This window comes from Nomascus leucogenys, chromosome 1a, assembly GCF_006542625.1.
Source record: "Nomascus leucogenys isolate Asia chromosome 1a, Asia_NLE_v1, whole genome shotgun sequence".
Lineage (NCBI taxonomy): Eukaryota > Metazoa > Chordata > Mammalia > Primates > Hylobatidae > Nomascus > Nomascus leucogenys.
This window is the reverse complement of record NC_044381.1, coordinates 84,465,351-84,748,270: the sequence shown is the minus strand read 5'-3', so window position 1 is coordinate 84,748,270 and position 282,920 is coordinate 84,465,351. Positions and strand designations below refer to the sequence as shown.

The following is a 282,920-nucleotide window of genomic DNA, read 5'->3' as shown; positions in this document are numbered from 1 at the left end:
TGTTGCCATCTTTCGCTACTATAGGTTATGCTGCATTGAAGTATCTTGTCCAGAATACCAAATTTTCTGGATCTTTGCTAGTCCGATGGGTAAAAGGTTTCTTCTTCAGTGAATTTTTTTTTTTTTTTTTTTTTTTTTTTTTTTGAGACAGGGTCTAGCTCTGTCACCCAGGCTGGAGTGCAGTCACCTGGCTAATTTTTTTTTATTTTTTGTAGAGACAGTATCTCACTATGTTGCCCAGGCTGGTCTTGAACTTCTGGGCTTAAGCAATCCTGCCTTATCCTCCCAAAGTGCTAGAATTACAGGGCCACTTCCCCTGGCCCTGTGCCCCAGCCCTCTAAAACGCTTTAAAAAGCTGTTTGTCATTTTAAAAGCTCTACATATCTTTTCAATATCAACCAAATTGTCAATCTTTGAAACCAGGTGTAGAGTCTTTGGGGAAAGCAGAACTCAAACTTAGCTTAAACTGTTTTCTTGCCACCCACTTCAGGCATATGTTTGCAGTATGATACTTGAGCCATGGACAGTGGCATCACTGCTCATTATCTCCTTTCCCCAGAAACATGATCTCATCCAATTTCTCATGTGAAAAAAAAAAAAAAAGACTATACTTTCAGGGATCATTTCTATAATTCGTTACTGGAGAAGTTTCTCTGAATGTGTAGAGTACCGACTAAAGAGCTTCTGCACAGCAAAAGACACTATCAGAGTGAACAGGCAACCTACAGAATGGGAGAAATTTTTTTTAATCTATCCATCTGACAAAGGTCTAATATCCAGAATCTACAAGGAACTTAAATAAATTTACAAGGAAAAAATCCCATCAAAAAGTGGGCAAAGGATATGAACAGATACTTCTCAAAAGAAGACATTTATGCAGCCAACAAACATGAAAAAAGCGCATCATCACTGGTCATTAGAGAAATGCAAATCAAAACCACAATGAGATGCCATCTCACGCCAATTAGAATGGCAATTATTAAAAAGCCAGGAAACAACAGATGCTGGCGAGGCTGTGGAGAAATAGGAAGGGTTTTACACTGTTGGTGGGAGTGTAAATTAGTTCAACCATTGTGGAAGACAGTGTGGCGATTCCTTAAGGACCTAGAACCAGAAATACCATTTGACCCAGCAATCTCATTACTGGGTATATACCCAAAGGATTATGAATCATTCTACTATAAAGAGACATGCACGCGTATATTTATCACAGCATTATTTATAATAGCAAAGACTTGGAACCAACCCAAATGCCCATCAGTGATAGAATGGATAAAGAAAATGTGGCACATATATACCATGGAATACTATGCAGCCATAAAAAAGAATGAGTTGATGTCCCTTGCAGGGACATGGATGAAGCTGGAAACCATCATTCTCAGCAAACTAACACAGGAACAGAAAACGAAACATCACATGTTCTCACTCATAAGTGGAAGTTGAACAATGATAACACATGGAGACAGGGAGGGGAACATCACACACTGGGGCCTGTCATGGGGTGGTGGGAAAGAGAAGGGAGAGCATTAGGACAAATACCTAATTCATGCAGGACTTAAAACCTAGTTGACGGGTTGATAGGTGCAGCAGAGCACCATGGCACATGTATACCTATGTAACAAACCTGCACGTTCCGCACATGTATCTCAGAACTTAAATAATAAATAAATCTAAAAATTAAAAAAGCTCTAAAAACAAACAACAGTAATGATTAAAGTAGACCTGAAAACCACCTGGTAGCGGACGTAGCACAAAGATATGTCACAACAGAGAAAGTTGGAACACCCACTCTAAACCTAGGATAGATGACTGCTATGTTTAGAAACCTGAGACACTCCAAGGTTACCAGATATCTTTGGCTGGAGCTTAAGCAAAGTAGATCAAAGGCTATTAGACCCTTTGAATACCCAAGCAACCAAATATCGATAGTCACAGTAACCCTAGAGGAAATGGCCTTTTCCTGGCCTTCATCTCTTCTTCCACAGTGATAATGTTGACTGACCTATCCCTGAAATTTTCAGTTCTTCCACAACGAATTCATTCAATATCTGGTCACTGAATGGCTTCTTTGGTGGAATGCTTTCCTGCTTGCTAATTGTGCATGTTGTTATTTCTGCTTGGAGCCCTGCCTTCAGCACCTCCTCTACCCTACCCTCCGGTCTCCCATTGTCAAACCTCTTACCTCAGTCCCACATCGAGTGCCATCTCCTGTACAGATTATTCGCTTCTCTGCCTATGCTTTCTCTTCATCCCACTTAAAGACAAATTCCTCAAGGTTCTAGCCATTCCCTCTTGACACTCATACTCTCCCATACAATCCCTTAGCTTCAGCAGTCATCTTGACTGCCCCCCTTAACTCTTTCCCACACCAGATCTGCCTTTTGACTACCTCCTGGAACTCACCACAAGGCTGACATGCACCTAAAAATATTAGCATGTCCAAAATGGAATACATTCAATTCTACCCACAAACCTGAACTTCCTTCTTTAGTGAATATATAGTTTTGTTTTATTTTATTTTATTTTATTTTATTATTTTCCTGAGACAGGGTCTGGCTCTGTCACTCAGGCTGGAGTACAGTGGTGCGATCACAGCTCACTGCAACTTCTGCCTCCTGGGCTCAAGCCATCCTCCCACCTCAGCCTCCTGAGTAGCTGAGGCTACAGGTGTACATCACGAGGCCGGGCTTTTTGTATTTTTTGTGGAGATAGGGTTTGTTCGCCATGTTGCTCAGGCTGGCCTCAAACTCCTGACCTCAAACAATCGGCCCACCTTGGCCTCCCAAGGTGCTGGGATTACAGGTGTGAGCCACCGCACCCAGCTGTTAATCTATAGTATTAAGGAGTGTTATTATTATTATTGTGCATGCTGCCTGGTTAGAAACCTCTGTGCCAGCCAGGCACAGTGGCTCATGCCTGTAACCCAACACTTTGGAAGGCTGAGGTGGAAGGATCACTTGAGCCCAGGAGTTCGAGACCAGCCTGGCCAACATAATGAGACCCTCACTACAAAAAATAAGAAAATTAGCCAGGCATAGTGGTGGGCACCTGTAGTACCAGCTACTCGGGAGGCTGAGGTGGGAGGATCGCTTGAGCCCAGGAGTTAGAGGCTGCCGTGATCCAAGATTGTGCCACTGCATTCCAGCCTGGGAGACAGAGTAAGACCCTGAAACAAAAAAAAAAAAAAGAAAAAAAAGAAAAAGAAAGAAAGGAAGGAAGGAAGGAACTCTGCTGACTGTTTTTTCCCCCACCTCCTCATTTGAAAACATTCAAGTACCTGCCATGCATCAAGCTATGTCCAAGCTATGTCCAAAGCCAAATCCTATCATCCTACCTTCCCAGCCAGAAGAACCTGTCCCTTCTACGTCATCACTGTAGTTCAGATCATTATCACCTCCTCCCCTGACTGTTGCAGAAGCCTCTTCATCTCAAACATTCATTCTAGAGTTGCACCTTCTACCAACTCCGTGTGAACAAATAATAATTCTAGAAGAATCAAAAGACTTCTTTATAATATTGAGGTATGGAGAATCTAAGCAGATACAGAGCCTAGGATCCTTGAAAGACTTGATATTTTTTATTGTGCTAAAATATACATGACATAAAATTTACTATTTTAACCACTTTTAAGTGTACACTTCAGTGGCCTTAAGTACATTTGCATTGTTGTGCAACCATCACCACCATCCATCTCCAGAACTTTTTCTTCCTCCAACTGAAACTCGGCACCCATTGAACACTAATTCCCCATTTACCCCTCCTCACAGCCCCTGGTAACCTCTACTATACTTTTTGTCTGTGAATTTGACTACTCTAGGTACCTCATGCAAGTGGAATCGTACAGTATTTGTCCTTTTGTGTCTGGTTTATTTCACTTAGCCTAATGGAAACCTCAGTTGATGTTGGTGACCAGTGATTCATGGAAGCTCCAATCTGTGAGACTGAGTGATTTTCTCCAGCCATACTCTTGGTGTATAGAAATCAGAGAGATGGACCGCTCCGTGGGTGCTTGTCCTTCACTAGACAGGGATGATAATGGGGCAAGTGAATCAGCAAGGAAGAAAGTTGGAGAAGTAGGAGGTTGTGGCTAGAGTGGGATGTTAAAAGTTATCTGGAGAGCAGAAAGTTCATGTGATGGCAAGATGTCCAGGTGTAGTCTTTGTCATGGGAATTGAGGACTGAAGAAGAGTAGAAGGCAGTGATTAGGAGTCAGTGATTAGGAGAAGGTCAGGGAACTGAGTCTGAGTGAATATGTGTCACGTTTTCAAATAGTAGTGCTTTGGGCAACCCATGTGTATCACAGTTATCACACCGTTCACTTGGTCTTCCTTCAGTACCATGTTGTTATTTGAGGTGAGTTATTTACTGTTTAATCATACTTTCTCAGATACTTTATAAGGCAAAATTCTCATATGTTCAATAAACACTTGATCTTTTATGCCAGATTGACATTAAACGTCTATGGTAGATACTAGTTAGGGTCTGGCATCTACCATATTTCTATCTGGCACGTCAAAGGTCCCTCTTCTCTGAGAATTCCTAGGGTTAGGCCCCCAGTGGACATGTGAGTACTACATGAATATGAACTATATGAATAGTGTTGCCCTTAGACCCAGGCAAGAAGGGCTCCTTCCCTTGGCCAGCCACTTTAAAAGCCTTATATTTCACCAGAATGCACAAGAAAATAATAAGTGTATTTACAAATACATGAGGCTCTGGAACTCAGTGCTGACATAACACAACCTGATACCCTAAACATTTACTCTCATGATTAACACTGTTTAGGTGCCAGGAAAACTCTTCTTAACTGCATCCAAAGGCTTTGAAGGTGTGCAGATTGTGCTTCTGCTTCTGAGCATAGGGAGGATTGGAATAAAGGAAGCAGCTGGGGAAGAGAAAAGACAAATTCATTAACTTGTCAAATTCTTCCCCAGCATGAGTATAATAAATGCTTGCATTAAAACGGGTATCATTTTCAGTAGTCGAAGGGTCTATATTCTTGTCCTTCATATTCCAATGTGTGTTTGCAACACTTGTCTATGGAGTCTTTAAAAATTTGCAATATTAAACAATTCATATTACTTTTTTTTTTTTTTTTTTGAGACAGAGTCTTACTCTGTCACCCTGGCTGGAGTGCAGTGGTGCAATCTCAGCTCACTGCAACTTCTGCCCCGCTAGGTTCAAATGATTCTCCTGCCTCAGCCTCCCGAATAGCTGGGATTACAGATGCCTGCCACTGCGCCTGGCTAATTTTTCTATTTTTAGTAGAGATAGGGGTTTCACCATCTTGGCCAGGCTGGTCTCGAACTCCTGATCCCGTGATCCACCCGCCTTGGCCTCCCAAAGTGCTGGGATTACAGGCATGAGCCACAGCGCCTGGCACTTTTAAATTGGTAGGCGTTTAGGTGTAAAGGAAACATGCATGAAGTATGATATCCATTGTTTACATTAGCAACTAATTGGACAATGAACTTCAGAATTGTGAATTGTTTTATTTTACTAAAATCATAGAATTAACTAATTTTCAAAAAATAAAAATATTCCACATTATTTAAATAATTTGGATTTAAAATGTTAATACTCAAAATTATAATTTGTCTTTTAATTATAATAGATGATTTAAATATTTTAAAAGAAAAATAACCTAAAACATTTTTTAAATAATTTTTATTTTTGCATTTCTTTGATTTCCATTTTTATGAGAATATGTTAAATTGTGTATACTTTCAATACAATTATATTGGTTTAATCCTTTAAGTAACTGCTGTCATTGGAACATAAATTATTAGATGACTATAACAACATAGTGATTTTATTAAGATGAAAACAGGAAAAACAAATTTTATGGGCTTTTATTACTGTACATCCCTGGCCAAGAAATGGAATAGCTGGATATAGCTGGATGCACTCTTTTGCATCACCTGGCAGCTAGATACAGGGGATCCAATAGAGAACACTGAGGCCCTGGGAAATAATGGAACCATTGATTTTTTTCTTGGCCATGGGGAGCAGAACCACCCTCCCACCCCCATTCCTGCATTGGAATGTGATATGAGCGAGAAATAAACTTTTATTATATTGTACCACCAAAGTTAACATTGTTTGTTACAGCAATTAATCTCCTCCTATCAGAGCAAGTTGTGCCTCATCTCCTGAGATTTTCTTAGCTGATCATTTTGACTAATATAGATTATATATCCATATGTAGAAAAAATAGATTGTACATATAGGTTAAAACTTGGGTGAACTCCTGTGAGGGTGTGCCAGGACTATTAGGATTCTCTGTGCTAGGATATTAGGTCAGTTTTCTCCATATGACATATGAATATCTCCAGACAGACATATGGATATCTGTCATATTCAGAAATCAATGGAAGATGACAGGACTTGGGGGTGGAGAAAAATGTAATGAAAAAGTTGTCAAATATTCACTTGGCAGATGAGGAAATTGAGGGTGATAAAAGTAGGTCAGGAAGATATCTGCCTTGGACTAGCAGTAATGGTAAGAAAAAAAGTAAAAAAAAAAAATTAAAAGTAGCTTAAAAATGGTAGAATGTCAGCAACTTTATAGGGTTCAACATAATACGATAGCATCAGTAGGACACAGACTTAATAAGGTCAATTTATTATGTTGTGTAACAAGAAGTCCCAAGGGAGCACAGCTCCAGTCTTGGTTAATTCAGTGACTCACCACCACGTCATCAGCAACCCAGATTCTCTCTATCTCTCCTTTCACCACCCTCGGCATGTGAGCTAGTTTTTGGGCCAGCCAGCTTCACTCATGGTCTCAAGATGATTGCGGCAGATTCAGGTGTCACGTTTAGCCATGACAGCATCCAACACGAGACAGAAAATTTCTTCCTGTGCCTCATGTTTTAACCAATGAGGAAGCCTTTCCTAGAAGCTACCGAAGAGGCTCCTTCCACATCCCACCGGCCATGATTGAGCCACATGACTTTTCCATCACTGTCACTTGCAAGAGAATATGATCCGCACGGTTGCCTTGGGCCAGTGGTTCACAGCCCCGGCAGCCCATCGGGATCACCTGGGTTGCTTTCAAAAACATTTTCCCAAGGCGAGAACAATTAAATATGGATCTCTGTGGTGAGGCCTGGGCTTTGGCATCTTAAATATTTAAAAATACACAGCCAGAGTTGAGAACAACTACGATCAGTTAATCATTCACAGAAAGCAGAGGTAGACACTGGAACAAAGTTAGAGTAGGGAATGACTACTGGGTGACAGCTAACAGTGTCTGCTGAGGTTATGAATGTTTAATTTTCAAGTAAGATATAAGAATATTCTGCTTTTAAAAAATTGAAAAATCATTTCCCATTAATCCTTCCCCAGGATAACCTCTCTTACACATTCATTATATTGTTTTATATCTTTTTCTGTGCTTTTACATACCTATATATGTACTCATAGAAAATATATATTACATGTGTGTAATTTCAAAATATAAGTCTTACTACACAGAACGCATCATTCTGAAATTCAGTGTGATTTATCCAAGTATATACGTGTATAATTATTTTTTAAATATAATGATTTTTGGAATAACTACTCCAAAATAATTATTTCATTGTATAATCATACAGAGATTAGTATATAATTATTTAAAAGTATATAAGTATATTTTTATAAATATATATTTATAAGTATATTAGTATATATAAGTATATTAGTATATAATTATTATATAATCATGTCAGATTGTATAATCATACCAGAGATTAGTTTTTCGCCAACTGATGGACTTTTAGGCTATTTCCATTTTTTTGCTAATATGAACAATGCCTCCTCTTTACATATATAGGCTAATGTTACTGCAGATATTAAGAAGCTGAATTGCTGGTAGAAATGGCTTCACCATTTCTTCCATCCATAGCAGCAGTGTATAAAAATATCTGTTTTTCTATATTTTTGCCAATATTTGCTAAGCTTTCAAATTTTTGACAATCCGATGGTTTAAAATGGTATAATGGCATCTTGTTTTAATTTGCAGTTCTCTGATCACTGGTCAGGTTAAATATCTTGACTTAGGTACATTGGTCATTTGCATTTCTTCTGAAAATTTCCTATTTATAACTTTTGCAAAGTTCTCTGTTGGGTTCTGTGTCTTGTTCTTATTGAGAAGTAGAAGTTCTTTATATGATAATAGGTTGAGAGTGGTGGCTCACACCTGTAATCCCAGCACTTTGGGAGGCCAAGGTGGGAGGATCACTTGAGTCCAGGAGTTTGAGATCAGCCTGGGCAATAAAGCGAGACCCCAAGTACAAAGAAAAATGAATATAAATATGGGTACGACTCTTTGGTGTGATACATATTGTCTACATAAATATAAGATAGGTCATATATACATATACCTCTGCAGCAGATGCTGTGGTGCACCACCCAGATTCCCTCCTATGGTTTGGTTCTGTGTCCCCACCCAAATCTCATGTCAAATTGTAATCCCCATGTGTTGAGGGAGGGACCTGGTGGGAGGTGATTGAATCATGGGAGTGGTTTCCCCCATTGTCTTCTCGTGATAGTGAGAGAGTTCTCATGAGACCTGATGGTTTTAAAAGTGGCAGTTTTCCCTGCACTCTCTCACTCTTTCCTGCCACCTTATGAAGATGTGCCTTGCTTCCCTTTCACCTTCTGCCATGATTGTAAGTTTCCTGAGGCCTCCCCGGCCATGTGGAAGTATGAGTCAATTAAACCTCTCTTCTTTATAAATTACCCAGTCTTGGGTAGGATCTTTATAGCAGTGTGAGAATGGACTAATATACTCCCTTTAGAAATGAAGCATACAGCTAGGCATAGTGGCTCATGCTTGTAATCCCAGCACTTTGAGAGGCCAAGACAGGAAGATTGCTTGAGCCCAGGAATTCATGGCCAGCATGGGCAACAGAGAGAGACCCTGTCTCTACCGAAAAAAAAAAAAGAAAAAAAGAAAAGAAAAAGAAATGAAGCACTCATTCTCCCAGATGCTGGAAATGTACACAGCTGCCAACTCTCAGCTGAGTTTTTATCTAGAACTTGCCCTCACCCAGGTCATGCCCCCTCCCTGGAAGCTGCCCACACCCAATTACTGGTCACTTCGGGTGTTTAAAGACCAACCTCTTTTCCTCAATTCAAGACAGCTCAGCTCCAGGGCTCCCTGTGGAACAGGATCACCTAATCCTTTAGTGTGACTGCATCACAGATCAACTTCACCCTCTGCCCTGTCCTGCTTCTCTCACTCCCCTATAGATACCAATCCTAACAGTCCTCCTAATAAATTTGCTGTGTGCAAATGTCTGTATCTCAAAGTCCATTTTCTAGAATACCTAACCTAAAACCATTTCAAACATGTTCACCATTATCACTTGACTTTGAACTTTATTTGAGGTATGCTTTTTAGATGTATTCCTCTTTTCCCATATGCTTTTTGCTTTTCATGTCTTCAGAATGCTATCCCTCTTCCGAGGGCACAAAGATATTCTTCTATATTTTTTCTAATACTTTCACAACTTTTTTTGCCTTTTAATCCACATAGTACTCATTTGTATGAATGATGCGAAGCAAAGAATCTAACTTTATGTTTCATTTGGATAGTTATTTGTCCAGCACCACTTATGAAATTGTCTATGTTTTTCTGACTGATTTGAAATGCCTCTTCTACAATATGAGAATATGATAGTGATATCAAAATAGCATATATGAGAATATGATAGCCGTAGGATAGGCGTTTCAATACCCAATACCCAACTACAGTTGAATGCTTCACAGTGAGCATTTGACCCAAGCCAAACCTGGAATTTTTTAAATTCTAAAAATAGGAAATGGCTGCAGGAACTCTTCAATGGTAGAAGGAGAGGAGTCTGGTGTTGCTCAGCGCTTGAGTTCTAGTTATTTCTAAGATACATCTCTGCCCACTCCCACTTTCCAGTTTCAACCCTTCCTTGAGTTTATGAGCAAAATATTCCATGGTTTGGGACTTAAGCTTGCTCAAAATGAGTGTCCATCTTATAACTAAAAGAGACCAAATACACAAGGTATATCCTCCTGGGCTTGGGACGCATGGCGACATTGTATACGAAGTTGAGTTAGACAAGGGCCAAGTGCCAACCAAGGGAATCTGTGGCAGCTAGTCACCACCTAGGAAATCAGTGCTCTGAAACTGTTTGTTTCTTGAGTTTCATATGTCTCTTTGATTTCCTTTTCCTTTAGTTTCCCATTGAAGTGTTATTTTTAGGAAATTAGGACAGTCTCAGCTGAGCTAAAAGAAAAAGATTTTCTACCCCAGGCTAGATTACCTAAGGATGTCAGAGGCTAAGAGAAGCCAGGAATAGTGAAGGCAGTGGAACTGGAGCAGTTAGAGAAGCACCTAGGAGGGAAATCTGGAACAACTGAAATCCCTGAGCCCTTCTCATCCAGGATCTTGTTTCCTGTATGTTAAGGGGCACTCTGCCAAGGCAGGAAGCCATATCCATATCCAAGCACAAGTCAAAAGCAGAAAAACAGCCCTGATGGTTGCAGGGGAATTCAGGGAGCCAAGATGGGAAGGTAGAACGGTGTCTCAGCCACCAATCCCCCAGCACTGTTTGTGCAAAGTCAAGGCCTTTCACTTGCTCAGATGTTAACTTGGGGCAAGTCTTTTCTGGAAACATGGCAAGAGGCCAAGACTGGCACATGTTCCTTGCCCAGGCTGAGCAGACTAGATGGTCCTTTTGGTGTTGGGCGAGACACTACAGAGAGGTGAGATGTAGCCTGAGCACGAGGCGATTCTGAAGGAGTAGTGCTGAGGGAGGCTGTGTCTTGTGGGAGCACCTGAACACCACGAGAAATGATGGAGTCTGGAATCTGAACAAGGGGAACAACTATGGCTTAATATTCTGAAAATGCCAACAACATGTCGCATCAATACCCATGCCTATCATTGTTTTCTTTTGCATTCTTTGCTGCTCAGCTTCCCGATATTTGGTGTCATTTGCTGTTGGTTGTAAGTGCATCTAATAATTTGGGATATGATGGAAACTTTCAGATTTGAAATATTTTCTCTAGCCAGATATTTAACAAAATGTCTTTAAATGAGAGGCAGTACAGCATTGTGGTTAGGAGTATCCACTCGAGCCCTGTATCACTGTGAGCTAGCCAAGCTGTGATCCTTGCTGAGGATGGCAGGAAATGATGCGTTCTGCAAGTGGAGCCTCCTTCAGGAAGGAAGGAGATGGGGATAACGCAGAGAATTGCACCCCTTTCCTAAAACTCAGGGGGAAGAGTATCTCCGTCAGCACTCAAATTTCCTAAGGCAGTTAGGCCATAGGGGAGTAAAATCCTTTCCTTTTGGGTGCCAGATTCTCACTGAAACTGCTTTTTCTCTGTCTGCGTAACTCAGGTGGATTCCTCCCAGCAGCTATACACTCTGAGGATCTTACATTCCAGCTGCTGTCTTTGCCCTGAGTTCTAGGCCTAGGCCTGCTCCCTTGCTATTCCCCAGTTCCCGTGGCTGGGTAGGGTGAAATGCTACTCACTAAACTAGCAGGCTGGTTTCCCTGATTTGTTCCATTTCTCTCCCTTGCTGCCCTGAGAAAATAAATAAGACAATAAGATGAATGCAGTCTTTATTTTCTCTAAAAATTGAAAGGTAAAGGGAACTCTTTACAAAAAGAAACCATCTGCATGGTTGAAATGGGAAGGTCCAGGTGAAAGGAAGGAATCTAACTAGGCCAGGGTTAGCCAGGATCTTTGTGTGTTGATCCAGACTCCAGGGTGGTGGCAAATATTTTTAAAAAGAAAGAGATCAACCAAGAGTTGGAGTGTATAGCCCCTAGAAATAGGCAGTGATGATGCTCTTCTTCCCTCAGCTAAGCATCTGGTGCTGATGAGGGAACTGACTCAATTTCTCAGGCTCTTCTGCCACCCCCATGCCCAGCCTGGGATCTGCCCAGTCCTGCTGCCCCCAGAGGGTTGCTGACTTTCCAGGTCTTAGAGAAGAACTCTCTATAGGTGTCCACAACTCATGCCATAAGCCAGTCTCACAAGAGTGTGAGGTGTGCAAACATTCCCAGAAGGGTCAAAAGGATCAGGGCAGGCAGGATTCGCAGCACCAGCTGGCCAAGAGGACAATCCTTTAGGGTTGGCCTTCTCCTTGGTCCCTGTTCATTATGGCATGGATTGGGCCTGATAAAGCTGCAGCTCTTCCACCAGCTACTCCCACCGGATTCCTAGAAGCTCACAGCTGACGTTCCATAGGCGCTCAGCTGTTTTGTTATTTCGGGCCCTTGGAGACACCCAGGTCCTCTTGCAGTCACTGGAGGGCAGAGAAAGATGGTAAATTCCAGGAATGAGAATTAGCAGTCTGGAAATCTTTATGGTCCCTTTCTCAGAATGTTTCTAAATGTATAAAATACAATATATGCCAGACTCAAAGAAACTAATTATATAAAATGCACTCTAAAAATATTTTTAAAACAAATTTGTGATATAGTAATACACAGGCTTATTTATTAATATATTCTATAAGAAGATCTAGTACCAGGTCTAATAATCAAAGGATTTCAAAGTAGTGGCGAGCAGAAGTGACATTCTAGGATATCTGCAACAACTGCAATGTGATATGAAAATATTTATTGTTCTATTGGTGACAAAGTCACAGGTATCACTACTACTACTACAGTTCAGTGCCTACATTCATAACTGAAGAAAATGCCAAATCTCAGTTGGAGGTTAAATTAAAGATGAAGTTATTTTCCCATCCAAGTTCACAGGCCCCTTGAATTCTGTGGACAGATGCACTTGCATACCATGAACTCCAGACCAAGCCCTCCAGATTTGCTTTGGAATGAGCAGGGGCCCTGAGGACTAGAGGGATAGGGGGTGGGAGCAGAACACAGTTCTCATCATGTTTTTTTTTGTTTTTGTTTTTGTTTTAATTTTATTATTATTATACTTTAAGTTTTAGGGTACATGTGCACAACGTGCAGGTTTGTTACATATGTATACATGTGCCATGTTGGTGTGCTGCACCCATTAACTTGTCATTTAGCATTAGGTATATCTCCTAATGCTATCCCTCCCCCCTCCCCCATGTTTTTTGTTTTTAATGTTCCTTTTTTCTAATTATAAAAGTCCTGTAAAACATTCGGAACATGCAGCGCTGATAAAAGAAGAAAAGCCTATCATGGCTGGGCACAGTGGCTCACACCTGTAATCCCAGCACTTTGGGAGGCTGAGGTGGGTGGATCACCTGAGGTGAGGAGTTCAAGACCAGCCTGGCCAACATGGTGAAACCCTGCCTCTACTAAAAATACAAAAAACAATTAGCTGGGTGTGGTGGTGGGTGCCTATAATCCCAACTACTTGGGAGGCTGAGGCAGGAGAATGGCTTGCACCCAGGAGGCAGAGGTTGCAGTGAGCGGAGATCACGCCACTGCTCTCCAGCCTGGGTGACAAAAGCGAAACTCCATCTCAAAAAAAAGAAAAGTCTATCATTTAGTTGCTTTCCGTACAGTCTTTTTTTTTGCTTTGTTTGGATATAAATAGAGATATAGTCTCTCTCTCTCTCTTTCTCTCTTACATAAAACCGGGATCATACTGTATCTAGTTTGAGGAGGATTTTTTTTTTTTTGAGACAGGGTCTCACTTTGTCACCCAGGCTGGAGTGCAGTGGCACTATCATGCAGCCTTGACCTCCCAGGCTGAAGCCATCCTACCACCTTAGCCTCCCGAGTAGCTGGGACTACAGGCATGTACCACAATGCTGGGCTAATTTTTTGATTTTTAGTAGAGATGGGGGTCTCACTTTGTTGCCCAGGCTGGTGTGGAATTCCTGAGCTCAAAAAATCCTCCTGCCTTGGCCTCCCAAAATACTGGGACTACAGGCATGAGCTGCCACACCCAGCCTTAAATTTTTTTTTTTTTTTTTTTTTTTTTGAGACAGAGTCTCATTCTGTTGCTCAGGCTGGAGTGCAGTGGAGTGATCTCGGCTTACTGTAGCCTCCGCCTCCCAGGTTCAAGTGATTCTCCTGCCTCAGCCTCCTGAGTGGCTGGGATTACAGGCATCCACCACCATGACCAGCTAATTTTTTGTATTTTTAGTAGAGATGTGGTTTCACCATGTTGACCAGGCTGGTCTCTAACTCCTGACCTCAAGTGATCCACCCACCTCGGCCTCCCAAAGTGCTGGGATTACATGCATGAGCCACTGCACCTGGCAAAATTTTTAAATAATAAAAAAACACCTAGAATAAAAAGATAAAAATCATCCTTCACACTCTGCTTGGCTCTCTGTAAAACTCCCTGGAAGTAACCACTACTGCCCAGTGGCTGGGTATCCCTCCAGACTGTTCTCTATGTATAAAAAATCATGTAGTTTTGTATTCCAGTTTTTTCCTTAAAACATTATATCACTAACATTTTTTTATTAATTACATATTATATAAAAATATGATATTTAATGACTGTATATTTTATTACATATTTAAGGCAGCAATGTTAAGCTCTCAGACTCTAGAGTAGCAACTGTCCAATAGAAATATGATGGGAAGGCCAGGCGCAGTGGCTCACGCCTGTAATCCCAGCACTTTGGGAGGCTGAGATGGGCGGATCACTTGAGGTCAGGAGTTCAAGACCAGCCTGGTCAACATGGCAAAACTCCATCTCTACTAGAAATACAAAAACTAGCTGGGCGTGGTGGCGTGCACCTGTAATCCCAGCTACTCGGGAGGCTGAGGCAGGAGGATCCCTTGAACCCAGGCGGTGGAGGTTGCAGTGAGCCAAGATCATGCCATTGCACTCCAGCCTGGGCAACAGAGTGAGACTATGTCTCAAAAAAAAAAAAAAAAAAAAAGAAAGAAAGAAATATGATGAGAAACACAATTGTTAGCCACATATGTCATTTTGAATTTTCTAGCAGCTACATTTAAAATGTAAAAGAAATTGGTGAAATTTATTTAGAAACATTTAATTATACATTAATTTATTGAGTTAATAAATGTGTACTTTATTTAACCCACAAATAGCAAAATCATTTTAGCATGCAATCAATATAAAAAATGAGATATCTTTTATCTCATTTAAAAATATAAAATGAGATAATTTACACTTCTTTTTTTTATACTATAGGTTGAGCATCCCTTATCAGAAATGCTTGGGGCTGGGCGCGGTGGCTCACGCCTGTAATCCCAGCACTTTAGGAGGCCAAGGCAGGTGGATCACCTGACGTCAGGAGTTCAAGACCAGCCTGGCCAACATGGTGAAAGCCCATCTCGACTAAAAATACAAAAATTAGTCAGGTGTGGTGGCGGGCACCTGTAATCCTAGCTACTCGGGAGGCTGAGCCAGGAGAATCGCTTGAACCCAGGAGGCTGAAGTTGCAGTGAGCCAAGATCATGCCATTGCCCTCCAGCCTGAATGACAAGAGTGAAAATCCATCTCAAAAAAAAAAAAAAAAAAAAATGCTTGGGATCAGAAGTATTTAGGATTTTACATTTATTTGAATTATGAAATATTTGCGTTGTACTTACCGGCTGAGCATCTCAAACCCCAAAAATCTAAAACCCGAAATACTCTGAAATCCAAAACATTTTTAGCAGCAACATTCAACTCAAAGGAAATGCTTACTGAAATATTCCGGACTCCAAATTTTCAGATTTGTGATGCTCAACCTGTATGTCTTCAAAAATCTAGTATGCACTGTACACTTACAGTGCATCTCAAACTGGACTAGCCATATCTCAAGTGCTCAATAGCAACACGTGGCTAGTGGCTACCATACTGAATGGCACAGCTCTAGAGCCAGATTGCCAGGGCGTAAATCCCAGATCTACCACTTATAAGCTATATGACTTTGAGCAAGTTTCTTAATTATCTTGTGCCTCAGTTTCATGTGAAAACTTGGGGTAATATTACCTGCCTCGCAGGGTTGTGATGATTATAAGAATTAATACACATTACACACTCAGAACTCTGAGTACCAAACACATTATAAAAACTCAAGCAACATTAGCTATTATCACTTATCCATTCCCCTCTCATCAGACAGTAAGACTATTTCCAATGCTTCACGGAATAAATACTGCACTGATGAAAAGCCTTGAACAAAGTGAGACAACAGAGCAGACAGGGCTGGATTCTGTCATGGAATGGGAAAGAGATTTCACCCTGGGCTTCCCTTTACTCCCAGACTCTAGTTGCTCATTGAGTTCATGATAAGATTCAGCACTAAAATTTCTACTTCTATATTTCAACGGATAGTGCCAATCTTGGCAGCACTGAGGGACAGAGTTCACACCGAAGAGAGAGGACATTCCCCTAGCACTTTGTGTTAATTGGTATTAAAAAATTCATGAATCAAGTGAGCCAAAAGCCTAAAGAAGGAGAAAAAGGATCCAGAGGGCCTGCTAACATTTTCTCCATGGCATAACCAACAGCGACAGTCTTCTTCAAAAGCTTTCAGAAAGCTGCAAAGTTTACATGGAAAAGCGGCACACGGGTATAAAATAGAGCCAGAAAAGCAACTCTTCCCAACACGTAAGTTTGTACTGTAAGTTTCCTTAACAAAGCAACGGCATTCTGTTTGCAGGCCCAACCCAAACGTGGATTGCATCATCAGGCACAAACTCAGCTTCTCAGAATGCACAGCCCAGCGAGTCCGGCACCTCCCACGCACACAGGTGGTGGAGAGAACCCCACTGCCTTCACACACCTGAAGTACTTGCCACTCAGGGGCTCCAGGCCCTCAGCCAGGGCGCAGTGCAGGCTGGTCTGCGCCCCCTCCCGTGCCGTCTTGACAAAGGGGGAGAAGAGCCGCCAGAGCAGGCAGAGCAGGGAGGAGTGCCGGACCAGCTCAGAGCGGACGACGCCTGGGTGCACTGCGTAGGTGGTGACCCCGGTGCCTAGGACAAAGAGGGCACAATTAGATCAGGGACACACTCTGAGCCCAGGAAAACAGCTTATCTCCTGCAGCAAAATACACAAGTGAGAAGGAGGAACTCAGGAAACATAACCCAGGATTCAGCAGGTACCACTCCTGGCCAGGCAGAGGAATTTGAACAGGAATGAATTGATCTTTCAGTAAGATCTATAGCCTTCTCAGCCTTCTATGTTCCAAAAGGAGTGCCTGGTTCAAGGTCCTTCTATTTCAATGTCGTTTTTATACTGTGGCTTTAGTACTACTAATAAACATGACAACATGTAGTGAGTAGTATCAATTATTGACAGTGGTATCTTTATCATTTCTACAGGAGGAGTTTAGGGGTAGCGATCTGATTGGAAGGTGGTGGGTAGGACTTTATTTTGAGCTGCATTTGCCTGGCAAGCACATTTTATGAGGTGTAGATTGAGGGATGGTGATGCAGATTATGGGGGATTAACTTCCCCCCCCCCAAGATATCCCTGGTGCCATCACTATTTTTCAGTACCAATTATGTGCAAGGGCTATACAACATGCTTTAAATGTATTATTTCATTTAATTCTTAAAGAAGCTTGTGAAATAGAATATTATAATGCCCACTTACAGCAAAGAAAACTAAGTCACAGAAAGTTTAAGTAAATTGCCTAAGGTTATACCTGGCAGGGTGCAGGGCCAAGGGCTGAACTCTGATGTAAAGTTAAAAACATGGAATGGACTGTCTGCATTTGAATCTTGGCTCAGCTAGGAACCTTCCTGGGGCAAATTCCTTAATCTGTCAGTGCCCGTCTTTTCATATTTAGAGTGGGGGAAAATAATAGCACCCACCTCACAGGAATGTTGCAAATATTAAATGGGTTAAGATGTGTAGTGCATGGCACACATAAACCTCTCAATTATTATTGTAATTGTTATTGTTTATTTTTATGATTACCGTCTTCTTTTACCGTAGGCATTCTGGAAGTAAAGATCATTGTTCCCAAACTCTGGTTTATTCACTATAACAAATGGGCCCCTAGATCCGCAGATGTCAGAGCCAGCAGCTCACCCAATGCTCCAAGAGAGCACAGAATCATTAAGGAATAAGAACTGGCCTGACGTGATTTTACAGCTGAGAAGATGAAGTCAGGGGAGGTTAAAGGGGCACATCCACATCCGCATGGGGCTAGCATGTGGTAGAGCAAGAACTTGGACCCAGGGGTCTGAAATCCAGCCCTAACTCCCTGAGTCCAGGCAGTGGCAGCTCTGTAGCTCAGATCACCATGTGGACCTCAGCAAATGGCACCCAGAAGGAAGCACCCTGGGTTTAAAGCCATGCACCCACATTCCAGTTCTGATGCCCTCACCTGCCGTATACTCTTTAGCTGGCCATTTCCTTGGACCTCAGTTCTGCTCTATAAACTAGGAGTAATAATACCTGTTACAAAAGGCCTCTGCTGCCAGATCATCTGAGGTAAGGAGTTTGAGACCAACCTGGACAACAGGGTGAAAGCTCATCTCTTCTAAAAATACAAAATTAGCCAGGCGTGATATTGCATGCCTGTAATCCCGGCTACTCAAGAGGCTGATGCAGGAGAATCACTTGAACCCAGGAGGCAGAGTTCGCAGTGAGCCAAGATCGCACTACTGCACTCCAGCCTGGGCGACAAGAGCGAAACTCAAGTCTCAAAAAAAACAAAACAAACAAAAAGCCCCTGCCTGTTGCAAAAAGCTATTGTGAAAATCAAATGAGATAAGAGATAAGATGTGATAAGATAAATACAAGGTAACTTTATGAGGTTCTTAACCCCTATTTGATTTTAAGCTCCCTGGGGGCAAGGATTCTGTTTTTATTCCATTCATAACTTCATTCTCCTTAGTCCACAGAGATATTACTGACACGTGCATGTTTGACAGCCTGACTTCCCAAGTTGCTGTGGACCTCTAATCTGGTCTGTGGACCATTTTTGCTATTCCTCTTTCTCCAGACTTACCTTGGAGCCTCTTGGCCAGCTCACGAGTAAAAAGTACATTGGCCAGCTTGCTGTGGCAATAGGCAAAACCCCTGCTGTAGCGCCTCTCGCTCTGGAGGTCGTGGAAGGGAATCTTGCCAATGTGGTGAGCCACCGAGGACACGTTAACCACCCGTGCAGGGGCAGACACCTTTAGCCGCTCCAGGAGCAGGTAGGTGAGGAGGAAGTGGCCTGTGAGGAGAGGCAGCAGGGGAGATTGAAGGTGGAATGGCAGCCCAGGCTCAGCATGTGGGAGCCGAGAGGACTTCAGTGTTAGCTCACTATCTTCTGGGTGTGAACCAATTTTGACGCCATGAGTAACTCTAATGGTCAGTTTGGTCTGAGTTTGTGGATTCCTCAAAGCAAGAACCAGAGCTAGACTAAAAGCAAGGCAATCATACTTAATTTATATTACTTTGTACCTCTGCCCTTGACCCACCTGCTGGCTTCCATTCTGGCCATGATTGCATAACTAGAGACCCAGGTACACTTGTGTATAGACAGAAGGATAGAACAGTCAGGGAAGATAATATTTGCTTAGGATCAGAAAACATGTTCCATGCTCTCCTCCCTAAAGTCTTCACCTTGAACGCTGAACCCCACCCTGCCTCATACCTCAAGTTCTCAAGGATTGCCTACCTCCATGGACCAACCCATGGCTTGGTTAGCCATCATGTAGATGTGACCCCTCCAGCCAAGCCCAGATGCCTGCATACCCCCAGGCCTGGCCCTGCCTGGCAAGCCTTGTACTGCCACTGCCCCATCCAAGAATGATATTCTTCTCCCTGGTATTTCCTGAAATTTGGGGCTTCTTAATGGTATAGGTAGGAGGATCTCACTTTTTTAGACTGATCAGGAGAGGTACAGTGAACAACAAGCCAATGGGTCCAGTCTATTGGAATTCCCAGGCTCTATGAAGGCCCCTGGCCATTCTCCCCATTTACACAGTGTCATCTTCCTAAAGAAAAGATAGTGGGTATACCTCATTTTTTAGTCACTCAAAGATACTTACCCAGGTGGTTGACTCCCAGGTGGGTCTCAAAGCCATCAGCTGTCTTGGAATATGGACACATCATTACTCCCGCATTGTTGATCAGAATATGGAGCTGCTTTTCCTCTATAGGGCACAACCAAAGAGATCCTATGGTTAGCAAGGAGTCCCCTGGCTGCCTGTCACAGACCTGCATAATTGCCCTTTCCCTTTGTTCATTAGTTGTCTTTGTTGGGGTAAGATTTTGATAGGAGTCACTTGCTCTGCCCCTTCCTTTTAAAACAAGGTATTGCCTCAGCAGTTAATAACTATCCTTCATTTGGACCTATCTCAGTGACATCCAATAAGCATTGTCACTGGGTTTCTAATGAGTAATTTTAGTTACTCACATCTTCCTGGACATTGTTCATTCATTTATTCAGCAAATGTGTACTAACTACAGACTCTGGGCCAGGTGCACTCTGCTGGGCACTAGGAATCCAGTGGTAACACAAGCCAGACATGGTCCCAGGATGTCCCTCATGGATTTCATAGTCCTTGGTAGAAGCTGGTCATTTTCCAAGATCCAGAAGAACTTGCCAGCAGCACAACTTCATCTCATGCCTATGGCCACAGAAGGTTGATTCTCAGGATGAAAGAAGAGAGTGGCATTGTGGCCACACCTTGATGCCAACGTGCAAGCCCAGACAGGGAGCTGACACCTCCAACATTCCCATTGCCGAGGCAAAAAGACGATAAGGATCCTGCTCAGTCTATCTACCCACCATCCTCTTGCCAATTCCCTGTCCTGCTGGTTCATGTGGCAGAACCTGTCTAGTGGGGTGGATGATGGTTCTGATGTAAGGGCCATAGATGGCCCAGGGTGGAGCAGCCACTCCCATAACCAATTTCCTGCTTTTCTACCTACCCACCAGGACCTCACCTGCCAGAAAGCCCTCAGCAAAAGCTCGGATAGATTTGGTGTCGGATAGGTCCAATTTCCGCACCAGCACCTGGGAGTTCTTTGTATCCACTCGGATTTCACTGGCAGCAGACTCCCCCTTCAGTACATCTCTGCAGGCAATATAGACTCGGGCTCCTGGGTCCAAGACAAAAAAAGGGCAGTATGTTCATATCCTAGGCTATAAAGGAGGTACGGTAAGTGAGCTTGGGACTGGTGGACAGAGCATTCATTCTCCCAGCCATCCCTCAATGGTAGAGTGAACATATTGCCACTTCGGGCTTTTCATAGTAGTACTGTTCAGTCTTCTTGCTGTCACTTTAATCCCACTCTGGGAACCTGGTTCCCAGGTTTTATATTCTGATATTTAATGTCGCTTAGTATCTCCTTTTAGAATAACTGACTTGGCTATACACAGACATCATTGTTTTCCTTATTTTATTTAATAGAGAGGGAATAGGGAAGAAACAGTTTATTGAAGGCCACAGTGTAAGTTGGTGTCGCGGTTGGACTTGAATCCCAGGTTCCTTGAATTTCTAGTCAGAGCCCCCAAGCCTAGGAGGAAACACAAAGAAATATGGACAGAGGCCCCAGTGGGAAGAAGGGTGGGAGGCATGGCACTTTGGAGACTAAAGGGCAAACACTTACCTCGGCTAGCGAGCTCTCTGGCCGTCTCCTTGCCAATGCCTGTGTTGGCACCAGTGATCACCACTACCTTCCCAGGAAGCTGCACATTTGTTCTACACACTCCACCAGCAAAGAACTTCCTATCGGCAAGGGAAACAAGAGCGTCATGTACCATCCTTCACTAGCTCACACTAAGATACGTTAAAAAAAAAAAAAAAAAAAAGGCTATCCAGCCTCAAAGAAGGGTATCTTTAAGTTGCAGTCAGGAGACTCATAAAAGCTAATCTTCATGGGACAACATTTTTCCATGGGGCAAGGTAGTCACCTGTTCATCAGTTCAGGTGGGAAGATCACTTGTCCAGAAGCCACAAATAATCATATTAGCAAACAGAGTAAATGCTGGAGTCAGGGCCAATGGAGACTTTCCTTGTTAGATAATAAATACATCTAGCTCTTATCTCTAGAGGTTCCAGAGGAAAGCTTTCCCCTCTAACCTACATTCAAAACATACGCATGATAAACATTAGCGGAGTCAATATTCAGTAACCGTCATCATGAGTAACTGATGAACAGCACTCTGTGGGAGGTGGCACACACAGGTACTGCTCTTAGCACTCTGAGGGATGGCATACACAGGTATGGATCTTAGGCTGCCTCTCCAGTTTTAGGGAGTGGGTCATTTCCGAGGCTTTCAGCCATTGTATTAGAGATTTCATTCTGGCCGATGGCAAACAGAGAGAAAACCTCCTTTGTTCAGACCTCTGTGCAGAGAGCACTCTTTTACATGAAGTTGACTACACAGGTCCTAAAACAGAATACAGAGGGGCAGAACTAACATTTCCTGCACATCATCTGACTGCCAATTACTAGGCTAGGCACTTTCCATATGTAATTTATTTTAATCCTCTCAACTTCTCCAGTATTAGTTCCACATTACAGTAGAGAAAATTGAGGCTCAGGGAGGTTCATGTCACATAGTGGTGGCAGAAGTGGGACTTGAACGCAGATCTCTATGGAGAACCTAGAATAACACTGTCCTTGGTAGGTCCATTTAACCTCCTTTATCATCAGAAATTTTTTAGGCTGAGCCCAGTGGCTGTAATCCCAACATCTTGGGAGGCCAACATGGGATGGTCACTTAAGCCCAGGAGTTTGAGACCAGCCTGGGCAACATAGTGAGACTCCCATCTCCACAAAAAAACTTAAAAAGTAGCTGTGGCACATGGCTATATTCCCAGCTACTTGGGAGGCTGAGGCAGGAGGATTGCTTGAGCCCATGAGTTCAAGGCTACAGTGAGCTATGATCACACCAACGCACTCCACCCTGGGGTGACAGAGTAAAAATTAAAAAAGAGAAATTAAAAAATTCTCCACTCAGAACACACATTTATTTGACACCTCTAGAAATCCCACAGCAAAAGAGCCATCCCAAAACATTAATTGAGGGTAGTCTCAAAGGGAAGAGAGTTTGTTTCTTTCCCAAACTACTACCTGGTACTTAACAGCGTGACAAGCCAGCAGGGCCACCTTGAATAGGGACAGTCTCTGAGTTCTTGAGAGACACCCAAAGGAATAAAATGAAAAAGCAAGGACTCCCACCTAAGGTGTTTGTTGAGCTACTTGACAGAGTCATCCATGCAGCCTTCTGCTGGCAGTAGAACACTCCCCAGAGCTCAGGTGGGGTCAGAACTCAGCCCCACCTCTACCCGGCCACAGATGCTTCCTTCTGGTTTTCCACCATGGTATCCACAACACCCCCTTCCTTCCTGCTTTTCCTGCCCTAACTTTCTCTCCGTCAGCCTCCTTCCCTTTCTCTTCTTTCAGCAGCTGAGAACCAGCTTCCAGTGCAGGTCTTTGTAAACAATTGTTTAAGTTGCTGAATTAAGACAAACCTGATGGATGGAGCTACCATATACAGGAACGAGAAGAAGGAGGTGAGCAGTCCCAAGGTGACCAGCATCGTTCCAACTTCTGTAGCTGCTGTTGCTTTTGCTGCTGCTCCAGCTTCAACCCCAGCTCTGGCTCAGGTTCCTGGTCTGGCTCCAGCTCTTGGCTGCTTCTGCTGCTTCTCTGCTCCTCTCCGTCCTGGGTGCTCAGCAGCAGCCTGACTCCAAGCAGAGCCCAGAATCCTATTTAAATCCGAGAGCTGTCAGAGCACAGCCTGCTGGGAGATGTAGTCCTGGTGGGGAGGGGACGGAGTCAAGGTTAGAAGCTTACTTAGGTTTACTGGCAAAGAGAATGTGGGGAAACTAAAGCAAGTACCCCCTAAACCCTCCATCCTCAATTGTTTCTCTTCTCTAGGAAATGTGTTCTCCCAACCACTGCCACCTCTACTGCAAGATGGAATATATAGAATATTTTTAACTTTAGCCACAAACCCCATGATGCTTAAAATATGAGTGGATTAAAATAGGATGGGAAGGAAACTCCCAAAAGAATGGAGAGAGATGTCAGAAGAGCTGTTAACCTTAGGGAGGAGAGGCAGTGACTGGGAGGGAGATGACTGGAACTCCTGGAGGGCTGAGAGTGCTCTGCCCTTTCAGCTGGGTGCTAGTACACAGGTGTGCTCACTTTGTGAAAATCTGCTGAGTCATATGCTTTCGACTTGTGCACTTTTCTGCATTTTATATTATACTTCAATGAAGTTAACACACACACATGCATATTACAAGGAAAGGGTATGGTGTTTAAGTGCATGGACTCTAGTGCTGAATCTATTTAAAAGCTCCATGGCCCTGGGCAAGTTACTAAACCTCTCTGTTAACTCAGTTTTCTCACTTGTACAATGGGTGTGATTATATATATATATATATATATCCCCACTTGTTTTAAGTGTGCAATTATTACATTGGTGGAAAACAAAACTGGCATATACTAAACAGTGTATAAGAGTCAGCTGTTATGGTTAGCTGTTCTGATTCCTATCTCCCTTGCTATCTCACTTGCTTTACTCAAGGCCATGGTGTAGAAAAGGGAGAGATGATGAACGTGGGTGATGTTTCAGTTGAATGCTATTGAAGATGAGGAGAAATACAAGAAAATGCTGGTAGAGAGCCCAAGGTAGGGGGATCGCTTGAGGCCAGGAGTTCAAGACCCAGCCTAGGCAACTTAGTGACACCCTGTCTCTACAAAAAATTAGCTGGGTGTGGTGGTGCGTGCCTGTAATCCTAGCAACTCAGGAGGCTGAATAGGGAGGATCACGTGAGCTCAGAGGTCAAGGTTGAAGTGAGCTAGGATCGTGCCTCTGGATGTGTGTGAGATGGGAGAAGGGTAAGTGGGATTCATTGCCCTTCCTCGCTCTGTGTTCCTCTCTCGGACAGGAGAATAGGCAAGGAGCTGGGACAGGACCCCAGGAATAATTTTCCAGTTCTGTCCCTTCCTGTGAAGCCAAAGGAGCCTCCAGGAATACCCATGCATGAAAGACTTCTGTGGCAGGCAGGTGTTCATGTCCTCGTTCGTCAATTCATCCTCAACACACACACACTGAGTGTTTCTCTGCACCAGGAATTGTGCAACATACTAGGAAGACACAGTTTCTGCCCCTGGGGAAACCCATGGACCTGACCAACAGAACAAGGAGTGATCAGATCATTCCCAGCAGACACTTCTTGACTCAAATCTAAGATCCTTGCATTTATGAAGATGGTACTCACCTTATCTTGAGCTTGTCCAGGAAGCAGAGAGTCCTTAAGAACAGCATACAGTCCTCTGGAGAGAAGATATTAGAAGGACCATAAGGCATCTAGAATTATGAAAATACACAGGCCGGGTGCGGTGGCTCACGCTTGTAATCCCAGCACTTTGGGAGGCCGAGGCGGGCGGATCACGAGGTCAGGAGATCGAGACCACGGTGAAACCCCGTCTCTACTAAAAATACAAAAAAAAATTAGCCGGACGTGGTGGCGGGCACCTGTAGTCCCAGCTACTCAGAGAGGCTGAGGCAGGAGAATGGCGTGAACCTGGGAGGCGGAGCTTGCAGTGAGCCGAGATTGTGCCACTGCACTCCAGCCTGGGCGACAGAGCAAGACTCCGTCTCAAAAGAAAAAAAAAAAAGAAAATACACAAAGCACTTTGCTAAAATAAAATGTTAAATATTGTAATCCAAAGACCACCATCATATCATTGATAAGCTGTACCAAAATGCTAAACCATACTACTAAGTACAGGTAGGTGAATAGACAGACAAATCAATAGAACAGAATGGAAAGGCAAGAAATAGACCCAAATACACATGGGGATTTAGATATGACGAAAATGCCATTTCAAATCAGTGGAAGGGACAGATGAATTAATTAACAAAGTATTGTGGCACCTAGGTATCCAGCTGGGAAAAAGCAAACTTGATCCTTCCAAAATTCTAATAGCTCAAAGATATAAGTATGAGAAATGAAACCACTGAAGTATTAAGAAGAACCACTGGACACATTTTTAGAGTGGTAAGACCTTTCTAGTAAGACAGGAAACCGAAAACTAAAATTTAAAAAATGAGCATGACAAAAACCATCATACACAAGGCAAGATAAATGAGAAACTGGGGGGAAATATTCATAACAGGCTTTGAAGACAAGAGACTAATTGATTTAGTAGATAAAGAACTCTTACAAATCAATAAGAAAAGGAATAACAACCCAATTGAAATAGCAGTTTACAAAAAAGGAAATACAAGTGGCTCTTCACCCTCACTCATATGAGAGATGCAAATTAAAATTATACTGGGAGCCACTTTTCACTTATCAGATTGCCAAAGGTCAAAAAGATTGTAGTATGATCCACTGGCAAGCATGTGAAGAAATAATGCTGATGCATTGCTCATAGGAGAGTCTATTGTTACAGCCTCCATAGAGCCACATAATAGATAGTATACAGCTGTAAAAAAAGAATAAATAATTAAGAAACAGAATAAATAAATAACTTAAGTAAATAAACATTAAAGTTTGGTTGGGCACTGTGGCTTACATCTGTAATTCCTGCACTTTGGGAGACCGAAGCAGGAGAATCACGTGAGACCAGAAGTTCAAGACCAGCCTGGGCAACGTAGTGAGACCCCAACTCTACAAAAAGGAAAACTAAAAATTAGCTGGCCTGGTGGCACACACCTGTGGTCCCAGCTACTTGGGAGGCTGAGGCAGGAGGATCACTTGAGCCCAGGAGGTTGAGGCTGCATTGAGCCATGATCATGCCACTACACTCCAGCCCGGGCAACAGAGCAAGACCCTGTCTCTAAAAAAAAGAAAAGAAAAAATAAAGTTTTCAGCAAAAAGACCCTGATAACCTACAGGACACATTTCATAGGCTTCCAAATGAACTGCTTGGAAAAGGTCTTAAGACTGATGGCTTACATCCTGTCTCTGAGTAAAGAATCTTATCGTGAGGCACTCAAATTCTATTGCGAGTTCCTCAAACTATGTATTGATTAATTGTCAGGCTACTGATTAGTACTGACATTGAAAGGGACACTGTTTTCTTTCTAAATCATAAAGCTCTGCTGATTTGTTTTTACTGATTTTCTTGTGCATAAAACATTTTAGCCTGTACGCTGTCATCCATAGACAATGATTGTAACCTCTGTATTGTACTCTCCAATGGAAAAGGATAACTCCGATATGAGGAGTCCCCCTTCCTTCTCCTAAACAGTCTTATAAAGCATTCCAACTTGTAACAGATGTTGGAACATGCCCAACTTTGTTGGTGTATCTTACTGGATAAATTCTCACATTTGGCTTCCAATAAACTTTTATCAATTTATCTCTGCCCCAATGGCCTTAATTTCTGTTGAAAACCGTATCATGTTGCAACAACTTACATGTTTATCTTTGTTAAATTAATCATTGCAGTATCACAAATAAAGCTATTTCTCAAACAGGTATTGAGACATTCTTAAACATGCTTTGGCACATAAGCAAAGCCATAATCATCAACCTCTTCATCATTGTAATCAACATCAAAAAACCAGGGACCAATAGGATACCTGCTCTTTAGGGATTTTCGATCTGAGACAGATATAAGTCAGAGAGAAAGAGATGAAAACACCAGAGGAACCAGTGTAGGAATAGGCCTGAAATTCAGTGATGACAGAGCACTCATCACTTGCAACACCTTTGAGAAGGATCCTCTTCTAGCCTTACCGTGAATGAATCACAGGTCAGGTTCCCAGATCAGCCATCCTCCCAGGGCTGACACTGAGGCAGGGATGTATGGAGATCACATGCTATGAAGCAGAGCTGGGAAGCTGCTTGCTGATTTGACCTTTGGTCATAAATCATCTAGCAGCTCATACTGTACTGGTCTCCTGGTTATCCCTGTCCTGGATACCCTACTAAGAATGGAGCCTCTTACAAAATAGAGTGAGAGGGCAAACTGTAAACCTCTCTTTCTCTTCCTCCTCCCTTCCTCCCTTTTCCCTATTCTTCAAATCACATATTTTGGAAGCCAGATGGGACAGGTGGAAGATGACAGATTCCATCTTTCTACTGCAACCCCTGCCCAACTTCCCTAAGGAGCCCGTACAGCACCACAGTTATTTCCATTTCCAGCCATGAGGAACTTGCTGCCTCTTCCCATGCCCCGACCCCAAACAGCAAACCAAAATGGAAGCACATTTTTTTGTATTTGTTTTAACTAATAATAATGACTTGTTGTTCCTTTTTCTTAATTTTAAAAGCTAAAATAAACACACTGTCTTTCCCAAAGAAAAATAATTTTTGCTGCTAGTATGTAACTTCCTTTGATTTTTCAAGGGATCAGCAACTCTTAACTCACAGCAGGCACTATTGACATTAAAAAAAAAAATAGAGACAGGGTCTCACTATGTTGCCCATGCTGGTCTTGAATTCCTAGGCTCGTGTGATCCTTCCACCTTGGTCTCTCAAAGTGCTGAGATTATAGGCATGAGCCACCACACCCAGCCTATTGACATTTTGAGCCTTATAATTCTTTCCTGTGAGTGGCTGTTCCGAGTAAAGGAGGATGTTTAGCAGCATCCCTGGCCTCTACCCACTAAGATGCCTGGGGCACTACTATCCCCTTGTGACAACCAAAAATGTCTCCAGGCATTGCCAACTGTTCACTATGGGGCAAAATCACCCCGTTTGGGAACCACTGCCCTCCAGAATGTAGGCCTACAGGATAACCCTGGTGTATGTAGTATTGAACAGGATTAGAGGGCAGTAATGTTTTACTTAGTATCCCATGCCTTTCACTCAGCTGTAGCCAAGCTAACCTGCTTACTGTCCACAGCAAGTTATTAATATCCTCTAAGGGCCTGGGATGCTGCTAATCCTTTTGTCCTTTGAAACTTTACCTTCTCCCAGCTTAATTCTGTTTACCTCTAATCACTCCATTAGTCTACAATGGCTGGGATCTGTGTACACATATACTTCAAAAACACACCTCCACTGAGTGGCTTTCTGAGGTGATGGAAATGTTCTTTCTCTCAACAGGACTTTGGGTTACATGAGTCCTGTGCCTTTGTCAAAACAGCAAATATATACTTAAGACTTGTGCCTTTCACTGTATAGAAATTTTACATCCAAAGGAAAAAAAAACTAAATAAATATTGAACTCTAGTTAATGAATGATATATATATACATGCTGAAGTTTTTAAAGGGGAAGGGTACCGATGTCTGTAATTTACTTTGAAGTACCTTAATAAAATAAAATAGATTGATAGGAGGAAGTAAAACAGGCATTTCACTATATTTGTTTTATATATGTGATAAAACTGGTATAGTAAAATGTTAATGTAGAATCTAGGTTATGGATATATGGATGTTTATTTTAAAATTCTTTATTTTTTTTTTTGAGACAGAGAATCACTCTGTCATTCAGGCTGGAGTGCAGTGGCGTGATATCGGCTCATGGCAAACTCCACCCCCTGGGCCCAAGCAGTTCTCCTGCCTCAGCCTCTTGAATAGCTGGACCCACAGGTGCCTGCCACCACATCTGGCTAATTTTTGTATTTTCAGCAGAGATGGGGTTTCACCATGTTAACCAGGCTGGTCTCGAATTCCTGGCCTCAAGTGATATGCTGGCCTTGGCCTCCCAAAGTGCTGAGATTACAAGTGTGAGCCACCACACTCAGCCTGTAAAATTCTTTAAACTATTATAAATGTTTGAAAATGTTCAGATTAAAATGTAATGGAAGTACACATGCAGACACACACACAAACACATGTGTGTGCACACACTTTCTGTCATGGAAAATCAAGAAGCATAACATTTCAAAATGAAAATTTGTTATAAATTGCCATATTCACTTTTTAAAAAACTTTCTAACATAAATGGAATTTTTTTCAGCTGAAGAAATATTTTATTGTGTTTAAGGTCCAACTTAAATATATCTTCTCTCTGCAGCTTTCACCCATCCTAATCAATCATTCACTTCTCTTGCTCCCATACACTATATTTGCCTTTTCTGTACAGCAGTCACAACGGTTTGACTTATAACTTAGTTAGGCAATTTCTTTTTTCTTTCTTTTTTTTTTTTTTTGAGACAGACTCTCACTCTGTCGCCCAGGCTGGAGTGCAGTGGTGTGATCTCGGCTCACTGCAAGCTCCGCCTCCCAGGTTCACACCATTCTCCTACCTCAGTCTCCAGAGTAGCTGGGAATACAGGCACCCGCTACAACGCCCGGCTAATTTTTTTTGTATTTTTAGTAAAGACAGGGTTTCACCATGTTAGCCAGGATGGTCTCGATCTCTTGACCTCGTGATCCACCCGCCTTGGACTCCCAAAGTGCTGGGATTACAGGCGTGAGCCACCGCGCCCGGCCTCTAGGCAACTTCTTACCTCACCAGCTCAGGGACAGAAATAAGGTCTACATTTGTGTTCCCCCAGCACATGGAACCATGGTTTGCATGAAGTGGACATGCAATAAATAGTGGTGAATATGGTTGAGTTTACAGTAATCTCTCCCTGGTTATGAGATTCTAAGATATCCTAATTTAATTATTTGCAACTTTGTGAGTATTGCAAAATTTAGATTCCAATAGAGGTGAATGGTGAGTCACTCCTTCAGAAGATACTTACAAAAAGAACAAACTTGGCATTGGGGACTGAAATAGAGTAGAGTAAAGTAGAAATGAAGCTAAGGGATTTTTGCAATTAAATGTTGGGAAATTTTTTTAAATAAAAGAGGGCCAATTAAGCCCAGGCCTTACGCCTGCACTGTGGTGAGGTGCTCAGGATGGCAGGGGGCAAAGCTGTGCAAAGCTTCTGCCAACTCAAGGGCTTACAGCAATCGGTGAAGTCATAGGCATCCAACATCAGGACGAGGACAGATAAAGAAATGCCTCTTAAACAAAATGTTTTGCTATTTTCTGTTTGGAGTAAACCAGATAATATAGAGAATCATTTAAAGAATACTCACCATGACTTACTGCCCAGCTTATGAAATAAAACATCATCAGAAGTAGATCTGGATATTGTAGGGCCTGAAGTCTATTCAATTTAGGGGGCTCCCCCCCGCTTTTTTTACAGCTATTATGCTATGAATTCATAGGCAATAGGTTCAAAGCAACTTAGGCTTCTTTCCATTGGTTCTCACAAAGTGAGCTTCACAAAGTGGAGAAGGCTGGCACTTCAGGTACTTTTCTCTTTTGCTTCCTTCTTTTTCTGATCCTTTTCCTTTGCATGTTTCAGGAAGCTATCTTGGCCCTTAGACTGCTTAATATGCTCAATAAACACATTAATTCTCTCAGCAAGAATCTTGCCTTTAACTTGTTTGTGTCCAAGAACACTGTTGATAGCCTCTTCCAGTTTTGCCGTGGTAACCTGTGTGGGGCATTCAGTGAATGCCTTGAGTTGGCAGAAGCTTTGCACAGCTTTGCCTCTGCCATCTTGAGCACCTCACCACAGTGCAGGTGTAAGGCCTGGGCTTATTGGCCCTCTTTTATTTTAAAAAATTCCCTAACATTTAATTTCAAAAATCCCTTAGTTTCTTTTCAACTTTATATCCCATTTCAGTCCCTAGTGCCATGGTAACATGTGTGGGGCGTTTTTGAACAGTTCCCATTCCCTTGATGTCTACAACATAACCTTTCTTGTATATTTGCATGGATGTGGCCAAAGGAACAACTCCATGTTTTCTAAAAGGCCTAGAGAACATACATTGGTGTCCCTCCTCTTTTCCTTAGTGTTCCTCATTTTGGAGAATTACTGGAAGATGGCAGTTCCTTCTGAAAGGCTAGGGAGCTCTTTTTAATAAGAAGAATATAAAACTATGAGTAAATATTAGGTACAAAAATAAAAGAAAGCTGGGCACAGAGGCTCACACCTGTAATCCCAGCATTTTGGGAGGCCAAGGCAGGAGGATTGATTGAGGCAAGGAGTTTGAGACCAAGAGCAACATAATCAGATCTCAGCTCTACTTAAAAAATGAAAAAAAATTAGCTGGGTGTGGTGTGCACTCCTACAGTCCCTGCTACTCGAGAGGCTGAGGCAGGAGGAGAGCTTGAGCCCTGAAGGTGGAGGCTGCAGGGAGCTGTGATCACACCACTGCACTCCAGCCTGGGAGATGGAGCAAGACCCTGTCTCAAAAGTAAAGCAAGAAGTTAATTACAAGAAAAAAGTAAATAGAAAATTACAATTTTTTTAAATCTGATAGTTGCTACTGTGAAAGGAAAACATTTTGGGCCCCCAAAATCACTAAGCTAAAGGGAAAATTCAAGCTGGGAACTGTTTAGGGCAAATCTGCCTCCCATTCTATTCAAAGTCATCCCTCTCCTCACTAAGATAAATGCATATCTGATTGCCTCTTTGAAAAGGCTAAACAGAAACTCAAAAGAATGCAGCTGTTTTTCTCTCACCTACCTGTGACTTGGAAGCCCCCTCCCTGCTTTGAGTTGTCCCTCCTTTCCAGACCAAACCGATCTTCATTTTACATATGTTGACTGATGTCTCACGTATCCCTAGAATGTATAAAACCAAACTGTGTTCTGACCACCCTGGACACATGTCGTCAGGACCTCCTGAGGCTTTGTCTGAGGTACGCGCCCTCACCCTTGGCAAAATAAGCTTTACAAATTAACTGAGACCTGTCTCAAATTTTCTGGGTTTACATTTTGGTAACCACGAAAGGATTCTCAATGGAGATGCCCCTGGTCTTTGACAAATCTCCTATCAGTGCCTGGTATCAGCATGAGCTAATTTTATGGCTCAAACCAACAGGACAATTTGCTGAGGTCTGGGAATATCCCCTCCAGAGAATCCCTGATGTCCCGAAATTTGGTCAAGATCTAAAGTTTATTTTGCTGTATATCGCCTTTTTTTTTTTTTTTTTTTTTTTTTGGAGTTTTACTTGCTTTCAACAAGAAAGGCAAGTTTTTCTGCTTCCATGACGATGGAAAGCAGATAACTCCTTTATGGAGTTTGAGCTCACTTCCAATAGGGAAGATGAGGTTTTTGTTTTGTTTTGTTTTTTGTTTTTTTTTTTCCTGCTTCTAGGATGGTAGAGAGCTGTTTTCAGCCTGAGACCCATCCCTAGGTATGTAGCTGAATTGGGGTTTTGTCTTGGCTAAAGTTAACAAAAAGCTGGTTTTAATTTCTGCTTACCGTTAGAGTGCTCAGTGATCATATAAGTTGTGCCATTGTTTGTTTCTGTTTTTGTTGTTGTTTCAGTCTTTTTCCTGTTAGGTTTCATCAACTCTATCCAACTTGATCAAATCCAAAGGAAAGTTCCAAATTATGGGGAATAAGGCCTCTGAAGTGGTTAAATTCCCACACACACAAAAGGGTGGTGTGGGAGAAAAATGGCCAGCAAAAGAAAAAAAAAAGATAAGGGAACATTTTTTATTTTGATTACTAAAGGTGCTTTATTTTCATAACAAGGCTACCTTTTTGCTAGCCAGTCCAACCGAAAGCAATGGCTGTCACCTCACCTTGCAGTTCAATAGCTAAAGTTCTGCCTTCTTTTTTTCCCTATCACAACAGTCTAGGTTTGGTTCCTAAATCAAACCCTTTCTGGTTTGATACTTGGTACTTCTGAAATAGCAGCAATTTGTCCTAGATAAAATATAGTAATGAGGTTTTAAAAGATTTTTTAAAAGGAGCTCAATGGTTAAAAGTCAGCTTAATTAAAAGCTAACATCCAAGGTGTGTTTGTATTTAAAAGGCCTTCATGTTTTTGTTTTGTTTTTCTCACCCAGGACCTTGTCTTTTTTTTTTTTTTTTTGCAAGTTTTTTCTTCTCAGTTGACTGAATTCTGTTTTCCCCATTAATAGCTATTGCAACAGAGGCCACTCTGGGATTTTTAAGGAAGAATGTAGTTTAGACACTTAGAAATGTCTTTATTAAAAAACAAGAAACAACAACAACAACAAAAAATTTTTTAAGTGCACTATAAAAGCATCACATGGTTTAACCTCAAAATAATTCTCCCTTTTTGGAGACCCAGGATTCAGTGTGGGCTCCTCCCAGAGCTCAGAGATCCAGTTAAAAGACAGGTAGTCCCAGGCCGGGTGTGGTGGTTCATGCCTGTAATCCCAGCATTTTGGGAGGCCAAGGTGTGTGGATCATGTGAGGTCAGGAGTTCAAGACCAGCCTGGCCAACATGGTGAAACCCTGTCTCTACTAAAAATACAAAAATTAGCTGGGTGTGGTGGCACATGTCTGTAATCCCAACTACTCGGGAGGCTGAGGCAGGAGAATCACTTGAACCTGGGAGGAGGAGGTTGCAGTGAGCCTAGATCGCACCATTGCACTCCAGCCTGGGCAACAAGAGCAAAACTCCATCTCAAAAAAAAAGATAGGTAGTCCCTATCTAAATAAAATTTGTTATCTTATAAAATCCTATGGTAGATTTCTGTAATTTTGTGTTTGATTTGACATCCATCTTCAATCTCCCTCTAGCACCATCAGACTTTTTCTCTTTGTACCTTATGGTGTAAATTTTGCTATTTGATTTTTCACCTGAGTTGTTTCCTTTAATATGAAAATTTAAGGCTATTTATCTGAGAACTGCCTAGGGTTGTGAAACAGGTTATTAAGAATCTGGAAGTCTCAGGAAAGAAAAAAGGTCTTTATGAATCTATAAGATGTACTTCTATTGGCATGACTAATATGTCAATGCATTCATGTGTTGCGTACACAATGTTTCGCTACTGAAAATATATAAAAGAGCTCTAATTAATTGGCTTAAAGAAAAATAAAAGCACTTAAATCATCAAATACTTTATCAGAAAAAGGAAGACTAGTCAAATGCTTTTTCAAGTTTATGTAACTTAAGTAAAATATTTAATAAATAAGCTAGCTTTAAAATTTTTGGTAAAGTAATATTAGAAATGTCTTAAGAATTGCCAGCATACATTTTTGTTTGCATTTATTAATCAAGCAATTTCATACTTATCCCTGCCAAACACTATAAGGTGTCAAAATTTGGCATAGGGATCAGAAAACTATAAACTCAGACCAAAACAGAATGATCTCTGCTTGTGTAATCTTTAATAAATAAGACACTGATATTGGTTTAATAAAAATAGCTAAATCTTAAATTTAGTAAGATTACCATAACTTTAATTTTGTGGATTTAGGTGGTCTAGTCCACAGGAAGTAAGGTTTGTTATCATCTTTGTTTCAAAGCTAAACTATAAACTAAGTTCCTCCCAAAATTTGTTTGGCCTATGCCCAGGAATGATCAAGGACAGCTTGAAGGTTAAAAGCAAGATGGGGCCAGTTAAGTTAAATCTTTTTCACTGTCTCAGTTATAATTTTGCAATGGTGGTTCCATAACTTTAAATGATGACTATCACAGTTTTCATAAATAATCTAGGTAAACAATTAAAATAATATAATTAGGTAAATGTAATAGAACAAATACTTGTAGACACATTCATCATAATTTAGAATTTAAAGTTAAATTAAATAATAGATATTTCATTATTTGGGTATTTTCTAATAAAAATATATTTGTAGGAAAACATTCTTTCTAAAAAAAAGTGTGTCCTTTAAAAAAAAGTGAAAAATTTTTGTCTAATTCAAAGCTTATTTAAAGATCATGTATAAAATAAGGTAAAACGAACCAGGAAATAAAAGAGATATAAAGAAAGTTATAAAAATAAAGATTTTTTTGTGAGAAAGCTTAAAGGGAAATAATTTCATATGAAAAAGAATATTGTGTGGTAAATTTAGTCCTAGAGTAAAATGACATGACAGGTTATTTAAGAAGGAGGGATGTTCAAGACAAACTGGAAAGTCCAAGCATGTCACAAACGGTCTATGTAAGTCACACTAAGAGGATTTATAAAACAAACAAAACCAAAAACTTTTATATGATCAAGTTGTCATATTATTATTAAGTTTTGGTTTGCTTAGGAAAAAAAGATTAAAACTTTTTTTTAAATTAAGGTTAGTACATCTGTGTATCTCTCTTGTGAACCCAGAAAATCTCAGACAAGTCTCAGTTAATTTAGAAAGTTTATTTTGCCAAGTTTGAGGACGTGCCTGTGACACAGCCTCAGGAAGTCCTGATGACATGTACCCAAAGTCGTCAGGGCACAGCTTGGTTTTATGCATTTAGGGAGACATGAGACATCAATCAATGTATGTAAGAAGTACATTGGTTCAGTCTGGAAAGGTGGAACAACTTAAAACAAAGGCAGGAAGACTTTAAGTGGGGAGGGAGCTTCCAGGTCACAAATAGATGGTAAACAAATGGTTACATTCTTTTGAGTTTCTGATTAGCCTTTCTAAAGGAGGCAAATCAGATATGTGTCTATCTCAGTAAGCAGAGGAGTGGCTGAATAGAATGGAAGGCAGGTTTGCCCTAAGCAGTTCTCAGCTTGAGATTTCCTTAGTGATTTTGGGGGCCAGAGATATTTTCCTTTCACACTCTTTATGCTCTTTTAAAGTACTTGCGACATTGAGTTACAGGACTTTGACACCTTGGTCTAAAAAGGACATCAAAGTCCTGCTAATTTTCAAACACTGACAGCCATTAAAGCCCCATCTTCGGGCCTGGTAGAAGATGCCAATCAAAATAAACTGTATTTCTGAAACACAGGGCCAGAAAGTAAAGCTATTAAACTCCTCAAGGCCCAGGGACTATCACAGAAGAGATGGGCATGTGAGATTGTGAGGACCAATTTTAAGAGATAAAACAAGTTCTGTTTCTCTACATGTTAATCATTAATGTCAAAGGCACACTGAAGCAAGACCAGCATATGGGCCCCTGTGTCAGATTAACAAGGTTTTCTTGAGGCATTAACCAACTCCTAAAGGTTATAAAGGTTATGAAAGGCTTATGAAAGTTATATCTTATGGTCAAGATTAAAATGTTTTAGATTGTTTATAAAATTTTGAAAAATGAATTTAATTGGCTTCATGCTGTTTTTATTAGGGCTTATGGTTTGGAAAATTAAGTCTCCTCTCTCAAAGAATGAAGGTTTTCACCTTTTTTTGGGAAATCCTTGAGTTATCACTTTGGTTAAATGAATAACTTATTTCACAATGACCTATTAATTCTATTTTGTGATATCAAGTGTTTTAAACCTTTGATATTTGACAAACTTTCCAAAATCAAATGATAAATTATGTCTTTTTCTGATCTAATTAATCCTTTAAGATATTGTTGGGCCTGGCACAGTGGCTAACACCTGTAATCCCAGCACTTTGGGAAGCCAAGGCTGGTGGATCACGAGGTCAAAAGATCGAGACCATCCCGGCCAACATGGTGAAACCCCATCTTTACTAAAAATACAAAAATTAGCTGGGTGTGCTGGCGCGTGCCTGTAGTCCCAGCTACTTGTGAGGCTGAGGCAGGAGAATCACTTGAACCTGAGGGGTAGAGGTTGCCGTGAACCAAGATTGCACCACTGCACTCCAGCTTGGCAACAGAATGAGACTCCCTCTCAAAGAAAAAAAAAAGATATTATTAATAGGTTCCCTAGAGTCCAAAAATGACATATTTGGCTTATTTGGTATAAAAATTATACAGGAAGTATAGTCAAATATGAAATGGTGTTTGGTTTTCTTTGGGCTGTATTTGTACAAATATGTTACTGGTATGTGTTCCAAAATAATGGGAAACTCCTATAATTTTGATATGACTTAGTGTACATTATCAGTAATAATTATAATTGTTATGTTAAATTATCATATGCCAGAGAGATAACAAATTTCCTTGTCAATTGTTTCTTTATGGCTGCCCTAAAACCTTTCATCATCCACAGACAATTGTTGTCTTGTTTTGGTCCTCGTTAGAAGGTGGTTTTATAATCAGCTATAGAACTCTAACAGGTGTTCTTAAATGCAGGTTTCTGATAACTTTGGAGATTGTAACCTTAGAATAGAGGAAAAAACTTTCAGGACTCTCACGGAGAGCTGAAGTGTTCATGAATATCAAGCAGAACAGGAGTTAACTGCGTAAACTAAACTGATAGAAGACTAAAGTAGTCTTTTTAACTTTTTGCTTAAAACGTTGCTGATTCTTTTTTTTGTTTTTCAGAGTCAAGAAAACTTTTCTTTTAAGCTATTTACAGCTTTTAGCAATTGAGTAAAGTATACTCCCATGAACAAAACTTGGGCCATATTTGTGTCTCTCTGCCTAATTTCTCCAGAATTTGGAAATTATCTGTGAATATTTGTAACTTATAACAATACAGCTATTTACATAAGTGCAGTAAGAATCTGTTTCCATTTGTAACAGGACACAATTGAAGAAACTGGTTATTTTATCAAGACTTTCACTGGAATGGTGTGCTTTCCCTTGGAATCAAACTTGACTTATGGAGCCAAGATAGCCCCCTTGGAAAAATTGGCCTCTTACCTTTATCTACACAGCCCCTGTACAGGGTTCCTGATCTGTGGTAGGTAAAGAATGTCACTTTCTGACAGGCCCAGGAGCCCCAAGTTTACCTTGGAACCTCAAGAGGAGAGGTTAACTCAATTCATAGGTATTTGATGGCACAAATCCACGGCTGGGCTCAGCTTTAAAGAAGTCTTATCTGAGATTCTTTCTACAGAACACAGTTTCATCAAAGCCAATTTAAAAGCCTATGTAAAAAATAATTATTCTTACCAGCCTGGCCAACATGATGAAATCCCATCTCTACTAAAAATACAAAAATTAGCTGGGTGTGAAAGCATATACCTGTAATCCCAGCTACTTGGGAAGCTGAGGCAGGAGAATCACTTGAACCCAGGAGGTGGAGGTTGCAGTGAGCCGAGATCACGCCACTGCACTCCAGCCTGGACAACAGAGTGGGACTCCATCTCGAAAAAATATATATATATTCTTGCTGCTCTGTATACAAATAATTAGGCCAAGTGTAATAAAGCCAACAAGTCCTACCATAATTTTTCTTTAGTAAAAATGGGAAACTGGAGAGAGAAAAAATTGTTTCAAAAAGTATAGTACACCTATTTTTAGATTTTAGTTTTGCCTAATGTTTAGCAATTGTTATTGTTTTCTACAGTTTGGACTGAATTCTAATTTTTCTTGGCTACAAGTCTTCAAAATAATGTTTTCAATTTTTTTCCTTCTTTTTTCCCCATTTTTCCTAATTTGGAGTCACTAAAAAACTAAGTTGTGCTTTCGTAAAGCTCTGCAAACTGAAGCTAGACAACTTAAACTTCAGAAGAAAATAACAGCGACCTATTTACATACATAAACCACTTTCATACCTGCCTACTGATGTATGGACTACAGAGTAATGTGGCCTATATCAATTTTCCAGGATTTTTCTTTTGTTTATTGTTGTTTGTATCCCTTCCTCCCCCTAATTTCTCTGCACAGGACATGAGACTTCACAACCTTCTAAAAATGAGCTTTGCTAATAACTTAGGACCTACCTGTCTAGGAACAAACCATCCTAACCACGAGAGATTAGACAAAAGCTGGGACCAGAGACTCATTTTCTTTTAAAATGCTTTCTCCAGAAGATTTTTTTTAAAGAGTGGAGAAAATGTGAAAGAAAAAGATCTTGGGCCCCCAAAATCACAAAGCTAAAGGGAAAATTCAAGCTGGGAACTGTTTAGGGCAAACCTGCTTCCCATTCTATTCAAAGTCATCCCTCAGCTCACTAAGATAAATGCATATCTGATTGCCTCCTTTGAAAAGGCTAAACAGAAACTCAAAAGAATGCAGCTGTTTGTGTCTCATCTTCCTGTGACCTGGAAGCCCATTCCATGCTTTGAGTTGTCCCGCCTTTCCAGAACAAACCGATGTTCATTTTCCATATGTTGATTGATGTCTCATGTCTCCCTAGAATGTATAAAACCAAACTGTGCTCTGACCACCTTGGACATATATTGTCAGGCCCTCCGAAGGCTGTGTCATGGGGACACATCCTCAACCTTGGCGAAATAAACTTTCTAAATTAACTGAGACCTGTCACAAATTTTCTGGGTTCACACTACAAATATCACAAAATCCAGAAAATGACATCATATTTTTATTTTATTTTTAAAATTAGAGCCGTGCATTGCTATGTTGCCCAGGCTGGAGTGCAGTGGCTGTTCATAGGCACTATCTTGCGACTGATCAGCACCTGTATTTTGACCTGCTCTGTTTCTGACCTGGGCCAGTTCTCTCCTTCTTAGGTAACCTGGTGGTCCCCTGCTCCCAGGAGGTCACTATATTGATGCTGAACTTAATGTGGACACCTGATTGGCACAACACACTACAAGCCCAGAATGTGTAGGCGAAAGGGATCTTTCCACCTCATCCTCCCAAGTAACTGGAACTATAGGCACATGCCACTGCACCTGATATCTTTATTAATTAACTGCTTGACATAGTTAATGATATTTTTTTCTCATATTTTTGGCTGCATACTTTTTGAGGGCCTCCTCCTATAAAAATTATTTTGTAAATATCATTTTCCATAGAGAAAATAAAAAGATAATTCAGCCTTTCCTCTGTCATGGTTGATCAAATGTGTCTTTTAAAACATCTTATTTTGAAATATTACAAAAAGTTGCAAAAATAATACAAAAAAATCCTGCATACTTTTCACTCAGCTTCCCCAAATGTCAACATTTTAAATAACCTTAGAACAATGATCAAAACCAGGAAATTAACATTGGTACAACACCACTAACTAAACTAATGGCTTTATTCTAATTTCACCAATTTTCTCACTAATGTCCTATTTCTGGTCCAGGATTGAATTCAGGACCCCACATTGCATTTAGTTGTGATAACCTACAGGTCACGTTTGGCAGTCTTTCAAATTAGCCTACCTAGGGCAAGTCTTATGATTCATGGCTTACATCCCATTTTTGAGTAAAGAATCTTACGATGAGTCTCTAAAATCTTATTGAAAGTTTCTCAAACTGTTGACGTACACATTAATGTGTTACCTACTGACACTGAAAAGGACACTGATTTGTTTCTGAATCATGAAGTGTTACTGATTGTCTTAAACATGGACATTTTAACTTGTATGTTGTCATCTGTAGCCAATGACTGTAACCTCTGTATTGTGTCATTCAATGAAAAAGGACAAGTCCAGTATGAAGAGTCCCCATCCCTTCTCCTAAACTTTCTTAGAAAATCATTCCAACTTGTAACGACAGACTTTGGAATACACCCAGCTTTATTGGCGTGTCTTCCCAGATTGATCCTCACATTTGGCTTCCAATAAACCTTCACCAATTTATTTCTGCCTCAACAGCCTTAATTTCCATAAACAAAATGGCATAGCTGACAGGATTTCAGAGTGACCTCCCTGGACCACCTGGACCTGCTTCCAACCTTTGTGCATGTGCCAGCCCAAAATCCATTGTGTTCCTGGACTTAGATGCCCCCCCGAGTGCTACAGATGAGTTCCTCCTGAAATCAATGAAGTTCCTGTCTTGGTTGATGTTCTGGTTTATTAAAGCTGGTTTCCTCCTTGGCTACGTGGTACAATGACTGTCTCAGAACGAGAGCTGCTGCTACGAATTCAAGATAAGGGCTTTTGTTAAATACTAGGGCAGGGTAAAATAGAAGCTTTGTAAATTGTTTCCCTGGTGATTTGGGGTGAGACCTTTCCTTAGCTTTTTCCTTTTCCAGTCGCATGAGGGCACTCTTACTCTACTCCATAACTTGTCTTCGCACAAAGCTAAGATGGGACGTGCACTCTAAGACACCTGCTGAGTTTTATGTATAATACTTACCATCCTTCCACTTGCAAGTGCCTAGATAAGTAGTAGATCCCCTAATCCAGGATGGTTATAAGCAGCAGTGGCCAAAATGGAGCTGTTCCGAAAATGCCTAAGATAATTTATTTGCACACACAATTGAAAAAAAGCTGGTTTTAGATCCAGACAAATTGAATGGAAGATTTACTTCCAATAACACCTACAACCTTCTAAAAAAATTATTTTAAAAATGCCTCAATTCAAGAGGTAGAAAAGATATGTGAAACGATTTGTAAATTTTAATGATTTAGGAGGCTTTCTCCTTTTTGCCTCCAGCAGCTCCTTCTCCTTCTACCCCCGTGATCAGAACTCAGCTCTTCCTGTTTGTTCTCCTGGCTCCCATACACCTCTTAGGCATAGATTTTTTAGAATTTCACAATACGCACATTTCCTTCCCTCAAAAGGGAGAAATACAATTAAATTTAAAACAAGGGGAACAAACAAAACAGCTGCAGAATGAAACTAGAGCTACTGAGATCATAAAAATACAAATCCAACAGTTTTTTCTAAACTGAGAGATTAATATTTTAAAAATGAGATTCTCAAACATTAAGACACGCCAGGCCAAGCACAGTGGCTCACGCCTGTAATCCAAGCACTTTGGGATGCTGAGGTGGGAAGAACATTTGAGTCTAGGAGTTTGAGACCAGCATGGGCAACATGGCAAAATCCCATCTCTACCCAAAAAATGCAAAAATTAGCCAAGCACGGTGGTACGCACCTGTAGTCCCAGCTATTAGAGAGGCTGAGGTGGGGGGATCACTTGAGACCAGGAGGGAGAGGTTGCAATGAGCTGTGATCACACCACTGCACTCCAGCCTGGGCAACAGAGCGAGACTCTGTCTCGGAAAAATAAAAAAAGACATACTGGGTTTTCTGAGACTCCAGCTAGATACATATTATGGCTCATTGTTGTGCACATCCTAAAATAATAGACAGATTAGAACTCAAGTGGTCCACCCAGAACTATAGAGTTAACATGTAGGATCTTCTAAGTTCTCTGTCTACCTCTATATAATTTTTCTGCCTACTTTGAAACTACTGACTTTTCTACTTGTGTTGAGATAAAGCTCACTGTTTATAGTATTACTAACTTAGGAAGACTTAGAAGTTTTGTATTTCTTATACAATTCAGCCAGTTCAAGCTAAAATGTTAACATTAAAAATCTAACTCTAAACTCATTTGAAACTGAATAAAAGGATAAAAGAGATTTTTAAAATAAAAGTGCCATCAAACTACCTTACCCCAAAATTTTGGCTCACAGCCTTCATTAGATTACCTATTGGGACAAATAAAATTTAGCCATGTGAACTAACAGGTCCCAATTTTTTCCAGAAATAATTTAGATCCAACTATCTTTTATAAACTGGTGAGTTTGTATTACTATCTCCTGACTAAAATTCTAAAATGAAAACTATAAGGGCCAGGTGAGGTGACTCATGCCAGCAGCACCAGGACTTTGGTAGGCCAAGGTAGGAGGATCACTCGCGCCGAGGAGCTCAAGACCAGCCCTGGCAACATAGTGAGACTCTGACTCTACAAAAAAAAAAACTTTTTTAAGTTAGCTGGGCATGGCTGCATGCACCTGTAGTCCCAGGTACTCAGGAGGCTGTGGTGGGAGAATCACTTGAGCCTGGGAGGTCAAGGCTGCAATAAGCCATGGTCACACCACTGCTCTCTACACTCTGGGCAACAGAGTGAGACCCTGTTTCAGAAAACAAATAAAAAAATAAAGGTATAAGATCTCTATTTGTGCATATATATGTGTGTGTTTAGATGTGTTTACATATGTATATATACATGTAATATGTTATATGTTGTATCTACACAATACCCAATTGACTTATAAATAAATGAGCACTCATAAATTAGTAAGCCCAAAGGTTTTCCAAGTTCACACGACTTAAGTAATTCTTTAATAAATAAACTGGCTTTAAAGTTATTAGTAAAATAAATATTAAAATGTCTTCAAAATTGTCAACATACATATTTGCCTAGATTTATGGTCAGATTTATACTTGTCTTATTAAATATTTTACAGGGTCAGGATTTGGCACAAAGGTACAAAACTATGAACCCAGCCAAAACCAAAATAATCTTTGTGTGATTTTTTTATAAGTAAGACTAATTTAATATTGTTGGTTTAAGAAATACAGCTAAACCTTCTGAGTTATCAACAAAATACCCATGTATTTAACTTTAAATTTCTTGCTTAGGTAAATATCTGACATTCACAGGCTATAAAAATGGTTAATAGAAAAAAACTTAAAAAACTGAGCACAGGCCAGGCATGGTGGCTCATGTGTGTAATCCTAGCACTTTGGGATGCTAAGGTGGGAGAATCACTTGAGCTCAGGAGTTTGAGGCCAGCCTGGGCAACATAATGAGATCTCATCTCCATTTAAAAATATATATATATAATATATATATATATTAAATTTTTTAAAAAGCTGGGCACAGTGGTTCATGCCTGTTACCCTAATGCTTTAGGAGGCCAAGGCAGGTGGATCATTTGAGACCAGGAGTTCAAGACGAGCCTAAGCAACATAGTGAGACACGGTCTCTACAACACAGTGAGACATTGTCTCTACAAAAATTTTGAAAATTAGTCTGGCATGGTGGCACTTACCTGTAGTCCTAGCCACTCAGGAAGCTGAGAAGGGAGGATTGCTTGTGCCCAGGAGTTGAGGTTACGATGAGCTGATCATGCCACTGCATGATAATAATTTATTACATGGTAAATTATTTTCCTAAAGCAAAATGACAGGTTAATTATAAAAGAGAAAGTGTAGGGCAAAACAAAAGTTCAAACACATCATAAATAGTCTACAGAAATCATAATAGGCCTGGCGTGGTGACTCACGCCTGTAATCCCAGCACTTTGGGAGGCTGAGGTGGGCGGATCACAAGGTCAGGAGTTCGAGACAAGCATGGCCAAAATGGTGAAACCTCGTCTCTACTAAAAATACAAAAAGTAGCCAGGCATGGTGGTGCATGCCCGTAGTCCCAGCTACTCGGGAGGCTGAGGTGGGAGAATGGCTTGAACCTGGAAGGCGGAGTTTGCAGTGAGCCAAGATAGTGACACCGCACTCCAGCCTGGGCAACAGACTCCGTCTCAAAAAAAAAAAAAGAAATTATAATAAAGTTCTTTAAAATTTTTTAAAATTTATATGTGATTAAGTTGGCTATAATCAAAAAGAAGTTATAAGTGTTTCTAAAGATTGAGATTTTGGTCCTCTATGTTAAAATAACATTGTCTTAAAGTATAAATTTGCTCTTAGTGAATTACAAGAGGTTTTGATTTTAAATTCTACAATCTATTTCTTTTTTAAAACTTCTCAAATTTATATCTCAAAAAATTCTACTTGTGTTATACCTCGCTGCATATGATTCCCAAGTCATAAATCATTGTTGTTCATTCTTTATACCCTTAAAAAGATACATCTTTTTCTTGGTTGAAATGATAATCCTCTCTTTCAACCTTTTTGTCAACTTCTGTAATCTTTGAGGTTTTTGTTTTTTTTTTTGAGATGAAATTTTGCTCTCGTCACCCAGGCTGGAGTGCAGTGGTGCGATCTCGGCTTACTGCAACCTCCGCCTCCCAGGTTCAAGCGATTCTCCTGCCTCAGCCTCCTGAGTAGCTGGGATTAGAGGCATCCGCCACCGTGCCCAGCTAATTTTTGTATTTTTAGTAGAGACAGGGTTTCATCAGTCTAGCCAGCCTGGTCTTAAACTCCTGACCTCAGCTGATCCACCTGCCTCAGCCTCCCAAAGTGCTGGGATTGCAGGCACGAGTCACCATGCCCGGCCAACTTCTGTAATTTTTTTTTTCTTTTTTGAGACGGAGTCTTGCTCTGTCGCCCAGGCTAGAGTGCAGTGGCGCAATCTCGGCTCACTGCAAGCTCCGCCTCCCAGGTTCACGCCATTCTCCTGCCTCAGCCTCCCGAGTAGCTGGGACTACAGGCGCCCGCCACCACACCTGGCTAATTTTTTTTATTTTTAGTAGAGACGGGGTTTCACCGTGTTAGCCAGGATGGTCTCGATCTCCTGACCTCGTGATCTGCCCGCTTCGGTCTCCCAAAGTGCTGGGATTACAGGTGTGAGCCACCACGCCAGGCCTTCTGTAATCTTTTTCTCTGGTTCTAACTCTGGTGTGGCCTGATGCTAAAATGTTTATCTTAAAGGTCTGGAACAAAACCATTTTCCTCCAGTATAACTTGATTCTGTAGTCTTGGCTTTTCTCGATATGTCTAAATTATTCCCTATAACCAGGGCACTTTTGATGCTGTTACTAAGACATATTTATTGTCCTGCTTAAGATACAATTTTCCTTGTTTACTTTCTTCAAAAATATGGACTCATAACCCTGGACACACTCTTCCTGTATTTTAATTAAATCCAAGTACCTTTTTTTTTTTTCCTTGCTCTGTCTCCAGGCTGCAGTACAGTGGCACCATCTCAGCTCACTGCAACTTCCGCCTCCCAGGTTCAAGCGATTCTCCTGCCTCTGCCTCCCAAGGAGCTGGGACTACAGGTGCGTGCCACCATGCCCAGCTAATTTTTGTATTTTTAGTAGAGAGGGGGTTTCACCATGTTGGCCAGGATGGTCTCGATGTCTTGACCTCATGATCCACCCACCTCGGCCTCCCAAAGTGCTGGGATTACAGGCGTGAGCCACTGCACTCAGCCTAAATCCAAGTATTCTTTTCATTGAGTTTGTCTTCCAGGTTATCTAAATGGAGTTCCAATAAAGAAAAACAATTGTATTACAAAAGGTTTTTCTTTACTTTTTAGTAACTATCCTAAAATTTTTCTTAATGTTTTATCAAGGTAATTCCTGTGACTTACTGTGTTTTGATCACTTTTAAACAAAAGCTTTAAAAAAGTGAAGATTTTTTACATCCACATAACTTTTTCTTTCTTTCTCTCTCTCTCGTTTCTTTTTTTTTTTTTTTTTTTTTTTGAGATAGGGTCTTGCTCTGTCTTCCAGGCTGGAGTGCAGTGGCACAATCAGCTCACTGCAGCCTCAACCTGGCAGGCTCAAGAAATCCTCCCACCTGAGCCTCCAGAGTAGCTGGGACCAAAGGCACACACCAGGACCCTGCCTATTTTTTTATTTTTTTTGTTTATTTATTCATTTATTTTTTAAATTTTTGGTTGAGACAGGGACTCATTAGGTTGCCCAGGCTGGTCTCGAACTTCTGGGCTCAAGTGATCCTCCTGCCTTGGCCTTCCAGTGTTGGGGATGAGCCACCACATCCAGCCTTTTATCTTTTTTTTTTTTTTCTGAGATGGAGTCTCGCTCTTGTCGCCCAGGCTGTAGTGCAATGGCGCGATTTTGGCTCACTGAAACCTCCGCCTCCCGGGTTCAAGCGATTCTCCTGCCTCAGCCTCCCAAGTAGCTGGGATTACAGGTGCCTGCCACCATGCCCAGCTAATTTTTTTGTATTTTTAATAGAGATGGGGTTTCATCATGTTGGGCAGGCTGGTCTCAAACTCCTGACCTTAGGTGATCCATCCACTTCGGCCTCCCAAAGTGCTGGGATTACAGGCATGAGCCAACGTGCCCGGCCCTTTTATCTTCTTTAGAGTTCTCTTTTCTTCTTACTAGCACACAGGTTGGCAAACCATGACCCACAGGCCAAATGCAGCCCACTGTTTGTTTTTGTAAACAAAGTTTCATTGGAACACAGTAACATTTGAACAGTAAACACAATAACATTTGAACACATTTGTTCAAATATTATCTATGGCTGCTTTCACATTTACAACAGCAGAGTCGAGTAGCTGCAACAGAGACCAAATCCTCCTCAGAGCATAAAATATGTATTTTTCTTTTCAGGAGAAGTATAATAGCACCTATGCTATCCAGTCCCTCATTATTCCAATCCCATTACAGTTAATAATTATTTTATGTTAAACTTTCCCTGTTCAAATTGTTGTGTAGTTTGTCACTTCTGATCGAACCCTATCTGATACATCTCCAACCTCTCTGGCCATTTCTCAGGCAATTTTTGGGCTCCCCTCCCTCTACCCATTTCATAATGTTAGGGTTCCTCAAGGCTTCTCTCTGCTTTTAGATAGGTTTTTGCTCTGCCACCCAGGCTGGAGTGCAGTGGCACAATTCTAGCTCACTGTAGCCTCCAACTCCTGACTCAAACAATCCTCCCACCTCAGCCTCCCAAAGAGCTGGGACTACAGATGTGTACCACCATGCCTGGCTAATTTTTTAGTAGAGATAATAAATTGTTTTTAATCTGGATTCCATTAATGGCTCCAATGTGTCTATAAACCACCTGAAATTATATGCAAATTTTATATGGATATGCAAATACACGTAAGTATGGGGAGAAATTTCCAGCTTCATCTTTTGGCAATATAGCTCAATAGTTAAGGGCACAATAGACCCTGCATACAACTTGGGGGACAAAAGTGACTGCATCTGGGATGCTAATCTGCAATGTTGACTTCTGATTAGCCCCAGTCCTGTGAATATCTCCTGATTCCTACTTTATTTACTGTCCCTAGTGTAAGAACATGTCAACCTTGATGTTATTGCACAAATTATTATCTATTACACATGTAGCATTCTTGCCTGTTCTGGAGGGCTACCTTTAATTGTCTTGCACAGAGCAGTTTGACTCTTTCCCTACAGTATATAAACTCTGAGTGTGGAGCTTACATGTACAGAAATCTGCCACCCAAGCTCACACTTCTGTCTGTAAATTCCCACAGTAAAACACCCTTACCAAGAAACTGGATTTGTCTGCCTCATCCTTTGGTGTCTAGGCTCCTCTAGCATTTGGGGGCCACTTTGCATATAGGGCCCTCTCATGGAACACTACCTGCTTCAGTTTGAATCCCAGCTCTGCCTCTTTGACCTAGGCTAGCTTACACTGTGCCTCAGTTTTCTTGTCCGTAAAATAGGGAAAATTATAGTACCTACCTCTTAGAGTTGTTATGGGAATTAAGAGAGTTAATATATATATAAAGCATTGGGAGAGGGCCTGGTCATAATTAAGCAGTATTTAAGCACTGGCTATTATTGCCATTTCTGGCACTCTCCCTTCTCCCTAGACGGTTTTCTCTTGCTCTAGTGCACCCTGCTCTCTCTGACTGTGAACCCTCAGGTGGCCTTTTTCTTCTGCTCAGCACACTTTTGTCTGTGTTGCTTGCCTACTAACTTCCCTCTGGCCTCCGCTCAAATGTTATTTCCTCAAATAAGCCTCTCCTGATCTAGAACTCTTCTCCCTGCTAGAAGCTCCCAGAGCTTTCTCTAATTCCCCTCATAACCCTCACCATTATTTATTTACAGTGATTACTTATTTAAGGTCTTCTCTGACAGTCCATGAACTCCGGGCAGGCAGAGATTATGTGTTCCTGGCTTCCTGCTGGACATCAGCACAGTGCCTTGTACACTATAGGAATGCCATAAATGTTTGTGAAATGCATGAATGAATGAATAAGGAACAAAACAAATGAAAGGCTTTCATAAAGTTATAAAACTCAATACAAATATTAGGTAACACAATAATGAGAATGTGACAAAATGTGATGATTGCTAGATAATCTAATGTTAAATTGGTAGGAATTAGTATTGCGTGAAGGAAACCCTCTCCTCTCCAATTTGCCATAAAATATATTAGTTCATTGGAACATGTGTCTTTTAACCAAATGGAAATTATGCAAAAGGACCAGAAAATATTACTGGGTACAATTAAGGAATCACAGACAGACACACCCTCCACTTTCACCCCCAGGAAATAGGCCTCAGATGAAAGAAACTATTGAACAGGGAACCTATTTATTCACAGAGAACATATTCATGGCCTTAATTCAAGACAGGATTAAATACTTTCACGAGTTGGCAACCAACTGTGCCAATCTGAGATATTCATTGATACCCTGGGAGTTAATGTATGTGACCCAAGCCATCAGGAAGACAATATTCTATTATCAATGAACATTCAAACACTAGAAAAATCATGATAGTTGCCACCATAATTCAAGATAGACACAATAAAGTGATTCTCCTGGGAATGTCTTCAAGGACTTATTGCTTCCTCTCCACTGGAAAAAGGAATCCTCGAGGAGGAAGGGTTTACATTCCCCCACCTTCCCAACTGTCAGACTCCGGACCGCTCCTCTCTTGTCTAATCCGCCTTTCATTTCCCAGACGCCCACATCTGATCTCCAGGAGAAACAGTGCGGCAACTGCCTAACCAGGATTGGGGAAAACTGAACCAGGGACTGGACTTGGGTTTGGGGAGATAGAGGACTGCAGAGATTTCACAAACACCGCGGGTGGCCATAAGTGAGAGCTGGGTGAATGATCCCACAGGCCCTAAGCCCTAGATGTTTGGGGATTAGCGATGTATAAATTCAACTTCTGCCAGCGTCGGCGGCAGCGCTCCCACGTAGCCCGCCTGAGGCTGCCAAGCTCTGGACTACATTTCCCAGAAGGTCTGCTCCCCGGGCTGTCGCAATTTGAATTGGGGCGTGTCTAGAAAGAGAAGCCATAGTCGGCGAGCACCGCTGGGGCATCCGGCTCTGGTGCCGCTGCAGCCGGCAGAGATGGTTGAGCTCCTGTTCCCGCTGTTGCTGCTCCTGCTGCCCTTCCTTCTGTATATGGCTGTGCCCCAAATCAGGTCTGTGCAAATGTATTGCCTTCTCTTGAGAATTCTTGTTGCGGGGCGGGAGGGAAACATAGAATCCCCACCAAAGCTTTCTTGGAAAACTCCACTGGGGGGGCTCCAAGATGGCAGGGCCCAGAGTTCGGTGGGTTGGAGGCGAGGTCCAGCTGTCCTGGGTGCCAGGAGGAGACCCGAGACCCCAGGCGGGGAGAAAGGGCGGCACTCCGGGGCACCCTGCTTTTCCCTGGCCCGTTTTTCTTTTGTCTAAGCACCCCCTAATTCTGGCTCCAGGGAATCCCGAGGGTAAGGCTACCTCAAACGCTTGAGTTTCGGACCCTTCAATGGGATATGGCCCGACGCTGTTTTCCCCTTAATTCCCACGCCTTAAACCAGCCTTCGAGGCACAAAGGAGCGATTCCACATTTCGCCCTCTGAAACTGATAGCAATCGTAACATATGCGGCCCCATCCTTGCTCTCTGGTTACTGTTACAATCGCTTGTTCTGTGGGCGGATGTTGTAAAGGAGAAAAGTGAAAAGGAAGAGTGTTTGGTTATGAGCTCTATCCTGCCTTGCGAGCAGGAACACGGGGGATCTGAGTTAAGAGCTAGGGTACTGGGGCGGTGAGGGCTGGGAGAATGGTGGGAAGGTATTGACCAGGTGATAGATCAATCAGCCGAAGGCTGGCCAAGTGCCCCAGTGAATCAGCAGCGGGCTGTAAAACCGGCAGCCTGCTAATTGGTTCTAAGTAAGTCACCAGTGGTGACGGACCAGTGACTGAATAGACACACTCCTTCCCCAGGTGGGCGGTCTTAGTCCCAGTAGAACTTGAAGCTAGGCCAGATCACAGTCATTTCTTACCACAGTCACCTACTTTCCTTCTTTTATTTTTATTTTCTCTTCCCTCTCTGGTGCCCCTCTTCCAGTTATATTTTTTCTCCCTTCTGAACACTCAGTTCTCCCACATCTAGGCACACATGGTTTCTCACACTCAGATGAAAACACTGCTTTTTATCTTTTTTTTACTACAAGATCCTCTTATCCACATAGAATCTCAATGAAAAGTTGAACCAGAACTGAAAATAGTGCTCATACCCCAGAGGGATTTTTCTGGAAAAAAAAAAAAAAAAAAAAAAAAATATATATATATATATATATATATATATATATGTATGTATGTATTCCAGGAGCTGTATTCCCAACTCAGCAGGGTTATGGGAATCGGGCCAGAGCTGGACTTTTATAGTTGTCTCTTTCATTCCTGCTGGTTAAGGAGAAGAAAGAACTAAGTACAGTACTAAGTTGTCACTCCTGGAGCTACAGTAAGGGGATGTGGGAAACAGCCTGGAGGCTTGTTCTCTGAGGAGGGAGGTGATGCTTTGTGGGAACCATGAGTTAATCTGCCTCCCTGTCAGCATTTTCGCATTAAGCAGGTAGCTTCAGTGGCTAAGAGTATGTACCTTGCAATTCCAAGTTCAATGAAAAAGGCTGAAATGCTCTTTAAGAATGCACCTCCTGGTCTCCAGGTTAACCAGAGTCCCAACATTGCCAAGAAGAGAATAGGCCAGTCTGAAAACCGCCAATCTGTGTTTGTGCATTCATTCATTTGGAAAAGGCAATATAGTGTAGTGCTTAGAAACAAGGACTCTAGGCTGAGCTTGGCGACTCACACCTGTAATCCCAGCACTTTGGGAGGCCGAGGTGGGCGGATCACCTGAGGTCAGGAGTTTGAGACCATCCTGGCCAGCGTAGTGAAACCCCTTCTCTACTAAAAATACAAAAATTAGCTGGGCTTGGTGGCGCATGGGTGAGGGGGTGAGGCATGAGAATCGCTTGAACCTGGGAGGTGGAGGTTACAGTGAAGGTGGAAGTTGCAGTGAAGGTGGAGGTTGCAGTGAGCTGAGATCACGCCATTGCACTCCAGCCTGGGCAACAAGAGTGAAACTCTGTCTCAAAAAAAAAACAAAAAAAAAAAAAAAAAGAGAAAGAAAGAAACAAAGACTCTAATTAGACAAAGCAAGACTTGAATCCCAGCTCCCCTTTGTGCATACATAATCTTCTCTTTGTTTTAAGTGTGTGTGTGCATGCGTGTGGCTGTGTTTTTTTTTCTTTTTTCTTTTGTCCCAGAGTCACAAGCTTTCATAATTTTAACTTTTTGTATTGGATTAGCCATTTCTCAAGGCCATAAAATGCCAGTTGTGGACAGATTGACCTACAGAAACTAGTTATTTCTTCATCTGGGCTGAATCTTGTGATTTCCTAAGTCACAGGTGCCTTAGGGAGAGCGCAAACCAAAGCCAGGTGCCTGGCTAATCAGATATTCATCCAGTTCTTGTGCTGCAGAGAACAGCTGTAAGCTTTGCCCTTGTAATAGAATCACTTTTGTCTTTGAGCAAAAGCAGAAAACTTTTGTCATCTTTCCTCCAACTTTCCTTAAACGGACACTGTTTCCTTAAAAGGACAACAGTGGAAAGAACTAAAGCAAACCTCAGCCAGAAGACACGGAGTTGCAGGAACCTACTGGCTGAGACAGGAGAATGAAGAATTGATGAGCTCTCCTTCTCTATCTGCAGGAAAATGCTGTCCAGTGGGGTGTGTACATCAACTGCTCAGCTTCCTGGGAAAGTAGTTGTGGTCACTGGAGCTAACACAGGTATCGGGAAGGAGACAGCCAAAGAGCTGGCTCAGAGAGGCAAGTTTACTTCCTTTCAATTCCCTCCTATTACTGCTGTTTTACCCCTCACGGTAATGATGATTCATTCTCATTGTTTCTTCCCAGTTTTGGAATTCAAGAACACCTAAGGATTCCACTGATTTGCTGATCTGAAACTAGTACTATGCTCTACATATAATGGACCCTTAATGAATATTATTAATTTATTTTTCTTTACCTATTTGCTAATCAGATACCTCTCTTGTGAAGAAAGGGTAAAAATGTGTGTTTTTTAAAAAAGTATTGGAAATAACATTAGATTTATAATGCCAGCTCAAAAACAGAGCTGACCATTTCTCTTTCATATGTTGACTGACAGGAGCTCGAGTATATTTAGCTTGCCGGGATGTGGAAAAGGGGGAATTGGTGGCCAAAGAGATCCAGACCACGACAGGGAACCAGCAGGTGTTGGTGCGGAAACTGGACCTGTCTGATACTAAGTCTATTCGAGCTTTTGCTAAGGGCTTCTTAGCCGGTAAGTGTAGAACTAGAGAGACTATGTTGTGGGTCTTGAGGTCAACATGGCAGATTTAACTAAAAGGAAAAGGTCCCTCTTCCTTATAGAAGTGGTGGATAAAATATAGCCAAAAACTTTGTAGCTGAACTCATAGTCTCTGGGACATGATTTATGTCAAAGGGATATCTTCCAGAGGTAGAAACAAAAAGTGAATTCAAAACATCATAGCAGTGAGCAAGAGCTGAAGCCAGAAACCTCATGGAAGTCTCAGCACTCAGTACAGGCGTTTTAGGGTCTGGGGTCTAAATACTTATACAGGGATAGGAGATGAGGCCACAGGCCTTTGAGAGCTGGAGCTGTATTTGAGGTTCTACACAAAGTTGAGATTCACAAAGGGCCATCTGGTCCATACTATAGAGGCTAATAAAAATCCTGGCCACCAGCTCAGAGACATGACAAAGAAGTTTACCATCTCCCTAGACAAGATGGATAAAGACTCATCTGCAAAAAATTAGAACCCGAGCTGGCATCATCTGTGGGGTCCGAATTCATACCACCAAATGATACAAGGATATTTATGGGTTTGATTTTTGTATGTGTGTGTAATACTCTATGGGAAATTAACATAAAAACCTGTAGTGTCTCATCAAAAGCAAATCTAAGAGCACTCTATAGGCATATCCCCTTATAGCCCAGGGATCTAGGCCTTCAAGGAAAAAACTTTCACTGGTGTGAACTCATAGTCATAAATTACAAACCACATGAGGAAATGAACCATGAGAGAGAATTGGAAGATGCAATAAAGAGGTGAAGCAGGTGTTTATTTCTTTGGGGACCTGAATCCCAGGGCAGAGGTACATAGAGAACATTCTTTTTTCTCTTGCTTTGGAATCTTTCCATTCAGCTTGGGAAGTCTTTTTATTGAGAGAGGTGGATGAAACAATTCCCAAAAGCAGTGAGTAAGTAGCTCCCGAACTACAAAGATTAGGAAGGTCATTTGGTAGTATAAAATGGAATTTTGCCACATAGTAAAAGTAGGTGGGATTCAACTAAAGTCTTAAAATGAAAAACAATAGAAAATAAATATGAAGGAAAAATGGAGGGAAGGTTGAAGTCCTGCATCCTCACTTTCAAAGCCTGAGCGTGAGGCAGCTTTCTAAGATGTAATAGCCTTGGCTAGCCACTTCCATGCTCCATCGTCTTGTCCCTGCAGAGGAAAAGCACCTCCACATTTTGATCAACAATGCAGGAGTGATGATGTGTCCGTACTCGAAGACAGCAGATGGCTTTGAGATGCACATAGGAGTCAACCACTTGGGTAAGAAATCTGGCCTTATCACAAAGCTAGAGAGACCCAAAATTCTCTTTGGGAAACTTAGGGGTCAGATTGAGCCTTCTTGTTGTGTGATTGAACCTCAGGACCATAATAGACCATGTGTGCATAATAGTTTGGTCCTACCTGATAGCTGAGGAATACCTGAGGGCTGCTCCAGGTTCTGCCCGCTTTTTAATCTGTGATTTAGATTTGGTTTGCCTTGGTGCATTTTTTAACAGACTAACTGATTTAGGGGACTGTGTTGCTTTCTTAGTAGTGATCCTTGTGGCCAGCATCAGGTATAGGTCATCTGCTCTTTTTTTGTAGAGACAGGGTCTTGCTATGTTGTCCAGGCTGTTCTTGAACTCCTGGCCTCAGGCACCTTGCTGCTTCAGCCTCCTTAAGTGCTGAGATTGCAGGCGTAAGCCACTGCACCCAGCCAACCAGCTCTTAAGAATGAGATTAACCAAAGTAGGAATGAGCTGGGACTTCATATTCACATAGTCTAGACCTATCTCGCTTGTATAAGGATGCCTCATGTCTTTGGCTGTTGTTATTTCCCTAAACCTTCATTAAACTTGTTTTCTAGTTGATAATGAAAAGTTGGAGGGAAAGACCTTATTTCTGAATTATCTGCCTCCCACAGCTGAGGCCTGCTCACCACGACTCCTGTCATTCCCACATGGCCCTGAACTTCATTAATTCTAGTATTTCTCAACAGGTCACTTCCTCCTGACCCATCTGCTGCTAGAGAAACTAAAGGAATCAGCCCCATCAAGGATAGTAAATGTGTCTTCCCTCGCACATCACCTGGGAAGGATCCACTTCCATAACCTGCAGGGCGAGAAATTCTACAATGCAGGCCTTGCCTATTGTCACAGCAAGCTAGCCAACATCCTCTTCACCCAGGAACTGGCCCGGAGACTAAAAGGTGGGCCTAGAGGAAATGAGTGTGGAGACATGAGTCAGAGAGAGGCAGGTAAAAGCACAGGAATGGAAACTGTTTCCAGAGCCCAACACCTGGAGAGGACCTGCTTCCGTGGCTATAATTGGGTACAGTTTTAGTAGTCTACAACTGAATATTGGAGGTGGCTGGCTGAGACAGTGAGACTCTGACTTTGAGTCTGAAGGCCTGGCTTTACTACTTACTAGCTGCGTGATCTATAGCAAGTTACTTAACGTTTTTTTTTGTTTTGTTTTTTTTTTTTGAGATGGGATCTCGCTCTGTCACCCATGCTGGAGTGCAATGGTGCAATCTCGGCCCACTACCGACCTCCACCTCCCAGGTTCAAGTGATTCTCCTGCCTCAGCCTCCTGAGTAGCTGGGACTACAGGTGCGTGCCACCAGGCCTGGCTAATTTTTGTATTTTTAGTAGAGACAGGATTTCACCATGTTGGTCAGGGTGGTCTGAAACTCCTGACCTCAGGTGATCCACCCACCTTGGCCTCCCAAAGTGCTGGGATTTTAGGTGTGAGCCACCGCACCTGGCCATTACTTAACTTTTAAGACTTCCTTCTTCATATGTAAATGGGACTACTTCACAGTTTATTGTCATAATTAATTCAGGCTTCATAAGCAAGCCAAGATTTTTTACTCATAGTGAGACTGAGTAGGAGGGAAGGACCTGAACTGGCACTAGATAAAGGCAGTAGACTAAAACAGGTACTGGGAATATGGAGGGTCAAGGTCTCCCTTAAAAAGCGTCAAATAAGAGGGAAATACGTGCTTGAGAAGGGGAGTTTCCAGTCACAAATACACAGAGGTCCTTAGCACTGTCTACTCTGGATTTCTAATAAAGAGAAGGGAAATCGAGGGTGAACTATGCTAGGAATTGAGGCAGGCAGAATGCAGGCTCAAGGAATCAGGCACAGGTGCCCCATAGTTGGAATAGGATCATCCTACCAAATGAACATCTGTGAGATGGGAAGGAAACTGGTGGTTAGCTCAGTCCTTATGCCCAGTTTGTGCCCAGGGCATGACATCTTTTATCAGTTTAGGATAGATAAGGGTAACTGGATGGTGAAAACTATCCAAAGAGTTGATCAGGGAGCTAGGGTGGCCTGGAGGTGGAAAGATGGGTCCAGTGGTGAGAATTCACTAATACGTGAATGCGCTAACTCTGATAGTTGTGAGGATTCAGTGGAAAATCATTATGGTGCAGTAAAATAACCCTGGTTTGACAGAAGATTCATTCATTCAGCCATTCAGCAGACATGTATTCGGTGCCCATGTTGTTCCGTGCACTGGGTTAGGGGGCAGGGGGTGAGTTGGTGAACAAGATAGGTATAGTCTCTTCCTTGCTTTGGTTTACATCTAACGGGGGAGAAAGACTATTAGCAAGTCTTTATACAAACTATTAAATGTAAAATCAGTCTAGTAATGCATGAATAATTCTCATTGTAAAAAGTTCAAATAAGGTCAGGCACAGTGGCTCACACCTTTAATCCCAGGCACTTTAGGAGGCCAAAACCGGAGGATTACTTGAGGCCAGTTCGAGATCAGCCTGGGCAAAATAGTGAGACCTCATCTCCTCTACCAAAAAAAAAAAAAAAAAAAAAAAAAGGGTTCAAAGCATATGGAAGTATGTAGAATTAAGGTGAAAAACCACCTTCATTTATTCCCCTTTTCCCCCTGCTCTTCTCCCTTCCTGTGACCATTATCAACAGCTTGTGTGCCCCTTTCCAATAATTTTCCTATGCATTTACATATGTATGTATCACGCACAAGGAACTGAAACTCCAACACAGTATCTTGGAGATCTTTCCATTTAGTACATATGGTTTTACCCCTTAATTGTATTGGCTGTATTGTATTTCGTAGTATAGATGTGCCTTAGTGTATTTATGTATTTCCTTAACATCTGGATTGTTTCCTTTTTGTTGTGGCTGTTTAATTATAATTGTGATAAATGTTACAAAGGAGAAGTACCAGGACTTATAACGGATTTTAGTGGGAGTCTTGGGGGGACCTTATTCAGTCTGAGGGTTCAGGGAAGACTTTTCTGAAGAAGTGAGTTGCATGCTGAGCCCCGAAGGATGATTAGAAATTAAATGGATTAGAGGTACTGATGGAATGTGGAGGCTGAGGCTGGGTGCGGCGGCTCACCCCTGTAATCCCAGCACTTTGGGAGGCCTAGGCTGGTGGATCACCTGAGGTCAGGAGTTCGAGAACATCCTGGCCAACTTGGTGAAACCCCCGTCTCTACTAAAAATACAGAAATTAGCCAGGTGTGGTGGCAGGCGCCTGTAATCCTAGCTACTGGAGAGGCTGAGGCAGGAGAATGGCCTGAACCTGGGACAGAGTTTGCAGTGAGCAAAGATCACGCCATTGCACTCCAGCCTGGGCGTCACGAGTAAAACTCTGTCACAAAAAATGAAAAAAAAAAAAAAAAAAAGGTGGGGGCCAGACGTGGTGGCTCATGCTTGTAATCCCAGCAATTTGGGAGGCTGAGGTGGGCAGATCACCTGAGGTCAGGAGTTCAAGACCAGCCTGGCCAACATGGAGAAACTCCATCTCTACTAAAAATACAAAATTAGCCGAGCATGTTGGCGTGTGCCTGTAGTCCCAGCTGCTCAGGAGGCTGAGGCAGGAGAATTGCTTGAACCTGGGAGGCAGAGGTTGTGGTGAGCCGAGATCACACCATTGCACCCCAGCCTGGGCAACAAGAGTGAAACTCCATCTCAAAAAACAAAATAAAAAAAAATGTGGAGGCTGAGAAACATTCCAGGCAGAAGGAGGAGAATGTACAAAGGTCCAGGCTCAGTTTGAGAAACAGTGAAGGTTACCATTGGTAGGTTGTAGAAAGCAAGAGTAATAAAGATCTGAGCTGAGACTGGTGAGGTAGGTAGAGGCCAAACCCTCAGAGGCCGCAGTAAGGATTTTAGTGTTTATTCTAAGAGCAATGGGAAACCTTTAAAATTAAAGCCTTTTCAAAATGGGGGCAAGAGGGGTTGCAGCAGTTGATTTCATCAGCAGAGGCGAGAAATGAGGGTAGTTTGGACTAGGTGGTGGAATTGGAGGGTAGTAGAAACTTCTGAGAGAGATTTGGTTTGGGAAAGCTTGTTGACTGGAGATGCATGCTTTAGGTGGGCATTCATCAAGAACCCTTTTGCCTGATTGGGCGTGTCAGGAACACTGCAAGAACCGGGTTTGGCTTTAAAAGTAGAAATCAATTTGGGACCTCTGAGTCTGCATTTTACTATGGTCATCTAGGGAGATGTTGAGTAGGCAGTGGGGAATAATACAGCTGTGTCTGCAGCTGTCAGTCCACAAAGACCTGAAAAATTCTGTTTCTTCAAAGCTTTACACTAAAACTCATTTGGCAGCAAAACATTTCCCGTACTAGGGAGATTAGATTAGTAGGCAGTGTATGTGTACATTTCATATTACCTTTCTACAATCAGAAAAAAAAATTGAAGTATGTCTGGCCCCAACGTTTTCAATAAAGGATTGGGGGCCTGAAACAGCATGTGCAAAAGTGTCATTTAGCACTTACCATGCATCAGGCACTCTTTTTTTTTTTTTTTTTTGCGCCAGTGTCTCGCTCTGTCGCCCAGGCTGGAGTGCAGTGGCACGATATCAGCTCACTACAACCTCTGCCTCCCCGGTTCAAGTCATTCTCCTGCCTCAGCCTCCCAAGTAGCTGGGATTACAGGTGCACACCACCACGCCTGGCCAATTTTTTCTATTTTAGTAGAGACGGGGTTTCACCGTGTTGCCCAGGCTGGTCTATAACTCCTGAGCTCAGGCAGTCCACCTGCCTTGGCCTCCCAAAATGCTAGGCTTATAGGTGTGAGCCACCACGCCAGCTGCATCAGGCACACATTTAAGACCTTTAACATAGGCCGGGTGCGGTGGCTCACGCTTGTAATCCCAGCACTTTGGGAGGCCGAGGCGGGCGGATCACGAGGTCAGGAGATCAAGACCAGGTGAAACCCCGTCTCTACTAAAAATACAAAAAATTAGCCGGGCGTGGTGGCGGGTGCCTGTAGTCCCAGCTACTCGGAGAGGCTGAGGCAGGAGAATGGCGTGAACCCGGGAGGCGGAGCTTGCAGTGAGCCGAGATCTCGCCACTGCACTCCAGCCTGGGCGACAGAGCGAGACTCCGTCTCAAAAAAAAAAAAAAAAAAAAAAAAAAAGACCTTTAACATATATGAACTCATTTAATCCTCATAACCACGCTGTGAAGTGTATAGGTATTGATTATTCCCATTTTAGAGATGAAGAAATGAGTCACAAAAGGGAACTTGCCCAAGGTTACACAGCTAGTGAGTGGAGCCAGGATTTGAAACTGGGCAGTCTGTCTACAAAATCCATGCCCATAACCACCACATTGTGTTGACTCCCAGTGTGTCTGCAGTTCAGAGGAGCAGTTTGGACTGCGGACAAAATGTGAGCACCGTAGAATTATGGAGAGGGAGTCTGGTGAGCCATGAGAACTCCAACATTTAATGTTTGTGTAGAAGATGATGAACTGGTCCAGAAAACTGAGACAGAGCAGCCAGAAAGGTTAGGAAAACCAGAAGTGGTGTAGGCTTATGGAAGCCAATGAAAAAGAAGACTTTAAGAAGGGGATGGGCGCCTGTAATCCCAGCACTTTGCGAGGCCAAGGTGAGCAGATCACTTGAGGTCAGGAGTTCGAGACCAGTCTGGCTAACATGATGAAATCCCGTCTCCACTAAAAATACAAAAATTAGCCTGGTGTGGTGGCGCACGCCTGTAGTCCCAGCTACTTGGGAGGGTGAGGCAGGAGAATCACTTGAACCTAGAAGGCAGAGGTTGCAGTGAGCCAAGATCATGCCACTGCACTCCAGCCTGGGCAAGAGAGCGAGACTGTCTCAAAAAAAAAAAAAAAGAGTGGGGGGGGATGGGGTGGGTGTGGTGGCTCATGCCTGTAATTCTAATACTTTGGGAGGCCAAGGTGGGAAGATTGTTTGAGGCCAGGAGTTCAAGACCAGCCTGGTCAACATAGGGAGACCCCATCTCTAAAAAAGAAGGGGGTGGTCAACGATGTTAAGTGCTGCTGAGAGGATGAGTCTTGGCTCTGCTGATTCCTGACAGGGGAGTTTCCAGTCACAAATACACAGAGGTCCTTAGCACTGTCTACTCTAGAGCCTTCTTAAATCTGTGAGATGGAAGTATAAATTACTGTGAGCAGTACTTCTGAAGTCACCATGGGCAAAAGAGTCCATATGTGAAGGTCACATGCTTATTTACGTCCTTTTCTGTTTTGGGCCATTCTGCAAAATCAAGTCCTGTCTTCCCCTCTCTTCATGCCACCCCCAACCAGGCTCTGGCGTTACGACGTACTCTGTACACCCTGGCACAGTCCAATCTGAACTGGTTCGGCACTCATCTTTCATGAGATGGATATGGTGGCTTTTCTCCTTTTTCATCAAGACTCCTCAGCAGGGAGCCCAGACCAGCCTGCACTGTGCCTTAACAGAAGGTCTTGAGATTCTAAGTGGGAATCATTTCAGGTATGAATGTTATCTCTTTTTGCAGATGAGATTTATTGCTCAAAGGAAATAATTTGGGTTTGTCTGGGTATACCCTTTTTTAAAAGTACATTGTCTAATATAGCTTTTGTCTTTTAGCTCTAGAGTTTTTACCTTTTAGTAGGGGAATTTGACTCTCTTTTTTGTAATAACTGCTACATTTGATTTTATGCCATCTTTTATACTGATAATTATGCATTATGTTTCTTTTCTTCCTGTCTTTCTTATGTCGGTCCAGTTTTCTTTATTCTTTTTTGGATTCCTAATTCTATTGTTTTACATTAAAAAGAATTTAAAAAGAATTTGAGGCCGGGCGCAGTGGCTTACGCCTGTAATCCCAGCACTTTGGGAGGCCAAGGTGGGCAGATCACCTAAGGTCAGGCGGAGCTCTGCCTCAAAAAAAAAAAAAAAAAAAGAATTTGAATCTGTATTTCTCTATTGTCTTCAGGATTGAAATACTACTACCTATGGACTCCCCTCTCAAATAAGCGAAGACATTTACAATGATTTAAATGTAGAGAATTTTGAATATAACACAGGGGTAGATAAAATAGTGCACTGAGCCTGCATATAATGGAGCCTCAGCTACCATTAACCCATGGCCAATTCTGCCCTATCCCCATTCTCTACCCCTTTCCATATTTTTCTTCTCCCATATTATTTTGAAGCAAATCCCAGGCATCACATAAGATCAAAATTTTAACATGTTTTTACCTCTACTTCAGGTTATTGTTGAAATGACCTGAAATTTTAGGGAAGTAGCTGAAAATAGCATTAAGATTGGAAAGAAAGGTAGACAGATTATGAGAGGCCTATAATGCCAGCCTTGTGGAGGAGCCCCCAGAGTTGTTTCAGTAGACAGACATAATCTGGTCTGTGCTTTAGAAACTTTGTTTCATGAATGAATAATTAACCTAGTGAGAAAGAGAGTTCCGGAAAGTTGTAATGAAAGGAATGGTAATGTGAAAGAGGCCCTGAAGCAGCAGAATTTTTATCACTGGATGATTAATTAAATGAGGGGATGAGGGAGGCTTTGCTAACCTGAATTTCAAGCCTGAATGAGGTTGATGATGACATTAACTAGGACAGCAGACATGGAAAAGTAATGTGTGGAACTTAGGGTTCTTGGATTCCAAAGCAGTTGAAAGGGACTTTGTCTAGCTTAAGCAAGAAGGAAATTTATTAAAATATTAGTAGGGAGAGGAGGGACCCCTAGGTTCAAAGGGAAGACTGAAGAGCCAGGCTAAGAAGAGTTAGAGTGGCAGTCAGCTAGCCGGGGCATTGCTGCTAGAGTGAGCGAATGCCAGCTATCTTTAGTGTTTAGGTTTTATTGCTTATCATCCACTCTCTAGGGAGGAAGCATTGGATCTCCTTCCTCCCATCCCTTCATTTTTACTCTTTTGATTAGAGGCAAACAGGGACTTTATTAATGCTCTCTTCAAACTATATTGAGGGGAAAAGGTAATTCTGCAGAAGGAAATCAGGTTGCTACTGCCAAAAGAAAGTAGAATGTTCAGCCAAAGAGTAACAGTTGTCCACTGTGTAATAAACCTGGCTCTGTACATGTTGCGTGTGTGTTATCTATAAGGCATGCAAGTAGAAATGTATAGCAGATAGTTGGAAATGTGGTTCTGAAGTATAAGAAGATAGATTTATATAGTATACTGGATTGATTTTCCAAGAGTGACTGGATTCTTCTTCCCTAGAGATTTTAAGAAAAAAAAAAAAAATAACCCTTTATCTCGGTTTTGACTGAGTGGTTTAAAGAAAGTCAGCTCTAAATCCATAACTTACTATTGGATTGACTTTTGAAGAGCCTTTCCTGTGCTATGGATTCTTAATTCATTTCGAAGATCCAACAGCAGCCGTGTAGACCACCATCAAGAAATGAACTAAAAGTCTGTTTTGATTGAAGCCTTAAGATTTTTGCACTGGCTATTCTTTCTGCCTGCAACCACTAGTCTGCTTTATGTCTCTAAGAATTTGCCTTTACTGGACATTTCATATAAATGGAATCATATGGTATGTGGCCTTTTGTGACTGACTTCTTTTACTTAGCTTAATGTTATCGAGGTTCACCCATGCCAAAGCATATGTCAGTACTTCATTTCTTTTTATTGCTGCATAACATTTCATTGTATAGATTTGCCACATCTTATTTATTCATTCATCAGGTGATGGGCATTTGGGTTTGCACTTTTTAGCTATTTGAATAATACTTCTGTGACCATTTGTGTAGAAATTTTTGTGTGGACATTTCTCTTGGGTACATGGAAGTGGAATTTCTGGGTTATATGGTAACTGTGTTTAACTGCTGAGGAACTGCCAAACTTTTCCAAAGTGACTGCCCCATTTTACATTCCCACCAGCAGTCTATGAGTGTTCTAATTTCTTCACATCCTCAACAACAGTTGTTATTGTCTCTCCTTTTGAGTTTAGCCATCCTAGTGAGTATGAAGGAATATCTTGTTTTTATTTTCATTTCATTTTCCTACTAATGATGTTGAACATTTTTTCATGCGCTTTTTGGTTCATTTGTTTCTTTGTTGGGGAAATGTCTATTCAAGTCCTTTGCCCATTTTTAAGTTGGATAATTGTCTTTTTATTGTTGAGTTGCAAGAGTTCTTAATAGTCTAGATACGAGTTCCTTGTCAGATACATAATTTGCAAATATTCTCTCATTCTGTGGGTTGTCTTTTAAGTTTCTTAGTGGTATCTTTTGAAATATAAAACTTTTAAATTTTGATGAAGTCCAGTTTATCTATTTGTTGTTACTTGTGCAGTCGTATCTAAGAAATCATTGCCTTACCCAAGGTCACAAAGATTTACTACTGTCTTTAGTAAAGACAGTTTTCTGTTACTATAACAGAATACCACAGACTGGGTAATTTCTAAAGAAATTTACGTAGCTCATGGTTCGGGAGGCTGAGGAGTCTAAGAACATGGTGCCTGGCATTTGGTTGGGGCCTTCTTGCTGTGTCATAATATGGCAGAGGGCATCACATATGTGAGAGGGCAAGCAAGAACAAACCCACTCCCATGATAGTGACATTAATCCATGTATGAGGGCAAAGCCTTTATTAATTAATCTGTTCATGAAGGCAGAGGGATTAAGTTTCCAACATGTGATTTTTTAAGGGATACATTCAAACCATAGCAACCCCTGTTTTCTTCTAATAGTTTTATAGTTGTAGCATTACATAGGTCTGTGATCTATTTTGAACTATTTTTATTTTATTTTATAATTCTTATCTTTTTGAGACGGAATCTTGCTCTGTGACCCAAGCTGCTCACTGCAACCTCTGCCTCCCGGGTTCAAGCAATTCTCCTGTCTCAGCCTCCCGAGTAGCTGGGACTACAGGTGCACACCACCACGCCTGGCTAATTTTTGTATTTTTAGTAGAGATGGGGTTTTGTCATGTTGGTCAGGCTGGTCTGCAACTCCTGACTTCAAGTGATCCACCCTCCTCAGCCTCCCAAAGTGCTGGGATTATAGGCGTGAGCCACCACACCCGGCCTTGAACTAATTTTTGTATATGATATGAGGTAGGGGTCAACCTTCATTCTTTTGCATGTGGATATCCAGTGCCTTAGCACCATTTGTTGAAAAGACAGTTTTCTACCCATTGAATTGTCTTGGTATCTGTATTAGTCTGCTCAGGCTGCCACAGCAGAATCCCACAGACTGGGTGGCTTAAACAATATAAATTTATTTTCTCACACTTCTGGAGACTGAAAGTCCAAGATCAAGGTGCTGGCCTGGTTGGTCTCTGGTGAGGCCTGCCTTCCTGACTTCCAAATGGATGCCTTTTCTCTGAGCCCTTGCATGGCCTTTCCTCTATGTACACACACTCCTGGTGTCTCTTCCTCTTTTTATAAGGACACTAGTCCTGTTGGATTAGGGCCCTGCCCTGATGACCTCATTTAACCTTAGTTACCTCCTTAAAGGCCCTGTCTTTACATACAGTCACACTGGGGGTTAGGGCTTTAACATATTAATTTTGGGGGAACACAATTGGAGTATAACAGTAAGCTTGTCAAAAATCAATTGACCATAAATATAAGGGTTTATGTTTCACTTTTCTGTTCCGTTCATTTGTATGTCTGTCCTTATGCCCGTATCACACTATCTTGATTACTATAGCATTGCAGTAAGTTTTGAAATTAGTTTATCTTTTACCTATACTAATTCTTAGCAAAATCCCCCTGGAAATGTCAATACTGTGACCATGCTGATGCCATAGGCACACTTAAATAGCTCTTACTTGGCTGGGCGCGGTGGCTCACGCCTGTAATCCCAGCATTTTGGGAGGCTGAGGTGGGCAAACTACTTGAGCCCAGGAGTTCAAGACCAGCCTAGGCAACATAATGAGACCCCATCTCTATAAAAAATGCAAAAATTAGCCAGGCGTGGTGGCGTGTCCCTGTGGTCCTGGCTACTTGAGAGGCTGAGGTAGGAGGATCACCTGAGCCTGAGGAGGTTGTAGTGAGCTGCGATGGCACCACTGCACTCCAGCCTGGGCAACAGTGAGACCCTGTCTAAAAAAAGCAACCAGAAAGCTCCTGCTGTAGTATTTGATTACTTTTTATAGCCTACAAGGAAGCTTCATGTCAACTGTGTTCTTTGCTCTTCACTGTAACCTTATGAAGAGTATAAGGCACAGTGCAGTGGAGGACGCAGAGGCTTACCAAGGCTGAGTCATTTCCAGAGAGTGATACAGCCTTGTGGTTCTCACTGATGATCTTTTCACTAAGAAATGGCAAGTGGTACTGGTCATACTGTTGAGTCTTCTTAAACAGAAGTACTGATAAGACTTGTTTTGTAAATGTGATGATATTTTGAAATGGTATTTCTCAAACTTTAGTGTGTTCAAGAATCATCTGGAGAACTAGTTGAAAACAGATTCCTGGACCACAACCCTAGAGATTCTCATTCAGTATGTCTGGAGTAGGGCTGGAGAATTTCTAACAAGCTCCCAGTTGATGCTCCTGCTGCTGGTTTGTGGTGCACACTTTGAATCCCACCGTCTTACTGGACATAGTGTTAAGAGTTTGCATATATAGTTAATTCAGACTTGTCAACTCTTTCACCTTCAGAATTTGCTTAGAATACTGAGGAAGCAATTTTCTTGAAACAGTATACTTTTAAAAATTGTTTCCTCACATGACTTTAAAGATTGTAATCCATTCAATCATTTTTTTAAAAACTTTGACTGAATGCTTACCAGATGTATACCAGATCCAGAGAATACGAAAATGAGTAAGAATTGTCCCTAAGAAAATTTTCTGCATTGGAATTATAAAATTATAAAACTTGGAATTACAGGCTGGGTGCAGTGGCTCACGCCTGTAATCCCAGCACTTTGGGAGGCCGAGGCAGGCGGATCACTTGAGGTCAGGAGTTCAAGACCAGCCTGGCCAACATGGCAAAACCCTGTCTCTACTAAAAATACAAAAATTAGCCAGTCATGGTGGCAGGTGCCTATAACCCCAGCTACTCTGGAGGCTGAGGCAGGAGAATTGCTCAAACCTGGGAGGCGGAGGTTGCAGTGAGCTGAGATCGCGTCACTGCACTCCAGCCTGGGCGACAGTGTGAGACTCCGCCTCCAAAAAAAAAAAAAAACTTGGAATTACAGCAATGAAGAGAGGGTATATGAAACACTTTGCTATGACTTGAATGTGTCCCTCAAGGTTCGTATGTTGGAAACTTAAGCCTCAATACAACAGTGTAGAGAGGCAGGGCCTTTAAGAGGTAAATTAGGTCACAAGGGCAGCCCTCATGAATGGATTAATGCTATTATCTCTGGAATGGGTTCATTATCGTGGGAGTGGTTCCTTATTAAAGGATGACTTGGGTCCCCTTCCCTCTCTTACCCATGTGATGCCTTCCATCTTGTTATGACACAGCAAGAAGGCCTTCATCAGATGCCAGCCCCTTGATCTTGGACTTCTCAGCTTCCATAATCATAAGCCAGTTTCTGTATGCTCATTGTAGTTACCCAGTTTGTCGTATTCTGTTACAGCACCACAAAATGGACCAAGACACCTGGTACCTTGGTTTTACCATTTCTTTTCTGTGTCGCCTTTTCCTTTTGTTGTTTTCGAAGCTGGCTTTACTTCTCATGAGTTTACAAACAGTATAACTTCAAGTAGTCCAGAAATAAGCATTTTTTTTTTTTAAACTACTCCAAGCATCTCTGACCAATGTGAATAGCAGGATCTCAGCTATATGACATTGTCCAAGGCCCTGTAGAATGGGCCTTATGGACTTACTTGAAGAAGATGGATATACATGGGTGTCAGGCAGGCACTGATATTAAATTATATAAATAGGGGAATATAAAGACCAAATGTATGCATTATATATCAAACAAAGCATTCCGATGAGAGGTGGTCTAGCGAGGAGATCTGAAATGGGAATTACATTTTCTCTGGCTATGGACTGGAGAATGAAGAGATAAGGACAAACACTGGCCCTGTGAAGTACATGGAGAACATGTGATCCCTGGTTGTTTTTATGTCATATTCCTTATCTCTGGCAGATGGCAGACTTCATTCTTAACACTGTGCTTCATACCTTTCTCTTTACCTTCCAGTGACTGTCATGTGGCATGGGTCTCTGCCCAAGCTCGTAATGAGACAATAGCAAGGCGGCTGTGGGATGTCAGTTGTGACCTGCTGGGCCTCCCAATAGACTAACAGGCAGTGCCAGTTGGACCCAAGAGAAGACTGCAGCAGACTATACAGTACTTCTTGTCAAAATGATTCTTCTTCAAGGTTTCCAAAACCTTTAGCACAAAGAGAGCAAAACCTTCCAGCCTTGCCTGCTTGGTGTCCAGTTAAAACTCAGTGTACTGCCAGATTCGTCTAAATGTCTGTCATATCCAGATTTACTTTGCTTCTGTTACTGCCAGAGTTACTAGAGATAGCATAATAGGATAAGAAGACCCTCATATGACCTGCACAGCTCATTTTCCTTCTGAAAGAAACTACTACCTAGGAGAATCTAAGCTATAGCAGGGATGATTTATGTGAATTTGAACTAGCTTCTTTGTTCACAATTCAGTTCCTCCCAACCAACCAGTCTTCACTTCAAGAGGGCCACACTGCAACCTCTGCTAACATGAATGACAATGACTTGGCTCAGGAGCAGGGCTTGACCAGGCATGGTGGATCACCAGAGGTCAGTAGTTCAAGACCAGCCTGGCCAACGTGGTGAAACCCCACCTCTACTAAAAATTGTGTATATCTTTGTGTGTCTTCTTGTTTATGTGTGCCAAGGGAGTATTTTCACAAAGTTCAAAACAGCCACAATAATCAGAGATGGAGCAAACTAGTGCCATCCAGTCTTTACGCAAATGAAACGCTGCAAAGGGAAGCAGATTCTGTATATGTTGGTAACTATCCACCAAGAGCACATGGGTATCAGGGAAGAAGTAAAAAAAAAGAAGGAGAATACTGGAAGATAATGCACAAAATGAAGGGACTAGTTAAGGATTAAGAAAATAGCAAAAGACATTAAATATACTAACACAGCTATGGAGGAATTGAGGGCAAGCACCCAAGACTGATGAGGTCTTAACAAAAACCAGTGTGGCAAAAAAAAAAAAACCAAAAAAAAAAAAACTAAAAACAAAAAGAAAAAAACCAATTCTTCATTCAGAAAAATTATCTTAGGGACCGATATTAGTAATTATGGTCAATTTAATAATCTTTTGGGGCATTTCCTTACATTGTCTTGACAAGATTAAAATGTCTGTGCCAAAATTTTGTATTTTATTTGGAGACTCCTTATCAAAAGTAATGCTGCCAAAGGAAGTCTGAGGAATTAGTAGTGTTCGCATCACTTGTTTGGAGTGTGCTATTCTAAAAGATTTTGATTTCCTGGAATGACAATTATATTTTAACTTTGGTGGGGAAAAGAGTTATAGGACCACAGTCTTCACTTCTGATATTTGTAAATTAATCTTTTATTGCACTTGTTTTGACCATTAAGCTATATGTTTAGAAATGGTCATTTTATGGAAAAATTAGAAAAATTCTGATAATAGTGCAGAATAAATGAATTAATGTTTTACTTAATTTATATTGAACTGTCAATGACAAATAAAAATTCTTTTTGATTATTTTTTGTTTTCATTTACCAGAATAAAAACGAAGAATTAAAAGTTTGATTACAGTCAAAAGAAGAAAATACTGTTCATTATTATGGTTATGCAATGATTTCTCATTCTAAAGAATAGTTTGTTCCAGAGTCTAGCTACAGTGTAATCTCAATCCACATGCTATTAATTTAGGTTGTGTGATAATCTGATTATTCATTCACCATTTCCTACTTAACCTTTTTTGACACTCTTCACAGACACTTTTTCTACATTTCTTGATCATTCCGGGCCATTTTTTTTTCTCTTTTCTTTTCTTTTTAATTAGAGACAGGGTCTTGCTTTGTTGCCCAGACTGGCCTCAAACTCTCGGCTCAAGCGATCCTCCCGCCTCGGCCTCCCAAAGTGCTGGGGTACAGTTGTGAGCCACGGCACCCAGCCCCAGGCTATTGATCTTTTTTTTGCACCTGCCCCTTATTTCTGTACTGTGACAAGTCCCAGCATTGTGTTGTGGGACTTACACAGTATACTCACTATCCTCAGACTTTGTCATGTCTATGCTCTGTGCATATTAAGAGCTTAACCAAACTGTGTTGAATCAACAGCCAATGAACTTGATCTAATAAAAATGAGGGCCTAGGAGATACAAATTAGCAAAGCATTTTCTCCTGAGCAGTCATACATCTTTTAATATTTGTAGGCAGTTTAAAATTGAGCTCCCAAGCAAACCTTTGAGAACAGACACCTTGAGCAAACCATGAAATTGGTGAAAATAAAAATTTAATTTTTTTGAGAGAGGGTCTTGCTCTGTCACCCAGGCTGGAGTGTGGTGGCATGATCTCAGCTCACTGCAACCACTGCCTCCCGGGTTCAGGCGATTCTCCTGCCTCAGCCTCCCGAGTAGCTGGGATTACAGGCGCCCACCACCACGCTTGGCTAATTTTTGTGTTTTTAGTGGAGACGGGGGTTTCACCATGTTGGCCAGCCTGGTCTCGAACTCCTGACCTGAAGTGATCCTCCCGCCTCGGCCTCCCAAAGTGCTGGGATGACGCGTGAGCCACCATGCCCGACGTGAAGACAGGAATTTTATACCCATGGAGTGCAGGAAAGGACCTTGTAATTTTTAACACGTGACACTTAGTGGCAGATGAGACCTAATGAAGCCAGGCCCACCTTCCACACCAGATTATAAATTCCCCTGGAGCAGAGGGTAAATGTTTTATTCACCAACATGCCCAGATCCCTCGCAATGCCTACGCTTGACAAACACCTGTTGTGAACAAGTGCACGAGGCAGCCTAGGAGAATAATTAGTCTCCACGAGGAGAATTAGTCGGGCCTAGCAGCTAGAGTATTTCGAGGTCATCCTAACTGGGTTCCACTTTTGAATTTTTGGTTTTTGGTTTTTTTGGAGACAAGGTCTCGCTCCACTTGGCAGCAAGGTCTCCCAAGCTCTGGAGTGCAGTGGTGGGACCTCAGCCTCCGGGGGAAGCTGGGGCCAAAAGTGCGCGCCACCATGCCCGGTTCTTATTTTGGGTTTCCGGTAGAACTCTCGCTATTGTGCCCAAGCTGGTCTCGAACTACTGGGTTCAAGCAATCCTCCCACCTCGGCCTCCCAAAGTACTGGGATTACAGGCGCGAGCCACTCGCCCGGCCGGGTTCCACTTCTGAAAGCTTGGGGAAGCTGCTGGGCCTTCCAGGAAAAGTGCTCCGCCTCCCGACGGCAGGCAGAGCCCCCGGCCCGGCTATCTTTCCAGGGCCGAAAGCTAACAGTCAAGACGCGAAACGAGGAATTCGGGTCAGGGTGGCAAAGCAAAGCGCGATGACAGTGAGGACGACGTCTAGACGCAAACATACATCAAATCGGGCCGAAGCCCGCTGTCGCCTCGCAGGCTGAACCTGGCACCCGGGGCAACGCGCGACCCCGGGACGAGACGCTCTCGTCCGAGCCAAACTACATCCCCCGGCGTGCACTGCAGCGCCCGCCCCTCGCCGGCTGGCGGGGCCCGGGAGGAAGGCGGCCGAGCTGCCCGTCCCGCAGGTCCCCTAGGGCCGTTTCGCTGCGGCCTTTCCCCATCCCGGACCCGGCACTTCTCGGGTTCTGCGACTGCCGCTCGCCCCGGCGCGGCACCGCTCCCTCAAGAGTCGCCTAGGCCGCGCAGTCTCCCGACTTCTCGTCAGGCTTTCGCGCCGGCGCTCCAGCAATCACTGGCTGGAGAAGGTGGGCGTTCCGGCTCGGGAGGACCCTGCCGCGGCCCCGGAAGAGCCTCGTCCTGGGCGGCGGTGGTGCGGCGGTCGCCGTTATGGCCACCGGGCTGGGAGGCTGACCGCCGGGCTAGGAGAGGGCCCAGGGCCCCGAATCTCGGTGGCCGCTGCTCGAGCGCGGCCTGCACCATGGCCTCCTCCGCCGCCTCCTCGGAGCATTTCGAGAAGCTGCACGAGATCTTCCGCGGCCTCCATGAAGACCTACAAGGGGTGCCCGAGCGGCTGCTGGGGACGGCGGGGACCGGTGAGGCGGGGGTGGGCCACGCCGTGGGGAGCGCAGCCCCGCGCGCTTTGGAAGGAAGATTCCCCCACCTTCCTCCCAGACCCGGGCCCGCGTCTCCTCCCTCCGCGTCCTCAGACACGCCCCCTAGGGCTGGCTTGTCCCAGCCACAGGTCTCCCTGCTGCCACTGAGAGTGAATTGGGGAAGCGCCCAGGGACGGACCTCGGGGTTCAGTTCCCTGGGATCCTTCTATGACCTTCCACATTTTCTCATCTTTTTTCACGGCGGCAAATAGAGCAGAGGGGCTTTTGCATCTGCGGTCCTGTAATGTAGAGTGGGTTTCTTTCGTAGCTGTTTTTGTTTGTTTTATGCATTTAAAAGCACTAGTCTCAAGACAGGTCTAGTTTTCACCAGACTGACAGAGGATCCGTAGCACAGAAAAAGGGTTAAAAACCCAAAGGAGTCATAATTTGCGGGTGTTGGTAAATATCAGTTATTGGAGGGTAGAGAGCTGGCCTTTAAAACCTGATTGTGGCATGTAGATGTGGTCTTGTTTTGAACGTTTTTACTGCTGAGACTGTTTACTACCCTTAATTTCGTGATTCAGGTTGCTGCAAGTTCTGTCTGGAGGAGCTAGAGTTTTCTGGCCCTAAATCCATAGGAAAACCTATATAGTTCTTGGCCTCCGGATATATAGAACTTGGTGGCAAGGACAAAACTTTGTTTTATTGCTTTTATTTAAGAGTCAGAGCTTGGGTGTTTGCTCAACGCATTACTCAAGGTCATAGGAATTGAATGACTGGTGAGAATGAAATTCATGTATTTATATGTATTTATTGTGAGACTGCTGTGTGCTAGGTGCTGTGTGCTAGGTGCTGTGTGCCAGGTGCTGGTGAATTGTGAGGCACCGTTCTAGGTTCTGGTGAATATTGCAAATTACAGTGAAAAAGATACGAACATCCCCATTCTAGTGGGTAGGTGATAAACAATATATAACTATTAAGAGGCAGTGTTAAAGAATACGGGAAAGTAAATCAGAGTAAAAGAATAGGGGATGGGACTTCAGTTTTATTTTATTATTATTTATTTATTTTTTGAGACAGGGTCTCACTCTGTCACCCAGGCTGGAGTGCAGTGGCATAATCTCGGCTCAGTGCAACCTCCACTTCCCAGATTCAAGCAATTCTCCTGCCTCAGCCTCTGGAGTAATTGGGATTACAGTTGCGCCACCACCCCTCGCTAATTTTTTTTTTTTTTTTTTTTTTTTTTTTTTTTTTTTTTTTTTTTTTTTTTTTGAGACGGAGTCTCGCTCTGTCGCCCAGGCTGGAGTGCAGTGGCGCGATCTCGGCTCACTGCAAGCTCCACCTCCCGGGTTCACGCCATTCTCCTGCCTCAGCCTCCCGAGTAGCTGGGACTACAGGCGCCCACGACCACGCCCGGCTAATTTTTTTTTTATTTTTAGTAGAGACGGGGTTTCACTGTGTTAGCCAGGATGGTCTCGATCTCCTGACCTTGTGATCCGCCCGCCTCTGCCTCCCAAAGTGCTGGGATTACAGGCGTGAGCCACCGCGCCCGGCTTCCCCCTCGCTCATTTTTTTTGTATTTTTAGTAGAGACAGGGTTTTGCCATGTTGGCCAGGCTGGTCTCTAACTCCTGACCTCAAGTGATCCACCTTCCTTGGGACTTCAGTTTTAAGTAGGGTGGTTGTGAAAGTCCTCTCTGAGGAGATGGCATTTGAACAGAGACTTGAATGAAGTGAGGGAGTAAACCAGAAATCTGGGAGAAGTGAGTGTCAGAAGGAGGGAATAGCACTGCAAATGCCTTTAAGCAGAAATGAGCTTGGTGTGTTCAGCGAAGAGCAGGAAGTTCCATGTGTTTGGGATGGAGTGAGCAAAGGAGAGCAGTAAGCAGGGCCAGATCATGTAGGGCCTTGTGGACCATGGTGAAAGACTTGTGCCTTTTTCTAAATATGATGGGATGCAGTTAAAAGATATTGTGCAGAAGCATTGTGGGATCTGATTTATGTGATTGAAAAGTAGACTGCAGGCAGGGCATGATGGCTCACACCTGTAATTCCAGCACTTGGGGAAGCCGAGGCGGGCAGATCACTTGAGGTCAAGAGTTCAAGACCAGCCTGGCCAATATGGTGAAACCCCACCTCTACTAAAAATACAAAAATTAGCCGGGCATGGTGTCAGTTGCCTGTAGTCCCAGCTACTCAGGAGGCTGAGGCAGGAGAATTGCTTGAACCCAGGAGGCGGAGGTTGCAGTGAGCCGAGATCATGCCACTGCACTCCAGCCTGGGCAACAGATCGAGACTCTGTCTCAAAAAAAAAAAAAAAAAGAAAGAAAAAGAAAAAAGTAGACTGCAGGCCAGGCATGGTGGCTCACACCTGTAATCTCATTACTTGGGGAAGCTGAGGCAGGAGTATTGCTGTGTTGAACGATTTTGAGACCGGCCTGGGCAACATGGTGAAACCCCATCTCTACAAAAAATACAAAAATTAGCCAGGCATGGTGGTGCATGCCTGTAGTCCCAGCTCCTGGGGAGGCTGAGGTAGGAGGATGACTTGGGCCCTGGAGCTGGAGGTTGCAGTGAGCCAAGATCACACCACTGCACTCTAGCCTGGACCACAGAGCAAGACTCTCTCAAAAAAAAAAAAAAAAATGTAGACTGCATTTTCAACGTGGCACTGAATTAATTTTTGCAATGCCGATTTCTATAAGGCTAGATAATGCAAAAGAACATTGCTTTGAAAAATAGAAAATTGAATTCATTATTACTATGGTTTGAATGTCCCCTCTAAAACTTACATTGACATTTATTTGCCATTTTAATCGTATTAAGAGGTGGGACTCATAAGAAATGATTAGACCATGAGGGCTCCATCCTCAGAGATTGGATTGTTACCGTGAGAGTGGGTTGGTTGTTGAGAGAGTGGGTTAGTTCAGCCCTCTCTTGCTTGCCTGCTCTCTTGATCTGTTGTCCTTCCATCTTCTGCCATGGGGTGACCCATGGGTAGCAAGAAGGCCCTTGAAAGAATCAGCCCTCTCAGCCTTGGGCTTCCCAGCCTCCAGAACTCTGAGAAATACATTTATTTTCTTTATAAATTACCCAGACTCAGCTATTCTGTTATAGCAACATAGAGCTAAGATAGTTACATTCACCTTTGTTGTCTACCCAGCCTTTTTCTCCATCCTGCAAAGAGGACAATCAGAAATACGTGAATTTCTTTTCTTTCTTCTTTTTTTTTTTTTTTTTTTTTTGAATAGAGTCTTGCTCTGTCGCCCAGGCTGGAGTGCAGTGGTACAATCTCAGCTCACTGCAACCTCCACCTCCTGGGTTCAAGTGATAAGTGATTCTCATGCCTCAGCCTTCTGAGTAGCTGGGATTACAGGTGCATGCTACCACACCCAGCTAATTTTTGTATTTTTAGTAGACACGGGGTTTCACCATGTTGGCCAGGCTGGTCTCAAACTCCTGACCTCAAGTGATCTTGCCCGCCACGGCCTCCCAAAGTGCTGGGATTACAGGCGTGAGCCACTGCGTCCAACCACAAAATACTCAAGTTGCTGGTAACAGACATAGTTGTTTAATGGATAAGTAAAGAAAATGTATACATATCCCTAGAATTATAATAAGTCCAACAACTTTACCTCTTATTCACTACCTCGTTCACGCTGCTCAATAAATGTTTGTTGAATAAATTGAATTTATCTAAGCAAACACATGGTGCCTCATCTCTGAATCCTCTTTTTCTAGTTCAGAGACCACATCATAAAGTTTTCAGAGCTTTAATGCCCATCATGAATTATTAGGCACAGCATAATGTACATAATACAGCCCTTGCATGTAGCTTATGCTGTGTAATTGAATTCAGTCATTTTTCAGTAAACACTGAGAATTATTATGTATCAGCCACTGTCTGGGCTCTGAGGACTTCCAGAGTTCTTACCTTAAACAGAAAGAAACGGCTGGGCATGGTGGCTCATGCTGGTAATCCCATCACTTTGGGAGGCCTAGGCGGGTGGATCACAAGGTCACGGATGGAGACCATCCTGGCCAACATGGTGAAACCCCATCTCTACTCAAAATACAAAAATTAGCTGGGTGTGGCGGCATGTGCCTGTAGTCCCAGCTACTCAGGAGGCTGAGGCAGGAGAATCGATTAAACCCAGGAGGCAGAGATTGCAGGCGACAGAGCGAGACTCTGTCTCAGAAAAAAAAAAAAAAAAAAAAAAGGAAACAAGCCTTACAACAAAGTGTGATTAATCCTAAAATAAAGTTCTCTGAGACCATAAAAAGGGCTGGACTTGAGCATGGGGAAGAGGGGGAAGCTTCAAAAAATTTCAAACTGAATATAAGGGGTTGAATGGGAGTTTGCTAGACGGGAAGTGCGAAGCGGCAACACAGGAGTAAAACATGGAATACTCCCAACTCTGGAGCTTAGAATGTATGTGGGAAAGTAAAAGTAGAGGGGCAGGTGAAACAGCCAGATTGTGAGGGGATCTCAGTGTCACATTGAGACATTGGACTTGATATGGAAAGTCAGTAAAGGACTTAAAGCAGTTGATTAATGTGGATTTTCTTTTAGAAGGAGGGCATTAATGGCTAGACAGGACAAGAGAGAGCACAAGAATCTGGGTACAGGGGACTGTGTTAAGAGCCTTTTGGGCAGTCGCCTTGCTAACAGGGGCATTTGTTTGACACAGGGTCTCACTCCTGTCTCCCGTCATCCAGGGTGGAGTGCAGTGGCACCATCAGTGCTCACTGCAGCCTTGGCTTCCTGGGCTCAGGTGATCCTCCCACCTCAGCCTCCCGAGTAGCTGGGACCACAGGTGCATGGCACCAGGCCTGGCTAATTTTTTGTATTTTTAGTAAGGGTCTCCCGTGTTGTCCAGGCTGTTCTCGAATTCCTGGGCTTAAATGATCCACCCACCTCAGCCTCTTAAATTGCTGGGGTTACACGGGTGAGCTACTGTTCCCGGCCCAAGAGGTGGTTTTGAGAAAGAAATTAACCGATACGAGGAGGGAGGGAGAAAGGTTCCAGGGTGTCTGAATTTTTTCACTTGGTCAGCTGGGTGAATGATGAACTTAAATAAGAAACATAAGAGGAGAAGCAGAGTTTGGGTTGTGGATGAGAATATCAAAGGTACCTGTAGAACAGAGATCATGACATATGTCCATCCTAGCCTCACAAAATATTTCTTGTGCCATTAAAAATAACGTATGGGGGCCAGGTGTGGTGGCTCATACCTGTAATCCCAATATTCTGGTGTGGTGGCTCATGCCTGTAATCCCAACATTTTGGGAGGCTGAGGCAGGAGGATTGCATGAGGTCAACAGTTGGAGACCAGCTTGGCAACATGGTGAGACCTATCTCTACAAAAAAAAAAAAAATTAGCTGACTGTGGTGCTGCTCACCTGTAGTCCCAGCTGCTCAGGAGGCTGAGGCAGGAGGATCATTTGAGTCTAGCAGTTTGAAATTTTAGTGAGCTGTCATCACATGATTGCACTCCAGCCTGGATGACAGAGCAAGACTCTGTCTCAAAAAAAAAAAAATTTTATGAAGAAATATGTGAATTGAGAGGCCATATAATATTTAACAGCAAGAATTCAAGAGCCAGATTGCCTGAGTTTAAATTCACCTTTTAGTAGCAGTATGACCTTGAACAGGTTACTTTAACCCAATTAGTTTTTCCTGCAAAATGGGGGTAAATCATAGTGTCTACTTCATAGGGTTTTTGTGAGGAGTAAATGAGTTAATATATGTAAAGTCCTTAGAATATTGCCTGATAATAGAGCTACTAGCCATTTTATTTAAATGAAAATTAAGAATACCAGCCCTGCATACAACTATCTTACCTTCTTTTTCCAGAGTACATATTTTCTGACATATTAGACACTTTCCACATTTATGATATTTATAGTATATTGTTTGTCTTCCTTTCACTAGGACAGTGGTTTCATTGTGGTCCATGAACCAGCTGCATCAGCATCATCTGGGAACTTGTTAGAAATGCAAATTCTCAGGCCCCACCCCAGACCTATTGAATCAGAAAGTTTTAACAAGCAGTGTGTTTTCACAGCCCTCCAGGGGGTTTCTGATGAAGGCTAAGTGTGAAAGCCACTGAGCTAGAATATAAGCTCAATGTTGTCTTTTTTTCACTGTGTTTCATAAGTACCAGAACAGTGCCTAGCACAGACTAGGTGCTCCATAGATACCTGTTGGATGATGGAATATGTGAATAGTGTGAATTGTTGGAAAGAAAATATTGATATATGATTGTGATTTATTTCTATTCTGTTGTCCACATTTTCATTACTTTAAAAATGGGTATATTCCACCTATTAAAACAATAAAAACAGTATTTCTCCAAAGTACAGTATCCATTCACTTTCTGCCTTTGAATGATACTAGAGACAGTGTGTCCTATTTTAGGAAGTTTTTGTGTCAGTAACTGTCCATTACCACCTAAAATAATTATTAATCCATTTAATATTTCATTAACTACCTATGGCCGTAATTTCTACTCTTGGTTTTACAACCTCTGAAGAGGTCTCTCCAATTACCTCAGAGTACCATAATGTGCTGTAATTTCTTAATCTAATCGATATGTTAAATGCCTGTGGTCATGATTTCTAGTTTTGGTTTTGTCATACCCGAAGACATCTCTCCATATGTCTTAATGTGTATCGTAAAAATATTGAAAGTTTTCCATTTTAAATCATTTAGATCAGTACGTATAACACAAGACCCTATTATTTTCGGAGCCAGAAAAAATAATCACTGTGGAGTACTATAATCAGCTGGCCGATAAGCACCAATTACTTACAGACTGTAGAATTTTAACTATTCTAACTCTTCATGGTTTTTTTGTTTTGTTTTGTTTTGTTTTTTGAGATGAAGTCTCTCTCTGTTGCCCAGGCTGGAGTGCAGTGGCACAATCTCAGCTCACTGCAACCTTCGCCTTCCGGGTTCACACCATTCTCCTGCCTCAGCCTCCCGAGGAGCTGGGACTACAGGCGCCCACCACCACACCGGGCTAAGTTTTTGTATTTTTAGTAGAGACGGGGTTTCACCGTGTCAGCCAGGATGGTCTCGATCTCCTGACCTCGTGATCCGCCCACCTCGGCCTCCCAAAGTGCTGGGATTACAGGCGTGAGCCACCGCGCCTGGCCTCTAACTCCTCATATTTTCTACTGAATTTTGTTTTTGCTCTTAGGTTCTTCCTGAGTATTTACTTTCAGAAACAATGGTGGTTCCTATTTATTGAGCCCTTATTATATTTGGCACTTGCTAAGTGAATGTTATGTGTATTATTTCTTTTAACCCTTTCAAACAACCCTTACGAGGTCAGTAGTCTTATAGGCCCTATTTGCAGATGAGGAAACGGGTTGGTTGAGAGGGATCTGTTGCTTTTAACTCTTGTATGGTGTGGGATCTAGTCAACTGTCAAGGTATACAAATAAAGGGTGTAAGTCCTCCATTTTGCCACAGTGAGGCGCCAAAAGCAAAGTAACCACATATTTATAAGCTGGTGAAACTGAAGTTATTTCCACAACTTTAAAGGGCTAAGATTAGGCATTCTTGGGCTGGAAATTCAAATCCCCATAAGGAAGAGAGGCTGCCCACCTTGGTCAAACGTTAAGGTAGGCTTTCTGTAGTTCTGTTTTTCAGAGCTGTCTGTTTCCATTTTACTCCATGTCAGCATCCACCCAGTTTCCCAAAGGAGACAGAGTTGGTCCCAGAGAGTCCCTCACATGTGACTGATTTGGGCAGGCTTGTGGGGTGGGGGATAATGGTATTTGAAGTGGTTCATTCTTGTTCATGGTGCCCATTCTCCCCAGGATGCCACCTTGCTGTTTGTAGCTGATTGTAGCATCAATTCTAACTCCCTAAAAAGAGGAAGAGGTTTTTTGTTTTTTCAACAGATTTTACCAGTTGTTAAAGGCTATACTCTGGGAGCACAAAAATGCCCCTCAGTTGTATACAGTATACAGTTGTTTAATGAACAGAAAAGCCTTGGACTGGGAGTCAACACACTTGCACTGCAGAACTAGTGCTGCCATACATTTGCTGTTCCGATGACTGTGGGGCAGGCACTCAGTTTCTCCAGGGTCTAGTGTCCTCAGTGGTAAAGGCAGGAAGTTAGACTAGATGATCGCTGAGGTACATCCTAGCTCTAGCATTCATTGGTTTCATAATTCTGAGCCTAAAGAATTTTTAAAAAGCTGCTGTTGATCCCTCTCAGTTGAGTAGAGATCAGCCTCTTGAATTATCTGCCTCTGGCTTTATCATCACAAGAAATGATTTCAAAGGTTTCTGTTTTGTTTTGTTTTAAATCTTAGAAGTCCAGAAAGGATCTCATAAACGTAGTGAAGTTCTGTAAAAGTATGTTGTTATAGAGCACTTATAAGAGGAAATGTGTTTTATAAAATCAGGTAGGAAATGGAATATTCTAGCACACAGAAGTTAGTGAAAGGAGAGAGGTTCTGTGGTCTTCTTCTCCCCCTTTCATTTATGTAGTTACATTCCTGGAATCATTCTAGAATTTGCCTCTTGAGAATGCAGATTTTCATACCCATTAACAAAGGAAGAATAAAGGAGGAGAATTTATGACTAAACACAGTTGTAGAAAAGTCTAGGAAAGGAAGGAGCTAGGAAGGGAATGTGTGTATGTGTACAGTACTGCTTCTCACTGTCTGGCTTGGATCAGGAGTGAGCTTGCCTGAGTTTGGAGATGTGCTGACTCAGAGCAGTGATGATGCTCAGCACTTTTGGGACAGCTTATTACAAAATAATACAATACTGCTCCATGGAAGTAGCCGTTTTTGACTGTCGGTATTATTTCAGTACTGGTAGCTAAGAACACAGTCCCCTCAGGAATAGTAATAGCTGCCTTGGTGCTCATTTCAGTTACATCGTAGATGGTCAAGAGTCATACCGTTTGCCATGGTGAACCTTCCTCTACTTTTTTTAAAACAACAAACAGCCATGGATTTTGTGAGTGGTGTGGAGAAAAATGTCTGAAGTATCTTGTGTATATTAAGGGGGTGTCACACAACAGTGAATGAGACATAGTAAAGGGTGTGTTGTCATTTGCTCTTTCAGGCAGTAGACACATCTAAGGAGGTTTATAGTTCTAGGATCTATGGCACAGTAAAAATGATAAAATGAATTTCCATGTTTCAGAGGAACTTTGTCTCAAGTTGAGATTATAGAACATACGCATCCAAAATAATTTATGGTCACTTAAAAAGTAGAATACATGGACAGGTGTGGTGGCTCACACCTATAGCCCCAACACTTTGGTAGGCTGAGGTCGAGGATTGCCTGAGCCCAGGAGTCAAGACGAGCTTAGGCAACATAGTGAGGCCCCATCTCTACCAAAAAAAAAAATTAGCTGTGTGTGGTAACGTGCACCTGTAGTCTCAGTTACTTGGGAGGATGAGGCAGGAGAATTGCTTGAGCAGGTGGGAGGATTGCTTCAGCCTGGGAGGTCGAGGCTGCAGTGAGCCGTAATCATGCCACTTCACTCCAGCCTGAGTGAGACTGTCTCAAAAAAAAAAAAAAAAAAAAAGATACAACTGACATTAGATGCTGTTGTGATTAACAAAATGTAAATCCATATAAAGCATTACAGTGACATTACATCTTATGTAGGATTGGGTTCAAAAGCAAGGGCTTGGCCGGGTGCAGTAGCTCACGCCTGTTATCCCAGCACTTTGGGAGGCCTAGGTTGGTGGACTACACAAGGCCAGCCTGGCCAACATGGTGAAACCCCCTCTCTACCAAAAAATAGAAAAATTAGCTGGGTGTGGTGGCATGCACCTGTAATCCCACCACTCAGGAGGCTGAGGCACGAGAATCACTTGAACCCAGGAGTTGGAGTTTGCAGTGAGCTGAGATGACGCCACGGCACTCCAGCCTGGGCAACAGAGTGAGACACAGTCTCAAAAAAAAGCCAGGTCTTAAGATGAAAATCAGAGTAGACAAATCATCTAAGAAAATCTTAGGACAGCAACTGAATACCCACATGCCGTTTCTCCTTAAGCCCAGCTCATCTGTTCTCTTTTGCAGCGGAAAGGCTGAGGTGGATGGATCACTTGAGGTCAGGAGTTTGAGACCAGACTGGCCAACATGGTGAAACACTGTCTTTACTAAAAATATAAAAAAATTAGCCGGGCATGGTGGTGGGTGCCTGTAACCCCAGCTGCTCGGGAGGCTGAGGCAAGAGAATCACTTGAACCTGGGAGGCGGAGGTTGCAGTGAACCGAGACTGAGCCACTGCACTCCAGCCTGGGCGACAGAGCGAAACTTTGTCTCAAGGAAAAAAAAAATTGCTCTTTAGTTGGTGGAAGTGCTGCTGGCTTGTGTTTAGGAGTCACATTGAAAAATACATAGCTTTAAAAGGCCATATCCCCATACGTGCAGCAGCATAGATGAACCTTGACTTTGTGCTAAGTGAAATAAGCTAAACACAAAGGACAAATATCGTGTGATTCTACTTAATGGTGTACCTGGAGTAGTGAAATTCATAGAATGGGGAGGTGTTTAATGGGTATGGAATTTCAGTTTGAGATGATAAACAAGTTCTGGAGAACAGTTAGTGGTGATGGCTCCACAACGGTGTGAATGTACCTAGCCACTAAGCTATACACTTACAAATGGTCAAAATGGTAAATTTTATATTACATGTATTTTGCCAGCCTAGGTGATAAGTGAGACTCTGTCTTGAAACAAACAAACATTGTAAACGATGGTAACTTTGTGGTGATAAGTAGATTATGTGTAGATTTCCAGGGAGAACATTCATTTGGATGTATAAATTTTTTTTTAAAATCAAGCTCCTCTTAAACAGAGCTAATTTTTGCTTGCTAGATGTGAGGGGATGACCTACTTTCTCATTTTATAGTCAATGAAGGAGGAGATGAGGTCCCAAAGAAATGAAGGAAATTATCTAAGTTTACATGCTGAGGCAGGCCCGAACCTGGCACCAGAACCTCACCCCGCTGACTAACCAAGAAAGGCACTTATATGCCTTTCCCCCATACAAATGTTTACCGGGTGATAGCATTCTGGTACCACCTTCATAATTTTTGCCATCCAAGTATCATTATTACTGTCACTTACATTTTATTTATTTTATATATTTATTTTTTTTGAGATGGAGTCTCCCTCTGTCGCCCAGGCTGGTGTGTAGTGGCATGATCTCGGCTCACTGCAAGCTCCGCCTCCTGGGTTCACGCCATTCTCCTGCCTCAGCCTCCCGAGTAGCTGGGACTACACGCGCCCACCACCACGCCAGGCTAATTTTTTGTATTTCTTAGTAGAGACGGGGTTTCACCATGTTAGGCAGGATGGTCTCGATCTCCTGACCTCGTGATCCACCTGTCTCGGCCTCCCAAAGTCCTGGGATTACAGGCATGAGCCACCACGCCCAGCCTTGTCACTTAAATTTTCTTTATGTCAACTTATTTCATGTAAAATACATTTATTTAAAACAATGTTATTTAAAAATGAAACTTGCTATCATATTTTAGATGGAAAACCTGTAGTATAAATGATCAGAAAATACAATGAAGACAATACTGTTTTAGTTAGATGTTTGTTTTGAAGCTGAAGCCTGTTCTATTTTTGTTCAAAGGGGAGATTAGTAATTTTTAGGTATTAAAGATACACTCAACCAAAGGGACGGAATGGGAAAGGCTGAAAGGGGAATGAATAACGTTCTCATCATTCAAGTCATTGCCGGTGCCACACGCAGAGAAAAACAAGCACCACACCAGACAGCCTCTCAGCAAGCAGAGTAGGTGGAATTTTTATTTTGCAGAAAAGTAGTGTACAAGTTAACATAGAAGTGGTTCACTGTGGGAGTGAAGGTGAGGGGTTTCAGAGAGTCACTACTGGTAAACATTCTTTTTTTTTTTTTTTTTTTTTTTGAGACAGAGTCTCGCTCTGTCGCCCAGGCTGGAGTGCAATGGCACGATCTCGGCTCATTGCAACCTCCACCTCCTGGGTTCAAGCATTTCTCTACCTCCGCTTCCCAAGTAGCTGGGATTACAGGTGCCTGCCGCCATGCCGGCTAATTTTTGTATGGTTAGTAGAGACGGGGTTTCACCAGGTTGGCCAGGCTGGTCTTGAACTCCTGACCTCGTGATCCACCTGCCTTGGCCTCCCAAAGTGCTGGGATTACAGGCATGAGCCACCAGGCCCTGCCGTAGGAAGCTTATTCTAAGCAGAGGGAATGGCCTTTACAAATGTGTGGAAATAGTAATAAGCATTTGAAACTTATCTATCTTTTCTAGAAGAGAAGAAGAAATTGATCAGGGATTTTGATGAAAAGCAACAGGAAGCAAATGAAACGGTGAGAACAAGGAACAAATTTTGTTTCTTCTACCTGGTGTTGGTCTTTTCCAGAAGTAATGCTATGAACTGATCACAGATTAACTGTTCCTCTCCATTGATCTTGATTTTGACTATTTCTTACTAAATGAAGCCAGTTGATGGGGATGGTTGTTGAGGAGGTTTGGCAAACAAATGGGTGAAGCCTGAAGATGTTCCTGAAATATGACTCTTTGGTAATATATTGCTGATGTGAGTAGTAAGGGCATTCTCATACTTTTACCCAAGCAGTCTTTTAAAATCTGTTGTTTTTGTTTGTTTGTTTGTTTGTTTTGAGACGGAGTCTCACTCTGTCGCCCAGGCTGGAATGCAGTGGCGCAGTCTCGGCTCACTGCAAGCTCCACCTCCCGGGTTCATGCCATTCTCCTGCCTCAGCCTCCCAAGTAGCTAGGAATACAGGCGGGTGCCACCACACCTGGCTGTTTTTTTGTATTTTCAGTAGAGACGGGGTTTCACCATGTTAGCCAGGATGGTCTCGATCTCCTGACCTCATGATCTGCCCGCCTCGGCCTCCCAAAGTGCCAGGATTACAAGGCGTGAGCCACCGTGCCTGGCCTAAAATCTGTTTTTAAGAGCTGGCCATTAAGATAGGTTACTGGTCAGTGCGGTGGCTCACACTTGCAATCCCAACACTTTGAGATGCCAAGGTGGGAGGATCACTTGAGGCCGGAAGTTCAAGACCAGCCTGGGTGACATAGGGAGACCCCCCCATCTCTACCAAACAAAAAAAAATTACCGAGGCGTGGTGGTGCATGCCTCTGGACCCAGCTACTCAGGAGGCTGAGGTGGGAGGATCACTTCAGCCTGGGAGGTCAAGCATTTGGTTAGCCACAATTGCACCACTGCACTCCAGTCTGGGTAACAGAGTGAGACCTGCCTCCAAAAAAAAAAAAAGAAAAGTTACTGTTCTTTGTTAAACTTACTGTCACAGAAAATGTAGTTTAGAGGTAATTCTAACCATGTACCTTTCTGTCTTAAGAGACAACGTAGGAGCTGGAGTTAGTACCTCAGGCAAGACATGCATGAGTCTCAGTTGGTACCCAAAGTTTGTCAGAAGTTGGTTCCGTACTGAACAGTTTAACAACTGCTTCTCTTCACCTGTGGCTTTTCTTAAAAAAAAAAAAAAAAAAAAAACTTTTTTTTTTTTTTTGCCCCAGCCCTATGGAAGCAAGAGTCCTTTGACTCCATCTCATCATACTCTAGCTTCAGCAAACCCATTAAGATTGGGGCCAAAATTCTGGTCCTTGCTAGTACTCCGCAGAAATAGTTGCCCCTGTATTTGCTACCCTAGAGCAGATGGAGAAAAAATTCTCTTTTGGCCAGCGAACTTCCCTCTTGCTTGTTGAAGATCAACGTTTCAATTTCCCAATTATCCCAATGAAGTTCTGAGAAGGAAGCACATCTGCATCCTTTTCTCTGTTTTGCATCTGTTTTAAGAAAGACCAGGCCACTAGACTGTGGGAACTATCTTCTTCCTAATGGGAGTACTGGGAGCTTTTCTTAATACCTGTGTACAGCTGGGCATATCCATGATACCTGTTTGTAGCCATTCTCCTGTTTCAGTTAATACCTTGGTAGCATTTTTAAAACCTTCTAGCTACTACTGATTTGTTTGATGCTCAGATACTTGTTTTCTCCAAACTTAGCAAAAGTAATAATCCTATGCCTACCATTCCAGGCAGATGAAAATAATTTAGGGCCTCTTGTGAATGTGTCCAGGTGTTACGTTTTACCCCAGAAAAATGGAAGTCTGATTCCCCTAAAGCAGCCTGCTCTGGGGTAGGCCCCTGGTTCTCTCTGACATGGAGACAAACTTAATTGATTTTCAGAAAGAGGAGCAGGAGAAGGGAAGAACCCTGATGCCAGACCCCTATCATTTTTAATACAGTAGACTACAAAGCACTTCTTGATGGCAATGTTCAATCATACCAGGCTAAAAACTTGGTATATTGAAGAGAGCTGAGAGAATTTGAAGATTTTGAATCCTGACTCCTTTTCTGTTTAATTTTTTTTTTTTAATGTAGAGATGAGGTCTTGCTATGTTGCCCAGGCTGTGCTCAAATGATCCTCCTGCCTCGGCTTCCCAAAGTGCCGGGATTACAGGTTTGAGCCACTGTGCCTGGCCTGGACTCCTTCTTTTTGTGTAATCTTGAGCAGGTTTCTTTAAGTCTTATATATGAAATGGAGCATTTCCTACCTTACTGATTTGTTGTGAGGATTAAATGGAGAATGTATATGAAAATGTTTAGTAAGCTATAAAGTACTTCTGTTTTTCCATTCATTCATTCAGTTCATATATTTTGAATGCCTGCTCTGTGCTTGCTGGGCACTCTGCAAGGCATTCAGAATGAGGAGAACATGCCAGAGATGGTCCCTGCCTCATGGAGCATATGGTTATTTACTTGGTGTAGTCCAAATAAATAAGTAGTTTGATTAGTCCAAACTAGGCATATTTCCAAATGAGTGAGGGAAGAACCAGGCTATCTGCTCACTACTTTCTGCCTTCCCAGCTGGCAGAGATGGAGGAGGAGCTACGTTATGCACCCCTGTCTTTCCGAAACCCCATGATGTCTAAGCTTCGAAGCTACCGGAAGGACCTTGCTAAACTCCATCGGGAGGTGAGAAGCACACCTTTGACAGCCACACCTGGAGGCCGAGGAGACATGAAATATGGCATATATGCTGTAGAGAATGAGCATATGGTAAGTTTTAGCTGTTTTTTTGTTTTGTTTTGTTTTTTTCCCTCAAGGGCCTGTGGTACAAAAATTAACTATATTGTTCGGGTATTTCATGTTATCAGTGTATACTAGACTCTTGTTTCATTTTTTTCACCCTTATCCTCTTCTGCATCCAGTTCCTGTTACCCCTTGGTATCTGCTCTATTTAATGCAGGCCTTTCGAACCATATGCATATTTAGATTTCTTTTTATCCTTAATATAATACAGTCTTATAATAAAAAAAAACCCAGTGCTTTGTATGTAGTAGTATGTAAATGTTACCTATTCTTATTATCTGGATTCTGTATTCTGACCCATTGATCTAATTTGTTTTCTCTTTGATCTTTTTTATTCTCTCATATAAATTTTAGAATCACTTTCTCGGGTATGCCTGGAAAATTCAGTTAGGTTTCTAATTTATCAGAATATTGTTACAAAATCAATTCAAGCTTTCCTTTATCTTGATGTCAAGGTGGCCCAACAACTGAGATACAGTAGCCAATGCAGGGCACTTCTCGAGAAGGAGCTTTTTATCATTTTATTCTGTGGTAATGGAAAGTGAGCGAGACTGCCTCTCTAGCTTTCAGGATTCTGATTTATAAAATTGGACTAATTGAACATCTGTATTCTGCAACCATCTAGAGCAGCTAGATCGTTAAAGGAATAAAACGTCTGAAAGATTAAATGTGCTGCATTTGGTCTGTCTTCCACAAACACAACACAAAGTAGAAATTCTCTGGCAAGTAGCGTGGCAGAGAAATGGAAAGGGGCCCACCAGTGCAGACTGAACAGAGGTAGAAAGGCTCATACTACAATTTTAAACAAATCCTGTTTCATGATGCATCCTGATTATAGTTTAAGAGACATTCAGGATGATATTGGCTTGACATTGCTGATGCCAAAACTAGATCCCTTGAGAATGAAGTACTGAAAATTTTCAAATGGATGCATGAGGGATTGTTACAGATTAGAAGCTGACAGAAGATCACTTGTAAAGGGAGACTGGAAAAAGGCAGGCAGGTGGAGCTGGTTAAAGTGGGAGTTGTAAAAGTGACTTTAGTCATGTTGCCAGAGTTGGGGAGGAAGTCCAAACAATTTTGCTTTAAAATTATGAGTTTCAGAAATTATTATTATTATTTTTTTGAGACGGAGTCTCGCTCTGTCACCCAGGCTGGAGTGCAGTGGCATGATCTTGGCTCACTGCAAGCTCTGCCTCCTGGGTTCACTCCATTCTCCTGCCTCAGCCTCCCAAGTAACTAGGACTACAGGCGCCCGCCATCACGCCCGGCTAATTTTTTTTGTATTTTTAGTAGAGACAGGGTTTCACCGTGTTAGCCAGGATGGTCTCGATCTCCTGACCTTGTGATCCACCCGTCTCGGCCTCCCAAAGTGCTGGGATTACAGGCGTGAGCCACCACGCCTGGCAAGTTTCAGAAATTATTAAAACATAATTTAGGTATCCATACCTTCAGTAAAATTATTGTTCCAAATCTGTCTGAAGTTCATTTATGTGATCTGATCTTTTCTTGGTCATTTTTTAGCCTACTTAGTTGAAAATCTGCATCTTTTATTTTGAAAACCTTTTTCCTTCTTCCTTTGTGCTAACCTAACTGGTTTTATTTGAACCTCATTCAGTGGTTTCCTCGTCTACTGGTCTGTATGCCATTTATTAAGTGAAAATGCTACAGAGCACTGGGCACAGTGGCTTACACCTGTAATCCCAGCACTTTGGGAGGCTGAGGCTGGTGGATCACCTGAGGTCAGGAGTTCGAGAGCAGCCTGGCCAACATAGTGAAACCCTGTCTCTACTAAAAATACAAAAATTAGCTGGGCGTGGTGGCGGGTGCCTGTAATCCCAGTTACTCGGGCGGCTGAGGCAGCAGAATTGCTTGTGCCCAGGAGGCAGAGGCTGCAGTGAGCTGAGATGTTGCCACTGCACTCCAGCCCGGGCGACAGAGTGAGACTCCATCTCAAAAAAAATAAATAAATAAATAAATAAAGAAAATGCTTCTTGCTACTTCTGCTGTGGGAGCCAATCTTTTGGCTCCTTGATGGTCCTACCACCAGTGGTCACCTGCTCTGTAATAGGCCTCTGTGAGCTGAGTCCCTTTTGATTGTGTGTGTGTGTGTGTGTGTGTGTGTGTGTGCGCGCTTTGAACAGCTAAGAACTTGGAGCTGCTCCATTTCTGTCAGTGGTTGTTAATTCTGGCCTGACAAGGCTACTTTTGTCTTCCTGCTGTCTGTATTTAGGATTACAGGTGGAGTAAAACTTCGGTGGGGATTTAGAAAATTAGGGCAGTTGAGAAATTAGGGCAGGTGGGGAAGCTTGCTCAAGCCCCAGATACTAATTTCCCTGAGACCAAATCACCCCCAGTGTGGCAGCCTCAAGGTTTTTTGTTTGACCTTAGGTGACGTTCTTTTTGGGGCTCACCAAGAGGGTAACCACGTATATTTTTTCCAGAATGTGGTAGTGTCTCAGAATTCTACATGATTTCTTTAGATGCTGAAAAAGAAGAATGTAGTCATCTAGGCAGTACCACCCTGAACCTGCCTGATCTCAAAGCTAAGTGAGTCAGGCCAGGTTAGTACTTGGATGAGAGGCCACCTGGAAATACCAGGTGCTGGAGGCTTAAAACGAAGAACAGAATAGCTTATTCATGGTCTGTCAATCCTCAGTACCAGTCGAGTGGGAATCTTCAGTGAATTAACCTTTTTCTAGGGCTGCAGAGTTTAGTTGGTTTTCTCATAGCACTATTGAAGTCACAGGCTATATGTATTATCAGGTAGCTCCCACATCTGGGCTGCCACCTTTCAGAAGTTGATAGTCCAGCAGGCACATGGACCAGTTCAGATTCATCACAAACACAGGGAAAGTGCTCCGGTATTTTTAATCATTCTTTCCTTGCCTCACATAACTGTAAAAGGCAGTGGAGTTGGGGGTATTGTGATCCTATTGATTGGGTTTCAGGTTCTGCTTTAGTCTGTGACCTTGAAAAGAATCATTAGCTTCATTGGTTCTGTCTTAAAAGGAATGAAAATTATTGCTCACTATATCCCTTCTAACATGGAGAAGGTCATGAGGAATATGCTGGCAATGAATTTATAATGGAAAAAGCCTAACATTTCTCTCCATACTCCTTTCAGAATCGGCTACAGTCTCAAAGGGCAATGCTTCTGCAAGGCACTGAAAGCCTGAACCGGGCCACCCAAAGTATTGAACGTTCTCATCGGATTGCCACAGAGACTGACCAGATTGGCTCAGAAATCATAGAAGAGCTGGGGGAACAACGAGACCAGTTAGAACGTACCAAGAGTAGAGTAAGTCTGGGCAGACAGGGAAAGGGGCAAGTATGGGGCAATTAGGGGGCCACTGCACCTGGAAACCATACTAAGGCCAAAAGCTACAGCAGTTCTGTATTCAGGGAATAGTCTTTAAGTTCTTATGCTTTTCTCAATTTTTATTAATTTTTTTTTTTTTTTTTTTTTTTTGAGATAGAGTCTCACTGTGTCACCCAGGCTAGAGTACATTGGCGTGATCTCCACTCACTGCAACCTCCGCATCCTGGGTTCAAGCGATTCTGTTGCCTCAGACTCCTGAGTAGCTGGGATTACAGGCATGCGTCACCATGCCTAGCTAATGTTTGTATTTTTAGTAGAGACGGGGTTCGCCATGTTGGCCAGGCTGGTCTCGAACTCCTAACCTCAGGTGATCCACCCACTCCGGCCTCCCAAAGTGCTAGGATTATAGGCGTGAGCCACTGTGTCCGGCTGCTTTGCTCAATTTTTAGTTTGCTTGGCTGAGAGATCTCCCTTAGAAGCAATTTTACCCCTAAGATTTAGACATCATTGGAAATTTTTGCTTCAGTGAAGGGAAAAAAAGATGGAAGGAACCTGATTTCTATGCTTATAAGATTACAGGAATTAATAAGGATAAAGTGGCTGCATTCTCTCTTTGGCAAGAGAAATAATATGTCAAAACGCACTTAAGGATTCAAAGCTTCCAATCTGAGATTTTAATTTCCCACACATCTAATAGGGTATTCTGCTATTCTTAAGAAAACATCATCTGCTTATACCCTGTCATTTAGAGCCAAGGCTATTTTCCAGATTTCAAAGAATAGTACCACAGTTTATAGATTTATAAATTATGCTTCAATGCTGGACTATAACCTTTTACGATTATGTAAGTAAAAGTAAAAAAAAAAAAAAAAAAGTAATAGGGAAAAAATCTCTAAGGATTATCCAGTAAGGTAAGCTGGATAATTGTGGAAAGAAAACAAATATTTAAACCAAATGATGACTATATCAGGGATCTCTAGTCTACTGTCACTCTGAGAGCCTCAGAAAAATAACTCATTTTTTTTTCCTTTCCATAAATGAGTAAACCTACATAGGAATTTTTTAGTTTTTTAGAGACAGAGTCTTGCTCTGTCACTCAGGTTGGAGTGCAGCAGTGCAATTATAACTTACTGTAACTTCAGACTCCTAGGCCCAAGTGATCCTCATGTGTAGCTGGGATACAGGTATGTGCTACTGTGCCTGGCTAATTGTTTTAATTTTTTGTTAAAACGGGGTGTCACTATGTTGCCAAAGTTGCTCTTGAACTCCTGGGCTCAAGCAATCATTCCACCTTGGCCTCCCAAAGCACTAGGATTATAGGCATGAGCCACTGTGCCCAGCTGGAATTTTTTTTTTTTTTTTTTTTGAGATGGGGTCTTGCTCTGTTGCCCAGGCTGGAGTGCAGTGGTGCAATCTCAGCTCACTGCAAGCTCCGCCTCCCAGGTTCATGCCATTCTCCTGCCTCAGCCTCCCAAGTAGCTGGGACTACAGGCGTCCGCCACCACGCCCGGCTAATTTTTGGCATTTTTAGTAGAGACGGGGTTTCACCATGTTAGCAAGGATGGTCTCGATCTCCTAACCTCATAATCTACCCGCCTCAGCCTCCCAAAGTGCTGGAATTACAGGTGTGAGCCACTGCGCCTGGTTGGAATTTTTTAATTAGTACAATTTACCAATGGAATGCTGTATTCTTAATAGCAGAAGGCAAATCAATTTGAAAAACACTGTGGCCAAGATTTGGACAGGAAAATACTAGCTCGGTGTGAAGATTTGAGTAGATTTTCTTAATAGCTATAATTCTCCATTAAGTTAGAGTAATGCCCTGCCCTCTTCAGTGAAAATTCATAATAAAGTACTACATTCAAGGCAAGCTATGGAGAATGTAACTTGCTTACAGATTGTGTGGGTTTTGGTTTTTGAACATAACAGGTAGATTGGTTGAATTTAAAAGCCAAGGAGGCTGGACTTACACCTGTAATTTTAGCACTCTGGGAGGCTGAGGTGGGAGGATGGCTTGAGCCTAGGAGTTTGAAACCAGCATGGGCAACATAGCGAGACCTCATCTCTACTAAAAATCAGAAAAAGGAGCAGGGTGTGGTGGTGTGCACCTGTGATCCCAGCTACTTGGGGACAGGTGGGGGTATTGCTTGAGCCTGGGAGGTCGAGGCTGCAGTGAGCTGCGACTGCAGCACTGCACTCCAGCCTGAGTGACGGAGTGAGACCCTGTTTCAAATAAATAAAAGCCAAGGAATGAGCTGAGAGGTCAGCTTACCAAGGCCACTGGGGAATGGGAACAGATGGCAAGTAGCCATCTGCTGGAGGTGAAATATCCTCCAGCTGTCCAGATTAGTAGCAAGCAGTTGAAAGTTCCATGGAGGTTAATTCTTTTCACATTTCAATGTAACTGTCTCTTAAGAGGGTAAAGAAAAAAGATAACCAGATTCCAAAAGCAGTAACAGATCAGCCTACAAAAACAAATGCCAACTCAAGAGGCTGTCCTGGAATTTGGCTGATGAAATTCAAATCTTCAGTTGCTCTACAGTCACTGGCTGGCCGGTCTGCTGGCTACACTTGAAGCCTTCCCTTTTGGAGTAGCCACGGTAGAAGATTAGCTCAGTCTCAGGAGTCCATCCCCAGCAGCAACCTAGGAAGATGATTCTTAAGCCTACTTGATGAGTACTAAAATATCTTGTCCTTTCCAGGTTCTCTACTTAACACTCAAAGGCCATCATTTAAATTGGCTTGATTTCTTGGAATTTTTCAACATATATCCCTTAATGCCTACTGTTAATCTAGGGATATTCAATTGTACAGAGTATACTTTTTAAAGAGGGAAATAATCACTATTTTCTCTTCTCAGCTGGTAAACACAAGTGAAAGCTTGAGCAAAAGTCGAAAGATTCTCCGTTCAGTGTCCAGAAAGTAAGTTTTTTTAAAGTCATGAAATTTCTCTTAACTCAATGGCTTTCAACCAAAAAGCTTAAAATAGTGACTTAAAAGGTCCTAATAAAGCACCTCAGCAGTTGATGCATAGTCCCTGTATACTTAGGACCACCCAGCAGACCAGAATAAATACACTAAGGAATATGGTCTTGGATAATTAAATAACTCAGGATAAAATCATTTGTCGAAAGTATATACTGCTTTGACTTGGAGCAGTGAAAAATTTCTCCACTGAAAGGACATTTAATCACAGCTGATGTTCTTTAGAGAAGGCAATACTTGGGAATAACAGCTTCCTATTCCTTGAAATATAGTTCTATAATCTCAGCCGGGTGCGGTGGCTCATGCCTGTAATCCCAGCACCTTGGGAGGCTGAAGCGGGCAGATCACAAGGTCGGGAGTTCAAGACCAGTCTGGCCAAAATGGTGAAACCCGTCTCTACTAAAAATACAAAAAAAATTAGCCGGGCGTAGTGGCGGGCACCTGTAATCCCAGCTATTCAGGTGGCTGAGACAGAGAATTGCTTGAACCTGGGGGGTGGAGGTTGCAGTGAGCCGAGATGGCGCCACTGCACTCTAGCCTGGGGGACAAAGCGAGACTCTGTCTCAAAAAAAAAAAAAAAAAATTGTAAAATCTTGATTAGAAAGCAGTTTTCACTTGCGTAGTACTTGCTTTTGGCTCTGCTTGCCCTTCATGGGAGTCAGCTCCTTTTCTGGAAGTTCTATCTTGTAGGGAAGAAGTGGACTTTTAAAAATAAAACCCTTGTGGAGTTGTCAGGGTTCGTGGGCAGTAACTGAGCCAAGATGCTGCAGAATCTGCTGGCACTGTCAGGTTGCCCAGAGGACCATGAGCATTGCTTCATGCAGGCATTTGAAAATAAAGGTCCAGAAAACACAAGCTGTTTCAGGAGAAGAATGGAATTCCAGTGCATCTAAAGGGTGGTAGAGCTGATGACCTCCTGTATAGAGCCACCATGGTTCTCAGTTAGTGAAACAGCATATGCCATGCATCAGCTGGCTGTGGTTTCATTTCCCAAGAAACAGGATTGACTTCAGTCACAGCAGTGACTTGATTCAGTTTCATTCAGCTCTGTATGGACTCCTAGCCTGATAAATAAGTCCTTCTTTGAAGATCAATATTTGAATTGTACTAACTGCCACCAATAAAGTAGTCTTTACCAAAAATAAAAAACAAAATCCTTGAGTGCTAACAGCAACAAATCCAGGGCAGAAATACTGCCACTGAGGTTGAAGTTGGGGGTAAGAGGGTATTGTACATGACCTTGGGCACAGGTGGCCTAGCATGAAACAAAACTACAACCCACTCATGGAACTAGCAGGAGGGGTGGGATTTTCCTACAGTGATAAATTCCTTGTGGAATAGGGAGAAACCTAGAGTGAACATGAGAACCAGAGGTTGGATTCTTTGTGTAAACAACAGATAGTAAAATTTTTAAGCTCCTCTAACATCCATTTGGGTTGATAGGAGAGCAAAGGGAAAAATAGGGCAGAGGGAAGTAGTTTACAAGAGATTGAAAGGTATTACCCAGGCTTCTAGTTACTTATCCTAGGGCAGGACCCATCCTGAGCTGGATATATATTTGATTACTTTTTCCAGCTAACCCTTCTTTCTAGAAAAAGCTATTTTTAAAGGAAGTAACTATTTGAACACATTTCAGAATCCATTTTTATGCTTTGGTTTTTATTGTCTCAGTTTAACATTTATGTGAGGTAGACAGTGTTGTCCCTAAGTGACAGCTAAAGAACCTTATGAGTACTTCCTGCTAAGTGGCTGTGTGATCAAACATACAGCCTCAGAGTATCCAGCCGTGGTCCCAGGTCTAACCCCAAAATGTTTAGAAGGAAGGTTATCCAAACTTCTGACTACTCCCCACTTTGCTTCTCTTTGTAGAGTGACAACCAACAAGCTGCTGCTTTCCATTATCATCTTACTGGAGCTCGCCATCCTGGGAGGCCTGGTTTACTACAAATTCTTTCGCAGCCATTGAACTTCTATAGGGAAGGGTTTGTGGACCAGAACTTTGACCTTGTGAATGCATGATGTTAGGGATGTGGATAGAATAAGCTTATTGCTGCTGTGGGCTAACAGTTCAGGGATGCACTGTATAGCCAGACTGTGGGAGGAGGGAGGAAAGATGGAAAACCACTTAAATGTGAAGGAACAGCAACAAGACCAGTATGATATACCAAGGTAATAAATGCTGTTTATGACTTCTTTAAATTTACATAGTACTGTAGCATATTAATACCCTGTGAACTGCAAAAAACCAAATACATTTACAGTAGTATTGGTCACCAAAATAGAGGGGAAACTTTACAATTGTGAGAATGTGTAAATGTTCTCATTAAGGCAGTATTGACCCAGACAACCATTTAGTATCCATGTATCCCCTCAATGCCTCATAATTCTGGAATGCCCATTGTGAAACATGTCAGTGCACAGTGTCTCCTAAATTCTCACATGTGCTTGATTTCCTGATTCATCTGGTGAACTGGGAGTAGGAAGCTGGTCATAGACAATATGCCCTCCTTCTCTTGTCTGACCAAAACTTGAAGCAATTACATCCACTGCCAGGTTAGCTGTAGTCTTCGCCTCTTCCTCTGAGGTGGCCAACTGAGGATTGACTTCAACAAGATCCAGTGCCGATAGCAACCCTGGAAGAACAAAGTGTGACAAAACCTCAGATTCCCTTGCTGCTCCTCTCAGTGAGGGTCATCCCACTGGGACAGGGAGAACAAGCCAAGGTAAAAACAAGAGTCCATTTTATAGTAGAAAATAGCTATTTTTAGGAAGCCCCTTGCACCTCATCCTCTTGGCCATGAATTTAAGTTAAAACACTGTTATGCTACAGTAGATTAAAAGAAACCTTTTAAGATAATGAAATAAGCCATCCCTGTTCAACTAACATAACAGGCATAATTGTCAGGCATTCTGGAAAAGGAAAAGGCTTGGTGTTGGGTGGGGGAGGTTTTCATCCTACTTGTTGGCAAAATGTATGCCATCTCCAGTATGACTAGGAACCTTCCAGATGCCTGCCTGGAAATGAATCAAGTATGAAGGCAGAGGAAATCTCCCACTTTCACTAGCCAAACTCCATTCCCACTTGAACTCTAATGCGTTATCTGTATCTGTTAGAGCACCACACCATATGCCCTGAATTGTAGTTATTACTGCAAACTTCATTCTCACCCCTGCAGGCCTGAGCTCTGGAGGCAGGTTCCACATCTAACATTTCTTTTTGTCTCCCAGCAGACTGTCCCAGTATCTTGTACTTGATCAAGAGAAAATTCAGCCATATGTTAATTATTTTATCTAGACTTCAGTTACCTTCTGTTAAGGTTTGAGAACTTATGTCAAAGTTCTCGGTAGTGTTACTTTGGCCTGGAGCAAGTGGAAGGGAAGCTTAAACCAGAAGAACCTATCCAGCCCTGCTACCCATGCTCACCCCTCTAAATGCCTCATTTCTCTGTAGAATTTAACTTTTTAGTTGGTTATTCTGGATGAAGGGTGACCTGAACAAGCCAGTATTCAGGAATACAAGTATCTAAGAATATTTAGGGTGGCCATAAAGTCTGGAAACAACAGGCAAATGTACCTAATGGTTTATTGATATTACACTATAGTACATGATGTGCTCAATGCCATCATGTCCGTTCAGCATCTTCCCTTATTAGCAATGCATAGTTGAGTGTATGGTGCTAAACTGCAACCAACAGGTGTATTACTGTAGCATTTCCATCATTTCCTGCACATGGACCTGTGTTCCTGATTTGTCTCTGATTTCCACTGACTAAACCTGCACCTTTAGCATATCCCAGAAGTGGTAATCAAGGTTTGCACTATTAGAAATATATACATGACTTACGTTTCCAGACTATTGCCACCCTATAAATTAAGCAAACTGCTTTATGTATCTAGTTGACAGCATTATAACAGTGCAGTGGCACAATCATGGCTCACTGCAGCCTCAACCTCCCAAGTAGTTGGGACACCTGGCTAATTATTTTTTTGTAGAAACAGGGTCTCACTATGTTGCCCACGCTGGTCTTAAACCCCTGGGACGAAGTAATCCTCCTGCCTTGGCCTCCCAGAGTACTGGGATTATAGGTATGAACCACTGTGCCTAGCCCCATGAGTGTTTTTTGGAATAAAATATTGTAGCATGGGAACAAAGAGACAAGCCATGCCATATATAAGTGCTAGAGGTTATTAACCCCTGCTCTAAGTGGTGTTTTTAGGAAGCAAAGCAGAGAATTGAACTCCCAGGTTCTCTGGCCAATAACCTAATGACCACTGGCAACATCTAAGATTGCAGATCTGAGAATTAGACCAGTACTGCCTGCCTTTCTGTACTGCCTAAGGTTCTAGTAGGCTGTGGCGCTAAGGAGACCATTTCTCAATCTCAGTTTCCATCTCAGCTAGTCAAGGGTTCTCTATAGCCCTGAACCTTTCAATCTGGGGTCTCTATCTATACCCTAGTTTCATCAGATGGTTACTGAAGCAGTATGATTTGGTAGTTCTTTAAATTTTGGAATGAAAGGTCATTTGAAGTAGCTTTAAAATCAGAAGCTTTCTGACAGAAATGGAAACTGTTTGCAAACAAGTATGAGTTTTGGACAAGTAGCCAGTCTTGATAACGTAGAATTCATCTTAGTACTCTTTCCATCAGCCATTCTTATATAACTGTATCCCCCTTATTAGAAATCCTATCAGGCTCTAGTACAAGACCTACCCTACATAAAGGACCCAAGATATTGTCCAGTTTGCACATTTCTTCAAGAGATCAGCTTTAACTCCAAATTCACAACTCCCAATGAACCAATATCTTAGAGTGCAAATTACAGCCTTGGTCTTGCCTTCTTATCTTAATCTGCCTTTAGATAACTCAAAGAACTGCATCAGTTTGACAATTTATTCTTGTATTTAATTGTTTAAATATACAATTTTTTACTCATTATTACCTTAGTGTACTTTGGTAAGAGCCATGTCCAAGCATGACTCTAAAGGACTATATGCTTTCTATATAGCATAAAGGACTATATAGCATGGCCATATAATTTTTAGCTACAAAAGTTTAAGCAGAAACAAACTCTGCAATGATGTGGAATAGCAGAAAAGATCCTTTGCAGGCAAGAGACTCAAGCATATTTACCTATGTAGTTAACAGCCTGCAGACCTGGTTGCTACATACCTGTATTGTATATTTCCTCAGCAATATACATGCCTTCTCGATAGGTTAGTCCCCCTACAACAGGACTTCCTGTGGCTGGAGCCAGTGTAGGGTCAAATGCATCAATATCAAAACTCAGATGGATTGGTCTTTGTCTCCTAGAAAGGAAGAGGATAAAATAATACTTAATACTTAACTGGTTGTCCTTAGACACTCATCCTTCTTATGGTTGTAACTCCTGGATTTTGTTGCTGTTAGTCCTAGTACTTTGTTAATAAAGCTGTTAATACATTTCCAGGCTTCCTATTCTTGGAAGTTACTGAGATTGGCAATATTAACTTCCTACATACCACTTCATGATACTGCCATTTGTTCTGCATGCCTCAGACAGACTAACTCCAGTGTATATTTCTGCCTTACACTGGGTATTAGAACCTCTTATACTAATAACTGTCAATAGAGGGATTTCTTCACTTCTAGATGAGATTGGGCTCTGATATAGTCTAATTTAAATTGGCTTGATGTAAGTTATGGTTGCTGTTATTCTCTGAATGTAACAGCAGCTGAAGTGAACTCTAATTTTAGGTCTGCAGTTTTAACATCTTCCATTTCTAATTTCATTATAGCCCCAGTGTCCAAAGGCTGAAGCTAACAACTAAGTTTCTTAACAGCTTACGAAATGACGTACTACCAGATAACAATTCTGACATTAATCACCCAGAAGTAAAGACTTGGTATTGGGAAAATGCTCTTAAAACTACCATTTGATTAGTATTCATCTGCCATCTTTCTACACTGCCAAGATTTGCTTAACATAAAACTCAGATGAAACAATCGTGAGCCTGGGAAGAATGGGACAGTTGAAACAATAAATCCTTGTCATCTCAGAAGATAAGCATTAAAGATGGAGATAAAGAAAAATTCATGAGACAGAAGATCTAGGCAATGATTTAGAGGAAACCTCCTCCCAAAAACCCAGAGGAAGAATATGACCTGTGTTTCATATTTTGCCTTTCTGAACTATTTAAAATTATGTGTATGTTTTTGCTTTGTATTTTAAAAGTAAAGCTGCTGTCCTCAAGAAACAGGCTAAAAGTGTGTTGCCCATTGGGGGTTTGCCCTGACATCAGTTATAGTTACTTACTTGCCAATCAGCAGATCAAATGTTCGTTCCATGACCTTCTGGATACCAAGTCGATCAATATCTCTCATGGAAAAATACTGGATATCATAGTTCTTTAAAATAAAACTGTGATGAGATACAAAGGAAGGAGTCCTTAGTTTAAAGAGCATTTTTAACAAATATGTATTTGGGGGAGAGGGTGGGTTTGTTTTAGTGACCTACAATAGACCAAGTTAAGCATCAGCCTTTCAAATGGAACATAATTGGCTAGGACAGGCCCTAAACTTCAGCCAAATGCATCAACTTACTGTTCAGGAGGGTCCACGTCTCTCAGACCAATATACACAATACTTGCAGAAGAGATACAAGGTTTGATCCAGGAAAATCCTGGGAGTTCTGGTACCTATGAAAGGGAGAAATGGACAGGATTAATCAATAATTCTTGTTCTCACCAAGATCATTATCATGTGCCTCCCTGGGTATGCAATCTGCTTTCTTCTGCCACCCACAGGGTAAGTTTAGAGCAACACAGGACACACTTGATCTGGGAAGGAGAAGTGATACAGGGTGGAAATGTTTCAGAAGGGCAGCTGAGGAACACAGTATTGCTTTCTCAAGACAAATAAAATCTCTAAGGTTGTCTTGGTTTCTCATTAACTTACCTAGTAGCACGAATACTGCTGATTAGCCCTTTTCTATCCCATTGCACATTACTGACTTGTTTACAGATTGGTTCTTGAAGCATAACCTGGTTGGGTTGCCATCTCAAGTTGCCAACAGCCGACACAAGACTTCTGCCCAATGAATAATCTTTGTAGTGTCCTGGTTTGACTTGGTCCCTCACTGAGGGGAGGGATATACAGATTCTAATCTGCGCCTAACATGGACTCCTATATCTTCTGAACTGCTCAGGAAAATATTACCCAGAGGTCATCATGGTTTTATTTGTCTTCTAGATGAGTGTGTCAGAGAGTATGGCCTGGGCGCCTCTAACCAAGAAGTCCTCAGGCTGTGGGTATATTAGTCGCTATAGTTACTACCCCCTCCTTGCTTTCTTACAAAGAACAGAGACCATGTCCTAGTCTTTATACCCCTAGCATCTGGCAGACTGCCTGGTCCATAATAGTGATGAACAAATGAAGGAGTGGTAATCCACACTCAACCTACCCTTCACCAAAATCTTACTGAACTAGACCAACTCCAGCAAAACCCTGCAAGCCATTCACCTTTCTTTTCATTTCGGCCCACTGACCTTATCCTGTAGTTCTCTGAGGAGAAATGAAACAGGTTGTCCATGGAGATTTCCTGATGAAGTGGTAAGGGGTGTGTTGATGTCAGCATGGGCATCAACCCAGACAACGCAAAGGTCTGGGCAGTGTCGGGCATGGCCACTGATGGTACCGATTGCCAGGCTGCAAAGAACAAATACAATCTTGAAGGCCCTCTGTTTGGCAAACATGACCAATACCAAATGTCCTCAGCCAAAACAACTTATACCCTTTCCACAGGGCAAAGCCAGGGCCTAGATGGAGGCTGGGTTTGGGTGAGGCAAGACCTGTAGTTGTAGTTCCCAAAAATTAAACTTGAGTGATTTAGACAGGAAGAAATATAAAGCCCTAGAGATTCGAAGCTGGTGACTGGCTACCCTGCAGTGTGACATGTCACTGCTGTCCCCAAATCCATGTAATTTTATCCATTAGCCCTGGCTCAGAAAAGAACCTCAAATATTTGTTCAATGAATGAAATCAAGTTAAGCCAGAGACATGGTGTACACCTGTAATCCTAGCTACTCAGAGGGCTGAGGTGAGAGGATCACATGAGCCCAGGGGTTCAAGACCAGCGTGGGCAACATAGTGACACCCTGTCTCCAAAAATGAAAAAAAAAATCTAGGTAAATGGTACGGTCTATAGGTAACGACTCAACAAAATCTGAAAGAAAAGCTCTTGGAGACATTAACAGGGTAAACCAATTAAAGACCTAATTTAGACCACTGAGTAAAAAGATGTATTGCATGTTACCTTATATATATTAGCATGGCATTCAATTTTTTTTTTTTTTGAGACGGAGTTTCGCTCTGTTGCCCAGGCTGGAGTGCAGTGGTGCAATCGCAGCTCACTACAACCTCCGCCTCCTGGGTTCAAGCTATTTTCCTGCCTCAGCCTCCCGAGTAACTGGGATTACAGGCACACGCCACTACGCCTGGCTAATTTTTTGTATTTTTAGTAGAGACGGCGTTTCAACATGTTGGCCAGGCTGGTCTTGAACTCGACCTCAAGTGATCCACCTGGCTCAGCCTCCCAAAGTGCTAGGATTACAGGCATGAGCCACCATGCCCAGCCTCAAATACAAGATGTTAAAGTGTATTTCTGTTTTTGCCTTTCCTTGTCCTTGGGCTCTGCTTACATTAGCCAACTGTTCTGTCTCAATTCTAAGAATACACCTGATGAAATAAATGTTGGAAAGCTTCCCAGTAACCAAGGAATTTGACATAGATGGGAAATGCAGCTTAAGCATCTTAGGACTGCAACCATCCTTCTTGGTCAATATAGCATGAGACAGCTATTCTAGGTGCCATGTCCCACACTGGTTGGGTCTTTTGAGGAATAGCATGGTCTAGTGAAAAGGCAGTGGATTAAGTCAGAATACTAGAGTTTTAGTCCTGGAATAGCTGTGTGTCTGAAGACAAAGCAACTAATTTCTTTAGATTTCAGTTTCCTTTTCTGTGAGATAGGGATAATAATAATACTTGGCCTGTGTAAATCAGAGTTGCTTTGATGATTAAGGTAGTAATATATGTTATACTACATAAAAGGAGCAGTGACCTAAAAATGCTTCTTCTTGAAAATGTTCAACAGCTATTCAAGTTATGCACTTATCCCTTCCTCTCCATAATTTCATATTGTCTAGGCTTTAACGTTGAGCTGGTAAGCAGTAACATGGCTGCAATATGGATAGCCACAGGAAAAGAAAACAAGATCTGTGGTAATCACATTGATCAGTGGTCCCCAAACAGTGAGACTTGACCAGAACTCAGACCAGCAGACAGACTAAATAAATTTCCAGAGACCACACTAAGAAAGGAGGCAGGAGACTTGCCCTCTGCTTGATTTAATTGAATGGCCTAGTCATCTCAGTAGAGAACCTGGGTGTGACCATTTTCTTCAACCTGAGTCTTTTTTTTTTTTTTTTTTTTTTTTATTCCAAAGGAGGAATCTACCTGCTTCTCCAGATGTAACAAAGATTTCATTTCTGTTCAGTGATCTGAAAAGCTCTCTCAGCACCTCAGGGAAAATAATCACCAGAAGAGTCACACTGGATTTGAATCCCAGCTCTATTTCCTGGTTCTAGTCCTTGGATAAGTTATATTTTCTTTCTTACCTATTTATTTATTTTTAAGAGACCTGATCTCACTGTGTTGCCCAGACTGGCCTCAAACTCCTGGGCTCAAGCGATCCTCCCACCTCGGCCTCCTGAGTAGCTGGGCCTGCAGGCATGCACCACTGTGCCCACCTTGGATAAGTTCTTATATCTCTGTCCCTACATGCTTCCAGCAGTAAATGATAAAACCATATCTACCACCTAGCATTGTTAGCGGGATTAACTGAGAATATGTATGGAGTGCTCAATACTCCTGGTACTTCAGTGCCTTTTTCCTACCGAAGACCTTCATTGCTTAGTTCAAATCACATTCCCTTGTGAAATCTGTTTTAGTCCAGACTGATCTCTTCCTCCTTTGAAATTCTGTAGAATTCAATGTTTTTGTTTATTCCATGTATATTTATTTCATCTAGGCGTTAATATATCACAAATTTCCTGCAATCTCTAGCACTGCTGAGAAAATATCAGAACAGTGCTCAATAAAGTACATGCTGATTCAGGAGGAGACAGGATCAAGGGACTGATTGCATGAGTCACTAGGGTCCATATTGTGGAGGCAGAAAATGTATCCACAGCTGGGCACAGTGGCTCATGCCTGTAATCCCAGCACTTTGGGAGGCCCTGGCAGAAGGATCGCTTGAGCTCAGGAGTTCGAGACCAGTCTGGGCAACATGGCCAAACCCCATCTCTACAAGAAATACAAAAATGAGCCAGGCATGGTGGCATGCACCTGTAGTCCCAGCTACTTGGGAGGCTGAGGTAGGAAGATGGCTTGAGCCCAGGAGGCAGAGGTTGCAGTGAGCCAAGATCATGCCACTGTACTCCAGCCTGGGCGACAGAGCCAGACCCTCTCTCAAAGAAAGAAAGAAAGAAAGAAAGAAAATGTAGTAACATGCCAAAGGGGATTTCTAACAGGTCTATTAGCAGAAATGCTAACAAAAACTCTCAAATTCAGCCTATCAATGGATCTTTCTAATTCTCCAAAGTCATAACATAGTGTCTCAAGAAAGCTTTCCAGGAGACAAGCATGTTAACACAGTGCCTAGGAACCTTGCCTAGTATACCTCTGAACTTGCTGTGTCAGAATGTACATGTTCTTACTGTACAATGTGTCATACAAAGAAAACCACAATGCCCCTTGAGCAGCTCAGGATCTCAGACATTTAAATGCCTGCTGTTCATTTTAATATCTGCCCTAAAAATTCTGTAGGGTATTTTTCTCCAGATGAAGAAACAGATAAAGAAGCTAAGTGATGAGCCCCAAGCACCATGTAATCAATCCAGCCCCTCACCACGCCTGGCTCCCAGCTTACCTGTGGTCTCCTCCCAGTGTGACACAGCTGTAGCCATCCGACACAGCTCTGCTAACCACCTCAGCCAGTTCGTGGTTGGCAAGACCCACTGAGCGTGGATTCACTATCAGGTTGTTGTAGAGATCATCTTTGGGGACTGGAGTAAAACTCAAATCTCCAAAGTCTTTTAGGTGGCAGCCTGGAAGCAAATGAGGGATGACAAGATGAATTTTCTGTGCTATCTCCAACTCTTACTAGCCTGGGCCACAATGATAATACGTGACAAAGTACACATCATAATCATTTTGTCACAGTAAAATTTAAAATGTCAAATGATTGTGGGAAGATTATCTCGATCCTATTATGAATAGTTTTGCAGATGTTGGAAACTGAAACTAAGAGATATCGATTGACTTAACCCAACAATAAAAAAATGATTAACAATTAAGACCTCAGATATCCCAGAGTGATAGAGTAGAAATAAAATATCAGAAAGAACCAACAATTTTAAAGAAAATTAAGAACCAACAATTTTAAAGGAAATTAAGTACTATTAATTTAGCAAAAATACACAAAGAGATTCTCATTTTTTTAAACTTTCTTTTTGTAGAAGTAGGGTCTTGCTATGTTGCCCCAGCTGGTCTCAAAACTTCTGACCTCAACTGATCCTCCCGCCTCATCCTCCCAAAGTGCTGGGATTATGGGCATGAGCCCCCTGCCTGGCCAAGAAATTCACATTTTATAAACTTTTATAAATAAAAAGCCAACCTGAAACATCCTAAAAGAAATATCTAATATTTACTGATTATTTACAAGATCCCAGCCATTGTTCTAGCTGCCTAACATAAATTCTTACTTAAGACTCAGAACAATTCTGTGAGGCAACTAAAATGTGCCTATTCGGTGGATGAGGAAACTGAAGCAAAGAGAAGTAACCGCTTCAGAGCTGTTAAGTACCAGAATCAGGATCCAAATCTAGGCCATCTGGCTCCAAAGTTTGTACAGGTTGAGTACCCATTATCCAAAGGCTTGGGACCAGAAGTGTTTTAGATTTTTTTTTTCAGATTTTGGAATATTTGCATTATATATATATTGAGATATCTTAGGGATGGAACTCAAGTCTAAACACAAAACTTGTGTTTCATACACACTTTATACACATAGCCTGAAGGTAATTTTATATAATATTTTAAATCATCTTGTGCATGAAGCAAAGTTTGTGTGCATTGAACCATCAGAAAACAAAGGTGTCACCATCACAGCCACCCATGTGGACAGTCTGATTGTTTGGCATCACCATCTTCCTGACTCTGAATTTATATGCTACTGATAGGCAGTTATTTTCTTACTTTTTCACACATAAGTACTTAACAGCAGAAAATATGACATACCATTAATACAGTGTGTTCAGGGTAACTTGTAATGTTACATTGGTGCTCAAAAAGTTTCAGATTTTGGAACATTTCCAATTTTGGATTTCTGGATTAGGGACGCTCAACCTCTATCCTTTACTATGCAATTTGTCTCCTAAGGAATTCCTCATGAGTCCGACGCTTTAAGAACTAGTGCTATATTCTCACAGCTTTGAATATTTTCCCACCTAAGTTGGATGCTACATTTAGGGTGAGGACTAAATAATGTGACTCTATCAAAAAGGGATCTGAACTATCAGAGAACAGAACGTTGACATAGATTGTATTCTTAGGGTCCTGGTATTGGTGGGGAAGGGGCAGTAACAAGACAGACATGGCATATCTTAATATTTGCAGAGATTTGTGTTAAAGGTTTGGATTAAGAGCAGCATGGACTCATCATGAATTTAAATTATAATTTTGAGCTCTACCTCTTGAACCCAAACTCAATCCAAAGCCAAAATTCTGAAGAAATATAAAAATTTGAGGAGCAGTGACCATAACAAAAACCCATGAGGCCAACCAAGGAATTGCCACCGAAAGAGATATTGGAAACAAGACAGAAAACTTTATCCTATTCTTTTTTTCCTCCCCAGCCCTTGTGTCACCCAGACCTATTCTTAAAGGTGAGATACACCTACAGCAAGAATTTTGTATTTATCTTTTGGTCATTACACTTTAAGGAATAGTCATATAAAAGGCCCCAACCTGGAGAAGATCCAGACAATTAGATAAAAAGGTAGCAGAGCAGGGGTGGGAGGAGAAAAATATGACAACAGGCCAAAGACATTGTGAACCAAGAGGAAAATGTGAACCAAATTAAACATCTATAAAAATCTTTTATTTAAAAAAAAAAGACAAAAAGGTATGAGTAAAGTCATTATGGACTTCACCAAATCTCAAAATATGGAGAGGATACTTTAGACTCAAGAGAATGAAAGCTTTAATTAACCTTCAAGTCAATATCAAGTCTTTCCTCTGTTGACAACACAATCCTGGACTGCACAGATTTTTTTTTTTTTTTTTTTTGAGACAGAGTCTTGCGCTATCACCCAAGCTGGAGTGCAGTGACATAGTCTCAGCTCACTGCAACCTCCACCTCCTGGATTCAAGCAATTCTCCTGCCTCAGCCTCCCAAGTAGCTGGGATTACAGGTGTGCACCATCACGCCCAGTGAATTTGTTTTTGTATTTTTAGTAGAGACAGGGTTTCGCCATCGTTGGCCAGGCTGGTCTCAAACTCCTGACCTCAACTGATCCACCTGCCTCGGCCTCCCAAAGTTCTGGGATTACAGGCGTGAGCCACTGCACCCAGCGTACTGTACAGATCTTGAATGGACAATTCCTGGATGTTTCTACTTTCAGCTCCATGTTTATCTCAGCTCTCTCCTTAAATCACATCAACCATTAGGTTCTTACTAGATGTAAGACACCAGGGTATGCCTGGTGTTTTATAATATTAGGTGTACAATTATAAAAGATTTATAATCTTCATAAATTTATATTTTGGTCATTGCACTTTAAGGAATAGTCATATAAAAGGCCCCAAACTGGAGTTAAATAATATTAACTAACTTTTCAGAACTATTTGCCAAGCACTTTCATTCAATCATCATATGACCAAGAAGAAATACAGGGGAATTAAAGTGCTCAATCCAGTGGATAAGTCACAGAACTTGGGGACTACCCAAGTCCAGTCATGCAAACCAGGATGTAGACTCAGATGAACGCGACAGAAAACAGTACTCACTTACATTAGAAAAAAGCTGCACAAAGCCAAAAAACGAACCTAAAGAGAATTTGGCAATCTTACAGCAACATCCCAGGAAGAGAGATTGAATTTCATAGGATTTTGGTCGCTAATTCGGGCCACCACTCTGCTCTCGTTACAGGTGCTGGAAGGGTACTAACTTCTGTTGGGGGTTCATCAGATTAATTCCCAACCTGGGTGGTGGATTCTGTCCACATTGTCTAACTCCATTTACTCCGATGCCATCTCACCAAACAGCCTTCTGGCTATTCAGTTGGTTTCCCACATGCCTTAATATGGGCAAGAGCTTCTAGACAGTGGACACTGGATAGACTACTGCTTAACATAATTATGCATGGGCATTTTGGTTGATCCAGCACGGTTAGCATGAGTCTGTGGGTCTGAAAGCCTGAAGAGCTATGCACTCAGCAACCTTGTGTTTCTGCATCCACAAAACTAAGGGCCAGCCCCCTCTAAAGGGATTTATACCTTGAGAAGCCCTGCCTGAATGGCCTACCTTCCTGCTCCCAACTCTGCTCTTTCTTTTTTCCCCCTAGAATATTCAGGAAGAACCAACTCAACTCTATAATTTGCACAGTTTCAGTGCCAGGTAAGGACTTGGGACAGTGAGTCCTAAAGGAGTCAGGGGAAGTTCACTGAGGATCAGGGGCGTCAAAGAAGAACTCCTATGACAAATAGTTTGTACTTGCACTGTTTTGCTTTGAAATTCTCTGTAAAATTGGATAACGTGTATAATAGAGGTCCCAAACCTACTCCCCAAGTTTTACTGCTGTATCCTTTCAGACTTTAATCATTTTTTTTCTTTTTTTTGGATTATTTGTAGAGACACGGTCTCACTGTGTTTTCCATGCTGGTCTCCAACTCCTGGGCTCAAGTAATTCTCCCATCATGGCCTTCTAAAGTGCTAGGATTACAGGTGTGAGCCACCATGCCTGGCCTAGTTATAAGCATAATACATAATATTATTTTAAGTAAGGTTATTAGAGTAAATTAACTGCCATAGCAACTCCCCCAAAATAATGGCTCAAACACAGTTTATTTCTTGTTTGTTTAGCATCCAGCATAGGTATTCCAGGTCAGCAGGAGGCTTTCCTTTATGCAGTAATTCAGAGACCTGGCTTGTGGCTCCCATGCCTAGGACTTTGCCATCTGTGTGGCTAAGTCTAGGTATCCCCAGGTTCAAGGCAGCAGGAAAGGAAGAAAGCATTGAGAAAGCACACCTCCTCTTTTCAAGACTCTGGCCTGAAAGTGGCACATTACTCCTGCTCACTTTTGGCACTGGCCAGCAAATGCAGGTCTAGCTTATGTCCAGAAGAGAATGCGAATGGATTTTGGTGGACAGCTAGCAATCTATGCAACAGTGAGTACTTTTTTATTCTACTGCCATAACCTTTAAGAACAAAATATGAAAGTTGCTCTAGGATTACAAATTTCTGTTAAACTATTCTAGTTAATTACAGAACTGAATCAACAAATACATGATGCCAGCCTGATGTCACCTCTTAAGAACTTTCTCCTCTAATGCCCACTGTGCCAATAGTATTGGGTACTACCAGTACCCAAAGGACTGGTAGAACAGTACTCTAGTTCTAGGATTATCTGAACCCTGGTTCTAGTATGTTGTTGTAGAAAACATGAATTGTAACCCATCTGCTACAGTTTTTTTTAAGAGGAGTGAGGAGGTTGATGGGAAGTTAACTTTTTGTAACAGCAGGATGAACTGAGTAATATTAAAGCTATTCTTTTTTTTTTTTTTTTTTTTGAGACAGAGTCTTTCTCTGTCACTCAGGCTGGAGTGCAATGGCATGATCTCGGCTCACTACAACCTCCACCTCCCTGGTTGAAGGGGTTCTGCTGCCTCAGCCTCCCAAGTAGCTGGGATTACAGGCATGCACCACCATGCCCAGATAATTTTTGTAGTTTTAGTAGAGACGAGTTTTCACCATGTTGGTCAGGCTGGTCTTGAACTCCTGACCTCAAGTGATCCTCCCACTTCAGCCTCCCAAAGTGCTAGGATTACAGGTGTGAGCCACCATGCCCAGCCTTAAAGCTATTTCTTTATCAGAGTGCTGTGGCAAATTCTTCTGGTTCATAGGTCATAAGAAATGGTCTCACTAATTTTTCAAGAAGCTTAGGGTAATGATGAAAAATGCAAACATTGTAATGTGTAAGGAATATGTGTCTGGCTGCTATGCCTGTGGGAACTTTCCCTTTCTCTAACTGTGCATCAGGTCAATTCATCTGTAAGTCCAGGTCAGGTGAGACCTAGTGTTTCATTGCTGCTCTTTCTTCTCTTTTAAGAGGACATTGTATGACAAGAGGAGCCTGAAATTTCAAGGAAGTTCTCATGTCAAACAGATTTGGAACAATGTGAAAGGCTCTCATTTTTCACTTGCTGTTTATACACTGACACAGCCTTGTTGCTTCTCTCCTGAGTGCTGGTAATAAAATACACCGAGTACTACTCTGATCTTTCAGACCCAGATGTTACCTTTGGCTTTGATAAACCTCTGCAGGCTCTATCAGAGTGGAACAGGAACGCAAGTGCATCAACAGAATGATGCAACCAGGCGGTAAGGAAGAAATCAAAACAGCCTTACCTGACCTTAGCAATATCTGTGAACAGCACTTCTATTTCAGGGCTAGTGAGTAAATCCCTGAAAAAACCCACAGACAGGAAATGGATAATAACTGTCCGCCTCTACACACCACACTGTGCTACACAGCTCTACAGATAGGTGCTCATTCTCACATCCTCTGCTGGTATCACTATCCACACATTGCAGAGGACGAATTTCAGCAAGGCTGAATAACTCCAACTGTTTAACAGCAACTGAATCACCCTTTGGTTAGAGACTCATATATGATTACGTGATGAGTGAGGTTTTTTTTGTGTGTGTGTGTGTGTTTTTTTTTTGTTTTTTGTTTTTTTTTGACAGCATAAGACTATCCCATTCTCCCTACTGCTGTGACTCCTGTTGCTACCAGGGCTCCTAGCAAGTCAAGAGAGATGGGTTTCAAAGTGGGCTGACACACAAGGAGGGTCTGCTGAGCCACAGGCAGCCCATTGGTAGAATAACAGACATGGAGAAAAGCTAGGGGCCTCTTAGTGTGCAGTTTTTCCAAATTGTTTCTAAACATGAATAGGATATAAATGTTTGTGACTTGTCAGGAATAACAAGTCAGTGAAATCAGGAGAAAAACAAAGACTCTGCATCCTCACTTGGTGCTGAGAGGGTACTAATGGCTTTTAAAGTTACAGACTCAAATATTATACATGGCAGATTTAGCCCCATGCAAAAGGAATTCTTGGAAATTAATTTTAAAAAAATTTTTTTTAGATGAAGTTTTGCTCTTTCACCCACGCTGGAGTGAAGTGGCACGATCTTGGCTCACTGCAACCTCCAGCCACCGGATCAAGCAATTCTCCTGCCTCAGCTTCCTGAGTAGCTGGTATTACAGGTGCCTGCCACCATGCCCGGCTAATTTTTGTATTTTCAGTAGAGACAGGTTTCACCATGTTGGCCAGACTGGTCTGGAACTCCTGACCTCAGGTGATCCACCCACCTTGGCCTCCCAAAGTGCTAGAAATACAGGTGTGAGCCACCACGCCCGGCCGAGTTCCTGGAATTTTAAAGGGATGTGACTGCTAATTCTTAGAACAAGCTTGTACCTGAAATACTAGCTTATTAAAAATAAAGTTGCAATGTTACTAGAAGTCTAAACTGCAGGGTGGGGAATGGGGGATGCCAGGATTAATTCAGGCCATTTGAAGTAAGTAGAATTTCTCTTATCCATAAAATGTAATTTGGGTAATAACCTTTGAAGAGACTGTTATTTAGGTAAACTCTTCTGGTTACTACCAATAAAATGCAGAGATCTGAATTTTATTTGGTGCATTTAACTCCCAAAGACTGTACAACCTCAAGAACCTTGTCTTTTTTTGAAATAGTCTTACTCTGTCACTCAGGCTGGAGTGCAGTGGCACAAACATGGCTCACTGCAGCCTCAACCTCTCAGGCTCATGCAATTCTCACATATCAGCCTCCAGAGTAGCTGGGACTACAGGCATGTGCCACCATACCTGGCTAATTTATATTTTTTTGTAAAGACAAGGTTTCCCCATGTTGCCCAGGCTGGTCTCAAACCCCTGGCCTCAGGCAATCCACCCTCCTCAGCCTCCCAAAGTGCTGGATTACAGGTGTGAGCCACCGTGCGCCCAGCCAAAGAACCATGTGTCTTGAGATATCTGTCCCAGTTCATTTCTTCAGAGTTCCAGAGGAGACAGCTCCAACCAGCCCTTGTAACATCTCCTTCCTCCCCACTCTGCTCTCATGTTGCCTCCGCAACAGGTAGGTTTTCTCAGAGGCAGTGAGGACCATGACTGAGAAAGACAGGGGCAGAGATAGTGGCACTGGGGACTCAAGGAAAGTGACTGTGGGGATCCAGGCCAGTCACTTCGGAACATATCCATCTAACATACACCAGTGTTAACCTCAACAGCAAATGATACAAACATGGTGTTAATAGATGCCTTTGCATGAATGTGATCCTTGAGTTAAAATATATATATATATTATTCATATATATATATTCATATATATATTCACATATATATTATATATATTCATATATATTATATATATTCATATATATAATATATATTCATATATATTATATATATATTCATATATAATATATATTCATATATATATTATATATATATTCATATATATTATATATATATTCATATATAATATATATTCATATATATTATATATATATTCATATATATTATATAATATATATTCATATATATTATATAATATATATTCATATATATAATATATATTCATATATATTATATATATATTCATATATATTATATATATTCATATATAATATATATATTCATATATATATTATATATATTCATATATATTATATATATATATTCATATATATATTATATATATATATATGAATGCAAAATACACTTGAAAATTTAGTTCAAGATAGTAACTGAGATGATTTACAACACCAGTTATGTTTCCTGCTAATTGGTTCTCCAGCTACATCTGTCTTTCTTGCCTAAGGAGAACAGATGCTGTCATCTTCTAAAGATAGGCTTTGGAATGTACACCCCTCTGAACCAAACTCATGTCAACCCTCTGAGCACCTGTAGACCATGATGAGCCAGCTCAGGCTTTCTGAGACAGACTGTCAGCTGATGGCACCCTAGAACCTGGTTCCAGCACAGGCAGGGGTGGAGGTAAGAGGAGGATTGCTCTGGCTTCATGAAGTCACATAACCATATCCATTCAGAACGAGACTGTTTAGCTCCTCTGAGAAGACAAGACCTGCTACTGTTAACATATTGATAAAACTTCAATCTTTCCAGTAGCTAACGAGAAGAAGAAATAGCAACAGTCCCCAGGGATAAAATACTGCTCTTTAGGGAATGTGATGTTTAAAAATTGTTTACACCTTGGTGCAGTGGCCTACACCTGTAATCCCAGCACTTTGGGAGGGAGACAGGTGGATCACTTGAGGTCAGGAGTTCGAGACCAGCCTGGCCAACGTGGTGAAACCCCATCTGTACTAAAAATACAAAAATTAGCTGGGCATGGTGGCACATGCCTATAGTCCCAGCTACTTGGGTGGTTGAGGTAGGAGAATCACTTGAACCCGGGAGGCAGAGGTTGCAGTGAGGTGAGATCGCACCACAGCACTCCAGCCAGGGCGACAAAGTGAGACCCCATTTCAAAAAAAAAATTGTTTACACTCTGCCTTGTTCCAGAAAGGATTTAAAGGAAGACACATCAGGCTGGCGACTACAGCTTTGCAAGTTACCAGTTCTGATGGGTAGCTCCCTGCCCCAGACCCTGGTCTAGCATCCTGGTGAGTCTGCCCAAGAAACCTCAAACCAGACAGACTGCATTCCCTACTATCTGGGCTGAAAGCACAGAATACTCAGACAGCCTTAGTTAGCCAAATGCTACACTAGATGCAAAGAAAAGAATCCCTGCCATCTGCCCCCTAACTTCCTAGGAGAGTTCAGATCTCTAGTCAGGTTCAGTTTCTAAACCTGTCCTACCTCACATAGTGGTTTCAATGAGATAACAAGGAAAGACCTGATGCATGCTAAAGATTACAGATTAGTTCAACTGGATGAGGCATCTTTGTGGTTTTTCTCCCCACCCTATTATTTTCCTTTTCCTTGAAACTGATGGTGTAACCTAAGACTTCCCAAAATCTGTAATATTGTTACGTCATTTTGATAAAACAGTTTCTGGTGAGAAGTAGCAAACAGGCTGGCCATGGTGGTTCGTGCCTGTAATCCCAGCACTTTGGGATCCAAGGCAGGAGGATTGCTTGAGGCCAGAGTTCAAGACCAGCCTGGGCAACATAGCAAGACCCCATCCCTACTAGAAAAAAAAGTGGCAGACAAATGCAGGCCCACTGATTTCTCACTGGAATTGCTCTTAAAGAGTCCTGCTCTCACACGTAGTTTGAATTTCCTACATTCCCTATGAAAGAATATAAAGGCAAGGCTAAATAAATCTTAGAATACCACTTCTCTGAAATCCCTAACCACAATGCCACAACCTACGGTGACTCAACTCTTGGGTCACACAGGAAGGTGTTTTCTACTTTTTCTAGGCTGTGGTTCTCTTCTCTTGGCATAGAGGAGGGAGCCAGGAAGGGTCCATTTTTCTTCCCTTCAAAGCTGAGCATTACCACATATATTTATTCTCAATACTGGATTACAGGTATGAGCCATTGTGCACCCAGCCAAAGAACCATGTGTCTTGAGATATCTGTCCCAGTTCATTTCTTCAGAGTTTCAGAGGAGACAGCTCCAACCAGCCCTTGTAACATCTCCTTCCTCCAAGGTTTGGTCATTAATAGAGAGGGATAAGTAAATTTATTCAAAGGTTAAATTATTTAAGCCAACCACTGTAATCTCTTAGGTTCTGCCTCTGAATTGTACTATTTTGGATATTAAAATAACAATGCGGCATCTGTCTAAAGTAATTAGAGGTCAGCCTTACTTGAAGAAAGCAGTCATTATCTACTGATGTTCTGGTTTAAAAATGTATTTCAAAAAAGGGAGCAATAACTCATTATTACTGCCTACTTTTTTTTTTTTTTTTTTGAGACATGGTCTGGTTCTGTTGCCCAAGATGGAGTGCAGTGGTGTGATCTCAGCTCACTGCAACCTCCATCTCCCAGGCTCAGGCCATCTTCCCAACTCAGCCTCCCAAGTAGCTGGGACTACAGAAGCGCACCGCTACACCCAGCTAATTTTTTTTTTTTTTTTTGGTAGAGATAGGGTTTTGCCATGCTACCCAGGCTGGTCTTGAACTCCTGGGCTTAAGTGATCCACCCACCTTGGCCTCCCAAAGTGCTGGGGTTACAGGTGTGAGCCATCGCACCTGGCCCCTACTAACATTTAGCTTTCAAGAGTTAAAGTTTGATATATGGCAGTTATCCTTTGAGTCATACGTTTTAAAAATCTGGGAGACCAGATGGCTTCTAAGTAGCAGATCATTTTCAGAGAAGCAAAATACTGGTTTGGGAAGACTTATCAAGGTGGTTTTGTGAATGAAGTTACAGGAGAAAGCTAAGATGCTTTGCTCCCTTTTTTCCTTCAACAAAAGTATACTGTGTGCCTAGCACTCCACTAAATCCTAGGAATGTAGAAATAAGGTATGGTGCAGACTTCAAGGAGGTCACAGGCTGGTGAGATGTCAGGCAGAGAAAGTGGCAGCCCAGCGCAGTGCTAATTGCTATGAACCAGATGTGCAAAGGGTGTGGCGGGAACAGAGACCCAGGAAGAGAAGGGTCAGGAGAACTTCTCAGAAGCAGCAATATCTGAGTCTGGAAGACATTAGCCAGGAATAAGAGAGGAGGAGGAAATGCTTACTGAGGAGGAGAGAATAACTTCAGCCCTATAGAACAATGCACAATTCCTCTGAACCCAGAGTGCACCTAGAGGACTGCAAAGAGATGCGGCAGGAGGAGGGGGCAAGGCCCAGGTCCTAAATGTGGTGGGGAACAACTATGGTTTCTAAGCCGGGAAGACAAATCAAATCTGCATTTTGGATCTAGTGCTCAGACAGCAGTGTAGAAAATGATCTGGAGAAGCAGAGTGCCACAGGAAGCTAAAGAAAGAAATGAGAGGGAACAGAGAGTCCAGCAATAGAGGGGCATGGGAAGGGAGGGAGAAGAGGATAAGTTCAGTTTGGGATATGTTGACATTGATGTGTTAGAGACTATCCTGCTGAAAGCACATGGAGACAAGTAAATGGATAATTCTAAGCAATAGTCAATGGCTGACAGTATCGCTGAAATGTCACCTCTGATGAAGTATACATCGCCATAGAACATGTCATAGGACACCACAGAGATCTAAACAGAGAAATTCTGCAGACAAATGACCTAGATTCTTCTCTAAATAAACTGCAAAGAAGAAAAAAAAGAGAGAACCTATAAAGGTCTTAAAGTATAAAGCAATATGGACTTCATTTGAATTCAACTCAAACTTAAAAACAAAAAACAACAAAAGAAACCCAAAAAGTGTAATTTGATCAGGCAATGTGAACAATACTAATTAAAAATTAAGAGGCTTGTCTGGGCGCAGTGGCTGACGCCTGTAATCCCAGCACTTTGGGAGGCCGAGGCAGGCGGATCACAAGGTCAGGAGATCGAGACCATCCTGGCTAACATGGTGAAACCCCATCTCTACCAAAAATACGAAAAATTAGCCGGGCGTGGTGGCGGGCGCCTGTAGTCCCAGCTACTCGGGAGGCTGAGGCAGGAGAATGGCATGAACCCGGGAGGCGGAGCTTGCAGTGAGCCGAGTTCACACCACTGCACTTCAGCCTGAGCGACAGAGAGAGACTCCACCTCAAAAAAAAAATAATAATAATTAAGAGGCTTAATTCTCCCTGTTGAAAATAAAGAGACCTCCCTTCCTCCCTTTTATTTCATAATTTCTCTGTGCTTTTCAAATTTATGTGAATCTTCATAATGACTAAATAGGCCTCTCCACAAGTCTCACAACCCAGGAATGCTTCTTCAAGGACCCAGGAAGCCATCTCCTGGCGATGCAAACATTTAGGGAGATAGTGCCTCAACTCAGTTCCTACAGAAGGGTAAGAGCCTAACTCCCCTGGATACAAATGGTGGGCACCTTGCTCCAATTTGCAAAACCACCTCCTGTGTTAAGATATGAGAAGTCTGTTTCCCCTCTGGGTGGCCATAATAAAGTTAGGATACACTGTGTGTGATCAAAGGTGCTGTCCAGTCCATGAAACAAGATGTCTGATTTACTCCAAAATGGTCTGGAGATGGTGTAAAAAACATTGCAATGTACTGGTGATGATGCTGGTTTATGGATATATCAAGTCAGTTATGTTACCATCTCTACTTTCATTATGTTTGAATACTTCCATAACAAAAAGTTAAAAAGATAAGATACATGGAAGACATCTGTATACAGGTTTGCAGTTAGGAGGAAAAATAAGTATTAGAGATAAAGTTTTTGCTGGGCATAGTGGCTCATGCCTGTAATCCCAACACTTTGAGAGGCTGCGGTGGGAAAATTGCTTGAGTCTAGGAGTTTGAGACCAACCTGGGGCAACATAGTGAGACCTCGTCTCTAAAACAAAAAGAAAAAAATAAACAAAATTAGCTAGGTATGGTGGCACAAGCCTGTGGTCCAAGCTACTTGGGACACTGAGGTGGGAGAATTACTTGAGCCCATGAGGTAGAGGCTATAGTAAGCCAAGATTACATCACTGCACTCTAGCCTGGGTGACAGAGCAAGACCCAGTCTCAAAAAATTAAAAAAAAAATAGAGCTTTGGGTGGCATCAGCATACAGGTGACAGTAAAGCCATGGAAGCAGATGCCAACCAAGACAGGATAAAGCAGGAGAATCAAGGACAGAATCCTGAGAACACCAACATGTAAGGAGCAGCTAGAAAAAGAGGACGTAGGCCGGATGCAGTGGCTCACACCTGTAATCCCAACACTTTGGAAGGCCGAGGCAGGAGGATCACATGAGGCCAGGAGTTCAACACCAGCCTGGGCAACACAGTGAGACCCTGTATCTAAAAATAAATAAGTAAGTTAGCTGGTGTGGCGGCATGTGCCTGTAGCTCCAGCTACTTGGGAGGCTAAAGTGGGAGGATCACTTGAGCCTGGGAAGTGGAGGCTGTAGTGAGCTGAGATCGTACCACTGTACTCCAGCCTGGGTGACAGTGAGACCCTGAAAGACAGACAGACAGACAGACAGACAGAGACAGACAGAGAGGAAGGAAGGAAGGAAGGAAGAAAGAAAGAAAGAAAGGATTTACTAGAGGAATTTGAAGAGTTGAAGACAAGAGAGAATAGTGTTGGTTTCAATAAAGAAAGCAAGATTAGTGGTGCAAATAAGGTGAATGTTATACTGTTCATCTGTTCATTGTATTAGAAAGTAGGTCAGATACTGCAGCAATACTAGATTTATTGCAATGATGGCCTACGAAGCCACATTATAACAAGCTGAAATGTGAAAGGGCAATGAAAAAGCCAGGAAGTTGGCTCTGAAGAAAAACAAAATAACTGGACAACAGCCAGAGGGCTACCTAAGGTCAAGGGGGATGTGGAGGGTAAGGGTTGCACAATTAATTACCGAAAGGACAGGTTAGGAGAGAAGAGCCATGACACGAGGTGAGGGGAGGGATAATGCTGGAGCAGGGACTGTCAGAGGGGAGGGGGTCTAGAGCACAGGGAGAGGGCACTGCTGAGTGTTAGTCACCCAAAATTCATTCTTCCCTTTTTCCAGAAAGAAAAGGTTTTTAGCTGGGAGCATAACGTCTTAGAAAAGACTACATTCTACATGCTACATGGGCTGGGTGTGGTGGCTCACACCTGTAATCCCAGCACTTTGGGAGGCCGAGGCGGGTGGATCACAAGGTCAGGAGTTCAAGACCAGACCAGCCTGGCCAAGATGGTGAAACTCCATCTCTACTAAAAATACAAAAAATTAGCTGGGCACAGTGGCAGGTGCCTGTAATCCCAGCTACTATGGAGGCTGAGGCAGAGAATTGCTTGAACCTGGGAGGTGGAGGTTGCAGTGAGCCGAGATCACGCCAATGCACTCCAGCCTGGGCGACAGAGCGAGACTCTGTCTAAAATAAATAAATAAATAAATAAATAAATATAAAAACTATATTTACTAACCTCGCTTGTAACTGGATGTGGTCACGTGAACTAGTTCTGGACAATAGGATAAGCAGAACCGCGTCCCGCAGCAACTTCTTGGGAAGGGAAGAGAACTGCCTTTGCCCCTTTCTTTGTTCATTCTTCCATCCTGCTGCTGGGGCTACAACCATCTGGCCACCATTAGGCAGAGGCCTTGCCAGTAGCACCAGACAAGAATCTAGGTCTGAACTTAAAGGAACAGAACCACTAAACCAGCTCTGGACTACTTTCCAAATTGTTTACTTGAGAGTCAAATGAACTATTTTTCTTTCCACTGTTAATTTTGAACCCTTACCACGGGCACTGTTATCTATGATATCCATTTCAACAACAACAACTGCAATTACTTTTGCACCAACCTAATACAGGAACTAGACCCTCATCCTCTGAGGTTCTTTGTCAATACAACTGATGTGGGGGATGACAGGGAGAAAGTTGAGAGAGTCCCTACCCGAGTTGGAAAAGCATGAGCTTGAGGATCATGAGATGGCTGTGGTGGGAAATGCGGGAAGGAAGACACTGAGAATGAGGGCTCTTCAGAAGCTGGAGGTGAAGATCATGCATTTAGGATGACTTTTTAAAGATTTTTGAAATTATTTATATTTTTGTCTTACAAATGATCCCTTTTAAATGGACTTTCTGTAAGAATGTACAACTCAAAAATTTGCCAAGTATCTATCGGATCCACACAAATCCTTAGAAAGGTTTTCTGTGTAGTCTTCATTAATGCAATTCCTTGCGAATGTTTCACTTTTACTGTAGGATCTTGAACACATTTCACAATAATGAAGCTATAAAGTTTTTATGCAGTGCATTCATTATAAACTATAAATAACATTTCTATTAAAAAAGAAAGCTGGGTAGTACAGTTTCTTCCTTTGTAGTAAGAGCCGAGAAGACTGAGAAGTTGATCGGACACTACCGTCACTACCATCATCCATCTCCAGAACTCATCTTGCAAAACAAACTCTGTACCCATTAAGCAATAATTAACTCCCCATTTCCTTCTCCCACCAAGTCCTAGTAACTGATATTCCACTTTGTTTTTATACATTGGACTTCTCTAAAAACTTCATATAAATGGAATTATGCTGTATTTGTCCTTTCGTGACTGGCTTATTTCACTTAGCATAATGTCCTCAAAGTTCACCCACATTGCAGCATATGTCAGGTTTCTTTGTTTCTTAAACAGATGAGGCTTTATTCTGTTGTCCATGCTGCCAGACTGGAATGCAGTAGTGTGATCATAGCTCACTGCAGCCTCAACCTCCTGGGCTCAAGCAATACTCCTGCCTCAGCCTCCTGAATAGCTAGGACTATGTGCATGCACCATCACACCTGGCTAATTTTCCCCCCCATGTGGAGATTGGGTCTCACTAAGTTGCCCAGGCTGGTCTGAAACTCCTGGACTCAAGCAATCCTCCTGCTTCAGCCTCCCAAAGTGCTGGGATTACAGGCATGAGCCACCCGACCCAGCCCTGCTTTTTAAAGACTGAATGATAGTCCATTATATATATGTACCACATTTTGTTTCTCCATTCATCCATCAATGAACACTTAAGGTTGCTTCCACCTTTTGGCTATTGTTAATACTGCTGTGAACACGGGTACGCAACTACTTCAAGATCCTGCTTTCAATCCTTTTGGGTACATACCCAGAAGTGGAATTGCTAAATCATATAGTAATTCTATTTTTAATTTTTAGAGGAGTTGCCATACTGTTTTCCATAGCAGCTCCATTTTATGTTCCTACCAACAGTGTAAAAGAGTTTCAATTTCTCCACATCTTCATCAACACTTCTTATTTTCTGTTTTGATAGTGGCCATCCTAATGACTGAGGTGGTCAAAATTTGCTTTTTACTAATTATGAAAATGGGATAATAGCAAATGCCTAGCACAGTGTCTAGAAGATGGTAAATGTTAAGTATCAAAAAACTTTTGATAAGAGGTATTAAGTTAAATAAGAGATATTAAGTTAAAATCTTTGCTGTCATAAATGGGAAATATATGGCTACATTGAAATTTGCCAAATCCCAATAGTGTCTATTATAGATTTCCCTCTATGCAGGCACATCACTAAGTTTTTACTAAGGCATTAGCAAATTACTGATTATGTATTCACCTCCTAAAAGGAATCTGCAGCCGAGCACAGTGGTGCACATCTGTAATCCCAGCTATCCAGAAGGCTGAGGCAGGAGGCTTACTTGAGCCTAGAAGTTTGAGGCAGTAGTGTACTATGATTACGTCTGTGAATAGCCCCCACAGTCCAGCCTGGGCAACATAGTGAGACCTATCTATAAAATAAAAGAATCTGCAATATAAAGGAGGCCCAGAAAATGAAAAGCTTGAACCCAAAGAAATAGGTCACTATTAGTGACATTCCAGGTGAGACTGGAGAGGGCCCTAAAGTGATGCCACTTATCAGCTCATGCCTCAGTTCCTATTCCTCTGCTACAGGTGGCCCATCCCCAAGGGCACTGTGGCACAGATGAGGTCCAAAGCAGGTTTGGTCTTTGCTAGATCTCTAAAGGAAATATAAAGCCAATTTGCTAGACATTTACTCTTCCAAATACATATCAGAATGACTTTAGAAATCAAAGAACTCGGAACTTTAATAACCTTAAACAAACAAGCTATTCCAATAATTTAGCTTCCAGTCACATATGCAGACCCTAGGCAAAGACTTTTTTGTGGGAAGTGGGACAGGTGCTGTACTTTCATTTCTTCCTTGCTGTGGAAATAGACTCTTAAAAAACGTAGAGATGGGGTCTTGCTACGTTGTCCAGGCTGATCTTAAACTCCTGGCCTCAAATGATCTTCCCACCTTGGCCTCCCTAAGTGCTGGGCTGACAAGCATGAGCCACTATGCCTTGCTAAGTGTTTAAGAGAAGAGTGTGAATGGCAGAGGCAGAAGGTTTGGTGGATCATACAGCCTTACAGTCTCTTCAGAAACATCACTGATATTTGCTGTTGAGTCAACCTAGCAACCAATTCTTGTCCCAAAGATATGACACTGTTCAAAAGGCACCTCAGAGATATCAGTTTCATCTCTTTTCAATGCCCAAAACTAGAGCTTGAAAAGATCCATATTTATCAACAGACATTATTTATAATGTGTCTTTACTGTATATTTCATAAAATATAAACACATAAAACTTACATAATGTAACAGTTGTAAACACCCTATAATTACTACCCAAGTCACAAAATAGATCAATATTAGCAATTCAGAAGTTTCTGATATACATATATATATATATATCTCCTTACTGATCACAATTGCCTAGTTTTTTAATTATTGAGATATAATTTACATACCATAAAATTCATCCTTTTAGAATTTATAATTCAGTGCTTTCTAATATATTCAAGAAGTTGTGCAGCCATCGACACTACCTAATTCTACAACAGTTCCATCACCCTTCAGAAAGAAACCCATGCCCTTTAGCAGTCATTCCCAGCTCCTGGGAACCACTAATCTCCTTTCTGTCTCTATGGCTTTGCCTATTCTAGACAGTTCATATGAATGGAATCATATAACATGTGGCCTTCTGTGTCTGCCTTCTTTCACTTAGAGTGTTTTCTAGGTTCATCCACGTTGTAGCATAAATTAGTACTTCATTCCATTTATGACTGAATAATACTCCATTGTATGGATATGTCAAATTTTCCTCCCCTATTCAATTAATGTACATTTGAGTTTCCACGTTGACCATTATGAATAATGCCATGAATATTTGTATATAAGTTTGTGTGTGGCCAGGTGCAGTGGCTCATGCCTATAAGCCTAGCACTTTGGGAGGCCGAGGCAGGTGGATCACTTGAGGCTAGGAGTTCGAGACCAACCTGGCCAACATGGCAAAATTAAAAATACAAAAGTTAGCCAGGCATGGTGGTGCTCGCCTGTGGTCCCAGGTACTCAGAAGGCTGAGGCCGAGATTGCACCACTGCACTCCAGCCTGGGTGAAAGAGTGAGACTCTGTCTAAAAAAAAAGTTTGTGTGAATATATGTTTTGAATTCTGCTGGGTATATACATAGGAATGGAATTGCTTGAGGATACAGTAACTATTCATTTAACTTTGAGGATCTGCCAAACTGTTTTCCAAAGTGGTTGCACAGTTTTACATTCACACCAGTAGTGTATGACAGGTCCAATCTTTTTACACCCTCACCAATACTTGGTATTGTCTATCTTTTTTATCATAGCCATCCTAGTGGGTGTGAAATGGTATTTCATTGTAGTTTTTTTTTTCCCCCGAGACAGAGTCTCACTTTGTTGCCCAGGCTGGAGTGCAGTGGTACGATCTCTGCTCACTGCAACCTCTACCTCCCAGGTTCAAGTGATTCCCCCACCTCAGCCTCCTGAGTAGCTGGGACTACAGGCATGTGCTACCACAGCCGGCTAATTTTTGTAGTTTTTAGTAGAGACAGAGTTTCATCATGTTGATCAGGCTGGTCTCGAACTCCTGACCTGAAATGATCTGCCCACCTCAGCCTCCCAAAGTACTGAGATTACAGGTGTGAGCCTCCATGCCTGGCCATTGTAGTTTTTAATTTGCATTTCCGTAATGACTGTGTTTATTGCCCATTTGTATAACTTCTTTGGAGAAGTGGCTAATTAAATCTATTGCTAATTTTTAAATTGGGTTGTCTTTTTACAGTTATTTTATTTATGTTTGCTGAACACTAGAATCTTATCAGATATGTGATTTGGAAATATTTTGTCCATTCTATGGGCAGTCTTTTTACTTCTCTTTTTTTTGGGGGGGGTTTCCATTACATTGATGAAGTCTTTCCACTTTCTTGATAGTGCTCTTTGAAACATAGATGTATTTAATTTAGATAAGTCCAGTTTAATTTTTGTCACTTATGATTTTGGTGGGATATCTAAGAAACCAACACCTAACCCAAGGTCGCAAAAATCCAGTCCTATGTTCTCTCACAATTATATGGTTTCAGCATTACCTTTAAGACTTTGGTCCATTTTGAGTTAATTTTCATATATGGTGTGAGATAGGGATTTTTTTTTTATGTGGATATCCAGTTATCCCAGCACCATTTACTGAAGACTATTCTTTCCTTACTGACTTGTGTTGGTCAAATAAAGACAGCCTTGTGAATGGACAATTTTAGGAAACCACCAGACCAGTCAAATGACAACTTTCTGGGGATGGTCTATGAGGAGAATTGACTCTGTTCTCCTTTTTCCAGTAACTGCCAGCCTCCTGGTTTCGCTGTGATTGCAGGCTATTGGCTGTCCAGGCTACAGCTGATCTGGGAAAAGGCAGCATGGGAACAGGACAAGTTAAAATGCCACAAATCTTAATGTTCTTACTGAGATTCAATGTTTTTCTTGAATAAATGCTCCCCAGATTGCTAGAAGCCTTTGGTTAATTTGCAGAGTTCTGAAAAAAGCTGATTCTGATCATTTTTGCCGATGTTCTTGATATGGTTTGGCTCTGTGTTCCCACCCAAATCTCATGTTGAATTGTAATCCCCAGTGTTGGAGGTCTGGCCTGGTGGGAGGTGATTGGATCATGGGGTTGTTACTAATGGTTCAGCACCATCTCCCTAGTGCTGTCTCATGACAGAGTTCTCATGAGATCCGGTTAAAAGTGTGTAGCACCTCCCTCTTCGCTCTCTTCCTCCTGCTCCTGCCATGTAAGGCATGCTTGCTTCCCCTTCACCTTCCGCCATGATTATAATTCTCCTAGGGCCTCCCCAGAAGCAGAAGCCTGTACATCCTGCAGAACCATGAGTCAATTAAACCTCTTTTCTTTTTAAATTACCCAGTCTCAGGTATGTCTTTACAGAAGTGCAAGAACAGACTAATACAGTTCTCATTCCTTTTTTGGAGGTCCTACACCACCATTTTCAATGATGTCACTATACAGTATTTTAAAACAACACAGATTTCCCACTGAAGTGCAAATTTCTTGAAAAACTGGAGAAAGGAGTACAAGGCCCACTCCTTCTCACCCTGGTAACAGGTGGCTAGAGTTCACAAATTACCATGGTTCGCAGAGCTAACCAAAATCAAGTGCAGATATACTGCTCCTCAGCCTTGCCAGAGCAATGCCTTTTCATTTCTCTTAGGCCCTCTTAAGCCCAGGAGTTCAGGACCAGCCTGGGCAACATAGTGAGACCCCGGCTCAACAAAAGAAAAAAAAATTATCCAGGCATACTGGCATGTGTCTGTAGTCCCAGCTACTCAAGAGGCTAAAGTGGGAGGATTGCTTGAATACAGGAGGTTGAGATTGCAGTAGGCTGTGACTATGCCACTGCACTCCAGCCTGAGTGACAGAGACCCTCTCTCAAAGAAAAATAAAAGGCGGCTGTAATCCCAGCACTTTGGGAGGCCTAGACGGGCAGATCACCTGAGGTCAGGAGTTCGAGACCAGCCTGGCCAACATGGTGAAACCCCGTCTCTGCTAAAAATGCAAAAATTAGTCGGGCGCAGTGGCAGGCACCTGTAATCCCAGCTACTTGGGAGGTTGAGGCAGGAGATTTGCTTGAACCCAGGAGGCGGAGGTTGCAGTGAGCCAAGATCGCGCCACTGTACTCCAGCCTGGTGACAGAGTGAGACCCCGTCTCAAAAAAAAAAAAAAAAAAAAAGAAAAAGAAAAAGAAAAAAAGAAAAGGTTACCTGACAGAACTGTTGAGTATCCTTACTAAGCCCAAGGAAATAAAACAAGCCCAGACACTAAGTCAAATACATTCATTCGAGAGAAAACAGGAAGTTTAACTCATGCTATGGTAACACCGGCAGCCTGTGACATCAGAGCAAAGGCAAGGAACAAAGGGATTGTGCAAGTTACCTTTCCATGAGTCTCTCCTTTGAAATTTGACCCATGCTGTTTATTTGAAAGTGTTCAAAACACTCAAGTTATTTTGGTACTGTTTAGGAACAGAGCAATTGAAATGTCTCTTGGTACTTTTCTCCAACATAGTCCAGGAGATTAGCCAAAACCACATGCTAGAAATCTGCTGAGAGCCACAGTTTTATTTAATAGGCTATGAGATTCTATTTCAGACTGCTGGTGATACTGAGCTACCAATCAGCTACACGGTAAGGATATAATTGTACAATTAAATATATTTGAGAAAAAAGTCAAAGGGAAGGCCATATAAACTGAAGCTTCACCATCACTTTAGGTTGGAGTTTAAAGAGGAAGCAGTAGAGGGAGTAATATTTACAGGAGAATAGCTTCACCTGGGTTGAAGTGGAAAAATACCAAGAGCTGTGACAGGAAAGGAAGTCTACAAAGCATAAGTAAGAGAAGCTGCTACGAATGTACCCTTCCCCCTCATTCAGCAGCCTCAGCTGATTGTTACAGAGGTCTCCTCCAGAAGAGGCTGAAACCACTTCTTGTCAGGAGTCTCTTAAGGCAGAACCTACAGACGGTAGAGCATTTTGAGCAATGCTTGGCCGAGTTCAGATGGACTGCAGAGTTGTCTCCAGGATTTAAAAATAGTGATAACCAGAGATTGTCGTCTTCAGTGTAAAATGATTCTTTTAAAAAGGCAGTGTGTACAAGCTATTTTAAGAGACAGTATGCTCATTTATAGGCGGGAATAAAAACCTCCTCCCATTAGTTAACTTGCCACACATTAAAAGAAGACTAAATCTTAGCAGTTTGTCTTTAATCTTCGGTGGTGAACTTGGAGAGTTATTAAAATGACTGAGAGGCCTTAGGAAAGAAGAAACTGCAATTATTTAATAAACAAGGTTTGAATATTGAATCCAAGTCACCATATCCATATGTAGGCGGAGGTACATGAAGGACACCTCAACTCAAGGCGGTTTCAGTGACTTCATTATTCCTCTGGCTTTTGGAAGGAGATGACTTAACTTGGAATGGACTTATGACCAGCAGGGAAGATTTCAGAGCAACAGTGGGAAGTTAACTTAGATTCTGTGTTATTACCTCCATAATCTCCGTGCTGCCTCACATTTTGCACTTATATCACCAGAAAAGATATGTGAATGATCCAAACATGAACAGAGCAAATGGCCTTGAACGGAGGAGAAACATTTAGACTGGATATAAAGAAGAAACTTCCTGCCATAAAGGTATTTATTTATTTATTTGAGATGGAGTCTGTCACCCAGGCTGGAGTGCAGTGGCACAAACTCGGCTCACTGCAACCTTTGCCTCCCAGGTTCAAGCAATTCTTCTGTCTCAGGCTCCTGAGTAGCTGGGACTACAGGTGCATGCCACTATGCCTAATTTTTGTATTTTTAGTAGAGAAGGGATTTCACCATATTGGTCAGGCTGGTCTCGAACTCCTGACCTCAGGTGATCCACCCACCTCGGCCTCCCAAAGTGCTGGGATTACAGGCATGAGCCACCGCACCCTGCTTATAAAGATATTCAAATTTGGTGCTGTTACTAAGAGAAGGGTTCTCCCTTACTATAGAAATGGCATTTATAGCCAGGCACAGGGGCTCACACCTATAATCCCAGCACTTTGGGAAGCTGAGGTGGGCGGATCACCTGAGGTCAGGAGTTCAAGACCAGCCTGACCAACATGGTGAAACCCCGTGTCTACTAAAAATACAAAATTAGCCAGGTGTGGTGGCACACACCTATAATTCCAGCTACTTGGGAGGAGAATTGCTTGAACCCAGAAGGTGGAGGTTGCAGTGAGCCAATATTGCACCACTGCACTCCAGCCTGGGTGATGGAATAAGACTCCATCTCAAAAAAGGAAAAAAAAAACATGGAAAATACAGATCTAAGCCTATTAGTTCTATAAGTCAGTGAGCCTATAAGACCTATATTACTGCTTCCAGTAATAAAGATATTAACCCTAGAGAGGAAATAATTTGAAGACAGAAAACTGGCGAGACTGATGAATCATAAGCATCTCAAGATGGAGTTAGGAAAATGGAATTTTAAGGGGAAAGGTTGACTGTGCAGTTGAAGCTGGAGCTAGTGTTCTTAGCATCACTTGCATTCCCTGGCAGCTGTTCAGACCTTGCCTCACTCTACCTCCTTGCGTTCCAACACACTCTTTATTGCAAGAAGACTTTGCCTGATGACCCCTTGATAGATCTTAAGCCGCAGATGGAATCCAAAGGAGGATGCGGGATGTGGCAAACTGTTCCCAGACACAAAGCTGTGTAGTCCCTGGATGTCAGAGAAAAGACTCTGAAGTGGTCTGTTACTAGTCCTGCACTAATATCTAAAAATCTAACCACTTACCCAAACTGGAGAGCCTTTTCAGCAAGCCAGCTTCTCTTATGGCAGCAGGACCATGCTCCACTCCTTTTCTTTTCTGTCAGTCACACAAATTACACAGAGGTAGAGAAGCTGTCTGAAAAAAACCCACTTTGGTACACTTAGTTCCCAGCAGGTTCCTCTGAAAACTTGTGACAGCATCAGCCCTTCCATCTATGACTGTCCTTCCAATTCCATTGTTGGAATCACATCACCTGCCCAAGCCAAGACGGGAGAGAGGCTGAGCAAGGTTAGGACCCGGGAGCTAGGCGTGTGTGGGGCTGGCTCGGGCCAGAGACCGGGCTTCGAGACGACTGAGCGCTCCGGACTGCAGGTTTCCTTCATTGAAGAGAACAAAACAGCTCCTCCCGGCCTCCCGCGCTGGAGAGGCCAGCTCCAATTTCCCTCCCAGTTAATGCTCATTATGAGTAAAAGGATCCAGAAGACATAAATCCTCGGTCTCTCCCTTTAACCTCCTCCATCGATTCTCCACTGGAGATTCTGACCAGTTTCGCCTCCTCCAGCCCCTCCAAGGAATCCTCTTCCTCATCCTCTCCCCTCCATCACCTGTTTTCTCGGTCTTTCTGGGGAGGCCGCAAAAACACACCCTTATCCCAAACAGGGTGCCCTCCACCCCTCCCTCCCTCGTCATCCTCTGTCGGGGGAAATCCCACATGCTCCCACGGTGCCCAAACGCGGGAACCGGCCAGTTCTTCCCCTCGCCATTTCTCCCCATCCTCTCCTTGCCTCCCGGTCCCCCGCACCCTACCGCCGCTGTCTCCAGGTTCTGGGGGGCGGAGGATCCTGCCCGGCGGTGCCAGGTGCCAGTTCTCACCTGCCCTTGTGAGAACGGGGCTCCTATCACAGCCACGGAGTGGACGGATTTCTTCCGGATGGAATGCGCTCGCGTCTGGAGGAGACGCGAGAGGCTGCCCCTTAGGGACATAATCCGCAGCACTGAGAATCTCCAAGGCAAAGGCTCAGCGCGGTTGGAAGCCAGGAGTGAGCGCCACCGCCCGCCGCTGCGCTTACCTACCCGCGCCAGCCTCCGCCCCGCCCCGTGACGTCACCGCCACATTGGCCCCGCCCCGACCCCGCCGCCCGCGCCTCCAACCAGCCCCCGGCACACCTTCTTCGCAGGCCCCGCCCACCGCTCTGTAAGGCGGGGACATGCCTTCGATGACGTCACCCCACTCTGGCCTGTGCTCTCCGGCCAGGGACATGCCCCTGCCGCTGACGCCAGAAGGCCAATATCCGGGTCTGGCCAGTAACAGCGCGGTGACCAACAGGTGTGTCCCTTCGCGGGAGGCGGCCGGCCCATGCCAGGTTCCTGAACTTGGCGGAACGCAGCCGACACGAATCTTCACGCCCGGCTGATGCTGACTCTACAGATGGGCTGGCTGGGTCGGGCCTGGTCTGGCCCTACCTAGTCAAAGCCAGGATCCATCTGCTTCGTTCTATCTCAAAGCTCAAAGCCCAAAGCCCAGGAAACACTCTTAGACTTTGGGCATCAGTGAAATTTGGATTCGGAGATATAACATAGATGAGAGCTCTCTGAGCCGGGCACGTTTATAAGGAGCCATCTACCTTAGGTATTTTGAATGAAAGAGGTTAGGATTTACAAAGCAATTACCTTCTAGATGTTTTTAATTCTTTACCTGAATAACGGGAGCGCTGGTTATTAAAAAAGCAAATATAGCAACGTATTTAGAATATTTCTAAGTTAAAGAGCTGTAAGTACTAAGTAACTAGAGTTTTAATAACTAATAATAATTTAATAATCTCAGCATTCCAAGAACTTTACCCCTCCAATTCTATACCACAGGTTACTTTTTAAAGCGAAGAAAATATCAAAGACATAAGTAATTTTCCCAGAGCCACATAGCTTGTAAGTGGCAGAGCTGACTCCACATTCCAAGTTCTTAACCAAGACACCATGGCATGCAAGAATCTAGACATTATTTCTACCAAATTAATTTTTTACATAAACACCTGAAATTTATTTCACCTGATGTCAATTTACACACTGCTCTCCAAAATAGTTCAGAGGTCTCCATGGCAACACCATAACTCCAAAGGAGCTTTAGTACCCTAAGACATTTTGTTTTTAGAGGCTGTGTTGTATAGTCTCCCCCTGCTGGTTTAACAATGATGTCTTTGAGGCCTTAGCAAAATAACCGCTATAAGGCAGTGGTTCTGAAAGTGTGGTCCCAGACCAGCAGCATCAGCATCACCTGGATACAGCATCAAGAAGAAATCGGCTGCACATGGTGACTCACACCTGTCATTCCAACACTTGGGAGGCCAAGGCAGGAGGATCTCCTGAGCCCAGGAGTTTGAAACCAGCCTGGGCAGCATAGTGAGACGCTGACTGTACCAGAAATTAAAAAAAAAAATATATATATATATATATAGCTGGGTGTGGTGGCATGTGCCTATGGCCCCAGCTACTCGGGAGGCTCAAGTGGGAGAATCTCTTGAGCCCAGGAAGTCGAGGCCTCAGTGAGCCATGATCACACCACTGCACCTCAGCCTGAGTGACAGAGTGAGACCCTATCTCAAAAAAATAAAAAGCAGCAAGAAACTTCTTCCTTCATGAGCACCTGCTATGGGTCACCAGATACTTGTTAGAAGTGCAAATTCTTGGGCCCCACCCAGAAATTTACAGAATCAGTAACTCTAGGGGTAGGGCACCAGTAACCTATGTTTTAACAAGCCCTCCAGGAATGGGTGGGGGCGTGGTCAGGGATTCGCAGTCACAGATACTGTCATACTTGTTCAGTTCATTGAAATTATGTTGATACTTTTGTATTTCTTGCCCATCACTACATTCAATTTTTTTTCCCCTTTACTAAATGTTTTCTGAAGTTGACACTGGCATAGGTTGCCTCAGGGCTTCCTGTGCTACCGCAAAAACCTCTTGCTTCCGCTGGGCGCGGTGGCTCACGCCTGTAAAACCAGCATTTTGGGAGGCTGAGGCGGGTGGATCACCTGAGGTTGGGAGTTTGAGACCAGCCTGACCAACATGGAGAAACTCCTGTCTCTACTAAAAATACAAAAAGCTGGGCATGGTGGCGGGTGCCTGTAATCCCAACTACTCAGCAATCTGAGGCAGGAGAATTGCTTGAACCCAGGAGGCGGAGGTTGCAGTGAGCCAAGATTGTGCCATTGCACTCCAGCCTGGGCACCAAGAGCAAAACTCTGTCTCAAAAACAAACAAACAAAAAACAAAAAACCTCTTGCTTCTTGGGCATTTATTGTGGATCACCAGACTGACCTTTCCAAAGTGCTACTTTAATCCTGCATGTCATTTTCAGTGGTTTTCCACTATCTATAGTTTAGTCAGAGATAAATTACTAGTTCCACTTTATTATGCACTGGGAGAGTGAACAGGAGATTGTTATACAGGTTGAGCATCCTTAATCCAAAAATCTAAAATCCAAATCCAAAATTTCAGCACATACATGATGACGCAAATGGAAAATTCCATACTGGACAGTCCCAGTCAAAATGCAGTCAGTTTTGTCTGAAGGTAGTGAGTTACCTTAATAGATTGGTCACAGTCAGTTACAGATGGAACACCTTGTTCTATTTTTTTCTCCCCTTCTTTTTTTTTTTTTTTTTTTTTTTTTTTTTTTTTTTTTTTTTTTTTTTTTTTTTTGAGAAGGAGTCTCGCTCTGTCACCCAGGCTGGAGTGCAGTGGCGCAATCTCAGCTCACTGCAAGCTCCGGCTCCCGGGTTCACGCCATTCTCCTGCCTCAGCCTCTCCGAGTAGCTGGGACTACAGGCGCCCGCCACCACGCCCGGCTAATTTTTTGTATTTTTAGTAGAGACAGGGTTTCACCGCGGTCTCGAGCTCCTGACCTCGTGATCCGCCCGCCTCGGCCTCCCAAAGTGCTGGGATTACAAGCGTGAGCCACCGCGCCCGGCCTTCTCCCCTTCTCACTACTGCACTTGACTAGTCTTTAAAAAAAAAAAATGCTGGGTGCAGTGGCTCATGCCTATGAGCCATGATTGCAACATTGCATTGCAGCCTGGGTGACCCAGCAAGACCCTGTCTCTAAAAAAAATAAAAATAGGGCCAGGCGCAGTGGCTCATGCCTGTAATCTCAGCACTTTGGGAGGCCGAGGTGGGTGGATTGCCTGAGGTCAGGAGTTCGAGACCAGTCTGGCCAACGTGGTGAAACCCCATCTCTACTAAAAACACAATAAAAGTAGCCAGGCGTGGTGGCGTGCGCCTGTAATCCCAGCTACTCAGGAGGCTGGGGCAGGGCAATTGCTTGAGCCAGGGAGGTGGAGGTTGCAGTGAGCCGAGATCGCGCCACTGTACTCCAGCCTGGGTGACAGAGTGAGGACCCCATCTCAAAAAAATAAATAAATAAAAATAAAAATAGAAATAAAAGAATGCAGTCAAAACTTTGTTTCATGAACAAAATTATTTATAAAATCACCTTCAGGATATGTGTATAAGGTGTATATGAACATAAGTAAGTTTCATGTTTAAAGTTGCATCCCATTCCCAAGATATCTCATATGTATATGCAAATATTAAAAAAATAAAAAATCTGAAACACTCCTGATCCCAAGCATTTAGGATAAAGAATACTCAACCTGTAGTCCTATTATCTTTAACAATTCAAATTGTTATTTATTCCATGTCTGAAATAGTTTATAGTTCATTTTTAAAAGGACAACAATAATAAAAATTGTATGCACTTAGAGGCATTCGGAATGTCAACAAACAGCTGCAACTTTTTTTTTTGCAATTACAGAGTATTCAGTTAACAGAACAACAACTATTTCGTATAAGCTGCATCAGAGACAACTGAAGATGTAAAGCTACCATCCCATATATAATAAATTTGTGCTGTGCACCAACAAAAACCTGCTTTAAATTTCCATGTCAATTTACAGCCCCCATAGTGTACCAAACAAGGTACAGTATGGAGGCTACTAAAAATATCACCAGGACAGGGCTATCTAACAACACGTTTGGTAGTGTGTTAACTATACAAAAAAAAAAAGACGGTGTACAGTTTAAAAACAAGTCTTACACAGCCTTACATTTCAATTTTTTTTGTCTTTAAAAGGAGTGAGTTGTGTGCAGTGGGGTTAAATGCTTTAATGACGAGAAAAAAAACTGAAACTTGAACTTATTCATCATCACCATCTTCTTCATTTTCCTCCTCCTCGTTCTCTCCCTCTTCTTCCTCTTCCTTCTTTTTCTTGCTTTTTTCAGCCTTGACAACTCCCTTTTTGGCTGCATCAGACTTTCCTTTAGCTCAATATGTAGCAATATCCTTTCTGTATTTTTCCTTCAGCTTTGCAGCCTTCTTTTTAAGGCTGCTTGTCATCTGCAGCAGTGTTATTCCACATCCCTCCCAGTTTCTTCGCAGCATCACCAATGGACAGGCCAGAATGTTCTCTTCTGACTTTTGGGCCACATGCAGAACAGAACAAGAAAAAGGCTGAAGGAGACCTCTGGGGTGCATTGGGATCCTTAAACTTTTTGTCTCCCCTTTAGGAGGGATATATGTTTTCATTTCTCTTTCATAACGGGCCTTCTCCGCCCTTGCCATAGCTTCAAATTGTCCTTTCTCTTTAGCAGACATGGTCTTCCCCCTCACTGAGCACTTCTTAGAAAACTCCGAGAAGTCGACTGAAGCATCTGGATGCTTCTTCTTATGCTCCTCCGGACAAGTTTGCACACAAAATACATATGATGGCATTTTGCCTCTTGGCTTTTTAAGATCTCCTTTGCCCATGTTTAGTTATTTTTCCTCAGCGAGGCACAGAGTCTCCTAGTGCCCATCCGGCTCTCACTTGCCCCGGCACTGTCTTTATGGAGCTCAATGTACTGCCTATAATTCATTTTTAAAACCCCAAAGTTCATCAAACAGCAACTCAAAGCAAAACAAAAAACAAACCCCAAAGTTCAAAATGAATACCTGCTTTTATTTTCAAAACAGGCATTTAATTTAAAAATCTGTTTTCAAAAATAAAATTCTAAAGTCATAAAGAATGAGTTGGTTAAAAGTTTACTTTAAAACTTGTACCCTGTTAGTGCATAGCTCTAGGACCCCTTCTCAGGTTCAAACCAGCTTGCTCTATTTTTCTTCTTCCTTTGTAGGAGAATCTAGAGATTTGGCCTCTTTCCTTTAATTGCATGGCTTCCAACACACACTCTATCCCTTAATAGGTTGCTGGGAGTTGTGGGGTGGGGAACTGTGAGGGAGTGGGAATAAGTAAGACGCAATTGTCAGGTTTGCTGATTTCTGGGGTGTAAATACTTTCTTATTTATGAACTCCCATTGTGATGTCACTGAACATGGAGTTGTGAAGAGGTGCTCATTTATACAGTATTTCTGCCATACAGATACAATCAACACACAAAAAAACCTCAAGAACAGAAATAATAGGAAGACATAGCAAAATAATTAGGCAGTGATAAGTCTGGAGTCTATATTATCTTTGGTTTTAATATAATTTATGTAATTAAATTATTACAGGCTGGAGTACAGTGGCACCATCACAGCTCACAGCAACCTTGACCTCCTGGAGTCAAGCAATCCTCCCACCTCAGCCTCCTGAGTAGCTGGAACTACAGGTGCGTGCCACCATACCCAGCAAATTTTTTTTTTTTTTTTGGAGAGATGGGGTTCTCATTATGCTGTCTAGACTGGTCTTAAACTCCTGGGCTCAAGCGATCCTCCTTGCCTCAGCCTCCCAAAGCTGCGATTACAGGCATGAGCCACCGTACCCAGACTGTAATCTGATTCTTAATGAAGGTTGTGTTCGACAACTGGCTCACAAAATTCCTAAAAATTGCAAGCTGCTAAGAGCAGGCTCTAGCACACCATTGTTTACTGCAAATCCAAGGGAACTCAGAGAAGGGTAAACTACAAATTCTCAAAGGCAGTGTAGTGGCAGAAAAGTGTGATACCTTTCCTCATCCATCGTAAGGAACAGCCACCACTCCTATATCAAATGACAGATTAACAAGAGAGAAAAGAACCAGGTGTGTCTGGGAAGTGAGGAGCGCCTCTGCCCGGCCGCCCCGTCTGGGAAGTGAGGAGCACCTCTGCCCGGCCGCCCCGTCCGGGAAGAAGTGAGGAGCGCCTCTGCCCGGCCACCCCATCTGGGAAATGAGGAGAGCCTCTGCCCGGCCACCCATCGTCTGGGAAGTGAGGAGCGCCTCTGCCCGGCCGCCCCGGCTGGGAAGTGAGGAGCGCCTCTGCCCAGCCGCCCCGTCTGGGAAGTGAGGAGCGCCTCTGCCCGGCCACCCATCGTCTGGGAAGTGAGGAGCGCCTCTGCCCGGCCACCTATCGTCTGGGAAGAAGTAAGGAGCGTCTCTGCCTGGCCGCCCCGTCTGGGAAGTGAGGAGCGCCTCTGCCCGGCCGCCCCGTGTCTGGGAAGAAGTGAGGAGCGCCTCTGCCCGGCCGCTCCGTCTGGGAGGTCTACCACGGAGGCCAGAAGCAATGTGGGGGCTGGATGTGGTGGCTCACGCCTGTGGTCCCGGCACTCTGGGGGGCGAGGCGGGTTGATCACTTCGGGCTAGGAGTTCGAGACCAGTCTGGCCAACTTGGTGAAACGTGAAAAATACAACAGACAAACCAACCAACCAACTCAGTGACAACAAAACAGGTCTACCCTGGAGTCATACTCCAATTTTTTCTATTTTCCTCCCTTTCTGATCCTTTATCCCACTTTCTTTTTCTTCCTCTTCCTTCTCCCTCTTCTTTGTCAAATAGAGGATTGAGTTATTATCACTGATCCATATAAAGTCCCTCTCTCATTTATTTTAACTCCCACCCCCCATTTCTATTCCCCGACTTCCCATGTGTAACCTTCCTAATATGTTTGATACGCATCTTTTTGTTTGTATGTATTTTTAGAAAATGTTTATTGTTTTTGTGTGCAAAAAAAATTAATAAAAAAAAAAAAAAGAACCAGGTGCAGTGGCTCATGCCTACAATGCTAGCACTTCAGGAGGCCAAGGCAGGAAGATTGCTTGAGCCCAGGAGTTCAGGACCAGCCTAGACAACATAGCGAGACCCTGTCTCTACAAAAAATAAACAAAATTAGCTGGGTGTGGTGGTGTGTACCCATAGACCCAGCTACTCAGGAAACAGGAGCCAGGAGGATCCCTCGAGCCCAAGAGGTCGAGGCTGCAGTGAACTGTGATCATGCCACTGCACTCTAGCCTGGGTGACAGAGAGAGACCCTGTCTCAAAAAAGAAAACAAAACCAAAAGAAAATTATAACAAATTTATTTCATCAAAGTTTTACATGACACTAGAGCCTTCAGAAATGAAAGGACCCATTATCCCCCAAAGCAGGGCGCCACAGTGGTTGCAAAGCGGTAGTGATTTGTAGTTGTGGATGCTGCACTTGTGTGAGATGTTGATTCTGAACCTGTTTGGCAATCTTTGAATCTTCTTGGTTAATATTGTTTTGGCAAATACAGGCTGTAATGGTTAGATGATGGCAGTGTTTATGGGCAACACATGTGCACACTTGGCATTGATAACCCTGTTTCCCAAATACTCCCCAGATAAACTTCCTGCAATAAGAGTAGTAGGTGGACTGCCTCAGGTATGTGAGAATACTCTTGTTCCCATTGATCTGTTTTATTGGTGGGGAGGGGTTGGGTTTGGAGACACTGTCTCATTCTGTCACTTGAGCTGGAGTGCAGTGGTACGATCACAGCTTACTGCAGCCTTGAACTCCTGGCTCAAGAAATCCTCCACCTCAGCCTTCCAAGTAGCTGGAACCACAGGGGTGCACCCCTACTCCTGGTTAATTTTTATTTTAGAGACAGGATCTCATCATGTTGCTCAGGTTGGTCTTGAACTCCTGGTCTCAGATAATACTCTCACCTCAGCCTCCTAAGTACCTGGGATAACAGGCTTGAGCCAGCATGTCCTGCCCTATTAGGGTTATTACCACAAACACTTTCCCCTCTGGCTGCAGATACACCCAGCCTTGGAAGGTGTTCAAGGTGTTGGCCATGCTGGCGGTGCACAGCCACTCCCAGTGGAAAAAAAAAAAAAATAGCTCAGAGCAATCTTTTGAATCTATGCTCCTATATTGCAATCCTCAAGCTTGGCCCAAATAAATTCTCTAGTCATATTAATTTTGCCTCAGCTTCTTCCTTTTAGTCCACACTGGAGTTGTTACCAGGGAAGCCCTAGAAATATAGCTGGGAAAGCTCATTATTTTCTTTCTTTTTTTTGAGACAGAGTCTCCTTCTGTTGCCTAAGTGTGCAGTAGTGCGATCTCGGCTCACCGTAACCTCCACCTCCTGGGTTCAAGAGATTCTTGTGCCTCAGCCTCCCGAGTAGCTGGGATTACATGTGCCAGCAACCACGCCTGGCTAATTTTTTTTGTATTTTTAGTAGAAAAGTGGGCGGGGGTGCGGTTCTCACCACATTGGCCAGGCTGGTCTCGAGCTCCTGGCCTCCAGTGATCTGTCCGCCTTGACCTCCCGAAGTGCTGGGATTACAGGCATGAGCTACCACACCCAGCCTATTTTCTTAAACCATCAACAGCTGTGAAAGTTCATTATTTTTTCTTAAACAGTGTTTTTCTAGTCTTTTTATCTGTAGGTACCTTGCTTAAAAGAACTCCAGATGGCCTGAGAAGCCACAAGAGCTTCAGAACCCTTCATCAATTACCAGAGGAAGATAAGGCTGGTGCAAAACTGGTGCCAACCAGAACCGGAAGCTCCTTGTTACCTTTAGATCATTAAGATACCATTATAATATCAAAACCCCACCCAGAGAAGAAAATCCCCACCATTTTCTGAACATGCATTGTATGAAGATGCATGTTTATGATCTTGGGCTCCAGCACATGTTTACATACCTCCCCTTCCCACATCTAACTCCGTAAAATCCCCCAGCTTCCTATGGCTCTGGGAGAAGGTGTCTTTAGAGCAGGGGTCCCCAACCCCTGGACCATTCACTGGTACTGGCCTGTGGCCTATTAGGAACCAAGTTGCACAGCAGGAGGTGAGTAGCAGGTGGGCAAGCAAGCGAGTGAAGCTTCGTCTGTGTTTACAGCTACTCCCCATCGCTGGCATTACTACCTGAGCTCCGCCTCCTGTCAGATCAGCAGCGGCATTAGATTCTCCTAGGAGTGTGGACCCTATTGTGAACTATGCATGTGAGGGATCTAGGTTGCACGCTCCTTATGAGAATTTAATGCCCAATGATCTGTCACTGTCTCCCATCACCCACAGATGGGACCATTTAGTTGCAGGAAAACAAGCTCAGGGCTCCCACTGATTTTACATTATGGTGAGTTGTATAATTATTTCATTATATATTACAATGTAATAATAATAGCAATAAAGTACACAATAAATGTAATGCACTTAAATCATCCCAAAACCATCCCCCCCGCACCCTGGTCTGTGGAAAAATTGTCTTCCATGAAACTGGTTCCTGCTGCCAAAAAGGTTGGGGAACATTGCTTTAGAGCAAGAGCTCTCTATTCATGGCCAGAAATAAAACCTGCTTGCCTTTTGTTTTTCCAATCGGTTGTTCTTTCTTTGCAACCGACACAAAGTAGGGAAAGAACTCAGTTTACCAGTGATAGAATTACAGGATACATGTGGCCAGGCGCAGTGGCTCACGCCTGTAATCCCAGCACTTTGGGAGGCCGAGGCAGGTGGGTGACCTGAGGTCAGGAGTTGGAGACCAGCCTGGCCAATATGGTGAAACCCTATCTCTACTAAAAATACAAAAAAAAAAAAAAAAAAAATTAGCCAGTGTGGTGGCACATGCCTGTAGTCCCAGCTACTCAGGAGGCTGAGGCTGGAGAATCGCTTGAACCTGGGAGGTGGAGGTTGCAGTGAGCCGAGATGGCACCACTGCACTCCAGCCTGGGCAACAAGTGAGACTCCCTCTCAAGAAAAGAAAGAAAGAAAGAAAGAGAAAGAAAGAGAGAGAGAAAGAAAGAAACGGAGGGAAAGAAAGGGAGAAAGAGAAAGGAAAGAAAGAATTACAGGGTACATGTTTACGTGAAGTGGTCATAGCCCGGGGCATCTCATGGACAATGGCTGCCATCAGTGGCATTAGTGTAGAGCTCCTCATTGTACATGGGTTTGGTGGTCCTCCATTGGTGCTGGTCTGGCCCACGTGCACCTCGTTCACAGTCACCATCAGGTATGGCTCCAGCAGCTGGTGGCCCTTCATGAGCAAGTGGCACAGGTATCACAGCCTGACGGGTTCTTCTTGCCTGCTGCCCTGAAAAAAACCATTGAGAACAGCAGACGTTGTAGCAAAGAAAGAATTTAATTAATAATTGCAGGGTCAAGCCAAGTGAGGAGAACAGGGAGAAATTTCTCAAACCCCTCTCTCCAAGAATTTGGAGGCTAGGGTTTTTTAAGGGTACTTTGGGAGGCAGGGAGCTGGGGAACTGAAACAATTGATTGGTTGGGGATAGAATCACAGGGGCCTCTAAAACTGTCTTTACACAGCTGAGTCAGTTCCCAGGAAGTGTGGGTGGTCTCAGGACCAGGGGGCCTCTCTTGATCTACTGAAATGCTAAATCTGAAAAGGATCTCCAAGACCAGGTCTCTAGGTTTCATAATAGTGAGGTCATCTATAGTAGTAGTTGAGGAAGTTATCAATCTTGAGACCCCCATTACGTGACTTTGGGGCAGTAAGCAACTTACAGAAAACAGAGGAAGCAACAGCAGCTCATTCTTTAACTATGTTCAAGCCCCTACCACAATTCTTCAGCAAAGGTCAAGCCCCTACCATAATTGTAACCATGTCATATGAATGTGGCTTCGATCTCCGAACAAGGAGGGGGGTCAGTTCTCCTTGCCTCAAAGTTTAGCTCTAAACTAAATTCCTCTTATAGTTATCTTGGTCTCTACACTAGAATATACAAAACAAAAACAAAAACAAAAACAAAAACCAACAAAAACCCCCAAACAATTAACTTGCAAGACTAGAAGCAAAATGGAGTCAGTCACGTTATATTTCATTACTTAAAATTCTGCAAAGGTGGTTTCTCAGGGAATGTGGATCCTTGAATAGCCATTCAACAGCCTGGTGCCGGACCATAGGCTGGAGCCTCTGCCCCCGGCTGGCAACCCTCGAAGCAGCCACAGGAGTGGAGGCAGCCCTGGGGAAAAGCAGCACCCAGGCGGCCCTTGACTAGCCATTCTGCCTTCTCCGTTGGCCCTTCTCCTCCCCTCATTCCCTTCATCCCTCCCAAGGTCGAAGGGAAGGGACCGGGCTCACCAGGGAAGCCTGTCCCTCTCAATCTCACAGCGCTTCCAGGGGCCTTGCGCAGACTCCTCCTTTCTCCAGGGCCAAGAAACTCCTCTCCTCTGAAAGCTGGAGCCACCAGTCCCGTTAGTGCCAGCCCCTAGCGGATCCCCACCCCCTTCCCCTTTTCCTCTTCAAGAATATGTTTTGTTAAATTGGCCTTTTGTCCTTGGTTCCTAAAACAGCTCTGGAGCAATAAAGGTGAAAGGCTCTTGTTATTTATAATGAGCCCCTTTCAACTACACCTGAATTTCTGTTAAGGAGGTGAGTTTTGTAAAGTCCCTAGGTAACCACAGGATTAGGGGCCAGGAGAAGCAACCATGTGCTCAGGGACTTGAAATTCATACTCCTGCCCCGCCCCCAACACACACACACCTTCAGGAAGGGGAAGAGGGGCTGAAGGTTGAGTTGGCCACCAATGGCCAGTGATTTAATCAATCAGGTCTACATAATGAAGCCTCCATATAAACCCAAAAGGACTGAGTTCAGCGGACTTCCACATATGGGGTACAGGGAAGGCAGTGCACCACAACTCCATGGGACAAAAGCGCCTGAGCTCAGGACCTTCCCAGACCTCCATGTATCTCTTCATCTGGCTATTCATTTGTATCCTTTAAAATATGCTTATAATAAACCAGTAAGCATAAGTATTCCCCTGAGTTCTGTGAGCCTTTATGAGCGAGTGGCACAGATGTCACAGCCTGACAGATTCTTCTTGCCTGCTGCCCTGCAAAAAGCCACCGAGAACAGTGGGAGTTGCAGCAAAGACAGAGTTTATAGGAAATTAACTGAACCCAAAAGGAGCGTTGTGGGAATGCCAATTAATAGCTGGTTGGTGGGAAGTTCCAGAAGCTTGGACTTGCAATTGATGTCTCAAGTCAGGGGCACTTTTGTGGGACTGAGCTGTGGGCAAGTTCTGTAGGATCTGACGTGACTTCCAGGTGGATAGTGTCTAATTGCTTTCTTGGTGTATGGGGAAAACCCCCCATACGCTTGGTCACAGAAGTTTTCTGTGTTGTGAGAAACAACAGGAGAATCAAACTGTTTGTGTTTTGTTTTGTTGTTTTCTATTCAGTGCTCTTGTAAAAAACTGCCCAGAGAGCTGCCTTGCCCCTTGTACCATGTGAGGACACAACAAGAATGTGTCATCTGTGAAATGGGCTATCACCAGACACCAAATCTGCAGGCAACATGATCCTGGACTTCCCAGCCTCCAGGACTGTGACAAATAAATTTCTGAGGTTTCCTGGGAGGAAGTTTCCTGATTGGGAAAAGACTGAGGCTTAGCACCAGAAAGTCCTAATTCAGCTTCATTCGGCATCAAAAAACCCAAAAGAACCTTCCACGCATTCTCATTGAAGCCCTAAGCCTCCCTCCTTTTGTTTAAGGTGGTATATACAGTTGTCCCTCTGTATTAGTGGGGGATTGGTCCCAGGACCTCCCTCAGATACCAAAATCTACAGACGCTTAAGTTCCTGATATAAAATGGCATCGTGTTTGCATATAGCCTATGCAATCCTCCTGTATACTTTAAATCATCTCTAGATTACTTCTTATACCTAATACAATGTAAATTATATGGAAATAGCCATTATCCTGTATTGTTTAGGGAATGATGGCAAGAAAAAAGTCTATGCAAGTTCAGTACAGACATTATTTTTTCTCTTTTTCTTTTTTTTTTCGAGACAGGGTCTCACCCAGGCTGGAGTGCAGTGGCATGAACATGGCTCACTGCAGCCTTGACATCCTGGGCTCAAGGGATCCTGCTGCCTCAGCCTCCCATGTAGCTGAGACAGTAGGCATGTGCCACAACACTCGGCTAATTTTTTTGATTTTTTGTAGAGACAGGGGTCACACTTTGTTGCCCAGGCTGGTCTCAAACTCCTGGGCTCAAGCAATCCTCCTGTCTCAGCCTCCCAACGTGCTGAGATTACAGGCGTGAGCCACCAAACCAGCTCTCTGAATATCTTCCACCCTTGGTTGGTTGAATTCATGGATGCAGAATCCACAAATACAAAGGCCCTACTGGAAACCTTTATCTCTGGCTATTCAGAGAGTTACATTGTACTACACAACACCCCAGTAGGTAAATTAACATTTTCTCCTCTTAAAGTCTATTGTCAGTTAATTCACAGGCCTCTAACATTAGAGCCTGGGATGGCAGAGGGAAAGATATCCTCCCAAGAGTGCTCAACTCTGGCAGCTCCATCAAAATAACTTGGGAGCTTTTTAAAAACACTCATGTCCAGGCCGGGCGTGGTGGCTCACGCCTGTAATCCCAGCACTTTGGGAGGCCGAGGTGGGCGGATCACGAAGTCAAAAGATCAAGACCATCCTGGCCAACATGGTGAAACCCCGTCTCTACTAAAAATACAAACGTTAGCTGGCCCTGGTGGCACGCGCCTGTAGTCCTAGCTCCTTGGGAGGCTGAGGTAGGAGAATCTCTTGAACCCGGGAGGCGGAGGTTGCAGCGAGCCGAGATGGCGCCACTGGACTCCAGCCTGGTGACAGAGCGAGACTCCATCTCAAAACACAAAAACAGAAACAAAGCTCGTGTTCACGTTCTCCTTCCCTCGCTGCCCATTCTGATTTAATTACCTGGGGTGGAGCCAGGTGTAGTGGTTTTTAAGCGCTCGCCAGCTGATCGTACTATGCAGCAGGGTAGAGAATCCAGTATTAAGAGTTATATCTTTCAGTACTTCACAAATTTTAATGTCTAAGAGTATCACCTGAGAATCTTGCTAAAACTCAGATTCTGAGTCTGTAGGTTTGGTGTGAGACCCAAGAATCTGCATTTTGGAGAAGCACCCAGCCACTGCTGCTGGTTTACCTCCCACACTTTGAATATATCAGGCTTTTTAAAAACCAGGGCTCTTGGCCGGGCAGGGTGGCTCACGCCTGTAATCCCAGCACTTTGGGAGGCCGAGGTGGGCAGATCACGAGGTCAAGAGATGGAGACCATCCTGGCAAAGATGATGAAACCCTGTCTCTACGAAAAATACAAAAAATTAGCTGAGTGTGGTGGCACGTGCCTGTAGTCCCAGCTACTCAGGAGGCTGAGGCAGGAGAATCGCTTGAAACCAGAAGGTGGAGGTCGCAGTGAGCCGAGATCGCACCACTGCACTCCAGCCTGGGCAACAAGAGCAAAACTCCGTCTCACAACAAAAACAAAACAAAACTAACAACAACAACAAAAACCAGGGCTTTTTTACCTTTCCTTTGAAATCTTCATTAAAAAATAGTTACATAAAGGTAACTTATTTCCAAGCCTACACAGTTGTGGCTTGATCAAAATCATGAAACTGAGCTGAGGGTGTTATGGTCTAATTGAACCTATTTGTAAAACCTATGCCCATCAAATTAGATCCATCTTTTATCTAAACTTTCTCACAAGCTTGGCTTATTACATTAAAAAACCTTTAGTGCACAAGAACAAAAAGTATCCTGATATTACAAGGGAAGAGAAACATTCCACATAAAAGCCAGGTGTGTTCCTAGACTTAAGTTGAAAATATTAAGCTCTACTGTTCTAGAAATCCACAAGATGGAGATGTGACTCCATGAAAAAAACCACTACTTTCTGTGCTGTATCAGATTCTGCCAATAGATTTCTTTCTATGTTTCCTTTCTTCTATTTTTTTTCCACTGTCATTCTTCCTCACTTGAAACAATTACTAGCCATTTTCACTGGCTATGAGAACAACAGGGTGACAGTAAGTAAACTATGGTAGATTAATGTCGGGGAAAAACAAGCATTTTTTCTTTCCATTGCTAGGTTAATGGCTGACAACAAAGCACACATTAACATGAGAAAAAGTATATAAAAAACATATTAATAAGCTAGGTACGGTGGCTCACACCTGTAATCCCAGCACTTTAGGAGGCCGAGGCAGTCAGGTTGCTTGAGACCGGCCTGGGCAACATGGTGAAACCTCGTCTCTATTACAAATATAAAAATTAGCCAGACGTGGTGGTGCACACCTGTAGTCCCAACTACTGGGGAGGCTCCTACAGTAAGCTGGGCTTACTGGGCTCAAGCAACCCTTCTGCCTCAGCCTCCCTAGTACCTAGTAGCTGTGACACCATGCCCAGCTTTTTTTTTTTTTTTTTTTTTTGGTAGAATCAGAATCTCGCTATGTTGCCCAGCATGGTCTGGAACTCCTGAGCTCAAACGATCTTCCTGACTCAGCCTCTCAAAGTGCTGGGATTATAGGCATGAGCCACCGTGCCCGCAAGACAGGCCAAGCTTCCTAAACAGGATAAAATATTATACAACACTAGCCATAAAAGACAAGATTGATAAACTGGACTTTATGAAAATTAAAACCTCTGTTCATCAAAAGACACCATTAGAGTATGGAAAAGTAAGTCACAGACTGTTTTACTGCTTGGAGGATATACCTCAATCAAAACATTTCCTTAAATGGACAGATGAGGAGACTTCCATTTCTGAAAGATGGAACAGACATACCTTTGCCTATCCATCCCAGTAAGAAAGCTAAAACCTTTGCGCCTGTAATCCCAGCTACTTGGGAGGCTGAGGCCCAAGAATCGCTTGAACCCAGGAGGTGGAGGTTGCAGTGAATAGAGATTGTGCTACTGCACTGTAGCCTAGGCGACAGAGCGAGACTGTCTCAAAAAAACAAAAAACAAGGGCAGGGCCAGGCACTGTGGCTCATGCCTGTAATCCCAGCACTTTGAGAGGTTGAGGCGGGCAGATCACCTGAGGTCAGGAGTTTGAGACCAGCCTGACCAACATGGAGAAACCCCGTCTCTACTAAAAATACAAAATTAGCTGGGCATGGTGGCGCATGCCTGTAATCCCAGCTACTTGGGAGGCTGACCTCAGCAGGAGAATCGCTTGAATCTGGGATGCGGAGGTTGTGGTGAGCCAAGATTGTGCCATTGCACCCCAGCCTGGGCAACGAGAGCAAAACTCTGTCTCAAACAAACAAACAAACAACCCACAAAGCAGTAATAAGGATTTTAGTGAATGGGTGCAGTTGCTTATGCGTGCAATCCCAGCACTTTAGGAGGCCAAGGCAAGAGGAACTTGAACCCAGGCATTCAAGGTCACAATGAGTTATGATCATATCACTGCACTGCAGCCTGAGTAACAGAGCAGTATCAGAAATCCTTTCTCTAAAAAGAAAAAGGATTTTAGAGATCTTAGATTACCACAGTATTTATTCCTAATAATTGAGTATTTTTAAAAAATTAAGTAAAGTATATTTGGCCTTTTTCTTTCTATGACTCTATAATTGTGAAACTTCTTAGCCTGCTGGGCATGGTGACTCATGCCTGTAATCCCAAATCTTTGGGAGGCTGAGGCCGAAGGACCACCTGAGCCCAGGAGTTTGAAAATAGCCTGGGAAACATAGTGAGATGCCATCTCTACAAAATATGCAAAAATTAGCCTGATGTGGTAGAGTGTGCCTGTAGCCCTAGATACCTGGCGGGCTGAGGTGGGAGGATCTCTTTAGCCCAGGAAGTTGAGACTGCAGTGAGCCGTGACTGTACCACTGCTGCACTCCGCTTTGGGTGATAGAGCAAGACCTTGTCTCAAAAAAACAAAACAAACCAAACCAGAAAGAAAGAAAAATAAAAGAAACTTCTTAGGCTGTACAGGTACATTTTGTATTGTAGACCCTCTGGAAGTTTGGTGAAACGAATGGACCCTTTATTACAATAATGCTTTAAAATGTATAAATACGTAGGACTTCCAAGAAAATCAACTAAATTAAAATATGATTATCAAAATATTTTAAAAATGTGTTACAGTGATATGTTTCTTTATTGACACATTAAATAATAATAGCTAGTGATGGGTTTAATAATTACTGCAATTTTGAAGTAGCAATGACTAGAAATGACATTTTGAAACAATTATTGTGAAAATATCTGTGATTTCTGTCAGTGACAAAAATCACAAGCTCTACTAATACTAGTTTGTTGCCTATATTCATAATCAAAAGAAATGTTAATTTTTTTATTTTTATTTTTTAAGTCTTCCAACTTCATCCAATTCTTTTTTTTATTTTATTATTATTATACTTTAAGTTTTAGGGTACATGTGCACAATGTGCAGGTTTGTTACATATGTATACATGTGCCATGTTGGTGTGCTGCACTCATTAACTCGTCATGTAGCATTAGGTATATCTCCTAATGCTATCCCTCCTCCCTCCCCCCAGAAATGTTAAATTTTAATTAGAAGTTAATGAAACTAAAAATGAAACACTGATTCTATCCGTGGAGCCCAAGTTAAGAACTCCAGGACTACAGGCTTCCCCAAAACATTAACAGTACTTATCTCTGAGTGATGGAAATGTGGGTGGTTTACATTTTTTTCTTTTCTGTATTTTTCAAATTTTCCACGATAAACAAATATCACTTTTTTAATTATAAAACACATGATATATGCAATAGTAAAAGGGGTGATACGGTTTGGCTCTCTGTGCCTACCCAAATCTCATCAAATTGTAATCTCCACTTGTTAGGGGAGGGACGAGGTGGGAGGTGATTAGATCATGGGGACGGATTTCCCCCATGCTGGTCTCATGATACTGAGTGAGTTCTCTCATGAGATATGATGGTTTAAAAATGTGGCACTTCCCCCCTCCCCTCCTGCTGCCATGTAAGACATGCCTGGCTTCCCCTTTGCCTTCCACCATTATTGTAAGTTTCCTGAGGCCTTGCCAGCCATGCGGAACTGTAAGTCAATAAACCTCTTTTCTTTATAAATTACCCAGTCTCAGGTAGTTCTTTATAGCAGTGTGAAAACGGATTAATAAAAGGGGTGTATTAATTGTCAGATTCAGGGCACAGAAATAAAACTAGAAAAATAAAGAAGTGCTTGAAGAAATCCTTTAGGAAAAAAGGAAAACAAAATTCTGAATGAAGATGAAGAAACAGAACCTTTCATCAGAGAGACTTAAAGCTGGTGAGACCTTTATGCCATGGATCTTTTTTTTTTTTAATTAATATAGACACAGTCTTGCTATGTTGCCCAGGCTGGTCTTGGACTCCTAAGTTCAAGTGATTCTCCTGCCTCAGCCACCCGAGCAGCTGGGATTACAGGCATGCTCCACCATGCCCAGGTAATTTTTTTGTATTTTTAGTAGAGATGGGGTTTCACCATGTTGGCCAGGCTGATCTTGAACTCCTGACCCAAGTGATCTGCCCTCCTCAGCCTCCCAAAGTGCTGAGATGACAGGCATGTGCCACCGTGCCCAGCCCATCACAAGTGTTTTGACAGTCCACACAAACATCCTGGGCCACATCAGAAGTAAAAATGGAACCCACAGGCCACTATTACTTATGAGTTTAGTAATTTTATTATCCATTCCTTCTGCATCTCCCTCTCCTGCTTAATTCCCAGCCAGGTCTTGCCTGTCTACCACGGTCCAAGCAGCCATTTGGGAGAACTCTCAGGCAGTGAAATCCAAACTCCTTACCAGACCCCACAAGACCCTCTTGGATCTGACCCCTACCCTACCTCCCCAACTTCCAACTGTTTTCCCCACACACCAACCTTTCTGGCCTTTTGATTATTTCATTAAGCCAAGCTTGTTCCAACGTCGAGGGGTTTGTCTTTCCTGGTCTTTCTTTCTAGCAAATTCCTCCTCCAGAGCTCCTTCAGTCCTGTCTGGCTCGTCACCCTTGTATCTCAGTGTCCTCTTACTTAGAGACTTCCCCTGACTGCCCTATGTAAAGTCCTCAGTCCATCCCTGCCAGTCAGCATAGTATTGACAACGATACTCTCTTATTTCCATATTGTCTCCTACTAGAAAGGAAGCTACTCGAGGGCAGAGACTGTCATCAACATTGTTCACTGCTGCATCCTCAGCACCTCAAACTACCCGGCACAGGAAAAGAGTAAGTGAAATGAATACCCGTGGACTCTCCTTACGGCTCACTCTGGCTTAGAGAAATCGGCTTGCCAAGCAAAAGCATGATTAAAACTGTGGGTTTGGGCTGGGTGCGGTGGCTCACGCCTGTAATCCCAGCACTCTGGGAGGCCGAGGCGGGCGAATCACCTGAGGTCAGGAGTTCGAGACCAACCTGGCCAACATGGTGAAACCTGTCTCTACTAAAAATACAAAAATCAGCAGGGCGTGGTGGCGCGTGCCTGTAATCCCAGCTACTCAGGAGGCTTAGGCAGGAGAATAGCTTGAACCCGGGGGACGGAGGTTGCAGTGAGCCGAGGTCGCGCCATTCCGTCTCAAAACAAAAACAAACTGTGGGTTTGTTTTTGTTTTGAGACAGGGTCTTGCTCTCTCGCACAGGCTAGAGAGCAGTGGCATGATCTCCGCTCACTGCAACCTTGACCTCCCAGGCTCAAGCGATCCTCCCGCCTTGGCCTCCTAGTGCTGGACTACAGGCGTGAGCCAACGCGCCCGGTCTAAAAACGATTTTAATCTGTCCACTGAACTACTGCCCCCAACGAGCTTTGTTCGAAGACAGTCAAGGCCGGCCCGGAAGAACGCGCAGCCATCAGCCCCCAGCAGAGCTCTCGGCGCGCAACTGAGGCTGCGCAGGCTTAGGGCGGGGCGTGGTGACGCGGCTGCCGGAAGCGGGTCTAGAGCTGGCGAGACGGCTGGGGCGGGCGAGCGCAGTGCAGCGCTAGTGGCCGAGTGGGGGCGTCATGGAGGATGAGCGGAGCTTTTCGGATATCCGCGGCGGCCGCCTGGCGCTGCAGCGCCGCTACTACTCCCCGTCCTGCCGGGAATTCTGCCTCAGCTGCCCTCGGCTCTCGCTGCGTTCGCTCACCGCTGTCACCTGCACGGTGTGGCTGGCGGCCTACGGACTCTTCACCCTCTGCGAGGTAATGGCAAGTCGGCCCCTCCCCGCGCTCGAAGGAGGGGGTTCAGCTTTGGGAGGGTCTTTGGGGTCTTTGCGGTCTGTGGTCGAGCCCGGACCTCTGGTCGGCCCCTCCTACAGTGATAGGACAGGAGGGCGGGAACTCACGGGTTCTGGGGACGATATTCCGCTGCTGGACAGCTCTTTAAATGACGTTTAGTGAACTGCGTGCTCCTGGACAGTACATTCCCCTTCCGTGGCTGTACTCTGCTTGGTGGGTTCACCCAGCATACATCTAGTTCTTGCGCGACGGCCTAAAACTTTAACTTCCATGTGTTCTATGTAGTATAGGCGCGCAGTAATTTAATTCCAAGTGTTCAGGGAACTACTAAGTGGGTCTTCCTCGTCCATCCCTTCTCCTCCTCAAAGTAGTACTGCTAACAATACTTTATGTAGACTTCCACAAACTGTCTTTGCCTCCACAAGTGTGTGTGTTTATCTGTGTGTATAGATAGAGTGTTAAAGTTCTTCCTAATCTCTGTTTTTCAAGGCAGTTTTTTAACCCTCTCTCCTCCCAAACCCTTCCCCAATTTCAAGTACTTTCTAAAGGATTATGAAATTTTGGACGTGTGTGATAGCTGTGCTCAATTTCCAGATTCATTCCTGTTTTCTCTGAGCCTCAATTTTCTACATCTCTAAAATAGAATTCATGCCTGCCATACCAGCTTCATGATATTGTGAGGGTTAAATGCAGTAACTTTGTGACAGCTCTCAAATAAAAAGAATTATCCTAATTTTCAGGATAATTTCTAGTTTCATATGTAGTGCCTGAATTGAATGTATTATCCCAGAAGTGATCTAATCAGAGCTAAGTACAGCAGGACTATTTATTTCTGTAACTTGGATATTGTTTCCATTACTGCATCCATTAGCTTTTTTGCCGTCAAAGCGTGTTTCAGAGCATGGTAATTTAGCATAGAAATATGCAGAATTAAGACTGCCCTAATTGTAGGAAACTGTAACTGTATCAAACCGTATGTTTGTTCAGGCAAAGCACTGTACCTCACGCCTGTAATCCCAGCACTTTGGGAGGCTGAGGCGGGCGGATCACTTGAGGTCTGGAGTTGGAGACCAGCCTGGCCAACATGGTGAAACCACGTCTCTATGAAGAATTCAAACATTAGCTGGGTGTGGTGGCGCACACTTGTAGTCCCAGCTACTCGGAAGGCTGAGGCAGGAGAATCGCTTGAACCCGGGAGGTGGAGGTAGCAGTGAGCCGAGATCACGCCACTGCACTCCAGCCTGGGCAACAGAGGGAGACTCTGTCTCAAAAAAAAAAAAAAATTTTGTTCATAAGTCAGTTAAAATGATGATTAAGTTGACTTGGTAGCCCCCCTAAAATTTAATTTATTGTATAGTTGAATTTTAGTACTAGCCTGAGTTCTTATAGCCTACGTATGTGGTCATGTGAGGAGGAGGAAATAGATATTTATTAAATGCCCACTGACTGCCAGATGCTTTACTGAATTCCTTACTGTAGCCCTAGAACGAAGGAAACCAAGGCTCACAAAGAGCAATGATTTATCCAAAGTCTCAAAGCAGTAAATGGCAGATCTGGGCTTCAAACCAAGGGCTTTCTGACTCTGAGACCCTTTCTTTTCCTTTATACCATTGTATAGCTGATCTTAGGCAAAATTTAAAAACAAAAGCCTGCTTTTATGCCAGGTCCCTTCCGTACTTACCTCTCTCATGCTGGTGTACTCTGCTTACCCCCATCAAATACCCCAGGACTCAGTGACCGCATCTCCCTTTAAACTCTACTACAACACTTTCTAAGGGCTCTGTGTGCCAAAATTTCTTACCTTTCCTATTCAGAACTGTTTATGAGAGTAATGAATATCTGGAATGAGAAGAAATCTGATTGAAGGAATTCATTCAAACATACAGCTTAACCCCAACCCAAATTCATATTGAATTGTTTGAATTCTACACAGAAAAATGAAGTTGAAAAAAATGCAGATAGTAGGGCACGGATTGCTTTTATTGGAAAGCTGACATGGATCAAATCCTTAAGGATTTATTGTTCTTCATCCCTTCATTCCTTCTTGTTTTTGAGTTCACAGTTCTATTAAAGTTCCAGGTTGTTCCCTTGTTTATTCCAACCTGGAATGTTCTTCCCCCTTCCCTTTCAACTAATTATATTGGTCACTAACCACCACTTCCCCTGTACCAATTAAATCCTATGTCCTTGGATGTGATGGGATATTCTTGTGTGCTTTAATGTCTTTTTCTTTTTTTTTTTTTTAAACTTTTCTTTTGGCACTTATAGTCAGTATCAGAGTATCCTCCAGAATATTTTCTATGTATTAATCTTGCCTTTAATAAATCTATAAGGGTCAGGGCTGAATTGTATTCCTCTCCATTCTTCTTAATGCTTATTCAATGAAATTAACTCAAAATTAGATCTTTCTGGATCATCAGAGACCCAGTACTGAATCCTCCATTCATCAGTCAACAAATAATTATCTAGCACAGAGATAAGCAAACATTTTTTTTTTTTTGAGACAGGTTTCTTTCTTTTTTTTGAGACAGGTTCTCACTCTGTTGCCCAGGCTGGAGTGTAGTGGTGTGAATACCCCTCACTGCAGCCTCAGTCTCCTGGACTCAAGCGATCCTCTTATCTCAGCCTCCTCAGTAGCTGGGACTACAGGCATGTGCCACCACACCTGGCTAATTTTTGTATTTTTTGTAGAGACAGGGTCTTACTAGGTTGCCCAGGCTGGTCTTGAACTCCTGGCCTCAAGCGATCCCCCCCGCCCCATGTTGGCCTCCCAAAGTGTTGGGATTATAGGCATGAGCCACCATGCCTGGCCCAAACATTTTCATTAAAAGACTAGATAGTTAATATAGCAGGTTCTGTGGGGTCTGTCTCAATATTCTTTTCTTTCTTTCTACAACCCTGTAAAAACTTAAAAATCATTCTTTGCTTGAGATGGGCCAGATGAAACCAGACCACAGGCCCAAATAGTTTACAGATCCCTGATCTAACACTATGGGTTAACTATGAAAAAGTAGAAAGAGACCATCAAAGAAAACCAGAGCTAGTGAGTAGCTGAAGTGGTACAAAAACCAGATGTTATTCAGTAACTACTACAGTAGGGGAAAAAGAGACTTCAGTATAGAATTCCAAATTTCCTCAGTTCTGAATATAGCATGGACAAGTGGAGATTTATAGCCAAGGAGCAGGGTGGGAGTCAGTGGATGGGAAATTACCCAAAGGAAACATCAGGGACAAGGTGGGATTCTGGCTAAATTGACTTGACAGGATTCTTGCTGAAGGCACGCCAGGCTGATCAAATACCAAGGGTGGGAGTTCTTTCTAAACTGATTCAGCAAGATTCTTGCTACAACTGGGTGGGTAGTGCAGGCCCAACAAAGATGTCAAGGTCAGGGCCTAGACAGCTTAGAGGAACCTGACTAGAAGTAGATAAAGGAGGGTGTCTTGTCAGTGCAAAGAATAGTAAGACACTTCCTGTGCTCAAGGAATGCAGTCCAAAATTACAAAATTTCTTTGATTCTATGTCATCAATAATTTTTTTCCTGTGCCAGTCTTCTAAATCATAGCTTTGCCGGGCACGGTGGCTCACACCTATAATCCCAGCACTTTGGGAGGCTGAGGCGGGTGGATTGCTTGAGGTCAGGAGTTCAAGACCAGCCAGGCCAACATAGTGAAACCCCATCTCTACTAAAAAAAAAAAAAAAATTAGCTGAGCGTGGTGGCGGGTGCCTGTAATCCCAGCTACTAGGGAGGCTGAGGCAGGAGAATCACTTGAACCCGGGAGGTGGAGGTTGCAGTGAGCCGAGATCACACCATTGCACTCCAGCCAGGGAAACGAGTGAAATTCCGTCTTGAATGAATGAATGAATGCAATCTTCTGGGAAAAAAGATAAAACAATGCCACATGAAAGAAACACACACCAATAGGAAAACACATTTTAACTTCAGAAATGTTAAAGATTGTACATTTATCTTAGAATCAAGGGAATAAATAATAGACACCATTTTTTGAGCCCTCACAGAACAACTAAAATAGCCTTAAGAGATAAGGAACCTTTCTATTAACAAGAAGTCATAAGGTAGGAGGGCTGCAGAGTTCACATAGAGACTCATTTGATTCCGGCTCTTGTCGTCTTACTGCTGACACCCTTAGTGTGCCCTACTTGTCCTCCACCTGGTCCTCCAAGTGCAGAAACTGCACGTCCACCCTCAGCGTCCTCTCGTTGCCCTCTACTAGCTCTCCACTGGGTCTGGCAGAGGCCATAGTAGTTCCAGGTATCTAAACCTCATGATGAAGGGAATGTCTCTTCTGCAGATTTTTAAAGATAAACTTAAGTTTTCCAGAAGCCCCACCAGCAGATCTCCCCTCAAATTTCATTGTCCAGAGTTGTGTCACATGCCCATTTTTAAAGCAGTCATTGGCAGAAGGAGTGGGAACCAATCATGATTCACTCACAGTTCAATTGGCTGGTGGGTGGCTGTTTATTAGGCAAGCTGTAGTATCTGCTACACTGTGCTAAGCACTTTGTAATTGTTCAGTCTATGATTTTGCACTATATACAGATGGTTCCCAACTTATGATGGTTTGACTTAGGATTTTTTTTGACTTTATGATGATGCAGAAACAATACAAAGTCAGTAGGAACGGTACTTCAAGTACCCATACAAACATTGTTTTTCACTTTAAGTATAGCATTGAATAAATTATATGAGATTTTCCACACGTTACTATAAAATCAGGTTTTGTGTTACATGATTTGCCCAACTGTAGGCTAATGTAAGTGTTCTGAGCATGTTTAAGGTAGGCTAGGCTAAGCTCTGATGCTTGATAGGTATATTAAATGCATTTTTTAATTTTAATTTTTTATTTGAGTGCTAGAACTCAATATGAAATGCATTTTCATCTTACAATGGGTTTATCAGGACACAACTCCCTCCTGTATTCTGCTGAGGGAGTGTGAAAGGAAAAATTTGGGGTCCTTTGTTTTTCTGAGATGTCTCACTCTGTCATCAGGCTGGAGTGCAGTGGTGCGATCTCGGCTCACTGCAACCTCCGCCTCCCAGGTTCAAGCGATTCTCCTGCCTCAGCCTCCAGAGTAGCTGGGACTAGAGGCACGTGCCACCACGGCCAGCTACTTTTTGTATTTTTAGTAGAGACGGGGTTTCACCCTGTTGGCCAGGATGGTCTCGATCTCTTGACCTTGTGATCCACCTGCCTTGGCCTCCCAAAGTGCTAGGAGTACAGGCATGAGCCACCTCACTCGGCTGGGTCCTTTCTATTTTTAAAGAGACAGTGTCTTATTCTGGTACCCAAGCTAGAGTGCAGTTCTATGATCATACTCACTGCAGCCTCAAACTCCTGGGCTCAAACGATCCTCCTGCCTCAGCCTCCCTAGTAGCTGGAATTACAGGTGCAAACTACTGCGTTCAGCTGATTTAGGCCCTTAAGTTGGAATTTTGGAAGAAAAACTTCTGAGATTGCTGTGATGGTGGACATTTTGCTGATGGAGGTTTCCCCTAGACATATCCATTTGTTGTCTGGATCTGTTTCACTGTATACTTTCATAGCACCTCAGAACCCAAATAAAAGCAATTTCCTTTTCCTCCATGCGTGTTCCCCTCATCTGACAAGAGAAGAAAGGCTTTTTTCCTCATTGCCTGGAGTTGACTGGTACCACTTGGTAATCTTACTGCCTGTGTCTGGCTCTCTCTTCAGAACAGCATGATCCTCTCTGCTGCCATCTTCATCACCCTCTTAGGTCTGCTTGGTTATCTCCATTTTGTGAAGATTGATCAGGAGACTCTGTTGATCATTGATTCCCTTGGCATTCAGATGACTTCATCTTATGCTTCAGGCAAAGAAAGCACTACCTTCATAGAAATGGGCAAGGTCAAGGATATTGTCATCAATGAGGCTATTTACATGGTAAGTATTTAAAAGGTAAGTATTACAGGCCTCTCTGGAGGAGGTAGCCAGCCCATGGGATGTTCCCAGATTTAAACTAAAACCATAAAAGTGAGACTTATATTTAAAAGGTAAATCTCTTTATTTTTAAAGAGATGCAGCAGGTTTTCATGGATAGGGAATTAGCATTTCAACTTTATCTTCAAGACCAACTTCAAAATTATCACTGGCATTTTTTCCTTCTCTTTCTTTCTTTTTTTTTTTTTTTTTTTTTGAGACAGGGTCTCACTCTGTTGTCCAGGCTGGAGTGCAGTGGCTTGATCACAGCTCACTGCAGCCTCAACTTCCCAGGCTCAAGCCATCCTCTCACCTCAGCCTCCTGAGTAGCTGGGACTACAGGCATGCACCACCATCCTTAGCTCGTTTTTTCTGTTTTTTGCAGAGATGCTGTCTCACTGTGTTGCCTAGGCTGGTCTTGAATTCCTGGGCTCAAGCCATCCTCCTGCTGTGGCCTCCCCAAGTGTTCAGTTTACAGGTTTCAGCCACTACGCCTGGCCCTGTCTTTTTTCATTTAAAGAATGAGAATATACTTTTCTCCCACTTCAAAAGCTATCAAGTGTTCTACTATTTAACCATTTGTGAAAAAGTGTTGAGCCTTCCCTTAGAAAAATAGAATGTGGCCAGGCATGGTGGCTCACACCTGTAATCCCAGCACCTTGGGAGGCCAAGGTGGGCGGATCACCTGAGGTCGGGAGTTCCAGACCAGCCTGATCAACATGGTGAAACCCCGTCTCTACTAAAAATACAAAAAATTAGCCAGGCATGGTGGCAAGCGCCTGTAATCCCAGCTACTTAGGAGGCTGAGGCAGGAGAATCTCTTGAACCTGGGAGGTGGAGGTTGCAATGAGCCGAGATTGTGCCACTGCACTCCAGCTTGGGCAACAGAGAGAGACTCTGTCTCAAAAAAAAAAAAAAAAAAAAAAAAAAAAAAAAAAAAAGGAAAAAAAAGAATGCAAAATGAGTTTCACTTAGACTTTGCTATTTGATTTATTTTCTTACAGCAGAAGGTGATTTACTACCTCTGCATCTTATTGAAGGATCCAGTGGAACCACATGGGATATCCCAAGTAGTACCCGTCTTCCAGGTGAGCATAGAACACTTTTACCATTATCCAATTACTCCTCAACCTTTTCATTAGGAATGTAAATTCCTTTTTTTTTTCTTTTTTGAGATGGAGTCTCGCTCTGTTGCCCAGGCTGGAGTGCAGTGGCGCAATCTTGGCTCACTGCAAGCTCTGCCTCCCGGGTTCAAGCCATTCCTGCCTCAGCCTCCCGAGTACCTGGGACTACAGGCGCCCGCCACCACGCCCGGCTAACTTTTTGTATTTTTAGTAGAGACGGGGTTTCACTGTGTTGGCCAGGATGGTCTTGATCTCCTGACCTCATGATCCGCCCGCCTTGGCCTTGCAAAGTGCTGGGATTACAGGCGTGAGCCACCGCGCCCGGCCTGTAAATTCCTTTTGTCAGAGTATTGGAAGATACCTGACAGCTGTTTTGAATGATAATTAGGATTTCAGTTATTTAAGAAGTTCCTCTCTGAGGCAAATATAGTCCTTAAAAATATTCATGCACATTTTATTTCATTTTATTTTATTTTAGAGACAGAGTCTCACTTTGTCACCTAGGCTGGAGTGCAGTGGTGTGATCACCACTCATTGCAGCCTCCACCTCCCAGGCTCAAGAAATCCTCCTGCCTCAGCCTCCTGAGAACTTGGGACTACAGGTGTGCACCACCTCGCCTGGCTAATTTTTTTTTTTATTTTTAGTAGAGATGAGGTCTTGCCATGTTGCCTAGGCTGATCTTGAACTGCTGAGTTCAAGCAATTCTCCTGCCTCAGCCTACCAAAGTGTTGGGATTACAAGCATGAGCCAGCACACCTGGCCTTATGCACATTTTAAAGAACACAATCAAATATATAGCAACTTCTGCCTATAAATCACCATTCATCTACTTTGACTCTGTCAGCCTACTACTGTACACTTTTTTTAGATAGAGGTAATTGATCTCACATTGTACACTATTGTGTGTCTTGCTTTGTAAATAATTTAATATGTATGTATCCTACAAAGGCCATTATATTATTTTAAATAATTATATTGTATAATACGTCGAAATATCAGTTTATTTAGCCACTCTTGCCAGCTTTTAAAATCATGCCTGGGTTTTTTTGTTTTGCTCTTACAAAAAAAAAACAACAAAAAAAAAACACTTATCAGCTGGTACAGTGGCTCATGCCTGTAATCCCAACACTTTGGGAGGCTGAGGCAGGCAGATCACTTGAGCTCAGGAGTTCGAGACCAGCCTGGGCAACATGGTAAAACCCCCATCTCTACAAAAAATACCAAAATTAGCTGAGCGTGGTAGTGCACATCTGTGGTCCCAGCTACTTGGGAAGCTGAGGTGGGAGGATTGCTTGAGCCCAGGAGGTCAAGGCTGCAGTGAGCTGTGATCATGCCACTGTATTCAGCCTGGGTGACAGAGACCCCATCTCAAAAAACAAAAATTATACAAGTGTAATAAATTATACAAACATAATTACAAAATAACAAATTTAGAGGTAGGTATTTATGCATGTATTTATGTATACAGTTAACCCTGCCTCACCTTTTTCACAAAGGATTTAAGATAAGCTAAAAAATTATTTTGCATTATAATTCAAAATTATTTTATTAAAGCTTATGAATCGTTTTATGGATTTCTAGTGTTTAAGATCGGGCTCCAGAGATTGGACAACTTTACCATACTTTGGGGATTTTGTACTTCTTTTTCTACCATCCTGGCTAATAGTGGATTTAGCTTTTTTAGCTTAATATGTAGGTAAAGGCATTAAATTTGTATCTCTTTAAATGATAGGCTTTTCATATTTCCTTGTATCACCTATCAGTATTTCCTCTTATTTTAAACTACCTATCTTCTCTATTAGTCAAGTAGAATCTGAATATTATGTATTTGTATCTATTTTTATATATTTTTAACAATTCTTTATATATTTTAGGTAGTGCACTTTTATTAAATACACTTTCACATATATTTTTTCCATTCTGTGGTTTTTCTTTTAATTTTGGTTATTACATTTCATTATACAAAAAATCTTTCAATATTTACATATTAAACTGCCCTTCTTGTGTTTGAGGGCTGTTTTACAACTTGTGACATTTCTCAAGGGTCCATTTTGTTTTTCCTCTTGCTTACTCTTAGAGATGGAGTTCATGAAATTTAGACATATTAAAAAGCTATCATTTGATCTCCCACCTCGCACAGTTCACAAGCTGGGCTGTGAGCCTAGCTGGGACTCTTTCCAGCAAGGTGTGCTGAGGCCTAAACTTCTTAACTCCATGAGCTCGCTGCTGTGTCATTTATACCCCTTGATGTGGGTGAGAGATTGAAGTTGCATGTGGGCCCGGCACCATGGCTCAAGCCTGTAATCCCAGCACTTTGGGAAGCCAAGGTGGGCGGATCACTTAAGGCCAGGAGTTCAAGAGCAGCCTGGTCAACATGGTGAAACCCCGTCTCTACTAAAAATACAAAAATTAGTTGGGCATGGTGGTTCATGCCTGTAGTCCCAGCTACTTGGGAGGCTGAGGCACAAGAATCATTTGAACCCGGGATGCAGAGGTTTCAGTGAGCCGAGATTGTGCCACTGGGCGTGGTGGTGAGCACCTGTAATCCCAGCTACTTGGGAGGCTGAAGCAGGAGAATCGCTTGAACCTGGGAGGCGGAGGTTGCAGTGAGCCGAGATTGCGCCACTGCACTCCAGCCTGGGCAACAGAGCAAAACTGTCTCAAAAAAAAAAAAAAAAAAAAAAATTTTGCAAGTGGATGCAGCACCACTGCACTCCCTTATGTTCTCACCTTGACTCCGCATTTCTCCCCTTTGGAATTCAGAGTGCCAAGCCCCGGCTGGACTGCTTGATTGAAGTATACAGGAGCTGCCAGGAGATCCTGGCACACCAGAAAGCCACATCAACAAGCCCATGAGCCCCAGCGTTCAGAAGGCCAGCATTGTCTTCCATGGGAGATGACTCTTAAGCCATAGGGGCTGGTTTTCCGTACTCCAAACCATCAGGTGGACACAATCCTAGGAACCATGATGGATGTAGTGCATCTTAGAGCCATAGAACAGGTGACTGGAAATCTAACTCAGTATATTTCCGTGTATTATAGTGTTTTCCTTGTAAGGTTTTGCCTACTTTACCAAAGGAGGGAAGGCCTTAAGAATTTTGACACAGTATGTCAAAAGTAATGTCAGCAACGAACACTTTCGGAAATTGCTAAGCATGTTCAGGTTTACTTTGTTGATGTTTGTGAAGCAAAACAATGGGAAACTGACATCAGATGTCTTGAGAAAGCTATATTTTCCAATAGTACCCCTTGTGTAAAGTTACGACAAAAACAAGCCCTCCAGGTACTGGTTAGCAGGAAGAAATCTCCTACAAAAGACGAGTCTGTCAACCTAGTGCCTGTGTTCTGTACAGGGCTTATTTATTTACTGTTAATAAACAGATCTTCCAAAACAGTTACCTGGTTCACAGATAGCTGCTTTTTATTGACAAACAAGATCATGGTATTTCAGTCATGGTGTCAAGCACATTAATGCTTTTCTGTTATTCAGCATGTTTTTTTTTTTTTTTTAATCAGTTCAAAAGCTACTTTTGCCAAGAGGGATGGGACAAAAGGCCAGACAGAAATTGGACTTTGGTTTTCAGACATGGGACTCTCATGTTAACAAAGAATAAATAAGCAAATTATTGAATCTTTTGTTTCTAAGGCAGTTTCTTCTGTATAAAATTAATAAACTAAAGGAGGATTCCTGAAGGGTTGGGGAGGAGAGAGGTTGGGGGAAATAGATTGACCCCAAATTCAGTGTGAACACAGCTCCATTCTTGTTTACTCTTCCTGCGGACTCCTACTTTTCTTTTAAACTCTCTGGATAGATAATATTATCCTTATTGGCCTTAGAGATACCCAAGATATTATAAAACCAGAGCTGTTATGTCTGTCACCAGCCCTGCAGGAATTATTCAGGAACCTGTGGTACATGTGACTTGTTCGAGGTAGAAATGTCTCAGCTAGATCCCCAAGTCCTGGGGTGAAAGGTGTGAACAGAAATGGCTGTAAAACTACTTGCCTTGCAAAGTCAAGTACATTTAAAAGAGGCAGAAACTTGGATGTGCTTCTTTTTTCATCATGCTTGTCAGTTTACGGGGTGAGAGAGGAGAAGCTTACAGCAGCTGAGGTGTTCAGATAAACTAGTTCTGGCCTCGCAGCTTTTGCTGTGCACAATATACACACATTGTTGGGGTTAAAGGCTTGGTTTTGGGTGCTACTGCTAAATATACAGTTTTCAGCACTTTATTGACACATAGTAAGGCTGCCTTAGAGCTAGGAAATAAAACTCAGTTTCTTAGATGTTGGAAAATCAGAGTATGAACTCTTTCGTTTAGTTTTTGTTAGGGGAGGGTGTGTCTACACCATCTGGAGGAGACTGTCTAATCTCCTCTGCACTCAATCAGAAGGTCTGAATTGAGGGGGATTATGGTATTATCAGTAAGGCAAAAGATGAAAGAAACTTTCTTTTACCTGCTACTCTTAGGCTAGGGCAAATGTCACGTATGTACCATCACCCTCAAACTAATTCCCAGCAGAAGTTTGCTGGAAGTCTCAAGGAGCATATCCAGGCCCACATGCCTGAAATAGTCTTCTGTGTTTCGGACTCATTTCTGGTGGTCTTACAGCAGCAAAAAGCAGAGTGCATTTGCTTGGTCTTTTACAAGAACAAGGAAACAAATGATGGCCCACTACAGTGAACACAGCCTTCACCGAGCGCTGTCCAGTCATTAAAATGAGACAGGGAGGGGTCAGATTGGACCTACCTCCTGCCCTTGCTTGCACATTGTGTGGTACTGGGTTTGGCCTACAGTCCAGTGTGAGGAAAACAGCTTGAATCTTAGCAGGGATAGCATGTTATCCTGCAAAGACTGCCCCAGAAGGGGCTGTACCAATGCCTACATACCAATAATGGGGAAAAGTGAGTCTATTCTTTTTTCTCCAACTCTGTCAGCACCTTTCCCATTTGGGAAAAGCAGCCCAGTTTAGTGAGTTCTAGGCTTCTGACAGAGTGTAGGAGAATTGGAAATTTTAGTCCTATCCTATTTAGCAACGTTCACAAAACTTCCAGTATAAATAAGACCATATACAATATTAAAAAATTAGCTTCTGGGCTGGGCGGTGGCTCATGCCTGTAATCCCAGCACTTTGGGAGGCCAAGGTGGGCAGATCACCTGAGGTCAGGAGTTCGAGACCAGCCTGGCCAACATGGTGAAACCCTGTCTCTACTAAAAATACAAAAATTAGCCGAGTGTGGTGGCGTACACCTGTAATCCCAGCTACTCCGAAGGCTGAGGCAAGAGAATTGCTTGAACCCTTTGCACTCCAGCCTGGGTGACATAGTGAGACTGTGTCCCCCGCCCCCCTAGAAAGAAAATTAGCTTCCTTGAGAGTGCAGAAAGTGCAGAAAGACTTAACTTATAGCACTGATGCCCTCAGTAACAGTGGATCATCCCTGTCTATGTCTAGAATCAGGTAGCATCTGGAGTCATTATTCTTATGAAAAAAGGAATAAGTGGTTTTAACACTGGGTCTGGATTTTAAAAAGTTGAGCCCTGAAACATTATAAGGCACCTAGACAGTAAAGGCTTCACAGAGACTAAAATACACATTTCACAGAACAAGAGTAGCCAGGGGCTGTTAGACCCATCACAGTAGTATCATACCCTAGGATATATATCTCTAAATCCAGAGGCACTAGTGGTGGTGGGGAATCGGGTAGGAGAAATATTCACAGCAACGTTGGCCCCTTGGTAGCACAGGAAACAGAAGAAAAGAACTGTTGTCCATCCAGTTCCCACAGCTGGCAGGCTCCGGGTGGGTTGGTGGGTGGGTTCACAGTTGTAGTGCAATGGTTCATATAGCTGGCCATGATGAAGGTAGCTTCTGCAATCTAAGAGGAGGTCAGAGATGTGAAGGAACTGAACTAGCCTTGGCTTGAATCCTGGCTTTCTTACTTATTAGCTCTTATGCTGAGTTCCTGGGCCTCAGTTTATTTAATCTCTTAAAATACCCACCTGGGAGAAAATATCCAAAGGGTATCATAACTGTGCGGTTCAGAGGCCCAGTGGTGTGGGCTCCTGTTGGTCTGGAGATCCTCTGAGATGCACAGTGCCCTTCTGAGAAAAGGAGGCCCAGTGTTCTGCTCTGGTTAGCTCTACAACCAGGGAAGGGGCCTTCTTAAGAAAGGGATCTGGAGATCCTCCCCTTCAGCAGGGGTGGTATTAAAGGAGGAGTAGGTTTGGCAAACTCTAACTTTAGGATTAAAAAGGAGAACAACAGGGTTTCCAGTTAATCACAGGGGAGTCAGGAACAATAAATCAGAACTTAGGTTCCTGAGCCTTTGTAATTATTATTTTTGCTGGTCAACACTTCCTGTATTGAGTAGGAACAAAGTCATTAAAGCAAAAGAGGTCTTTTTGCGGTCTTCCCCACAACAAGGAAGAGGGAGCACTGTGGGACTGTCCCACTTTGTAGCTAGTGTTGGGTCAGCAGAACCCAGGAGTAACATGAGAGCACCTTAAAGAGGAATCTGCCCTGCCTTGAGGCCTGCTGCAAGGAAGAGAAGAGCACGTAAGCACCCAACTGAGGACTGCATGATGCTGGGGCTTGAGAGAATAAAAAAGAAAAAGTGAAGAGCATAATAGTAGCTAGGCCAGAGTTAGTTCCCTCTGAATATGTCCCTTTACCTACTAGCTGAACATTGATACAGAGATGCAACACCATCTCAACCTTTGGAATATAATTACAGACAAGACCAACAATTTTATCTGGGCAGGGCCCTTGTAGAGCACTAGCATAACCCCAGTTTCCTTTCTAAGTTCCAAGCCCACCACATCTTGCCAGAGTAGAACGTTTTAGCAGCTGTCAGACCTACCTTGGGAGCAGCCATCCGGAAGATCAACTTCTCAATGTGGCTTTTTCCGGAGCTCTTGTCTGGGATAGATCTGATCACAAGCATGAAGTCATCCCTGCAGCCACCAAAGGTTGTCACTGAAGAGTAGGGGTAAGTGACGTGCACTTGCTGTGGAAAGGAACCAATCAGTTCTGGGGAAACTTTCCACCTGTTCCCCGAGCTAGGAACCAGCATCCCCTGTCTCTTCTAGGCACAGGAAAGGAGATCTCATAATTTGGAGATCTCCATCTTGAATGTCTACAAGCAGTGTCTAGACTAGAGGACAGTGGTGCTTGGGCAGGAGTGGGGGTAGGGCAGCCATGGTCACTTGGTTCAGGCTTTTGAGTCCACAGGGGAGAAGAAAAGACCATGTTGAGGAAGAGGAGGGGTCAGGGAGCAGCCTGCATCCTTTCATACCATAGTGTTGTGGTCCAGGATGCTTACGCCATCCTCATTCACAGCAATCCACACCAGAGCGTGCTCCTTGGAAGACAGCTGGGCAGGCTGGGGAAACAAACAACCCATCAGATATATCCATAGTTAGAGATTTTGAACTATAAGAACTTTCTGAGAAAGAAGGCACATCCAGGGATCTGCTAAGCAGTGATTTCCAGCCACCTCATCTTGGAAAACAAAGATGGTATTTGTACAGTGTATGCAGGAAATAGACAAGGCTGCTTGTGACAGGAGACCCTTGGCCTTGGGGCTCTGGCCACCTACTAACCATCTCAAAGGCAGAGGCGATCATTCTTTTGGTGTCCCTAGAACCCATGCTGCCACAGCACACTGGATGGAAAGCTCTGTGCTACAGAATAGAGGCCAGCCCTGGCTGCTCTGTTAGGGGAATGGGGAACAGGTGTTTTTCTCCTAGTCTTGGAAACACGGCATTCCACCTATAGTCTCCAAGCCGAAGATTGGAGACTGTAAGTGATTGACTTCAACCAATCTCCTAGGTGCTGTAAAAGAAATAGGAAAGCGAGAATGCAGTCCTGTGGCTTTAGGCCCTGTCAGTAAGAAAGTGACTATTTAGTGGACATTCCTGTAATGACTGATTTTCACCGCCAGGACTACAGTATGGTAATCCAGAAAATCTCTCTCTTAACCCAAAGGGAGGCAGATAGACATTGGACATGTCACCTTTTTCAGAAGCTTTTCCTAAGCTCCCAGACCAAGTGGGTCCCCGTTATATGCCTTTATAACAACTCTGTACATCTCCTTCATAGCACTTGTGATGGCTTATAAATATATATTAAATATATAGAGAAAAAAATGAATACGATTATTTGATGAATATACATCTCCTGCACTAGATGGGAAGCTCCAGGAAGGCAAGGACTGTGTCTGATTTTCTCACCTCTTATAACCTCAGACAACCAGCACTGGACATAGTAGGAGCTCAACTATTTGTTGAATGAATGAATGGCCATTTTCCGATCTGTGGCTTCAGTAAACAGAATCACTGCCCAGCTTTGAGCTGTAATTATCTATAATGTTTATGCACAACAGACACCCAGTGAAGAAAAGTTCCTTCTGAAATTACTGTTGGCCACCTGGCCTTCATACAGAGGTGAAATTAACTGTTGCCTAAGTAATTTGATTCCCCTGTATGCCATGTCAAACCAGTGGAGATGTATTTGTTTAGGTTATACATTGTTCTTTCAAACTTTAAAAAAAAATGAAAGCACTCTTGAGAGGGCTGTTATATCAAGTCTGAATCTTTGTGTGTGTGAATTAGTTGATCCCATCTTTTCTTTTGGGGCAGTCAACAAAGGACAAATGAAGATAAGCAATCACAATTCTGCTCTGGACCGTGGAAATCTGGAGTAGGCCAGAAATGGTGGGGGGATAGTGACCTCTAGTGGTTACTGGTATGGAGGCAGGGGCTGCAAATTGGTATGGCTCAAACATGAGCAGTTGGGGACACACCTAAGGGTGTGGGCAGCTCCTTCCACTGGCACTTACCTGAGCAGCAAAAAGTTTAGCACCAAAGAAAGGCCATTTCCTGGCCACGGTCAGGTAGATGCGGATGCACTCAGGAGGGGAGCATCCTTGCAATGTTGCCCATTTTGTGGTCAACATATCTGCCAGATGCCTGGTGTGGGCAGATGGAGAGAAATAGTGCCAGTGAAGTGCCAACATGTCTTCATTCCAGGCCTGAGGCCTCCCCACAGTGACTTGCTGCAAGACCTTGCAGCCCACCTACCTCAGCTGTTCAAGGGGGGCCCCATGTCTATAGCGCCTGGGGTAGAACCTGTCTAGGACCTGCTGGAGAAGATGCTGAGCCTTAGCAGGGGATGTGCCTCCAGGGCCTGGCAGGGCAGGCTTCTCCAAGTCCCCATATTCTACCTGTGGTAGAAGCATATGAAGAGACCAGTCAAAATCTGACAGTGGATGGGCCAGGTGGGGGCTGTTGAGAGGTGAAATAAACCATTTCTTTATTACCCTACTGGTGGGGTGCGAGTGGATGTGAAAAATACTTTAGAAAAACACTTCATCTCAAGTTTTATAGACACTAGAGAAACAAACTTAGGGCTCTCGAATATTAGAGATCACCGACCAACTTTGATTTTGCAGCTGAGGTGAAGTGCCTTTTCCAAAGACACAGTTAATTGGTAGCCGACAAGGGAAGACAATGTGGAAATTCTGGCTTCCAGTCCAAAAATATGGGCTATAGAATTGAAGACGCTACAGATCCTAGAGTACAGCAGAGTGTTCCAAATGTGGCCTTTGGAGTTGGACACCTGGTGCAAATCCCAGCTTTGTGTCCCTGATCAAGTTACTTAAACTCTCTGAGCTTCAATTTCCTCATCTATTAGGTGGGAATAAAAACTACAATGGAGGATGCATATATGCTTAGTACAGGGCCTCCTAGAGAGTATTCCTATTGATGTTTATAATTATAAAGATCAACTATTACTGCTTCCTCTTCCTTTCCAGCATGTAAATCCAGATTCTTATTCTTTTTTAAAAATTTTTAATTTTTAATTTTTGTGGGTATATAGTAGGTGTCAGACTCTCTTATGGGAGCCATGAAGGTATCCCAGATACCTTTGGCAAGATGGCCTTCTAAATATAATGGGAAGGAGAGTCCAAGTGTGAATGTGTGTTCCTCTTCCTAATTCTACTTAGAAGGTCTGATGGTTTATAAAGTTTACCACATATATTACATGATACACACTATCCAGGTATCATACTTAGTACAACCCTGTGGAGGCTGGCAGAGGTTTTTTGTTTTTGTTGTTGTTGTTGTTTTGTTTTGAGACAGAGTTTTGCTCTTGTCGCCTAGGCTGTAGTGCAATGGCATGATCTTGGCTCACTGCAACCCCCGCCTCCTGGGTACAAGCGATTCTCCTGCCTCAGCCTGCCGAGTAGCTGGGATTACAGGAGCCCACCACCACACCCAGCTAATTTTTATTTTTATTTTATTTTGTTTTATTTTTTTCAGTAGAGACAGGGTTTCACTGGTCAGGCTGGTCACGAACTCCTGACCTCAGGTGATCTGCCCGCCTCGGCCTCCCAAAGTGCTGAGATTACAGGCATGAGCCACTGCACCCGGCCAAGTATTTTTGGTTTTGGTATACTGAGAAGGAAACTAAAGCATAGAGAAGTGAAGTGACTTGGCTAAGACCTCATAGTTGGAAGGTATATAGGACTCAAACCCAGGTCTCTGGATTCCAAGTCCAGCCATCTGCACGCATCCTATATCTGCGGTGAGTGAGGAGCTCTGCTCTGTAGAAGTCAGCTGCTCTCCATCCCAGAGATGGCAAAGCTGCCCTCTCCTGAGCACCACAGGATCTGCAGAATCTCTCCTGTGTTTCAGGCTGCATGGTGCATTCATTCTAAGCTGGCAACCCGACCCTCCTGCTTCCTGAACAGAACCTTACCTGGGCCATCAGGGCAGCCATCTCAAGAGCCAATTCCTTGTTGACAGGAAACCTCCCTGCCACTATCTCTCTACTAGTTTGAGAGGCAAGGAGCAGCCGTTCTCGGTCCGTCTCCCCTTTGACTTGACTGCGAAAGTACAGCCTGCAGAGAAGAGAATCAGAAGCCAGGACTCAGCAGGGATCCCAAACAGGGATGGGGCTTTCTCTGGGTCTGTTACCTTTATTTCCAAAAAGATAACTACTCTTTTCCCACTATTTATGAGCCTATTTTGTATTGCCTCCAGAAACATATAACTGAGTATGACACAGAGCAGATGCAGGGTCATGCTGATCTCATACCAACAAGAGGGCATGGTTCATTCTGAAGATACCATTAAGCTTACTGGATTTAGTAAGGGAAATCTGGTACCTGGAGTTATAGATTAGGGGACTGGTTGAGGTAAGAGTCCAAGAGACTATTGGAAACTATTTGCCTGGGGACATACTGAGATGGAGGGATGGGATTTTCTTACTCAAATTGATAGAAAGTCAGGATGTCTACTTCTGTATTTCCTGGAATTGGTATAAGAGGTACTTAATCTTTAGCTTTAACTAGCTGGTGCTTATACAAAATTTCACTCTCATAAAGTAACACACTTAGCCATCCCATGAGGTTGGTCTATTTTCTATTCTTTTCTTTTTTTTTCGAGGCAGGGTCTCACTCTGTTGCCCAGGCTGGAGTGCAGTGGCGCGATCTCAGCTCACTGCAGCCTCAACCTCCCAGGTTTAAGTGATCCTGTCACCTCAGCCCCTCTGAGTAGCTGGGACTATAGGTACATGCCACCATGCCCAGCTAATTTTTGTATTTTTTGTAGAGGTGGGGTTTTGCCATGTTGCCCAGGGTCTGGTTTGTTTACTTGGCAAATGTCTGTGTGTGTGTGTGTGTGTGTGTGTGTGCATATACACACATGCACACGCAGTACAGGGAAGGCTGAGAGAAGGCCTGAGCCGCCCAGGGTTTCACAGAGCATCAGCAGCAGAGCCCGCCTGCACCCCAGCTAGTGACTGCCAGGCAGTGTTATATCTGTGGGTCCCTCCCCCCGTCTGGATAGGCTGTCTAGTCGAGGAGGCGATGAGCTGGCACCCAGTGGCAGCCCTTGTGTTTGGCCCCACCCTCGTGCAGTGCTCAGGACCTGTTCTTGTACATCAGCTTCACGACGCGTGTCCCGCCCTCAGACTTTCCGGAGTGCAGCTCCTTCATGGCTTGTTCCCACTTGGAGATGGCATCGCAGATCTTGAAAAGGCAAAAGAAGAAAGTCAGAAAATTTCCTGATAAGGAGAGAAGGGATCAAGGTCCAGCCAAGGCTGGACTCAGAGCAGAAGAGCAAAGAAAACTAAGGAAAGGTCCTCCCACCAGGAGGCTGACCTGTGGAGCTTCATGCTTCCTGGAACCAAGGTGGCAGCAGCTCCCTCACAAACAGAGGGAACCCTGGACAGGGTGAGCAATAAAGCAAGAAATCTGCCCTGTTGGCGGCACCAGCTGAGGGGCCTCCCCAGAGGCTAGGCAGCCCCATGGCCTTCGATCACCAGCTCCATTTCCGTTCCACTGACTGCTATTCTCCTCTTCAACAAATATGCCCAGAGGCCTACCATGTAACAAAGCCTCACAGATGCCCAGACATTGGCAAAGAAGGTATGTGGCATAGTTTTTCCAGGCAATGTTAAAAGATCATAGAAGCCTTTGTCCTGTTAAAGACAAGCAAACACTGGAGCCAAACAGGCATCAAAGTGCTAGAGCACGTTCTCACAAACACTTATGCCCCAGGACAGTAATCCCAGACCACAATACAAGATTGATCTTAAATCCCATTCAACGGCCTTTACTTATAGGGGCACCATAAGGACCTGCCTCTTTAAAAGTGTGGTTCAACCTATAAGTATGGCATAGGCCCTGGCAGAAAGGGTAAAAGTGAGGTGCTGGGTACCACATGACGTCCAGGGGGTCCAAGCATACAGCTGTGAGCCTCTGAGTGGGCATGTGTAGGCAGTGGCTTTGTGGGGCCTCGCTGTCCCTACACCAAGCCAAGAGGCTTTTCTTCTGGATGCTGCACAGCCACTCAAGGGAAGTAGGTGTGTAGCAATCTTGTCTCCAGAGACAAGGGCACACAACAGCTTTTTTCTCCCTGCCCAGGTACATTTTAGGATGGCACAGAAATGCTGACTAGGGCAGCACCTTGGGCTCAGCACCAAATGAGCTACCAGTCAGGCACCCATCAGATGGGCTCTTTCCCCACCACCAATATCCCTGAGCAGGGAGGGGCTCAGCTGGCTTAGTGGGAGGCTGTCACCTTGACACTTCCCTGCAGGCAGTGCTCCAGGTCCCTGCCCGAGGGATCGTCCGTGAAGAGGGCAAAGCCAGAGTGGGATGGCTTTCTCATGCCTATCTCCTGGTTCAGCCGCTGGAGGAACTCATCAACCGTGGAGGAGCCGTCAAAACCAACCACCTGAGGTGGGAGAAGTTTCCGTCCCTGAGTGAACTTCCCAAGAGGAGCTCACTAGAGATGGTGGAGGGGTCTGGGTACAGCAGATGGAAAGGAGCAAGGGCAAATAAAAGAGGCCAAAGCAAGTTGGTTTCTGTGTTCACAGGCAAAGGGCCAGTGCATGAGGGATGTGAGCTCATCCACTGTAAATGAACTGGGCATACCTAGGTCCCTTCTTTACCAACAATCTTTTGGAGGCCCTTTCTTATGCCACTTTCTTGGCCAGCATCTCAGCTTCCCTGTTCATGCAATGAGTTAATAAGATCTACTTCTGGGGCAACAGTGAAGAATCTGCCAAGCCTAAGGAGCCTTAGCATCCACCCGGCCCAGAGGTATTCTCTGGATGGTGACGTGAGGAGACTCAGGGCAAGGAGCACACCCAGCTGCTCACCTGGTAAGTCCCATTGGTAAAGTGCACAGGGATGCTGAAGGGCAAGGAGTGGTGGAAGGGGTTACGCAGCAGGATGGACACCACTTCCATGCGCGACGGCCTGGCTTCCCGCTCCCCGGTCCGCAGGGTCCGCTCCACTGCCCGCTGGCAGTAGGTGGCATACTGGCCAGTTTCACTTCTAAAAAGACAGAAGGAAGAGGGGAGTATTATGGGCTTTGCTCATCTCTGCCACTTTGGCACCCCAGATCCCTATCTAGACTCAGCCAGGACCAAAACTGTAGCTGGGGCAGGTTGTGAGAAAAGCCCTGAAGACTCTGGTCTGGGACATTAATTTGTCATTCAGGACCTTCATATAACAGGTTGCTGGCATGGGTATTTTCTTCCAGAACCCAGGGGACATAACAACAGAATAGCATTTGGGGACAGTTTGGGGGCAGTGTGGCTTCATGTGAGAGTTGCCACAGTACATCCGTGGATACATGGATTGGTGCACAGAGAAGCTTAAGCATGCCCAGATCCCCACGTGCCCATTTGTGCACACGGCAATGGGTGAAGTCTCCACGACCACTGAGCAGTTTCAGAGGACAAGAGTGATCTGGTCTGCCCTAGACTCCTCTCATCCCTCTTATTCATGCAGCAATTGGCAGTGCTCAAGTGGCAGAGGAAACGGCCAGGTTCACTCACCTGGGATCTGCATGGCGTTGGAGCTGCTGCTTGACATACCAGAGGAAGTGATGCTGAGGCAGGAAAAGTGGAGCACACAGAGCAAGGAGCTGCCAGCACTGCCAGGGACACAGACAGCGTGGGGTGAGTGCTGGGCCTACAGCACCACCTGTCCTCATAGCCCTGAGCTACAGAGCCTTCAGCACTCCTTCCCCAAACCAGAGCCCCCAACTTGCTGTGGGTACTGGGATGGCCAACTTGGTCAGGCTGTGTCCAGAATGCAATCACCCATCTGTGCACAGACAGCCCAGCCATACTGATGCAGCTTGGAGCACAGAGGCTGCCCACTGGCTGGGCTTACCGTATACCTGCCCAGTTACCTCCTCCCACCTTTCCCACCTGGCAGCCCTTGCCAATGGCTTCTGTCAGCTGCTCCACCCCTGGCATGCCTACCTGCATGAGGGAGTACTTCTGAGGTGGGCGGCAGCTGGTTTGCTTCATGAGTTGGCAGTAAATCTCACTCTGCAGCTCGGGGTGAACCAGACAGACCTGCAGTGCGGTCTGGGCCAGGGACACATGGTAATCCACCGAGGCAGCTTCAACCGGCACGTTGATGAAGAGCTGGCAGGACTGGGAGGGAACAGCAGTGAGCACAGGCAGACCAGCATCCCCTGGGTTCAGAGAACTCAACGGCTTGGCCATTTTCCAAGGGCTCCAGGGAGGTTAAAGTTTACTGACAGCCCTTTCTAAGAGGGAGCACTGCTACTGTTGGAGGGCATCTCTGCTTACTAAAAGGGGCTATGGGCTACTTTGGGGATAGAAGCTTTCCTTTTTAAAATGTTCTCATTACATTACATAAACAAGACAAATTCATTAAAAAAACAAAAACAAAAACAGAAAACTCAGACATTTACAAAGGACATGCTAAAATAGGTCCGAATCTCTCAGTCCAGAAGCAACATATACCTCGCCTTTTCTGCTTAACTACAGGAGGAGGGGAGCTCCTCCAGGGAGAGTTTTCATTGGCATTTCCCAAGGACTTGTGCATGACGTTCCAGAGGCTTCCCTCCCAGTGATAGGATTACATTCCTGCCATCCAGGAAGTGATAGGGACCCTGGGAAGTTTCCTTCCCTTCCTCTCCAGATCCCTCTGTGGGTTGTCCCCACCTGCACAGGTCTTCTCTACCCAAGTATTCCAAGTATCCCAGCGGTGGGCCTGGCCACCACCCCAATTTACCTTGAAGAGCTTGAGGGCCTCCGTCTGCAAGGCCTCAGAGGGCAGGGTGGTGAGGGAGGCGTATAGGCCGTCTTTGCTGTAGCACAGCATGGGGTGCCTCCAGAGTGGCGAATCTGCCCAAAGCACAGAACCAGAGAGCAGGGGCAGTTACTACTGGGAGGGGACTCACCTCCCACTCACCGCCATCTTTAATTTATGGGGAAGATAGTGGTTTATCTGCGACACTTGGGTTGTGCTGGGTTTATCATCCATAGAGTGTGGGGTGTACAGGTGGGCACTGCAATGAGCACCCTCATATACGCATGGCCTTTCTCGTGGAATGGCAGTAGGGGTAAGCGTGCAAGGTTGTGGGTGTCTGAGTGCAGGTGGATGTGTGCAGGGGAGGCCTCTTTCTTACTGTGTCAAGTCTGGATGGAGGAGCATATGAATTGGTCAGAAACAAGCCTCAGAGCAGTAGTAAAGGGGCGTGTGTGGTATATGCCATTAATTAGTTCCTCAGGGCCCTGAGAATCAGTAGCAAAATAAAGACTCTAAGCAGGTTAGTCCGATCCCAATTTAGGCTTCCCTTGTTGATTTATAAACTCTAACTATAGATTAACCAGCTACCTTCTTTCCTCAACCCTCTGCCCAGCCAGCAACGGGGCAGCTTGATCCAAGTAAAACATTTACCCAGGTCCCTGGAAAGCCTGCATCCCAGATAAACTCTCCCAGATGCAGAATGGTCACCTTAGTATCTCAGCCGGAGACAGAGGGGCCCTGGAGCTTGGATGGGAACTTCCCCTCTGTGGCTTAGATGTTTTAAAATCAGCTTCAGGGTACAACACTGCTTTCTTTGGGATCTTGACCAATAGTCACCAAGCCACTACCCTCCGACCCAAGCCATGGTGGCCACCCTTGCCTTACCTGGGTCTCCTTCACCATCCATCAGTTTTCCAATGAGCTGCTCATAGGCAGTGCCCACCTTGGCACTGCTGCCACCTGCAGCCACTGTGAGGTGGTAGAGCCACGTATCCTGGAAGAGGGCAGAAAGCCATCGGATGGGGACGGGGTGGGAAGAGTGGAGGCAAGAGCTCCAGGGAGGACTCCTTGAAGGGGCCAAGCCCATGTGGGGTTCAGCTAGTTTGGTTGGCATGAGTCAGGGCTACCTGGAAAGACTGAGGATCAGGTGAACATGAACTCAAGTTTCCAAATTTGCGATTCTATTACATTACCTCAGTGAAGCAATGTTGGTCACTGGGAATAAATTCAGTATAAAGGAATATTCCCATTCAGAGAATATTAGTTGCCAAAGTGTCCAAAAGGAAATAAACTTGAATTTTGGGAAGCTCAGGAGAAAGAGAGAAGGGAAGATCAGAATCACAGGTCCAAGCTTGGCCCTGGAAGCCCAGACTTCTTCCTTACCTTTTCATGCTTGGTGCCAATGAGGAGATAGGTGGGGCTGTGCTCTGTGGGGTGGATCACCAGGGTGCAGTGGGAGGAAAGCAACCGTCTGGTTCCTCCAGCCTCATAGTCCTCGTCTGAGTCACAGGATCGATCTACTTCCTCTATGCGTGCATCCCGCACAGGCAGGCAGCCCAGGGGTCGCTGTGGACAGGAGTCTTCCATAAATGGGGAGCCAGTGGGGGACAAGGGAGTCTCCTCTCTCTGAATACATAGGCTCCGTGGAGCTGGGAATCGTGGATATGGACTGATGACAGGATGGGGAGGTGAAGACTATAGCATCCCAGCCAGGCTGGCAGCAGAATGAGGCTTGCTTGGAGAAGCACCAGAGACCCAGACACGCAGAATCTCACACTCTGGAGGGATCCAGCCAACTGATTTTGTATTTATTGTGGGGTTACGTGGGGTAGGGACTTTCATCAGGACATGGAGTGGTGGTCATGTGCTTCGGTGGAAGCAGGAGAGTGGGTATTGTGGGGAGGCCGAGAAGTACCTTGTCCTCATGGTTCCGATAGTAGTAGAAGGTTTTCCCAACAAGAGCACACCAGACCAGCTTGGAGTGGCCATGCTTTACCTGTAAGACAGAAATGAACTGGCATTATGAGAACTAGGTAACTCTAGAAGTAAATCCACGACTGGCAAAAAGAAGCCACAGGGAGACAGATTTGACCTATGGTAGAGATGGAGATGCCATTTGGGCTCCCTACTAATGGAACCACCCCTTTCACAGTGAGGGTAACACCCTGCGGCACCCCAGCCATCATGGGCTATTCAGTGACCTATGACCTGCCATGAAACGATTAGCCAGGCCAATCAGATGTCCCCTCCAGGCATATGAAAATGGGAAGAACTTGTTAGGTGGCAGAAGCCACAGTTGTCAGGGTGCCGGGAGGGAGGGAGGGAAAACAGTAGGCTGAAGCCCTTGGGCAACCATGCATTATGAAGGAACAGAAGCTGCACACGGGCGGAGGAGAATGACATCAACAGATTGAACGAGAAGCAGGCACACAGCGAGCCTGCCAGCCCTGAGCTTGCTGAGTGCAAGTCGCCTTGGTTCCTGCTGGTGTTCTGGTCTAGCTAATGTACTTCCTTGTTAACTTCCATTTTCTTGGGTTTAACAACTGCTCCTCTGCTCTTTTCAACCAGAAAAGCCCTAACAAAAATGTCTTTCGGGCAGACCTAGGATACTTTAAGTCTTCGAGGGGCCATACCTACCTCGCCCAGGTCTCTTCCTTCCACTATTAACACTGAGGCAGGTATAAGGTGGGGGAGGGTGACAGCCCCTAATGACCTCAAAATGGATACAAGATAGTCCCTTCCCTTCTCTTTCTTGAGAATAATTGTTCCAACAACGCTGATTTGTTTCTGGGGAATCACTCGCCATCACCTTGTGTGGCCAGACCATGTTTGAGGGCTGGCCAGCGAGTCACTGTGAGGAGGCTCCCAGAGAAAGGAGCCCCATATAAGGGGGAACCCACCACCCTCGGCACCCCACACCTGGCTCCCCTGACTCGCAGGAGGCACACGTTCCTGCCCTATCAGCCCCACCCTATACCTTGGTCAGCCAGCCCTTCACGGTGGGCTTGGTGCCACCCCGAGGCAGAGCTGGAGGCCCGGTGGCCTGCACCTTCAGCAGGCTCTGGAGTACTCGGATCCACTCCTCCAGCAGGCTGGGTGAATCGGCCGTCAGGTAGTAGGTTTTCTTCTCAGAGATGAGCTGTGGAGGGCGAGATGTGGGGGCGGGGCAGCACACTGGGAGAATGGAGTAACCAGGACCTGGCTCCGAGGTGGCACCTGTCCCTGAACCCAAGGGGCCAGCCTTCTGCCTGCCCTAGTGCTCCCTCCTCTCTTTTCCTCCTCATCTTTTCCTTCCTGTCTCTCCTTCCTTCACTCCATCTCTCATACTCTGTCTCATCTTCCTTTCCTGTACTCACAAGTTAGGATCACATCCAAATGTTGATCTGAAGTCTTTCATTCATGCTCATTTGGCCCCATCTTTGTCTCACTCACAGCCATCTCCAAACCCAGCACCTCTTCTGTCTAAAATACTAGCAGCCAGGAGCGTGCTCACCTGAAATGTCTGTGAACCCTCCCCTCGAACAATTTGGCAGTGGGAGTTCAGATCCACTTGGCCTTGAGGTTTCCGGATGACATCACTCTGTAAAGAAAGTATTGGGGAGGAGAGCCACTGAATGTGGAGCCTTTCCGGAGCACCTCATTTACCCCCAGATCTTCCTCCAGGTCATAAGCAAAGGGAAACATGATTCCCAGCATTCCGGCTGTGTTATGATGGGTGACTTATTCTAGATTCTGGTTATAGCTAAATGGAGCCTTAATCAGGAACATGGGTCCTTCTGAGAACCTCCCTATTTCATTCTGAAACTCACAGCCAGGCTTAGGTCCCCAAGTGTGGCTCAAAGCCTCAGGGGCCCAGTGAGGTTGCCTCTGCCCACCTGCCAGACCTTTGCCCTCTGGCCTTGGGCCACATTTCCCCTCCTCCATCCCATCTGACATAGTCCAGGGTGTGACGTGGAGACATTTTCACTGCAGTGCTGGGCGGGGAGACTCTCACCGGGGATTTGTAGTACATAATCTGTCCCTGTCTCAGGACAAACCAGCGCCTCTTCCACGTCTTCACCCGGCTCCCCATTTTCAGCAGGTAGCCCGACTTCTCCAGTGACTCCTGAGGGGTGGAAGGGTGTAGATGAAGAAAGGGGAAATCACTCAGGGCTCCTAGACATCACACAGGTCCACGTGGTCCAGCTGCCTCACTACTCTGTCATCAATTAAATACAAAATTATTGAGTACCTACTCAGTGTATTTTCAGAGTACCATGCCCTGCTACGGTTCAGAGAGGACTAAATAAAACATGGGTGGTCCTGCCAAGGAAGGGCTCCCATGCTAGCTGGGGAAGACCTCACTATGAGAAGGTAGCAGAGCAGGGGCTGCTAGAGGGAGAGCCTGGCCAGGGAGAGCCTCAGGAGAGAGCCGGCCTTGTTAGGATAGTTCAGCCTCTCCCTCAAAGACTGAGAGGAGGAAGAAGACCATTCCAGGCAGCACAGAGCAGGGAGAGGGCAAGGCAGGTCTGGGCAGCCATGGACACATCAGCCAGGCAGGACTGGAGGGTCATGGAGCCAGGGAGGTGATGGGGCAGCAGAGAGGTGTGGGGCGAGGGATGCGGAATTACATCTGGATGGGACGCTAGCCCTGGCATGTAGTGGCACAGCTTGGAGCCTCAGGCTTCTCATCCATAAGATGGGCTAATGACCCTGAGAGGATTGTGAGGACAAATGAGACAATGCCTGGAAACTGAGCACGGTGCCTGGTGCCCTCTAAGAGTTCAATCAATGTTAGCTTGTGTTAGTATTCCAGGTGATAAAACAAAGTCATATATGGAAAACTCTTCATGGGGCCTGGTGGGCCACAGTAGGCTATCAGTAACTGGCCATTGCTGGTACTCCAGGAGCTCTCTGGGCTCCCTCCTTCCTTCCTTGTGGGGTCTGTGTGTCTGACTCCATAACTGCACACCCCCCCAGCCCACGCCCCCTGCCCCCATCCCCCAGCTCTAGGGATCCCTCACTTCAGGCAGCTACTGCCTGTGTCTTGTGCTGAGGGTCCCAGCAGCCTCTGCTGACATTCTGCTCCCACCTTCCCCCAGCCCATTTCCCAGCTCACCCCGCCCAGGCCCAGCCCATCAGTGGAGTAGGATGAGGTGCGCTGCAGTTTGTGCTCAGGCTCTGAGTAGTCACTGTCCAGCGAGCAGGCGTCCGGGGGGATGGCGTAGTCACCCTCGGAGCTCAGTGAGGACATGGAGACGCCTTGCCGAGGGAGGAGGAGTCAAGGTCCCGGGCCCACACCTCCCCGACTCACGCAGCCCAGGAGCTGCTGAGCCTTGACCACCCACTGGGGACCTGGTCTCTGGGGCTGGGGGTGGAGCTGCTGGGGGATCACGAGCTCAGATCAAGCGGGGATCCCCATGTTTAAGTGCCCACGGGAAGAGGTGAGGGGCTCCTTGCTGTTGCACCCTGCCCCTGCTCCCCTTCTCTGTACCTCTCTTGATGGCCCGGGGGCTGCCTAGTCCGCTGGTCTTCCTGGACTCAGAGGAGGGGACTGAGATTCGGAAACTCGCCTGAGAGCTGCAGTCATCATCGGACCCGGAGGACTCGTCCATAAAGGGCATGTTGCTGATTTGTGTGGCTCTCTGCAAGACAGGCCCCTCCCTCACTGCAGCTCAGGCTGCAAAACAGTCCTCTCCCACCCTGCAGCTTGCACTCCTGCTCCAAGCACCCATGGTGTGGCCAACCCCCAGTCGGGACTCTGAACAGACAACTGTCCCGTGTAAGGTCCCTCCTGGCCTCACTCCTGTGTCGTGACCTCCATGCTTCTCAGGCCTCCCTTCCCACACACCATCTTCTGTGGTCCCCAAAGCAGCTGCCCATCACGACTGAACGCCTGCCCACTGTGACCCTCACTCCTTGCCACTAGGGGGCCAGAAAGTTACACCACAGATCAAGTGTGCCATGCGAGCTTTAAAAATGTGTGGGGACGTCGCAACAATCAATGATTGCATCTCCATTGGCAAACATTTAAAGTGACTGACTATCTCAGCGTTGGTGAGAGTATGGGGAGAAGATGGGGAAAAAAACTCTAGTGTGTAAGGCATTTTTAGAAGGTAATTTGGCAGTACCTGTCAAAAATTAAAACATGTATATAATTTGCCCAGAAATCCCACCTCTAGAACTCTGTCCTACAGACACACGTAGATATAAGTTCACAAAGATATATGTGCACAGTGATGTTCATGGCAACATTCATTTTAGAGAAAAACAGGGACACAGCCTAAATTATTATTGGAGGAAAGCTTTAGGTATTAATAGTTATGGTGCTTCGATACCAAGGGTACTGGACACCTATAGAAGGAGGAGGTAGGGGCCAGGCGTGGTGGCTCATGCCTGTAATCCCAGCACTTTGGGAGGCTGAGGCAGGCGGATCACAAGGTCAAGAGATCAAGAACATCCTGGACAACATGGTTAAACCCTGTCTCTGTTAAAAATACAAAAATTAGCTGGGCGTGGTGGCATGCGCCTGTAGTTCCAGCTATTCAGGAGGCTGAGGCAGGAGAATCGCTTGAACCCAGGAGGTGGAGGTTGCAGTGAGCCAAGGTCACACCACTGCACTCCAGCCTGGCAACAGAGCCAGACTCCATCTCGGAAAAATAAAAAGGAGGAGGTAGGGAAGGATGACCTGACACGTGGTTATTCACGTGGTTAGGTGAATAAGCAAGGCATAGAATGACATGTATATGAGCACCTTTTGTGTGCACACAGGAGACAGTGAGAGTGTGCTGCATATTTATAAATGCATCAGAAGGCCTTACTGAATAAACACTAAACCATTCATGATAGCTTCCTTTGGGCTTAGGAATTAGGGAAAAGCCATGTGAGAGGAAATTTCACTTTTGGTTTTTTATGCTTCTATAAAAAATTGTATCAAGTATTACTATTATTCGAAAACCAATAACAGAGACAAAAGTGTGTATGAAAATATTGCAATTCTATCTGATTTTTGTTTTTAAAATGTAGTGACGTTACGGGAATATAAGTTGGAATATACCTCAATAATTCTAGAAGGAGCCCCACTGCCCTCTGGGACCTGGGGAGTGGGGCAGACGTGAGAAAAGAGGGGGACAAGCTGTAGAGCGGGCATAGGCTTAAGCTTATTACCTTGTCCACATTCATACTGATTCAAATTTTTGTAAATGTGGAATTTTTATAATAACAACCTAATAAACAATAAAACAAAATGACACGTGCTGGGCTGAGCTCCCTGGGCAGGGTCACCATGTGCAGAAGCCTGGCCCTAGAGCCCCACCGCAGTCATTGGACGATGAGTCCAGGGGCCTTTCCTGATGAGACACCCCCTGTTTGTGCAGCAGTTTCTTACCCCCTTCAGTGCTGTGTAGACAGGCACAGTGACATTCTTGTAGACCAGGCCAGAGAAAGACCCAGGGGAAGCAAGGGCAGGAGGGCTTGAAGCTGCACAGGGAAGAGAGGAATGAGATTACTCAAGGGCATAACCCAGGAAGGGGTGTGGGGGAAGCAGAGAACTGGGCAGACGGCATTCCCTCCAGGAGCAGGCCGGTGACAGATCTCAAGAGGGGGGCCAGGGCCCTGTTCATCTTCTCCCTTTGACTCCCTCTGGGGACCATGATCTCCATGTGGTAAAGGATCCCTCACACCAGAATCCAAAAGCCTTACCTTTAACCATTTTCTCCTCCATGAGGCTTGCACAGTGTTCCACTGTTGAAGATGTGAGTTACAAATAATATGGCTATGGGACCACCCCACAGCCCTCATTGTGGAGATTTGGTGGCTGGCTGGAGAAGAGCCAGTGAGTGGGGTTCATGTAAATCAGGACACTTGGGGCTCCTCCCACGCACGGCCCTGGCACTGCAGATGGGAAGCCTGTGCAGGTGGGAGGCTGGGCTGGAGGCCCCCCTCTTAGATCCCTTCCAGCTCTGTGACTGGCTACTTCCCTGTGATGGGCTGAACCTGTATGACTTCCCTTTCCCTCCTAGGTGGGCCTTGCTGTGATTTCACCTGAACTTCACTTGCTGGGGAGGGGAACAGGGTAGGCCAGCCAACCCTGGCCCTGGGTGTTGCTTGGAGTCTTCTCCTCCCCGCTTGCCCACCCTGCCCACCTTGGGTGTCTGGTGCCTCCAAGCCTCACTTGGAACTCACCGCAGCATGCACTATTACTTCTGGGAGACACATCTGAAAGCCGCATGCCCGATGTGGCCACAGCATAGATCCGGCTCTCCTGAAACAAGAGGTCTCAGGAAGCTCAGGGCCCGGCATGATGCCCACCCCACCCCCTCCAGGCATGTGCAGGAGAAAGCATGGCTTTGGGGGTGGCAGACCTACGGGGGGCAGTGACTGGCTAACAAATCTTGGGAAAGTTACTTCATTTCTGAGACTCATTTTCCTCTGCTCTAAATGGAGGTCATAATACTTACCTTTCAGGCTGCTGTGAGAATCAATGAAATACTTAACATAAGCATTTAACACCTGGAATATAATCAGTGCCCAACAGTTCCCTCTCTTGCCTCCACCCTTCACCTTTGGGGCAAAGGAGTTTCAAGAGAAGATGGGTCAGTAACCTGTTGCTCTGAATCCTACCCGTTTTAGAGACCCTTGGGTCTCAAGATCTCACCCCCAGAAGTTGGGGATATTGATAATGAGGAAGCCACTGGGGCCACACGACAAGGGCTCTTTTGTAAGCCGGTTGTTTGGAACTTAGGGCACATTTTTAAAAAATTCTCTATTGTTTCTTTTTTTAAAAAAAAAATATTTGTTTGTTTGTTAACTTCCAGGGTACGTATGCAAGATGTGCAGGGTTTTATATAGGTAAACGTGTGTCATGGTGGTCTACTGCACCTAACAACCCATCACCTAGGTATTAATCCCAGCATGCATTAGCTCTTTTCCCTAATACTCCCCCACCGCCACCATCCCCTGACAGGCCCCACTAAGTACGTTCCCCTCCCCGTGTCCATGTGTTCTCATTGTCCAGCTCCCACTTGTAAGTGAGAACATGCAGTGTTTGGGTTTCTGTTCCTACATTAGTTTGCTGAAGATAATGGCTTCTAGCTCCATTCATGTCCCTGCAAAGGACATGACCTCATTCCTGTTTATGGCTGCACAGTATTCCATGGTGTATATGTACCACATTTTCTTTATCCAGTCTACCATTGATAGGCATTTGGGTTGATTCCATGTCTTTGCTATTGTGAGTAGTGCTGTGATGAACATATGTGGGAACATATGTGGCACATTTTTTCCCCTGCAGGAATAATGTCGTATCATGGCTAGGCTTCAGGGCCAACCTACAAAGCCTATGTAGCCCAACAGGAGTCCAGCACCCCCATGCAGAAGACACTGGGAGAATGCCCGTCCTGAGGGGGCCCCTGGGTCTGAAGTAGGCCACAGGCCAAAGGAGCTTTTCCTGATGGTCCTGATTGCTCATAAACAACCCACATGGTTCCCTGTACCTTCTATATCTGTTTGCTTCACTGAGCCTAAAGGAAAACAAAGGTGACATGAGTCACCAAGGCTGACGAGGGAAGGTTGGCCAGCCTTCGGAGGAATGCCCTGCTGGCTCAGGGAGGCAGCTAGATGTGCTGTCAGCTGGTGGGGTCAGATAGGCTAGGAGATGGCATTGGAAGGGAGGTGGGTGCCTATCGGGGTGTCATCTCAGAGGGGAGCAGCAGCCCTGGGACAACTGGGAGGAGAGAGGGCAGAGCTGATGAGTGCTGCCAAGAGATGCTGAGATCACTGGAGGGGCGGCAGGAGACAGAGGGGCAGTGAGGAAGGAGGCCAAGGAGCGCCCTGCAGCAGGGCAGGGAGTTTCTGTGCTCATGAAGGGCAGATACACCAGGCCCAAGTAAAATTTGGCATAAAAAGAATTATTTCTGCCCAGAGTGGTCATGGAATTTAACCAAGGACAGGCCTCTAACTTTGCAGAGGAAATGAAACTGAAGTTTGAAGGATTTAGGTAAAACAAAACCTAGGACTGTTTGACAAAAGGTTATCTAATGCCTAACTCACAAGGTTGTTTTAAGGATTAACTGAAAAAAGTGCTTTCCAAACTCTAAGGTACATAAGTATTTCTCACACGGTCAGATTGAGAAATGTTCTCTGACATTTCTCACCGCTCCGCTGCCCTCCCCCCCCCCCCCATGGTTACTGCCCCGTTGGTCCTGCCTGGGAGAGAGAGAGGCTGGGTTGTCTGGCCACTGTGATTTCTTAAGCTCTCCCTGGAACAGGAGTGATCATGCCTCAGGGGCCTGGGAAGGAGCTAGCATTGTGTCTTGTTTTCCCCAGGAGCAAGTTACAAAGGGGATTGCAAACAGGATGAGATCTCCTTACATTCTTTTGGCTGATTCTTGGGTCCTTGGGGCCTAGCTGGGGGCAGGGAGGGTCTGTGGGAAGACCTGACGCTGCCCCTTAATACCTTCATCCCCTTAATACCTTAATCGCCAGAGTTCAGCTGAGGTTCCTGGGGAGAATGTCATCTGATACGCTTTCTATACAGAATAAGAGGAGAGAATAACTCCTCGTCTCCCCATTCCTCCTCTCGTCCTCCACCCTCTTCTCGCACACACACACTTAACCTGTTCAGACAGAGAAGACCCACTCTTTTTTTTTTTTTCAAGACAGGGTCTGGCTGTGTCACCCAGGCTGGAGTACAGTGGCAAGATCTTGACTCATGGCAACCTTCACATCCCTGGGCTCAAACTTAACTTCCACTTAAGCCTCCTGAGTAGCTGGGACTACCAGCATGTGCCACCATGCTCAGCTAATTTTTGTATCTTTTTTGGTAGAGATGGGGTTTCGCCGTGTTGCCCAGGTTGGTCTCGAACTTCTGGGCTCAAGCAATCTACCTGCTTCTGCCTCCCAAAGTGCTAGGATTACAGGTGTGAGCCACCGCACCCGGCCCAAGACCCACTCTTATGCTATCACAGTGAATGGCTGTATTTTGGCAAAATGGCAAAGTGAGCAACGCTTCTCTCTGGTAGCAGCTGCACATTCCTTGCCTGACTACTCCCCGCTCCCAACCTCTGCATTTGGACTCCAGAGCAAGAAGAGAGCTGGCAGCCCAGAGTACCAGTGCTTTTCCACCCCTAGTCTTCCTGATGTGCCCCACTCTTGGCTCAACTGGGTCTCCAGTCTTAACAGGTGTCCTTGAAACAACCAGAAGCTGGTCAACAGTCACTGCCAAGGATATAGCCCAAAAGTCTAGGGCTGTGCACCTCCTGAACCAGCATTTCTTTGTTTTGTTTTGTTTTTGAGATCGTCTCCTTTGTCGCCCAGGCTGGAGTGCAGTGGCGCAATCTCAGCTTACTGCAACCTCCGCCTCCTGGGTTCAAGCGATTCTCCTGCCTCAGGCTCCCAAGCAGCCAGGACTATAGGCGTGCACCATCATGCCCAAATAATTTTTGTATTTTTAGTAGAGACAGGGTTTCACCATGTTGGCCAGGCTGATCTCGAACTCCTGACCTCAAGTGATCTGCCTGCCTCAGCCTCCCAAAGTGCTGGGATTACAGGCATGAGCTACTGAGCCCAGATTCAAACCAGCATTTCAAAAGGAGGCCCTGAGAGGTACTCCTGGAAATACAGGTCTCCCGAGCAGTGGTGTGGGGTGAGTCCACCCTGATGCCACCCCCTTTCCCAAGTGACCTCATTCCTCCTGCTGCCAGGAGCCAACGTTTAGCTGTCCCCCATGGTACTGCTACACACCCCAGCAGCATCTGTGGAGGCGATGTCTGCCCATGAATCAAAGACTGACATTAGCTCTGGCAATGTCCCTTAAGAGGAAGTACAGCTGGAATGTGAGAGCTGGGCTTCAAAGCAGCTGGAACTAATTTAAAGCCTGGCTCTCAGACCAGGTAAGGTGGTTCTCGTGGCTGACGAAGGAGGATCACTTGAGGCCAGGAGTTTGAGACCAGCCTTGGCAACATAGGGATACTCCATCCCTACAAAAAATTTAAAAAATTAGCCAGGTGTGGTGGCGTGCACCTGTAGTCCCAGTTACTCAGGAGGCTGGGGTGAAAAGATCCCTTGAGTCTAGGAGTACAAGGCTGCAGTGGGCTGTGATTGTGCCACTGCACTCCAGCCTGAGTGACAGAGCAAGACACCGTCTCTCAAGTAAATAAATAAATAAAGCCTGGCTCCCTCACTAACTACTACATGACCTTGGGCAAGTACCTAAGTCTGTGGGGAACAGTGGTTTCCTGACCTGTAAAAGGGAGAAACCATACCTTACTCCTTGCAAGGAAAGGAGCCCTTCCCACAGCCTCCGTGTGAAGCCCTTAATATCCGCATGCCATTTTCACTAGTGACCTGTGAAAAGTCATTTTTATAGCCTGTCTCATTTTTATTTTAACTTTTTATCATGGAAAATGTCAGACACAGGGCCAGACACGGTGGCTCACACCCGTAATCCCAGCACTTTGGGAGGTCAAGGTGGGAGGGCCACCTGAGCCTGGGAGTTCGAGACCAGCCAGGGCAACAACATAGTGTGAGCCCATCTCCACAAAAAATTAAAAAATAGCTGGGCATGGTGGTGCATGTCTGTAGTCCCAGCTACTCGGGAGGCTGAGGTGGGAGAATTGCTTGAGCCCAGGAAGTTGAGGCTGCAGTGAGCCGTGATTGCACCATTGCACTCCAGCCTGGGCAAGATTGAGCAAGACTCTGTCTCAAAAAAAAAGGAAAAGAAAAAAAAAATGTCAGCCTGGCCAACATGGTGAAACCCTGTCTCTACTAAAAATACAAAAATTAGCCAGGCGTGGTGGCGCATGCCTGTAGTCCCGGCTACTTAGGAGGCTGAAGTAGGAGGATTGCTTGAGCCCAGGAGGCAGAGGTTGCAGTGAGCCAAGATTGCACCACTGCGCTCCAGCCTAGGTGACAGAGTAAGACCCTGTCTCAATTAAAAAAAGAATGATCTCACGTGCGCATCACCCAGCTCAGCAAAGATTAATGATGTGTGGCCAGTCATGCTTCATCTGTGTCCCCACCCTTGGCCACCAACCAGATCATTGCTTCTGAAGTATTTCTACCAGATAGATGTCAAGACATTTTATCCAATGTTATAAGTAAGGAAGCTGGCCTGGCGCAGTTGCCTGTAATCCCAGCACTTTGGGAGGCCTAGGCAGGTGAATCACTTGAGGTCAGGAGTTTGAGACTAGCCTGGACAACATGGTGAAACCCCGTCTCTACTAAAAATATAAAAATTACACTTTGGGAGGCTGAGGTGGGTGGATCACGAGGTCAGGAGATTGAGACCATCCTGGCTAACATGGTGAAACCCCGTCTCTACTAAAAATACAAAAAGTTGGCTGGGCATGGTGGCAGGTGCCTGTAGTCCCAGCTACTCAGGAGGCTGAGGCAGGAGAATGGCGTGAACCCGGGAGGCAGAGCTTGCAGTGAGCCGAGATCGCACCACTGCACTCCAGCCTGGGTGACAGAGCAAGACTCTGTCTCGAAAAAAAAAAAAAGCCAGGCTCAGTGGCTCATACCTGTAATCCCAGCACTTTGGGAGGCCCAGGAGGGTGGATCACCTGAGGTCAGGAGTTTGAGGCCAGCCTGACCAACATGGTGAAACCCTGTCTCTACTAAAAATACAAAATTAGCTGGGCATGGTAGTGCATGCCTGTAATCCCAGCTACTTGGGAGGCTGAGGCAGGAGAATTGCTTGAACCCAGGAGGCAGCGGTTGCAGTGAGCCAAGATCGTGCCATTGCACTCCAGCCTGGGCAATGAGAGTGAAACTGTTTCAAAAAAAAAAAAAAAGAAAGAAAGAAACAAAGAAAGAAAAATAGCCAATACTTACCTACTACCTACCATGAACCACTACTGTTAAGTATTTTCATAACAACCCTATAAAGTATGTACTATTATCCCCATTTTATAGATAGGGAAGCTGAGGCACAGAGGTTCAGTAACATGCCCAAGGTCACGTAGTTAACAGTTCAACCCTAGTGGTTTGCTTCTGGGGCCTATGCTGTTGACCATCATGCCAGACCACCTGAAAGACTCACAAAGATTAAATGAGAAAAGGTATGCAGGGCACCCAGCTCGATGTATGGTGTATGGTGAGCACTCAGGAAATGACAGCCAACCGCCATTCACATCATTCTGAATTCTAGCTCTGACCCTCACTGGTTGTGTGGTCTGCACAGGCGCCGTGGTACCTGCCTGCCAGGGCCACCATGAGGATGCCAGCAGCCTCCTCTCCTGCTCAGTGCATGGCTGTGCTCAGCCAGCAGTGTTCTTGTCATTAGCTCTGCTCCTCTGCCCAGCCCAGAGGTTGCCTCTTACCCAGGATGAAAACTGGTGCAGCGGGGGTGTAGGTGGCTTGTTACCCAGCTCCACTTCCTCCAGCTCAGCTCCAAGGGCCTTCGGGCTCTCTCTTTCCTCATTCTTCCCTGCTGGGGGTGGCTCCTCCATCTCCATCTTCTCTGGTTCCTCCCGGTACCTAGCTCGGGACTCCAGCTCAGGAAGGCCAGAGGGGTGGAGGGCTGAGAAGGCCCCAATCTCAATGCTCACCACACGGTCAAAGTGCCCACGGCCCACCTGGGGCTGGCTGTGGTGCCTTTTCGCCAACTGGATGCTGTCCCGTGGGGTGCCAGGAGCCCGCACCTTTGGTAGGGTCAGACTGCTGCCAGGACCACCTTCCCTGGCAGAGGTCTTTGTCCCAGGGAGCATCCCTCTCTCAGCAGTAACCAGACTCTCACCCCAGGAAGCTGAACCACATCTGAAGGTACAAAGCTTCATGCATGGCTGGTGGGGAGGGCTCTCTCTTCCCAGATGAGGTTGAAGGGGCTTGGCCTCTACCGTTTCCCCAGAATGGACCGTGCTGGAACTAGAATCCTCCAAGGGGCTTGCTGCTTCAGAAACAGAGTCCTTGCTCTGCAGGGCACCTGGGGAAGGTGCAAGCACAGCTGCCTTCAGACCCTGGGCCTGGGAGCCACTGTCCTGGCCCATAGGCTGGATTCCCGGCTCTGAAGGGACAGAATCCTGCTCTGCAGCTCCGTGGGGGGGCACCAGCAGCTTCTGCGAAGGAGCTATCTGAATAGCTGTGGTTGGGGTAAAAACAGTCACATTGAGAGCTCCCGTAGCTCAGCCCCAGCCCCACGCCCACCACACACACCTACCGCACACCTGTGCACCCTGGCCCGCCTACCTTCTAGCGCATCTTGAAGGGCTCCCACCTGCTCCACCAGGTGCTGATTACGGCTTTTCAGATGCTGATTCTCCATCTCAAGCTGAGCAGAAAGAAAAATGAAGATTTAGGACACCTAGCCTACAGGTTTAGATGCATTTTTTCAATTCTTTTTTTTTTTTTTTTTTTTTTGAGACAGGGTCTTGCTCTGTTGGCCAGACTGAAGTGCAGTGGAGCAATCTTGGCTCACTGCAGCCTTCACCTCCCAGGCCCAACTGATCCTCCCACCTCAGCCTCCTGAGTAGCTGGGACCATAGACACACACCACCAGGCCCAGTTAATTTCGTTTATTTTTTGTAGAGACAAGCTCTCGCTATGTTGCCCAGGCTGGTAAACTCCTGGACTCAAACGATCTGCCAACCTCAGCCTCCCAAAGTGCTGGGATTACAGGCATGTGCCACTGTGCCTGGCTGCTGCATTTTCTTTTCTTTTCTGAGACAAGGTCTGGCTCCATCACCCAGGCTGGAGTGCAGTGGTGCAATCTTGGCTCACTGCAACCTCTGCCTCCAGGGCTCAAACCATCCTCCCACCTTAGCTTCCCACCTCAGACTCCCGAGTAGCTGGGACTACAGGTGCATGCCACTATGCCCAGCTAATTTTTGTATTTTTTGTAGAGACAGGGTTTTGCCATGTTGGCCAGGCTGGTCTCAAACTCCTAGCATTGAGCAATCCACCCGCCTAGGCCTCCCAAAGTGCTGCTGGGACTACAGGTGTGAGCCACCGCCCCAGCCTGCATTTTCTTTTAAATTAAGTCCAACACACTTTTATTGAGTATCTTTTAGCAAGGGTTGGGACTGTGAGAATATGCAGGTAAGCCAGGCATCAGTTCTGTCCCCAAGAACTTGCAGTCTAGCAGATGACCTGAGATGTGCATCCAAAGAAGGGGAAGGAGGCCAAATGAGCCGATACCCTCCTGCAGGTGTGAACCGCTTGTGTGAGGAGGACAGAGGAAAACATGGATGTTCATCAGCTGGGTGCAGTGGCTCACACCTATAATCCCAGCACTTTGGGAGGCTGAGGCGTGCGGATCACCTGAGGTAAGGAGTTCAAGACCAGCCTGGCCAACATAACGAAACCCCGTCTCTACTAAAAGTACAAAAATTAGCCAGGTGTCGTGGTGCGTGCTGGTAATCCCAGCTACTCAGGAGGCTGAGGCAGGAGAACTGCTTGAACCCAGGAGGTGGAGGTTGCAGTGAGCCGATATTGCACCATTGCACTCCAGCCTGGGCAACAAGAGTGAGACTCCGTCTCAAAAAAAAAAAAAAAAAAAAAAAATGTATGTTCATCCTTTTCCAAACAGGAATTCCCACTCCTTTTATTTAGAAGGAGGTTGTTTTCTGTCTGTTGGCTATAGCACTGTAGCTTCAAGTCCTGACTTTCCTAAATAAAGGTACAGCATGTGACAAATTACAAAAATGGATAGAGAGGGAAGGTGGAATAGAGGTTACCAGAGGCTGGGGGAAGAGAGAATGGGATGTTAGTGTTTAGCGGGTACAGAGTTTCTGTTTGGAGAAGTTTTAGACATAGATAGCAGTGATGGCTGCACAACACTGTGAATGAACTTAATGCCACTGAATTGGTACATTTTATGTATATTTTACCACACGCACACACACATAGTTAAAGAACAAAGAGGATGGAAGAGAAAGTGAGGCACGGTGATTCACTCCTGTAATCCCAGCATTTTGGAAGGCCGAGGTGGGTGAATCACCTGAGGTCAGGAGTTCGAGACCAGCCTGGCCAACATGGTGAAACCTGTCTCTACTAAAAATACAAAAATTAGCTGGGCATGGTGGCGCATGCCTGTAACTCCAGCTACTCAGGGAGGCTGAGGCACAAGAATCACTTGAACCCAGAAGGCGGAGGTTGCGGTAAGCCGAGATTGTGCCACTACACTCCAGCCTGGGCGAGAGAGCGAGACTCCGTCTCAAATAAATAAATAAAATAATAATAATAATAAAAGAGAAAGTGGAGAGAGTGGACGCTGGCCTCTGTGGGCTTCCCAGAAAGAAACTGAGAGGGCTTTTCAGAAGTGAGACACATTCCTTCTCGCAAACTTAAATCCAGCACCAAGCTAGTCAGGAGCTCCAGGGAGACCCAACCAAGACAAAAGGAAAGGGGAAGTGAACCACAGTGTCTCGGCATGGAGGCCGAATGCAAAACAAGTGCTGGACAGAACGAAGGTCAGCCGAGGCACCCTAGACAGAAGGGGGCAGGAAACTCCAGGGGTCAGGGCAGGCCCAGCCATGCTTCCAGCAGGCCTCCAAGATGAGTTTCCAACCCACCTCTGCCAACTTGAGTGTCACCCATTCCTTGATCTTTGCAGCTTTTTCTTGAACAGTTTTTGCTTCCTCTGCTCTCATCCGCTTCTGCAAGAAAGAAAGGGCCTTCTGTTAATCCTAACAGTCACCAGAAGAGTGACTGACCGGAGGTGGGAAACCCCAGGAAGAAACGTCAAGTGTGCGTGCCACTGACCTCGCAAAGCCAGTGAGCAGAAATTGTTTGTTGCAATATTATTTGATAAGGTAACACAACATTTAAAAACTCAAAACTGAAATAGTGTAAGTGTCCACCAAGAAGGGGTTGGCTGAATAAACACGGCACATCCCTGACATGGAAGGAGGATGCTGTGCCCCCATATGCAAGCAACATTAATAGTGAGGAGTGGAAATCAAGGATTGGGGAGGGAGAGAGAGGTGACTTGTCATTTTATACTCCTCTGGCTGTTTTTTTTATTTTTAACTATAAGCATGTATTACCTTTATAGTTAAAAAACAAAAAATAAGGCAAAATTGCAGATAACTGAGGTATTTCCATCAAAGTAGTCAAAAGAGGAGATGATTGAAAAGGTTTGCATCTAAAGAGGAGCACCCTGGCTGGGCGTGGTGGCTCACGCCTATAATCCCAGCGTCAGACAATGTCAGACTCTCAGTATTTCAGAGCTGGAAGGACCTTAAAGGTCATCTAGTTTAAGGTGTGGCAAACAATGGCCTTCAGGCCACAGCCAGTCCTCCACCTGCTTGCCCCACCCAGACCTGGTTTTGTAAGTAAAGTTGCATTGTAATACAGCCATGCTCATTCATTTACGTCTTATCTGTGGCTGCTTCCATGTTACAACAGCAGCTTTGACCAGTTGCAACAGAGACCTGTGGCCCACAAAACATAAAATAGTTACTACCTGGACTTTAAAGAAAAAGTCGGCCAACCCTGTCCTGGTTTGATATTGTCTTTGTACTTCTGTGGCAACTAAGGCTATGGCGAGAAATGATTTGCCTCTGTCCATTCATGGCACAGCTGGGACTAAAACCAGGTCTCTTGACTCACAAAGCAGTGCCCTTTCTTTTATGAGCTTGACCTACTGATTCCAACTGTAAAATGACCTTTTTTCTGACCTAAGGAGCTTTAGCAAGAGTCATTTTGTCCACCAGCCCCCAGGATGCTGCCACTTCTAACTATGAGCTACTCAGAAGAGAAGGTATGTCTAAAATCAATGGAAGAATTGATCAGAGATTCCATGTGTCAAAATTCTATTTTTCCATCATTTTTCAGGAACACATGGTACCCCACAGTATACAAAGGCACCTCCATTAAGGGCCTATTGGGTGAATGCTGATGGGTTAACATGAATCTGCCCATGATGGTTGGAAGGCACCACCAGGATCGGCTTCTCCTACATGAAGAAGGCATGTGTAGGCAATTAAAAGTCATCTGTCCAGACTGTGGGGTGTTTAGTTGGAAATGATGGCACTCTGGCACAAGGGGAAAGCTGGGTAAGTAAGGCCAGTGTCAGAGGAAAGGGACAGAACTGGGATGGAGTTGGTGAGATTGTGAAGGGGAGAAGGCAGGACACAGGAACTGGCAGGGAGATAGATGTTCCAGAAGTCCTCTCAGGAGCAAAGGTGCCGAGTGGAGCTGAAATGCCGGGCAGTGGCCTCTCCTGGGCTCCCATGTGCTCAGGAGGGAAGACCCTGGTTTTCTGAGGAGGCAACAACTTTGGTCTCTGCCTCTTCAGCTTCATTGAGAAACTTTGGGCAACCAGCTGGCCACGACTGACCATCCAGCTCTGTGCAGCTCTGATCATACTACAGCCAAGTATCAAATATCTCATCTTGGCAGGGCACAACAAGGCGAAAATGGAGAAAGAAAAGCTCTCCTTACCAAGTACTCACCACGTGCCTGACACTAGGCACAGGTCACACGGGTTGCCTCTCCCAGCAGCTCTATGAGGTGTTTCCACCCTTCTTTTATAAATGTGTAAAATAAGAACCAGTGACTTAAACACTTTGCCCACTGTCAGAGGCAGCAGGTGCTAGAGGTGGGCTTCACACCCAGATCAGTCTGCCTCCAAGCTCCTTTCTCTACTCTAACCCCTGCCTGGCTTCTAATGAGCAGATGTGGGAGGAACAGGCCTTCCTATAATTAAATTATCACATAAAAGAATAGGCTCAGGAGGGAGCGAGTTCCCCCACACTCGAGGGCTTGAGCGGAGCAGCTCAGGAAGCTGGGGGCCAGCGGTACAGATGTCGAAGAGGGCATGGTGCTCCCTTGTGCATGAGCCCTTACCTGCTTCTCCAGCTGAGCCTCCAGCTGGCTGATGAGCTCATCTTTGCCCTTTATGGCTTTCAGCAATTCTTGGTATTTCCGGTGCAGGCTCCCCTCAGAGTCCACATTCTTCAGATTGGATAGTTTTACCTTCTCTTCCATGACACCCACCTGAAAAGTACAATGATCTCATAGTGTCTCCCATCACTCACACGGGGTGTGCAGTGGCCAGTAACGTGGGTGGGACACCCTCTGATGCCCCAGGCTATGACTCCCAGGCACAGCCCTTACCCAGGGCAGTCTGAGCCAGTCAATTCAATTATCATTTATAAAGTTCCAATCTGAGCAAAAGAAGGACTGACAAAGAAGAAACTCGTTTTGGCTACTCTAGGTCATAGTTAGTAATGGAGAGATGGGTAAGAGAAGGGCAGAGGAGACGATAAGTGGAAAAAGCAGCTGGGTCTTGTGCCATTGACCTCTGTGGATCCCAGGAGGAATGAGTTGGGCAGGACAAACAGCCTAGGAGAGCAACTGTCCCAACCCCACTGTGGTAGCGATATTTACTGTTCACTGGACAGCCATGTGCTGACCCATATTTCTCAACCCTTCTGCAGCTAGATGGAGCCATGTCATTGATCCAACCAATGGGGTCCAAGTGGAAATGGTGCATCATTTCTGGACTCAAGTATGTATGTATGTATATATTTATTTATTTAAAATTTTTTTAAAACAGACAAGATCTTGCTATATTGCCCAGGCTAGATTCAAACTCCTGAGCTCAAGGGATCCTCTAGCCTCAGCCTCCCAAGTAGCTGGGACCATAGGTGCATACTGCCACACCTGGCTGGGCTTAAGTATTTAAAAGCTGGTGCAGGGTGGGTGTGGTGGCTCACACCTGTAATCCCAGCACTTTGGGAGGTTGAGGCAGGAGGATTGCTTAAACCCCAGGAGTTTGAGACCAGCCTGGGCAAATAGTGAGACTCTGTCTCTATTAAAAAAATAAAATAAATAAATAAATAAGGCCAGGTGCGGTGGCTCACGCCTGTAATCCCAGCATTTTGAGAGGCTGAGGTGGGTGGATAGCTTGAGCCCAGCAGTTTGAGACCAGCCTGGGCAACAAAGCAAGACCCCATCTCTAATAAAAAATACATCCAGCTTTCTTTCCTTGCCATGGCAACCAAGAAGGCTGCGCATTCCAAGTGGTCCAGCTATAAGATAGGCAAGCCTCCTTTAACCTGGATTCCTGAGTGACTGTGGAAGCGGAATCACTGGCTAACCCTCAATGGACAGGTTCCATGAGTGAGAACTAAATGTGATAAACCACTGAGACTTCAGACTTAATTTGTTACCGTAGCATAGTCTAGCCTATTTGGACTACTATACCCACTTGCTACACTGATCTTTACCCAGAGACTCTACTCCCACAGAAAGCTCCATGCACACTCATTTGTTCAGGTATAACACAGCACTACTGGTGATGTGTGTGTCCACTTGTGTCCATGGGAAGGGCCTGGAAGGGCCAACGGTCATTCCCCTGCATATTCCCGCCGATCCCCTCCCCTGGTTACCTGGGTCTCGGCGTTCTCTGCTCTCTGCTCTGCCTCCAGCAACCTCTGCTCCAGCTCCTGCATCTGCTCAGCCAGAGAGAAAAGGGAGATGTAGGTGCCATGTCCCTACTGTGAACACGGCATCAAGGCCACTTTAGAGAACTGTGCACACACTGCACACAGGCCAGGCTTCAAGTGCCCATCTCAAGTGGCTCAAGAGTGTCAGGGTAAAGATTTTCAAGGCAACTCTCAGCTCCCTAATCCTGAGTTCGTGGGGCAGGTGAAGAACCCGTGGCTGCTGTCCTCTCTGCTGAGGGAGTGGAGGCCCAGCTCTTTTGTCCTGACGGAGGGTGTCCGGGGAGGGCAGCAGCTCCACCGTCATTCCTCCTGAGTATCCCGCCCCGTCCTGGCTTCGGTCTCCCCTTCCTGAGGCCCCTTTCCTCTCACATTGGGTCGAAGGCGGGGCCATGCTGCTGCTCCCATAGGGCCCACCCTGTGTCATCGATAGAGAACATTTCTCCCCACTCAGAATATCTCACTGGCTGGGGACGAATACCTCCTCACCCACAGTCGAGGGCACTTCTGCCTGTAAGTGCTTCAGGGCTATCACCTTATTTGAGTTCTTGAATCTTAAAGAACTAGAAAGAGAAAGAGAGGCTCAAAATACATTTTTCAAAATTCTATCTTGCGAGCTGGGACAGCTGTAATCCCAGCACTTTGGGAGCCTAAGGCGGGAAGATCACTTGAGCCCTGGAGTTCGAGACCAGCCTGGGCAACATATCAAGACCTCATCTCTACTAAAATTTTTCTTTTTTAATTAGCTGGGCGTGGTGGTGTGTGCCTGTAGTCCCAGCTACTTGGGAGGCTGAGGCAGGTGGATCACTGGAGCCTGGGAGGTTGAGGCTGTAGTGAGCTGAGATGGCACCACTGCACTCCAGCCTGGGTGACAGAGCAAGGTCCTGTCTCAAAAAAAAATTTAAAAACGTAAAAATTCTGTCTTGCTGCCAGTAGAGGCGTGTCACTCAGGGCTGAGGAGCATGGAAATTCTGGAAATTACATCAAGTGGCCCAAGCAAAGGGACTGAAGTTCTTGCACGTGGAGGCTCTTCAGGGACCAGACCTAAGCTGAAGACTGAAGAGCTGCTCACGAGCCCACAGCCTACATGGCATCTCTTAGCAGCTTCTCAAGCTCGTGGCTTGGCAAGTGAAGTGTGCGTTGGATGTCAGCTCCCATTCTCCCCCTGCTAGGGCACCACCGTGTGCTGCCCAACTGTACATCATCACATGGAGGACCCGCAGAAGCAGAGCAAATTCATGCATCCCGCTCTCGTGTCTAACACCATGTGCCACAGCCTAGCTGGGGCCGATGCTTCCCTCCCCAGCCTGCCTTGCCCCAGAGTAACACATATGCATCATACATGTCCCAGAGGCGTTGCATCTCAGCCGCACCTTCCACGAGGCTGGATAGGCCCAGTGCCCCTCACTTCCCAAGTTCCAGCCCAACCTCCTCTCTAAGGATTTGGCCTCTTCTCTGGCTACTCAAACTTCTCCCTTCAGCCTGGACCCTAGCTGATATTTACCAGTGAACTGATTGATCCTTCTCGCTTTCCCAATCTCTCAGCTGAAATTCTGCTTTCCTTAATTAAAAGGTGGATGAGCAGGACCCCCCCCAGCCTGCTGCTAGACAGTGAGAGGAAAGTTACACAGGAGCAGCAGTTCGTGTTTGGGAACCTGGGGGACCTCTTTGCTCAGGGTGGCCTTCCCTCATCCATTTTTTTCTCCTTTCTGGGATTGGGGAGACACAGATGCTTTCAGGGCACATTCCCTTGGACAGAGAGTTACAGTTATGCTCATCTGAAGATCCCGAGTAAAACTCAAGACTTACAACCCATATGGGACAAAAATGCTCTGGTGCTCCCATGGATAGGGCCCCCTGTGACAGGCATTCACGTGTTCAAGCCAAGGATGCCCACATCCCTTCTTTCCTTCCTCTCTTGGGGTTAGTAACACTACTCAAACCTCTCGATGGAAGCTGAGTGGGTGGGTTGGTTCTGGTCAGTTTTGGGCATTGGTTTGAGCCAGATGGACTGTCCTAAGTCAAACAGTCCTCAGGCCTGTCCCAAAGGAGTTCCTTGACCTTCACACAGTTGCTATGCAGCCACGGGGCAGATAACAGCACAGCATAAATCAATATTATGTTTATAGGGGTGGCTACCCAGTACAAAAGGAATTCTCCTTGGTGGTAGGGGGTTGGTTGATACATAGTGGTGGCCCCCAGTGTTGGTACTGCATAACCCTTCCCTCTTTGACACCAGACCTAACTGGGCCAGCCAGGTTCTCTCTCTCCAGGAATCTGGAATCAAGAGATCAGAGGCTGGAGCCAGGGAGGTGCCCTGGAGAAGGTGCACAAACCTCATCAAGTCATGATTGCTGGATAGTTCCTTCAGTTCTGTGAGCTGCCCCAGCATCCTTCTAATAAATCCCGTTTGCTTGAGCTAGCCAGAGTTGGGTTTTTGGGGGTTTTTTACCCACACAGAAATAATCTAATGAATGCGATGATGAGGCGCATTTTCTTTTTCAAGAATAAAATGAAATACTGAATGGGAAGGCCCTGGACCCTCAATAAGTTTCCTAGGTTGCACTTCAGCAGGACTATTGAGACCTAACTAATCTGCTCTGTAGCTCAGAAGAAGGCATAGGCTTTCCATTGGAAATGATAATTCATATTTGTGACATTCTGAAATGATTGGCTGATATTTTCTGACTTCCTCTGATGGAAAAACTTGTCTTGCTCTTTTGCAAATGGGGACCAAGGTGCAGTAAAGGATAAACTTGGGTCTTACCTCCCATGGAGGCATTTCCATTTGGGTCAAGAGTGATAAGTCAATGACATTGGTCAGAACCAGAAATCGCTCTGTTATTGACAACACAGCGAGCATTTTTTCCCCCTCCATATTTTATTATCTATCCCATGCACATGCTATTACTGAAGCAGATGGAATGGCAAGGCACCTTTCAGAGCCTGGGGTCTCCCCTGGGGTATCCTCCCAGCCCTGGGTCACCCTCTGTCACTGCCAGGTGGTCCTCATTACTGCCGAGCCTCCCAGTCCTTCTTTTTTTTTTTTTTTGAGACAGAATCTTGCTCTGTCGCCCAGGCTGGAGTGCAGTGGCACGATCTTGGCTCACTGCAAGCTCCGCCTCCCAGGTTCAGGTTCACGCTATTCTCCTGCCTCAGCCTCCCGAGTGGCTGGGACTACAGGCGCCCGCCACCACGTCGAGCTAATTTTTTGTATTTTTAGTAGAGACGGGGTTTCACCGTGTTAGCCAAGATCGTCTCGATCTCCTGACCTCGTGATCCCCCACCCTCCCCCCGGCCTCGGCCTCCCAAAGGGCTGGAATTACAGGCGTGAGCCACCGCACCTGGCCAGTCCTTATCCACCCTGCAAGGACACTTGACACTCAAAGCATTTCATATTCACTTTTATGTTGCAGTATTCTTTTTTCTCTAAAACTAGTGTCTGAACACTTTAGCCCCAGCGTCAACACTTTTCACGAAGGCAGATCTTTCTTCTTCACCTTGCTTAAAGGCCACACCTGGAGCTCTGCAAAGCTGGTGCTACAGGTGGGCACCCTTATTTGGCTGTTCCAGTGTTCTCTAGGACCATGTCCTCAGCTGTCCTTTCAGTGTGTGGGTCTGGCATAATAAGCCAGCCAACGAGGTGTCAGGTTTAGGTGGCTGACAGGGATCTACTTTCACCAGCTGCACATAAGACTCATAAGCTGCCCTAGAACTGGCTGCAGCAACCTGATGAAGTGCACTTGGCACCCATCTGTTATTTAACCCCCAAGTGTGCAGCTCCTTGTCACACGCTGTGAGATGCTGTGAAATACCAGGCCATGGTGGCAGGAGCACCTGGGACTCTCCTGTACTCCCAGCACAGTCCTGCTGTGCCCAGCAGTGGCCTGAACCAAGAGCCACACCATCCTGGTCTCAATGATCCTTTGAGAAAAGGGTTCAACATTCTTTTTTTTTTTTTTTTTTTAGACAGAATCTCACTGTGTTGCCCAGGCTGGAGTGGCCAATCCCAGCTCACTGTAACCTCCGCCTCCCAGGTTCAAGTGATTCTCGTGCCTCAGCCTCCCAAGTAGCTGGGATTACAGACGTGCACCACCACGCCTGGCTAATTTTGGTATTTTTAGTAGAGATGGGGTTTCTCCATGCTGGTCAGGCTGGTTTCGAACTCCTGGCCTCATGTGATTCGCCTGCCTCGGCCTCCCCAAGTGCTGGGATTACAGGCGTGAGAGGTTCAACATTATTACCGCTGCCTTACACCCACGGGAGAGAACGGCACAGCTAAGAGGTAAGGCACTGGAACCTCGCTGACTCCACCACAGTGTGGCTTTAGACAAATTCCTTAACCTCTCTGTGCCTCAGTTTCCTCATCAAAGAAAAAAAAGAGTAATGACACCTTCTAGGATTGCTGTGAAGATTCTACAAGCTGCCCCATGTAAAGCACATGTGCATGACCTGGCATTCAGAAATTTATAGGTAAAAGCTGCTTGTTGGTTTTTTTCCTATACAAAGATGGAGCAGGGAGACCAGTGTGGCCGGGACAGTGTGATGCTCACCTGTTGTCTCAGCATGACTAGTAATAGAGCCTCCTTTCACTTTCTCTCCAGAGTGTCCTGCTTTAGGTGATACATTATATGATCGGACTACTTAGGATTCACCTACAGAAAGAATGGGTTTAAGCCAGAGGTTGCCCACTATTAATTTAAAGAGTGTCCTGTAAGACCTACACTGTGTTGTGGGCATTTAGCCTATATGTATATAGCTAAACAGGACCACTTGGTCTGTGTAGGGCTGTGTGTATATACATGTAGGACATTTAGGCTACACTTATGTAGCTAAACAGGGCCACTGTCATAAGCACTGTACATGCATTAACTCATTTACATTTCATAACAACCCCAGAAGGCAGGTACTATTAGTATCCCTATTGTGTGGATCAGGAAACTAAAACAGAGAGGTAAGGTAACTTGCCTAAGGTCACACAGTTCTAAGATTCAAAGCCAGAATTCAAACTCAAGTAGACTGGCTCCAGAGCACATGCTGTCAGCCACTACACTACACTGCCTCTCACATCCAAATCTCACATGTCACGTAAAAATCCAGATTCCATATACATCTTGTTTCCATCTTCTCTTAAAAAATCAAAAGATCTGGCCACATTAGTATTATATTTTCTATTTTCTGTAGCAGTAAGTGGCTTCAGCCCTTCCCTTCACATTTTCCTAGAACCTCTCACTCTCTTCATTGTCTCATCTATCTAAATTAACTGCAGACATTTGAGTTTGCAATCCCCAGTTTAGCCATTAAATTGTTCTAACTCTGTTGTTATCAAACACAATTGTTTTGGCTGGGTGTGGTGGTGCACACCTGTAATCCAAACACTTTGGGAGGCTGAGGTGGGTGGATCACTTGAGCTCAGGACTTTGAGACCAGCCTGGACAACATGTTGAAACCTTGTCTCTACTAAAAATACAAAAATCAGCCCGGCATGGTGGTGTGCACCTGTGGTCCCACCTACTCGGGAGGCTAAGGTGGGAGGATTGCTTGAGCCTGGGGGGCAGAGGTAGCAGTGAGCCGAGATGGTGCCACTGCACTCCAGCTTGGGCAACAGAGTGAGACTTTTTATTTTAAAAAATAAAAAATATTAAGACAATGGTTTTCAATTTTTTTTTTTTAGCAACAGATCTTTTGTTCAATTAAAATCATATGCTTATTCCTAAATACATAAAATACACTAATGTGGAGCTGGGAAGAGAAAGGGCTCCAAGCCTTGTCTGTGGGCTACATGGGGCTCCAGGGATCCACTGGAAAGACAGCTGAATGGGGCCCGAGGTAAGGCCATGGCAGAGGTTAGTTGCAGGAGAGACTTTCAAGGGCATAAGAATCACATGTGGGCTTTGTCACCATGCAGATTCCTGGGATCTGCCCACAGAGCTTTTCTTTAGCAAGTCAGAGACATAGCTCCAGAAAGTGCTTGTAAAGAAAGTGCTTGTGGATGAAAGTGGTGGTCCACAGACCACATTGTAAGAAACAGTAGCCTGGCCACAGAATGCAAAACAAAGCTGACTCCTTCAGGGATGCAGCCTGGAGCCGTAGCCCCATCAGCATCCCTTCTCAAATGGTTCGCCAGCACTACAGAACTCATCCATATATGGTTCCTGAGAAATACTATGGTGAGGAGGGCAGCCTTATAATAAAATAGGGGGTTAGAAAAACAATTTAAGGCCGGGAGCAGTGGCTCACACCTGTAATCCCAGCACTTTGGGAGGCCGAGGCAGGCAGATCACTTGAGGTCTGGAGTTCAAGACCAGCCTGGCCAACATGGTGAAACCCCGTCGCTATTAAAAATACAAAAATTAGCTGGGTGTGGTGGCACGTGCCTGTAATCCCAGCTACTTGGGAGGGTAAGGCAGGGGAATCTCTTGAACCTGGGAGGTAGAGGTTGCAGTGAGCTGAGATCACACCATTGCACTCCAGCCTGGGTGACAAAGTGAGACTCTGTCTCAAAAAAAAAAAAAAAAAATTAAAAATCTCTCTTTTACACACACACACACACACACACACACACACACACCACAGAATAAAAGCCCTAGAAGGCATCTTCTCCCAAAACAAATCAGATCTGTGAGCACAGAGACCTGCTAAGACCCATTCCATGATGATTTTATGCAAACTTCAACATACTTCCAACTCATCCTTGTATTCTCCTTTTATGGTACCTGGCCTTGTCACAAAGTATGAGATATTTTAGGATATGTTTTTCTGGGCTACCCATATGTTGTGAAACTGGCACTTAAGCTGAACTGCTGCCTCTGTATAATCCATATGAGGTGGAGGAGCAACATCCATTGTTCTCTTGCTTAAGGGGAGTGAACGGAACCATTTACCCACTCAGAAAAATTTCTGAACTACAAATTTTTGGTAGGTAGATCGAAAACTGAGTTATACTCCAAAACCTTGGCTGGTGAAACTGGCAAGCGATTGTGACAGAGCGAAAGTACACATGGTTGCACTGGAACTGGACTTGGTAAACGCTGCTTCAGTTAGAAGTTTTTAAGCTACAAAAAGAATAATGTTTTGTCACATTATTTCTTCTTTTTTTTTTTTTTTTTGAGATGGAGTTTTGCTCTTGTCGCCCAAGCTGGAGTGCAATGGCACAATCTTGGCTCACCGCAACCTCTGCCTCCTGGTTTCAAGCGATTGTCCTGCCTCAGCCTCTGGAGTAGCTGGGATTACAGGCATGCGCCACCATGCCTGGCTAATTTTGTATTTTTAGTAGAGACGGGGTTTCTCCATGTTGGTCAGGCTGGTCGCAAACTCCCGACCTCAGGTGATCTGCCCACCTCGGCCTCCCAAAGTGTTGGGATTACAGGCGTGAGCCACCACTCCTGGCCTATTTCTTCTTTTTGCACTCAAAGCCCTTTTGGCACAAAGAAGCAGATAGGGAGTAAAAAAAAGCCTTGTATTAGTTCTAATATTGATGCCATGTATTCATAATTATAATTCCTACAGAGCTCTTTTGTGGATAGATACTATACTCCCACTTTTCTGATAGGATAACTGAGAAACAGGTTTAGCAAGAATGAAAAAGTCCAAGGAAGAATCACATTTTAATATCCATTTATGTGGCCTCTCAGAACAGTATCAATTTTTAAATTGATCTGAATAGCCTTTGTGGCTTCTCCAGCAGGCCAAGAAAGACAGCTAGGGAAAATGATGTGAGCAGAGCAGGGCGAGATGTGAATCTCAAGTCATCAGCCACTCCCTCAGCCTCCTCTACTGGAAGGAAAGGGAACCCATGGCTAACCTGCCTCCAGAATGGGGTGGCCCAGGCAGGCTGGGTGACCATGGCAATAGCACACCAGACCCAGAGGTGTAACAGCAAAGGCACAGTCTCGACTGTCCTCTCCCTTCATCCAGCTCTCTCTCCCTTAGGTGAGGGATTATCTAAGAGCCTTGATGTTTCTGCTTTTTAAAAAAAATTCTTTTTAGCACAGATTATTCCCTGACTAGAATGATAGTTTTGTACGAGGGAGTCAGGTGCAAGTAGGCTGTGTCAAGGTAGGAAGAAGGGCATTCTTCCAAGCCTCCGCAGCCCACAGGCAGGTCTGATCCTAAGCAGAGATGGTCCCCCAGGGAAGCACCCAGGCTTTGCTCACCCTGCAGGATAGCCAGCAGTGAGCAGCCTGCAGTCATCAGCCCATGTAATGTCCCAGGGACAGCTGTCTAGAGAGGTAGGGGAGCAGGTGGGTGGGAGGGCCGGCCAGAGACTCAACTGACATGGCTCCTCCCAGTGCGGGTAGGAACTGGCCATGATTCTTGGCTCTCCTAAGAAACCCAAGGCATCTCTTCCTGTGATCTATAACTTGTCTTGGCTCTGCTAAGGAAAGCATCTCATGAATTGCTGGACCTGTCTTACTGGTTTCGGGATGATTGCAGAAGACAGACACAATCCTGACATTGACTAACATGGTGTTTGTGGCCTTAAGATTTCCTGCCAAGAGGTCCAGTGTTGGGCTCAGGTCCCAGCCCTTTTCTTTACTTAAGTCTCCCACCCCATGGTCCCTAGTCCAGATCTATGTCTCTCCCCTCTTCCCTCCCACATGCCCAGCTGTTCCTCCCATGTCTATGCCTTTCCCTTTTCTTGACTCATCACACTATGCACCCCTAACATTTCCATGTGAGGGCATTCTGGTTACATGAGGATCAGAGACAGACTTGAAGACAAGAAGGTGTCAATATTATGCAAGTTCAGTTTACCCAGACTCCAGAGGCTGTAGAAGGTATGGTGTTTATAATGTGGTTAAGGCTTTCCAGTCACTCTGTTGGCCCCTGAGGAATAGGGTAGACAGGCACTCTAAAACATTTATTATGAAATACTTTAGGCGAACAGAAACATGTAGAGAAAAAATATATATATATCCTTTGAGACAGGATTTTGCTGTGTCACCCAGGCTGGAGTGTAGTGTGATCACAGCTCACTGCAGCCTCAAAGTCCTTGGCTTAAACAATCCTCCCACCTTGGCCTCTAAGTCACTGGGACTACAGGCATGAACCACCATGCCTGATGGGAATAATTTTTTAAAAACATGTATCTGCTGGCTGGGCGTGGTGGCTCACGCCTGTAATCCCAGCACTTTGGGAGGCCGAGGCAGGCGGATCACCTGAGGTTGGGAGTTCAAGACCAGCCTGACCAAAATGGAGAAACCCCATCTCTACTAAAAATACAAAATTAGCCGGGCATGGTGGCACGCACCTGTAATCCCAGCTACTCAGGAGGCTAAGGCAGGAGAATCGCTTGAACCCGGGATGGGGAGGTTGCAATGGGCCATTGCACTCCAGCCTGGGCAACAAGAGAGAAACTTTGTCTCAAAAACAAAAACAAAAACAAAACAAAACAAAACAAAAAACACAGGTATCTGCCTGTCACTTGTCACTTTGTCTAAAAAAATCCCAAAAAACCATATATCCACCATTCAGCTTTGTTAACCATTAATTTTTATCACATCTGCTTCTGATGTTTGTCTTCAAGAAATGGACCATGACAGATACAGTTGAAGCCCTGCGTAATTCTCTCCAATTTTACCCCCTTCCCCCTGGCATTGACCCTACACTTGGTTGTTTTTATATTTTTACCTCATTTGTATATGGTAAAAATACCTGGGGTTACATTTTCTTATGGCAATAAGTGGCTTCAGCACGTCCCCTCATGTTCTCCCAGAATCCACCTGGCTCTCTTCACTTATTTAGCTTACCTGTAAGCATCTGACTTTGCAACCCCCAGGTTAGCCATTAAATGGTTCTAACTGTTGTAATCTAAGACAGTGTTTTCAACTTTTTTTTTTTTTAGCAACACAGCTTTTGTTCAATTGAAATCATGTGCTTATTCCCAAATACATAAAATCCATGAGCATGGATCTGGGATGAGAAACAACAATTAGTACTGTCTTTGAAGGTTTTTAGAAGTACATAAACTGTATGATACTGTATATATCCTTCAGATGTTTTTTATTCAATGCTGATTTTTGAGATTTACTGATCTTACAAATGTAGTTCTACTTGATTCATTTTTAATTGCAATGTAGTATTCTACTGTACAAATACACTGAATATGTTTATCCACCATTCTGTTGATGGACATTTAGAGTGTTTCCAAATTTTCATACATCAGTGCTGCAATATGTATGTCACCTTATGACTGATAAATTTGGATTTATTTCTGCCACTTCATTTGTCCTTTCTGTTTACTCCTTTTTTTGATATACTATTTTCTTGTCCCTATCTGTATTTAATAGACTTTCCTTTTTTCATTTCCTGTCTCCACTGATTTGAGGTATGCATACTCTGTTTCTATTTGTTATCCCTCCTATTAGTCTAGACTTAAAGACTGCTGGTTTTTCCCTATTATCTATCCTCTCTTTCTTTCTCATATAAATAGAACCCCCAACTTTTAGCTGAGCGCATAGTTATTCAGAATAAAGACTACATTTCTGTTTGTAGAAATGTACAAACCTTCTTTGTAGTTGGGTATAACCATGTGAATAAGATCTGGCCAGTGGGATATCAGCAGAAGAAAGGTATGAAACCTCTGAGTCACTAACTTAAAGGGAAGGGGTTGGAATGTGACTTATCAGGTGACCCATCTTCAAATATTCAGAGACCATCACCCTAAAGCTTGATTGCTTATGTCTGGAAGGTTACATGAGAAAGAAAGAAATATCAGCCTGGTTTAAGCCATTGTTATTTGGGGCTCTTTCTTACAGCAGCCAAACAATGATCTAAGCAAACTGTGATTTTTAAAAACTTACCCTGGTTAGACTCATTCTGTTTCCTGAATCTGAGGTTTCACATCTTTCATCAAGTTTGGAAACTTTTCAGCCACTATCTTTTCATGGAATCTTATTTGATGGATATAGGACCTTGTCATTCTAACATCCAGGTCTCAGCTGCTGTATCTTTATTTCTGTAGGCAGCATTCTGGATGATTTCCTTAGGTCTGTCTTCCTGTCCATTAAGTCTATCTTCCATGGTGCCTAATCTGACGTTTAATCTATCCATTAATACATTTTAATTTCAATGAAAACACTTTCACTTCTAAAAGTTCTATTTAGTTTTCAAGTCTACCTGATCTTTTTAGGTAGTGTCTTGTTCTTGTCTTATGCTTTCAATTTCTTTGTTACGTCTTCAAAACTTTTGAACTCATTTATTTCATAGTCTCTTGCCAACAGTTCCATTATTAGAAGTTGTTGGGGATCTAGTCTAATTGTTTTTTGTGTATGTGGATACTCACTCATTGTAGATTATTTCCTCAAGTGTTTAGTCATTTTTGATTACATATTCCTCTTCATTAAGGCTTTTTTTCTGTGTGGATCCTGTGTGATCTGAATTGAGGTCTTGTGTCTCCAGAGAGGTTTTGTTTCTGTCCCTACCAGGCTCCCCAGGGGTATCACTGGCCCAGAACTTGGGTTTCCTAAACCACACAGGTAGTATAAATCCTAACATTAAACCAGCATTATCATCAGGTTCTCAGGGGAGACTCTATTCTTGTTTTTCTACCTAGAGCCTTAACTAAGTCTGAGAAGCTATTGTCATCTCCTGTGCCAGTGAATGATTTTCCTTTCCTTGTCTACCCTGTTATTTAGGGTAAGCCCTTTAATATTCCTGACCATTTTTTATTTTTAAATTTTGTTCATACTGACACTAATCAAAAGAAATAATAGTCCTGACTTTATGCGGAAGTCTGTTTCAGCTCCAACCTCCAGCTGGCCAGTCCTCATTTCTATCCCCACCGATATTAAAACTCTAACTTCAAACCTTACATTACTCTAGGGAGGCCAGCCACATACCACCTGCCCCTCAATCAGCTGTCAGAGTCGAGTACCACTGTGGCTTTACCCTCTTCATTTTGTTACCTGAGGACTTTTCTTACTTTTTTCTGTGCTCAGCTCTGCATTTACATGAATATTTTAAATATTTAACCCAGTATTTCCAGGTGATTCACAGTGGGGTTTTTTTTGTCTGTTATTTTGTTGTCCATGTTACTAGAAACAGAAGTCTCTTCCCTCTTAGTTATATCTCAGACTGCCTGGCTGAGTCAATCCCTACTTATCCTTTCCTTCCTTCTTGTCCCTCCCCCGATACCATAGCTTAAGGCAGGATTCTCAAACTTCATAGTGTACAGAATGATTTTCTGGGAGCTTGTTAAACATGCAGATTATTAGCAACCCCCCAGGAGACTTCAATTGAGAGGACTGGGGTGGCACCCAAGAATATGCATGCTTAACAAGCACTCTAGGTGGTTCTGGCCAAACGGTTCTGACCACACTTTGAGAATCACTGTCTGAGGTCTGCTGCCCTTTCCTGATGTATATTCATTCCTTTCTCTTGGCAGTACCTGGCAGGAGCCCTGCGCATCTCTGTTTTGCAAAGTCTGAGTTAGGAGACAACAATGCCAACAGACCCAAGGTTCAAGAGTTCTAGTCTAGACTAGTCCAGGACCACTCCCCTTAGCCATGGTGATGCCACTGATTTGTCCTGCTGGACTCCAGCTATCAATAAAACAGGTCATCCATTTGGGCTTTACTAATTGAGACTTTGACATTATTTGGAGAGGGGTGAGCTGAATTTTCCCTTTGTACTTATGAAAGAATTGTTTGCTAAGCAGATGGATACGATAAACAAAACTATACATATAATGATGGGTTCACTTAATTTTAAGTGCAGGTCTTCACTCTGTAGATGGGTTATGCTCCAGAATGCCTCTGAAAGTTAGCAGTTTAGAATGTATCTTCCAGCCGAGCGCAGTGGCTCATGTCTGTAATCCCAGCACTTCAAGAGGCCGAGGTGATCACCTGAGGTGAGGATCACCTGAGGTTGGGAGTTCGAGACCAGCCTGACCAACATGGAGAAACCACGTCTCTACTAATAATACAAAATTAGCCCGACGTGGTCCCAGCTACTCGGGAGGCTGAGGCAGGAGAATCGCTTGAACCCAGGAGGCGGAGATTGTGGCAAGCTGAGATGGTGCCATTGCACTCCAGCCTGGGCAACAAGAGCGAAACTCCATCTCAATAAATGAATAAATAAAATAAAATAAAATAGAATGTTATCTTCCACAGAAACATTAGGAAAGGTGGTCAGTTTCCCAGACCAGCCCACCCAAACCTGTAAATAAAATAATTATTCCCATTTAATACCTATTCTATGTCAGGACCTTTACATATGTGATCTGATATAATTCTCAAAATAACTCTTAGAAGTAGACATTTGTGTTTTTTTGCCTTAGAGGTGAAGGGATTTGCCCAGGGTCATCTAGCCAGTAAGTGGCAGAGCCAAGTTAGGTCTGGCTCCAAAGCCTGTGTCCTTGTTACCAGGAAAGCAGAACACCTCCTGTAGCTCATTTGTTTAACAAAGGGTGAGAGGAAGGGTAGAGATTTCTGTTTTCTCCCGAAACACTGTCTTTCCCCACACTGAGAAAGAAATGTTAAGGGAGTAATAGAACCTCTCCGCTGCAGCCACAGGTGACTCTGGAAGTGATGGGGGACCGAGAAGATCGGCAGCATGTCTTTGGTGTGCCTTAATGAGCGAGCAAAGATGCAAGCAAGATAACAGCTTAGTAAACTGCTCGGACTTTGGTCTTAAACTACCTTGGGTTTCATTTTGCATATGGGGAAAAGCATCTTACTGAAAGTTGACTTTCCGCAACTCTCCCTCTCTCACACGGCCCTCCCTGCCATAAACCTCTGCGTGTGGAGAGGCAGCTCCCTGCTCTGCGGGACTCACCTTGTCAGCCAGCAGCTCCCTTATCTTGCTGGCCTGTAGGCGGAACCGGAAAAGCTGGGTTTCCAGGGTCAGGCAGCGTTTCTGCCAGTCTACGCTGGCCGGCGCGTCCACCTTGAGTTCTGCCATGATGGAATCGACTTCTGGATTATTCCGGGGAGCCCTAAGAACCAGCATGCAGAAAGAGGAAAAGATAAATAAGCGTGTGAGGAAGAGTTCTGTGGGGAAAGAACGGGAGGGGACCAAAGGACAGAGAAAACAGGGCTGGGGAAGAGAATCGGTCACTGATCCCCAGGGTCCCTCCCTGCCTTCCTCAGCTCAGTGTGTCCCGCTCCATTGTAAGTTAGCTTAGAGCCTCAGGAAACCGCGAAACCTGAGAAACCTTAAGGAGAACCTAGTCTCATCTGGACAGAAGTGAAAAGTAGGGCTCATTTGTTTTTCAATTATCCACACAACAAACTTATCCGTTAAACAGCTACTTATATGCCTGACCCTGTACTCTGCAATGGAGATGCAAACAGAACTAAGAGAAATTTCTTGTCTTTGTGTTTTTCAAGGAACTCTTAGGAAAATCTAATTACAATGTAGTCATAGTTGCCAAATGACATGCAGATAAATGGGAATGGGAGCTGGGAAAAGTGGAAGGGATGTGTTTAGGGAAGGCTTAAAGTGGGTAACAGATGCATCCAAGGTCACATAGCTAATTAGAGGCAGAACCCCGGTTCCCAGTTTATTTCTTATTCTATTTCACCTATATAAGATGTTAGATGAGAAAAAAATGGAAATAAAATATAATGCTTTGAATGTCCTTGACAATCTTCTATTTAGATGGGATTGTGTCCATTATTATCATCGAATCATCCATCCCACTTTGGAACAGATTCTCACCATTTCCTTCAGGTTCTAAGATGCAAACCAGAAAACTGCTAGATATTTTGCTGCAACCTCTGGAGAAAGCTACAAGTCTTTGGGAAAAAAATTTGTACAAATTCAGAACAAATCAAGTAGACACCTATAGTATGTCCAGCCAGGGGAATTCACTCAGATGCCTCCTGGACATATTTAGAGAAAAAACACTGGATGGAGGATGAGAAAAGGAAGAAGAAGGATGCATGAGTGTGCATGAGAGAGGGATGCAGGCAGAGTGAGCCTGGGAGACATATCCATCATCAGGATTTTTCAACTCCCCCTTCTAGGGCATTATGATGAATGATGCTTGCCAAAAAGTATAAATTTGGTCTGTCCCAAACCATGACACATGGTCACCCTAGTAGTCAATAATTTTAAGGAATAATTATTAATTTTTTAGGGTGATAATTTTTTTTTTTTTTTTTTGAGGGAGAGTCTCACTCTGTCAGCCATGCTGGAGTGCAATGGTGCAATCTTGGCTCACTACAACCTCTGCCTCCTGGCTTCAAGTGATTCTCATGCCTCAGCCTCCTGAGTAGCTGGATTATAGGCGTGCACCACCAAGCCTGGCTAATTTTTTGTATTTTTAGTAGAGATGGGGATTCACTATGTTGGCCAGGCTGGTCTTGAACTCCTGGCCTCAAGTGATCCACCTGCCTCAACCTCTCAAAGTGCTGGGATTACAGGTGTCAGCCACTGCACCTGGCCGATAATCTTTTTAAATGTCATCTGTTAGAAATTTTTATGATATACAGGTTAAATAATATCTGGGATTTGTTTTAAAATACTTCATGGTAAGAGGTAAGTAGAGGAGGAGATATACGAAATAGGATTAGTAAAATGTAGATAATTTTTGAAGCTGGTTGAGGGGTATATGGGAGTTCTTTATATGATCTCTCTACTTGAATATATGCCTGGAATTTTCCATAATAAAAATTTGTTGCTTTTCAAAATCCCCTTTTCCTTCCTCAGGAGTCACATGGCCTCAGAAAACCTAGCCACCTCCTGTACTGTTGCCAGATACTACCACAGTGCAAAGTTAGCCTCTGTTTGATGGGCTAATCACCAATAGTGCTTCTCCCCTCGCATGTGACTTTTATTCGTATTTTTCTCCCATCATACACTACAAGTAGCTATTGCTTATTGAGTCTTTATTGTGTGCCAGGCATGTGTTGCCTCTTTAATCCTTACAACAACCTGTGAAACAATAGGTAAGCACTGTTGTCCACACACACGAGGACACTGAGGAACAGAGAAGCTAAGTAATTTACGGGTAATTGTACAGCTAGTTAATGGTGGAGCTGGGATTCTGGTTCCAAATTCCTTGTTCATTGCCACTCTGTGCTCTTTACCCATCCAAAAAATAAAAATAAAAAGAATTCCAATTTCACAAAGAGTGTGGTAGACTTGAAAATGGCAGAAATCGTTTCTAGGATCTTTCAGAAGCCTTAGCACAAGGATGAACCTATATCCCAGATTTCCCAAGACATCTTGGGCTCAAAATTCTGATACCATAATCTCCCCAAGCACTGGCACTTACCATGTATCCTGACTTTTCATCTAAAAAATAAGACCTGCAGAGAAAGGCCCAACAATTAAACCACTGATGGACTGAGTAAGCTCGGTTCTTGGCTCCTCAGAACACATGACTTCAGCGCTGATCTCCCAGCCCTGTCATCTAAACAATCCCTACATTGTGACCTCCCAGCAATCCCCATCTCAAAAGACTAGGACCAACTGGAACGGGCAGGAAGACAAAAGACAAAAACAAAACATGACCTTCTCTGAGCTAAGATCACAGCTGAAAAGACAAAACAGAACCTTGTAAGGCTCTCAGAGAAGGCCGGGAGGCTTCATGTTTGATTTTTCCTTGTCCTTTACTGGGATTTTGCTTTTCCTTGTATAAATAGGAAAAGTGACAGATCTGAGACTACGACCTGGGAGTATCGCAACTCGGTTCAGGGCTAAGAAATAACAGTAAAAGCATAAAAGCAAGGGGCAAGGTAAATGTAATCCTTTTGTATAGTTAAAAGAGTTCGATTAATATTGATTCCCTCTTACTGATTGTCAAAGCTGCTGCTTAGATTCTATTGGGAGAGTGAAAACCCAAATTATCAAAATCTCCAAGTACTTTGGAAATATGTCACTGGTGTCTGCCTAGCCCTGATATCTGAGATTATACCTAGTTTAGGGAATGCTTTCCCCAATCAAGCATCTCCATAACATCATGGTTCTGAACTGATCAAGTGGTCTGTTTAATCCCCTCCCTGCCTTGGGGATGGAGAGGATTAACCACCCTCTCCCTGGCAAGTTGCTGAGGAGGTTGGGACTCGTGCTTGGCTTGCCTCGGCATGTGAGGAGAGCAGAGAGGTTTTGAAATAGATCAGGAGCAGGGTGCCTGCTGCCAAACCCAAGGCCCAGAGGCTCTTCTAACAGAAGCAGGTGGTCAGAGCAACAGCTATAAAGTAAGGGAGGTTAAAGGAAGATACCAGTAAACTGAGCCTCACCTGCTAAGTCACCTTGCACTTATACCTCCCATAAAAATGCACAAGGATGAGCAGAAATGAATACTTTACATTTGCAGTAGAGTTTATAACTTGTCAAAGCATTGTGACGCATGTGTTATTTCTCTCTTTATCCCCGAGATGGAGGACAAGCACACTTAGTCACAATGAACAGATGAGAAAACTCATCACATCTGTGACTTGCTTGGAGCATTGCATAGAGCTAAGGAGTAGGAGAACTGGGCCAAGAATCCTGATCTCCCAATGTCTACAATTGTCCTCTTCCCATGATGATGCTTCAGTAGTGGTAGCAGATATCTCATACTAACAGGCTAGTCTAACACAAATACATTAATGGCAAAAATAAATGGGGAAATGAGAGAGGGGAAGTGAGCTGGAAACAAAACTCAGCTCAATTTTTTTTTCTATTTTTATTCTGGAATGCTCTATCACACATTAGAAATAGGGAGAATAGCACAATAAATCCCTATGTCCCCAATACCCCGCTAAAATTATGATCAGCTCTTGGCCAGTCTTATGAAACTCATAGTTTTCTTGATTCTGCTGGCACCCAGCCTGCTAAACTGCTTGGCAGGTGAATCAAACAACTGCCATAGTCTTGATACCTGCTTTGGCATCCCCTGAATCCTCCAACACCCGGGACTGAAATGCCACAGCAGTCAGTGGGGATATGCCTCAGAGGCAGGGGCTGGGAGTAGGATGGGTGGGAAGGTGGCACAGGAAGTCATTAGGTGACTCCAGACTGAGAGTCTGTATCAGAGAAAACACAAACTTGACCTGGGATCTCTCTGGTAAGTTTGAGGATTTTGACCAGAAACTGACAAAATGCTAAGATTACTTTTTTTCTTTTTCTTTTGAGACAGGGTCTCACTCTGTTGCCCAGGCTGGAGTGAGTGGCACAATCATGGTTCACTGAAGCCACAACTTTCCCAAGCTCAGGTGACCCTCCCACCTCAGCCTCCCAAGTAGCTGGGACTACAGGCATGCACCACCGTGCTTGGCTAATTTTTGTATTTTTTGTAGAGACAGGGTTTCATCATGGTGCCCAGGCTGGTCTCAAACTCCTGGGCTCAAGTGATCCACCTGCCTCATTCTTCTAAAGTGTGTTGAGCCACTGCACCCAGCCTAAGATTAAGTTTTTATTTTATTATTATTATTATTATTATTATTTTTGAGATGCAGTCTCACTCTGTCACCCAGGCTGGAGTACAATGGTGCAATCTCGGCTCTCTGCAACCTCCGCCTCCCAGGTTCAAACAATTCTCCTGCCTCAGCCTCCTGAGTGGCTGGGATTACAGGTGGATGCCACCACACTGGCTAATTTTTGTATTTTTTGTAAAGATAGGGTTTCACCATGGTGCCCAGGCTGGTCTCGAACTCCTGGGCTCAAGTGATCCACCTGCCTCATTCTTCTAAAGTGTGTTGAGCCACTGTGCCCAGCCTAAGAGTAAGTTTTTATTTTATTATTATTATTATTATTATTGAGATGGAGTCTTGCTCTGTCACCCAGGCTGGAGTACAATGGTGCAATCTCAGCTCACTGCAACCTCCGCCTCTCAGGTTCAATTTTCCTGCCTCAGTCTCCCATGTAGCTGGGATTACAGGCAGATGCCACCACACTGGCTAATTTTTGTATTGTTAGTAGAGACAGGGTTTCACCATGTTGGCCAGTCTGGTCAAACTCCTGACCTCAGGTGATCCACCTGCCTTGGCCTCCCAAAGTGCTGGGATTACAGGCATGAGCCACCACTCCCAACCCCAAGATTAAGTTTAATTCAAACAACTTTTAAGTGATTCCTGTGTGCAAGATTGGGGATATAAAGATGAATAAAGATATTGTGGCTTTTGAGGCTCAAGTCTACAGCCTGAATATCCTGGTAGCTCCCTGCAAAGGTAGCTAATCAATACAGGACCCTAAAAGAAAGAGGTCAGAGGTCACCACAGGCCTCAAAATAGCTCATTGCCTCTATCTTGTGGAGGATGCAGGAGGCATTGGAAGGCAACGGGGCTTCTGTTATATGCGCAATTTCCACTGGGCTCTCTCATGTTACCTCAGTATGGTTCATTCCCTGAGTGTGAGCGTCTGTATGACTTCCACTTGCTAGTGAGGGGCGACCACCATCTTCTAAAAGTGCTCTGTCAGACTAGGCTGACTACCTGTCAATTGTGGGAGAGAAACAGCTTTGTGTCCCCTTTCTGGGGATGAGGCTGGGAGAAGGGTGTGAGTGGACACAGGGACAACTTCCTCTGATCTCAGCATTGTCATCTGATCAAGCTAACAACATCCATTTGGCCACTGCTGGGTGCCTACATGACATTCCACACAACGTCCGGGGAGACAGAAAAGGTGAGCATGTCCTAGGCCGCAGGAACCTCAATACCAAAAGAAGCGGTCAGGACAACCAGGTATAACATTCCTTGAGAACAAAAACAGCAAAGAGAAACAGCTTAGTACCTAAGATCCCATGCTCTGGCACTGACAGGACTGGGTTTGAATACAAGCTCAGGCAGTAATAATCCTGTGGCCTTAAGCCATTTGCTTAACTTCTTTGAGACTCAGTTCCATTTTGAAATTGAGGGCAGTAATATTTGAAAATCAGGACAATAATATTTGGTTGAACCATAAGAAACCATCAACATTTAACCATTTTCCAACCTTCAAAATGGCCATTTCATATATCACATCATGCAGGGCTTTTTGAGAATTAAAGGAGATATTACAAAAGCCTGGCACACACTAAGTACTCAATAAATGACTGTTATTGCTGTTATCGGCAAACAAAAGGCAAACCAATAGCATCTAAAACCTAAGAGGAGATGTGGCCCAAAGATGTGCTCACTAGGCCAGGCACGGTTGCTCACGCCTGTAATCCCAGCACTTTGGGAGGCGGAGGCAGGCAGCTCACCTGAGGTCAGGAGTTCGACCAGACTGGCCAATATGGTGAAACCCTGTCTCTACTAAAAATACAAAAATTAGCCAGGCGTGGTGGCGCATGCCTGTAATCCCAGCCACTTGGGAGGCTAAGGCAGGTGAACTGCTTGAACCCTGGAGGTGGAGGTTGTAGTGAGCTGAGATTGTACCACTGCACTCCAGCCTGGGCGACAGAGTGAGACTCCAGCTCAAAAAAAAAAAAAAAAAAAAAAAAAAAAAGATGTGCTCACTACCAGATCTAACTCTGGAGATCTGGAGAGGAGGTCCTGTTATTTTAGAACATTGCACAAAAGGGTATATAGTGCAAAGTAAGGCTGCTTCCCATGCCTGTACTTCAGCCATAGTTCTCCCCAGCGGCAACCACTGTTACAGGTTTCTGTGTGTTCTCGCAGAGATATTCAGAGCATCTACAAGCATTCATACGTATGTGGCATTCACACACCCACCCAAAAATGGTGGCCCACCATACACACTGTACTCAACAATATAACTTAGAGATATTCCTACATCAAAATATATATCTGCCACATTTTCTCTCCACGCCTTGTAACAGCTTTAATGTATCCTATCGTGTGGCTTTCACATGATCTTATTGAAGGGTCCCTTATTGATGGACATCTAGATTGTTTCCAACCTTTTGCTAAACAATGCTGCAATGAATATTCAATGATGTACACCATTTCATATACATCAGAGTATATCTAAAGGATAAAGTCCCAGAAAATGGAATTTAGGGGTAAATGAGGTACACTTTAAATTGCCAGACGTTTCTTTGGATTTTTTTTTTTCTATCAGGAATGGGAGGAACATGCTGTCCCCTACAGCTGGTGACTTCTGAAGAGGGCGAAAGAGGCTCCACATTTTTTCAGCTTAGTTGATAGTTTCAATGAGTTTGGGGCCACAGGCTGCATCCCACCATTGCCCAACTCTGAGCAGGCCCCCTCAGCACTCTGTGGGAAGGTAGTAGAAGTGGACTGAACCATACCTTAGGAATTTAGGAGGCTTGGGTTTCAGTTATGGCTCTTCCACTTTTTAGCTATATGACCATGGGCATATCACAACAATTTTTTTTTAAGAGACAGGATCATCAGCCTCCCAAGCAGCTGGGACTACAGGCCCACACCACCACACCCAGCTAATTTTTACATTTTTATTTATTTGTAGATACAGGGTCTCCCTATGTTGCCCAGGCTGCTCTTGAACTCCTGGCACCAAGCTCTCCTCCTGCCTTGGCTTCCCAAAGTGCTGGGATTACAGGCATGAGCCACTGCAACTGGCCTAAATCACAACTTTTCAGAGTCCCAGTTTCCTCCTTTGGAAAAATGGGGCCAATAATATGCCGAAACACTAATACCGATGTTCTATAAAGCGTTAAGTGATGGTGCTAGCCCTATACACAGTGTCTGTCACATAGAAGACAGTCCAAAAAGTTTGATGAAGGAACTGATAATTCTCCCAATGAATTTTTTAAATGGTCTTTCAAGTGTTTTACCTGAACCAAGGCTCTGTCTTGGAAGAGTTTTATGAGGTGGATTCATAGTAAAAGCTATGGAGGAGATATCCTGGCAAGCAGAAATCCCACAAGGAGAGGAGATTCCTTCCAGATGAGGGTCTTCACCGCCTCTGCCACCCCCACTAAGGCCCCTGGTTCCTGGCGACCGAGTCCTCGCTAAGACTCCTAGGACACAATGCTCTGTGTCATTCGGCACCCAACCTGTTTTCTTTTCTGCTTGAATGACCTGCTCCTAGGAGTCGTGCCTGAGCCATAGGGTCCCTAAGAGAACACTCAGAAATCATAGAAGAAATAACCTAAGGTGAAGTGGGGAGGGGTGCGGGAAGGGATGAAAGGGAGCGAGCACCGATAGCAAGGTGGCAGCCTACACGTCCGCTCCGAGGGCCCTTCCCGGGAGCGACTGGATCTGGTCGATCCCCAACTCCAGGTCCTCCCGGGGGAGGCTCCTCCTGGTCTCGCGGCGCGAGTCCCGAGGGGCGCCCGGCTCGCCAAGCCGGACCCGCGCTCCAGCGCTCCCCGCCGCTGGGGGCTCGCTTCCAGGTAGGGAGGCACCTGCTCGGGATCGTCCTCCAGGCCGGAGGGGCAGTCCCCCGCGCGCAGCCCGACGCCCTCCCCCGCGGCGCAGCCCCAGCCCAACACAGCGACGGGAGCGCGGGTCGCTCACCTCCAGCGAGCTCGCTGCCGTCCCCGCCGCGCACTGGGCACACCGGCGCCCTCGGGCCGCCGCCGCCGCCGCCGCCGACTTTGCGTCGCTCTCGCCGGAGTCTCGGGCTGCCGCCGGCCCTCCGCTCCCCAGCAGCAGGGGTCGCGGGCTGCGGGGCGGGGCGAGGCTACAGCGGGAGGGGTGCCCGCGGGCTCGCTGCACAAAGCCCGGCCGTGCCTTGCGGCGCCCCATTCAACGCTCCGCCGGGCGCCCTCCTCCCCTCGACTCCCCGCCCGCTCCTTAAAGGCAGAGCGCCGGGCTCAGCTCTCCAGGCAGCTCGCGGAGAGGCACAGGAAATGACCTCAGCAGGCTCCAGCCTCCCACTTCTCCGCACCGCTGGGCTCGTCCCTGGGGCGGCGGGGAGGGCGGCGGGGTGTACCGGGCGCCGGCCCTGAGCTCTCTGAGGAGGCCCCACCAGCTGCCGCAAGGGGCGTCCAGAGCGCCCCGAGGATCTGCTTGGCCCCAGATAGTGGGGGACCCTCGCGGGCTGCGGGACAAGACCAGACCCTCTCCGCCAAAGGTTCCAGCATTTGCCTGGCCACCTGTGGGAACTGTAACGTCTGGATATTTGGAACAGAAGTCCATATTTCAGTCTGGCAGACCAAATGTTATGAGTTCCAATTTGCAGGAGAAAGAAAAAGAAAAAATAAGTTACGACAGCCCAGAGAGTAACTTACTTGCTTATTTTCTGGTCTCGCTATGTTGCCCAAGCTGGACTCGAACTCTGGAGCTCAAGTGATCGTCCCGCCTGGGCCTCCGGGCCAGCTTATGTATATGTTATTTTAAAGGAGACCCCAGGAGGACCCTGGCTGCCAGGCAGTTTGTAGGGCAGTCATCAGCGTGCCCCTGTGCTCCTCGTTCTCAGACATTTGCAGATCTCAGATAGCCCAAAGCAATCTCATACCCAGAGAGGCTGGAAAACTCAACATTTGGCTAGGTGAGCCTGGAGTAAAGAAGATGCAAATAGAGACGATTGCAGGGAGGGATCCACCTTTCAAAACAGACCCTTCTTCCTCAACCCTGCAGGATCTCTGTCAGTCAAGGCCTGAACAGAAGCAAAATACCAGCAGGGCCTGTTTCTCCAAATGGTCCTTGGAAGACTCATCCCAGGCACCATGAAGAACACCCCCACCCTGGGTTTGAATCTGAATCTCTAACTAAAGTTCCCCAGGCAATTCTCACGGAGAAGTTTTGAGAGCCCAGACACTAAGGAAAGCTGGTAGTGCAGGAGGCCAAAAGTGAAAGTTTAACTGGGCCAATGGGACTTTAATGGCTGAACTTGGAAACAGCTTTATAGCTCATGGGGATTGGGATAGATTAGCCCCATTTTGTGGGACAATGCTCAGGCTATCCACTTCAACATTCCAGAAGTTGCCTCAGGAAGCCCAAAAACAAGTTCTCTGGATTTTGCTAAGAAGACATTCATTCATTCATTCACTTTTTTTTTTTTTTTTTTTGGCCATAGGTTCTTCTTGTTCTGTTCTGCAGGCTGGATTGCAGTGGCACAATCATAGCTCACTGTAACTTGAACTCCTGGACTCAAGCAATCCTCCCATCTCAGCCTCATGAACAGCTGGGACTATAGGTACATGCCACTATACCCAGATTAAAAAAAGTGTTTGTTTGTTTGTTTTTGGTAGAGATGGGGTCTCATTTATGAGACCAGCTCAGGCTGGTCTCGAACTCCTGGACTCAAGCAGTCCTCTTGCCTCGGCCTCCCAAAGTGCTGGGATTACAGGGATGAGCCACCGCACCTCGGCCCAGAACTCATTTAATATAACTTTGTTATATAGTGAAAAAGGACGCACCGTGGAGAGTGGAATGGGAGGAACATGCTCTCCCCTATAGCTGGTTACTTCTGAAGAGGGCAGAAGAGGCTCTACATTTTTTTCAGCTCAGTTGTTAGTTTCAATGAGTTTGGGGCCATAGAGTGCATCTCACCATTGCCCAACTCTGAGCAGGACCCCTCGGCAGTCTGTGGGAGGGTGGTAGAGGTGGACTGAACCCTACATTAGGAATTTAGGAGGCTTGAGTTTCAGTTATGTCTCTTCCAATTTTTAGCTATGTGACTTGGGCAAGTTGCAACTTTTTGTTGTTGTTCTTTTCTTTTAAGAGATAGGATCTTGCTCTGTTGCCTAAGCTAGAATGCAGTGGCAGTCATCACTCATTGCAGCCTAGAACTCTTAGGCTCAAGCAGTCCTTCTGCCTCAGCCTCCCAAGTAGCTGGGACTATAATACCCACCATCACCCCTAGAGCCCCTTTCTTTGGATATTAGCTTATTATTACAAGTGGTCTGACAAAGGAGAATGGAGGATGGAGCAGAGAGATGGGAAGAAAAGCCATCATGTGCCTGAGTTGAAGGATATGCCAGGGCATTCTTGTGAAAGAAGATGAGGCCGGGATGGGGACCTGTCAACTGGTCTGAGCCAATTTAGTCCTTCGATGATTGTATTAGCTGCCATGGGACGTGAGAGGTGAGGGGAGGCCATTTTTCTTCTTTTCTGTAATCTCCTGCAGGTGGGATATTAAAAATAGTTAAGGCCAAATTCTGCCAAATATACATGTATTGGCAAGCTGGCACAAAACAGTCACACAGCCTGCTTCAAGAAAGTCGGGCAGTTGGCCTGCTCTGGCTCTCACACCCCATTCATGCAAGGGCAAATAATCTTCCTGGCCAACTCCATGTTTTGAAAACTGCTTATTTCACCAATAAAAGATTATTTCTAGCATCCCTCAAGCACATTAAGCCCTTGGGTGTATATTTTGATGTTGTTTGAAGTGCTTATGTAACCATTTTCTGGAGTGCGGATTCCTGATTAGGGCACTTCAGATGCTAACTAACCACTCTAGGGGTTACAGGAGAGTCACTTTATATACACACACCACATGGTTTAGGCTGGAATGTTTAAAAACTAAATTCCTACAGAGTCAATATTACAGCATCTTAGTCTGGGCCTCGTTCCTTGGACAGCACTATGGGAGGGAAAGGGGAACTTGGAACTGGCCAGAGCTCAGTTCAAGCTTTATCACTTAAGTGGTGGTGGGACCTTGGGGCAGTTGCTGAAGTTTTCTGAATTAATTCCATGTTTGTAAAATAATGATGATAGTAATTCTGGCCTCTTAGGGTTGTTGAAATGATTAAATGAGATAGTATGTTGTCTGGCATGCAGCAAGTGATCTCTAAATGGAAGCTTTTGTTATTTATTCTTTGAACAAATATTGGCTGGAGGTCTAAGAGCTCTCTGTTTACAAGATTGCAATGGATAAGCAGATGGCTTGAGAGACAGGAACAGCTCTAGGAGAGCTGGTGAAATGGTTGACAATTCATCTTCCCATGTATGAGCCTTCTAGAAACCCTGCTTCCCATCCCCACCTGCTTTCTCTGAGCTCCAAAGAGACCCTCTTGTATTTCACCAAAAAAGCCTCAGATCAAGGGATCCCCTTCTCCTGCCTTCAGGACCTGGTTCTCAGTTGCTGTTGGAAGGGGAAGAGAGAAGAGAAGAAGGAGAAGGGAGTCTCAGACTCCCAGGAAACTTGGGGCCAGTCCTAGTCCAGGCTTCTGCTCTCTGCCTTGGGTCACAAAGAAGTCGGGAGGTTACTTCTACTGCTGAATCTTTGGGAGCAATTTGGCTCTTCGGTGATTGTCAGGATTAGCCACCATGGGACATGAAAGGTGAGGTAACCATGGGTTGGAGCAGAGTGTCAAGAGTCACCATCCAAGTGGGGCTAGGAAGGCAGTGATTAGACATGCAGAGAAGGGCCAGGTAGGAAGGAAAGGACATGGCCCAGTGGCTAAATCCTCAGTGTGTGTGTGTGAGTGTGTATGTGTGTGCATGTGAGATGGGTATGGAAAGATGGGAGGAAGTGTCCTAACTTTAAGTATGGACTCTTCTTTCATTTATTCATTCAGTTACTCACTAACAAATATCTATTGAATACTTGCTATTTTCCAGCCACTGTGCTAGGAAGGAAAGTGTGACAAGTGTGACCTATGAACTCTGGGCCCAGGCTTTAGAACTAGACATGCCTGTCCTTGAATCCTGGCTCTTCCACCCAAGGGACACAGGGTGGAAGTGATGCAGTTACCACATACATCACCGCAAATAATCTGTTCAGTATAGCTGTGGGTATGGGAGCCAGAGAGAGCCAGGCAGAGGATGGGGAGGGGAGGGAAGGCGTTCCTTGTTTGTAAATCAGGAATCAGAATTCCTTCCTTAGAGAGTTATTATAAAGATGGAGATAAAGGGCCTGCCTCAGTGCCTGGCATATTATTGGCATCTAGTAGATATTATGAAATGAGGAGGGAACTTGAAGGTGTAGAGGTGTAAAGGACTAGCAAGGTGCCCAAAGACTAGGGAGCTGGAAAGTATCCAGGAGGAGCAGCATGGAAGGAGGGCCTGGTGGAGAAGGATTCCAATGAGGAGGTGGGCAGTGATTACAAGTCTAACCTCATGTCATAAAATGCTGATGTGAAAATAAAGATTCCAGGCCACCCCTAGCTATTCAGATCAGTGGGCCCAGGAGTCTGCATTGTCACGCATCTGTCTGGGGTCTGTATTGACTAGTATGCTCTTGAGTGATTTTCTCAGAGAGTAACTGCCGGGGCGGAACTGATGTAATTACAACACATATCAATGCAAAATGCTCTGTCCGCTGCAGCTGCGGGTTATACGGGCAACAGAGAGCCAGGTGAATGGGGGCTCAATGGGATAGGGACAGGAGAGGGAGGGAGAAAGAGCAGCTGAGTTGGGAGCTGGTGGAGATCAGGGAATGAGGATCAGGTAAATCCAGCCATCTGACTGCCATTCTAGATCATTTTAGAGTTTGCAACATCCTAGTTTTAAACTAGCTGTCTTATTTCTCCAACAGCTTTCGTCAAAGATGAGAACAATGGCTGCTCACATCAGCTCGGGGAGGGAGGAACTGGGCACGGACCAGCTTTAAGTAGGTGGCAGGTTCTCCAACAGCCCAGGGAGCCTGTGTGGGGAGAGACTAGGGCTCTAAGAAGCCAAGGAAACCCAGGCTTGTCAGAGAGCTGCCAATGACCCTTTTCTTTTCTGGGACACATGTGTGGCCGCTGTAGACAATGGGTTTTCAAGCTGACAGTGGGGTTCAACTTCCAGAGTTCGAATTCCAGCTTTGGCACCTAGCTCAGTTTTTGGCACTCAGTAAGGACTCAGTAGATGCTAGTTGTTATTATTATCTCCTCAGCAGAAGACAGACCCAAGCCAAGAGAAAGGAAAGTCTCCCAGCCCTGCCTCATCCTCACACTCCATTCTATCTGAGTCCCCACCAGCCCATCTCAGAGCTGAACTACGAGAGGTCTGGTGAGCTAGGGTCCTGTGCTCATACATCATCATGTGCTTGCCGAGTGTCCACAGTGGGCCACTGTAGGAGAGGGAGAGCGTGGAGGAGTAGGTGGCTCAGTACAGGGCAACTGGACTTTGGAGGGCCTCTTCATGCTCCTTGACCTCCTCTCCTCAAAGCCACTACTTTCACTGACAGGAAGAGGCCAGAGGTCTGGGGTGGGGTCCTACATGCAGAGCTGTGAGTGAGTTCTTGCTCAGCCACTACTTTGCTCTGCAATCTGAGGACATCTCAGCAACTCTTTGTGCCTCCACCTAACTATAAAATAGAAGCAGGACCTTCGTGGCTGCCATCCTCAGTCTGGAGATAAGGAATTAATGGACACTTCACCAGGGCCATGCTGGGGAATGAGGGGCTGCTGCGGTACAAAACACATTGTTGGTTTATCTGAGAATTGCTGAATGCGAATAGAAGCAACTTCACCAAAACACACTGGGGACACAGCCAGCCATTGCAGGGCACTGCAAACAAATGAAATCTTTCTTTCTAATCTCCTAATTAAAAATTGAAACATTTAAAGCCATATTTATTGAGGGCTGACTGTTCCTGACCCACTAAACATTTTAGGAGGAATCATCTGTTTTTTTTTTTTTTTTTTTTTTTGAGATGGAGTTTCGCTGTTGTTGCCCAGGCTGGAGTGCAATGGTGCGATATCGGCTCACTGCAACCTCCGGCTCCCGGGCTGAAGCGGAGGAATCATCTTTTTTTTTTTTTTTTTTTGAGACGGAGTCTTGCTCTGTCTCCCGGACTGGTATGCAGTGGCGCGATCTCGGCTCACTGCAAGCTCCGCCTCCCGGGTTCACGCCATTCTCCTGCCTCAGCCTCCCGAGTAGCTGGGAGTACAGGTGCCCACCACCACGCCCGGCTAATTTTTTGTATTTTTTTTAGTAGAGACGGGGTTTCACCGTGGTCTCGATCTCCTGACCTCGTGATCCGCCTGCCTAGGCCTCCCAAAGTGCTGGGATTACAAGCGTGAGCCACCGCGCCCGGCCGGAGGAATCATCTTAATTCTCACAATTCTCTGGAGCTGAAGCTATTTTTATCTCCGTTTTATAGGTGTATAGACTGAGGCTCACGAAGACCAGGTGACATGGCTAAGCTCAGGTAGCAAGCAAGTGGCCAAGCCAGGACACAAACCCTGCCCTGCCTGACTCTAAAGACCACGCCTTTAGCCACTCAGGGCTTGCCTCTGCTCAGGGATGTGTGGGTTCCCCTGCGGGGCACCTTCCAGGCTGAAAGGTTGCAATGAGTGAGCCACAAGTACCCTGGGATTCACAGAAAAGGAAATAAGTGAAACACATGGACAGAATGGGCAGACCTAGCCATTGCAGCTCCCTCTGCCCTGCCCCTAGTGGTTTAGCCTGAACCAATAGGTCTATTATCTCCCTTGATGGTCAGGACTTCTCCTTGTTGTGCTCAGGGTTTTCGATGGTGTGTCAGGGCTCATACCCTACTGGAAGCTCTCTTTGCCCTCTCCTCTTTGTAAAAGGGGGTGAGTTCTGATGACAAACCTGCCCTCAGTATGGAAGCCCTGGACATGACTGCCAAGCACATTGGAGACTATCTCTCAGCACCATCTAGTGGCCAGGATGGCTTGTTTGTTTTCTTCAAGGACCCTGAGCCCCAGCATTCTGGCTCCCAGTCAGGTGTAGGGCCAGATCCGTTCCCTTCTGATCTGACAGTGCATGCTTTGGTCACCTCCAAATATGGTGATTAATGGGGATTTAAGCTGTGCTTAAAGTGGATACTTTAAACTACGCATATTTTTATCCTGTTCAATTTTGCATCGTTTCAGGAAGTGGGCTAGAACACTGAGTTGTATAAAAGACTAGGAAAAGATGGAAAGAATATTTTCCCCTTTCTTAGTTCCATGGACCTGGCACCAAGCAACGCGTACCTCTTCCTACTGTGCAAAGCACAAGACCGAAAGCAGCATGCACAGACCGTCAGCTTGGCACTCATTCCAAGCAGGCATCTTACCTAGCCATGTTACACGGGCAGGGGACAGGAAGAGATGCCTCTGCACAAAGTCCAAGCTGCAAGTCAAGGATCCTTTTTGCTCTGCTACAGATAAAGTGATGGGATACAGAGCTGGCACTAGACTGACTCCCAATTGTATTAGAAGCTTTGCTTATGTAGAAGTGAGCTCTGGGGTTTTCAGAGTGGTGGTATGGAGAGTGCACATTTCCAAAAAGGAATTCTGCATTTATAGGTTCTGGATTTCCTAGTCCAGGTCCAGAAGAGGAACTACTAAAGTGGACCCATGCAAAGGAATCAGGTAGAGCTGACAGACAGGTCTCATATATAAGGGTGGTGATGGAGCAGAGCAGGCAGATTCCTAGGATGGAAGGCCAGTAGGCATTGCTCTGGGGCTGACACGGGGCTGCTGTTGCTGCCAAACACTGCACATTGCCTCACTGGCCATTGGAGAAACTCTCAGATGGCTTCTGGGATGGTTTGATCTTGAAAGTAGAAATTTCCTGGGCACAGGGCATCATGCTTGTGTGAATCCAGGATCTCTGGAACAAAAGACACTCCTGAGAAGAACATGGTTCTTTTGGGAGGCAAAATTGTTAATGTTGAAATAAATCCACTGGAATACTCAAAGTAACTTTCTATAAATATATTTTCCCATCAAGCATAATAAACTGCATGTGTAGTAATGTACATCAGACTGGAAGCCATTTATAGAGGGAATAATTACTAAAATGTTACTAGGACTTTCCCCACTCCAAATCTCCTTTCACTGACATGGCATGTTGTGATTCTTGCATCCTTTCTTGAGTTACATCACTGACTATTTCTCACAATTTATGTTAGGAGAAGAATAAGGAGTGTCCCTAATATTTATAGCAGCAATAACAGCAAAATAAAAGAGGGGAAAAGGATCCAATTGAAATGTCCATCAATTAGGACTAGTAAGTAAAGTATTAAAATTATGATTCATCTAGAAAATGAAATACTATGCAGCCATCAAAATGTATGATGAAGAATTATATTTATTGACAAGAAAAGATATTCATTACTTAATGTCAAGTGAAACAATGCCTAGAAAAGCATGTAGAATATGCTTTGTTTTATGTAAAACTGTATACATATAACTATATGTATATTTATGTGTATAAATATGGGTAGAATTCTTTTTCCCACAGATTAACAGTGACTATCTTTGAGTGGAGAAATTTGATATAATGTTGTTAGTTTCTGCTTTGTTCTTTTCTATATTATGTAAGCATTTTATAAGGAGTATGAATCATTTTTCTAATAAAGCTATTAAAATGTTTTAAAAGTATTGATCCTCATGAGTAAGTAGAAAGCCGAGATTCAGGGAAGTTGACATCTAACTCAATAAAGCCACAACCTGCCAGTCCAAGAGCCAGAGTGTGCCCCCATAACCACCCATTCCTCAAGTTTAATGCCAACGCTTTGAGTTCTGCCTCCTTTCTCCTCGTTAAGATACTGGGGAGGGATATGGCAATGGGGACCTGGGGGAGTTGGGGATCAATGTTCAGATCAGAGGGGCCTCACATCTTTTGATATTATCTGAGTCCCTATTATCTCTTCAAAGCAATTACACTATGACCACAACAGCATTACTGGATTCCTATTATACAGTATGTTCTTGTGGTTTGGCGGTTGTCCAAGACTTGAAGGAGCAGACACAAGTCTGGGGACAGAGTTAAGTTGGGTCCCTTCTTCTAATTCAAGCCCATCTTGCAACCTTCAAGAGAAATGATGTATTCAGCCATTTTCTCCATTTGAGGAAAGAAGGAAAGTGAAGCTAGCTGGGTGTGGTCCATTGGCTGGACTGCAGGAGGTTCTGGGTGGGAGTGGCATAACTTCAAGGAGGAAGTCTTAAGCCTGTGTTCCTTTTGTCTACCCCTTCTCACTCCTCCACAGCCACCCATGTTTGTCCACACTCCTAATTGCAGCACCAGAGACCCTCATGACCTGACCTTTGGCAATCTTAGAGTTCTGGGCACCAGCCAGCTCAATTCAGCCTGGTGAAAAATTAGCAGTTACGACAGGGATTGGGGTCCAGTGGGCCCAGTGTCTTCACAGAACATGAGTTTGGATGTAAATAGTAAAAACAGAGCCAGGTTTGGCGGCATGCACCTGTAATCCCAGCTACTCACTAGGCTGAGGCGGGAAGATTGAGCCCAGGAACTTGGGGAACATAAGAGATTTCACTTATTAAAAAAATAAATATCAAAAGCCCAAGGTTGTGAGAGAGTATTAATCTCCCATTAAACAACTACAGGGCATTTACAAGGTCAAAATGGGTCTCTGAGCAGCCAGTTCCTTTCTTATCCTATCCACTCAGAACACAGACATGCAGTTCCAGAACAAAGGATTCATCCCCTCTGCGTTCTTGCTTTGTGTCACTGGAAACCCTCTTTGTGTCACTGGAAACTGTCTTTGTGTCACTATTCTTCCCTCCCTGTCCTAAGATCCCTCTACTGTATTCCCTAGAGAGGTCACAGCTCTATACCTGACATTACTGCCCATGGATATGAAGCAAAAAAAATTCCTCCAAAGATATTGTTTCTCCTTCGCATGTCTGTTCTTTGCTGAGGGACCTAAGAGAAAGAGACCTTGACCTAAGCTGTGGGCAAGAAAGAAAGGCAGAGTCTTTTAACAAAAAGAAGTGTGTATTTACAAATGCTGGTCAATCTTGAGCCAAAGCCAGAGTTTAACCTACAAATAAGACATGGTAGAGATACAGCATGGCCACAGAAACAGCCCCATTGTAGAACACAAATAATCGCACATCTTCCTCTGCGTGGAGGTGTAGAATCTAAAACCATTACATGGAACACAGGGTAATGCTTTGTTATAGACCATCTTGTATTGCTTTCATCTTCCAAATGCCTAGGTTTCATTCTTTGCTATCTGTATAATCCTACCTGTATAATCCTTAGCACAGTGCATGGCACATTAATGGTTGTTGAACTGAATAACAAGTTGAATGACTTTTTTCCCTAGCACTGTGCTGTTTTGAGGACTGGACTCCTCTTTTTTCTTTTTTCTTTCTTTCTTTTTTTTTTGAGATGGAGTCTTACTCTGTAACCTAGGTGGAGTGCAGTGGTGCCATCTTGGCTCACTGCAACCTCCGCCTCCTGGATTCAAGCAATTCTCCCTGCCTTAGCCTCCCGAGTAGCTGGGATTACAGGCATCTGCCACCACGCCCAGCTAATTTTTGTATTTTTAGTAGGGACAGGGTTTCACCATGTTGGCCCGGCTGGTCTTGAACTCCTCACCTCATGATCCACCTGCTTTGGTCTCCCAAAGTGCTGAGATTACAGGCATGAGCCACCACACCCAGCCTGGGCTCCTCGTGAAGTCAGGAGCCCAGTTCTGAAAACAGCATAGTACTAGGCAAGAGAAGACACTCAATACACATTTGTTAATTAATTGGCATCTGAGACTAATTGAACTAATTCCCTGGACAAGATAGAGTCTCTGGGATCATCAACCTTTGGGCTTCTGCAGCCTTTCCTGAAGGTGGCAGGGTTCTAGCAGGTCCAGGACAAGGAGGGTAAAAAGAATAGAGATGGGGTTTGCCCCACCCTCTGCAAGGCAGTGGGCACACTGCCTCACCGCCCGCCTCAGGCTTGGCTGTCTCTCAGCCGGCTCCTATGGGAGAAACCTTTTGACTCAGATCTACAAAAAGAAAGATTTTCCCACTCTACCCTATCCCAGGACCTAGCTGTGACTTGGATGAGAATGCTGTGATACAAATTCTTAACCTATTAATGTTGCCAAGTCCCAAGATATCCTCCTGCAATCACTGTGTCGGGCTGAAATTTCTCTTTGAACTGATATAGTGAAGTTGGGACAGGCACACAGTGTCCCCCCAGGCAGAGTGGCTTAGATAGCAGCATAAAAGCTTTTAGCTGCAAAGCCTTCTCATAACCAGGCTCGCCTCAACAATACTCCTTTGTCCCCCCTCAGACGACTAAGCTTCTTGTATCCTGGCAAAGGGAGGCACAGAGCAGAGGTGACCAGCTTGGAGTTTGGATTTTAATCTCCAGGGCAAAAATTCTTTTAAATTTGCCCAGCATCTGGGCTGACTGCTGAGTCGGAAATGAGAGCAGTAGAGTGGGAGAGGAGGGGGTACGGGGATATGTGTGGAATGGGGCTCTCCTGCACAATCCCCAACTTTCTTTTCTTTTTTTCTTTTTTGTTTGTTTTGAGACAGAGTCTCACTCTGTCGCCCAGGCTGGAGTGCAGTGGCACGATCTCAGCTCACTGCCATCTCCTCCTCCCAGGTTCAAGTGATTCTCCTGCCTCAGCCTCTGAGTAGCTGGGATAACAGGCGCGCTCCACCATGCCCGGCTAATTTTTGTATTTTTATTAGAGACGAGTTTCATTATGTTAGTCAGGCTGATCTCGAACTCTTGATCTCGTGATCCACCCGCCTCAGCCTCCCAAAATGCTGGGATTACAGATGTGAGCCACCATGCCCGGCCTAATCCCCAACTTTCATAGTCAACTCTGCCCTCTAAAAGACTTACGACCTTCACAGTTAAACCCATACTTAAAAGTATGAGGTGATGTGGTTTCAATGTGTATTCTTATTCTCACTTTGATTTCTTTTAACTTTGGTCTTTTCCTCTCTTAATTTACTGCTCTTCTTATCAACCTATGCTAATTTTCAGGGCTGTCTTAGTGCACACCCATTAATGTCTTAATGCTTTATGGATGAATTCACATGATCACAGAATCATGAGTTCTTCATTTTCAGGCTCAAGGTGTTCACGAATACTGCATAGTCCTTATCCACTGGATTTTCTTTTTGATGGTGAAAAAACAAGAGAGGACAGGACCTTTAAATATCCCCAAAGCAGCAAGACACTTTATTTTGAGACTTCTATGAAAGTACCTACCTACCCCTTTCCCACATGGACATATGGATACCAAAATCTTCTGAGAAACCCACAGGACTTGATCATTTCCCCTGGGCCTAATGCCTCTTCTCCCTCCACTGGTACCCCTTTCCATCCCTCTGTGACATTTTATAAATATTCAAGGGCATCCTTAGTAAACTTTTGCATTTGCTTCCCCTATCACAATGCACTCATTCCTGAGCATAGCTCACAGCTGTGCAGAAGTCTGACTTTGTAATGTAATTTATGAAGTTACCTAAATGTAAATTATGGACTTTGCATGATAATGATATGTCACCCTGCTCTATACCAACCCTAGCATAAAAAGTGATATTATTCAACAATCTACATCTTCCTGTCCTGGTACTTTTCAGAGCCTCTTGCTGCTTTCTTGAGGCTTACCTGTTTCTCCATTCACTTTCTCTCATAGCCAAGAACTTTACAGAGAACAATGATGAGATACCACTATACACAGATTATAATGGCCCAAATGTGGAAATACTGACAAGATGAGGATGTGAAGCAACAGAACTCCCATTCATTGCTTGTGGGAATGCACAATTACTACATCTGCTTTGGAAGACAGTTTGGAAATTTCTTATAAAGCTAAACATACTCTCACCACACAATCCAGGAATTGTGCTCCTTGGTATTTGCCCAAAAGAGTTGGAAATTTACATCCGCACAAAAACCTGCATGGAGTTTATAGCAGCTTTATTCTTAATTGCCATAACTTGCAAGCAACCAAGATTTCCTTCAGTAGGTGATGGGTAAATAAACTGTGGTACGCCCAAAGGAATTGGAAATTTATGTCCACATAAAAACCTGCATGGAGTTTATAGCAGCTTTATTCTTAATTGCCATAATTTGCAAGCAACCAAGATTTCCTTCAGTAGGTGATGGGTAAATAATCTGTGGTACATCCAGATAATGGAATATTATTCAATGCTAAAAAGAAATAAGCTATCAAGCCATAAAACCTCATGGAGGCAACTTAAATGCATATTACTAAATGAAAGAAGTTAGTTTGAAAAGGCTTTAAATGGTGTGATTTCACCTATATGACATTCTGGAAAAGGCAAAACTGTAGAGCAGGTGAAAAGAACAGTGGTTGCCAGGGGTTAAGGGGGAGGGAAAGATGAATTGGCAAAGCACAGACGACATTTATGGCAGTGAAAATATTCCATATGATACTATAATGGTGGATACGTGTCAATATACATTCATCCAAACTCATAAAAAGAACAACACCAAGAGTGAACCCTAATGTAAACTATGGACTTTGGGTGATAATGATATGTCAAAGCAGCTTCATCAATTGTAACAAATATACGACTCTGGTGGGGGATTCTGATAATGGGAAGTCTATGCATGTGTGGAGGCAGGGGGCTATAGGAAATCTCGTACTTTCTTCTCAATTTTACTGTGAACCTAAAACCACTCTAAAAAATAAAGTCTAGGTCAGGCATGGTGGCTCACGCCTATGATCCCAGCACTTTGGGGGGCCGAGGTGGGAGGACCACTTGAGTCTAGGAGTTCAAAATGAGCCTGAGCAACATAGGGAGATCCAGTCTCTACAAAAAATAAAAGAATTAGCCAGGCATGGTGGCATATGCCTGTAGTCCCAGCTACTTGGGAGGCTGAAGCAGGAGAATCGCTTGAGCCTAGGAGTTCAAGGCTGCAGCGAGCCATGATCATGCCACTGCACTCCAGGCTGGGCAACAGAACGAGAACCTGTCTCAAAAAAAAGTAAAACAAAACAAAACAAAAAAACAAAACAAAACTTACAGGGCCACTGAGTCAGGTACAAATTCCCTATGCTGCTTGCTTCCCCTTGTCCTGGACATTTGCTGTTGGGGGTGTACTTGGCAGCCTTTCCCTTCTTGTAGTAACAGCCCCTTATTTCTTTCACTGTCTCTAATCACGATGTGCAGTGCCTAGAAGGGCTTACACCAGAGTATCCGGGTGGACCCTTCCCTGTCCAAGAGGGAAGGTGAATGCAGGACTCAACTTAGGCAAATTTGACTCTTTATGCTTGAGCAGAAGTGATGAAAAGATTGACGTCTAGTTGCTCTGGCAGCACAGCCCCGAGGAGACCCTCGATTACTTCCCATTACCTGGATTCCCAAAGCTGGCCTTGTGCTGTGCTAGTCCTTTCGAGCTTGTTTTGCCAGCATTCCCTTTAAATATGTGAGCCATTTGATCATATTCTTTTCCAATGAAATTTTTGTTTTAGACTTAAGGTAGCTAAAGTTGGTTTCTACTGCTTGCAGTCAAAGAATCCTATGTGATCTGGGTTCACACTCCTTAGCCTCTTTATGCCCCTTTCCTTCCTATTTCAAGAAGGGGCAGTTGCAAAGAGACTCCCCCTGTTTTCAAATGCTGGCTTATTACCTTGACCTCTTCTCACCAAGACCATATCCATATGTCCCATCCCCCAGTTCTTTCCTATCCAGCTTGTTTTCCTGTAAAGCTGATCCAAATAATTCCAAATTCAAGATTGGCTTCGACTTCAACGCTTCCTCTGCTTCTACCTCACTTCTTGCTTTCTTATCATAGCATCTGCAGCAGACTTCATGTGATCTTCTCTTGATCTCCCATTTCCATGCTCCGTCTCCCTCCCAGACCCTTTCTGATCGGGCTGCTGGTCAGTTCCTCCACTGGAATCACCCTCTTTAGCCACATCTCTCCTGACTTGTGGTCAGAGGGCAGCCCCCAGGAACCAATCCTTTAACAAGCATAAAGAAATATTTCTGATTCCCTTTGAAAGTCATCAAGAAAATTACTTATGGGGGACAAGAGCGAACCCTTTATGGCTGGTTTGCTTTGGGGGAAGGGCAGAACAGTTCTTGCCTTTCAGAATATATGTCTAATGACCTAACATGTTCAAGGAACTTTAGAGATACAAAGATACTTCTTTTCCTTGCCAGGCGGTGGAAAAGAGATGTGAAGGGAACTACCATTTACTGCCTACCGTGGCGGGGCCTTTACATCACAGTGTGGAGCTACTGCCACTTATTACCTATGTATTATAGTATGTGTCTGGCACTATGCTAAGCACCTTATATGCATTCTCCTACTTACTCTTACAACTGCCCTGGTCTTGGGTATTATTGCCATTTCCATTTTGCAGATGAGAAAGATAGGCTGGGAAAAGTTAAATGAACTTCCTTAAGACATCCAACTAGGATGGAGAGCCTGAACTCAAACCCAAGTTTGCTTGAGCAAAGCCTGTCTGTTCCTGCCCCATGCCACCACACCGCTCCTCTTGCTTTGACAAGACACGAAAGCAAAGCAGGGGCTGGTATCCTTTGGTGTGTGTTAGTGCAGCAGGGGTGGTTTGTCCCAGGCCCCTTCACCTTCAACCGGTACTTGAATCACTAGAACCATGATCACTGTGCCTCCTGCACCCAGGGTCACCCTCCCCACCCCTTCCCACAATTCTGTATGTAAGTTTCAGCATTCTTTGGGTGAAAAGCCAGGGGGGCCCCTTACTGTTACAGATGCTATTTTAAAGTCCATTTCTACAGCAGACTGCTCTACCCTGTGCACACCTGATCTTACATCAAATGTTCTTGGTGCAAATAGAAAGGAGCTTGGAAGGGGTACCAGAAGACCTGAGTTTGAACTGCATTTTGCCTTTACTAGCAGTCTAACCATGACCAAACTGTACAACCTCTCTGAGCCTTAATTTCCTCATTTATAAAATGGGGATAAAAATAGCTGTGCTACCCAGAGAGAGAAAATATGTCAATTGTAAAGCACTACTGTCTAAATTTTTTGGGAAGAAATGATCCCTAATGTAAGGAATGAGGAAAATCCAGGTCATGGAGTTAAGTTCACCGGAGAGCTGGAGAAAGTAGAGGCTGGATGATGCCGTGCATTGCACCTTAGTTCCTAACCCTTCTTTCTGATTCTCTAACTGATATCTTGGCTTCTACAATAGAGATTCTCTGCTAAAGGATGAATATTAATATTATATATTAAAACATTTTTCTTTGACCTCAATGTTTATTTTTTGCCTCTGAGTTTAAAAGAAATTCACACATTTTTGCGGGTCCCTAAAAATATTGTGAGCACTAAGCCCCGCACCTACCGCGCCTCATGCATACGGTGCCAGGAATTCAGATCTTCCGAAGCCTTTCCAGCCCATTGCGCTTTCCTCTGCGCAATGCTGCCTCCCAGAGCCTGGGGGAGAGCCAGCTGCCAGCTGCCGGCCACAGCTAGAGAAGGAGATTAGGAGTACTATGGCTCCGTGGCAAGGGGGCACAGGGGATGGCCCTTTTCATCAGGTAGACCTTGCTGCTAGACTAGCTGCTTCTTGCCAACGTGTCCCTGAGACACTGTCTCCTGCGTCTCTGACAGTGTACTAGGAACAGCCCACATGCCTGCCTGTGGCCCTGACTCTCTCCCTTCTCCTTGCCTTATCTCCAGCAAAAAAACAAGTTTTTCTGTTATCCAAAGCCTACTGTGTGCTGAGAATATTATATGCATGATGTCCTTGGGTCATTATACTATACTTATGATGAGGCAATATCTCCATTTTACAGAAAAGGAAACAAACTCAGGGGAAGTCTAGAGTTCCTGCCACTGGTAGCACATGGCTGTCTACTTCTTGTACTGGTTTGAGGAACCCAACATGACTCCCTCTGCCCACTGCTTTCCTTCTGAGAAGAATGGCTTGACCAGCCCAAGAACAGGGTATGTATGGGGATGGGCTTAGAAATTCCTTGTCCACATTTCCTACTCCCAGCTTTGAGAGGCACCTTTGTTGATCTTTGAATATTCTGGCTAGGGACAGGAGGTTGATGGAAGACCTACAGCCGCATCAGGCAATTAGGGGAAGACACAGGATCAGATTAGGGTTAGGTATTAGGTTCAGACAGGAGGAAGGCAGCCCAGCTTCTCGCCCAGAATGGGGCAAGAGCAGCTGGATGAACCATAGGTTCCTTTTCTTAGAAGATTCTGTGCTGCCTTGGACTTCTGAGAGCTGTTTGTCACTGGGGTATGTTACAAAAAGGGGTAGGGGCTTCTGCCTCTCTTGTTGTCCCTCTCCTCATTTCCCCCCATCCCGCTAGGTTGAAAAGCAGCCATTAGACCCCTCAGATCAGGCCTAGGCATGCATAGGGTTTGCGAGATGGCTAGTGACAAAAGGACACCCCCAGAGGATGTTATAAATTTTCAAAATGCCCTTTCCTCTTGGGTGAGGCACCCCGTGCCAGGACCTAGGCTTGGCGTGGGAACGGGGGCTGGATGTCCTTCCCACTCCCTGCTCAGCCTTTCTGCAGGACCCAGGACCAGTCCGAGGGGACTGTCTCAAGTCAGGGCCCTCAGCTGCCGATTTCCTACGTTCGGTATTGTGGAATTTCCAGAATTTCCAGATGATATTCATTATTTTCCACCTCCCAATAAAAGAAACTAGATTGACTTCTGAAATAACATATTCTCTGTAATCTTTATGGTATAAAGCAAATCGTGAGCCTTAGAAGTTCAAGCCCTGCCTTAGGCAAATTCCTTAACTTCCATAGGCCTCAGTTTCTCCATCTTGGAAATGGGGATAAACAAATGACCTTACATGGCTGTTTCCATGAACTGACCACAGGGTCCACAGTGCTGGCACATAGTGGGTCTGCCACACCACCTGGTCTGTGGCCCTCAGGTAGCCCGGGCCTGCAATGATACCCACAGTGGATGTTGCACGCCTGTCCCCGCAACTACAAGCTCCGGGCCTGACAGACACTCAAATGCAGGCGGGTTGGCTAGGACAGGGAGGGCCGAAAAGCCCTGCACCGCAGCCTCCTGCGCCGCGACCCGGGCAGGGGGCGTGCTCCTAGGCGCCCGTGGCGGTGCGGACCCCGGGCTGCGGGAGGCAGCGGGGTCGGAGGGGACAGCGGGCCGGGCCGGCGAGCGGGCGAGCAAGGAGTTAAGCCGGGCGGCAGGGCGAGCGCCTGTCAGACGCGAGCATGTGCAGTTTGCAGCGCATCCGTACTATGGGTGAGTGCCGCCGCCGCCGCCGCCGGGGGCTCCTTTCCTCCCTGGCAGCGGCGGCTGCAGTCCCCCGGACCCCGCGCCGCCGCGGCGGACGCGGACACACAATGCGGGACTAGGCGCGGCGCGGGAGTGCCAGGCGGCGTGGGGGAGGCACGGCCCGCAACTCGGCGCGGGGGGAGCCAGAGCGCCGGGCTTGGGGGCGGGGAGCAGGCGGTGCAGGAGAGCGCCCCGAGTCCCGGCGCGGGAGGAGGAGCGGGAGCCAGCCCTGGAGACGGCGCTCCTGGCCGCACCTGCGCCCGGCAGGCGGCTGGCTCTGCCCAGCCCCTGCCCACGGCCCCGGCTCCGCACCGGTAGGTGCCCCCGATGCCCGGAAAGAGGCCTTTCCGCCGCCCAGAGAGGTGGCCGCGAGGGGCTGGCAGCCCCAAGCGCGGGGGGCGCGGGCGATGGGGACGGTGATTGGGAAGACTGGGCGACCGGACTTGGGGCTCTGGCAGATCCCGTTTGCTCTTTGCTTTCGGTTTCGAGAATGCTGCCCCGGTTCGAGATCGAGCTGCAGATTAGATAGATGGTGCGCCCGGGCTCGGATTCCCTGCGGGGGATGGGCGCACAGGGGGGCGTGTTGGGGAAGGGGGTGCGCGTTGGCAACTTTCCCTGCCTGAAACAAAGGGGTGTCAGGGGGAAGCGAGGGGCAGCGGTAGGTTGACACCTCCTCTTCTTCCGGGCGGAGAGCACCCAGGAGGCCACCTCGGGAGGGTGGAGGTGGGTGACAGTCTGGGTGGAAGCTGGGGAGCCAGGGCTTGGGAGTGGAAACCACGGACCCTCCTGAATTAGAGGCTGAGGACTTTCCTGAAGGGAAGGGAACGCTGCCAAAATGACCCCGCCGCCTTCTCCCCAGGGTGCATGGAAAAACTGGGTGATGGTGGACCCCACACCTAGGCGCCCTCCACTCCCCAGGTCCGTGTCCCAGGGCCCAGCCCAGCCCCCTGGCTGCCAGCTCTTTACCTGCCCTCCTTGATCTCTGGTCCTCCGTGAGAGATGCCTGGCTGGGATGGGGAGTGTTACAGCCCGGTTCCTGGCAAGGGCAGGGAGACATTGGCCTCTTTCCCAGGTGTCTTCCTTTCCCTCTTTCTATGCTCAGTCAGAAACGGACCCCCTTCCCTTCCTTCCCAGGGACTGTCTCCTTTCTTTCCCCAGGGTTTCCCTGGGGGTGTTTGGCTGCCTTAGGTACAGAGCTTGGAGACAGGAGGGCAGGGTGTTCCGGCACTGCTCAAGGCTCTCCCTGGAGGGAAAGAGCAGGACCCCAGGGAGCTGTCTGCTGCTGTAAACTTGGGGGCTTTGCTCACCAATTCTCCTGTGTTCTCAGCACCCTAGTAATAAATGAATTATTGCTGTGGCTATCAGCCTTGCATAATTGAGAGGCCTGGGTTTCTCTCTGCTGTACCAGGAAGAGGGATCAAGGGAGGGCCAAGCAACCTGCCTTGGGGGTGGTACAGTGTCTTTCTCTCTAGAAAACAAATGGGCCAGGTTCCAGGTCCCCAGTCCTTGGCCTTGTGTCTCCAGGAACAAGGTGCCTTCAGTTCTGAGCTGGCTTACATGTGACCACCAGCTCCTATCCTGTGGCAGGACAGCCCTTTGGGAGCTCAGATTTTTTTTCCCTGGTTGGAAGACAGATACATCTGCTTCCCTGTGAGACAGAAGGCACTGGAGGGCCCTAGACTAGTGGAGGACTCTCCCGCCTGCCCGTGTGAATGAGCTAATGATACAAGTAGGTTGGGCCAGGGTGGGCCTGTCAGGACACTTCGCTCTAGAGACACCTTGCTCAGGGGTGTGCTGACATGACACTTAGCCCCCATCGGGGGCTTTGTGTTTGGAGACAGATATAGGCAACTGGGGACATAGCGTGGCAGGCGTTGGGTGGGGACAACAGGCTTTCTTTAGTGTTGATTTTGGCCACTTACAGGTACAGAAGCAAGGGAGGTTCCAGGACCAATAAGGAGTAGCAGGAGAAAACTGAGTCCCCTGAGCTACAGATTTGTGGCCCTGCAATTTGTGGCTAAAGTCAGATGCAGGTGCTGGACCAGAGAAGCACAGCTAGGCCCACTCCTATGGACTTTCCCACTCTAACGGGCAGGCAGGATTGATTATCACTCAAGTCCCCATTGGAGGGGCTTTATTGGTTTCTCCCAAGCTATTTATTCGGAGCTGAGGGTAATGATATGGAGGCCTGACCTCCGAGCCTCCAGTGGTTAGAGGATGGGCTTTTCCGTGGCATGTTTCTCAAATGTACTTACCTTAAGACGGGAAATTGATACTCTCCTAACTTCCTGTTTTGAAGTGATGAGGCATGAATTTTTACATTTACAAAGTGATTTAAGACCCTGGAGTCCTGGAATGAAAGATACTAAATGAGTTAGTGAGCCTTATACTGTGTTTATTTCGGTTGTATCAGATTTACATATTGTTTCTAAAGGGAAAGGTGTCATTTTACAGGAAGGGACCAAATTACAGCTTTTGTGATAGGCAAAGCTCAGTGTTGGTTTTTAAAGTGTAGTTTTTATCAGAAAAGCTCTCGCTGCAGCACTTAGGCAGCAAGTGTTTTTTTCTGCTTACCTCTCAGGATGGCTTGGAGCTCCTTCCTGGTGGGCTTTTTCCTGGTATACAGTTTCCAGCTAGAATGTTAGTGACTGTCACCCTCCAGTTTCTGAGGAGGGTCTCCGATGATGTTGGGGACTCTGATGTCATAAGGAGGGACCTGGGTAAGGGCAGTAGAGTGAGGCAGCTTGGTCTTATCGGCAACTATATTAGACCTGGCTGTCCTTGAGGGGAGGGAAGGGATAGCTAACCCTCCCAGAGCCTGGCTGTTTTCAAGTTTGTATCCTTTTACTCTTCTCCTCCCTCCTCTCCCCACCTCCCAAATACAGACAAGGTGGTTTGGGTGTATTTGTTTAATTGCAGGAACATTCCTTTTAAGGCGAGGATAATTTCTGACCTGGCAAAGTCTTAGCTCCCTTTGTGGCAACACCTGGCTAAGGAGGGAATATCAGACGGGATTCTCATGTTCTGAGCCGAGGAATTTCAGCCTCTATTGGCCAGATCTTCTTCTTACTCTACATCACTTCTCAGAAATCAGGCTTTGTATTTGAAAAGTAAAGTGTAAGCTGATTTCCAGGGAAGGGGTAGGAGGGGGGCACTTTTGGTTTGGTTCCCCTTAGGGAAACTGAGGCCCACTGAGAGTTGTCACACTGGCTGTGGTGTGTGAGAATGCATGTGTTGGGGAAGTTTTCCTTTCCTGGGATTTAAGAGCGTTTAAAATCAAGTACCCAAGTAGATCCATAGGTTATACTTTCCTGCTGTAAGATAAAGATGCACTCATAGAATTTACATACCAGAATTTACACCAGTATACCAGGGTGTTTGGTTCAAGATGTATATTTGCCTCAGACTTTGAGCTGTGGGATGCCCCATGCTGCTGTGATTCAAGGAAAAGGCAGTGGTTTTTACCCCAACACACCACATCCATAGATAGAACTGAGGCTAAGTCAACTATCACATTTCCAAGATGGAAAAGAGGGTTTGCTCCTTTCCCTGTTTTCACATTCATCAGGCTGCATTTATACATAGTGTGGACTTCGGCTCTCCTCCCCTGTGAGGCTGTACTTCATGTTCATTTTAACATCAGTTCCCCTATGTATAAATGTAGTGGAGCTGAGGTCACAGAGTGATGCTGGCCCTCTGCTCCTTCAAAGGATGGTTCTGAAAGGCGACTTTCCACCCTCCTCTGATTTTGGTGCTTCCACTTACCTTTGGATCACAATCCAGTCTGGCAATTTGAGGAGCAACCAAAGTCATTGACAATTCGCGTTTTTGAACATCCAGCTTTTCACCATCGTTTACTCTGCTGGCTCCCCAGTAGGGAGTTTAATATTTTTTTCAGGATTCTTGGCTCCAAGTGTGGCTGGTATTGTAGAAGAGACAGCATCTTTGAAATGAGGGCAAACCGTCTACACGGACAGGTCTCGGGTCCTCAGATTGCTCCTTCTGGCTGCTCCATCTTCTAGAAGCATGACAGTTATTTTTTTGTTTTTTGTTTTTTTAAATAAGACTTCAGCTGTCAATTAATGTAGGGAGAGCTAATAAATATGAAAAGATGAGGGGAGAGATCACTTTCTGCCACTCCTTTGCTTTCCAAAAGCCCCTCATTCAGAACATACTGGATTATCCACTTCTGACTGCTTTTGCAGTTAGACTTGAATGATGAATGCCATCTAGCTGGCCCATTCATTCATTGTTTCCTTTCAGTTATTAAGAGGCACCCCTGTCACATGAGCTTCTGGAATGATCCATTTCCATCGGAAAGGTCACTCACCCTGAGTTTTAGTAAGGCCTTGACATCAGCCCTGAGGAGCTAGGGATGCCAGCCAAGGAGATTGAAGGGCCACAAAGAGAGGATTCTTTTCTAGACTTCTGAGGGGTGATTCATGCTTCAAGATAAAATGTGCTTCCTGGGGCTCCCTGGTTTCATTGCTTGCACAGTCAGTGGAGGGACAGGCCCTGGTGCAGCGAGAAGCCCACCTTGCTGACAATCACTGCCATTCTTCAGAGCACTGACAGAGACTTGTTTTTAGCCCACTGACAACCCCCATCTCCTTTTTCATTGCTGTCCTTGGCCAAACCCCATTTTAGTCCCTAAGTCCTTAGCATCTCTCTCCCCCTTGTTCCCAATCAAAAAGGCCTTTTCAAAGCCAGGAATAAGGCAGCCAGAGCATTGGTCTTACTTTCATCTACTTTCTTAAAACACATATGGACAAGAAATATCATTACCACTGGGCAACACAAGCAGCGGTTCCAGATTTTTGTCTTGTTTTCTTTTTTTTTTTTTGGTTTGGTATAAGCAATGAGATGACCTTCTTATACTGACCTATAGATGCTGTAAAGCTTTCATATAGCCTGCACAGTTTCTAACACATAGTGAGTGCTTATTAGATCACCAGCTGTGGTACTTGGATGTGATCAGATATCCAGATTTCTAGGTCATTGGGCAATGATTCGTTTGTGTGTGAGCTGATGGTTGGCAAAGGCTTCAGGAATCAGGAAATCTGGGATCCCTCCCTGACTCACTCACTTGTGTGACCTTGGACAGCCCATTTCAGCCCTCTGAGACTTAATTCCACAAATAGAGCTTCAGCTGGCTTCAGTGATCATGGCAATAACAATGACAGCCACCATTTATTAGGCTAAGCATTTACATATGTTCTTTTCTCACATCAATGAGATAGCTACTATTAATTATCCCCATCTCACAGCTGGAAACACTGAGGCTCTGCAAGATAAAGTGATCACCCATATCATACAGCTAGTAAGTGTCTAAACTGGGATTTGAATTGAGATCTGATCCTTTTTTTCTTAATAAAAAAATTTTTTTTAGAGACGGGTTCTCTCTCTGTCACCCAGGCTTTAGTGCAGTGGCACAATCATAGCTCACTGCAGCCTTGAACTCCTGGGTTCAAGCGATCCTCCTGCCTCAGCCTCCCTAGGACTACAGGCATGTGCCACCATACCTGGCTACTTTTAAAATTGTTTATATGGAGACAGAGTCTCTATAACTCGCTGTGTTGCACAGGCTGGTCTCAAACTCCTGGCCTCAAGCAATCCTCCTGCCTCAGCCTCCCACAGTGCTGGGATTACAGGGATGAGCCACATCTCCCAGCCAGTCTGAATCTATTGTGTTTTATAAGCTTGGATCAGATGATAGAACAAATATTGGGGAGAGGGTAAAAGTGGAGGCAGTATAGGTTAACACATAAAAAGGAGAACTGACGGAGCGCGGTGGCTCACGCCTGTAATCCCAGCACTTTAGGAGGCCGAGGTGGGTGGATCACCTGAGGTCAGGAGTTCAAGACCAGCCTGAGCAACATGGTGAAACCCCATCTCTACTAAAAATACAAAAATTAGCTGTGCATGGCGGCTCGTGCCTGTAGTCCCAGCTACTTGGGAGGCTGAGGCAGGAGAATCGCTTGAACCTAGGAGGTGGAGGTTGCAGGGAGCCGAGATCATGCCATTGCACTCCAGCTTGGACAACAAGAGTGAAACTCCGTCTCAAAAAAAAAAAAAGAGAGAGAGAGTTGATGTGGATTAAACACAACTAGCTAAAAGGAGACAGAAGTACAGATTTTTATTTGAAAAACATCATCTCAATGAATGTTCAGTAAGGAGAGGTCTGTACCCTGCAGTAGGGAAGTAGACCAGATGGCCTGGGAGTTACTGTAAAGGGAACACGCTTTCTGCTTGGCATAGGAATATATCTCATAAACCCCATTTCATTTTGATACCAAAATTTTCCTCTTGCTTAACGGTCTGTTTGGGCAACATTTTTCTTTCTGTTGTCCTACTGCCACTAGTCATAGAAGCTTATCTTTGCAGATTCTTGACCCCAATCCTCATCCTCCAACCTAGTTCCTGGGCCTTTCCCTGCCCATCATTATAATTCAGCTGTGGAGACCTGATTATGACTCTGGGGTCCCAGCTACACTGAGCAAAGTAAAGCAAACATTAGATTATCCTGTTCTTCTGAGAAAGTATTTATAGCCACTGATTTCTCCATTCAAAGGTGACCAGCTAGTAGATTGGGATCCATTCTTGTTTGTTCCAAGCAAGTTAATTGTCTTCTGTTTTGTTTTTTTTGTTGTTGTTGTTGTTTTTTTTTTGAGACAAGGTTTTGCTCTGTCACCCAGGCTGGAGTGCAGTGGCACAATCCTAGCTCAATGAAGCCTCTATCTCCTGGGCTCAAGGGATCCTCTAGCCCCAGCCTTCCAAGCTGGGACTACAGGTGCACCACCACACCTGGCCTCTTCCACCATTTTGAAGTATTCATGGAAGAGGAATGAGGGTTAAGGTGGTGGTCCAAGGAAGGTGAGCCTACCCTTCTTGGAGAGCTAGCATGAGGCTGTATGATGGAACAGTGTGCAAGGGGTCAGGAGACTTGGGTTCTCCTCGCAGCTCAGTGACTCTGGGCATGTGATGTAAGTTTTTTGGCTTTTAGTTTTCTTATCATCTGGACAAGATATTCTCTAATATCTCTTCAGTAATAATACTGGATGATCCAGCCTTTCCTGAGAAAGGCTGAGGTTCTAGCCTTTCTCAGGAAATAACTCAGCTGGTCTGGAACTGTCAGAAGTCACAGCTGGGAGGGAAGAGATGGTGTTGAAGGAGAAAGAAGTCAGATTGGAAGCTAAGGGACAAAGTCAGAGCTGGAGGAAGTCCCTTCTCAAGAAGGGAGACTAGGTCCGGTCATTGCTCTTTTTTTTTTTTTTTAGATGGAGTTTGGCTCTTGCTGCCCAGGCTGGAGTGCAATGTGACTTCGGCTGACAGCAAACTCCAGTTCCCAGGTTCAAGCGATTCTCCTGCCTCAGCCTCCCGAGTAGGTGGGATTAGAGGCATGTGCCACCACGCCCGGCTAATTTTGTATTTTTAGTGGAGACAGGGTTTCTCCATGTTGGTCAGGCTGGTCTGGAACTCCCAACCTCAGGTGAACCGCCGGCCTCAGCCTCCCAAAGTGCTGAGATTACAGGCGTGAGCCACCATGCCCAGCCCAGTTATTGCTCTTTTAACTGCTTCAGTGCGGCAGCTGAGAGGTGGTGTCTGTACACCCTTATACTTACCATTCCTATGTCATGGGGAGCAACCCTTATGTCTTGTCTTAATACTTAAACTGAGCCAGGCAGGGTGGCTCACGCCTGTAATCCTAGCACTTTGGGAGACGGAAACAGGAGAATCACTTGCCAGTTCAAGACTAGCCTAGGCAACACAGTGAGACCTTGTCTTTACACAAAATTAGCTGGGCATGGTGGCGCATGTCTGTACTCCCAGTTCCTTGGGAGGCTGAGGTGGGAGGATCACTTAAGCCTGGGAGGTCGAGGCTGCAGTGAGCTGTGACCACACCACTGCACTCCAGCTTGGACAAAAGACCGAGACCCTGTGGACTCCAGGGCCTGCTTCAGTCCAGGATTCTTCCCCCTATCCCTGCTCCTCTGCCACTCGGGTCTCCAGAACTTGAGGTCTCTGGTTGATGTTTTTTTGTTTTTGTTTTTGTTTATTTTAGAGACAGGATGTTGTTCTGTCACCCAGGCTGGAGTGCAGTGGCACAATCATAGCTCACTGTAGCCTTGAACTCCTGGGTTCAAGCAATCCTCCCACTTCAGCCTCCCGAGTAGCCAGGACTATAGGTGCACCACCTATATTAGCACCTGGCTAATTTAGCTGATGCTTTCTGGGCAACTCAGTGTTAGTGAGAATATACCCCCTCTGTTGCCCTAACTACCTGAAAGGGCAAGGCTAAACCATATACTCAGCCCAGGAACTCAGGGGCCACGTCTTCTTTGTTCACGGAATTGGGCTAGGGCTAGGCTGTCTTCAGTTCCCTTTGAACAAGGATTTTTCTTTTACTTTCCTTCTTTCTTTTTTTTTTTTTTTTAGACAGAGTCTGGCTCTGTCGCCAGGCTGGAGGGCAGTGGTGCGATCTCGACTCACTGCAACTTTCGCCTCCCGTGTTCAAGCCATTCTCCTGCCTCAGCCTCCTGAGTAGCTGGGACTACAGGCACATGCCACCACCTCCAGCTAAGTTTTGTATTTTTAGTAGAGATGGGGTTTCACCATGTTGGCCAGGATGGTCTCGATCTCTTGACCTCATGATCCGCCTGCCTTGGCCTCCCAAAGTGCTGGGATTACAGGCATGAGCCACCGTACCTGGCCCAAACAAAGCCATTTTCTAAGGACTCTTGGATTCTTTCATTCTTTGGCGCATCTTCTATTTTCATTTCATCATATTCAAGGTTGAGGAGCAAATGAGTTCCCATTGAACCCACCAAACCAATATTTTCCATCTCCGCCTGTCTTATGTTCTCCTCACCTCTTATTCTCCTATCCCCATTATTTTTATGGGGGGTACCATGCTACTGGGGGGATGAGAGATGATTTTGTTTGGTACAGGGACAAACATTTCATTTTAATAGCTATGTTTCTAATGAGTGTAAAGAAACATGACTCATTGGAATGTACTCATCAAGCAACTTAATTTTGCCTCCCACTGTCTCTTTATGTTTATCCAGTGGGATTAGTTCTTTCCCTGGTCTAGGGTGACAACTTCGGCCCTGTAACTTTTCTGGTTATTCATAGGAGAAGGTTCTGTGATCACTTTAAGTCTTACAAGCATAGTCTCAACTAAGTACAAAATATACCCGCTCTATGAAGCAGAGTCCCATGGAAAAAACTAAAAAATAAAATAAAATAAAAATACATCCACTCCTTTGTCACTGGACTGGGAGGGGCAGGAAAGTGCTCACTAGGTACACTGTCTGCTGGCTTCCAGCTTTCTGGTCCATATTTTTATCGGATTCTCAGAGAACCCTCCTTACCCTCCCAATTGCTGGGATGTCTCACTTCTATTGTCTTGAAAAGAGCAAATTATCAGCCAGGTGAGGTGGCTCACACCTGTAATCCCAGCATTCTGGGATGCTGAGATGGGTGGATCACCCAAGGTCAGGAGTTCGAGACCAGCCTGGCCAACATGGCGGAAACTCTGTCGCTACTAAAACTACAAAAATTAGATAGGCATGGTGGCGGGCGCCTGTAATCCCAGGAAGGCTGAGGCAGGAGAATTGCTTGAACCCTGGAGGCAGAGGTTGCAGTGAGCTGAGATCGCACCACTGCATACCAGCCTGGGCAACAGAGCAAGAATCTGTTTCAAAAAAAAAAGAGCAAATTATCCTCTATTCTAGATCATTGCTCCTTCCTCAGCCCCTGAAATCCGGTGGTTCGCCTCCAGCCTCTTTCAGCTAAGGTCCTTCAGTCTGCCCAAGAGACCATCTCAGAGAAGACCTGCTCTGACCTCATGCCAGCCCACATTAGTGCACGTGGCCCACATTAGTCCAAGGAAACAATCACACATCCCTGGGCGCAGTGAACCTGGGAAGGCAGGCTGACCCCAGCTCAGCAGTCTCCCTTGGCTCGTCCAACAGCAGATGGCCAACTTGTGTCCCACCCTTTGGATGTCTCAAGAGGTGATCAGATGCCAGTCCACCATGTCCTCCCAGTTGCAGGGGACAGACATCAAGTTTCCTGAGTGGTCCTGGTGAATTCCCCTCTCACCAGCTTGACAGGAGGGCCGGTTTTCTATGGGGATAGGGTGAGATATCACAGCACACTAGCAGCAACCCCAAAATTCCTCCACAAAGATTTTTCCCCAGTTTCTGCCCATTCTGACCCTCTATACCCTCAGCTTGAGAGAGGGGCCCTTGTGCACCTCTTTTGAAAATGTGCATCCTTCTCTGGTGTCACACTTACCAGCATTATACCTGTTGCATCTTGGTGCCTTAGTCAAGACTTTTTGATTTAACATCTTGTTATATGTGTATCATCAAAACCATCATTGTCACAATAAGCCCATGATTTTGTGGATATTATTGCTTAGAATAAGGCTACAGTACATATTTAACTGAAAAAAAAAACTGAGTTAAATAAGAAGATTAGTGACAATAACTGACATTTATTGATAACTTATAATGCCAGGTTGCTGTTTGTAGTACAATAAACGTGCTTTCTTACTTAATCCTCATGAGGAAGGTACTTATATTTTCTCTGTTTTACAAATAAATAAACTGAGCCCGGGCACGGTGGCTCACGCCTGCAACCCCAGCACTTTGGGAGGCTGAAGCAAGTGGATCACTTGAGGTCAGAAGTCTGAGACCAACCTGGCCAACATAGTGAAACCCCATCTCTACTAAAAATACAAAAATTATCTGGGCATGGTGTGGGGTGCCTGTAATCCCAGCTACTCAGGAGGTTGAGGCAGGAGAATCACTTGAACCCAGGAGGCATAGGCTGCAGTGAGCCGAGATCGCACCACTGCACTCCAGCCTGGGTGACAGAGTGAGATCCTGTCTCAAAAATAATAAAAATAAAAATTAAAAAATAGGCTGGGCACAGTGGCTCACGCCTGTAATCCCAGCACTTTGGGAAGCTGAGGCGGGCAGATCATGGGGTCAGGAGTTCGAGATCAGCCTGGCCAACATGGTGAAACCCTGTCTCTACTAAAAATACAAAAATTAGCCAGGCGTGGTGGTGGGCGCCTGTAATCCCAGCTACTTGGGAGGCTGAGGCAGGAGAATTGCTTGAACCAGGGAGGCGGAGGTTCCAGTGAGCCGAGATTGCAGTACTGCACTCCAGCCTGGGTGACAGAGCTAGACTCTGTCTCAAAATATAAAAATAATAAAAATAATTTTAAAAAAAGTAAGCTGAGGCAGAGAGGTGAAGCAGCATGTCCAAGTCACACAGTTGATGTCAAAGCCGAGATTTGAACGGAAAGAATCTGACTCCAGAGCATGGACTTTTAAACTACTACCCTCTGTCATTTCCCGCAGGGCAGTGGGCAGCCATGCCGAGTCATGAAGGTGGCATGCAGGGATGGGAAATGCTGCCTTAGGAGGTAATTGACGTCCTTCGCCCTGGCATTCAAGCTCTCCATAGCCTTTACATGCTTTTCCAAACGTATCTCCCCAGCGCCCCCAGGAACTCCTTCTATGCCCTTTCCCAGAGCCTAATCCACTTGCACAACTAATCTGGCATACACACGCCCACCCCTGCTTCAGTTGTTCCACTGCCTGAAGGGCACTCACCTGCCTTGCTGCCTACCCAAATTGTAGTCCTTTTAGAAGCCAGCGACCATCTCTGCTGCAAAAGTTTATTTAACCAAAACCACTTCTGTTAGGATCTTTTAACTCCTCTTGTCATTTTATCACCAGGTCACAATTATTATGTGCTTTTATGCAAAGGACAGTGAACGACAGTTGGCAAACACAGATCCTGATCTCTCCGTGCAGCGCCACTATCTGCTTGTTAGTGTGCGGTTATCTGCTTGTCTGCTAACTTATGCAAGGCTCTCAACTTCCCTGAACATCGGTTTCATCTTTACAGTGTGGGTCTGGATGATATCCCTTCAGTTTTTAATATTCCATGGTTGTTTTGCTTACCATATTGTCTCCACTAATTTTTAAGCTCCCAAAGGCTGGAACTTTGTTTTGTATATCTTAATACATTTCAGGACCCTGTACAAGGTTTTACACTCAGAAGGTATTTAATAAGGTTGGTTGGTTGGCTGCTGGGAAATAAACCCTGTGGTCACTCTGCTTTGGCCTTGACTGACCTTTAGAAATCACCTTCTGGGGCCGGGCACGGTGGCTCACACCTGTAATCCCAGCACTTCGGGAGGCCATGGTGGGCGGATCACCTGAAGTCGGGAGTTTGAGACCAGCCTGACCAACATGGAGGAACGCCGTCTCTACTAAAAGTACAAAATTAGCCAGACGTGGTGGCGCATGGCTGTAATCCCAGCTACTCGGGTGGCTAAGGCAGGAGAATTGCTTGAACCTGGGAGGCGGAGGTTGCAGTGAGCTGAGATTATGCCATTGCACTCTAGCCTGGACAACAAAGCAAAACTCAGTCTCAAAAAAAAAAAAAAAGAAAAAAAAAGAAATCACCTTCTGGGTGATCACCAGCAAGGACTTTGCAGTTCTTTCCTCAGAACAAGTTTATAACAAAAGTTTGGGTCCTATCTGTTGCATTTTTTTCTTTTTTTTCTTTCTTTTTTTTGAGACGGAGTCTCACTCTGTTGCCCAGGCTGGAGTGCAATGGCACGATCTTGGCTCACTGCAACCTCCACCCCCCAGGTTCAAGTGATTCTCCTGCCTCAGCCTCCCGAGTAGCTGGGACTACAGGCGCATGCCACCACACCCGGCTAATTTTTGTATTTTTAGTAGAGACAGGGTTTCTCCATGTTGGTCAGGTTGGTCTCGAACTCCCGACCTCAGGTGATCCACCCATCTTGGCCTCCCAAAGTGTTGGTATTACAGGTGTGAGCCACAGAGCCCAGTCTGTTGCCTTTTTTCTTTGGGAGACCTAACGTCGTGCTGTTAAGGCCCACAGTCCTTTATCTGCAATTTTGAAATCTGAAGCACTATAAAACCAAAAGCTTTTCTTTCACTCAAGTGACAGCAAAATCTGACTTGGTCTAACAGAGGCTCACACCACACGGTATGAATATTCATAGATGTCACCATAGAAATGTGAATGTGCTTGATTAGCGGGTGCTGTCCTAGACCCTGCTGTGAGGATTATGTAATTTATGGTATGTGCTCTACATCACCTTTAAAAAAACTTTAAAATTATGAATTCCAAGGGTTTTAGACAGGGGACTTTGGTGCTATACGACCTTCCTCAACAGAGATGCCTTTGGCACTGGAGCAGGACAGGTCTTTGGGCTCTTCAAACGTAACAGAACCTCACCTGGGGCCCTGCCTCATTGGCCTGTCCCTAATCTCAGCCCTGGCTCCAATATAACTATAGCCTGTGGCCATGGCTTACCAACTTGATTTTTTAAAATATCATTTATCTTGGCTGGGTGCAGCAGTTCATGCCTGTAATGCCAGCACCTTGGGAGGCTGATGTGGGAGGATCACTTGAGCCCAGGAGGTCAAGGCTGCAGTGACCTATGATCACGCCACTGCACTCCAGCCTGGCCAACAGAGCAAGATCCTGTCTCAAAAATAAATAAATAAAAATAATAAAATATCATATCTTGATTACTAAATATTTTGGCACTCCCTTAAATTTTGTGCCTGAGCTGAGTACCTGTCTTGTCTCACCCTAGTTCTAGCCTGTGGGTCAATCCCTCCATTTCTCCTAACCCCACTGCCATGACTCTGGATGAACTAGTGTGTCCTCAGGGCAGGGAGTACCTGCCGGAGGTTTGCATTTCGTTCAAGCTAGTTGGGACCTGTTGCCCCTAGGCCAAGTTAGCTCATGCAGAGCAGCTGGTTCCTAGAGGCATTGTCTTTATTATTATTATTGTTAACCCCCAAGTATACCTGGAGGCATTTCCTATACCTGGATGTTTCTTTAGATCCCAAATGAACCTTGTTCCCCTACTTTCATCTGGAAGGTGATGCAGCTACTCATGTGAGTCAATTTGCTGAAATTCTTATAGCTGCTTTGACTGGATGTTTTAAAACTTTAAAAAATATCCAGATGCACATGGAAAATCATAAAAGCAACACAAAAACGCAAAATAAAGGAATCTAAAGTGTTCTATTGTGTTTTTGTTTTTGTTTTGTTTTGTTTGAGACGGAGTGTCGCTCTTGTTGCCCTGATTGGAGTGCAACCTCTGCCTCTGCAAACTCTGCCTCTCGGGTTCAAGAGATTCTCCTGCCTCAGCCTCCCGAGTAGCTGGGATTACAGGCGCCCGCCACCACGCCCAGCTAATTTTTGTATTTTTAGTAGAGACAGGGTTTCACCATGTTGGCCAGGCTGGTCTTGAACTCCTGACCTCGTGATCCACCCACCTCGGCCTCCCAAAGTGCTAGGATTACAGGTGTGAGCCACCACACATGGCCTATTGTTTTTTATTTATTTATTTATTTTAAGGGGCAGGGTCTCACTCTGTTGCCCAGGCTGGAGTGCAGTGGTGTGATCATAGCTCAAGGTATCCTCCCACATGAGTAGCTGGGACTACAGGCAGAGACACTGTACCCTTATTCACTTTTTTGATGCAAAAACTGTAGAGGAGCTATGACTGGGAGTTACAAGTGTCAGTGGTAGAGCCAGCCCTAGAAAGTCCTGTTTCTGGACCTTCCACTGGCCAGGAGACCACTCCGCTCCTTAATTCCCAGCCCCCAGGTATCCTCAGATGGTGGAGGATGAATAAGCTATCCCCTCAATTGAAGTGCATATCTTTTTTTTACCCTTTGTCCCTGTTTAGCAGTGATGGTCATGCCTGTGGGAATTGAGGCTGCCTTTCCCCCACCATTAAATAACCAGCCCTTCTCAGAGTCTGAGCCATAAGTATTTCTGGCACTGTCTTTTTAACCTATTGGAGGTCTTCTGGGATCATCACTTCTCTACCCCTATTCCTGTCCACGCTTCCTCACGATATAGCATTTTCCATAAATATACTAAAGCATCCTCTTACATACTGTTTACTCATCTTCTTGTCCATTAAGGAAGATATTCCACAGACCAAGCCTGGCACCTATTTATTTGACTTCATCTAAACACATCTTTGCCTCCAGACATTGAAACATTTATCATTTCCCTGGCCTCTACAGATAACTTGTGGTCTTCTACCTATTGTCATTACGCTGGAAAATGCTGAGATATAGTGTAATTTGAATTAATCAGGGAAATGAAATTTCCCAAAGGTGCCAAACTGAATAGTTTTCTTAAGCTCCAGAGGTTGACTACATTGTCTGTGTACCCAGATGATACCAATGAAAGACCATTAGTGGGGCACAGTGGCCCATACCTATAATCCCAGTGCCTTGGGAGGCCGAGGCAGGAGGATCACTTGAGGCCAGGAGTTTGAGACCAGCCTGAGTAACATAGCAGGACCCCATATCTACAAAAAAAAATTAAGAAATTACCTGGGTATTGTGCCATGTGCCTGTAGTCCTAGCTACTTGGGAGGCTAAGGCAGGAAGATTGCTTGAACCCAGGAGTTTGAGTTTATGGTGACCTATGATCACACCACTGAACTCCAGCCTGGGCAACAGAGTAAGACCTTGTTTCTAAAATTAAATAACTAATAAATAAATAAATAAAGCCATTGCCTTGGCTGGGCTCAGTGGCTCCTGGCTGTAATCCTAGCATTTTGGGAGGCCAAGGTGGGTGGATCAGCTGAGGTCAGGAGTTCAAGACCAGCCTGACCAACATGGTGAAACCCTGTCTCTACTAAAAATACAAAAAAAATTAATCAGGCATGGTGGCGTGCACTTATAATCTCAGCTACTCGAGAGACTGAGACAGGAAAATCACTTGAACCCGGGAGATGGAGGTTGCAGTGAGCCAAGATCACGCCACTGCACTCCAGCCTGGGCGACAGAGGGAAACTCCGTTTTAAAAAAGAAAAACCGACAACAACAAAACACATTGCCTTTATTCTGGGAGATCGATCACTCGAAGCCACCCTAATTCTGTTCACTCCTTCATCTTTCTTGGCATTGCAGTTTCCCTTGCTTTTAGGGCACATTATCTGAAATGGTAGCCCTGTCTTTTATTTAGTAAATATTTGTAAATAGAAGTTTTTAAGAGTCAGTATAATGCCTCAACCATACTCTAAAGGAGAAAGAAATAAAGGGAAAGTTAGTTATAATACTGTAGGGGTCAAAGCAAAGTCTCCCCTTTGCCTTCTGAAGGTTTGCTGAAAAATCAACTCACAAAACTCAGATTAATTGGAGAAAAAGCATATAAACTCTACTAATGTGTGCATGGGGAGAATCACAGAGTGATTGCCCACTCCCCATCGTGGCTCAGAAGCTTATAGAACGTCTTGGCAAACCAGGTATGGGAGAGGGGCAAAGAGGAATTCTGTTGATGGGTAATAAAAGATTACGAGGGAGGAATGAATGGATTGGGAACAGAGATTAACTTGTAAAGGGTCTGTTCAGGTGTGGTTTTCAGGTGTGGTTACATTCTTGGTCTTACAGAGGAGAAGAAAAAACAATTGTTCTCTTTGGTGGATCTGGATCTTAGGCAGATAAAAGAACTTCAGAGAACGTCATCCTCCTTTGGGAGAGTTGACGGGTAGTGGGGAGAAGGTCAGAGAGACGTTGAGGTATTAGTTTCTGAGCCCCAGAAATACATCATTATGTATTCTCATATGTGGTTGCTTGGGCACAACCATACAGAAGGCAGAAGGATGCAGTCAGATGCTTGAACCTTTACATAGACTCACCAAGAATGTAACATCCACAAGCACCCACAAGATACAGGTGTATCGTGTGGGTGACTTAAATACCAGGAGAGGTGCTGCTGGGGTTGATGTGACTTTCCAAAATGCTGAACCATTCCTGGTGAAGCTCCAAAGAACACAAAGTACAGTATCCCCTCCATTTTGCATGCTAATGGTGTTCCTAGACAACTCAGCATGTGTTAAAATCGTGCAAAAACTCCCTGTGTTTATTTTAGAAAGGGAGTTAGGATTTTGATATAATTATAAATGGACGTTTTACCTCTGTGATGTCCAGTAGAACGTTCCAAAGTCATGTGGGAGAGTTCTTTTGTTGGCCATGTGGGAATTGCATTCCAGGTGTCCACTTGTAAGTATCTGTGGCATTCCCCACCTACCCTGGTGCTGACAGAGCTGCCCGTCAGTTCTTCCTCATCCCAGCACTGGAAGGAGGGCCCAGGACTGGGATACCTGCGTTCGCGGCCTGGGCTACAGTGTCTCAGTATTTGTATGACTTTAGGCAGGTTACACTTAACTCCATGTGCCTGGGTCTCCTCTCTGTAAAGGGGATGACTGTGACACATGCATCTGGCCTGACCTCGGGACGGATGCTCACTGTGCTGCCCTCCCGCGACCCCAGACAACCCAGGGCATTCGTGTGTGCCCGCAGTGTATACCCCACCCACGAGCTTTCCCTCGCTGTGATTTCTCCTTACCATTTAAACATCCTTAGGTCTCTCTTATCTTGAAAGAGAGAGAGAGAGAGAGAGAAAGAAAGAAAGGCATGGTGGCTCACGCCTGTAATCCCAGCACTTTGGGAGGCTGAGGCAGGCGGATCACCTGAGATCAGGAGACCAGCCTGGCCAACATGGTGAAACCCCATTTCTACTAAAAATACAAAAATTAGCCAGGTGTGGTGGTGGGCACCTGTAATCCTAGCGACTCAGGAGGCTGAGGCAGGAGAATCACTTGAACCCGGGAGGCAGAGGTGGCAGTGAGCTGAGATTGAGCCACTGTACTCCAGCCTGGGCAACAAGAATGAAACTCTGGCAGGCAAGCAAGCAAGCAAGCAAGCAAGAAAGAAAGAGAGAGAGAGAAAGGAGGGAGGGAGGAAGGGTGGGAGGGAGGAAGGAAGGAAAGCAAGAAAGAGAGAGAGAAAGAAAGAAAAGGGGAAGGGAAGAAAACAGGAAGAAAGGAGGGAGGGAGAGGGAGGACACCTCTCTCACGTCTGCTTCTCTTCCAGCAGCTTTTCTCTCTCCTTTTCTTCACAAACTAATTTCTCAAGAGTGATTGCACACCCTATCTTAGCTAGCTCCCCTCACACTTCTCCTCCATCTTTTCTTTCTGTAGCGATGGGGTCTCACTATATTACCCAGGCTGGTCTTGAACACCTGAGCTCAAGTGATCCACCTCAGCCTCCCAAAGTGCTGGGATTACAGGTGTGTGCCGCCACGCCTGGCCTAAAGGAAGCAGTTTTCTTTCTTCTTTAAAAAAAAAAAATTCTAGACAGGGTCTCACTCTGTTTCCCAGGACAGAGTGCAGTGGCACGATCACAACTCACTGCAGCCACAACCTCCTGTGCTCAAAGATCCTCTCATCTCAGCCTCCCAAATTGCTGGGACCACAGGCCTACACCACCATGCCTGGATACCTTTTAAACTTTTTGTAGAAACAGGGTCTTGCTATGTTACCCAGGCTGGTCTCAAACTCCTGAGCTCAAGCCATTCTCTCACCTCAGCCTGCCAAAGGGCTGAGATTACAGGTGTGAGCCACCACGCTGGACCCACACTCCTCCGTCTCACACGGTCTCACATGGTGAACTCTGTGCTGCTTAGCCTTCTCTCTCCCTGGCCAGCTTGCATCTGCAGTTGACCATGGCCTCCAGCACTCTCCTGTCTCCACTTCCCTGGGTGTCCGCCTGCCTCTCCGGCCCCTTCAAAGCACCTCGTCCTCCACCAGCCCCAGATGTCACCCCATGCACCTTCTCCACAGTGTGCTCCTCCTCTGCAGTGTTCTATCCAGCTGGGGTCCCAAACTGGCTGTTCCGCATGTCCTGGAGCACCTCAAAGTTAGAGCACCTAAAAGGCAGCCCATCGCAGGTCCCCAGATTCATGCCTCTTCCTGTAGCTCTTCTCTTGGGTGCCGTTGTGCAAGTCAGAAGTCTGAGTGTTAGGCCGGGCACAGTTGCTTACACCTGTAATCCCAGCACTTTGGGAAGCCGAGGCGGGTGGATCACTCGAGGTCATGAGTTCAAGACCAGCCTGGGCAACATGGTGAAACCCCATTTCTACTAAAAATACAAAGAATTAGCCCCATGGTGGGGGTTAAGATTACGGGTGTGGTGGTGCATGACCATAATCTTAGCTACTTGGGAAGCTGAGGCAGGAGAATTGCTTGAACCCCGTAGGTAGAGTTTGCAGTGAGCCGAGATTCTGCCACTGCACTCCAGTCTGGGTGACAATGTGTGAGACCCTGTCTCAAAAAAAAAAAGAAAAAAGTCTGGGTGTCATCCTCGACTCCTCTCTCTCGATCTCCCTCCCAAGAAATCACTCACCGAGTCCTGTCAGTCTTGGCTTCTTAATAGGCTTCACTAATTTGTGTCATGTTTCTTTTCTATTCTTTTTTTTTTTTAGACAGGGTCTTGCTCTGTAGCCCAGGCTGGAGTGCAGTGGCACGATCTCAGCTCGCTGCAACCTCCGCCTCCCTGGTTCAAGCGATTCTCCTGCCTCAGCCTCCCGAGTAGCTGGGGTTGCAGGTGCACGCTACCATGCCTGGCTCTCAACCCCAGTGTCCAGTAGAGACGGGGTTTCGCCATGTTGCCAGACTGGTGTGTTGTGTTTCTTAATAGCCTTCACTAATTTGTGGTGGCTGCTTGACCCTTGTTAGCATTTAGGATTGTAACCCCTGATTTACTGTTTGGACTGAGTTAGAGGCCCTCAACATTGATGATATTAGGGTCCCATAAGCAATTAAAAATAAATTAATATAATTCTAAATTATAATATAAAACACAGAGAATTTATATGTGTGCTGATGCCAAAATGGCTTCTTTTTTATTCTCTCTCATTTTTTCTTCTTTAAAATAATTTTCTTGGTGCCCCATGGTGGCCGGTGCCCTAAGCATGCGTGTAGCGTGCAGATGGGTAATCTAGGACCATATAGAATGTCAGCTTCTTTTGGCCCTGGGCTGGGGTCTTTGACTTTGTGGTCTTTGAATGTACCTGGTGGCACAAAATAGATACTGAGTAAATGTTTAATGAATGTGTGAATGAATGCATGAATGCTGAGATGAACTTGAAAGGTCTCGCTTAGGTAAAAAGCACTGTAAGAATGTAAGTTATTATTAGTTTTCTGATGTTGGATGTTACAGTAGAATTTCCAAGCTCTTATATTACCTGTGTTTTAAAAAACAACCAGCCTTGCCATTGTGATTCAGCATTCATAACCCAACCTACATTGCATTCAGTGGTCTGGACATAAAATATGCATGTAAAGATTCCCGAATTAATAAGCTAGTGAATGTGTACAATAGCATGGTTTGTTTGAGTCCCTTTAGTCCTAAGTGGGTCTCTCTTTTTTTTGAGACAGGATCTCTGCCGGCCACGTGGCTCACACCTGTAATACCAACACTTTGGGAGGCTGAGGTGAGCAAATTGCTTGAGCTCAGGAGTTTGAGACCAGCCTGGGCAACATGGCAAAATTTCGTCTCTACCAAAAATACAAAACATTAGCCAGGTGTGGTGGAGTGCGCCTGTGGTCCCAGCTATTTGGGAGGCTGAGGTGACAGGATCACTTGAACCTGGGTAGCAGAGGCTGCAGTGAGCAGAGATCGTGCCTCTACACTCCAGCCTGGGTGACAGAGCCAGACGCTGTCTCAAAAAGAAAGAAAAAAAAAAAGGCGGGGAGCAGTGGCTCACACCTGTAATCCCAGCACTTTGGGAGGCCAAGGTGGGTGGATCGCTTGAGCCCAGGAATTTGAGACCAGCCTGGGCAACATGACAAAACCCTGTTTCTACCAAAAATACAAAAAATAGCCAGTCTCATAACCTGGTCTCAAAATAAATAAATAGATACAAAATTTTTAAAAATAATAATAAGAGATAGGGTCACACTCTGTCACCCCGGCTGGAGTACAGTGGCACCATCTCAGCTCACTGCAGCTTTGCCCTCCTGGGCTCAAGCAATCCTCCCACTTCAGTGTCCTGAATAGCTGCGACTACAGTGGGTAAAGACTCTTTCAGCTGTTTGGCTGTGCATTATCTAACACGGCCACACACAGCTGTGACAGTGAACCTGAGGAGGAGGCTGTGCCTGTGTCTGAGGGCTTTGCTTTGGAATTAGGTGGTTGTGATGGTGCTGAGGTGTTGAAATGGGGCACCTACCCTAGAAAGCCTGTCTGAGAGCTCAGAAGGGAGGAACATGGCCTGAAGGCCTAAGTCAGGCAGTGTGACTTGGAATAGCATGTAACTTTAGGGGAAAAAAAATATAAAATCCAGAAGGCTGGCCGGGCATGGTGGCTCACGCCTGTAATCCCAGCACTTTGGGAGGCAGGGGTGAGTGGATCACCTGAGGTCAGGAGTTCAAGACCAGCCTGGCCAACACAGTGAAACCCCGTCTCTACTAAAAATACAAAAATTAGCTGGGCATGGTGGCGGGCACCTGTAATCCCAGCTACTCAGGAGGCTGAGGCAGGAGAATCTGGGAGGCGGAGGTTGCACTGAACTGAGATTGTGCCATTGCACTCCAGCCTGGGCAACAAGAGTGAAACTCCATCTAAAAAAAAAAAGATCCAGAAGGCTGTGGTTTAACAAATGTAATCTGACTCATTATTATGGGCTGTGGACAAAACAGGTGTCAAAATATCTCCAGGAAATATTAACTACATATACGGATAGACTCCAAAGTTTAACCCTGTCTTCTGGCGTTTGGATGGATGCCTTCTGCAAGATTGTTGATCCTGGGAGGAGGAGGTGGGAGTAAATCAATGGAGAAGTGAGAAAAAGGAGGGCCAAATTGGAAGAGGAAATGTTTCCAGGAGGGATTTGGCAGGCGGAAACCCCAGAGCTGGAATTTTTGTGCCCAGTGGAGACCTCTGATGACCCGTGTGGTTCTCCCTGGATTAGCCTCCATGTCTGTTCCTGGGCCCCACGCCCTGTCCTAATAAGAGGGTTCCTGATGTTTTTGCCTCCAAACTTTTTATTTAGAAATAATTTCAAATGTACAGAAAAGTTGCCAGAACACTACAAAACACTCATATACTCTTTACCCAGATTCACCTGTGATTAATATTTTGCCCCATTTGCTTTATTTAATTTTAAAATTTTTATGTAGAGACAAAGTCTCACTATGTTGCCCAGACTGGTCTCAAACTCCTAACTTCAAGCAATCTTCCCGCCTCAACCTCTCAAAGCGCTGGGATTACAGGCCTGAATCACTGCGTCTGGCCACTTCTGTTTTTAAAATTTGGTGCTTCTTCTGTAGCCTTGGTTCTTGTCAAATGTTGGGCGAGCCTTCATTCTGTGTTCCTCTGTTGGATCTTGGGGTCTTCAGGTCACCTCTCTTTGAACGGTGATTCTGTGCACCACTGCCAGCCGTCACTGGCTGTGGACAGGAGGGTGGGATGTACCTGCTGGGCACTGGCAAGAGCTGGTCTAGGCATCCCCTACCTCTCAACCTGTGTCCAGAGTATAAGCATGGTGGGTGGGGGTGGGGCCGATTGGCCTGGCTGCTCCAGATTCAATAACCACCAATTCAGGGCCCTTCCTGTGCCTGGATTTGCTGGCTGAAACCTTGTATCCCCACAGCTGCTTCTCTGATAGAGCATAGAACCCACAGGCACACTGCCTGGCTTCAAATCCTAGTCCTGCCCTTACTAGCACTGTGGCCTTGAGAAAGCTGCATAACCTCTTTGGGTCTCATTTCTAAATTCTCTTCTTGGCCTTTATCAGGCTGGTTTGAGGCTGTCCTAATGAATGTAATGGGTCCTCTTATCCTTTGTCAAAAGGAATGTTAATTATTTTCAGCAGTCTAATTACGTGGCTAATGAGAGACTGACTGAGATAACATTCCCTTTAATTACTCTTGCTTAAGTGCTGTTTGGAACCATATTTTAAGCATTAGCAAGACTGGGTGCTTTCTCAGTAGATGGAGCTGTCCAGCAACTGGCTGAGTGAAGGGCAGGGGTTGTTGGGCTTAAGGCTTATGGTGGAGGTGCCTGGTGTGGTTGGGGTCAGTGTCCAGCTGAGTGCATGTTGGCCTTTCCTGTGGGCTGTTACTTAAGGAAAGGAACAGTACCAATTGGTTCAGATGGAGAGCAGACAGCAACTGTCACAGATTCCCCAGAACAACTCTCATCCTTCAATTAAAAAAAAAAACTTATTTATTTTTAATAAATAAATAAGTTTATTACATGTGTGAGCCACTGCCCCTGGCCTTACCCTGTCAATTTCAGACTGACATCCTTATAGCTCCAACTCCAAAAAAAAAAAAAAGATGCCTCTTTTGTGGTCTTTGTCGCCATTCCAACAAGAATCTCAGGATTGGCTCTGATTGGAGCATGTATCCATCCCTGAACCAATCACAGAACCAGGAGAATGTGGTGCTGTGATTGGCCAGGCTGGGGCCTGATGCTCACCCCAGCAGGCAGGGTATTGACAGCATCCAAAGCACACTGACCCTCAGCGTTGGAAATAAAGCTTGGTGTCGCAAAGTGAAACCAGCACTCAGGCAAAAAAAAGTTTTCCCAGCAAGGCAATTTACTTCTGCAGAAAGGTGCTGCCTGTGTCAGTTATGATCGCAAGAGCACACCGAACAAAGGAGAGCAGGGGTTTTTATCCCTAACGCAGACCCTGTTTCTGTGTCCTCGCCGTGTTGGCTGGGGTTTGACTGCACAATCTAAACTAATTCCGATTGGCTACTGTTGACATCATCAAAGGAGGCAAGGGGGGCACTTAATGGGAAAGACGAGTACATAGGTGATGGGACATGCTTGGGCGTGTTTGGGTGCAACAGAAATAGGGAGGGCTGATAGATGGATGGGTAAGATTACTTTCAGAATAGAACAAAGAACCAGGAACTGAAACCTTTGAAGAGAAACTGTGCCTAACACCAGCTACTCTGGGCTTGCTGTTTCTCAAACTTGTCTAACTTTCTCCTACTTCAGGATCTCTTCACTAACTGTTCTCTCTGCCTGGAATGCTTTTCCCAAAGTTCTTTGCATGGCTTCTTCTCATCTTTCTAACCTATGCCCAAATGCTACCTACTTAACATTTAAGACTCACCTTCCAGCATCCGGTTTCTTTCTTTCCCCCACCTGGCCTTCCCTGTCTTCATGGCATAATATTAAAAATTATAGTATGTTTGGAGCTGCTTAGTTATTGCTGATCTCCCACCTGCCTGTGAGCTCCAAGGGGGCAGGAACATTGTCTTGTTCACACATGGTACAGTACCTGGCCTTCACTGGATCTCAATAAATATTTGTTGACTGCTGGAATACAACACTTTGAATAAACAAACCAGCTACCACAAGACTTCTTGGACTAAGTTCCCTCGTTGTTTAGAAATCTCTAGGTGGCTTGGCTGTACAGGCTGTGAAAAGCAGAGTCCTGTTGTCACACCATAGGAGTGGTCCAGGCTTGTCTTCTGAAAGCCCTGCTGGGCTTCTTTCTGCCTCCCTGGTGAGGCAACAAAGGGGCAGGGTCCCCATTGCTTCTGAAGGTGCAGTGTGGTGGGGTAACTTCCAGGACACCCTAAGGACATGGGCAGTAATGGGGGAGAACCCAGATAAAATCCTGGTCACTTTGCCAGTGAGGCTGTGAGGCCACTCCCTCTTTTTGCTGGCTGACAAGAGAAGGCTTGTTGGTCTCATGTGCAGAGTATTCTAGGACCTCTCAGCAGCTGCCTGATGGGATCTGCATAGGGGATTATTGATGAAGGCAAGGTGAGGCAGCTCTTTACAGTAACACATGCCTCGCTCTGGGACCGCAGCCAGGCAGCTAATTAGAGAGCCCAGCAGCTCTCCAGCCTTTCAGGCAGCAAGCAGCAGCTACTGATTGCTGGGGGTGGGAATGGGAGGAAACAGACATGGGACCAGAGACCACCCTCCAAGGTGATGGAGTTGGGTGGTCAGGGTTTGCTCAGTGGGGGACTTTGAGAGGGGCGTGTGAGATAGAGTGGGCTAGATGGGGAGGAGGAAGGGGGAGAGGAGAGGAAAAGGACAGGTGGCCTCCAAGTGAGACAGAAGACAGTGGGGTGAGACGTCAGGCAGGCGGGGCAATGCAGCTTCCAAGCTCACAGCAAGCGGCACAGAGGGGAAGGACAGGGCCCCGTGGGGTTGGGTCCTGGCTCCCATCTCCATGCACCTTCCCCATGCCAGGCAGGCTCCCATGGCCTGGGCCTCTCCTTGCTTCCTGGGGGAGCTGGACAGACACAGGCTTTCCCCTCAGGGGATCTGGAATACTGATTGCTTTTATAGTTGAGCTTGGCCCCTCCTTGGTGTAGGAAGTTACCAGATCCATTTGTGCTCAGGGCTTTTCTTACTCTAGGATAAGTAAAAGTGGTTGTTCTGAGTCACGTGGGAAGAACAGGGGGCTTTGAGTAACCAGAGGGCTCCCCAGCGGGCCTTTAGGCATCTTCTATACTTTGTGGGCACCTGGGTCAGAGTGTGGTGTAATAAGAAATGTATTCGGTCTTTGTCCCAGGTCCCTGTCATAGAGCTCCCAAAACCCTTGAAATTTCCTGAGTGAAAGGAATGTCTTTTGTTATTCATAATAAGCATCTTCGATAACACCTGAGTTTATGCTAATGAAGTTACTGGGGAAGTGGTGGGGTGGTGGAGGGGCTAGACAGCCTCAGGATGGAGCCAGTCACCAGAAAGACCAAATGCTTAGAGGATTAGAACATTTGGCCCCACCCTCCAACCTCCAAGAAAGGTGTGGGAGGGTGGAGATCAAGCTACATGAAAACTCTTGAACAAGATTTGATAGGTTTCTGGGTGGCTGAACATGTGGCGGTGCTGGTGGGTGACCCCCAATACCTCACCCTATTCATCTCTCCAGCTGGCTGTTCATCTGCACCCTTTGTAATAAATCAGTAAAGGTAAGTGTTTCCCGGGGTTCTGTGAGCCATCTTAGCAAATTAATAGAACCCAAGGAGGGGGTCATGGGAACCCTGGTTTGTAACCAATTGTTCAGAAGTATAGGTGACGATCTACTTGTGACTGGCATCTGAAGTGGGGGCAGTCTTGTGGGACTGAGCCCTCAAAATGTGGGATCTGCTGCTATCTCAGGATAGATAGCATCAGAGTTTAAATGAACTGTAGGAGACCCAGCTGGTGTCTGCTGGATAAATGTTTGGTGTGGGGGACCCCCTCCACGCCCACCCCATATCCGGTCACAGAAGTGTTCTGCTTTGAGTGTGAGAGCAGAAGGAACAAACTCTTTTTCCTTTACAGGGAGATTTGGGGAGTGGTAAGGAAAAGGAGAGTGGGGGTAAAAAAACAGAGGTAGTGTTTGCCTGCATGCTTTCTGGCTCCAGGGTTAGGTTCCAGGCTAAGGAGATGATGAGGGGCCAGGGAGACAGATCTGGTTTTTAGGTTCTGGTCAGAGAAGCAGAGACTCAATCCTGCAAGCCCAGCTTACCTTAAATAGTTATAGGAAAGGAGAGAAAACGGTGCAAAGGGAATTTCCTGCCAGTAGCCTCTTTGGGAAGTGGATCCTATGTGCATGAAAACTGATGTGGCTTTTGAGAGTGCCAGCACATTGTAGAAATAACAGAACAGGAGTTGTTATTCTCTGACCTGAACCTGCGCTTGGCACCTTGCCCACATAGGAGCCTGCAGTATCTCCCCTGATGCCTGGAACGGTCTGTTCCTGCCCCAGTCTTCCTTGGGTGATGTTGGACATGTCTTCTGTATTGTGCAAACCCAGGCCGCCCACTCTGCCTCTCTTCATTCTCTGCTGGTGCAATGGCTCCTGGAGATGGGAGAAAGGAGAGTGAGCACACTCCTTGCTTCCTTCACCTGCAGAGACAGCCTTGCCTGTAGTAAACCAACATGTATGGCCCATCTGTGATGGTGGCCTATAAATTAGAGAAAAACACAAGACATTGCTATGTTTGATTAGTAACATTGGATGTTTCAGTCGCCCAAGAATTTAAATGTAGCTGGGCCCTTCTCCACCTTGCCTGTCCATCCATCCAGCAGAAATTTTATGATCTCAAGAAATTCATAACGTGGTGGGGGAACAGACACATAGAAATAATTTTAAGATGGGATGACATGTTTCAGTTGAAGGATGGTCAGATCCCCCTGGGAACATCAGTGATGGAATGACCTGGAGGCTGTGGGATGGCATTGCAAAGGAGTGAGGAGGGAGCAGGGTCTGGAAGAAGGAGTCAGAATGGTGGCTGCAGAGGAGGGCAGGAGAGATGACAGGGCTTGAAACAGGCCAGTGGTCTCTGCTTCTTCACGCTCCCAGCAATGTCTCTGGCATATTGACCAGAAGCTGCATGGACAAACTCAGCTATAAGTTTGCAAAATAAGCAGCTTACTCGGAACAGACTAAGTAGATTACACTGACTTGAAGACCCTTGCGTGCAGATGTGTGCCTTAAGGATGAGATTTGGGTGGGAAGCAGTTCGAAGGCACATCGTATGGGGACAGGCTGATTCTGGAGGCTGAGGACTGGGATTTGAATCAAATGTTTGGATTTGGCCAAATCTCTTAATGTCCTGAACCCTCTGTGTTTTCATTTCTAAAATAGAGGTGACCATTTCTGCCCTTCCTGCCCCTCAGGAGCCTGAGAAAATCATGAGAGATGATCTAAGTTCTATCCATATGTTAGTTGCTATAAGGGCTCATCATTCATTCATATGCTCCAAGAACCTCTGGTTCAGGTCCTGCAGTCCTCAAAGGAGCCTCATGTCCTCTGTCCCCTGGGACCTACTCTTGGGGGATAGGGAGTGTCAGTGAGGCCTAGGGACAGCTTATGCACTTGGAGGAAGAGGTGCACCATCATCTCGTCCTCCCTGCAGCTAAGTTTTTCCTGGGGAAAAAGCCTGCAGACCAGGAAGCGGGAGGTGTCTGGTGGGACGCTGCCCTCAAAAGGAGCCTTTCTGAGTGCTGGGGCTTCATCTGCCAGGGCTGCACCCCAGCAGGCAGTAGGCTCCCAGAGCTGGCTGCAGTAACCCGCAGGCTGTGCCGGCAGGATGTGGTCTTTGGTTTCTGTTTCTGTTTTAGTTCTGACTTGTGTCGTGGATGTGGCTGAGGGCCTAGGCTGGGGAGAAGTCTCCACAGGTGGGATTGAACTCCCCAGGCACATGGTCCTTGTGCTGCTGGTGGAGAGGTAGTCCCAGAGGGTTCGGACATGCCCTGTTAAAGCCTTTTCCTCAAGGTGATAGGTACGTGTCAAGGTGACCCCTGTCCGCCATCCGGCAGGCTGGGAGAAGCAGGAAAGATGGACAGATCAGGGAGGGTTGGAGGGTCCCGTTTGTGAAGGAGCTGGGGAGGGGGAGGCAAGGCTGAGCACAGCAGCCCACTGTGATGCTCTCAGTGCAGAGGCCCCGAGGGGAGACCCAGGGGAGCACCCCCCAAAACCACACCATACAGTGAGTTTCAGGTCCCCCACTCCTGCCCTTTCACTTCTCCTTGGCTGCCTGGCTGCCTCACAGGTTGTCTGCTTGAGCAAGGGCCCAAGTGGCCTCTACTCAGAGAGCCTGGGCTTCAGAGGGGAGGGGGGAAGGTGGACGTGGGCATCAGCACAGACCAGCGCCTCTGGTCCATCCTGCCTGGTCATCCACAGGGGGGGTGCCAGCTCCCACCCCCAGCCACATACTGTTCTCAGCTTCTGAGTGGCTGGGCTGTCCCAGAGGGCCATGCTCGGCCTGAGTGCTGTCCTTGGGCATATGCAGATGGTGCTGTATCCAGGGGGTTTTCAGGGAAGCTTTAGCACTTTCATATTAAAACAAAAAATGTTGGAATCTCCATTAAATAGTCAAGTCTTAGGGATAGTATTAAAAATGTGTACATGGCTGGCCAGGCACAGTGTCTCACGCCTATAATCCTAGCACTTTGCGAGGCTGAGGTGTGAGGGTTGGCCAAGAGCTTGAGACCAGCCTGGTCAACATAGCAAGACCTGTCTCTACTTGATTTTTTTTTTTGAAAGTACATGGCAAAGGGCATTATAAAGTAAGATTTGTATTAGCTTGTAGCTGGTTACCGATGTTCATAGGAAGGGCCTCAACCATAATAATGGTAAAATAAGAAAATGAGTTGAATAAATATTAGAGAGGTAGAATTGTACATAGAAAGGTTTAGCACACATTTTGTTTTTCTGCACGAGTGGTTGTTCTCTGCTTTCAAAGTGCTGAAGCAAATGTCCTAAATTGTCTGCCTTCCATGAGGTTCTGACCGCCCTTGAGAACAGATGTACCCACTACAGGGTGAAGGTGAGAGTGTAATTTGAAGCTGAATGAGAATGGAGCTGGATTCTAAAATTATATCCCTCTCAGATTCACAAGGGCTCACACATTCAGGCAAGAAGCCCTAAGTCCTAACCCCCGACATGTGGATTGTCCAGGACCATCCCAGACTCTTGTGGCTGGATTAATCAGACCTGAGCAAACTGGATGCAAAGAGGAGGGGGCAGGTTCCAGGAGGAGGCCCTGGTGGCCAGGGTGGGATGAGTGTCTGGTGCTGAGCCCAGAGCCCAGGGCCTTGCAGTGTTTACTTTGGATCTGCTGGGGGCAGTTTAAGCTAATAAAAGCCTCCTCTTTTATTCCCAGGGACACATGGAAGTTGCCAGCCCCTCAACCAAGGATCAGCTGAGTCCTAGGGCTGATGCTTGCCTACATTGGTGAGAATGGCACTGAGGCCCAGCCAACCAAGGTTAACCCAGGACACTCCTGGACAGTGATCCTGATGTCTGTTGTGAGCTGCACACTCAAGGGTGTGATAAGTGAGTATGTTACAAGCACCCAGGGGATCACCAGCCCAGTGATCCTGCCTGCTTGGCACCTCATCAGCATGGGCACGAGTCTGGAGGTTCTAGTTCTGAGTCTGTTCCCCATCCAAGGTCCTGTCACAGGGCTGCAGTTCTGCAGTGGGAGGGGAATGTCAAGCAAAATATTGGGCCATCACATGCTGGAGCCGTCTTATGGCCACATGGCCTCTAAAAACCAGGCCAGACCCAGTGTATTAGTTTGTTTTCATGCTGCTGATAAAGACATACCTAAGACTGGAAAATGTATACAGAAAAAGAGGGTTAATTCCACATGTCTGGGGAAGCCTCACAATCATGGTGGAAGGCAAGGAGAAGCAAGTCACATCTTACAAGGATGGTGGCAGGCAAAGAGAGAGAGCTTGTGCAGGGAAACTCCCCCTTATAAAACCATCAGATCATCCGGGCACAGTGGCTCACGCCTGTAATCCCAGCACTTTGGGTGGCCGAGGTGGGCAGATCACAAGGTCAACAGATTGAGACCATCCTGGCCAACATGGTGAAACCCCATCTGTACTAAAAATACAAAAATCAGCTGGGTGTTGTGGCATGTGCCTGTGGTCCCAGCTACTCAGGAGGCTGAGGCAGGAGAATCGCTTGATCCTGGGAGGCGGGGGTTGCAGTGAGCCAAGAAAGTGACATTGCACCCCAGCCTGGCAACAGAGCAAGACTCTGTCTCAAAACAAAACAAAACAAAAACCCATCAGATCTCATGAGACTTATTCACTATCACGAGAATAACATGAGAAAGACCTGGCCCCATGATTCAATTACTTCCCACCCAGTTCCTCGCACAACATGTGGAAATTCAAGAAGAGATTTGGGTGGAGACACAGCCAAACCATATCATTCAGATTGGCTGGCGTGAGTGAAGCAAGCACCCACACCTGGGAAACAGCATCTACTTTGGCCGTCAGGCTTCAGATCTGTGCAGTGAGGACTGTGCATCACCTGGGACTGGACTTTGCCCAGAAGCCATGAGCAATGCATGTGGTGCTGGTCTAGGAGGCCTGCAGTAGGGCATCCAGGGCCCTGGGAGGTGGGGGGATTTGTGAGCCTTAGCTGCCATAAGAGTGACCACCACGGGATCTGGAGGAGCAGGTCCTCTTGCTTTTGCCACATGTCAGCAGCAGCATCTCTTCCTCAGCAAGACAAGCTCGAGGTAGGGTGAGAGGCTCCTAACTGCACAACTCTGCCTGTCCTCACAGGCCTTTCTTTCCAGCCTCAGCCCCTGGCTTTTCCTTGATGATGCCTTAAAAAATGACAATTGGCTGCTTTCCCAACCCCCAGAGGCCTGTCTGGCCTGAAGGCTGTTATGTCTGTGCAGGGCCCGTAGCCTGGTGGGATCAGAGACCTGCAGGAAGGAAGCTCCCCAGAAGGCATGGCAGGCAGAGCTGGGCTTTTGCAATCTTGAACAGACAAGCTTTTTTTGGAGTTCCCAGGCTGGTCGATGGGAGCCCAGAGCTTCAGATTCCATGCAGGAATTCGCAGGGAGTAGAAAAGGGGTAATCAGGTCTGTTTCCACTTTAGGTAGATCTTGACTCTCCTAGTTGAGAGTTTATAATTCAGGGCCAGAATCTGTTTTCCACTCAGCCTGGGCTTGCAAAGTCAGTTTGACTGGAGTGTTTTTCAGGAAGTGTGTTCTTGAGTTGATTTGTAGCCAGTGTGGTGTGAGCAAGCCTAGACTGTAGGAGGGGGGTTGGGGGTAAAGAGATGGCCATGGATGCCTCTGTGGGAATGTGGTGACTCAGATGGGAGACACATCTCCCCAGAGCAATTGATGCCATCAGCCTTAAGGCTGTTGTACCGTTTGGTTCAGTGATTCCCCTTCTAGAATTATCCATTAAGATGTCTTATTAGGAAATAGTACCAGAGAAGAAAAGGGCTGCATTATTCCATTACAGGCATTAAAGGTAATTCTCGTTATATCATCTGTAGTAGTAGAAATGGGAAACAACTCTTCCCTTTGGACATCTAGGTTAAGTGAATTACAGTTTTCCACTTGCTGGAATATTACACAGCCATGATAATAATGAGCACAGAGGCTATATGACAACTTGGAAAAATAGTCATGACAAGTAAAAATGGCAGGTTGCAGAATAAGTATATTATGGTGACTTGTAAAATACACACATGGGAAAATATTGCAAAGGAGAAATGGTAATCGCTGTTAGTTCAGAATTATGAATGCTTTTCTTTTTTTTTCTTTATTAGAAATGAGGTCTCACTATGTTGCCCAGGCTGGTCTCAAACTCCTGGGCTCAAGCAGTCCTCCCGCCTCAGCCTCCCAAAATGCTGGGATTACAGGTGTGAGCCCCCACGCCCGGCCTATGAATGCTTTTTCTATGATGCATGGATTGGCTTTTTAAAAAATAAAATTGAATCTGGATGACTACACAACATACCATTAATAGTGACTTTCTCTAAGATGTGTGATTACAGGGAACTTTTGCTTTCTGTGTCATTCTGTAATGTTTAAATTTCAGCTGTGAGCACGTGTTGCTTTTACAATTAGAAAAAAATTAAATGCTAGAATTAAACATTTTAGAAGGCTGTATTTCTCAAGAAAGGAGGGAAGAGAGACTGAGGCAGCTAGCTGTTTATACCTGCCCTCATCAGTGTTTAAGGGCCTGGGCCTGTTTGGGCCCATTCATCTGTCCATTCATTCCACAAGTATTACTAGGTATTATTGCCAGGCACCACTCTAGGCACTGATTACACAGCAATGAACAAGACAGCGCCCCTGCCCTCATGAAGCTTTCATTCTAGTTGAGGAGAGACAGACCATAAATAAGTAGCAACATATCAGAAAGTGAAAGTGCTACGTAGAAAATAAAATGGAATGGTGTGAGTGACAGAGAGGCTATTTTGGACTGGGGAATCAAAAGTCCCTGAGATATGACAGCTGAGCTGAGATCTGAATGGTAACAGCAAGGCAGCCACATACAGGTCTGGGATGCCAGCCTGCCAGCCCCCTGTGCAGGGCGCCCTTCGCTTCTTGATCCCCAGGGACCCCTGTGCCAGAACTGACTCCATCCCCCAAGCCCACTCACCCTGCCCTGCCTCCTGCTGGGGTTTGCTTGGGATCTGAGGCCCCCCGAAATCCTCTGTGTTCGGACTGCTGCTCCTGACATGCTAGCTGTTGCTCCTCTGGGCAGCTGGCCCCTGCTCTTGGCTGGTGTCTCCATGGCAGGGCTGGGCCATCTGAGACTCCCAGGAGCACTGGGGTGGGCTGGCAGTCAGGAGGCCTCTGGGTTGTGTGTGTCCTGGTGAGGGGCCTTTGAATGACGCATGCCTTGAGGCCTGCGGGTTGGTTGCTGTCATGGTCCTGTGACCGTCACCTTTGACCCTGGAGGGCCTCTGTGTGGATCCTGAGGAACAGGCTGGGAGCCTTTAGGAACTCTGACAGCCAGTTGGGAGGTTTGTTAATGATCCACCTAGAAGTTCACAACCTTCTCCTTGCTTCCTGTTGTCTCTCCACATACCGTCCCAGCCTTCCAGAAGCAGGAACTCAGAAAATAGTAGTGCCCTCAGAGGAGCCTGTAGTCAGCCTCAGGGGCAGTGCAGTGTGCTGATTAGGAGCAAAGACTCTGCAGCCAGATTTGTGGGGTTTGAATCCCAGCCTTGCCCTTTATAGTTATTAGAATGTAGGCTCGGCCAGGTGTGGTGGCTCACGCCTATAATCCCAGCACTTTGGGAGGCTGAGGCAGGCAGATCACTTGAGGTCAGGAGTTCAAGACCAGCCTGGCCAACATGGTGAATCCTCGTCTCTACTAAAAATACAAAAATTAGCTGGGTGTGGTGGCGGGAACCTGCAATCCCAGCCTCTCGGGAGGCTGAGGCATGAGAATTGCTTGAACCTGGGCTCACTTGCAGCGAGCCAAGTTCACGCCACTGCACTCCAGCCTGGGTGACAGAGTGAGACTCCATTTAAAAAACCAAAAAACAAACAAACAAAAAAAGCATGTAGCGTCTTTCTGCCTCACATTCCCCATCTGTAAAATGGGCTTGAGAATTTTTTGAGTTAATACATAGAAATACTGAGAAGAGCACGTGGTTATTATTATTATTGTGACTTGGGAGTGGAGGGAGGACTTCATCAAGGCCTGCAGTATCACTAATCCCAGGGGCTTTCCTTGGGGGGTGCCCACAGCAAGAGGGTGGAAGTCTGCAGCATGTACACCAGCCAGTGGCTACAGGAGTTTCCCTCCACTTGCTTCCCTTCTGGCCCTGAGCAAGCCCGGTTTTCCTCCCTGCTAACTTGATGACAACAGGGGAAGTTCAGGGAGGTTTCTGCCCTTTCCTCATTGAAGCCACTCACCTTCAGCGCAGAGCCACCCAGGGGCTCCTGAAGCTGTCCCCCACTGCCTTGCCCTGAAGGGTCTCCTAGAAGGGCTGTGGGTCTCCCCAGAACATGGAACTGTAGTGATGGGGGTGCCTGGGGATGGGGAGTGAAGCTTGGGAAGTGAGTGGAGTGAAAGTGGAAGGCCTTCCCAGCCCGGTTGCATGGGAGGGGAATCCTGATTTTCTGGCCAGATGCTTCTCTGGACAAAAATTCCCAGAGTCACTGTGTTGTGGCACCTTAGCCCCCTGAAACAAGATGGGAGTTTTTGACAAAACCAATGGCAGTTATTCCATCTGGTTTTGCCTTTAGCCTGTCTTAGACTTTTATGGCAGCCTGTTTACCCCTCTCAACTGCTGGCCTTGTCCCCTGCCACCCTGTGGAACAGCAGGCTCGGAGAGCAGCCGGTGAGATGCTCTTAGTGAGCAGGGCTCTGAAAGCCAGCTCCCCTTCCCCTTCCCCATCACCTGTTCCCTTGGAGGGGTAGTTCCCAGCGCTCACAAGTCACCTTGAGTCCTGGCCCTTCTCTGGGACTCTGTTTGCCCAGGCCCTTTCATCAGGTATGAGGACTCTTGGATGTGAGTGTTGTTCAGTCAAACCCTGCTTGTGAAGCTGTCCTTTGCTCTCCAAACTCTGTCCTCCTGCATTCAACCTTGCTCACACTCTCCTCCTCTTCAATCCACCCTGAATTTCTGTTCCTGGGCTGTCCTATCTTCATGTCACAGGTCTCAGGACAGTTTTGTTTGTCACCAGGAGAAAGAAGCCAAGGTCCCCTGAGCTGCCGGTTTTTCCTGCAGCGGGCTTTCCCGGGGCTCTGATCCCAGGGCTGAGCAAGGAGCTAGTGGAAGGGGCCTAGGGGTAAAGGGAGTCAGGTGGGTGGAGGCCGGGGCAGGGAATATGGGCCTGTCAGGCCCTGTATTGGGTGGGTGAGCCTGTCCTATCTCAAAGTTAAGCACAGGTCCTGTGCTGATTAGAAATGGGTTTGGAGAGTGGGGTTCTGAAAACGCATCCAAGTCAATGCCCAGCCTCTAATATTATCATCTTCCCCACCACACTGGGAGCTGCCACCTCAGCCAATGACACTGTCTCCTATTCCTTTCTCTTCAACCCCATCTTCTGCCCTGACGCAGGTCTTTCATTTCCCCTGCTGGTCTTGCATGGACCAGCTATGTTCTCCTAGTTCTGCCCTCGGACACTGTCTGACATTGCCATGGTGTGCTTCCCCTCCATCTACTACCCATGGCTTCCTGCTGCCCAGAAACAGAATCTGGGCTTGGGGCACACCCTGTTTCTCTCTCCCCCATCTCGCTTCTTTTTCTTTCTTTCTTTTTTAAGAGACAGGGTCTTGCTCATTGTCCATGCTGGAGTGCAGTGGCACAATCATAGCTCACTGTAGCCTCAAACTCTTGAACTCAAGGGATCCCCCTGCCTTAGTGTCTGGGACTACGGGCACACCACATCAAACCAGGCTACTTTTTTTTCTTTTTGTAGAGATGGTGGTCTCGCTATGTTGCCTAGGCTGGTCTCGAACTCCTGGCCTTAAGCTATTTCCCCACCTCAGCCTCCAAAATTGCTGGGACTATAGACATGAACTCCGTCCTCTCTTCTGTTCAGCAACTTGCTGTCTCTGACCCTAGGTTTCTCTCTCCCTTTGACAGCTACCCCTTTCTTCTTGCTTCTGCTCCGAGGGTTTGGGGGTCTGACTCTCCCAAGTTACCTGCTGGGGCTGGGGAAGAGACTGGACCCTCCCATCTGTTACCAGCTGGGAAACCGTTCTGGGGCATCCCAGAGAGATCAGAGGCAAGAAAAGCAAGGTTTAAAGTCACCTCAAGGCTGGGGTCTGGCCCAAGTGATGAGATCCACACAGTCATGTCAGGCTGCTGCAGGAGAGCCCCGTGAGGTTCCCCTTCCTTCAGCCCAGGCCCTGGGGGTTGGAAGAGCCACGGGGATATGTGCAGGTCATGGGGCCTGAGTCGGGGTAGGAGGTCCAGAGGTCTCCACATCCCTGTGCTGTGCCATCTGTCTCAGCCCCTCAGTCCGCCTCAGTGTGTTGCCCTGGAGCCTAGATCTGTTCTCTCCTGCCTGGGGATAGGAGGTATAAGATGAAGTGAGGGGGTGAGAGGCTGTGCCCCTTTCATTCTACCATCATTTCAAGTCTGCCCCTCGGGCTGGCTCTGACACCCTTCCTCTTCCATTCATCCCTTGGTAGCCACAGGGAAGCTGGAGGCTCACCTTCACTCTCCCGGGATGTCTGTGGGAGTTTTGTTCTCCTGAGGGCCGTACGTGGGGTTATTATTGCCACCCGATTTCTTGGCTCGCTAGCTTGGTGCTCAGGGTTGCGACGAAGACCTAACCTGCTTGACAGGAAGGGCTGCCTGGAGGCTGCCGAGAGCAGGGCACAGTGACCCTGCATAGGGTAGGAGGTGGCGTAAAAGCAGGAGCGGCTGTCCAGAGGCCTGGCTCTGTGCCAGAAATGACGGCTGCCCTTTCTGGAGCCTTAGCTGTATTTTAAGTAGTGTATATGTACTAGTTCATTCATCCTCACAACAGCCTTCTGTGGTCATTACTTCTGTTATCCTCACTTTACCTACAAGGACCCTGAGGCACAGGTGGTTGGGCAGCATCCATCAGGTCTCGCAGGTGGAAAGCATCAGCCAGGATTCCAACCCAGGCAGTTAGGATCATCTGGGGTCCCTGAACTTAACCAGCTGGCCATATTGAGACCTGTGAGGCATGGTTTGTTGTTGGATGACCCAGGAGGGAAGAGCCTGCAATAATTTTACGTGACTTCAGGATTCTTTGGGTTCATTTGCTTAGTAAATTCATTGAACACCTTCTATACACAAGGTATGAATATAGTGAATACATATTCATTCCACAAGCATTTTTTTTTTCTTTTTTGAGACAGAGTCTCACTCTGTCACCTAGGCTAGAGTGCAGTGGCGCTATCTTGGCTCACAGCAACCTCCGCCTCCCAGGTTCAAGCGATTCTCCTGCCTCAGCCTCCCGAGTACCTGGGATTACAGGCGCATGCCACCATGCCCGGCTAATTTTTGTATTTTTAGTAGGGATGTGGTTTCACCATGTTGGCCAGGCTGGTCTCGAACTCCTGACCCCAGGTAATCTACCCGCCTCGGCCTCCCAAAGTGCTGGGATTACAGGCATGAGCCACTGCACCCAGCTTCCACAAGCATTTTTTTTTTTTTTTTTTTTTTTTTTTTGAGACAGAATCTTGCTCTGTAGCCCAGGCTGGAGTGCAGTGGCATGATCTCACTCACTGCCACCTCCACCTCCCGGGTCCCAGTTCAAGCAATTCTTCTGCCTCAGCCTCCCGAGTAGCTGGGATTACAGGCATACACCATCACGCCCAGCTAATTTTTGTATTTTTAGTAGAGACAGGATTTCACCATGTTGGCCAGGCTGGTCTTGAACTCCTGACCTCATGATCCACCCACCTCGGCCTCCCAAAGTGTTGGGTTTACAGGCGTGAGCCACCGTGTCCAGCCTCCATAAGCATTTTTTAAGATGAAATTTTAATTTTATAAGAGTTATACATACTTGTTAGGAAAAAAAAGTATGCAGAAAAATACAAAGAAAAAAATCACATATGATATCACCATCCAGAGATGATTGTTGTTTAATTTTTTTGTATATGTGCACATATGCATGCCTTTGCAGAATCGGAGTTAGGTTGAATATTCAGTTTTGAATCCTGCTTTTTTCTCTTACCACTATCTTAAACAAGTATTCCTCAGGAGCTGCTGGTGCTGGCGTTCAAATGAATCCAGCGAAGCAGAGTGCTCACTATTACCACAGAGAAGGGAGGGTGCAGAAGTGGGCAGACAGCTCTGGAGTCAGGGTGCTTAGGAAAGTCCTCACAGAGGAGGAGCTGGGTCTTAAAGGAGGGTTCACGGGCCTTGGGTGGGGCCCAGGTAGCAAAAACAGCAAGGTAGAGATCTGGAGGACAGGATTGGAGGCAGGGACAAGTTGTGAAGGGCTTTGCCAGCTGTCCCCGGGGGTTTCAGCTTTATTTACTCTGTAGATGTTGAAGATCCACTCATGGGCTTCAAGTGGCGAGAAACATCGGATTTGCATTTTAGAAAGGTTGCGTTTTTTCTACACACTCTTTCATCCTGTGATGAGTGAATTAGAAGGAAGAAGGCAAAGCTGGGAGACCTTTGGAGTCATCCAGGTGAGACATGATGAGGGCGTGAACCAGAGCAGTGGCAGCAATAAGAGTAATGAAGAGGAGGGGATGGATCCCAAAGATATTTAAGAGGTGGTAAGGGTGGGAGTTAGTAGCTGACTTGGTGGCTTTCCCTTGGCCAGTGGGATGTTGGTGGGCATGGCTTAACCAGGGTCTTGAACCAGCTGGGCTTGCTCAGCTTTGTGCCTCTGTCCTTGCCATGAGAAGAATATGCCCAGGCAAGTCCACTGGGCCCCGGAGGAGGATGAGAGACAGGTGGAGTGGAGCTACACTGCCCCAGCCATCTGCCAACCACAGATACATGAGCTGTAATAGTAGACAGTAGTTGTTTTAGGCCAGGGTTTTGGGATGATTTGTTATATGGCAATTGCTAACTAAGAAATGTCTTTATTCTTGTCTTGAATGCTTACTGTGTGTTGGGCTTTGTGCCAGGCACTGGGAATACTGTGCTGAACCAGGCAGGCAAGGCCCTCACTCTCAGGAACTCATGTTAGAGTGGGGATGTGGCAGAGGAAGCCAGACAGACTTCAAGACCTCTGGTTCTAACTGGGTGCATGGTGGTGCCATTAATTGGGGTGGGGGTCTTAGGAGAGAAACAGGTTTTGGGGAAAAGACAATGGGTTTGATTTTATTTATTTTTTAGAGACAGGGTCTCACTGCATTGTCTAGGCTGGTCTTGAACTCAAGAGTTCTGGGCTTGAGCGATCCTTCTGCCTCTGCCTCCCAAAGTGCTAGGATTACAGGCATGAGCCACCACACCTGCCCATGGGTTTGATTTAGGAAAGGAGTTGGGGATGCCTGTGGGACATTAGGGGGAGCTGTCTAGGGAAGAGCAGGAGCTATAGGTGCAGCACACAGGAAAGAGGTCTGGCCAGGGACCGAAATTCTCAGTATAATATAACAGAAAATAACCTGTAGCAAAGGGAGTGAGACAGAGTAAGTGCTGTAGAAATTCAGAAGAGGAAGAGAGGATTTGGGACCTGGGGGAATGAAAGAGATTTTGTTCTGAAGGTAACCTGTAAGCTGGTTTACACTCACGGAAGTGAGAGAAGAAAGGCACGCCTAACAGAATGAATAGGACCCGCAAAGGCATGGAGATGAAAGAAAGGAAGAGTTGGATTGTGAGGAAAAGGCTGAAGATGTCAATCGGAGCAAGGTCATGAAGAATCTTGAATGGCAGGCCAAGGATGCTGTTGTGTTTCATTAGGAAATAGGGAGCTGTCGAACATTTTTTTTTTTTTAGATGAAGTTTCGCTCTTGTTGTCCAGGCTGGAGTGCAATGGTGCGATCCCAACTCACTGCAACCTCCACCTCCCAGGTTCAAGCGGTTCTCCTGTCTCAGCCTCCCAAGTAGCTGGGATAACAGGCGCATGCCACCACATTTCAGCTGAAGCAGGCCTGGTCATATTAATACCTACCCATCCATTGTTTTTTTGTATTTTTAGTAGAGACGGGGTTTCATCATATTGGTCAGGCTGGTCTCGAACTCCTGACCTCAGGTGATCCACCCATCTCCGCCTCCCAAAGTGCTGGGATTACAGGCATGAGCCACTGGGCCCAGCCGCTATCGAGCATTTTTGAGCAGGGGAGTGACATTTGCTACGTATGTCTAAGAGATGGGCAGTCATGTGCAGGGGATGAGTTTTGAAGTAGAAAGCAAGAGATATTGGTTCTAGTCTCAGCTCTGCCATTTACTGGCTCTGGGATATGGGGCAAATGATGTCCCCTCTCTGAGCTCTAACTGTCTCACTCCAAAAAAAATGGGAGTAAAATTTTCTGGCCTTCACATGAATCTTTTTTATTTTATTTATTTATTTATTTATTTACTTACTTACTTATTTATTTTTGGAGACGAAGTCTTGCTCTGTTGCCCAGGCTGGAGTGCAGTGGCACGATCTTGGCTCACTGCAACCTCCACCTCTTGGGTTCAAGCAATTCTCCTGCCTCAGCCTCCCAAGTAGCTGAGACTACAGGCGTGCACCACCACAGCCGGCTAATTTTTGTATTTTTAGTAGAGACAGGGTTTCACCATGTTGGCCAGCCTGGTCTCGAACTCCTGACCTCAGGTGATCCACCCGCCTCGGCCTCCCACAGTTCTGGGATTACAGGTGTGAGCCACCGTGCCCAGCCTGAATCTTAATTATGTAAGAACCATGACAAAATGTGAATGAAGTGCTTGGAAGACCACAGAGCAATGCACAAGGATGGGTAGGTATTAATGTGACCAGGCCTATTTCAGCTGAAATGTGAGGCTGGAATTTCCAGACAGGTGTGCCTACTACAGATGTCATTTCCTTAACCTCTGTCTCTTCTCCCACCTTGGAGAGGGGATTGACAGAGATGTGAAGCCATTAGCAGCTGGCAGAGCTGGGATTTATATTCTCAAGCCCTACCTTCCCATTTTTGATGCAGTCCTACACCTCCCTCCACATGAACAGGACATATCATTTAGAGAGGGCCTGCCCAGGAAAGGCCTGCGTCAAGACCACAAAGCACCAGCCTGTGAAACAGTCACCGTCCTCAAGGAGTTCACAGGCTAGTTAGATCATAAGAGCACATACCTCAAAAAGCCGTTGGGGTGGCACCTGATAATGGGACAGTCGCTGGTGGAGGGCGAGGAGGAAGTAGAGAGAAGCAGCATGGGAGCCGGGCCTTGAAGACTGGTGGGGTTTAAAAGAGGGGAGGGGAAAGGAGCCAGAAGGACTGGGGAGGACTCTTTCCTGTGTCAATCCATTGGTTTCCCCTCAACACTGAAACCAAACACCAAAACCCCATTTAATGGAGCAAAGACAAATGTGACCACAATGAGAGAACCACCTCACACCCATTAGGATGGCCATTATAAAAACAAAACAGAAAATAACAAGTGTTTGGGGCGGATGTGGAGAAATTGGAACCCTTGTACGTTGCTGATGGGGAATGTAGAATGGTGTGGCCACTGTGGAAAACAGCACAGTGGTTCCTCAGAAAGTTAACTATAGAATTACCATATGATCCAGTATTTCCACTTCTGCATATGTACTTGAAAGAGTTGAGAGCAGGGACTCAGACAGACCTTTGTACACCCGTGTTCATAGCAGCCTTATTCTCAGTAGCCAAAAGGTAGAAGCAACCCAGGTGTCCATCAATGGATGAATGGATAAATAAAATATGGTGATATATACAATGGAATATGATTCTGCCTTTAAAAGGAAGGAAATTCTGGCCCGGCGCAGTGGCTCACGCCTGTAATCCTAACGCTTTGGGAGGCCAAGGCGGGAGGATCGCCTGAGCTCAGGGGTTTGTGACCAGCCTCGACAACATGGTGAAACCCTGTCTCTACTAAAATACAAAAATTAGCCGGTCATGGCAGCATGCACCTGTAGTCCCAGCTACTCAGGAGTCTGAGGCAGGAGAATCGCTTGAACCCAGGATGCAGAGGTTGCAGTGAGCCAAGATAGCGCCACTGCACTCCAGGCTGGACGAGAGAGCGAGACTCTGTCTCAAAAAAAAAAAAAAAAAAAAAAAAAAAAGAAGGAAATTCTGACATGTGCTGCAATATGGATGAACCTTAAAGACGTTAGGCTAAGTAAAAGCTAAGCCAGTTATGCTAAGCCAGTCACAAAAGGACAATGTTCGTATGATTCCACTTATATGAGGCACCCAGAGTAGTCAAATTCATAGAGACAGAAAATAGAATAGTGGTTGCCAGGGGCTGAGGGTATGGGGAATGGGAGCTTGTATTTAATGGGTAGAAAGTTTCCGTTTGGGACAATGAAAAAGTTCTGGAGATGGTTGGTGGTGATAGTTGCACAACAATGTGAATGTACTTAAGACCACTGAATTGTACACTTAAACATGGTTAAAAAATGGCATGCACACACACAAGGACAAATGTGATGAGTCACTTACATCTCAGAAATATGAGTGACATAGAACTGTTTGAGAAGAAGTGGAGGAAGAAATGGGGTCCCCAGTGGATAGGCCTGCTGAGAAATCAGCAAGTAGTCTAGAAATGGGGCTGATTGGCGGACCAGGCCAGCCGACTCTTCAACTGACCACGGATAATCCAAAAAAGCTGTAGGGAGTACAGACACCTCCCTCTAAGTAGCATTTGGGTAGAGTTGCAGAGAAGTCAGTGGGGTGGGTGGGTTATTCTGTTCTTTGCTCTGTTTTGTTGTTGTTGTTGTTTTGTTTTTTTGGAGGCAGAGTCTCACTCTGTCGCCCAGGCTGGAGTGCAGTGGCGCAATCTTGGCTCACTGCAACCTCTGCCTTGCGGGTTCAAGTGATTCTCCTGTCTCAGCTTCCCAAGTAGCTGGGATTACAGGAGCCGGCCACCACGCCCGGCTAATTTTTGTATTTTTAGTAGAGACGGGGTTTCACCATGATGGGCAGGCTGGTTTGGAACTCCTGACCTCAAGTGATCCGCCTGCCTTGGCCTCCCAAAGCGCTGGGATTACAGGCGTGACCCACCGCGCCCGGCCCTCACCCGTCTCTCTTGTGCCCCCCGCAGCCAGCCCCAGTCGGCGCCATGGCCTCTGCCGAGCCCCTGACGGCGCTGTCCCGCTGGTACTTGTACGCCATCCACGGCTACTTCTGCGAGGTGATGTTCACGGCGGCCTGGGAGTTTGTGGTGAACTTGAACTGGAAGTTCCCTGGGGTCACGAGCGTGTGGGCCCTCTTCATCTACGGCACCTCCATCCTCATCGTGGAGCGCATGTACCTGCGGCTGCGTGGCCGCTGCCCGCTGCTCCTGCGCTGCCTCATCTACACGCTCTGGACCTACCTGTGGGAGTTCACCACCGGCTTCATCCTGCGCCAGTTCAACGCCTGTCCCTGGGACTACTCCCAGTTCGACTTTGACTTCATGGGCCTCATCACCCTGGAGTACGCCGTGCCCTGGTTCTGCGGGGCCCTCATCATGGAGCAGTTCATCATCCGCAACACCCTCCGCCTCCGCTTCGACAAGGACGCTGAGCCCGGGGAGCCCAGCGGCGCCCTAGCCCTGGCCAACGGCCACGTCAAGACTGACTGAGTAGGAAGCGGGTGGGGGGCCTGGGGATCTCTCATGGAACTCATGGACAAAGAGACCAAGCTGGTGAGGTTGCCCCATCCATGCAGCAAAAGCCCTGCTCCGGCCAAGCCTCAGCCCTGTAGGGCACACAGAGCCCCCTAACCTCCGCGGGGGCCGGTGTTGGGGGGCCGTGGTCAGGTGTTGGGGAATGGGGTGTGGAGGCAGCAGAGGGACATTGGGAAGGGTCCATGGATCGCGGCCCAGCTCAGGGGTTGGTGCCAGGAGGCCTGTGGCTGAGCAGCGATGGACTATGTAGTTGACTTTGGAAGCAGCAGGCCCTGTCCTGGCTAAGGGACAATGAGAATGGGGCCGCAGGTGGGAGGCAAGGCCTGACCTCCCTCCCTCTGATCTGGATTTAGTTGAGCTTTGGCTGGTTCCATTAGGCAATATTCAGGTGCTTGCTTGCAACCAATACCTCCCCAGGGGCCTGCTGAGCTGCAGCCGAGGAAAGACTGGGCAGCCAGGAGGCTGCGTGGCAGCAACGCTGGTCTGCAAGCGCTGGGAGACCCTCCCTTGGCTCCTCTCCCCTCCCCCAGGGCCCTGCGCTGCTCCCTTGGCCTTCTGGGGCCCCCGTGGTGCTGGATTCCCACCAACCTTGGGCTTTTGGAGGTTTCAATCCCCGTGTGTTCGGTGGCGTTTCCCCCTTTTCTGTCTTGTTTTCAAAGCCTTTACCACTAGCGGCTGTTTATCCACGTCGGTCACCACACCTGCCCCCGCCAGCTCCCTAGCCAGCACAGGAGCTGCCGGAGATGGAGCCCTGAGACACCCCCAACCGCCACCCCTTTGCAGCCCTTCCCTCCACTGTTCCGGCTGGCCTGATGCCTGGGGAGTTCCTGAGTTACACCTCCCTACCCCCGGTCTAGTGGGCTGTGGCAGTGCTCCCTTCTCAGTGGCTCAGCTGAGAACAAATGATCCCCTCCAATGCACAGGCAGGCTGGGTTAGGCCCTGTGGATCCACAGTGGGGACCTAGAGGCAAGTCAGTTCGGTGGCGAAAAAGCAGAGTTCTAGGTCATCTATTCCCTGCCTGATTTATTTTCAAGCCAAAACGGAGCAGTCTAGCTTTCTATGGGATGGAGAAGCCAAGTATCCAGCATTGGATACTGATGGAGAATGAGAGGAAGAAAGAGAGGAGGACCTTGCATCTGTAGAAGGCTCCTTGGAGCCTCCTTTGTGGGAGGATATCAGTTCTGGTTCTGCCATAGCCTCAGCCCTGGTAGCAGAACCTCAGGGCTGCCCCTCTCCCTAAACTCCTCCCAGCAAGGCTGACCCTTTGAGCTTACTCCTTAAACTCATTAAAAGCATTAATCCTGCCACACTCATGGGCATTGACACCTTGGTTCCCGTGCCCCACTTTGTCCTGTGACAGGTCCATTGCTGGCAGTGGACAGGTGAAATACTCACTCCAGCCTACTTCCGGCTCTGACTCTCACTCCTCAAGGGGAAGGGTCTGTTAGAAAATGGCCCATCCCATGATACATGGTCTCTTCTTGACCACACTAGGACTCTTAGGTAGAAATAGCCTTCCCCTTTTTATGGATCATTACAAAGTGACGGTATCACCTGTGAAGAGAATGTCCTCTTCCCTGCTGGCTGCCCTGCCCATACTGTGCAGGGTGTGGTGGGGTGCACGATGTGGTGGGGTGGGCCACAGTTGTGTCCTAGGTCTGGAGAAAAGCTTGCAGACTCTGCCTTTGGCAGGATTTTCTGCAGTTAGCCCTGTCCAGAGCAGAACGAAGGGTATTTCCTAGCCTATTTCCTGGGCAGGCTCCTCAAATCCAGGGATGAACTACTTTCTGCAGCGGCCAGCCCTCCTTTTGATTTTATTGTGGCCCCAATTCCAGGGCTTTGGGGGTTACAGAGAATCAGGCTTCCGGTGGGAGTAGATTGTTTTCCATCTATAGGTGGAGAAAATTCCAGGAGGAGAATATTGTCTGGCTTCCCTGTTCTCTCTGGGCAATTGTTTCCTTGGTTCTCTCTCCAACTCCATGTTGTCTTAGTCTGCCAGCACCCCTTGAGGCCTTCCATGTGGGCCCCTAGACCACACTACCCACCTTCACACTCGCATTCCACAACTGAGTCCAGTGGCCAGCTTGTTGATGCCTCCATAATTCTCAGCCAGAGCAAGTCCTTGGTTGGCCCACCAGGTCTTGCTGCTCCAGAAGTTGCCTTGTGGGCATTCCCTGGCACCATTTCCTCTCTGGGTCCTATAAGTTCCCAAGTGCAGGAGGTCCTGGGGGTATGCCTGTGTGCCTGGCAACATCCAGCATAGTGTTTCTGCTCCATCTAGGTGTCCCATTACTCTAATTGCCCCTCATAAGGCATCAAACCTCCAGCAAAGGAAGGCAACAACCCATGGCCTGACCATGGGATCTACAGGTTCAGATCTCACCAGGGATAGCCCACACTTCAACTCTTGCTTTTTTTGGGTATCACGGCCCCAATCCCTTAGTGGCCAGGGACTCAAAGTTTGGAATAATCCCAGCCCTGCCAAGCATTAAGGGTGCTGGTGGGGAGTGTTTGCTGGCTGTTCATGAACCTCTGGTGTCCTGGGCCTCTCTCCACTGGACATGGCAGCATCTCTGAGTTACAGATTGCAATGTGTTGCCCTGCATGGTTGAACTGCTTCTGACATCTGCTAGGCATCCCATGTGCCCTGTCCCCTCTTCAATGCCATTGAGTCACAATGGCCTATGCTTATTCACAGCAATAATACCTAGGGAGTCCCCATGAAGCCCTTTTGTCCTGGTCCCTCACTCTGCATGGGTCTCCTGGGGAGGCAGCTGCTGAGTGGGTCAGTTCATGAGAACCTGCATTTATGAAGCCCTGGGCTGTGCAGGCATCACCCTGGGATACAGACAGGTGAGAGGCCCAGCCCTTAGGGGAGCCATGGCAGGGAGAGCGCCTTCCACCCTGAGGCCACCCAAACCTGGAGGAGCTGCAGGCCCCAGCTCTGCTAAAGGGCCTTTGAGGTGGGTGGGACTGTCTCCCAGTTGGGCAGCTCTTGAGAAGGACACACGACCGGTTTGTGCGCCCATTGCCTGCTCTGTGTCTCCGTTGGTCCCTCTGTCTCTTCCTTTTCACATTTGTGCACATAAAATATACTGGTGTTTGTGTTCCAGGACTGGCTCTGGCCCATCTGTTTTTCCTCTTTTGGAGCCACTTTCTCAGGGGCTCCTGGAGACCAGGCCCTTTTCACCCTGGCATCATGCCCTCCTGAACCAAGAGGGCTGCTGGGTGGGGCTGCCCCGTGGAGGGGGCAAGTGACACTCCCTGCCAATCCTTCTTGCTGTCTCTGCTCTGACACTCTCTGATAACCTGAATTCACACCCTGACCCCAATTCTCAGGTGGCATAATGTGATCTAGGCCTTACTTTGGTGCCACGCTCCCGGGCAGAGGGGGATCCCAGGCAGTATCCAGGTTGACTGCAGGTTGGCTGCAGCTGCCCATGAGACGAGCTCCTCCTGGAAACACCAGCCATGACCTGGGACATCTCATGAGGCAGGAGGGACCAAGCAGGGTGGCTGAGGGTACCCCCAAAGACATAGAAGGCCAGAGCCCTTTACTTTGAAAGTGATGTTACATTGAAAGTCATGCTTCGAAAAAACAGCTCTGCACTCCTCTCTGGCAGCCCTGTTTGTTCGGAGAAGTGCATTTGGAGGGAGTAATCTCTCCCCCTTTATGTACCTCTGCTCCATTGAGCTTCCCTGTCCGCCCACCACCACCACCACCAGGCGGCTGCCCACTTTCCTCCTTCCAGGAAGAGGATGGAGGGTTCAGAAGTTGCTCAGTCAGGCTGGGCATGGTGGCTCACACCTGTAATCCCAGCACTTTGAGAGGCTGAAGCAGGAGGATTACTTGAGCCCAGAAGTTTGAGACCAGCCTGGGCAACATACAGAGACCACCATCTCTACAAAAAAAAAAAAAAAAAAAAAAAAAAAAAAGCCAGGCATGGTGGCACACCCCTATATTTCCAGATACTCAGGAGCCTGAATCAGGAGGATCACATGAGCCCAGGAGTTGGAGATTGCAGTGAGCTATGATTGCACCACTGTACTCTGGGTGACAGTGAGACCCTGTCTTGAAGTTGCTCAGTAATTTCAGCTAAACGCAAATGGCATGGGGCCCCTGTCACAGCTGGATTATAGAACACCCACTGCTTTTCTGGATGGAGTAGACAGTGTTCTTTCTAAATCATCGGGAGGGCCCTCTGCCTCCCTCACTTGAAGGTTTTCATTTCTTTGACTGAAAGCTTTTTACCTTATGAAAATGAGCTAGCATAAATCCCCAGCAGTCATTTACATGTTAGCATAAACAAATATACAAGGTAGTTCTCTCAGAACAAGATTTTATAGAAAGAAAGAGGCAAGCAAAGTGAAACAGGGTTTCCTTTATGGAGCTTCAGAGAAGAGACAAGAGGCAGGTCCCTGAGCGAGAAGACTGAGGGGGCCCAAGACCCTTTTTTAAAAAAAAAATATTATTATTATTATTTTTGAGACAGAATCTCGCTCTATTACCCAGACTGGAGTGCAGTGGTGCAATCCCGGCTCACTGCAACCTCCACCTCCCAGGTTTAGGTGATTCTCCCACCTCAGCCTCCCAAGTAGCTGGGATTACAGGTGCATGCCACCAGGCCCGGCTAATTTTTGTATTTTTTAGTAGAGACAGGGTTTTGCCATGTTGGCCAGGCTGGTCTCGAACCCCTGACCTCAGGTGATCCACCCGCCTCGGCCTCCCAAAGTGCCAGCTACTTCCCTACTCTACTCAGTGGGTGCCTGCCTTTCTTGACACTTTCCTTCCTCACCTCCTCCACCCCTCCCTCACCCAATCCAAAGGGTATGAACAACACTCTGTTGAAAGAAATGCCCCAGGAGAGCTAACACTAAGGACTTCGGCCACATCTTCTGAAGTCTGCCTGGACTTTGTGAAAGCCTAATGTTTACTGACAGTGAGTACATGACCGTAGTCTTGCCTGGTCTTCCTGGGTGCCTATCTCAGAAGGCTGCAATGTTTACACTGCCCCGGTACAACCAAGGGGGGGAAACAGAGGAAAAGGGAGTGACTGATTCCTCATACAGCAGGTTAGAGGAGCCAGGTCTTAAAAATTGAAACACTGGCCAGGTGTGGTGGTGGCTGAAGCCTATAATCCCAGCACTTTGGGAGGCTGAGGTGGGTGGATCACCTGAGGTCAGGAGTTAGAGACCAGCCTGGCCAACATGGTGAAACCCCATCTCTACTAAAAATCCAAAAATTAGCTGGGTTTGGTAGCATATGCCTGTGATCCCAGCTACTTGGGAGGCTGAGGCAGGAGAATCGCTTGAACCCAGGAGGCAGAGGCTGCAGTGAGCTGAGATCGCACCATTGCACTCCAGCCTGGGTGACAGAGGAAGACTCCACCTAAAAAAAAAAAAAAAAAAATTGAAATAGCTGCTGTGGTTCCCAGGCTAGCCTCAAGACTGCCAGTACCGTGACCGCGGCCAGGCACTGAACTTCAGGCCCCACATGCATGCTCTCATTTCTTCCCATTTCAGATGGTCACCATTATTTCTCTGTTTTATGGGAGAGGTCTGTTGGCAAAGAGTTGGCCACCCAGATTTACCACATTTCTCTGCAAAACACTCTTTTGTTCGATATAAGCAGAGACCTTCCACGGGGGGCAGGATTTGTGGTGAGTCCAATGCCCCTTTGTACTTGATGAGTTTCTGGATGCCTTTTGAGTCCAGCTCATGTGGGTGCTATTTGCAGTTAAATTAAAAAGTTTGGGAATGGGAGAGAAGGGAGAGAGAGGGAGTTATAAGAAAGGAGGTGTAGAATGCCGTCTTAGCCAAGACTTAAGACAATTGGCACAAGGTCCTGCCTAGTGGAGGAGAGCTGTGAAATTGTGGCCTCTACCAATGCTGAGTTTAGCCTTGATACCCTCTCCCCTCCCTCCCTCCTATC

General features: G+C 45.2%; 7 protein-coding genes and 2 pseudogenes across 18 annotated transcripts; 5 read left to right on the top strand and 4 right to left on the bottom strand.

Moving 5' to 3' along the window:
- Positions 1-601: 601 nt before the first annotated feature.
- Positions 602-709, top strand: LOC115836191 (annotated as a pseudogene).
- Positions 710-11,579: 10,870 nt separating this feature from the next.
- RDH12 (retinol dehydrogenase 12) lies at positions 11,580-23,611 on the bottom strand. Its single transcript, XM_030812459.1, has 7 exons — positions 23,325-23,611; positions 21,454-21,572; positions 20,788-20,943; positions 19,887-19,991; positions 18,857-19,066; positions 16,679-16,868; positions 11,580-12,283 (listed from the first exon to the last, which is right to left on the bottom strand). Exons 1-7 carry the CDS (start codon positions 23,390-23,392, stop codon positions 12,181-12,183), a joined length of 951 nt encoding a protein of 316 aa, XP_030668319.1. The 5' UTR covers positions 23,393-23,611; the 3' UTR covers positions 11,580-12,180.
- Positions 23,612-50,022: 26,411 nt separating this feature from the next.
- Positions 50,023-69,343, top strand: RDH11 (retinol dehydrogenase 11). Of its 2 annotated transcripts, XM_004087167.3 has the most exons (7): positions 50,023-50,201; positions 52,758-52,876; positions 53,217-53,372; positions 54,568-54,672; positions 55,391-55,600; positions 60,960-61,149; positions 67,764-69,343. In XM_004087167.3, the coding sequence occupies exons 1-7, from the start codon at positions 50,128-50,130 to the stop codon at positions 67,864-67,866; spliced, it is 957 nt and encodes a 318-aa protein (XP_004087215.1). In that variant the 5' UTR covers positions 50,023-50,127; the 3' UTR covers positions 67,867-69,343. The 2 variants fall into 2 exon arrangements, with proteins under 2 accessions (XP_004087215.1, XP_003263646.1); XM_003263598.4 differs by lacking the exon at positions 55,391-55,600 and having other exon boundaries at positions 50,044-50,201.
- Positions 69,344-71,265: 1,922 nt separating this feature from the next.
- VTI1B (vesicle transport through interaction with t-SNAREs 1B) lies at positions 71,266-99,621 on the top strand. Of its 4 annotated transcripts, none has more exons than XR_004029989.1 (7): positions 71,266-71,777; positions 84,068-84,126; positions 86,675-86,866; positions 90,027-90,200; positions 93,082-93,143; positions 95,076-95,375; positions 98,982-99,621. XR_004029989.1 is itself a non-coding variant. In XM_030812449.1 (7 exons), exons 1-6 carry the CDS (start codon positions 71,663-71,665, stop codon positions 95,170-95,172), a joined length of 699 nt encoding a protein of 232 aa, XP_030668309.1. In that variant the 5' UTR covers positions 71,266-71,662; the 3' UTR covers positions 95,173-95,188; positions 98,982-99,621. The 4 variants fall into 4 exon arrangements, 2 of the variants coding, with proteins under 2 accessions (XP_030668309.1, XP_003263643.1); XM_030812449.1 differs by having other exon boundaries at positions 95,076-95,188; XR_004029988.1 differs by having other exon boundaries at positions 71,327-71,777; positions 95,076-95,929; positions 98,982-99,436.
- ARG2 (arginase 2) lies at positions 94,845-128,950 on the bottom strand. The gene is made up of 8 exons (XM_003263594.3): positions 128,648-128,950; positions 127,798-127,870; positions 104,171-104,348; positions 100,731-100,890; positions 99,787-99,881; positions 99,500-99,604; positions 98,377-98,513; positions 94,845-95,839 (listed from the first exon to the last, which is right to left on the bottom strand). Exons 1-8 carry the CDS (start codon positions 128,756-128,758, stop codon positions 95,634-95,636), a joined length of 1,065 nt encoding a protein of 354 aa, XP_003263642.3. The 5' UTR covers positions 128,759-128,950; the 3' UTR covers positions 94,845-95,633.
- Positions 128,951-132,965: 4,015 nt separating this feature from the next.
- On the bottom strand, positions 132,966-133,577 carry LOC100589376 (annotated as a pseudogene).
- Positions 133,578-148,659: 15,082 nt separating this feature from the next.
- Positions 148,660-159,677, top strand: PIGH (phosphatidylinositol glycan anchor biosynthesis class H). Of its 2 annotated transcripts, none has more exons than XM_003263593.4 (4): positions 148,660-148,926; positions 154,676-154,885; positions 155,926-156,009; positions 158,810-159,677. In XM_003263593.4, exons 1-4 carry the CDS (start codon positions 148,747-148,749, stop codon positions 158,900-158,902), a joined length of 567 nt encoding a protein of 188 aa, XP_003263641.1. In that variant the 5' UTR covers positions 148,660-148,746; the 3' UTR covers positions 158,903-159,677. The 2 variants fall into 2 exon arrangements, with proteins under 2 accessions (XP_003263641.1, XP_012359813.1); XM_012504359.2 differs by having other exon boundaries at positions 148,696-148,926; positions 154,681-154,885; positions 158,810-159,227.
- PLEKHH1 (pleckstrin homology, MyTH4 and FERM domain containing H1) lies at positions 159,442-215,624 on the bottom strand. 5 transcript variants are annotated; one of them, XM_030812438.1, is made up of 30 exons: positions 215,326-215,586; positions 206,786-206,945; positions 192,953-193,015; positions 191,406-191,555; positions 189,128-189,211; positions 186,804-186,885; positions 185,939-186,696; positions 179,802-179,880; positions 179,319-179,360; positions 179,005-179,096; positions 177,112-177,262; positions 176,737-176,879; positions 175,633-175,743; positions 175,132-175,218; positions 174,616-174,777; positions 173,554-173,634; positions 173,022-173,204; positions 172,524-172,632; positions 171,621-171,733; positions 170,837-171,013; positions 170,405-170,502; positions 169,721-169,898; positions 169,138-169,293; positions 167,983-168,083; positions 166,811-166,952; positions 165,130-165,272; positions 164,889-165,018; positions 163,344-163,430; positions 162,909-163,055; positions 159,445-161,924 (listed from the first exon to the last, which is right to left on the bottom strand). In XM_030812438.1, exons 2-30 carry the CDS (start codon positions 206,909-206,911, stop codon positions 161,763-161,765), a joined length of 4,137 nt encoding a protein of 1,378 aa, XP_030668298.1. In that variant the 5' UTR covers positions 206,912-206,945; positions 215,326-215,586; the 3' UTR covers positions 159,445-161,762. The 5 variants fall into 5 exon arrangements, 4 of the variants coding, with proteins under 4 accessions (XP_030668299.1, XP_030668298.1, XP_030668300.1 ...); XM_030812440.1 differs by having other exon boundaries at positions 185,939-186,540; positions 215,326-215,585; XM_030812439.1 differs by lacking the exon at positions 179,319-179,360 and having other exon boundaries at positions 159,442-161,924; positions 215,326-215,585.
- Positions 215,625-233,559: 17,935 nt separating this feature from the next.
- TMEM229B (transmembrane protein 229B) lies at positions 233,560-280,101 on the top strand. 3 transcript variants are annotated; one of them, XM_012504357.2, is made up of 3 exons: positions 233,560-233,616; positions 263,165-263,337; positions 276,421-280,101. In XM_012504357.2, the coding sequence occupies exon 3, from the start codon at positions 276,439-276,441 to the stop codon at positions 276,940-276,942; it is 504 nt and encodes a 167-aa protein (XP_012359811.1). In that variant the 5' UTR covers positions 233,560-233,616; positions 263,165-263,337; positions 276,421-276,438; the 3' UTR covers positions 276,943-280,101. The 3 variants fall into 3 exon arrangements, with proteins under 3 accessions (XP_012359811.1, XP_003263640.1, XP_030668297.1); XM_003263592.3 differs by having other exon boundaries at positions 233,592-233,963; XM_030812437.1 differs by lacking the exon at positions 233,560-233,616 and adding an exon at positions 253,992-254,028.
- Positions 280,102-282,920: the final 2,819 nt, after the last annotated feature.

Coding starts and splice junctions, on each gene's coding strand:
- RDH12 (XM_030812459.1), bottom strand. CDS start 23,392: ATGCTGGTCACCTTGGGACTGCTCACCTCCTTCTTCTCGTTCCTGTAT. Junction 19,992..20,787: donor TGCTGAGGGCTTTCTGGCAG/GTGAGGTCCTGG, acceptor TGTGCCCTATAG/AGGAAAAGCAGCTCCATATT. Junction 19,067..19,886: donor CCTGGGAGTCAACCACCTGG/GTAAGTATCTTT, acceptor CTCTCCTCACAG/GCCACTTCCTCCTCACCTAC.
- RDH11 (XM_004087167.3), top strand. CDS start 50,128: ATGGTTGAGCTCCTGTTCCCGCTGTTGCTGCTCCTGCTGCCCTTCCTT. Junction 50,202..52,757: donor ATGGCTGTGCCCCAAATCAG/GTCTGTGCAAAT, acceptor CTCTATCTGCAG/GAAAATGCTGTCCAGTGGGG. Junction 61,150..67,763: donor CTAAGTGGGAATCATTTCAG/GTATGAATGTTA, acceptor TTTACCTTCCAG/TGACTGTCATGTGGCATGGG.
- VTI1B (XM_030812449.1), top strand. CDS start 71,663: ATGGCCTCCTCCGCCGCCTCCTCGGAGCATTTCGAGAAGCTGCACGAG. Junction 71,778..84,067: donor GCTGGGGACGGCGGGGACCG/GTGAGGCGGGGG, acceptor TATCTTTTCTAG/AAGAGAAGAAGAAATTGATC. Junction 90,201..93,081: donor TAGAACGTACCAAGAGTAGA/GTAAGTCTGGGC, acceptor TTCTCTTCTCAG/CTGGTAAACACAAGTGAAAG.
- ARG2 (XM_003263594.3), bottom strand. CDS start 128,758: ATGTCCCTAAGGGGCAGCCTCTCGCGTCTCCTCCAGACGCGAGCGCAT. Junction 100,891..104,170: donor ACACTGGGAGGAGACCACAG/GTAAGCTGGGAG, acceptor TGTTCTTTGCAG/CCTGGCAATCGGTACCATCA. Junction 99,605..99,786: donor GACGTGGACCCTCCTGAACA/GTAAGTTGATGC, acceptor ATCTCATCACAG/TTTTATTTTAAAGAACTATG.
- PIGH (XM_003263593.4), top strand. CDS start 148,747: ATGGAGGATGAGCGGAGCTTTTCGGATATCCGCGGCGGCCGCCTGGCG. Junction 148,927..154,675: donor GACTCTTCACCCTCTGCGAG/GTAATGGCAAGT, acceptor CTCTCTCTTCAG/AACAGCATGATCCTCTCTGC. Junction 156,010..158,809: donor AAGTAGTACCCGTCTTCCAG/GTGAGCATAGAA, acceptor TTTGGAATTCAG/AGTGCCAAGCCCCGGCTGGA.
- PLEKHH1 (XM_030812438.1), bottom strand. CDS start 206,911: ATGGCAGAACTCAAGGTGGACGCGCCGGCCAGCGTAGACTGGCAGAAA. Junction 179,097..179,318: donor GGAGGAGAAAATGGTTAAAG/GTAAGGCTTTTG, acceptor TTCCCTGTGCAG/CTTCAAGCCCTCCTGCCCTT. Junction 168,084..169,137: donor GCCTGCAGGGAAGTGTCAAG/GTGACAGCCTCC, acceptor TGCCTTTTCAAG/ATCTGCGATGCCATCTCCAA.
- TMEM229B (XM_012504357.2), top strand. CDS start 276,439: ATGGCCTCTGCCGAGCCCCTGACGGCGCTGTCCCGCTGGTACTTGTAC.